This window comes from Rhamphochromis longiceps, linkage group LG14 (genome assembly GCF_057381845.1).
Source record: "Rhamphochromis longiceps isolate RC_006_pf linkage group LG14, R_longiceps_female_GT1.1, whole genome shotgun sequence".
NCBI classification, from domain to species: Eukaryota; Metazoa; Chordata; class Actinopteri; order Cichliformes; family Cichlidae; genus Rhamphochromis; species Rhamphochromis longiceps.
Genome location: NC_140570.1, coordinates 33,562,256 through 33,809,766, shown reverse-complemented (window position 1 = coordinate 33,809,766; position 247,511 = coordinate 33,562,256). Strand labels below are relative to the sequence as shown.

At 39.6% G+C, this 247,511-nt stretch overlaps 6 protein-coding genes across 14 annotated transcripts; 2 read left to right on the top strand and 4 right to left on the bottom strand.

Moving 5' to 3' along the window:
• Positions 1-28,621: 28,621 nt before the first annotated feature.
• foxo1a (forkhead box O1 a) lies at positions 28,622-52,687 on the bottom strand. Its single transcript, XM_085379374.1, has 3 exons — positions 51,719-52,687; positions 31,931-32,122; positions 28,622-31,556 (listed from the first exon to the last, which is right to left on the bottom strand). The coding sequence occupies exons 1-3, from the start codon at positions 52,340-52,342 to the stop codon at positions 30,369-30,371; spliced, it is 2,004 nt and encodes a 667-aa protein (XP_085235500.1). The 5' UTR covers positions 52,343-52,687; the 3' UTR covers positions 28,622-30,368.
• Positions 52,688-54,948: 2,261 nt separating this feature from the next.
• Positions 54,949-60,980, top strand: slc25a15a (solute carrier family 25 member 15a). 2 transcript variants are annotated; one of them, XM_085379992.1, is made up of 7 exons: positions 54,949-55,088; positions 55,271-55,346; positions 57,228-57,486; positions 59,328-59,468; positions 59,561-59,736; positions 59,823-59,981; positions 60,703-60,980. In XM_085379992.1, exons 2-7 carry the CDS (start codon positions 55,292-55,294, stop codon positions 60,822-60,824), a joined length of 912 nt encoding a protein of 303 aa, XP_085236118.1. In that variant the 5' UTR covers positions 54,949-55,088; positions 55,271-55,291; the 3' UTR covers positions 60,825-60,980. The 2 variants fall into 2 exon arrangements, with proteins under 2 accessions (XP_085236118.1, XP_085236119.1); XM_085379993.1 differs by lacking the exons at positions 54,949-55,088; positions 55,271-55,346 and adding an exon at positions 56,249-56,374.
• A 97-nt stretch (positions 60,981-61,077) lies between these two features.
• Positions 61,078-65,464, top strand: stoml3a (stomatin (EPB72)-like 3a). Its single transcript, XM_085379994.1, has 7 exons — positions 61,078-61,906; positions 63,892-63,995; positions 64,148-64,220; positions 64,348-64,430; positions 64,546-64,749; positions 65,032-65,166; positions 65,266-65,464. Exons 1-7 carry the CDS (start codon positions 61,831-61,833, stop codon positions 65,458-65,460), a joined length of 870 nt encoding a protein of 289 aa, XP_085236120.1. The 5' UTR covers positions 61,078-61,830; the 3' UTR covers positions 65,461-65,464.
• Positions 65,465-67,067: 1,603 nt separating this feature from the next.
• mtus2b (microtubule associated tumor suppressor candidate 2b) lies at positions 67,068-92,334 on the bottom strand. Of its 5 annotated transcripts, XR_014907178.1 has the most exons (16): positions 92,205-92,334; positions 84,929-86,931; positions 84,377-84,563; positions 83,524-83,730; positions 79,378-79,524; positions 78,096-78,194; positions 77,343-77,539; positions 72,345-72,411; positions 71,667-71,881; positions 71,274-71,379; positions 71,114-71,187; positions 70,933-71,031; positions 70,699-70,818; positions 70,312-70,412; positions 68,689-69,029; positions 67,068-68,571 (listed from the first exon to the last, which is right to left on the bottom strand). XR_014907178.1 is itself a non-coding variant. In XM_085379987.1 (15 exons), the coding sequence occupies exons 2-15, from the start codon at positions 86,726-86,728 to the stop codon at positions 68,822-68,824; spliced, it is 3,627 nt and encodes a 1,208-aa protein (XP_085236113.1). In that variant the 5' UTR covers positions 86,729-86,931; positions 92,205-92,334; the 3' UTR covers positions 67,068-68,821. The 5 variants fall into 5 exon arrangements, 4 of the variants coding, with proteins under 4 accessions (XP_085236113.1, XP_085236114.1, XP_085236116.1 ...); XM_085379987.1 differs by having other exon boundaries at positions 67,068-69,029; XM_085379988.1 differs by having other exon boundaries at positions 67,068-69,029; positions 70,312-70,409.
• A 1,140-nt stretch (positions 92,335-93,474) lies between these two features.
• Positions 93,475-112,189, bottom strand: LOC146654489 (high affinity cationic amino acid transporter 1-like). Of its 4 annotated transcripts, XM_085379577.1 has the most exons (13): positions 112,090-112,176; positions 111,676-111,749; positions 101,954-102,360; positions 101,714-101,872; positions 101,458-101,629; positions 101,224-101,357; positions 100,922-101,144; positions 99,688-99,827; positions 99,004-99,106; positions 97,397-97,596; positions 97,145-97,296; positions 96,549-96,657; positions 93,475-96,444 (listed from the first exon to the last, which is right to left on the bottom strand). In XM_085379577.1, the coding sequence occupies exons 3-13, from the start codon at positions 102,321-102,323 to the stop codon at positions 96,272-96,274; spliced, it is 1,935 nt and encodes a 644-aa protein (XP_085235703.1). In that variant the 5' UTR covers positions 102,324-102,360; positions 111,676-111,749; positions 112,090-112,176; the 3' UTR covers positions 93,475-96,271. The 4 variants fall into 4 exon arrangements, with proteins under 4 accessions (XP_085235703.1, XP_085235704.1, XP_085235705.1 ...); XM_085379578.1 differs by lacking the exon at positions 111,676-111,749 and having other exon boundaries at positions 112,090-112,189; XM_085379579.1 differs by lacking the exon at positions 99,688-99,827 and adding an exon at positions 99,287-99,423 and having other exon boundaries at positions 111,676-112,165.
• Positions 112,190-118,010: 5,821 nt separating this feature from the next.
• Positions 118,011-224,646, bottom strand: gbe1b (glucan (1,4-alpha-), branching enzyme 1b). The gene is made up of 16 exons (XM_085380978.1): positions 224,391-224,646; positions 211,765-211,934; positions 204,564-204,679; positions 202,215-202,340; positions 201,132-201,267; positions 196,743-196,833; positions 191,488-191,697; positions 181,590-181,705; positions 179,713-179,840; positions 179,320-179,418; positions 169,464-169,574; positions 169,198-169,369; positions 154,075-154,259; positions 148,497-148,627; positions 136,595-136,712; positions 118,011-119,049 (listed from the first exon to the last, which is right to left on the bottom strand). Exons 1-16 carry the CDS (start codon positions 224,570-224,572, stop codon positions 118,987-118,989), a joined length of 2,154 nt encoding a protein of 717 aa, XP_085237104.1. The 5' UTR covers positions 224,573-224,646; the 3' UTR covers positions 118,011-118,986.
• Between the last annotated feature and the right edge of the window lie 22,865 nt (positions 224,647-247,511).

The following is a 247,511-nucleotide window of genomic DNA, read 5'->3' as shown; positions in this document are numbered from 1 at the left end:
TCAGGAGGAACTTTGAGAGGAAAATGAGAAATTCAAGCTGCTGTGGAAATCCTTCTGCAAATCTGTGCTCTAAATTTTGTCACTTCCTTATTAGGAACTGACTTACCTTTCTCAACCAAGGCTTAGTAAATAGTGGAAGTGAGAGTTGTCACGGTGTCGTGATGTTGTTCTAATGCACTGTATTTAGGAAAAAAACTATTAAGTTATTACAGGATAAAGTGGGGATAAATGCTGTTTACAAAATCTTACTTCCTGCCTTTTTCTTCAGAAAACTAAATGCACAGCATGATTTGCTTTATTAACAAAATACAGTACTGGATGTATGAGAACATACCTCACCTATAGCTAAATGTCAAGTAACTCTTAATGGCTTGATTTTTTCACCCATTTCCTTATTAGCAAGAACAAGCAGACTCATAAAATTTCTCATATATCCTGTCAAACATGCAGAAGAGATTTGAACATGAGATTTCAACTTTCATGTTGACTAATATCTTTGCAAGGTGAAACAACGGTGGATGTGGCTGTATTCATGTTTTTAATTTTCACATAAAATAAAACCAAATATTACAGATTAATAAAGTCTTGTGTTAGAAACGCTCCAGATGATTTTTTTGGAAACCGAGGCAATGTTCAGTCAAGCAGACGAATCAGTAAGCCAGAACAATTAAAACCACCTACATAATATATAAGTGGAAGCCAGGTTCCTACATGTTTTGGAGGGGGCTTTTGTTGTCGTGTTTGGAGGAATTGTGTTTCTAATGAGGGGGCAACTACACCAAAGTTTCTTTTTTTATGTGTGTTTTCTTTTTTATTGTCGTAGTGAGCTCCCTATTAGCAAGATAGTCCCTCCAAAAACACAGCAACAACAACAGTTAAATAATAAATCAATACCACTTCCATACATAAGCTTTTCATTCAATTTTCTAACCTTTAGGCAGAAAATGCTAGGTCAGCTGTCACAGCAGTTAACCTCCATTACACACGGATTATGTCCATACTTTTTTACCTCATATAGAGTCTTTAATTTGGAACATATTAAACTTTGGAGGAGAAAAAAGGCATGGCTCAGACAAGACACTTTCTACTGTCTTTTTGAAAAGACAACATAGCACCCAGCTGGAAGCTGTTAGGGGATCAGGGATAAAGTGATGGACTTTGCAACACTACCAAGCTAGCACACAACAGTGTTAATGAATTATCTGTTCAGGCACCTTTTTTCCCAGACTGACCTGTACACAGTTGCATCATGTCCTGTGCACCTGTTAAATAGTAAATGCAAACTGGCTGCAGAAAGGGAGCATTTTTTTCCTTTTTTTAAAATCCAGAAATCTAAATTATCAGTAATATAGTTTAACATAAGTAGTACTTGGAAAATGCTTTGTTTCTGGATTCCCTCCCATCAGCCAAATTCTTGGTTTGAATTGAGCCTCTCACCCCTCACCTCATATTAAGCTCATTTGACTGAAGACATAAATTATGTAACATGCTCTCCGAGCATTGTTCCCTCGCTACTTCAAGCCCAGGGTATGATCACCATCTTATTATGAAGCTTAACTATGCCCTCCCTCATATTAGTGCTACTCGTAATTATTTCTCTACTTTGCTTTTGTAATTTTGAGAGGTTACCTTGTGTCAAACTTCTCTCTCACTCACTGTTTGGAGGCTATTATGTAATTTGTCTATTAGCACAGGAAGGGGAACACTGTGAAGTACTGACCTGAAACGCGAGTGCACAGTAATTAATTTTCTCTTCTGATTGTCTGCTGTTCCCATTACCCTAATCAGCATTTCATTCACTACACTCAACATAACACGGCGTCAGGAACTTCAAAACTACCTCAGAAGTCTGCGTTTGCAACTTGTGATTTTGACACACAAGGCACGGTTATTAATGCGCATCCATCTGGCTATTGCTATTGACAGGCATGCTCCCTAGCTGACCAGATGCATGTCCAGGTGGCCTGATAAACAAAGCATATCAGAGACGCTAACAGCACAGTGTTTGGATAGTTGTGGGATGAGAGGAGAGCGCAGAGCTGACTGGCTTGCTCCATCCAAAGATTAGCCAATGATGGAGCTGCTTTTGCCCTCGCACTGTTAGAAAAGGTTGGACCCCCTGATGGTGCCCCAGAATGCTTGTACAGTATTGCGTGTGGCTGAGATACTTCATTGTGTAAGCTTTCCCTCCCAGCAGAAACATGTTTGCTTTAGCCGGCATGAACACTTTGTACAGACTCCTGATCTGAACATAAGCATGGGCAGTGATTTCCAAATTGTGTCACTAATGACCAGATTTTTCCTGTGTTGTTGTTGGATTTTAGTCACTCATGCTGTTTTTTTCCTCTCCACGAACAAAGAACATTTTGCAAAATTATGCACGATACAATAGCTAAGCTCTTCTTTTTTTAAACTTTGGTGATGCATTTATTTATTTAATGTATTTTTATATACCTGAATTTTATATGAATTAAGTAACTGATGTGCTGAAGAACAGCAGAAGCTTTTTTGCCAAACTTTGTCAAGATCACCAGGTTTGCCACCAACATACGACCAACTCTGTGGACTTGAGAGACAGACAGACCTATTCACACGCACAGAATAGAGAACAAGAACATGTAACAAATTTAGCATGACTAATGTTTCGATGAGTAATCCAACATGCTGTCAATCATTACTCACACCGAGAACAGTGTCTTTGCTCTCATTGGTCCACAGGCAGCCGTGCTGTGCGCTTTGTCAAAGCACAGTCCCGTGACTCCCATCCTAAGGCAAAGAATTGGGCCAAGCTGTGCTCGTGTGTGTGTGTGTGTGTGTGTGTGTGTGTGTGTGTGTGTGTGTGTGTGTGTGTGTGTGTGTGTGTGTGTGTGTGTGTGTGTGTGTGCAGAAGAGGGGAAAAAAAGTAGTGATTATATGAACAGGGGTTGTTCTTGTCACTGGGGTGACGGCTACAGACCAAATCAACCTAAATTCATGTGTTCCCGCTCAGGAACTGTAAACAAACAGGGCTGCAAGGACAGGCTGGAGCTGCGTTACATGCGACTGTTTTGACGCCTGGGCGGTAATGCAGCACCGTGAGGCTTTTATCCAGTGACAAGTGGCAACATCCTCATTGGTGACCCAAGCTTCCACGCTTCTTGCGTGGAAGCTTGAAGCATCTGTATCTTATTACGGATCGGTTACACACACATTTAGTAAACAACACCAACTGCTGGTTGCTTGTATGTCACATTTGCTGAATTTTCATTTGCTTTATTCTTGTGTTTTTTAGAATTAACCCACTTAATTCTCAAAGGTTACTTATGTATAGAACCACTTGCCAAATTATTTAATTTCTTGTGATCTAAATTGTCTGCCTAGAGCGGACTGAGCGCCTCACTGAATGATAAATGCTACAGTACTGCTGAAGGGAAAGGAAATGAAACTCTCGAAGAGATGAGTAAATTTCCCATTAATCCCATCGTTTTCTGTTAAGAGGAAGATGTTTTAGCTTCTCCTGGCTTTGCCCCTGATGTTCCTCATTCAGGTTCTTCTTAATGTATTGCTAAATTTTTTCTTTTCCTGATTGCCTAAAACCAAAATCTGTTATTTACAGTTGGATTTGTGCACTGTAACTTTTAGTCACGCTTGCACACCAGTTTATAGTGTAGCTTTGCATTAGCCTTCATGCTTTCCAGGAAGAAAATGAATTTTAGAAATAAAGTATTGCTTCATTTTTTCAGAAAAGGATCACAAGGAGCAGTGACACAGCTGTAATGTGGTTGCGGCGGGGGGGTGGTTGTGCACAAGCAGCAGTAGAGGTCTAAGAGGGAAAGAACAGAGCTCCAGTTACTGAGTAACCCCGAGCAGCAGTCCCATGCTCACCTTTCCCCTAATAGCCCTTCACCTTTCGAACCACGTGAAATGAGCCTGCATGCTGACTCCCCATAGTGTGCACACACACGCACGCACAGCTCACTCAATAAGAAAGCTAAACCGTTGAGAGCATCACAGCAGAACATGAAAACACTAGAGCATTAGGCAGTAGTTTTCCTTGACAGAAGAACACACAAAATAGCTTGAAGGTGGAGTGCATTATTTTTGCTGCCATATAACATAAAATGACCAGAGTGTACTGTAATGTGTCTTAATTTGGCTGTTGGTCAGCACTAATGACTCATCGCTTGCCACACTGTGCTGACATTTCTGTTTTAAAGCTCATGTTCACACACTTTAGTGTGCTGAAAACACCAAGCTGTTAGGTGCCATTAGGGCCACACTCAACTGACTGTCACATCACCTATAGTCAACTGTTTTTTTTTCTATGTACAGTACTATGCAAAAGTCTTTATGTTTTGCTGGGAAAATGGGAAATAGGTGCAGTTATTGAAACATTCGCTATCACACATGAAAAATAAATCACAGAAAACAAAAACAAGATTGGCAGTCAATATTTGGTATGACCGCATTTGTTCTTTAACGCAGCCTGAACTCTCTCAGGGAAGCTTTCTTGTAATTTCTTTAAGTATTCCTCAGGAATAGTTCTCCAGGGTTCTTGAAGGTCATTCAAAGCTCTTCTTTGGATGTTGACCGCTCTTTTTTCAATTCTGTGTCAAGATGATCCTGCACTGCTTTAATAATGTTGCGGTCTGGACTGTGGGGAGGCCAGTTGATGACTGGCAATGCTCCACTGTGTGTTTTTTGATCCAGGTATGCTTTTACTGCGTTGGCAGTGTGTTTGGTATCATTGTCATGCTGGAAAGGAAGTAGTTGCTAATGACGCCTTCCATATGATATTGCATGGCGGATCAAAATATCACTGTACTTCTGAATTTGTAATTCCATCAAATTGGACAAGATCCCCAACACCACCAGCTGAAATGCAGATCTAAACCATAAAAATCCACCACTCTGGTTTATAGATGGCTGTCGATACTATTGCACCTTTCTTCTTATCTTTTGATGACAGTTTGAAACATAAATTTCAGAAATTTGAACCAAAGCTTTGGATTAATCACTCCCTAACACGGCTTTTTCTAAGGCTTTAGTGAAAAGGAGGTGGATCAACTGAATGCCCAGATGCACCTCTACTGTCATGTGTCAGGTATTTGTAGATTTTTTTCCCCATTACTTTCAGACTGTTTCAGATACCGTTTATCTGAGTTTTGGTCCTGTAGTGTGATATTTGTTCTCTACTTGTACAGTTTAAGGACACGCATACTGCATGTTATCCCAAGATATTCCAAGTTTTCATTTAATATTTCTTGGAAAATTACCTTGTTGGTGGAAAAACTGTAAAAAGTTTTTATACTAAGCAATGTGTAGACACAACACTAGTTCATCCCTTGATTAGGGATGAACTAGTGTTAGGTTAGGTGCTGTTTTTCATGCTCGAATGATTTGTAAGCCTGTGTTTAGTGGTTTCGCAAATAACAAAAAAAACATTCCTCTGAAAATGATCAGATAAAAGGATTGGACTGAAAATGGGTAAATAAAAAAGCAGCCAATGTCTAACGAAAAACTTTATAAAGACCTGAAGCTTAGTCTTTAGCCAATTGCTCAGGACAACTTAGAAATAATTACACAAAAGTCTGCCTCCATGGAAACAAATTATAAATTTGAAACGAGATCAAGGGCATCTTTTGAATGCATGAAGAGATGCATCCGTTGGTGTATGTCAGTGTTACATCTTTCAACATTCCAGCTCCAGGCACTTCTGTTTTCAGCTTTGGATCCAGCTTTATACTGACAGAGTGCTATATGTCACAGAGGTCACAAAACATTACAACTATGAGTGTTCACAACCCAGATGACGTGCCAATGTGTCATAAAACTATGTTGTTTTCTGTTTCTAATTAATTTTCTAATGACCTAACTCTTTTAATTTGAACTGAAGCTTACTTTACTTTTGTTATTAATTAGTCACTGAGGCCCATCCCGACACATCTGAAATTTGAGGAACACACACAACAGTTGAAAATGACTGGATGAAACAATGTGTGGGAATGTGTGTCAGCAGAAAGCCACTCCTTCTCATTGTAGTGGCTGAATGACTAAGATGTTGATGGAAAGTATTAGTCACTAGACCTACAACTCACAACAATAATATTTAGTATGAACTCGAAGTTGTCTGCGAAGGTAGATTGGTGATTAGTGGCTTTATACGCAGACTGGGAGTGGCTGTGACAAAACTGCTAGCCTGACATCATTAATCCATCCCAACCCACACACTCTCTACGCTAGACTGGTAAGGGAGGTGCTGTAATTCAGTCCAGGGTAAGGAACAGAACCAGAAAGATCCAGATTGGCCACACGGAAATCTTTGGTGTTGGGTAACTGGGAGCTTTTGTGATGTTTTACAGGGGGGGGGGGGAGGAGTATACGTTCTCAGAGACTGATTTCTGCAAAGTCATTACATGCATGGTTTGAATTTCTGAATGAGTCAAAAAGAGCTGGTGTTAAAAAACAAAACAAAAAAGACCCCAATAGAAACATGTGAAATGTACTTTTATTGGTATTATGTTAGTAGTAATATCATTTTTAGGTACACCTATTCAACTGTCTGTTAACACAAATATCTAATCAGCCCATAACATGGTATGCTTGTTGGTGCCTTATAGACTAGTCTGACTATTTACTGGGATTTTTCCAAAGAACCATCTCTACAGTTTAAAGAGAATGGTCTGAAAAAGACAAAATATCCAGTAAGTGGCATTTCACAGTTTGAAAATCGATTGTTTATGTCAGAAGTCAGATGAGAATGTCTAGACAGCTTTGACCTGACAGGATGGCAACAGTAACTAAAAGCATGGGTCAGTCCTTCCTCGTATCAGTGGTTAAGGCTGGTGGTCTGATGATGTGGGTGTGTGGGGACATTAGTACCAGCTGAGCCTGGTTTAGATGCCACAGCCTCCCTGACTATTGTTGCTCACAATGTCCATTCCTTTATGACCACAGTGTATTCATCTTCTGATAGCTGCTCATGCCACAAAGTTCAAATCATCTTAGGCTGGTTCCTTGCACATCAAAATTTGGCCTCCATAGTCACTCAAGCCAATAAAGCACTTTTGGGATGTGGTGGAACGGGAGATCATGGATGTGCAGCTGACTAATCTGCTGCAACTGAATGATGCTATCATACCAACATGCACCAGAATCTCTGAGCAATCTTTTCAGCACCTGGTTAATCTATGCCACGAAGAAATAAGGCAGTTCTGAAGGCAAAAGGGAATGCGACCCAGCACTAGCAAGGTGTACCTAATGAAGTGGCCTGTGAATGTATTTCGGCCAATAAAGTTTCCAAAAATCTCCATCTCTGTCAATCAAGCAGATGAGTCATGTGCTGTTTTTTATGGAAAACGGTAACTATGTTTTTGCAGCAATATGATGGAAATCAGACGTCTGAATGGCATGACTTATTATAGCCCAAGCAAATTTAGGGGAAAAAACATGCACAGTCAGACTGTGAAATCAGTGCATTTCTATCCAAAACTTCAATAGCCTTGTGGAAGTTGTAAGGTCCTTAAAACTTTTATTATTAAGTACAAAATCACTATATAGAATTTGAACACATAAAAACATTTCATTGGTAGTGAGACATTCTTTCTAATATTAGTTAAGAAAGGAAACACACAAGCTGGCATAAATGCAAACGCATCATTTGACAGTGACGACTTTAATTAGTAGGGATAAATTCATAGGAATGTGTCCTAAGAATAGCATCGACCAATCAAAAAACCCAACAGAGACCCATAAACTGGACTCTAAATGATAGTAAACTGTGAAGCTGTGAATGTAATGATATTAGGGAGACACAAAGCAGGTAAGAAAAAGAAGCTGGGAAATTTCCTACTGACTAAGACTAAGAAAAGACAAAGACTTTAAAAAAAGAGGAAAATAGCTGAAAGATAAAGACTTACACTTTCTCTGACGTGCTGATCTTCTCTCTGTCATCAATACCAAGAATAAGGCAAAAAACGAGCTTATAGGGATTTTTTCTTTTTTTAATTAACAAGCATTGTGGTCAACATTGATTCAGATTTCTCTTTGCGAGAAAAGAGCAGTAATAAATACCCAGCACTCATGACACATGCGCTCGTGACAGCAAACAGAAAGCAAAATATGTATACCTTTTGTCTGGTTTAAAAAAATGAGGAAGGAAAGTCTTGACTTGTCTTTTCTTTTGAATCTCTTTTTTAAAAATAACGTTTTCACGGCTTTAATGTTAGATGCGCACAAAGTATCTATGGTGTACACATAAAACTGAGTAATCATTCAAATTTACAAATCTGGCGTGAATCACTGCTGTATTGAGGTTGAAGCTCAAGTTCATGGTGTTGACTCAGAAAATGAATCATGGAACCTGCAGCGGGTCCAGATCATCTGAGCAGCTGTCCCAACAAGCTGGCTGCTGGGGCCAGATCGGGCCCTGTTTTCACAACGGCGGCAGTGAGTGGGGGTGGGGGGAAGGGGGGGGGGGGGTCACTTTCATATCATGGAAGCAAATCAAGTCTGTACAGAGAAAACAAGCTTTGGTATTTAACCTGAGAGCCCAGAAGCAAAGAAAGGGTGTTATTATTGAATGACTGACTTGGTGGGTAAACTCTCCAGCCATTTCCTCCCATTCATACACCAAAAGGTCTTGACTTTCTCTTAAATGATATCTTGGCTCCAACCTACGAAATTCTCCGGATTGATCAAGAAGTAGGAAACTGTGTTTGACTTGAAATAGGAAATCGCAGTAGGAAGTCAGATAAAATGAAAGAATGGAGGATCAAACTGTCACGAAGCACTATTTTGTATGTCTTGCAGTGTGATTTATGTGGATTTTTGCTGTTCTGGTCTTTGTCGGGGCCCAACATCTGTTTTGGCATAATGCCAAATTATTACAAACATCTGTTTTCAAAGGTTTTGACATACAAGGCTTTGTTGGTTCAGATTAAGGTTATTCTTGTACCCCTAGGTAGATTTAGTTTGCAGTAGAGTCATTACTACTCACTGACATTTTTTCAAAACAACACAAGCTTTGGCTCACCAATCAGCCTGCTTAAGTTATCTGTTGTTGACGGTCGAGTATCTAAGACATGGCATCAAGAAAAAGGACAAACCATACTCAGTATATGTTAAAATCATAGTTCTGTCAATGTGAAAATGATGATGGTCTATAATTTTTGCACAAGGCTTCAAAGTTCAGTTTGATTTCCAACAGATTCCACATACTGCACATATACTGACCTCATATGAGACTATTTTCTAAAATCATTAAGAAAAAATTAATTGCTTTTCAATATTTTTAACTGAAGATAGAACTTATTACACCGTTCAGCAACATTGTGGTGCTCACCTGTTCTGCTGTGCATAACAGGTGAACAATGCTCATTCTCAAACTAAGCAAAACTGCACCATATATGTCAGCCTGAAAGTTAGTTTCTAATTGCACTTTTTTTGCTCAACATGAAAGAAAAAATTGTTTTGAGGGTATAAATTATGGTTGTCGTGGAAACAGTGTGTGATTTTTAGCTTGGCGTGCTCAGACGTGGGTGGCCCAAACATGTGAGTCAGCGAAATAGACCACTCACAATGCATCTGCTGTCACGATATGAGAGATTGTGAACTCTATGTATTTTTTTATTCCCTGATGGGAGGCCATATGGTCGAGCCTCTTTTTCGGGTGGTGCATCCTTCAAAATTACTTTGCTTGGTTTGGGTTTCTCTAGGTTCATCTCAAAGACGAGCAAACACCCAGTGAAATGAATCATAAAAAGGCATGTGCACTTACATTATACACAGTAAGGCTCGAGTTTTGGTAGTAAGAAAGAACAATAGGTGAGTATTGCAGCTATATAAATCATCTATAGTGTGTCCTTTATGACAGCAGTTCAATACTGGAATCCCAGTACAAAAAGATTTTCCTTTCCTTCATTTCCTCTCAATAGGCTTTTGATAGTTGATTTATTGACGATAACCTTGGACTGACCCAACCAATGGGAGCTGATTACCCTCTTTTCAGCTCAGCTGTTAACTTCTAGATAACAGAAAGTGAAAACAAAACTGAGTATAGAAAACATTTAACCTCAAGTGCATGGGTCATTTTCAAAAATTTACATTTACATGCTTTCAGTCACATGAGTCCTTTAACTTAAATAAGGTAGACCAAGCCTGACACTAATATCAGCTTGCTTGTAATCTTTTGAGATCCTACAATTAACAAATGTGAATACAGCATATTTTTTGTCATTTATAAAAAAACTTTTTTTAAAAAATTTAGACAAAAACAAATACATGAAATTCAGATTTTTTTTCTTTCTGTAGACTCATGTTTATAGTGTTTTAGCAGAAGTGTCTAAGTACTGGGGGCTATTTCAGCTCACTGGGATGAGCAGGGGACCATATTCCATGAGGCTGAGAGCAGCCAGCCCAGGTTCAAATCTGACCCGCAACCCTTTGCCGCATGCCTCTCTCTCTCTCGCCCTCTGCTTTCCTGTCACTCATCACTGTACCCTATTTAATAAAGGCCGAAAAATGTTTTTTAAAAGACAAGTGTCTCAGTGCCTACCACATCAATAACCCAAGATCTTTACTGCAGATGCCCACTGTGTCGGAATCCCAAAGACTAATGACCTTCAGATGAATCAGCTGATTGCCTATGACCAAGCACTAGGCAACAGTGGGAAGGAAAAACTCCTTTTTAACAAGAAGAAACCTCCAACAGAACCAGACTGAGCTAACCGCCACAACTGGTTGTGGGTGAAAGTGAAAGACAAGCGGGCAGAGAGCTACAGGAGAAAAGGAGTGGGAGACAGAGTTTAATAACTGCTAATGACTAAAAATGGTGTATAAACATACAGAGATTCAAAACTGTGAGTGAAGAAGAAACATACTTCACACACTTTCAATCACCTATTGCACAGGTTGCCTGGTAGGAAACAACCTATCTCCAAACAATTCCAATCTAACTCAGGTTAACAGTGAAGACTTGCTACTTGTAATCTAATATAATCTAATTTATGAACACAGATAGATCGCTAACACATTGCAGACAATGAAGGTCAGTCTAACCCAGGGGTGTTCAACTCCAGGCCTCAGTCCTGCAGGTTTTAGATATCACCCTGGGTCAACACACCTGAATCAAATGACTAGTTCATTACCAGGCCTCGGGAGAACTTGTTGAGGAGGTAATTTAGCCATTTAAATCAGCTGTGTTGGATCAAGGACACATCTAAAACCTGCAGGACACCGGCCCTTGAGGCCTGGAGACACCCCTGGTCTAACCTAATGAGGATAGCCCATCTGGGATAATGCTTTGTACTAGGGGACTCAATTCAACTGCTTGCCAACTGGTTATATTCTGGTTATATAATATATATCCTGCAACGGCTACAGCGCCATTGTGTAGGAATTTTTGAATGATGTTGGATTCTGACTCTGTAAGTAGTTAAGTAGTACTAAGTTAATTTGTAATGTAAAGTTAATCTGTAATGCAAAACGCAACAGATTGCAAAATTGCATCTTTGCAATTTTGGCCAATTTCTCACAGATTGCAAGTAATTGCCACCTTTATGACATTCACCTGCAAACTAACAGCACACTGACTCTGCATTATTTTTTTTCTTTATTACTGTCTTTACACAAAGTCACTTTGAAGATGGTAAGACAACACTGCATCAATGAGGTGCAATAGCAAATGATAATATCGTATTTATATTGATGAATATAAATGAAGGATGGACTGAAGAGGTGGACAGCTAGACGTGGGTATCCCACAGGCCAACGGGAACCATGAAAAAGATCAACCACAGCCAAAAACATCCAAACAACAGGTGCTGACAAGCCAGCTGAACTTCAGTTTTTCAATTCAGTTCCATTCAATTGTATTTCTGTAATGCCAAATCAAAACAACAGTTGCCTCAAGGCGCTTACAATAGAAATAGAATCCAAGCCATCAATACATGTGCACTACGAGATATCAAAGTCTCCAGCTGAAATAATAAGCTGGCCACAGAACAAGATATCTGCCCCTGAGAAATGTCAAGACATGAAGACTCCTCACAATGAGGTCACAGTGATGTCCACCCGAAATCCAGCACCCTGAGGCTCTAGGAGCAACGGAAATAGGCAGGGGTGAAGATTAGTAAGCGTCAGAGCCAGGATGAAACACAAAGCATCTGCAAATACATCAGATGACCCACTGAGATGAAGTATGCGTCAAGCAGCTGAAGACAGACACTACAGGAAGAGGAACTATCATAAATGACCAAGCTCCTACATGGGATATACCACTGACACATAAAGCAATGGCTGACATCATTAAATCCTACCAGTGCCTTGAAACGGCCGACTCAAAGAACAGCACAGAGGTACTGACCATGGCAGCACAAAAACAGGCCCTGAGCACCAAACCAAGTGGCTGGAATAGTGTGACTTCCAGTTCCAGCATCATCTGTTCAGCCAGTCAGACATGCAGGTGAGAAATTATTTGAAAAATCATATCAATAAACTACGCAGGGTGTGTAAAAGTTTCGAATGCCTGTTCCAAAGATAAGAAACTTCAATTAGAAACCTCAAGCGACGAAAATATTTATCATGAATAATAAATTTTCTGTTACTTCAAATCTCAATCAAAGAAATGCACTGATTTAAAGAATGTGCAGGAAATACAATCCTGTTGGAAGGCCCATTATCTCCTAGTCGGTAAAAATCTCAGGACACTAATGAGCTCAGGGAGTCAAAAAGGTAGCTGTAGCCTTCCACCTGCTCCCTGGCACAGGCACCCATGGGAGCAGGTTTGGATCAAGCCTTGCATGAAGCTCTCTAGTCTCAGGAGATGTTCCGCTATACAGAAAACCTTGTCCAGACTTGCCAGCTTGCAGTCGAAGTGACTCCCACAGTACAAGTCAGGCCTGTTTTCCTCTGCTTAGCCTGGAGCCTTGTAGGGGATAATTAGCAAACTTTCAAATGTGTATAACATTGGCTTAACTGTAACAACTGAGCCACTGCTTTGATATATGTGATCTTGTGCAGGATAGAATATGTGTAAAACCAGTCCAGCATCTTTTTTCACAACATTATTACACAACTTTTGAGGTCCTCAGTTGGATTTTGTCAGTGAAAATCCAACTGAATTGAATACAGTGAGTTCGAATCCGGATGGGATTTAAAAAAGGAAGGAAAGTTGAGATGGCTCGGTTGGATGTATAAGTGCAGTCACTTTGGTAGAATGTATGTATATTTTTTCATTATCCACTGAGTCTGCAGTTGACTGGGTTGGTGGACTATTTTAGTCTTGTTTGATTGTTTGTTTTTTATAATAAAGTGTCACTTTTATTTTTTTATAAGGCTGTCCTATTGTATAAAGGTAAATATGAAACTGTAATTGATGTAAAATGTGAAAAAAAAAAAAATCCCAACAGCAAAGAATAGCTTTTCTCCACACCTTCAAAATCCACCTGATGATATAAATCATGGTATTGCTTCCTAGGACACGGCCTACAGGGACTGACAATGTCGGGCATGCATTGTATAATATTACCTCAAAAATGAGAACTGTTCCTCGTTTTTGTGTGGCCGCGATACACCGGGGCTGTGAGCATCAGCTGGGAAAACAAGCTGAGGCTGATAACAGATCAGGCCCACATTCCACATTCCTTGCTCTGCCCTGCTGAGGGACACAACAGCCCACCAATTCTCACACACCCTGTAAGCATGAGAGTAAGTGTGAGGCCTGCAGAGGTGCAAGGTCGGCAGCATCTTACAAAACTCCTGCGCTTTGATTACGTATCTTATTTCACGGCTAAGTTGCGCACGGCCGTGTGAATGTCTCTTTGAGAGAAGAAAACAAAAACATGGTATCTTACTCACTTTGTTTGGGGAGAGTTTAGGCAAGTCTGTTGTCAACAATGTGAGGAATGGTTTGGAGCTGTACGGTCCAGGTGCTGACAGACCTCCCTCAATGCTGAGCAGACTTTTTGGATCCATGCTGTGCAGGCCTGGCTGGGCTCGGCTGGACGACTGAGTACAGGTTGCCCAGCAGGCTGTGTTGTCTCAGCCTTCAGCCGTGGATGATAGATGGAGCTGGAAAGGCTCCCAGAGAGGGGGTGAACATGTGTGGCAAGCCGTGGCAGGTGGCGAGCGCTGACTTGACAGCAATTAAATGTACAAATCTTTGATTAAGCTCATGGGAAGGCAGTCATTAGCGACACTGAATTGACTCTCGCACACATGCAATTCTCTCTTTCCCTCAAAATGTACACACAGGAACATTTTTCTGTTTGCGTAACAATAATAAAGATATGTGAGTAGGTCTGATAGCACTCATACACTGTTGGGAGACAAATGAAAGTAAAAACCCAAACCCTTGAGCCCTACACTGAGTGAATCAAGTGGTTCTGCTACAGTATTTTTCGGACGATAAGGTGCGTCGGATTATAAGGCACATTGAGCGAAACAAAACAGTCAGATAAGTCAAACTTTACTCAGCTCATTCTTCTTGCTTCCTCCACTTCTGTACCATTGATTATGTTGAATTCTCTCACAGCTGCTCTATTTCCGTGTTGTTGCAGTATATTATTGACTAATTTCGTATTGTGGATGGATTATCTCAGTTGTTCTCCTGACTGAATTTTGGTCCGTTTACAGCATCCTGCAATGCGATTGTATTTGTCCCTAACCATCGGGAACCCTCATGTTAACTTTAATCGAGTGGAAAAAAGTTAGCATTCATCCTACAGCTTCACTGTGTTTATGTTATGCTACACATCATTATATACCAGCTAGTCCAACTTCAGTAACCCTACAAACATCACTGCTGTTTAGTTTTCTGTCTTCATTTATGTTGGAAGTGATAGCAGAGCTGTACGTTTTAATTTGTTTCAGAAATCTCTCAGTCAAATCATGTTTAGTTGGAAACTAGCGAGCTAATTCCCTGCTAACTTCTAACTCTGTTAAATTTAATAAATTCTGTTTTCATGGATGCATGGATGTAAAACTTAATTGTTACACCTGGTAAAGCAGCAACTCTGATCATTTTATTAAAGATGACAGAATTTAGACAGTTTTTAACTCTTAGTGATGCTGCAGTGTTTGTTTGACTTTGGGACCTGAAGCGGACGGAGTCTTGGACCCAGATTACTTCGCTAGGCTAATGATCCAACAGTCCATTAAGCGGTGCGGCTTCGTAGCTTATCAAAGTCATACTAAAACATTTTTTGACAGTTTTGAGCGCGGTGTACCACATAAAATCGGTTCAAGGTCAGTAAGCACAACCGGGAATTCATACATAAGGCGCGCTGTCAATCTGAGAAAATTAAAGGATTTTAAGTGCTAAGGTGCAGAAAATACGGTGTGCTGTTGTGGGTCTTTTGGGGGGAGAATTTGAGTCCTTTTCTCCCCTTAGAGGGAAGGGTAGCACAAATCAAACTTTATCCCAGAAAACATATCTGTCCTGATATGAGTGGTCTCTCCCAGGATCACAATACCCGCATTTCTGTTTTGTAATTTAAAATTTTAGTTTAAAAATATTTGGAATCACCATTAAAATACAACTAAAATAAAACATATTTCTGGTGCTTCTTTTTAACAGGTACATTTTATATTGCATTTTTGAAACTGATGCAGCAGTCATCACTGTTGCATCATAGCATGAATCCAGGTGGCTGGGCCCTTTGTTTGGAATTATATTATATCCTCCCTGTACAGTTGTGGGTCCTCTCTGATTATTCTCTGACTTCCTCCCACAGCCTAAGGACATGCATAACTTAGGGTAATTGGCAATTCTAAAATGGCTATAGGTGTGAATGTGAGCATGAATGTTTATCTGTTTCTCTGTGTTAGCACTGTGATAGAGTGGCAACCTGCCTGGGGTGTATACCACCTTTTGCACCATGCCAGCTAGGATGGATGGATGCTTAAACTGAACAAAAAAAATGCTTTTCTAATGGCAGCACCAACACTGCTTGTCCTGTCCTTGCTAAACAACGGTGCAAAAACCTGTTTTGTGCATTATTTCTCACATTTATTGGATATAAATGTTATACCACTCAAGCACTCAACTCAAAAGCACAGCACATTAAATGGAAGTGGAACAATGAGTACTCTCCATAGCCTGCCCCCTTGAAATATGCAGTATATATAAGGTCAAGTAAGTGTGTTTGTATGTATTTGTGTTAACATCATTGGTTTTCTAATGTGGCTGCAATCCAGTCTCCATTTTCATTCTCCTTTACCACGTTTAAACTGAAAGGTAAAGAAGAAAATATTAAATGGGATTATTTTGCCTTGTCTATCAACTGATTTGAGGTTATATGTTGAAAAGCCACAATAAATACAACATGGTCAATTCCCCTTTAGTATATAGAGCATATAATACCAAACCAAACCCACATAAGGAACCTTTCACACTGAAGACAAAGCTTCACCTTTACATACAGTGTAGCACACCTAACAACACCCTTTAGAGTTGCCACTGTCTTCCTGAGGGACTCAAGAGTGGTAATTGCTATCCTCTTCCCAGCTCACTAATGAGAGAAAAGCCATTCCTTATACCCAGGCTACCACCAGCACCAGCATGTCTCATGTTGTATGTCTAATAACCCCACTGTCTAGGAAAATGAGGAAAGCTTATAGCTTAAAACCTGACAGCTCTCTTGTGAATGTGCTCTCAACTCAGAGCGAAGTAAAAGTTTTAAAAACTTATTATGTACCTTAGTGTACAAAAACACACTTTTTTATTTGCGGCCAATATACAGGATTTTGCATTTAGACTTTATAAAATACATAATTTTATACTGTCAATGATCCCATCTGTTCAGGAACTGAAAGAAATATTTCCATCTCCCCTAAAAATAAGTGGCTCCACAATTTATTTAATAAGTATTTTGGTTTTTGAAGTGCTGTAAAACAGAACTCTTTTTCTTTAGCGGCTGTTTGGTGTGCTGCTCTGCTCCTTTCATGGGAGCCTGTCACCGTGGAGATGTGGAGGTGCTCCCACCCTGCCAGATCCAGGAGAAACTGCAGCACATCCCACTGGACCAAATCCATCCTGAGAATTACACCAGTTCATCTTCATGATGAGTTAATCAAAGGTGTAGAGCTTAATGTGACACATGGTAGTTATGCTTCTCCTGATGCAAATTTCAGAAAGTCACAAAAACACCACAATAAAAGCATTGAAACAAACAGCTGGGGATAGTTTATGAGTAAACTAACTTACCATCAACAAATCCTGTACATTTTTTGTTATTCATGACATCAAGCAAATAGAGGCAGAATCTAAATTTGAATTTCTAAGAAATTTGTACCAAAACCTGGACTCAAATAATCGTTAAAAATAACAATGAATGTTTACATAAATAATTTACAGATGTCCAACATTCATTATCAAAAAGAACATGCTAAACCCCCATGAATGGATCCATAAATGCTCGCTTTAGGTTTTGTGTTTATTCTGAAAGCTTTTATTAGATATGTTGGTTTGCAGAAAGAAGAAACGTACAAAACTCTAAATCAGCCTCTTGATAAAGCTGTTTCCAATTTCAGTAGTGAAACATGAGTTAGGTTATCACTTTGAAGAAGCTATAAACATAAAAACAATGTGGAGACAAAATGGCAAACTCAAACTTGACCTTCATATTTATAAATGTACACAAAGTAATTGTGCAATCTACAGATACTCTCAGCTGTACCAAACTCTACACTTGTTTTAAACTATGTGGTCTGCTGCATAGCTCTTATTTTTATTGTTTCACACACACTGCTCTTAGTGTCATTTTTGGCAGTGATTTTCAGATAAATAGCACTGCAATATTTCATAGTGAATAAAGTTTTAATTCAAACAATTGAATCAAAATTTGCTTAACATGAATTTTGGTTGTTTAAAAAACAAAAGACTTTGTTTAATAAGACTGTTAAGAATCCACTTAAATGCTACACCAGCTTTTCATCTGTATATAAATTTACCATTAGAAAGAAGGTGTTATAGTTCACAGAACATGAAATAGCATTAGCTCAGGTTCTTTAATTTCCTTTTAAGGGCTTCTGGTTGTAGATTGACATGGCTCAGCGGCTGGTTCTGGTACTCGGGATGTATTTCGCCCTTGTGTCTTTTAAAACTTTCTGCATCCAATCTGTCCAGCTCCAAAACAGCATAAAGCTACAAATATGTAAGCCAACATTTATGAATTAGCAACAACTGAAAAACAAACCAAATAAATAAATACCTCTCTTTAATACTGTATCTATTATTGTGCGATCTGCCTTGAGGCGACTTTTGTTGTGATTTGGCGCTTTATAAATAAAATTGAATTGAATTGGACACAGTAAAAAACAATGATTAATGGAGCTTAAAGTGATATTCAAATTACATTATATTTATCTGTTATTTATAATAATAGCCAATTGCTTCAGGAAAATTGCTACCTGTGTTAAACCGATAATGAGAGTGCTTTATTTGGTTGCTGACAATCAAATAATGAGCTGATGAAACATAAACAAGGATTTCAAAAGACATATTTGTGGTTAAAACTTTTCGGTGGTATTTTTGTTTTGGTTGGATGTTGCTGTCAGACCATATCACGCCATTATATTAAGAAAGACCATGTCAAGCAATCAATAGCCTTTCCTGGGTCTTGTTTCATTTCCCCATGTTTTTGTGCTCCTCCCCTCTTCTAAGAATACGCTGGCTGGCCTAATCACAGGAACCGACCCAGGCTAGAGGTGCATGCCTTTGCACATGGCAGCACAAATTAAAATGTCTCCTGCCACCCGCCTCTCTAATTCCCTGGCACTATGCCCTGGCCTGTCCCACGAATTACAACCAGACCTCGATATGCTGGAGCCAGCATGGGGCAGGCCTGCTTATTGACATGAGCTCCTCCCTGAACTCTCTAAGTCAATAACTGAGTATCTCAGAACACACAGAACGCCTGCCACAGAGGGCTAACCTTGTAACACTGTTAGAGGCAATAGCAAAAGGACTTGGATAGGAGTTGCTTTTTTTGTCTCTTATTTACATGAAACTACAAGTTAATACCACAACATGTGTTACAATAAGCAAGAATGAGACCTTATGAGGTATACTGTGTGGTTGTTCACAGTTCTAAAGAGTGACTCTTGGTCAGATTAATTATTTTTTCTTCTCCCCTGTGTAATAACCAGATAAGTATAAAGATCGCTCAGTTAATGAAATGTGTCTCTAATGCTCAAAGAAATGCTTCAAATGATCTGACTCAGTCATAGATGTTGCTATATTTGGTCAAACCAAAAACCAGACTTTGAAAGGAGAATAGGAGAGAACAATGGTGCGCTATAGGTAGCAATACTTGAATCATAATTGTAAAAGGGTCCATTAAAGCATAAGTAAAAGTCTGGAAATCTTATTAGTAATCTCCAAATGATGGCAATAATAGAATAAGAAAATTGGTTGAAGTATAATAACAGGAAGTCAGAGAGCAGCGAGTGAAAAAATTCAATGTAAAAAAACGATACATATATTCCACATATTTAAGACGCAACAGAGCCTTTGAATATTTGGACTTAATTGAAAACATTCTGTTTCCGTGTTTACACAAATGCACTTTTATAGCCTTTTATGCACATAAAGCTTTCAAAAATAAAGATTTGCATTTTACATTTTCAGATGAAAGACGATGGGGAGGTTACAGTCTGAGCCTACATAACTGATAACTTGAAATGTAAATGCAAAAGCGGTTACCACAACAAAGCTGCGGCATGAAAGAAAAATACTTTTGGTTGCTCGAAAGATTTTTAAAAATAGTTTTGGAAAAAAATGCTGTAAATTTGGAAAAAGACGGGTTTGGCTCCCATTTCTTTTGCTTTGATCTCTGCTGCATGTATCACTACTTTTTCTAGCGCTTATTGTTTTTCCATGTGGTTACGTCCTCACCACTAGAAGGATGAAGAAATTAGTCCAAAAAGCAGAAACTCAAAATATGCTCTTTCTGCAAGGCAGTATTGACAATACAGTAATCTAAATTTCTGAAATTTAATGGAAAGGGATTATACAAAATAAATCGATGAAGCCTGTGGACAAAGGGACAGCTCAGAGGCCCAACTGTCATCCTGAAACCCAAAACCTCACTATGATGTTGTTGATCGTATCATCAGAGAGCAATCACAAAACTTGAGTGTAACAAGCATGAGATAAATCCTGTGGTTGGAACACAGAGAAAGACTGCTTCCACCTGCAACTCAGCGCCAGATTTTTCCAAACACACATGCTGCTTTGTTAGGATCAGCAATCGGTGTTTGTCAGCCACGCTGAGTGCTGTTGATGGTGTTGTTTTCAAATGTCCTGCTGATACTAGGTTCTCGCCCACACGTACCCTGGATGCATATTATTAGGTCAGGGCTCAGGTAAACGATATGTTCCTAGATAAAACGTAAACAAGCCTGAAACACTTTATGACACGCACGAGTAAAGGGGACACTGAATCAAATGCGCTAATGAATAACTGCATCGCTAACTGAATGAGAAACTGCAGGTTCAGGATACATTGTCCTATCCCGTGCCATTGAAACTCATGACTTATGGCAAAGTAACACACTTGTTCCTGCGCTCGTACACTGAAGACAACTCTTTTATTAATAAAATCTGAGATTATGAAACAACAAGTTTAAAAGTGGTATAATCCTCTAGCTAGATTGACCAGTTAACATCTGTTAGGATGAAAATCTCGCTCACTTACAAGAGAAAACCAGAGAATCATAACTGATAGATGAGAGCAGTCTGGAGCAGATGTGCTGCATCCGCAAGAACTAGCAGATGATCTTTGTGGCTTCACTGGAATGAAGTTATGACTTGCAAGTTGGTGCTATTATTCCAAAACAATAAAAATGTACTATGCCGAAAACTGCAACCAAGAAAAATACAGTTACAGCATCCTGTGGTTTTTATATTTTAAGCTGTGTAGAGATACAAAGCCCTGATCTGTCTGTAACACTGAGGATTTGTTTCTTTGATATAAAATACATTTGAACAAATTATTTTCATTGTGTGACAGACCTCATACTGGTGGAATAAGGAAGTACAGGAAAGTATTCAAAGGAAAAGGTTATAAAAGAAAAAGCGGGATGGTTAAGAAGATGAAGAAAGTAGACAGGAGTGCTGGGAGGCCAGCTGTATGACAAAGAGAGACATAGCAAAGGCAAATGAAAAGTGAATTGTATGTGAGACTGGACACTAAGGAAGGAGACGAGGACTTGTGTTGATTGGTGTAGAGATCAAACTAGAAAGGATGTGCAGCAGTTAAGGATGATTAATGATATAGAGGAAATGTGCTAAGGAGTGAGCAGAGTGTGTTGAGAAAGTTGAAGGAGTTCTTGATGAATGAATACAATGAAAAAGAGGAGGAAAAATGGAGGAAAGTGAATTAAGAAGTGCAGTTGATTAGAAAGGATAAAGTGAGGGCACCTATGAACCAGAAGAAGAGTGGAAAGACAGCTAATCCAAAGGGATACCTGTGGAGGTGTGGAGAGAGGACAGATTTCTTTTCTTTTCTTTTTCTAAATCAAATTGTTTAACAGAATCTTGAGTGGATGCCTGAGAAATGAGCCATACCATGAGGCTATGGTTAAGAAGAGAGGTGACAATTAGTGAGAAGCAAAATGACTTCTTGAGAAAGAGCACTAGAATTGCAATGTTTGCTTGGAGAGTGGGAAGAGTATATGGAAGATCAGACAGAACTGCACTGTGTCATTGTGGATTTAGAGAAACCATACGATAGAGGTGCTAAGAGAGGAGATGTGGTACTATATGAGGAAGTCAGGAGTGGCAGAGATGTATGTGAGGCTGATGCAGAATGCATGGGGACAATGAGACAGCGGTGAAGTGTGTGGTAGAAGTGACAGATGGTTTCAAGGTGGGGTTGGGATTAAATCAGTCCCTTCTAGTTTGCAGTGCTGATGGAGAGGAAGAGGAAGGTAGAATGGAAGTCAGTAGGCACAAGATAGAATACATGTGTGTGACTAAGAGGTAGGCACACGTAACAACGAAGCTGCAATGCGTAGAGATAGTGAAGGTAGATGAGTCTAAATACCAATGTTCAGTCATCTCCACTTCTATTGGTGCACAATAGAAGTGGAGACGAAGAGCTCAGGCAGAAGGAAAAGAGGAAGACCTTTAAGGAATCACGAGATGAAGACCAAAATGAAGAAGATGATGTCTGGAGTTTTGCCTGGTTTCTTTGCCTGCAAATGTTAAAAAGGAACTATTCTAAAGTGCTTTGTAATGTCTTTCTGTCTGCTAAATGTCAGAAATGTTTCTTTTTGCATATTTTTTCTATTTTCATGTAACTTATTTTCTCCTTTCTGTAGATGTTTTACTCCGTGTATTTTGTCTCTTTTCTCTTTCTCTTTCTTCTTCTTCTTCATATTATTGCAACTTTGCCATAGAAACTTTCATGTTTACATCCTGTGTGCCTTTCAAGACTTTGTTTATTCTTGAGCGTGCCGGTGTGTGACTCTCTTACTATCATTCTGGAGGAAATACCATGAGTCGCGTGCCAGTCACAGCTAACCACAAACCCAAGCTGGGTGGAGAGGGGCATTTTTCATGTAAATCATGGAATATGTCTGTGGGCGAGCCATTGCAGGCTGAGTGAACAGCCACAAATAGACTCCCATTGCATGTAGTAACAGCTTTGAGCAACACAAAGAGAGACTGTAGTAACCATTGCCTGTGGTATAGCTGGGAAGAAGGGCTCGTGTTGTTTCTGTGCATTGCAGGGTTAGTCATAAGATACAGTACTGTGCAAAAGTCTTGATTCACCCCTCATTTCTTTATACCTTGCTTCCAAAAAGGCCAGCTTTTCTTGTCATTTTTAAACTGGTCTTGGGCAATAGTTTCCAGTAATTTTAAAGTTCTTTCAAAGTTTTTCTTTGGAAGTTGGCCGTGTTTTCGCTCATTATCAGTCCAGTCCCCGTACCTGACCATATTCAGAGGAATATTTTTACATGTTTCTTAAGCCACTTAACCCTTGTGTGGTGTTCGTATTTTTGTTACTCAGCCAGTGTTCATGGGTCTGGTGGACCCGCTAGAGTTTTGGCTTTCCAAATTAACACTATCAAACAATTTTATGTTAAATTACTCAACAGATGTTTACTTCATCCCAATTACAAGACATATGAACAGCAAACATGGTTAATTTTTTCCCTTTACCTTTGTTAGATCACATTTATGAATTAATGTGCTTCTCGTTTTTCTTTTATATAAAATATTATAAATAAATCAGTTATAATCAAGTGGAGTGAGTGGAAAGACACAACACATTTACACGTGAAAAAATAATTAATTGTTTAATTTTTCTTTTGAAAAAAACTGAACACGGGTCTCACAGACCCGAACACCATACAAGGGTTAAATATGAGTCATTGAAGCATAAAAATGCCCTTAACTCAATGGTTGACTGTTTGTCTGCACACAACAGGCAACTTAACAGACATACTTGTAATTTTCCTAGTAAAATGTTAAGAACTGAGGATTGGCTCAAGACTTTTGCACAGTGCTGTATTACCAGACAAACCAGAAGCAAATGTTTAAAATTTTCACTTAAGGCTGTTACTCCCAGCACCTGCAAGACTGAAAACATGACCAAAAACACACCATATTTGAGATGTTAGTGGGCCGGCTCTGACACATGTTGGCCTTCAACAAAACACTTCCAGACTGTTCTGTCTAGCGCCCACGCTCCAGATTTCATACATCATTTGCTATAAGTAGAACTCCCCAGAATATATATCTAGCACTGCCATAATAGACACTAAAATAGAGTATGAGGTGGAAAATAATGTCAGAGGTGTTTAGCGAGGTCTTCATGAGCAAGAATATGTGACAGTACAAAGGGGCAGGGAGCAAAGACTGATGTGGAATGTAACTAACCTGGAAGCTGAAGTCATATGGGCTTAATCGGTTCCAGCGATGCATAAATTACAAAGGAGGACCAGCGATGGTCAGCAGCACGGGCAGAAACTGTAAAGATAAAAAGAGAAGGAGAAAAGAAAGCAGCATGCGTGTGTGTCATTCGTGTTGGGTATCTTATCGGTGCTGATGGAAGGGTCAAGTCAGGACACAAATCACCCCCCAGGCTGCTGTCTCTTCTCAACTTACCCAGCAGTTAAGCTACATCTGTTTCTCCTTTACTCTCTGCGTCTCCCTGTCTTTCTTTCTCAGCCTCTCTTCGCACTCATGGAAGTGTGCTTTTTTTTATAATAGTGATTTTTATGGGCCCCAAAGTACAGCTGCTTTGATACAGTTCGATGTGATGAAGTGCAAAGGAATACAACTAGTGATGTAATTGATGCCATGCACAGGTTTTTTCAGTCAAAGATGGAAAAAGTGGCAGCTGTATCATGTACCTTGGGAGGTAAGTTTTATTTGGCTAAAGGTTAGAATAGAATAGCATTTAAACAAACCACAGAATCGTTTTTGGTCACCAAGACAACACTAACAACAAAGTTTCTTGCCCTTACCAAGGAAACATTTGGAACAAACCAAAGACAGCCAGATGGGGTCAAAGAGAACAGAAAGAAGATCTGGGCTAGCTAGAAGGAATTTAAACTAACAATAAGGACAGATGGGAAATCAAAGAAAAATAAAGGAAAATGTTTAATTTTACAGGCTTTGTGGATTTAAAAACAATAATAACATGATAGATAAACTGTAATAAAGGTTAAAATGAGTCATTATTATGGGTGTGGCTGCTTTAACTGACAGTTAGATGCTGTCATAGGTGGCTGGGCTGCTATATCTATCTCTGAGATCACATGGGCCTACCAGTGGACACTTAGAACAACAAGTGTGCCTTGGTTGTAAATTTCGGTGAAAATAATGTGTAACTTTACAACTGCTCGATAAGTTCTCAACATGTAGGAGACAGGCTCAGCTGATACTGGTGGCCCATGGGTCTGTCATCCACACTGGCACTTCACTAGTTACATGCCCCTTTGCTCAATGTGCTCTGTGCCCAGAGTCTCTCTGAGACTCATTTGTATCACCTACTGAGCCCTAAGGACAAACCTCTAATATACAGTCACACGCACACTTGCGTGTTCAGGCTTGATAGCCGGAAAGGATAAGCATGATAAATGAAAGACGATACAGCCTTGTTGTTAGTAGTGTTTTGTGTTTCTTCTATATCCGGTTTGATCAGTGCATACAGCACACTTAACACACCGTATCGCATTAATAGAATTGTAAAATAGTACAAAATTATAAATGTCAGTGTCTGAAAGCACAAACAAGGACATTGTTAATGTAAAGGTATCACAAGGTGGCTTCGATAAAAGGTTGCATGTCGGCTGTGGTATTTTTGTTGTGAGAGTCTTATGACTGCAAATCTCACAACCCTGCTATATAATAACAGCTCAGTTTTAACAGTACAGTTTCTTTTAAATACATTCATAAGCCCTTCAAGTCTTCAAGTTAAAACTGGGGCTCAATGAAATACTGAGTGGAAACTGCAGGGGAATTCAAAATCATGCACAGTAATAGGAATGAACTCAATGACATTTTACTACGTCCTCACACTACATCTGTGTCCTGACATTGCCCCAACTATTTAACCACATTTTGTCTTCTGGCACCCAGGGGAACATAAGGATCACATATGCCTTTGGCAGACGTCCACACCCACATTCTTCAGCTATGTGCTCACAGGCATTCTCTTTCTCTCATCTCCCTCCCACTTTGCTCTGACACCAAAAACTTGGCCCACATTGGCAAACACTTTTTTTCCTGGACACAGGGGGAGTGACATTTAGAGAGCCACTTCATCTGTTAAGTTTAGTTCCAGTTCTTCCTGACATGTGTCTTTTGTAAACCAACATTTTGCTAGCTGATTATGTAGGTGATGATGGTTATTGCACAGAAATTTTCATTAGTGTTAAATTCAATGTTTTATTTACAATTTAGAGCCAAAGACAGTAAGGGCAGAGAGGCTGTGCAGTTTTCTTTCTGGGGTGACTGGGTTCAGTGGTAGGGGGTGCATGGTGTGGAATGTGGCTGTAAGAAAAAGCCAGGAGGAACCATTATAGGGAAGAAATGAGACGCCAGAACTGGGAGTGCAGCACAAGATGAGTAGAGATTTTTAATCTTAGTTATAAAAGTCTCTGCGTATGGCATCAATCTTCTCTTCTGAGGGTCTTTTATCTTCCTTTGGCAATGTGTAGGCAGTTTTTAAGTCTGATCGTTTGTCATTATTGCACATAGATGCATTGGGAAATGCAACTCTTATTTTCACATTTTCATCTGTAGTTTTTGCCATCTGAGTTTCCTCACCAGGGATCCATTCATCCATCTACCTGGCATATTACTAGAAAATCACCTAAATTATATTAAAAAAAAACAGTCTTGTGGGGTCAAATGTATAATTCTGAGCTTTATTGAGCATGAGGTTTTCGAGCTGTTTAACCTTATTTAACCAAGAAACATTGACAGTTTGTGTGAATGTTTAGCGTGCATGCTCATGACCAAAAGTCCAAGATTCTGATATAAAAATTCTGCTTCGTGCATTATCATTTTCAGCCATGTGAAAAAAAGTTTTTGCAGGGCCCTACACAGTCCTGTAAAAAATGAAGTGTTTCCATAGCAATTGCAATGGCAGCTTGTATCATCTATAACTTCTCTATAAAAGCAGACGTTTGAATTCAAATGTGTTTTAACACAATGCCACAGTCTTCCCAGGAGCGGACATCCTATCAAATTTACAATCGGACAATGTAATGCTCCAAGAATTTCCAAAATACTTAAGAGCTACATCTCAGCATCCGTAAGGCTGAGTCATCATGGTAATGTTCATGACGCCACGTTTTGAAAATGCCTGAATAAGTATGGCTTGTTTGCAAGGGTTACAAGGAGAAAGCTTTGCAACGTTGCATCTGAACAAACCACAACACTTTTGGAACGATGGAACAACCAAAGCAGAGATGTGTGGCCATAATGCACAGCACCATGTTTTCAGAACAAACAAATTTTAGGCACAGTAGTGGATGGGGTAACGATTTGGTCCCCCTAGTGAACCTAGGCATGGTGCAGTCATCGAGTCGACCATGAAATAGTCTAAGTATTCTTGAGTTAAATGTGAGGCCATCCCTCCGACATCTAAAGCTTGGCCGAAATTGGGTCAGACCTCAACCCGACTTTAGCGCTGCACCGAGTTCTCAGGAGAGCTGGGCATAAACAAATGCCTGCAAACCTCAATGAACTGAAGTAATGTTGTGAAGAAGAGTGGTCCAAAATCCCCCCACAGTGATTTGAGAAACCGGTAAAGCGTCTAAAAGCATCTGGATATTGGGGTGTACGTTGTTTTTCGTGGGACTGTAAAGAGTTGCATGAAGACTCTCTTATATGAATATATATTGACGAATGACAAATATGACACATCCTTTACACATAAGTACATTTATTTAGGTTTTAATACATTAATATTGAACATGTTACATATTTGTATTGATTGCATATCACACAGCACAATTCCAATTTATTCCTGTATACCTGCTCAAGGTAAATGTAACAGATTTTCATTTAAAATATGTAATAGGAACTCTTCCTCTTGTTACGAGGAGCCCTTAGTTATTAAATATACAAGTGAAAGTGCAATATCTGAATTGGTCCAGGATCTGCATTTTGAGCAGGACTTCTCTAATGAATAAATATTGTGTGTTTCATTTTAAAAATGCGATAAATCTTTGACATTTTTTTTTTCATTAATTTGCTTTTTGATGCCATTTTCTAAAAACTGTAGCTGAATACAATAAAAACAACATTGTCAGTTTACAAAAGCTTAGCATATCAATCACTGCATTTTCTATTTTCTAAATAAACTTCATTTTTTTCCCCATAGACTATCTGAAACATAGAGTCTTGACAACACCATAACATCTCACAGCACTATGTTACAATAAAATATCTCTGTTAAAAGTTCAAAGAAAAGGAAAATAGAACAATAGCAACATAAAATTAAAGAATACAATGCATAGATTAAATCATTTAAAAATGTAAAGATATAATTTACTTAGTACAACTCTTTAACTTTTAGAGTGAACCTATGTGGATTCATTACAGTTTATCCTGACTTGAGTGACCGGCACAAATATATATATGTTTATATATATATATATATATATATAGTTCTGAACATATAACATGATAAAAATGCTAAATATATCACTTTGACTTCAAAGGCAAATTTGGCTATAGTACATTATGGCATGTTTGGATAAGAAAAGGCAACACCTGGCAATAAAGCCCAAAAGCAGCTTCTATATTGGCTCCTCTGCCTTTTGAAATGTTAAGCATTTAATTTGACTCTACATAAACTTGCTTACTCCCTGGCTTCAAAAAAGAAAAGAAAAAAATCTACGTCACTGGAGTCGGATCATTTGCTGGTTTGGAGTTTGCAGGTTTTCATTTCAACCAGAGAAAACTTTAAACTAATTCAAGAACCTTCACTTGTGGCTGAAGGTAAATTCATTAGCGACACAGGATCGCCTGCTGCTGTGTGCGGTTTCTCCATCATAACATCAAGACTAATGTAAATAGGTGACTTTCAGTTTTTGCCTTTGTCTCTCTGCCACCTAACCAGTCAATTTTATGAGAACCAATTATGTTTACAGATATAATCTTGAGTATTACTTTTGATTCTGCTTAATAAAAGTCAACGACGGGCTGAAAAGTTTGTCGCTAGAACAGCAACGACTGGGAAACGACCGTTTGAAAATGCAAATATACAAGCTGAGATAAAGAATCAGACACGTAACACTTAGTGGCAGTTTGCTTGGAAAACGAACAATAATTTAAAACAGACCTGTTACGGAAATGATAATTTGCGCTATCAAGTCACGTGATACCATAATATCAAATGTTTAGAAGGACACGATGATATGTAGAGGTAGGAGGGGCAGTGAAAGCAGTAAGGCTGTTCCTACTGACAGCATGAGAGGGCTCTTTTGGACGCTGTGCTATCTAAATCAGTCACAGTAACCTTTTAAGACACAGAAGAAAATACAAAAAAGTTGTGAAACTGAGCAGGGCACAGGCTGGTTACTGGCGGCATCTTCTGCAGGTGTTATGCAGCCTTGGTGTGAAAACAACAGTAGCGCTGAGAATATCTTTTATCCAAACCGTCTTGACCTCGTAACATTCACAGCGCCGAAAAGTGTTCAGGAAACCATAACAATAACAATTTACAGTCACTTATTTCTTCCCGACTTCTAAAGAAAAGTCAAAGTAGGAAACTGACAAGAAAGAGTTCACCGTTCTTCAAGACTGCTGGATTTGAGTATCGTATGGACCGTAGACATTTACAATATAAAACCCTTCAAGCCTGCAGTCTAAATTTACTTTGTTAGGCACAATAAATAGGCCCCTGTGGTATTAAGGTTCAGAGTGACGAATGACCCAGAACAATTCTCATGTCTGAGTGCAGGTTATGCACCAGCATAAATCTCTATTAACCACAAATAATTTATGCTGAATCTAGTAAACATCTAACTGCATCATTTTTAATAGACATTCTTAATGTATTTACAAGAAATCAAAACGCGTGTTTTCATTTTACAGCCCGATTGATCTCAAGCGCAGATCTGTCCACTTAGCACGGTTGAAAAGAGTCTGATCCAGTTTTCTCTGTGGGGCTCATTTCTGCTGCCTCGATTTTTGCTTCCATTCTGTAAACACTATTTACAATTGTGAAAAATACATGACAAGAAATGATTTCACAAACTGTATGATTACAATATCTACATTCAAGAAGTAAGTTTTTATGTAACATCACTCAAGGATCCGTTGAGAAAGATCTCTCTTTTTTTTTTTCTTGTTTTAAATCATGTCTGTCAACATAACCCATTCGCCAGATTACCTTCTTTGATTTCTCCGCAGCAGTAATCGATCACCATTACAAAAATCTTGATTGATGTGACACAGTAAACAGCTTGGTGTGAGTTTAACTTCTTAAACAGACTGCTCTGCTGCTGCTTCTGCAGATGACCATGATGAGATGGTACTGTAGTTGGCAGTATTGTCTGCAAAGATTACAACTACTGTATAGTAAACCAGAGACGTGTGTTTCAGTTTGGCTCATATGTTAAGGCAAAACGTTTGGCACTTAGTTTGCACTGACTTATTTCAGAAAATAATCCTGACATCACCTTCAAGAACTCTGGTGGTCATTTGTCCTCAGCAGATCAGGACCGGTCAAGTCTGCTGCAGTGATCTGAGAAGTATTTTTTGAAACAGAAATGATGGTGGAACAGTGACTGCAGGTTATGTCCAGATGAGGAATGTATCTTCAGATACATTTTTAGTCCGATGTCAGTTCTGATTGTGACCATGTCAGCAACGGGAATTTAAGTAGAAAGAACTTTTTTGTGAATCACAGTCTCTAACCTGATACCCAGCTATGCGTGGTGGTCTTCACCCCATGTGGGAAACCTTGTTGGGTCACCACTGGCTCAAAGTTGAAGTCCAATGAGTCCCCGTCCATTAGAGTGTCATGGAGGACTGTCTCCATGTCAAACTCAAACTTCTCAATGGACATATCATCCAGGTCACTGGGCAGTTTTTCTTGATGCGAGGGTGCTGACAATCCCGGTCGACCGTATCTGTTGGTGTTAAGAGGACAGAAGCCGCCGGGCATGCCTCCCCCGCCGAGGTGGGCAGAGAGGTCATAAGGCATCTGCATCTGGCTTTTGGCTGTCGGTAAACGTGCGGCGCCCCCGCTGTAGTTCAAAGTCATGAGCAAACGGCCATTCATAGCCGATGATGTGGCTGAGGCTGGGCTGTGCACATTGTGGGGATGAGTGTGAGGGAGACCATGTGGATGACTGCTTCCTCCTCCCATGAGTTTGGCCGCATGCTGGCTGCTGTTGTATGGTGGCAGCATACAGCCTCCGCTGGACTGAGACACAACAGTGTCCACTGATGGCATTAGCTCCCCGTGCTGGTCCGTATCTGATGTCAACAGTTCCTTCAGAAGCCCTGCGGTGCTGCAGTACTGGCTCATACTGGGCCCGAAGCTGGATTTATTCTCTGACAGTGTCTGCAGTGGCATAGATGACAGGCTGTTCATTCCTGCTTGGCCATACACACACTTGTGGTATTCCTGCTGAGACTGGGAAGCCATGCTGGGCGAGCTGTAAGAGGGGTACCCAGGGCTCGGCTGCATCATTGGAGAAGGGGAGGACTGGGAGGAGCCAGGGGTTGTCGCCCCTCCTCCAACCTGAGAGTTATTTGGAGAGAGCAAGTTCAGGTTGTCCAGGAGGTTCTCCATGACATTCTCAGAACTGTGTCCCAGAGAGCCTGTCATCTCTGTGAGACTGGGCAGCGTGCCTGTCATCTTGGCCCCGGGGGCTCCGGGGTAGCCCATATGCACGTCTGCCTCTCCAAGGTCATCCTCAGGCACAAAGGGCGAGAGGCGACCGCTAAGAGTGCTGGCGTTGGAGCTGGTCCGAGGCCTGAAGCTGTTCCATGCATCATAGTCATCATTGCTGTGGGAGTTGGGGCTGCCAGGCCACTTGGAGTAGGAGCCTGGGCTGTCTGCACCTCCATCAGGGCCGCCCTGCAGGGACAGCTGAGGGGAGACAGGAAGACTGTCAGTGAACCAGTAATATTATGCATGCCAGAGACGTCAGTTTAAGTTTGTAAGTGAGGCAGAAACCATTGAACACAGGGCTGACTATTACTAAGCTGTCAGTGTCCATATATTGTAATATAAGAACAAAGTTAAAGACATGAAGAATGTGACTTTACTTTTCAATCAATAGCATATTTTTCATGTTAATCAGCTTCAATTAACCTTTATTTAAACTACGGCAGATTAACACATTATCTCAAGGTACTGTACACATTGCATACACAGTGAGTAAACAAGTATTGAAAAAAAATCAGTAAAATCAGTATGTAAATCAATAAAGAATTCTTTCTGACCTCGCAAGCATGAGTTACCTTTTTCTTTGCTGCTCTTCCTCTGCTCTTGGTGAACTTGCTGTTGTTGTCCATGGAGGCTGCCCTGCGTCGCGGGGACTTGCCGCTCTTCCCGCCCTCCGGGTTTAGCATCCACCATGAGCTCTTGCCCGTCCCCTCATTCTGCACTCGAATAAAGCGGCTGTGGAGGGACAGGTTGTGTCTAATGGAGTTCTGGAGCAGAGGGAGAAAGAGAAAAGCTGGGTGAGCAGCGGACAAACAGAGGGTTTTAAGCATGCCCTTTTCCGACAACACCTCAGATCTGATTCATCATACAAGTGCAAATCCATCTGTACAGGTGGTCCTTTGTAAAAACACGCTCACCTTTACAGCCGACTTACAAGGAGAAAGCGGAGATTTTAATGTCACTCAACAATCTAATGCCGCTCGCTATTCAAAAAACACATGTGCACAAGCAAACAGACAATAGATGTCAGTAAGTTTACTCCATGAGCAATATCCTAAACAGAGCGGGGATTAAACTGCAGACACTCTTTTCTCCAAATTCACTGTAGGTGCGGGCTTTCCCTCACAAAAACAGAAGGGCCTATTGTAAAACGCTATTATACCACATTCCTCCTAACTATGTGTCTTGTTTAAACCAGTTCAAAATCAAAGGGAGGAAATAGACTAATCTTTCCTCCTTACAGACACACTTATGCTGCGCTCTAACGTTGCTTAGTGACACCACCAGTGGAAAAACTAATTTTTGTGCAGGAAGCTAGTGAAGCGTTGTTAAAACAGAGCAAACAAAAGAGCGAGAATATTGAACAAATGTCTGCTAAGCACAGCGCAGAGAGTAAGACAGCACGTCGCCCCTGCTTTATTGGAAGTTGGAAGTGCACTGGGACGCTTGGCTCTTCAACATCACAGAGTGAATTTGCTGTTCAGCCCGTAATGATTTTAAAACTCTACATCAGCCTAAGCTGTCACTGAAGTGACCATTTAACCTCAGATGATAATTTATAGTCTCTAGGCTCTGCATTATTTTCTGTCCAGGTCTTAACATGAAGTAATGAGCCTTGTCCAGACATTACTGTGCATGCGTAAAGCTTGTTGTTTTGGAAGAAAAGCTAAAACTCCCGGCACACACACACGGCTTAGCATGCATGGTGTCTAACGTCATCAAGGCTGTTCCTGCTGTGAGTCACCGCTTCACATCTGGTTCACAGTCTGCCCTCTGCTCTGCCTTCACCTCCGCTTCTCCTCATTTCTACCATCCCTTTGGAGTCTGGACACTAAAATCTACAACCAGTATAATCTATTACACAGTTTTTATTGCTAGTGATTTTTATTTCTTTAAAATAAGAGATACAGGACTTTCTCAGCATTGAAATTTATCTGTTGGAGAAATACTGAAAAAGTGCACATGTGATTTCATAGCATTTAGTTTACAATGATATGAAACAAACAAACAAACAAACGACTCATATTGTTGCTTTTCTGTAATTAAAGTGCACTACAGATCTGACTGGTAACCCTTGGAGGAACTCGGGGTCTAAATTAAGTTCTGGCTAATATTTTAAAAGTATTCCAGTTATTAAAGATCTCTGGGGTGATGACTGCAGGACTAAATATTAATACAGTCTAGAGGATTTGCAGTATTTCAGTCTTCTCATTGTCAATCTACACAGTTGCTTATTTTAGGTTTATCATTTCATGCATTTTCCTCTGCTTTGCCACTATTACTGGTTTCTTTCAGCAGACTATCACTATCAATGATCCCTGTTGCAAAGCAGCATGTAGTACCTGCTTACTATTGTTTCAGTGGTACCTGTCCTTTGCTTTCTACAGCCTCAGCATCACCTATTGGATTGCAATTGAGCATAGTCACATGTAAAAATGATAAGTGTAAGCATGTGACACTTTTTCAAGTGTCAGCCGGCTAATTTGACCAATTTTCATGTATATTTAGACAGTGCAGGAAACACACAATAGTCTTTATCTGTTGTTAAAAGGTTCAAAGACTAAAGGTTTTTGGTCATTTTGGCGAAAGCTGAGATGCTTGCAAGACTGAAACAAAAAGAATGATCAAACGCTGAGATGGTAATATGGGTCAACCTCTGAAGCCCAGACTGAGTTCATCCTCATGAAACTGCAAAGTCATAATTTGATTATTTTCTCAAACCGTTAGAGCCATAAAATACATTAGTCGCAGGACAAGTATGATTCCCCCATCACAGCTGGACTCGCTTCATTATGAAGTGATTCTTTTTTAAATAACATAAATGTTGCTGGATATGTTAATTGGAAAACAGATAACTTCAGAAAAAACACGCCATATTTTATTTCCCTGTCCTTTATTTTCCTTCAACATCTTCTGTTCCGTGTCGTACTTTTCCCTCTTTCCCCTCCTCACTGGAGGACTTGAGCCTGTAGGGCACATGAGGGCCTGCATGAACACTGGTGCTTCACAATAAATGTAATTACCTCTGAATCAAATGACCCAACTGCTTCAGCCAATAGTTGTGGTTTAGTTTGCACGATCTGAGGTACGTGACAGCCCTTCCGTGATTCTCCAAGTAAATGCTTTTCTCCCCCTCCTCCCCCTCCTGCACATCGGTAGCTATGACAAAACTCAAGGAGTAATGTCTGGTCATGAGCCTCTCTTTCCCATGACTGCGACGAGTGCTGCTGATTTCAGCTCTGCTGGGACAAGGAATGAACGCAATGTGTGCATCGACGCCGGGATGTCCTGTTGCAGCCCTATATCATCCCGGTGACAGAAAGTAGAAAGTCACAGCTAAAGTCTCTTACTTTAGTGACCCAGGTTTCTGCTTTGTCAAATGTCACGGTTAGAACGCGGGGTGTAATAATCCAAAACATTTTAAAACCCAGTTTAAAAATATTGATGCAAGGCAGGGAGTACCAGCAAAGGGTCATAAAAGCTGCTCTAATGGGAAATGCCAGAACTCGGCAGAACTTGGTGTGCCGTGTGGGGAGTGTGGCTGAGTGCGTCTGGTGGGGCCAGTGGAAAAGCCTCGTCTCACACTGTGTTTGTGTGTGTGCGCGAGTGTGTGTGCGAGAGAGTGCCAGCTCATGTTTTTAGTGGAATGGCAGTAGGACAAACAGCAGCACAGTATGGTTTTGATTTTGTAGCTCACTCCGCTGCAACCAGTGATATATTGGTTTTAAACACACGCTATTGGGAACAAACAGACACGCACACAGTGATCCACTAAGACAGAAATGCAGATGTACAAATGGAAATCCCTTTGCTCTCATAATTATGAAGCCTTTCTTCTTTAAGACCAGGCAAGTATTATTTCTTTCTTGTTAATATCTTTTTAATTAAAAGTATGCGGTTTTTTTAGGTGTGTGTGTCCATGTGTGTGTGTAGGGGAGGGGTGGCTGTGGGGTCCTCTGACTGAATGCGACACTGGTTTATCTCTGGCTGCAGTACACAGGAATCTAAACATTCCAGCTAATCACTGTGTGCAAAGTTCAATTGTAATCACAGCCAACTTGTTAGTATCTCTTAGGAAACAGTAAAGGCAGGATTCCCAGCCAGGCAGCCATCACAATCAACATTCCTCAGCAAGGTTACAAAACCCATAATTTCGCAGAAGTGAACTCTTGATTACTGTCGCTGGAGGACGGTCCTATCTTATGTTGCATGAAAATTTGACAATAACACTTTGTCATTTCAAAAGCAGAACATTCCGTTTCTTGCCACACACACACAAAAAACCCCACCATCTGCACTTACAATGCTAACACATTAATATGTGCTTGAAATTAATCTTCTTTGCAGTGAGTAATCATAATAAATGTTGACTGAAATACACATGCGCGCACACACTGTAGCCTTCTCTCCGTTGTTCCCGAGCTCGCCGTGAGGAGCACCACCTCCATTCACGGTCAACACTGCACAGCCGTACTGGCAAAACACAAGGAAGTGACCACATGAAAGAGGACTGTGACAGGAAGCAGAGCTGACTTCCTGTCTCACAGGAAACATGGCGGTCAGTAAGCAGAGAAAAAGGCATGGAATGTGAATTCGTGAGCCAAGTGGACACCGCAAAAATCGCCTCCCCGAAACCCGCTGCCAAAAGAGTTTATGTTTGACAACAGGCGATAATCCCTGATGTCTGATGTCACACCACAGTCATTAAACGAAAGCAAAGTTCACGTTGTCGTGTGACTGCTGAAACTGAATTACATGACTGAATACGTCACGACTCGGCAAGAGGCTGCAGCGTGGCTGTCTGGGCGGTTTGAGTCCAGGAGAATGTGTTTTGAATGTAGGCTGTTGAGAAATGCAGAAAGAGGAGCTGTGTGACAGAGTGGGCTTGGATCAGTAAAGAACAAACTGTGCTGATTTAAAAACTCCTTCTCTGGCAGCACTACTGAAAGGCCACACTGTTCGGTACATCACCCTCCCTTTGCTTCTGTCCTCAATGTCCTCTTCCTCTCGCCTTGTCTGCTCTTTCCTACTCCTTTCATCTCTTCTTTTCCAGTATTCTCTCCCCTCTTTATCTTGTTTCCATTTCTGCTCTTTTGTTGCCTACCTATCCTATTCTCAGCCTGCTTGCTTACCTCTCCTTCTACTTGCAAACTGCAGCCAAATACCTGCAAAAATCTAGACACTGTGCCACACAGGTGTTTCCGATTGACCAATGTGCTGGAAGCTCTCCGAGTCGTTCAAATGTCAACTTGTCTAATGAAAAAATCCCCAGAAGAGCGCAACACCACCTACATGCAGTGCTGCTTTGAATAATGTAAACCCGCAAGTGAAACCTCAACTGCAAAGGCCATATAGCTACACGTATAAAGTGCAACATTGCTCCCACCTCACTGACTGAAAGCGTGCAGCATCTATGATCTCACACGCAGCAGCTATAGCTTCACACACATTTACCAGAGATACGGAACACATGAAAGTGAAAATGTGGTTTCCATGCACTATTTCCACTGAACTCATTAGAGAAACGGTGCTGTCCTTACCGTGCATTTTCACCTTTTGTTACGCAATTTTCAGCCTTAAGAGGAGCTCTTCACTGTAACTACCTATTGTATGTGTAATGTCTGCACCTGTGCGTGAGACGACAACCTATAGAGTATGCGCACAATTTCAAACCACCAAGATAAGTAGCCCTAAAAGCTGCAGCTGGGTCACGTCTGGAGCCTTGTGCTGAGTCTGGCAAAGGGCGAGAAATATGGTCAAGACAGAAAATGTGTAAACCAGCTATTAGCCTAACACCAGCTTAGCATGTCTGCCCGCTTAACAACAGGATGGGGTTGAGAACACAGCTCTAGGTGAGGTGATGGGTCAACAAACCGAATGAACTCTCGCTTGCTGTGATGAAGTCATCTAAATATATACTTGCGATAACTTTCTCCACTATGTGTCAGACACACTTAGCACTCTTTCGTCCAGAGTCTGACTCATTTGTTTTGTTTTTTTGTTTTGTTTCTGGGTTTTCTTGTTTTGGTTTTGTCTTTGAATGGGTGGGGTGGCATCTAATACCTGGGGAGATTTCTACTCTAGTTGTAACTGATCAGTGTTTCCTTATGTGCATATAAAAGCCACATTCCCTACAAAAGGCTTTTCCAAAAGTATCTCAAATATTGTCACAAATTTCCAAACAATGCAAGGATTTTTCATCTTCATAATCACTTTTTTTAACTGTTAAAATATCAGAAAATAAATTACTAAGGTTATATTTTGTCCCATCTAGTATTATGCAATTAAGTGATCTTGATCATTATCATTGAAAAATACTTTTAAGTGTTTAAAAACTGGGTTGCTATAGCTCACCTTGCTGAGCAGGAGGCCTGTGAACGGAGGACTAGACTTTTCACTGCAGGGGCCAATCATCAAACCGATAAATGCTCGTTTTGGGTTGCTTAACCTTATCCTCACAGTCAAAGTAGAGCATGGAGACGGAACAAAGTGAAAATGGAGAGTCAGACATCAGTATCTGTGGTAAAGAGTGGTCTCGCAGCATCTGGAAATAGTTTCGATTTCTAAAACTATAAACACTAGAGCAATATCTGCCGCAAGATAATTTTTCCCACCATTCCAAAGGGGGATGTTACCATCCCATGAGTACAAGAAAGAAAACCTGCAGTCCCCAAAATGACCCACTTAGCAGCATCGAATGCTTGTGTCTTCCTTTTCAGCCACATCTCCCCTAAGAATTGGGCTCATAGCTCATTATCTATGTCTTTGCATATTATCAAGACATTTAGTTGTATGTAATACTTTGTGGTTGTTTTGGTGCTCTGTTAAGGTGCTGAATAGTTTACACCATTGGATTCATTTAGGATTTAGTTCTAAACCAAGTCAGCTATTACTCCTTGAACCTAAAATTTTGGAGGCTCCTTCTTAAGTCTTCTCGTTTAAGGTCTAACAAACACAGTGAATGAGTTTCATTCCAGCTATTACATGCATATTAAGACCATTCTTTACATCAAGATGATAAAAATATGATAATATTTTTGCCCAAATTGTCAAGCTACTTACAATGAATTTGTTTGTCTCTGTCTTACACACATATACAACAATAAACCAATACAAACTCACATTGCCACATTTGCAGAGCAATCTGACCAGACCGTGATGACTTCATGTATTTGCAGTTTGATATGTTATCTTCAGCACCAATATTGAATTGACCAGTGATAATCACTGACCTATTTACTAAAGTCAATAAAGCGATGATTATAAAAGGCAGTGGAAATAAAAAGCAGGGCACAGGAAATGTAAAGCCTTAGAACTGGGTTCATTATTTATAGCATCTTTTTAAAAAAGAAAACATATTCTAAGGAAAAGGAAATGATTGTTGCCATTTATTTTGCATAGCAGCAAGTGGCACGGCACAACACCTTAGGTCAAACTAGCTAAGGAAAGCACAAACGTGTTACTGTTGCTAGCGATATAAAAGGAAATCTATCTTGCCACAATTCAGTTAAAAAAAAAAAAAAAAACGAGTCTCAGATTAAAAATGGAAATTGACCCCAGGATAAGGTTCTAGCTAGAAATAGCTTCTTTTTTGCCCTCTCCCAACATCCTACCCCCTTCCTAGTCTTCTATTCCTCCCTTGTCCTTTTCACTTGCTCCCCAGGGACATCATGCATGCATGCTACTTGCCACAGCTGATCGCAGACTCATGTTGCAGCAAGAACAGTCCCTTGCTCACCCGTTGACGTCAACTTTCAATAAATCAATTTGGCAAAGAGAGCTGAGTGAGAAGGCCAATAGACAGAGCACTCAGTGTGCAGCTCCTCAAATTCACTTTAGAGTTCTATGAGTCCAAGTAGCACTCTATGTCTTCCAGGAAAGTACCTCTTCAAAATGGTCATTGTCAGATGCTGACTTATATGAATGTCGTAAAGTGGAGAAGGAAAGGCAGAAAACGCGAGTCACGCAGGAGAAAATCTGTCTGCAAATGTATTTACTGACGCCTTTTGGCAGGATCGCCTTTTCTCAATCCTTTGCGAGCAATCTTAATGCAACCACCCCCCTTCGTCCAGACACACACACACGCGCACATATACAGAGCTTGGAAGCCCGAGTGGATGGTGATTGGTTAAGTTGAAGGTTGATCGATCTCAGACGCTGCAGACAAATGATAAATAGTCTGTGAGTGGTTTTGTGCATAGAGGCAGAAACCGCAAAGCTACTGACACTCGAGGATCTTTCATCACCGTCCGATAGTGTGAGACAAGTGGCGAGTGAGATGAGTGGCAGAGTGGCTATTAGTGAACTTCCTGCTGCATTGTATCCGCACAGGAAGCGCTGGCCAGTCCTGATACTGATTCTTCTGGTTTATATGCAAAACACCGCAAAATGAGACCCTGGTAGGTACAAAAGCAATGGACCAGCTGGAGAAAACAGTGGGTTCAAGAGCCACAACTTCCTAATCACAACTTTCCCGTCTGACTGCACAAAACAAGAGGAAAAAGGAAAGAGTGGAGCCTTATCCAGGTAGGCTTTTCCAACAGGATCACAATGGTGGATAAAACTCTTACTGCACATTTAAGAAGCAGTTCCCCACTTAGGATTTGCTCTCATTAAGGAGCCAAACACACATAGCTTGGTGAGAGAATAACATATCATCTATCATTTCCTCTACTTTGGACAGGCCTCATATTTGGACAAATTACTCCAAAGAAAACTTTGCGGAATATCTGAGTGAGTGACCAAACTTTAAACTATATACTCTAACAATCGAACGAGCACAGTCGAGCATGCATTCTCAATTCCATTATTTCAAAGGATGCAGAAATCCAACATAAATCTTGGCAGCAACACTTGATGGGGGTCTAGGTGACATTTATGGGCATAAGACACTTTGAAAATAATGACGCAGCAAAAAGAGCAATGGCAGCTTTCTGTTTACATGTTGTGCTCTCTCTTGTGCTCGTTAATTTCTTGACTCGGGCTTGTGCAGCATGCTGCTCATGTGTATAGACAGGGACTAGGTTGTGCTGGCTAAGCTTACCATGCTAAAATATGTGCATGTGTTGCTATGTGCAACACAATGCGAGTCTGTAAATGCACAAAGCAGTGTCTGTGGAGCGAGGATATTTTTTGCCTCTGATCGGCACAACTACTGGGCTGGGCTGCTGCCTGCTCTGCATGGATAAAGATGCAGTGTGTGGACCACTGCTGGGTGCCTGTTTGGTGACCTGCCTCCATGGGCCTGGCCCACCACTGGATTGACAGGGGGTGGGGGAAGTGTTTTGGGGGTTATATTTATATGCTTCTTACCCCAGTTCAAACTAGCAAACACAGGGATATCCCAAAGCTATTTTATGGCTTCCAGTGGAAAATCTCAAGTCAGTGACATAGTTGAGAGGATTTCTCATTACCACAGGTCTCCTTAGTGGTGCATAATCAGACTGTAAAGCACTGATACATTTCTAAGATGTCTTTAAGAAAATGGCTGCATACAAATACATTGGACTGGAGTCTCCGCTCAGAAGATTTAGCAATATGTGGAAGGAGAAAAAAAAAAAAGCTACATCTGCTAAAATTCAAACATCAGCAGAAAATCTGAGAAAAAAAATGACCGCCCACACTGTCTGAACACTGTCTCTTCTCAAAAGTAACCTTCTGAAGCAGCAGGGAGATTCCTGTTACGCACTAAAAATGTCACCAAAATTAAAGGACATCACTTGGAGGTTAACACTTCAAGAGTGCAAAAGAGAGCATAATGTCAGCACTGTTACTGTGGGAAATCACTGCTACCATCTTAGGCTGAAACTAAAGTCACAGTAGCAGTCTTTTAAACTTTTACTTAGATCTCTTTCCATCGTCGAGAAAATGTAGTTGCTGTACCGAACACATAGCTGACTACAGTTCGTTAACATGTTTTTAACTGATCACAGTTTAACGGTGAAAAACGCAGGTCCTGATAGCTTTTCTTGTTTTAGCTTTATACACAAAATCTAAAACAAAACAAAACAATATGCACATCAATCAGACTCTGTACATCTGTAATGCACTTACCTGTTTTCTAGTTCTAAAATTGGCGTGATTCACGAGTGACTGTTTTCAGAGAAAGGAAATTGCTAAAAAAAACCTTAAAAGATGCGCTGGAACAGTTATTCTTTTTGTCACAAAGTGGGTTTTAATGGACTCACTTTAAAAAGGAAATTACAGTGACACATATGAAAAAAACATATAAACACATACAGTATGCAAATGGAGCAGGAATGCAAAAACTGTAACAATGCAACTTTAAGAAGACACCAAAGCAGCCAAATATTTTCATGGTTATCTTAAAAGTTATTTCCATCTTTTCTGAAAATTAAACCAGAGAGACCACTAAAAGACACACACTGTATACTTTCAATATCAGCATCTTCTTATGCTATATAAAAGCATTGTGAAGACAGCAGAGGTAACCACAGATAGAGTTAAAGAACGAGAGTTTGTGAAGGGCTCTGTTTTCTCATGAGGTATAAAGTGAAACTAGACTGATGTGTCCCACACTGTTAGGTACAGCGAGAGATGGCAAGTATGACATTAAGTCAGCTTAGGCTGGACTCAGTCATGGCGATCATTAAAAAGCTGGCATCGGTACAGGTCAGGGCAAGTCAACATTTATACTGTGTCTATTATTATATTAAGTCTAAACCACAACAAACCACGACATTTAAGTATTTGAAAAGAACATGTAAAAAGTTTGTGTTGAAGGATAATCAGCAATAACACTGACTCACTTCCAAGCACTGAGCAGTGCGGAAGAAAGGAGAAAAATGAAGGAAACGCTGGAAGAGGAAGAAGCCACTGAATCTGGCGTCATTCTCAGTGTTGCTTCCTCTCCTGATGACATCACTATCTGTGTTGCATACCTTGTAGTGCTTTCAAACCACCCACTTCCTGTCAGTCTGAGGCTGAAGTTTGCACCTCTTAAAAAGAAAGGTTAGCAGAGATAAGAGTTTCTAGAAAAAAACATTATTTTTCCATAGTTACGGCAGCCAGCTGACATAATATCATTGCTGCCTTTTATTACTTTAAGTTTATGCAACAATACATTAATCACTTTTTCTGAGAGTCTAATGTTTGCACAAAGCAGATTGTGCAATTCAGACTTTTTAGAGTGATGGGGAAATTAATAACTGCCTAAGACATGTATGCCAAACAATTAGTATTAAAGCGTCAATATTAGTACAGCGCAAAATATCACAAAAGCAGCTCGATGGTGAAAGACGACAAAGGAAGGATTCTCTCTTTTGATTCATAGAGCATCGTAACATTTCCCACCATTTTCCCAATGGCTCCCTCTTTAAAACAACAAAAACGCTTCTGAATTGCTAACAAATGCCGGTGTTGTAAACAAACCATTTTCTTTTCAATGAAAACTTGCTTGTCAATCACATCAACCACAGTATGAATGAATCACTGACAGCAGAATGTGTCGACATGTCATTACACATCAAATTGGCCCGACTTACACGGCAAAATTTCCCAGAATCCAACACAGCAACCCTGAAAGCTGAGCCGCACTAGGAGGCAGCGATGTTACCCACAGACTGCACAGCAATATTCACCTCCACCAAAAAAAAAAGCAAAAAACACTGATGTTTATTTTGAGCAGACGTACGACGTGCTATTTATACAGGCAGTTACAGGAGAAAACGCATTTTGCACCTCTCACATAAGCCAACAATGACAAACTGATATCCTTCTTTGATAGGGTTTGGTTGGTACATTTCAGGTTTTAATCCAGTTCCAGTTAAGGTCAAGTAACCACTGCCCTACCCACTGCACCCATAAGCACTTGATCAGACAAAGGCCTTTCTATACAAAACAGACAAAAGTGCAACAATGTTGCAACACCAATGCAAATCTAAAGGGAACACTCCCAAAGGCAGTTCAGTTATAGGTTTGTGCTCTTTGGCCTTGAAATAACCTATGTTCCTATGACAAAGAAGCGGGAAACCTGCCTTCAGATGTACAGTCATAACAGCACTTCTGATTTTAGTGTAGATTTTAATTTCCACCCATGTCAGCCAGCTGTACAGTTCCAACGAGTGTTCATGTATGTGACAGAAAGCCAAAATGGATGTGTGATGGTGTGATAATACCAGTCCAGCCTGACAGGCACCGTGCATAATCGCTTCAGGGCAGGAATTGCACAACAATGTGGGTCTGGGTAATGCCTGTGGTTTGGGGCCCTCAGCAGTGAGCCTTCCCATTAAAGTGTTGCTCTGTTCACTCCTTGTGTGTCTGTAGCTAGTTCACACTCATATATAAGCTATGAGAAACGGACGGGATGCGAAATTTGCAAGTGTGAAGAAGCACCGTGGGTTTTCACTTCTTATTTCTACGGTGAAATTTTTTTTAATCCATACCACAGTTCCTCTTCTCACACCATAAAACAATGCTGAGGTCTTAATGGTAACCCCACAGAGGATTTTTTTCAATTTTCCTGACTGGTGAGAAGTTGTGAAAAGAAGAGGGAAAAAAAGATCACGTGGTTTTGTCTTGCTACTACCAAACCCATAATCTTAAAAACAAAACATTCTGACTCATCCTAAATGACTGTTTACCTGACAACGACACTGGATGTCAACTTCATATTTTCAACTCTAGCGTAAAGCAACCTGCGTGGGCGCCACTCCTCTGTAAGGCTGAATGAAGCTCTAGTATTTACTGGTATCTTTTGTATATCACTTCTACTTACTCACAGTTACTGGACACTACAATCACTGAGTGATCTCTCTCCTGAATGATCTGGTCCTCAGCCAGAAAAAGAACTGACAAAACAAAACTCTGGCAGGAGTGCTGCGGAGCTCTATCATGCCAGTGTCTGAGGCGGTGGAAACAGCCGTGTACACATTTGGCATGATTTGTTTGAAATCACGAAATGAAAGGGGCTCTTTATGGGGTTTTCCAGTTTCCTTTCCAGCGAGATAAAGGCTCTGTAAGTAACTTAGCAATAAGTTACCAGTTGTGGTCCTGGCTACGTCACTAACTGAGGACAAAAACATCATTTCCAACCGGTGTAGGTGTAGATTCACATTCAAAAGTTGCACTTACTGTCATAAAATGCATTGAGGAAGGATTATTTTTTCTCAAGTTTTTCAGTAAAATTTCTCATTATAGGCTCATTCCTGGCTGCATAGTTTTTGCCAGACCATCTGGAACATCTTGCCAACCCAAACACTTAAAAATGTTGCTTTTTTTCTGCTTTACAGAGAGCAGCAAACTGTAAAGGCTGTTGGACTGAGACAGACAGACGTGAATGCAGAGAGAAGCTCCACGTAGGATCAATTGTTGATACTCATGTGAGGTTAAAAGGATGTGATGCGATAGAAACAGAATTACTTAACTCCTAAATAAAAACACACGTGCTCCACGTGCAGATTTAAACATCCAAAAATCATTTGACAGCAACGTTGCACCACATTGCTTGTTATTTCAGTCTGGTGACCCCTTAATATCACAAAGTGTTTCTTACTAGCAATAAAAGACAACAGAGGGTAATGCTAATGTCGGGTCTCAGAAGAAAACAAATATGGAGCAGGACAGAAGGAAAACATGGCATTGTGAAACAATGTGTGGAACTACTAGTTTCACACTGTTGCTCAATCAAGTTTGAGAGGATGAGCACAGTTACATCACATCATGTGTATCACGCTGCTATACTACGCACAGCCAAAACCACCTCAAGTGGATCTACTTACGTCAACCGAAAAGGACAAACATTTACTGCCTCTTTGAAATGTGATAAATGTCATTCTTTTTCAGGATTAGATATTCTAAACAGCCTTCGGTTTCACCAGTGTCACCTTTGAATCTTGGAGGACAATTTGAATTGACAAAATGGGCAATTAAAGGGTCAAATGACTGATATGTTAACTGATAACAGGTATAATTACTGCTGTCCTAGGCAGAGACGGTTAAAGACTAACAGGTAGCAATCATCAATACTCACAGCTACTTTCTAACACCTCTGGTGCGCCAGCTATGGTGATTCACAACTTCAAAGCACTAAGCGATACAAAAAGTGAAGGGGAGAGGCGGTCGTAAGTGGATACTGGATTAAAATCAGCTGGGGAGAAAAGGAAAGGCAGAGTATCACGCCACAATAAAAAAAGATATAAAAGCCTGCGCTGGAATGTTCCCTGTGTCAGCCTGTCTGTCTGCCATCATGTCTGCGCATCTGCCAGCAGCAGGGCTTTAATTATGAGGCCCAGGTTATGTGCGCACACACAGTAGACTAACGTCCCACATATCTCTAACACAGTGCCTCACAGTTCCGCTGACTAACCAGTGGCACCAGACTTTGGCCTGCGGCTCCCTGATTCCAGTAAATGTCTTGTTATGCAACTCCTAACAAGTATCACCCAGACTGAACTTAGAGCATTCTGGGTCCTCTGCTGTGTTTTCTCTCCCTTTTCTTAATTTTCCCCTAAAGACAGTAAGCAGTTAGCTCCTTGGGGGTTTGCCATGGCAGGGCTCGGGTAGTGGGGTGGGAGATGGAAGTTAGTAACCCTTCAAAACACCAAGTGTGGCCCGCTTTGTGCTGAGGCAGAAAACCAGGAATGGAGAGGCAGGCGGCGCAGTCAGGAAATGGGGAGGAGGGTGAGGAGAGCTCCTTCAGCTCTATGCCTGAGAAACACAGCTGCCCCTCATGTCTTGGGGCAATGCCAAGGTTGGACTCCCTGATTGCCTCAGGGGGGTGAGAAGTGTGTGTGTGTGTGTACATGTGTGTTTGTTTCCAACCAGCAAACACAGGAGGACTGCTGTTTTATCCAGCTATCTGTCCTACTAATACACATTCAGACCCAGAGAAACAAACCGCCTGTGAATGGTGATAAAGCATCACCAGCTTTCTGCTCACTCAGCTAGAATACCTAAATTCTCAGCTTCTCCCTTTCTTTGAGCCACACTCCTGGTAAATCCATTTTAGATAGCAAGCAGCAATCTGATTCACCTCTGCATCATCTGCAAAAGTTAAGACCATTAAATAAGGGTGCAATGTGACTCTAAATCCTATTACTGATCAATTAAACTTAAAGGCGTTGTATACTGCAAACCAAAAGACATTTCTCAGACCAGTAATCCGTTTCTTTTAAGAAACCAGCTTTGGGTTAAACCATTTTTAGCAATGAGCTGGAGCTCATATTATACTGGAATAAAACACACTCACACACACTAGCAATTTGAGTGCAGAGCAGTTTTTACTACAGTCATATCATGACTGCTGAAACACAAGATAATATCAGATTTCATTCATATCGTTATATCTCATATATTCTACATCACACTGTAGTTCAAGCTCAAGTAATTTTAACTGAAAGGCTCCATAATATACTTGATCTGTTCAGGTGCTTTCAACAGCATTATGTTTCATTTACGTATTCTACTTATGAGATTAAACTAATAATTTAAAGATTAGCCAATACAAGTTTGCAAAGGTATCAGATAATAACTAGAAGTAGAGCTTTCCAAGAGAATTCTTGAATCCTTTGCCGTTGTTTATGTCAACAATTTAAAAGTAGTATAGAGAACCAGGTGTCACTGTTAATGATTCCACGTGTTCCAGAGAGTTTATGGAGGGTTTCTTTTTTGTCTTGATATTTTTGAGGTTCATTTTGTGACAGAATAAGTTTCTCTGATCATAAAAGCAAAAAGTGACAATGTTTATTTTGTCAAACTGGGCTATTTGAAGTTTCACAATCTACATTATTCTTTACTCTAAACAGGTACATGGGATCCATGACCCTTGATTACTTAACTACTACACAACCTATGTGGTGCTAACCTTGCTTACTGTAAGACTAAGACGGTAAGAGGGATTGGAGTCAACAGGTGCATTTACATGGTAATGACCCTCGTGTCGCTCGCTGTACAATCTGCTCGGACCTACGTGTTTGTCTGCTTCGGCACAGTTTGCTTTGAGACCCGTGGGAGTGTTTACCAGCGTAGGCTGAGGAATTTCAGGTCAAGAGAGCATCGAGCACAGAGAACACCCATGGCCAAACTGATCTGGTAACTGACATCAAAGTGTACCTGAGCCATCCAGCTCCATCAGTGAAAAGCAAATATTTATCCTGTAGTGACGTACTTATAGTAGAGAAATACACAAAAGAACAGACTTTTGGCATATATGCAAGTGTCTGCATACATAATGTTTATAATATTGCCCACCTAATGCATGCATATGTTTGTGTGCATGCAGCAATATGAAATCCTGATTGTTATGCTTATAGTGACTTAAGGAGCATGATTTTTTTAAGTTAGGCAGTCTGTTGGAGAACTGGACATATTAGGAAAAAAAATAAGCAGTTCTGCAGAGAGGTTTGGTGATGCATCATTTGTGCCATCTGTTCGTCTTCCTGTTGGATGGCATCCTGTGCCAGGGCCAATGTCCAGTCCACTCTGAGAGCTTCTCCAAGCTGGTCCCACCTGGCACAACTGTCCTCAAAATTCACACTGTCACAGACGGCCTGAGAAGTGTGGAGGCTGTCATGACTCAGTTCAGACACGACCAACTGTGTAGGATCAGCAGCGCTGAGAATCAAGCTCAGCGTCAAACAATTAAGAGTAGATAGCTCTAATCATAGAGACGTGCTTCAACCAGTTCACTTTAGGGGAGCCACGTTACCTGAAAGATCAGCAACATTGAGGAATAATCTTTAACAGGTTCTGAGACACTGATCCAAAGGTAAATTACAACTAATATTTTAAGGTGTTGAGCAGTCAACGCTTCCTAGAAACAAAGAACTCGGGTTTTGCTTTTGTTGTTGAGATCTATCTACGTCAGAGGCCATGAAAAAGCTTAGTTCACGACTTAGTCAACCAGTGTTTCAACCCACAAGCCGCAGAATATGTTCTTATTCTGAGTGTTTTAATATTATCATGAAACCTCAAAGGATAAAAATCAAAAGTTATTTGGCAGCGCTGTTGTCATCAGACTGACCGGTTGATCGATATGCTCTCATCCAATATAGCCTCTCATTGTTTCGACAATTGCTGGTGTCATTCTCCAAGGATACAAGTGCTACATCAATAGCCATTCAGGATTAATCTATTCTTTTTGGTAGGGGGAGGAACAGGAACAGACTACCTGAGAGAAACAGAATGGTCTGAACACACCTAACTCTAACTTAATCGAGATGGCCACGTCTACTTTACAAATGTTAACAAATGTAACTCAGCACCAAATTATGGCCACGTTTTGTTCAAATGAATGGCCACAAGTTGTGTGGAGACTTTGCAAATAGCTTGCATCTCGCAGCTCAACGACTAATGAGGCATATTACCCAAAGCAGTATCTTAAAAGCTCTGCCTCAAGATTTTATGCAAACTTTCGTGCTTAACACTTAAGTGTTAACATATGAGAACATCAGTGTTTGGTCTCTCGTGTAGTCAGAAAAGAAAAAATGCAATTTAGCACCACTGACACGAGGCCGATTAGAGCTATTCCCTAATAGCTTTTGTGCTGATATAGCTCTATTGTCAAAACTCGTAATTATAGACAGGTGCGCTGGTTGACTCAAGCTTTTTATGGTTATTTATTATTCGTTAAAACCAATGGGCAGATTTGTTTTGCCCTGTGATGAATCAGTTGTTTAAAGACTAGGCACAGTTTCAGCTGCAAAGTTGTTCTCTGATTAACTACAGTCCAATATTTAGCTTGAGCGCTTTTGTTTGTATGTCTACAGTCCTTCTGGAATGACATCTGCCACACAATTTACATATTTTCATACTTCCAACAGGTCATTTCACCCATTGGCAGATAATACATAGCAGGACTGAAGATCACAAAGCCTGGTCTCAGAAAAAAGACATTTTGCACATTTTAAAAGGAAACAGTGACAATAAATACCGATTAAGTGGATTAAAAGATGATTCTATGTAAAAATAAAATTAAAAAAATAAACAAAAACCCCCCCAAAACGCATGACTCTCAAACGCTATATTTAAACATCATCGTCTTTGGCACAGATACTTTCTCTCTATCCCACCTCATGAGTGTGGTTGCTTTGGAGAGACAATGTGTGATGGCCCCCCTGTGTGGAAGTGAGAGGAGAGCTTTATGAATAACTCCCCTCGCAGCCATGAATGGCACTTTGCTTTCCCACAGTATTACTCAGTTTACACCCCCACCATGGCAGGATAAGCCGTGAGCCCAAGCGGTGGCTGAGCCGCCAGTCACACGCAAAAATGTCACACGCTAAATGGAAGCAATAAAAGTGAGAACGTTGATTTTTTTTGGTTTAGTTTTATTAATGAAGTCACAAGGACGTATTAAGACTGTGTCACTGCAACTCTGCTGCAGTCAGTCACTTGTCATATCCAGTCTCTGCTACGCAACTTCTTAAAGACATTACAATACAGTGCTTTGCTCTAAGAAAAAGGGTGTGTTTTATGGTCACTGGAGTACTAGTACTAATGATGACGCACACATAACCAAGTAAATGGTTATGTGTGCGTTTATTGATAATTTGCAACCTGAGACTTAACATGACTAACACCATGTGGGTGTTTCTGCTTCGAGGTTTCAGCTTACCACACACTGCCTACAGATTCTTGACTTGATTATTTCTTTTAATTTCCATAAAAATGCAGCATTTGGATTTTTGTTTTACAAACAAACTACAGAGTATTAAGGATGACTAGCATCCCTTGCTCATTGGGAAAACATGCTTAAAAGCATGGTAAATACGGAGGAAATCAACAAGCAACCTCTTTCACAAACACACCGACACATTGCACTCAAAAGTTTCATTTGTTGTCTCACCGATAAAAAACACACATTTTATGTTAAAAGCACCTTGCCTACAAATCACAACAAAACCAGAGAGCAGCACAAAGCTGGAACCTTTTAGAGTATGAAGGCATACAAAGAAGAAGTGAAGGGGAAAAATGGCTTCTGGGACAATATCACCACCCTAGCAACACATCTGTCCAGTGCCTGCTTTGTTTACTGGGGGATATTTCACTACACTGGAGGGGTTTTTCCACTCTCATTTAATTTGTCTTCACAGGACTACACTTGACAGCCTAACATGAGTTTGTGTCCTTTCTGCAAACACTAAAGTCAGATGAATGGATGAATACGCGGAAGGCAGTTTATTGTGGTAGTTTTTGGCAAAAGTATGCAGGTCGCGTGTGAATGATTAATTGGGGAAAAATATCTGTCTACAAGTCCGATTCAGTGCAAACCAAAGGAAAAAAAAGAAATTCTATTTAGCCTTTGTGACTGATCTGAATGTGTCATCTCTCAGCACATGACTCAAACATGGGATCCTGCTGACACGGGAACACAAAAAAACAAAAGCTTTAAATTTCATCGGCAGCCCAGACAGCCTACAACACTACAACAGAGGCCACTGTGTGGCTACAGGCGCAATATGATTTCCTGCTGTGAGAGTAGACTGTCATTAATTTATTGTCAGACACCAATGAAACTATGTGTCTCCAAAGAGAGGTTTACGCCCTTCACTAGTGTTCAGTGGGAGGGCCTGTCACACCACATCAGAAATTTTAAGTCCCCTCTTGCGTAATGTTTGGGACAGTTCCTAGGACACATGAATGCTGGTATCTCCTTACAACACAGATGTATAAATAAAGCTTCATTCAGTGCTCACACACTCTGTTATGGAAAACTGTGATTTAGCCTTAAAAAAAAAAAGAAAACTGAAAGAGTAGATCTTTCTAAATGATTTTAAGTCACAACTCAAAACATTTTCTGAGGGAAGCATTAATTTGGGGACAAGAAACATTCAGTTTAGTTAGGATATTCATATAAATCATCAAGTCAGATTACTGCCTAAAGTTATGGTGACATAAACGGTCGTTAAGTGGATGGATAACAATGGAAGAGGACATGTGAGCATGAATGGGACTAACACATAGCAGCTACGCAACTCTTTGTGCACGCTTTTTGTCAATCCCGGGGAAAAGTATGCATAGGGAGCAAATCATGTATTAGCACAAGTCTCTGCAGATGATGATAACCCTCGAAATGATTATGGATGATAAAAATAAACAACCCTGACCAAATGCATTATACAGTCACAATAAACCGACTATTGAACACCACAGACAAGCCAGAAATCCCTGGAGGGGTATTACAGTGATACCACAGGAGATAAAAACATAGCATAAAGCACAATGAAGCCCCTGTGAACCCACTGTTAAGTACCCACAGACACACCAAAACTCCCCACTGAATAACATTTTTATTTTTCCTTTTATACAAGAAGTACCACAAGCAAGTGCTTTATCGGACACACCCGCACGCACGCACACGCACACACACACACACAGTTAAGAATAAGAAAACAAGTAGTTACCTTCCATCCTGCAGAGCTGTTGCTGTCTCCTTTGTCCTTGAAATAAGGCACACTCTTCACCATCCAGTCATAAATCTGAGAGAGAGTTAGTCGGTTCTCGGGAGAACTTTCGATAGCTTTGGTTATGAGGTCTGCATATGACATATTCCCCCATGCGTTTCGCCGGGAGGAGCTGCTCTTCCTCTGGGCAGCGGCAGCAGCGGCGGCCGCGGCCGCTGAGGACGACGAGCCGACCGGGGTGGAGAGCAGAGGCACCTGCTGCTGCTGCTGATGCGGGAGTTGCGGGTTCGGGTGCTGCTGCTGCGGATGCTGCTGATGTTGCTGCTGCTGCTGTGGCGCTTGCTGGTGGACGCAGTTCTCCTGACACTGGAAATCAGTGCACAGGATGATGGGTTTCTGCTCTGTGAAGTCCTCGGTCTCCTCCAGCAAGCTCAGGTTGTTGATGAACTCTGTGTTGTTGGCGGGTTCCTGCTTGACAGATGGGACTGGTGAAGAGGTGTTGGAGTCGCCCGGGTTGATAAACTCCGGCCGGGGCAATGGCCAAGTGCACGACCGGGGCCGCGACAGCGGTTCAAAATCCGGGTCGATTTCCACCGGGTGTGGCTGCTGAGGCGCTTCCGCCATGGTCGAAAGGTGAGTGAGAAAAGTGTTACAATGTCATGTAATTGTGACGAACCTGTCGCTCCTCAAAAGCAGCAACTTCGCCTCGGAGACGTGAGCGAACGCAAGATAAAACTGACCGGGAAAAGAGAGCTCCGCTTGGGCGCAGGAAACAACACTGAAAGTTACATCCCAAGTCGATAAAAAATTAAAAATAAATGTAAAAAAAAATCAGCTGATTAAAAGAATGATTCTAAAACGTCTTTCAAGTAAAGTCGAGTACGTGGTCACAGTGTGTTGACCCGCTGGTTTGTTTTTGTCCAGTCCTATAGACGTTCCGTCTGCTCCTCGTACAGCCTGTTGACTCTGTTGTACATACAGCTTGTGAGGACTTACTGGAAGTATCATTTGTCAGCTGACACCGCCCACATTTGACTGACAGCCGAAAAGCACCAATAAACTGCATCGAAAGACTAAATGAAAAAAGTAAACCTGTGGAGAGCAAATGTGGAAGATTTTTTTTAAAAATTTTAACGTAATTTCTACAGAAGAATTATATCCATTGCTTTCCCCTAAATATCCTGTATTTAGGTCAAAACTTAGCAACTCTAAATCATTAATTATTTACGATTAAATAAGCGCAATGGTAACTAAATATTCTGTTAGTATTGAAAGCAGACTACAGACTCTGTAAGAGTAATTGTAGCGTGTGTAGTAACATACAGCCAGAGTCTACACTGGCGCACCATCAGAGCGTCTTTATAACCTGGGGTCATTTTTGGTTCACACTAAAACTGGACGATGCCAATTTTTAAGCACTGAACTGGAAATATCGCGCTCTGCGGGCTGTGTGGCTGCCTGTTGCTCGGGAAACGTGATTAGAGAAATGAATGGATTCCACCGAGCATCCGCAAGTTTTAGATCCAAAAGTCACACAGTGAGTCAGGAAGCAGACCTCAAAAATCCACGAGGACGGTCACATTAGTTGAACATTACTGAGAATCCGTGGGTAGATTTTACATGTGCTGTGTGTGCAAGCTGTGATAACAAGGAGCAGGGGAATTACTTACCTGATGCATATTCGTATTTTCGCACATATCGCAGCTACTTTTACTTTAAATTCAATATGTGCATATGTTTATTGTACTAGCATATAAATAGTAAGGCAGCACGGTGGCACGGTGGTTAGCACTGTTGCCGCACAGCAAGAAGGTCCTGAGTTCAATTCCAACATCAGGCCGGGGTCTTTCTGTGTGGAGTTTGCATGTTCTCCTTTGCGTGGGTTCCCTCCGGGTACTCCGGCTTCCTCCCACCGTCCAAAGACATGCACTTAGTGGGGATAGGTTAATTGGATAACCCAAATTGTCACTAGGTGTGAATGTGCGAATGAAAGTGAGTGCGAATGGTTGTCTGTCCCTGTATGTTGGCCCTGCGACAGACTGGCGACCTGTCCAGGGTGTACCCCGCCTCTCGCCCTATGACAGCTGGGATAGGCTCCAGCGCCCCCCGCGACCCTGAAAAAGGATAAGCGAATGGATGGATGGATATAAATGGCTGCACTGATGGCTAAAACAGGGCTATTTTTAATGCTTGTCGGCTGCAGGCGGTACTTTTGTTTGCTCAAGCTCGTCCTAAACTTTACTATTAACCAAAAAAAGATTCCATAATTAATTTGATACTTATGCCTCCCTGGATGACCTGGTAATAAGCTAGATTTGTCACAGAATCTGCGCTGTGTACACATTTTATAGTTTTAATTATCATTTCATGAGCAAAAATGCTAATAAAAGTAAGGTCTTTATAAAATGTTCTCAAATGGTAAAAAGGAAAATACAAACTTGGGGGTTAAAAAAATGAAGTAAATGGACTCGTTCCTTTCATGATCTGTGGCTCTACCACTTTGAGACTGTTTGCTGGAGCAGAAGCTGTCTGGTGTCTTAAGCCAACTGTGGAGTAGGGGGACACCTTGTGGTCTTCATCGGGTATTACAGTCAGACGGGGCATTACTGGCATAAATTCGGAAGTACAAGATGAGTAAATTCGGGGGAGATAATTCCGTCAACATTGCGCAATTATTCGAGTACGTGAGTGGAATGAATACACGATGGATTTACGTTATCACATAAAGTACTCCACTGTACTAGAATCTTGGGATGTCTTCCTCTTAATATCACGACAAAACTTGTAATAGACACGCCGGTCCGCATATTCATACCTCTGTTAAATCTATCGAGACATCATTCACAGATGATGTTACGATGCAGAAAGCTATTTCATTCTAATCAGCGAAATGTCACAAGACTGAGTTAAAAAAAATAGAGCCTGTTGCCAAATATGACTTTAACTCGGTGTAGTGTATCATATATCTAATCTATATCTCATATAATTAAACTATTATCCAATTACTTAATTTTAAGAATGAAACCGTGTGTTTAACTGAGTGTGTCTTTTTCTCTGTAGCGTGAACTCCTTGAGCGTTTTGCGCTCGGTAGGACGGGACAAATACCCGCCAATGAAATGAACTTATCGACAAAACGGTAATACTTTATGTTGTTGCATCAACTAACACTGAGCTCCCACGGACAACAGCACGGATGAATAATATTACGTCTGAGTTATGTCCTGTGTTTCTTGAATGTGCAGCTACCTCCTTTCTGCGAAGTCAGATCATGTGGGAACTTGTGTCGTAAGGTGGAGTGAAAGTACAGCGACGCGTTAAATGCTCCCACTGTTCTTTGCGAAGGATTAACCTACGCTAAAGAGATTACAGGTAAGCACCACGGGCTCCTTCTAGGTGCTTCATTTTACTGACTTCCTCTGTTAAAACAACTTATTTCTCATCTAAGGCTCGTTTTTAATCTCTTTTGCGAATAATGTCATGTTTTGTGATTGCGTGTGGAAAAAAAGATTAGGGAAAGGTGAAATGAATGAAAACCATGTGGATATTTTCAGGCTCGTGTCCTTAAAGTCACGATGGCTCCACATCCTGTAATTCAGGCGATCATCGACTTCTCAGCTGGAGCTGCAGGTGAGTTTAACGTAAAGACACGGCCGTATTTCACGCCACTCGCATCAGATTGAAGATAATCACTTGGACCAGCTTTGTGTTGCTTTAAAAGTGACCCAAACCCTGGCAGCAAAAGGATCACAGCATAACACCTACCTGATCCCATCAGTGTGGGGGTGAACGGTTTAGTCCAAGCTGTCATTCAATTATTAACGTAAAGAAGTGAGGAAGGTTAATTTTGCAAAATTCAAAAATTGGGATATGCTCAAAGATTGGAAGCAGGCCACATCTATTTCAGTATTGATCGTCTTTAACACCATTTGCTGTATATGTCCAGTTATTTATCTAAAGTTTAGTCAGAGGTCAGAGGGTTTATATGCTGTACTCATCATTGACATGAATGCCATGGATATTTTCAGCTTTTAATGATTTATTTGAGCTGGGTTTTTTTCTGGGGTGAAATAACTGCACAACATATGTATTTAATGATTTTTTAATAAAGCAGTAATTATATGGATAGGCTTGGGTTTATTTTGGAGTTTCTCTTATCTGCACAGGTTCAAAAGTATACATAGAGAGTGATATGCTAAATCACCCACTAAAATCTGACTTGTTGAAGGTTGTACAATGTCTTTTAACCTGACAAGGACATGGCCTATTAACTTTTCATTAGTGATCATGACTGACTACAACTGGTTGTTTCTCTTTGCCAGCATAAAAAAGGATTTCGTTGACAGCACCCATTAGATTCAGTAATCTGTAACTGATTGGTGCAGATGTCATGTGTGCTTCAGCATCTAACTAGTGATCATAAAGGGAGTAACATTTTTTTAAGTGGCAGATAACTTCAAATGCAACGTTTCAATCGGCCTAACAAATATCAGCAAACACACAAACTGTTTGTGAGCAGTCTGTCACACAGTGTGTCTGCAAGCTAAAGGTACAGCTGCTGTATTTCCCAGGGAGAATGAGAGATAACTTCACTCGGAGATGGAGAAAGATGTAAGAAAGAAAAGAAGGGAGAGGAAGAAGACAGGTTATATTTAAAGGTAAGGACTGCTCAGTGGCCTTTGATAAACTGGAAATTTAAAGCTTAGATGTAATGTTCTTAATTTTAAATCAGATAATGGATCTGTATATGATTTGAAGTTATATATTTAAAAAAAAAACACTGCTAAGTGTGTACTTTTTACTTCGTGTTATTCAAAGGTTGCATGAAAGTACAACACAGTTTCATGCAGGATAAACCAGTTTGCTTTGCCATACTGTGAATTTACAGTAAAGCACTGTGTTGGACTGGTGCACAGCGGCTGTGGTGTTTATGGTCAGTGTTAGGTTACATCAAGGTTAGGCGAGGTCAATTCACTGAGTTATACATACTGCATACTGTCAGTATAGGGAATGGAAATAATCCGAGATAGCTAAATCCACAAAGAGCAATAAACCAGGTGAACTCTACAAATTGTGCCAACAAAAGTGCTCAAATATTCAGCCAGAACTGCCAGAAGTTTGCTGATGGCTACCAAAAGGTGTAACTGGTTGAGATGTAACTTGCACTGTTTGCTTACCAAATACTAATGGGGGTATGTGTATAGATTTTGACCTTGTATATGTTTTTTGACACTGTGTGTATTAGAGAAACATGAAAATAAATTCAAACCTGTGCACCCAATTTTTGTTTTTTTAAAGTCTTTAATGATGTATGTTGTACAATTCTTCCACCCTGAAAAAGGAACAGTTAAAAAATAATTAAAACCTCAAAAATACAGTTTCTTAAGATCAAATATTATACACACACACATATGTATCTCAATACATCTACATATATTTTTATAGTCTGATTTCCAATACTTTTTAATCTCTGAGTTCTTCTCAGTTATTCACGTCTTGATGCCCACTCAGGTGGCACAGCCTGCGTGCTGAGCGGTCAGCCATTTGACACAGCAAAGGTGAAGATGCAGACGTTTCCCACAATGTACCGCGGCTTCATCCACTGCTTCATCTCAACATTCCGGCAGGTGGGACTCCGTGGTCTTTACAAAGGCACAACGCCTGCCCTGATAGCCAACATCGCTGAGAACGCGGTGCTCTTCTTGAGTTATGGGCTCTGCCAGGATGCCGTCCGCTTTATGTCAAGGATGGACAAAGGCGCTGATCTCAGGTTGGAAGAAGATATTTCTGACTATTTATTTACATAATAACCTGCATAATATGTAACAGACTTCAGTGAGGAGCAGCTGGGTATAGCACAATTTGATGTTAAATGTTCATGTGAACCAGGACTCTCAGTTTTCAGTGTCTTGAGACATTTTCGGGGGTTCAATCCTCCACATTTTCTTTCCGCTCTGTGATTTGCTGCCTCCTCTTTTCACTCCCTGTGCAGAAAAGCATTTCATCATGTACTGAGATGCAACATCATAATCATAAGTGGGTGTGCTCACACAGTTTAAAACTTTAGATTAAGTGTCTTTCTTGGCAATTGAGAATGAAATAATAAAGTGAATAATAATTAAGTAAATTCCCCACAATAATAATTATCTGTTGCAGCCAGAAATAGAAACTAAATGAAGAGAAATGGTTTTCAGTGACGCTCTTTAGAGACAAATGTTAAAATTGATGGAGCATTTTTAAAGGATTTAAGTTGTTTGGGATATTCATTTTGATTTTAATGAAAAAGCTTTTTTTTGTCATTCAATGAACTATAATGAAAATACTGCCATTAATATTACACATTGAACCCACTGAAATCATGCTCAGCCAAACGGGCTTTAAACTAATTGCAATTTTAAAATAACTTTCCTTAACCAGCTTTGTATTTTGAGCTGTCTGATCACTTTAAGAATTACCTTTTTCTACAGTTGTGCCACATTGCATTTATCACAACCTAAATCTTTATTTTATGTCACAGTAAACAGTGATTAGCATAAGAAAAAACTAGAAATGATGAGAATATTTCTTTGATGTAACTGCAAGGAAAACTTTTTCCTCATTTGAGCCTTTTTTTTTTTTTTTTGCAAAAAAGGCCCAAATGAGTGTAGCTACTAATTTTCAGATGGTCACTCTCTTCCTAAGCTGTTCATCTAATTTTGATAATGGAATTTGGAATTGTATCAAGTATGAAATACAGCTTACATTATCTTTATTTGACCTTTCAGCCTCTTGCCTGAACTTGGATTTGAGCTTCCTAAAGCAGGAAATCTGTAATGCTGTAAAAGTATATGTTTTAGTAAGGCATATTTAAATGCGTATAACCTTTGCATTTGCTTTGGGAATCGCCTTCGCTGCACAAAAACATTGTTTTTGGTTGTCAAACTCTGTTATCTTTGTGATTTTTCATAAATTCAACTAAAGAAGCTGAAACAGATTGTGTTTTTGTAACAGGCTGCTTCTCTGCCTAAAGACACAGTTTAGAATTGGTTCTTTGCTAAGAATATCTGCTATATGTGTAGACACAACACTGGTTCATCTCTTGAGTTAAGTACCTTTTTATCTTTGAATGATTCATAGCTCAGTGTTAAGGAAATAAAAAAAAAAAACATTCCTGTGAAACTGATCAGGTACAAGAATCTTGGAAAACTATTGCTCAACATGACTTTAAAATTTACAAAAAAGCCTGGCACCTTGGAAGCAAAATATATGAAATGAAATGAGTGTGACTCAAACCTTTTGCATAGTAGAGTCAGAAGCAGACTCATCACATTAAAAATCCATAAGGTTTAGCGCATTTATCTCCGTACCAAATGAGTGATATAATCACAACACTGGAAAACCGTCTTGGGAACAGTCATTAAATCGATATCCATTAAGAGCTCTTGATCGTCGGACACATGCCAGTTATTTGTGTATCAGCGGTCAGAGCAAACCTTAGCACTGGCTGCATGAGGCAGAAATAAAACAGTCTCTTTTTTGTAGTTCTAAAAATTGAAGATGGGGATGTATGTACATTAAAACCCTTTCCTCTTCATACTCTTATCTTTTGTTGTACTTGTCATTGCTCGTCAGTGATCTTCAGAAGGCATCTGCAGGGTCTTTAGCTTCCATCTTCTCCTCCATGGCAATATGCCCCACGGAGCTGGTGAAATGTCGCTTGCAAGCCATGCATGAAATGGAAGCATCTGGCAAGGTGGCAAGAGGACAGAAAAGGTAAGTGGAATTAAAAACCTGACATTGTTACGACAAGAAAAGTTTTAGTTGACCAAAGCTGTGCTAGACTTTGTTTTCTGGGATGTCTTCAGCACAGTGTGGACTGTGGTTAAGACCGTGTTGAAGACAGATGGCCCGTTAGGATTCTACCAAGGACTGATGTCCACCTTCATGAGGGAACTTCCTGGTTACTTCTGCTTCTTTGGAGCCTATGAGTGGTGTCGGTCCACATTTGCGCGACACATGGGCACAAGCAAAGATGGTATAGGTATGGTTATATCATCTTCTTGTTGTATTTATGGTATTTTTGGAGTTTGTAGTATGTTTGACTCAAAATAGTTTCTGCCTTTGCAGGTATTCTTCCGCTGATGTTCAGTGGGGGATTTGCAGGAGGATGTCTTTGGTTGGTGGTCTATCCAATAGATTGTATAAAGTCCAGGATCCAGGTGTACTCCTTAGCAGGGAGGCAAGAGGGCTTCATCAAGACCTTCATGGGTGTTATACGCACTGAGGGTAAGGTTTGAACATGTATGCACAGATGAATATGAGTGGGTTTTCTGATTCTCTGTGTGATGATTGTAGTCTTGGGAACACATACTTTTGCAGGATGCACCCCAAATGCCATTTTGAATATATTGGCATGTGTTATATTTCTTTATGTCTGTGAACGTAAGTTAAAAAATATGATAGTGTCAGCAGTGTAAGCAGCAGTAGGTCACAAAACTTTACAAGTGTGTAGCTGTGATCCGATTGAAGGCCACAATTGAAGATGGGGATGGTTCTGACCCACAACATGTAACTAATCTTTAAAGAATGTGGGGTGTGGACTTTAAACTGGGACTTTAACCCTTGCTTTTGGCACCCTTTACTACTGGCTTATAGAATAGGACACACATGTGTTCAAAGTAGGCCCTTATCTTGATGCCAGGCTGTAATATTCAGAATCAGAAAACAATATCTAAGCAGACAAACCTCCCCACTTCATAGGAGGTGGGTAACAGTAAAAACTGAAAACAATTATTGTGAGAGACAATGTTTTATAACCTTATGTAACATATCAGAGATAAATGCACTATAAAACACTGTTCTGTGACATTGCAGCTTTAATAACTGTTATCTGTGTGATAAGGGTATATTGACAGACTGTCATTTTGAAATATTGCTAATTGGTCCATGCTCTTTTTTTTAATCTGTAGAGAACAGTCTGTGCAGCTTTTCCTCTTTGTCCCGACAGGGTTCACTGCTCTGTACTCTGGCTTAACTCCTACAATGGTGCGCACCTTCCCCGCCAACGGAGCCCTCTTCCTGGCTTATGAGTTTAGTCGCAAGTTAATGATGGATGCCGCTGGTGCCTGATGCAATGGATCTTTCCAACCAAAGCAAATATTTTAATAAAAAAAAACCCTTTATTTTTGCCAACTCTTTTTTATTTTTAGTGTGTGTGACCCAGTGGTATGAAACACTGTAATATATAAATATAATAAAAACAGAATCATATGTGAGTTATTTGGACTAAGATCTCAAGGAAAAAAGAGGCAGTACAAACACTGCACTTGAAAATGACCTTGTTCTTTTGTCAAGTCAAAAAAGAAATTACAGTTGTATTTTTGGCCCATTCACTTTAATAAAATTGGAGCATGTGTCATAAGATAGTGCAAATGCATTTAAATTACAATTTTATAAAAATGTAATGTAAAAAAAGTGAAAAACTTCAGGATCTCCACGGCCAAAAAACCCCCCAAACCAAAAAACCCACTCTTCCTAGAAAAAAAACAGAACATAAAGTTATACATGTGAAAACAAAAAACAGGAGAAACATTGAAAAATAAACACATCAGAAACTCCTGTGAATCTTTTCATGAAGGGTCCAAAAAGTCAGTAGACCCAACACTGCCAGACTAATGACTTTCCGTGTAAGGTTCAATATAATCTATATTCCATGAAATAGAATTTTAAACCTCATAAATAATCCTTAATTTTGTAAAAACTTGGGGAATCCATGGGAAAAATGCGAGGAAAACTACGTATCATCTTCTTTGAACATCACCTCTCATGTTTCATGACTTGGATACAACAATTATTTATTCATGTGACGGACTCAGGTGACAGACTGCTGAACTTAAATGTACGAAAGCACAAGAGCAGGACTGAGATAGCTTTTCAATACAAGAGCCACAAAGATCCTGGTTAAACAAAAATGGTTCATGTTACATCTTAGCAACCTAAAGGTGACTTACAGGGCAAGCGTGCCTCACTGTTGTAGAAAGCAACCGGTGTTAAGGGAAAAAGACCGCACCCACAGAGAGAACAGACACGTAAACAAGTGCAGTACTGTTCTAGCTTGCTCGATCACAGACAACCAATGATTTCTACAACATCCAGCACAGCAGAGATGGTCACACAGGATAAACTGCAGAAAAATGATGGCATTATTGAAGGTAAATACTTTTTATAACCCATTCTGAATGTTTATTTTTAGAATAAGGGATATAAAATAAGGGCTGATTTTTCTTCCAAGAAACCTTATGTTAAAGAGTCCAGAATTGTAGGAGTTGCATAGGACAGCTGTGCTGTGTAAAAGTCTTGTGCCTCACTTCATTTCTTTCTAATTTGCTAGGGAAATGTGTACAGTAAAAGATATAAAAATGTGTGAAAGTACAGTGGGAGTATAGTATATACTGTAAGGCAAAAGCACTTTTCTCTACATCTAAGGGATTTATTTCTATTTAACATTGGGAGCAATTCGGGGTTCAGTATTGTGCCGGGGGAGCCATCCCTGGAGCAGCTAGGATTGCTCCACCAACGTTCTGATTAACAGATGTCCCCGCTCTACATCCTGAGCAACATCCACCCCTAAATATATTATTCTTCAGCATTCCTTAAGTAGTCCTCAGGAATCCTGGCTTCGTAAAGGACATTCAAAGCCCTTCTTTGGATGCTGGCTGTCTTTTGTTCCATTCCTACACTGCTTCAGTGATATTGAGGTCCAGGCTTTGGGGAGGCCAATACATCACCAGTAGGGTTGAATTGTGCATTTTTCTATTTAAGCCAAACATACTGTAAACACGTTTAGTGCATTTACACTGTGCTTAGATCAAAATCTGATAGTACTTTTCACATGCATTCATCAGTTTTGACAAGATCTCCAACACCACTAGATGAAATGCAGACCCAAACTATTGCAAAGTCTCCACCATGTTTAACAGATGGCTGTAGACACTGAATTCAAATCACAATTTTCCAATTTGGATTCATTTCTCCATATGATCTGTTGCCACTGATTTTCCACTTCTTCTTTTGTACTTGTTCACTTTTAAGGACACACTACGCAGAAATATGCCAAGTGTTTGGTTTAAGTTGTGTTTCATGTGTAGGTACAACACTGGTCCATCCCTTGAGTTAGGGTCCTTTTTATGCTTGAATAATTCATACATTAGCATTATGTAGCATGACAAAAAAGAAAAAAAAATGAGGACTGGACAGAAAATGAGAGGAAAAACAGCCAATGTCCAAAGAAAACCTTAGACATGCCTTCACATGCCTGGTGAAATGTTTCTCAGGACAAAATATAAAGAAATGATGGGTGGCTCAAGACTTTTGTAAGTAAATTTGATAAGAATACCGGCTCTTCAGTGCACAGCATAGATATTTAAATATTTTATTTTTTGCCTATAATTTGTACTGGGCTATTTTTATAGTAATATTTTAACACATTAATCATAGCTCCAAAAACTGTGAAAAGGAGGAAAGCAGTGAATTAATAATTACCATATATTTACCCAAATATCCTTAACCTACATAATCATTTGGCATATTAATTTAATATACATCTTAATCACATTCTATTTTAACATCACTTATTGCATTTCAATAACATGGCCTTTCATTAGAAAAGCATTAGTCGTCACCATTTATCATAATTGGCTGGCGTATTTTTAATATTAGAAGTAAATAAATTAAATTATCCGTAGTTATGTATTAGCTTTGTGTCTTGTTTAAAAGATTCACCTGAAAGTCTTCCTGAAAAGACTTTTTTTTCTCTCCCACCCTGTATATGACACAGAGAGTGACATCTCAGTGTTTTAATGATGATATTTGAATAGCTCAGTGAGTTTGCACAACACTTTGTGACTTATGTGGATTTTAAGCTACGTGCCTTCCCTTAGAAATTATTTACATCATTAGTGAAATAGGAGCAGTGTAGATCCATTACATCTCTCGGCACTAATGTTCTATGTCACCTTTAATAAAAGGTGGCGTCCCAGTGGAGCATATTACTGGATAATTATGTCATCAAAGTAACACCAAGAACTTATGGTTTGAATTTAAATGTGAAATGAAGCTATGAAAAAAAAAAAAAAGCAAGATATTGTACATACCCTGCACTTTAAAAACTTGTAAAGTGCTTCTGCTCTTTTTGCAGATAAAAACTCAGGGAAACTGGGATGCTGTGGTTGGCTGTTGGTTTTCATATCCATCATCTTTGTAATAGTAACCTTTCCACTCACAATATTTATGTGTGTCAAGGTACAGTATATTCTCATTGCGGAGCACTGCTTATTAGGATTTAATCACTATTTCTTCACATAGATGTGTATACATACCATGAAAAAAATACTCCATTTATATTTCTGTATTTCTTATTTACTGTTGTGCGATTGGTTGTCTCCAACATTCAGATAGTGAAGGAGTATGAGCGAGCTGTCATCTTTAGACTCGGCCGGATCACAGACAGAAAAGCTAAAGGGCCAGGTTTGTGGTTAAATATACAACAAACACTTTGGTTAAGCCATCCCAGAAACCAAAAGGAAAAATAAAACGGTTGGCTTTGGAAGTTGACTCCACATTATCATCTGAACTGCCTTTTATCTTTTTCCAGGACTTTTCCTAATATTACCCTGCACCGATAACTTTGTGAAAGTAGATCTGAGAACTGTGTCCTTTGATATCCCTCCTCAAGAGGTATATTCTTGCTTTGTTTTATTATGAAAGCACTCTGTCTCTGTTATCTCATGCATCACAAGCCATTTGTAGTTTCTGTCAGTAAATAAACTGCAATTTTTGTAAACATTTGCAGATCCTAACGAAAGACTCTGTGACAGTGTCTGTGGATGGTGTGGTTTACTTCCGTGTATACTGCCCCATTTCAGCGGTGGCTAATGTGACCAATGCGCACTCATCTACTCGACTGCTTGCTCAAACCACTCTGAGGAATGTCCTTGGTACCAAAAACCTTGCAGAACTTCTATCTGACAGAGAGGGCATTTCACTCAGTATGCAAGTGAGGATAAAGTGCTGTTACACCTATTACAAAAATTTTCATTTACATTTATATATAAGCATACCCTTTAAAAAAGGTAAGAAAAGCCTTATTACAGATACTTTTAGAGCTCCTTCATTCCCACCCGCCATTCAAAGAACACTTTTTTTTTTGGCCACAAGGAGAATGCTAGAACAAGTAGAAGCCACTGGTTTTCTCACTGTAGAGTATAAAGTATTTGATTTGTTGTTTATTAAACTATAACTGTGACTAGAGTGTTTGATATTGGATGTTACCCTGCAGGAAGCCCTGGATGAAGCCACTCATCCATGGGGTATCAAAGTGGAGCGTGTAGAGATCAAAGATGTGAAGTTGCCTCATCAGCTGCAGCGAGCCATGGCAGCAGAGGCTGAAGCCAGCCGGGAGGCCAGGGCCAAGGTAATGAGAGGAATGGAAGACTGAATTCAATTTCCTTTTCATGTATTCAGGCCCAGAAATGAAACATCAGAAGATACTGATCGTCTGCCTATATTTCAGATCATTGCTGCAGAGGGGGAGATGAATGCTTCCAGGGCTCTGAAAGAAGCCTCTCTGGTAATGGCTGACTCACCCTCAGCTCTCCAGCTAAGATACCTTCAGACTCTCAACACCATCGCAGCAGAGAAGAACTCCACCATCATCTTCCCTCTGCCAATAGATATAATACAACATTTCATGCATTGGAAGGCATGAATCTCATGTCAACCAAGTTGCATATAATTCAAATCAAGTCAGATTGTCGCAGATTTGTTTTGTTTTTTTGCAATATTACCATGTTTACATTTAGAAAGCTCCAGTGAGAGCTTTTTTTAAATGCAGGCCTAATGTGGTTATTGCTGCAATCTGCTCTGCATTATTACTTATTAACCTTAAAAAGAGGCTCTCCCTTCTTGTGTATACTTGCTGTGATTTAATACTTAAATACAAAGTGCAACATATACAGTATAGACAATACTTCTCATCATTCACCACAATATGTTAACCAGCTAAGCTACAGTTACAGTTTTGAGGGATGACAATAAATAAATGTGCAGGAAGTGTAAGGTCAAAACAATGCACGTAAACCTTATAAAGGCATGCTTTCAGACAACCGTATCCAGCGCATGAGTTTCTGAAATACTGAATAGGAACAAAAATCATGTAAACAACAGAAGCAAGGCGATGCAGCAACCTTTTCTGACATTGGACATAAACTGTAAACAAAACCTCTTATTCTAGTGTCGGACAAACATTCGGTAAATGAGTACAAGGTCATGTCCACAGGACACAGGCATTCAGTGCAATCAGAGTACCTGATGGAGAGAGCCATCATTTCCACTTCCTTTCAAAACACCCACCAGCGATGAAGCTAAACATAATCAACTTGTATTAACAATAAATTTAACTCACCTAGAACCAAATCCCTATTTCAGCAGATTTCCATACTTTATGTCTGAGGGAATGGATAAAAGAAAGCCTGCTTTATTACAATGTATTAATGTCATAAAATCCCATTTCACTTAATTATTATGCGTTTCCTGACTGTGTTAGGCTCTTTAAAATAGTTTTTTACAGAACGCTTACATCCAAATAAAATTTCTAGAAATGTTATCTGGCAAAACAGACATTTGAGACAGGTGGTTATATGTAAACATGAAAAAAAATACAATACAAAAAAAGGCAGTTGCTTCCTTTTGATGACTCTTAATTCTCCTCAAGACCTGAGATTATTCTCTACAATGAGAAATGAGGTAACATTGCAATCAGACTCTCGTGCTTATTTTGATGGAAATGTAATCAGTTTGGGGTTTTTTGTCAAATGCGGTTAATTCTTTCTCTATAAAGATTTCTGTGGTGAAAACACACACAAACAATCAAAATAATAATAAACATCAACAGAGAAAACAGCAATAGTTTCAGCTAGCTGCCAGAGCCCTGACAGTATAATCTTAAAATGCAACAAAACAGATAAATGTTTTGCAACGTCTGCACCATTTATGGCTGATTCGGCAGCAATTAAGTCCAACCATATGACAGCTACAGTACTTAATGAACTGCTGTATTCAATGATTTCCTCTTTGGTGGTTTCTATGTAGTCTGCATGTTCACTTTGTAGGACATGTTTATAAACTGCTCAACAACAAAAAAAAAGTGAACACTTGATCATCACAGCATAACACAAACTGAGCTAGACGTCAGGAATTAGACTGTCCAGTAAGGAAGCAAAACCAGCAGCACTGGAGAAGCATCAAGAAGATCCACCAAACACTGAATGATGCTGCATGTGGTGACCATACACTGCTGTCTTCTCTTATCCTTTCTTATTTTTCTGCAGTTTTGCTCTTTGCTTGTGTCACTGTCACTACTGGTAGCATGAGACTGTACCTGCACAAGTAGCCCAGCTCCTCCAGGATGGCACCAGAAGATGGGAAAAGAGGGGTCATATTAAGAGAGAACAGGGGCTAAAGCACGGGCATCAACCTAGCTGCAAAACCAGTATCTGCTCCTCAGTGCAAGGAAGAACAGGTGGAGCCAGAACCCCTCAAAATGACCTCCGGCAGTTTACTCATGTACATGTTTTTGAACATACTGTCACAAGACAGTCTCGATATGTCTTTTTGCAGGACCTGTGCAATTCTGCCTCCCCAGACCATCACTGACCTACTGTCAACCCAGTCATGCTGGATGATGTTACAGGCAGCAACGTTACCAATGGCATACTGGAGGTCATTTTCTAGGGCTTTGCTAGTAATCTGCACAAAGGCACAAAGGAGCAGATCTACGGCCTGTCCAGGTCTGCTCATACAACAGCCCATCACCCCTGGGGTCTTCTCCACACTCTTGGAGTAAAAAAATCATTCTGAAAGGATCAGGAATAAGCAAAGATGTATGTGAACACGTGTTAAACCTTTACCTTCTTGGAGATTTTCTTGTTGTTTCATTTGCACAAAGGCAGATTAAATTGATTAGTAATAATTTTTTTGCTTCCTAACCAGACAGACTACTATTCCTGAAGTTTAACTGACTTTGCTTCATACTGCGATGATCAAGTGTTAACCTTTTGAGCAGTCAATTATATTAATTCATCTGAAGGGTGTGAAGGGCATCAACTCACCTAGTGTGAAATGTATAACGCAATGTTTTACCTTTAATGAATCCTGTTCAAGTTAATAAGAAATTCCTTTTAAATCGCGATGCTCCACTGCCCTTCCGTGCCACTTCATCACACTGTAGGCAATCCTAAAATATAGTTAATTATAACTGGAAGACAGATCATGCTTTAAAGAGAGCAATACATGTACAGATTTTACAAAGTATGGTCAGGAAAACTGTTGACTGTGTTGGCAGTTCAGAAGATACAAGTTGGGTTGTTGTTGTAGCCACACATTTCAGGTCAATGCTAATATGCAAGTTAAAGTAGCATGGATGATTGAGGTTAAACGGCTTGATATTCACTCATAAACTCCTACAATATTTCAGGATGAAAAGGATAATAAGCCCCAGAGAAGAATCTGAACATTGAGAGTAATACTGTAGGTAGTTTTGTGATTTTACTCACAAAAAGAATTTTCCTTGTCCTGGTGGATGCTGCTGGTGGGAGAGAATAGATGGCAAAAGGCGCTTTTTGTGTTTGTTGTTGCACTTTTGATTATCATTATGTCTTGTACATCCATCATCCTGAGCGCTGGATGAGAAGATGGAGATGTAGGCGAAAACATGGAAATGAGGCACCGTGATTTTCATTCTGCTCTCCAATCAATCTACAATCTGTGGGAGTTTTTCAGTGCATCTGCTGTGTGTTGCGTTCGTGTGGAGTAGGAAAATCTGAGGGCAGAGAATTCCTTCTTTTAGTAACAGGTGTGATTAACAGTACAATTGGTTAGGTCAATGGGGTTCAAACTTTAAATCACATAGGCAAGTGGATTTTCCCAACAAACAGACCTATTTGTGTTTATATAGTGTAACATCCATCCCTCTTCTGATTGAGAGAAACATTCACCCAAGAGGTTTAAAACAAATGAGGCCTTCTGATTCCAGCTAAAAGCTTTTGGTGACGAGAACTTCCAGAAGAGCATCACTGGTGATACGAGTGTGGACGGGCAGGAGAGCCTGGTCCAGAGGGTGGCCGATGGATAGGGGAGGAGCTGGGGGACATGCGAGGACTCAGCTCTCCGGTCTGTAGGCGCCACAGCAGCTCCTCATTGGTGCGACTAAGGCGCTTCTTCTCATTGCTCTCCTTCTCCACGTTCACTTGCAGATTAGCATTCTCTTCAGAGAGTTGCCTAAAGTGACAAGGAAAAGGTCACGTTGTGTGGTCACTTTTTTTTTTCTTACTGATTTTTGCACGTTAACTGTTAAAGTTCATCACAACACAAGGAGAAAAAGACTGAACAAGTATGGCTTGTTTGGAACAACTGTCAGGAGAAAACCTTTTCTCTAAAAAAAATGTATGGCAGCACAGTTCAACTTTGCAAAAATCCATCTGAACAAACTTTTCAAAAGTACTTCTGGAACAATGTCCTCTGGTCATAATGCACAGCACCATGTTTGATGAAAACCAAACACAGGATAACAGCATAGCATCAATGCCTCCTATCAAGTGTCAAAGACGGTGGTGGAGCGACGATATCTGCTTATTTTTCTAACCACATGACCCAGGCACCTTGCTATCATTGAGTTGACCATGAGCTCCTCTTATACCATCTGTCTGACAGCCAAACAAGCTTTATCAAAATTGAGTCAGGCAACAGGACAATGATCCCAAGCACAGCAGCAAATCTGCAACAGAATGGCTGAAAAAGAAAAGAGTCAAGGTGTTCCAGTGTTGGGCCACTGCTTGATTCAGTGTTAACACAGAATCCAGTCAAGGAATGGCCCATCTAAATCACATCATTTAGGTGAATTATCCCTTTTCTGTTGCATCAGTTTACTGAGCTTCACCAGCATTCGTTTATGCTCTCTTAAGATAGGATCACCCAGTGTTAACACTGTGTGCTGTGATTATCTAAATGATGCAAGAGACTGATAATATTATGCACAAAACAATTATTCCAAGTTACCAGTGGTGGTTCTATAAAGTATTGAATTTCTGCATTCAGAATTATGGGTTTCATTATTGTAAATGTTTCTAAACATTAATTATGTGTAGAGTTTGCATGTTTTCTCCGTGTTCGCGTGGGTTCTCTCTGGGTGCTTCCTCCTACAGTCAGAAGACATGCAGTTAGTGGGGATAGGTTAATTGGAAACTAAATTGCCCATAGGTGTGAATGCTTGTCTGTGTCTATGTGTTAGCCCTGCGACAGACTGACGACCTGTCCAAGGTGTACCCTGCCTCTCGCCCTAACACCGCTGGGATAGGCTACAGTCCCCCTGCGACCTTGAAAAGGATAAGCGGATGAGAATGGATGGATGGATGGATTAACTGACCTCTATAAACAAAAATATTCTGTATAACATAGATGACGTATCCAGAAAACTGCAACACTTCTAAGACAAGAAAGCACCAAGCACAGTTACATCTCGTGGTTGGAACTTTAATCAGCACATGTATGGATTTTCTCTGACCTGGACACAGCGAGATTCTTGTCTATTTGTTCCTTCAGGTCCTCATTCTGCTGTTGTAACACTTGTAGTTTCTCCTCCAGGAACACATTCTTTGCAGCCTGCTCAAAAAACACAGGTAACACAGTACACCACACTAAAATACTTGTGGAACGAGTGAAACAGTGGTGCAGGCTAAATGATTTGGGTTTACAAAGGAAACATTAGCGCTAATGAAAGTAGATGGGAGGTAAATGGGAAGGCTGCAGTAACGATACACTTGACAACTAATGAAATCATTCATAAATCTCAGCAAGCTGCCATGAATCATACCAACTTAAAATAAGTTTTAATGCACTGGATATTTTGCAACATACTCCAGATGTTCTCTGGTAAAAACTTGAAACCTACTATTTTCTCCAGTTCTGAAATCTTCAGCTCCTGCTGATGGATTTGTTGATTTTTCATCTCCAGAACTTCTTTGAGGCTCTTCAGGTCCTCCTCAATGTGTTTATAGGGAGCCAAAGCATCCTTTTAAAAAGCATTAAAAAACACCACTAAGCTGTAAAACCAATCAACAAGTTTTATGCTGTTAATGTTGCTACTGTCACATCAGCAGTAAGCAGTGTATCGTGAAGCTCTTACCACGATCTGCTCATCTGTGCTTTTGCGGAGAGCTTCTTCAAATCGTTTTGCTCGATCTCTGAGACTACGGTTCTGAAATGTCAGTGTGTCCACCTGATCCTGATGACCATGGATATTAAACTGTTAGTGACTTAAACTATTAACTAGGTCATATTATGAATTTTTAAGGAGAACTGTTAACCTGCAGTGACAGTCTGATCTTTTCAAACTCTTCTTCCAAAGACTTCCTCTGTTGTTCATGGGCCATCTTCAAATCTGACACGAGAAACACACACCGTCATGTTTCTTGACCTGCAGTGATTCAGCGCAGGGTGGCAACAGGTTTTAAATGGGGTGCTTACTCTTCACAGTCCTGGCATGCTCCTCTTGCAGAGTGGCCAGTGTATCATTGTGAGCCGTCTCCATCTCCATCAAGGACGCCTCATGGTTCTGACTCATCTCCTCAAGCTGCAGGCAACAATTACAAAAATAACTCATCAGTGCTACCCGCTGTTCACATACATGCGTATATATGAACACCATGCAACACACTATTTTCTCCCATTTTTGTTTCTCTTTAATAAATGTTTCTGTTAATATTTTATAAATTTTAAAAAATTCATAGATAAAAATAACCGCTGCGATTTACTTTTGTCTTTTAGATAAACTCGTGTTTTTAGTTAAATTGCACTCTCACTTCTCATATGAGATTTAGATAAACATGGCAGTTCATATCCAGGCTGCCTAGCACAGACCTGCTCCTGCTGTTTGAAGTGTAGCTCTTCCAGCTCAGCTCGCTGCAGCGCCTGCAGACTATTCGTCTCATCCACGTGCTGTGCTTTCAGCCGCTCCTCCAGCGCTCCCAGCTCCTTCTGCTGTTGAGCCCACAATCCCTGCAGCTCAGACTCAAAACGACGCTCCAGTTCCTCCTTCTCCTGCTGCAACTGCTCCCAGTGTGCAACACTGACAGCTGGAATAGAGACAGAATAGAAGAGACACAGAAAAAAGAAAAAAACATCCTAAAAAGACAGGCAAGTCATTTCGACTCCACACAGTCTTGGTTTTTCTTTATTTTTTTCACTCTTCTGGTGTTATATGTAACAAGGGTAGTTTTAAAAGTAAGAAGGGTAAATCTATAAAATTCTTAATATATTTTTAATTGTATTACAAGTCTGTTCTAAAGTGTGACTTGAACTGTGTCAACATAGGAGTTTTTTTGTTGTTGTTGTTGTTGTTGTTTTTTTACTTTATTGACCAGACACACACCTTAACGTTCAGTCTAAGACTAAATCTAGACTGCTGTCTGCAAAGTGAATTCCCATGGGCCATGTGGTCAAACACTCGGTAATACATCATGGGTTGCAAGCGATGAGTGACTCACTGCCTTCTCTCCTCCCTGTGGTGCCATAACTGTAACGCCGTATTCCACTTACCCACTTCATCACGGATTCTGGCAAGCTCCAGGGACAGTTCCCTCTCCTTCACAATGGCACTCTCACTCTGAAAAGACACACAGCGACATACATCTCTAGACAGTGCAAATGGATTTAGGTGTTTCTTGTCAGTGCAGCAGCAAAAATCAAGCATGTAATTCTAATAATGCAAGATCTTTGTCATAGATGCTAATGGTGGCTGTAAGAGAGCATGACAAACAATGCTAACAGGTCGGGTTTTTAAACCGGCTCCCACCAATTTCACTACAGTTTGTTATGCTGTGAAGCTCGGGTGAATCAAATGTGGATGTGTTAAAAATTTGCCCTTTTGGAAGATTTGTTTTTCTTTCAGCAAATGATGCAAGATAATTTACTCAACCGTTTCATGTAGATATTGCACTCAAGAACACAGAGTAACAGGACGCGTCAGTGCAGTGCTACTGGATATTAGGACTTCACCGATGTGATGTGTTGTGTGGAAAACAGCATTTAGGGATCTTAGATAATGACGTGCATATTTTTGCTACGTCTCAGAGTTGTAAAATAAATAAATAAATACAAATAAATAAAAAACAGTATGCATTTTACATTGTAACAAATCCATAACCAACTACTTCTATTTACTATCATTGGCTTAAAATATGCCACGACACATCAGACTAAAGACGAGAAATTTCACTGTCTAAAGTGGGGTGTCTGAAGACGATGCTAGGGATAGGATTAGAGGCAGATGATCCCTTAAAGGGAGCAGCCAAAAAAGAAAAAGAAAAATCTTATACTGTTCACCAATAGCTTGGAGAAATTAAAAATGCATCCCAAAAAAGAGCTTTGGTCTTAGGGGGATAAAGAACAAAAAAATGAAGTTAATGTATGAATTGATATGCAATGGTACAACAGCTCGTATGAAGGAAAAGTTAACATTAGGCTGATTTATTTATTTATTTTTACCAGGCCTTTCTTTCTCACATTTCTGCTTCTAATTAAGCTTTAACCTACTAGGACCTGGCGTCCACATATGTGGACATCACATTTTGGGTTATTTAGACCAAAATACTCAATTTTGCTCTACAAGGGCCTAAAATCCACTTACGAGGACATTATACAGCTACTATTCTATAAAAAATTTAAAAGAATATCCTCATTTGTGGCTCTCATTTTTCTTACAAACAAAAATCAGGTAAAAAAAATAAATCTGGTAATTCTTTGTTTTTACATTCATCGGGCCCCAATATGCCCAAATATCAAAGAGAAATTAAAAACGCATGCTGTGGAAGAGTTCGGGTCTTAGGAGGTTAACGCTAAATAATTAAGCAAGTTATACCATACAGCACTTGCACAGGCTATGTGTGATACATGTGTTTTCTCTCCAGAATGTGAAATGACTGCAGAAGACTTTAAAAAAAGGAGGTGGGGGGGGGGGACACAGGAGATACAACGAAAAGGAGAGAGGCAGGTGAAAAATGTATGAAACAGTAAACAGTATGCCACAGCAGTCATGATGTCACCCTCTAAGAGGTTTTACTGGGAACATGAAGTCATCAAGAAGTCTCTGCAGTGACCTCAGGAGGGTCAGCAGCTTTTTCACTTCATACGCTTTAGCTCCACCTCTGCTCCTACCCATCGATCCACGGTCCTGCCCACAAGACATCCAATTCAAATCTCTGGGGAGTTATGTGACATGCATTCTAATTTCCCCATATGATCTTCATATAATCCATCTTTAGGATGCCCATCACGATGGTTTTCTTTATCAGTTACACTGTTTTGCTATTTTTACAAACTCCTTTATTAATCATCAAATATAGAAAGTGACCATCATAATGAATCAAAACCCCTCAAAAAGTTCAGATATGAACAATATCCTGTTTCCACTCATATAGAAGAGGAAAAAAAGAACCAAGTTCTCAAATTAGAGAAGCCTAAACAAATTGTCTATAGTTTTGTTTATTATTAATGTCTGTATTAATTAATTTTTTCAGTCTGTATTACTTTAATCTAATAAATCAACTTATTATTACAATAATTTCACTAGAGTACAAAATATTACTAAGTTAGTTGATCTAATTAGTGGTACCACAAACAGCTTTCAGTGTGCAGCTGTTTTTTTATTTAGACTTTGTCCCAAGCAGAAGAGTGCATAGTTAACACACAGGAAACTATAATATATATGTATGTATATATAATATATAATAACATATAATAAACCCAGTTAACCAGTAGGGATATAAAAAGGATGCAATGAAAACACCAAAAAAAGAAAAATCAGCATACAAATAAAAATGAAAGAAGCATGCTCAGTGTGAAAGACAAGCCTGCTTTGACTCAGCATAATCATACACAGCTTTACATTGTCTATCAGGCTCTGTCTCTAGCAAACAAGTGAACATAATCATCATATAAATAGACCCCCCCAAACACTAAACACTTGCGAACAGCCACATATACATAGAGGAATCCTCGGTGCTCAAACAAGCTCGCTGCCTGCAGAAGACTGACTGACTTTACCGTTTGGTCGAGACAGAACAGACGGAAGAAATGGAGCCTACAGCAGCAGTGGCCCATACTAGGCTAGCAGATAGCAGCAGCATCCCTTAGCCGGCTCGGGAGGCAGCAGTGACAGATGCGAGTTCCAGAAAGAAACAGTAAGGGAGACAGAGGGGGAGGGAAAGAGAGGGGAGGAGAGATGGAAAGACCAAAGCCTCACCTCGTTTCCTGGTACGTGACCATCATTTATCCCTGCTGGAACAAAGACTGCCGGCCCCAGCCCAGCTCTGCCTGCCTTCCTCTTAAACCCCCACCAACACGCCCCGTATCACATTCACACGGATGGAAGGGAACAACACACACACACACACACACACACACACACACACACACACACACACACACACACACACACACACACACACACACACACAGTCTTTTGCATGTATGAGAAAAAAATTTAGCAAAAGAAGATGGGGAGGGAGATGATCAGTGAGTAGAGAATGATAAGCTCTGATGCTCAGCTGGAAGATCATATCTACAGACACTGATGTGCATAACAGAACAAACACACTTCATTAGAAACCAAAACACTGCTTTGAATAAAAACTGTCCTGCAAAAATATCTATATGAACAAATACCTCATTAAAACAAAAACACTTCAAATCAGCTAGCTTAACCCAATATTAACCATCTAGTGACCTCTTCAATGCACTCATTACAACATAATTAAACCACATCAGCACATGTTGTCACGCATCCTAAAACAGAGTATGCACCCATGTGTGTAGATAGCTTGGAAATGCTTGGAAAGATCCACTGTTAAAATTTAGAGGGGATTCTGTCTTGCAATCAGTCTGACCAAAAGCAGAGGCAGGCCATACAGGCAGCTCTAATCTCATTAATCTTTGGTTGTAGAGCACCACCAGCGGGTGGGGCTGACAAATATATTAAATGCAAACAGAGGACTAGGAAAGGTTAAACCAAGTGCTGAATAGAGACTGAAAGAACAGAAAACACTCTGTCAGTCTCATCTGAGCAGCATACAGGAAAAGCAAGAGTGATTAAAAAGAATATTAAATATCAAATGTGTTTCGATTCCACCGAGTCACCCATCCAGCAGCAGCACCAGAAGAACAGACACAACAAGATACACCACACCCCCCTATCAAATGCATGTCAATATACTTGCATGTATACAAACTCACAACACATCCCAAAAGCATTCTCTTTCTTTATACTAGAAAAAAGCACCTTTGGAAATCCTCAGCATTTCACTACCAACTATCAAAAGAGGCTGCCTTTAGAGTCATTCAAAAGATGTCACAAGAGGGTTAAAGCAAGCGGCTCCCTTTGTGAACAAAGCAATCCTGACAACAAAAGACAGAAGCTACAGGTTTGTGCAAATGACTCCAACACAGTGTGTAATCGCATTCTGGAGCTCACTGCAACATTTGCATTGCAGTTTTTGACTGTAACCCTACAAAACACTGCCATTCAGTAACACAATGAATCTACAAACATATTGCAAAGGATGCAACTTTAATGAGGAACTTGTTCTGTGTCGCATTAAAGCAAACTTGCAGGGTGATTTTAAAAGAATAGTTTGAATGCTGCTACATATCAAGATATGTTACCGTTACAGACTCATGCAGCAACAAGCAAGCTCTCTTTTCATAACTCTCAACTAAAACTCCAACATTTTTATGCAAGAAAACATCAAATCCCTCAAATACATCAAATACTGGTTTAGCTTCAATTATTAATGCAGTAATTTTAATTTGCAAAGACAAAAAATATCTGCCTGTGTATTTTAGGTTGAGACCAAATGTTATTAGGATGGCGTAATATTTAATATTAAGGATATTGTTATACAGTGTAAAACTGCTAAATTGTATACAGACATTTGGACACATGTAGTTGGACATGGGTGATTTGTTGACAAATATTTTTATTTATGCTGCCTTTTGATAATGATGACGTTGTATATTTTCTCTTTTACTCCAGGAGGAGGTTTAACGAGAATGAAATAAAGTCACAGCATTACAATGGTAAATGGTAATGGTAAATGGCCTGTATTTATATAGCGCTTTACTAGTCCCTAAGGACCCCAAAGCGCTTTACATATCCAGTCATCCACCCATTCACTCACACATTCACACACTGGCAGCTACATTGTAGCCACAGCCACCCTGGGGCGCACTGACAGAGGCGAGGCTGCCGGACACTGGCGCCACCGGGCCCTCTGACCACCACCAGTAGGCAACGGGTGAAGTGTCTTGCCCAAGGACACAACGACCGAGACTGTCCAAGCCGGGGCTCGAACCGGCAACCTTCCGATTACAAGGCGAACTCCCAACTCTTGAACCACTATCGCCCACAATCACATGTGTCATACACACGTAGTCCTATTTTAGGATTAAGAGTGAAAGAATTGGAACACTGCACTCTTACTCGGCTTTCAAAGTCTGCGGTCGACCTTGCCGGGATTGCAGAACTCTGCTAAATCTTACCTTGTGACAGAAGTGCTGGGTAGTGATGCTGAAAACATCCAGGCACAGCGAGGCTTTCTTTAACTGAGCCTGCAGAGTCTGTAGCTGCAGGGCCTGCCGCTCACATCGCTCCCGCAGCTGCTGGATCTGAGCGCGATCCACCTCCTGTGCCTTTTCGGTCTGAATGGCTCCATGAACTGCTGTTGTCCGACCACGAACTGCAGATACGCAAAACAGGCAGAAGAATATAGTATGTTGATGTACTTTTCCTCAGACTTATTATAGAAATAGAAATATATAGACAAACAAAACAAACAAGTCAATTTATGTGGATGCTGCTGATGTAAAAGTGGATTATATGTGCAGTATGAAAACCCTTATCACCTGCACTGTTTGGCCTGTTTGGTCTCTGAGAAAAGCAGAAGTTGCTGATTTGTGCTGCTGTAATCTGAGCCAGCAGTACTGCTCCTGAAGGAGCCATCCTAGCATTAGAGCTACCGTGCTTTGTTGCTATGGCAACATCATGGTGCTATGGGTAAAGTCTGGGATGAAGTGCGGCGAGAGAGCAAGAGCGACACGGAATGAAAAAGTCACTGCAAATTTTAAAGATACAGTAGCAGCTGATGGTCCTGAACAAAAACCCCTTCTTTTTACCAGTTAGGAAAAAAACCAAAGAGACATCATGGTATGTTAAGCACATCATGGTACGTTAAGCACACCTTATGTGCCTATAGTTTGTGTTTAAATGTATGCGGTGTGACAGGGCTGACTCACCAGGGGATTGTGGCTTGGGAGAAACCACTGCAAGTCTTTTAGGGGAGGACTTTGGTGACAGCTCAGCCTCTGCATCCTTCTGTAAATCTCTCCTAGTCACTGTGTAACAAAAAAGGTGTTATTTTCTTTGTAATACACAGAATTAAAACATAAGACAGACATTTTTGTTGTTTGTTTTATCTCATAGGAAGTATTTGCCTAAATATTGGTTAACCTGTACTTCTGCTACACTACTTCTGTTTTTTTACTACAGACAAAACTTTGGCACAAAACAATAACATTATAAAATAACACCACTTTTTTATATTGAATAAAATATGATACACATGCGCAGACTGATCAAATGAAACCCTCAATATAAAGGGATTTTTTTTTGTAGAATATTGTTCATCCCTCCAACAGAGTTCCTGGGAAAAACAGATTTAATGCCTAGGCATGGAAACTGGTAGTAAAAACAAACAACAACTTTGTTCTGTTTTTTCCTTATAATTAATCAAATCAGTGAATAACTGAAAGCATAAAAAATGGATGGAATAAAGACTCAGCGATAGTGTAGGACAGTGACCACTAGCGGGAGTTACTGCTTCACTTGTTGACACAGTTTCTGTTGTGGAAAGATGGGGCGACTGGTGGTTCACCCAGAAATACAAACTGTCGCCACAGGATGGCGCTGATGCTCCACATTCACTGCAAAGACGCCAACATGAGCACCACTGTGCATTAGCTAACAATAAAGACGCCCACAAGAGCAGAGGGGGAGTATAAGCTACTGTATGATACTGTATCCCTGCTGTGATGCAATGCTAGGCAACAGTTTGGAAACACAGCACATGAATAAGTAATCCTAAATACTATTTATCATTTTCTACTCATTTTAGTCCTAAATCAGAAGCTTGATAAGCAAACTGAGCTGAACAATGGACAATAAAAGCAAATGAATGAGTAAACACTCAATCGTAGTCATTATGCTCTCAACTACAATCATAATTAGCAACATTGCAAAAGAAAAATCATTGCTTGAGTACAAAAAGCACAGCTGTGTTTATTGTTTCTAACTCAACTTCTTGCCCATGTACAGGACTGTAGCTCAAATCGTCACATACAAACTGTTCTGTCTTCCTGCTTTTACTTAAAACTCCACAATAACTTTTAAAACTCAGACATTTCTCTAAGCAGCTGTGTGGGAATAGGTGGGGCTTATACTGAGGAATGAAATCAAACACACATACACAAATTGAGCACAATCGTTTGGTTCCTCTGGCTTTGTGCAAGAGTGCTGTACCTAGTGGGGAGCAGTGCCGTGGTGGCAGATTGCGCCGCTGGAGGCTGGGGGCATTAGGAGGGTGAGGGCAGCTCTGAGCAGGGGAGGCTTCTCTGGTTGGTGCTGTGGCTTTATGTTGAGGTGTGTCATCGCTGCCACTGCTGGGATCTACATCAGAAAAGAAAAACATGCTCAGGGACTGTGGCAAAAATCACACAATGTTGCTATTTATATATGTACGAAATATGTTTTTATTTAAAAGCTGCAATTTTCTCACCTCCCGAATGTGATTAAGCCTATGTAAGGCAGTCAGTGTGCTCGCTCTAGCGCTGACTCTTAATATATGGGCCATTTCCTAAGAATATCAGTGAGTGAGTCTCACCTGACCGCCACAGGATTAGTGAATTTTATTTTGTAGATTTTGTAGACAATTTCCTCATATTTAAGTAATGCATGCAAAAATTTCCCTTCATTCTATGAAAATTTCAAGCTGTTTGAAATTTGGTGCTCTTCAGGTCGCCATATTTTTCCAGCATTTTCTGAACCCTCTTACTAAAATAAACTTTAAACACTGCTACCACACAAATTCTTTTCTACTTTTTTACCTATTTTTCTCCCTATAACTTTGAGCATTACTCAGTGGGTTATATCACAGTTTTAAAAAGAAAACTCAACCCAATATAATGTCTACTATATTGTAATAAAACCAAGCAAGTCAGCATGGACAAAACAAGTTATAGCATTTAAAAGGTTGTCTTTACCTGTATTTTAATAACTTCTAGTTGTGCTAAGAATTATGTTGCATATCTAATGACGAAAAAGAAAGAAAAACATTCGATTCTGAGGAAATGGCCAAGATAGCTATCAAATATTTCACCTTGGCCAACGTAGATATTTTGACGTTGACTACAAAAACTGAATTATTCACGTTTTGCAGGTATGACATATCTTTGTGGCTAATTTATGACTGCCAGCTTTTTGTTTCACTCCATGTCTCAGTGGATTACGGTACAGACACATGTACAATTTTGGGAAATACCTGACTATGCAAACTAATAGGCATAGAGCCAGCCATGGCCTATAGTAAACGATGTTCTTGTTTCTTAACACAAAAGATTTGATTTGGTTTAGTAATACTGAGGGAATTCTCAGCGCCATTTGAAAATGAAAAACTGTGGAATGATGGCATTAAAGCTTTTAACTGTCAATTTCATGCACGTTTCAGATCATTACACTCTTTCCTAATGGAGTTTTGGTTCTTTTTTGCTTTGCTTTGTTTTTTCTGGTAAATTGCACACTCTCATCAAGATTCGCAAAAAACAGGGTGCTGTAAACATAGTAATTATTCATAAGAGCTGCTGTTATGCCTCTAGCTTTTATGGAAATGAAAGGCTGAGGAACAGTGCAGCTGAAACATCCTCCAAATAATCACAATGAAATTATGATAGTTTTTACATATTTTTGCATGCTGTATACTGTATGCATTTCTCAGATATAAACCTTTAACTTTATAATAGTCAAAAAAATTCCATCAGTGCATAAATGATGGAATTTACTTCGTCGTTATAAGTGAAGAGTCAAACCAGAGAGCTCTAATTACTAATCATAAAATATTCAGCAGCTCAGTCAATGGTAGTGCTGACACAAACTCTAACTATTGGTAATATAACACTTTTGAAGAGGAAAGGATAGCGTTGTGCCCTTGAATTAAAATACCATCACTCTGATCTAATAATGTCAAATTGTGACCCAAGGAGGCTGCAGACATTCAAAAAACGTTAAGCTGTTGTGATACATACGTGTGTGTGTGTGTGTGTGTGTGTGTGTGTGTGTGTGTGTGTGTGTATATATATATATATATATATATATATATATATATATATATATAAGCACATTTTATTGATACAAAGGACAGTATAGCATAAAAACAGATTAAAGGAGAACATTAAATCACTTTTGATGTAAAAATGCCAAGGCTCTGTGCAACACATCTAGTGATGCTTTCCAAAGCAGCAGCATGAATACACCAGGGAGAGTCAGCAGATTTTTTTCCTTTCTTTTTTTTTTTTCCTTTTCCCAAAGGTGACCTACTGAAATGGAGATGAAGCCAAGAAAGGGATTGGCTAAAGGAGACGGCCGAAGGCTGACTCACACTGCTAAATGCTTGTTTCTAGCGTGCATGTACAATACAAATCCACCCCCTGTAGTAAGAATCCTCTGATCAGCACCAATGAGGACTCTGCTTGTGACTAACTCGCAAGCAGCGAGAATAGACAAGCTAATAACATTCAGAACAAATGTGCCTCTGGGCCATGTGGCAGTGATGAAGAACTGGTGACAGAAAAATGAGAAGAAAGGACTGCGTTACTTTACAGTCAGCATACTGTGTAATACGTTCCTTCTGATTGAACTACACCAGTGAATTAATTATTTCACCAGACCTGAGCATCATGATGACAAGGAGCTGCTTGTTCCTGCTTGTAGCTGCATTTGGGGCTTATGGTTATAGCGTGGTGCAGTCTGAGCCAACAGCCTAAAGGGAAACACTGCGGTGCAAGCAGACAGTTGTGTATGCCATCTGAGCTGCTTCCAAGTATTTTACAATCTGGCAGATACTGAATTTGTTAAAATGTACACAAATCTGCTTCAGTTTACATATCTAAAAAGATTACAGAGCCACTGGCAGTCAAGTTGGGCATCCTCATATTAATGTTGAGTAGAACTGTTGTTGTTTTCTTGAGAATCAGTGGTACTGTATACACCAACTAATTAAGAGTACTATTGCTATTTCTAAGGACAGCCAGGATTCAGCTGTCAAAGACTGGAATAAATGTAGTGATGTTTAAGCAAAGGACAACATTAACCTGTAATTATGACAATGAGCATCATTGTCATAATTACATACATAGATAAAAATGAATAAAAATTAATGACCTTACCAGAGTGCGAAATCTTATTTACTTCTGATGTCTATCAGTTTAAATTAAATTTACCAGAGAAGTTTGCAAGCTTGTCTTAAAGAGCCGCTTTCTCTGATATTCTTTATATTTTCTGTTACTGTTACTATTATTTTTACCATGACTGGTCTGTAGCTGTTGCTTTGTTTATGTGTTTCTTTTCAGTGTTTCAGGTTTCTGGGGTAGCCTTTATGAAACTGGGTGCTATTGGTTCCAGCTTCTCCAGAGGCGGTTTATATTGTAAGGTAAAGACCCTACATCAGGGGTGCCCAACTTCAGGCTTCAAGGGCCGGTGTACTGCATGCTTTAGATCTCACCCTGGGTCAGCACACCTGAATCAAATGATTAGTTCATTACTAGGCCTCTGGAGAACTTCAAGACACGTTGAGGAGGCAATTTAACAATTTAAATCAGCTGTGTTGGATTGAGGACACATCTAAAACCTGCAGGACACCGGCCCTTGAGGCCTGGAGTTGGACACCCCTGCCCTACATTATTACAAAGAAAATAAAATCATTGTATTTAAAATATAAGAATCATTACTTATCACTACTTTTAGTGAATCACTTTCAGTGGCTGCTATTGCATTATTTACTTTGGTTTTACACCCAGACCATAACCATATATCTAAACATTTTCCAAACAATGGTCAGTTTGTGTCACGTCTCTGAATCAGCAGACAACACACATGGCCTGCTCATATTTAGCAAAACCGTTTTTGGTAATAAAACAATGTCTTGTTAACCGACACTTTCTTTCCTGACACTTTGCTGACATCTCGTTCACACACAGAGATAATTGCATTGCCAGGTGAATTTTGCTGTCATTCCTTTATGCAGATGAAGACTGGGGAATATTTCAGTGATGGTACTGAAATATGCATTGGGAATTCTGCAGTATGCAGGCTGAGCACAGGCAGCAGAGGGAGAGAGAGTAACTTTCTTCCTAAAGAAATCCTTTCTTCTCTGAGGCTCTGTGCTGCAGCGGCTTAGAAATGCAGAATTCTGACAAATGATTGAAAATGAAACAAAATGAGCAGCTGTTACTATAGTAACTGAGGATAGACCAGCCACACCTGCTGGTGAACTAATAAGGAGATGCAGATGTAGTAAAACATTGGTGTGGGGTAACCTTTTATTTAGGCAGAGTAGCAGTAAAAACAGTATTAGTCTAATTCATAAAAAAAATGAGTTGAGTGGACATAACTCACACTGAGAACCTCGGCCTGGGTCACTGTGGGTGCTTTCATTAGACTGGTTGCTGGATACAGATGAGACACTGGAGCTCCGGACAAATCCTAGAGAAGCCAGACGGGCAGCTGGAAGGGCAGAGAAGCCTGGAGGACGAAGGCCAGACTGGCCTGATTTGAGCAGGAGGCTTTTTGGGGTGGTTTCTGGACCTGCCCTCCTGGGCTCTCCTAAAGGTAGAAAAACAAGTAAAAAAACAAGAAAAAAAAACTTTAAAAACCTGATTTAGTTTATACTGAAATAAAATGAATAAATAAAAGAGGAAGATTACATATATATAGATATATAAACATTATTCAATGACGAAATTCCACATAAATAAGAAAGCAGCATATGTGCAACCAGCCAAGAGTATCATTTATAATGTAAGAAGGCAAAATTATGCAGTGCGAGCTGGTAGCATGTGCAAGTTACACTAACTTCAAATGCTTTGCACTTCAAAGAGTTGAGGTGCCAAAAGCCAAGGCTCATCCATAAGCATGACAGGAAAAAAATTAGGTGAATCATTCAGCAAGCCCAAGAAGCTTGTTGAATAAATAACTCTACAGCTCAACATCTACGGGATGGGAGAGTGTGGAGAATACTGAAGTAGGTAGAGAGAGATGAGAGAAATCTGTTGAAATGATTTCTCAAGATTTGACCTAATCATCTAACCACACAGGGTTTTTTAACGTAAGCATACACAAATACATCTTGTGTTAAACTTTTAAACATTCCCAAAACAACCTTTGAAAATGCAGCTGTCTCTGATACTAAAAATGCAACTAACATTTCAGTTCACTTTTGAGTCAATTTGCCAAAACGTTACAATCTCACCTGCCAGATCTTGTTGGCCTGGAGTGGACACTTTGGCAGCCAGATATTGTGAGGGACCTGACCTTTGACCTGCCTGCTGAACTCTTGGCTTGGCTGCGGGCTGCCTGGTGACTGCACCTAGCCCAAGCTGAGGCCTCAGGGTTCTTGGCGAGCGGTAGACACTACCTCCTTCAGGGGAAACATGCTGCTGAAGGACATCACCAACAAAACCAGTTACTATAACATCATTCACATTCTAGACTGATGGACAGCAAGGTATCATGTGATAGGTTTGATTCATGTATTATTAAGTTAGGCACTTTGGTTTTGTGTGATAATACATCTAATCTATTACCACTCTGTTACTGTTTGTGGTGCAATGTGAGCCAGTACGTGACCAAAATAATCTAAAACACAGCATGTGCAGTGCAGCTGAAACGGACCAATCTGCATGAACAATTAAAGGGTTAAAAATGCTTTCAGGTTGAGCCACCATCATGCTAAATTGGAATACTTGTACCACACCATAAGCTGAGTTGTGTGAACATATCAAAACAAAAGTCCGCTTCTCACCTCTTGAAGATATTTCTCTGATGCCTCCTGGAAGTTGTCTGACTTTCCACTCCTTTGAGGGATACTGCTGCTTGGAGGTTTTACTCCAGTCACAGCGACACCTGGAGGATAGTATGCTGTCTTCTGCATCTCCTGTCGATATTTGTCAAATAGCAGGTTTGAGGAACAGAGCACTGGTGTGGATTTAGTTTGAGAAGCAACCTTTGGATCTTTGAGAGCTGGTGGGTTGGAGTAAGAGGGTAATCTTGATGTGTGTGTGGAGGCTTCATTTAGTGCATCGGTGAGTGGTGGTTTTGCTTGAGTATTCTTTCGAACATACGTGATGATTTTTGGCCGCACGTTTTTGGGCTTCTGAGGGGGCGAAGATCTCCTGGGTTCGGACTCCTTCTGTTGAGGCATGATAGGTTTGGGGATTCCACTGCTCAAACTCGTCTTAGCATGTGGCTTGATAGTTTGACTTATTCCTCTTTGAGAGGAGTCACTGTGCTCCAGGCTCGGTGCCCTGATGCCCTGGACCTTAGCTGGAGAACCACTAGGTCGTCTCTTAGGTGACGAAGAGGAGGTGGTTTTAGGGGATGTAGGAGTTGCTGGTCGACTGGGGCTTCCCCATGGCTTCCTCCTTTCCAGACTTGAAGAGCTGGGAGTGGTGGTGTTCTCAAAGGAGCCCTGCTTTTTTAAGGTGTTATCAAAAGAGAGCTGCTTCTTTAAAGCATTCTCAAATGAAGGCTGCTTTTTCAGACTCTTATCAAAAGAGCTTTGTTTCTTCAGTGTGTTATCAAATGAGTCTTGTTTCTTTATGGCTTTAGGTTCAACACATGACTGAGTCCCCTTTGTACCTGTTCTGAGAGCCCTGTAGTTCACATCAGGGGTTTCATCCGCTTGTGTGCTTTTATCTATTTTAGCGTTGCTTTCTTTTTGACATTTTGTCGGAGAGGTTAAAGCCTTGTGCTCAGTACAATTTACCTCCAAAACACTACCCTTTGCTTTATTTCTATGGTTATTATTTGTCCCGGGTTTGCCACTGACATCATGTGCCTGTGATACAGCATCATCTGACTGAACTGCTGAATTCAAATTCATATCTACATCTTTCTGGGTTATTGTGCTTTTTCTAGCAAAAAGAGAAGAATCATCAACTATTTGAGAGGCCTTGCCTCTCTCAGAGATAGTGGTGCAAATCTGGGAAGTTAGGTCCTCTGAGATGGTTGAATGAGGACCAGAGGCAATATGCCAGGAGTCTGTCATCTGGTTCTTGCCAACAGTGTCCATGGCAGTGGCCATGCTTGAAATGGTGGACAGACAGGATACAAAGACATCAGTTTCAGAGCTTAAGTCAGTCTTGGAAGCTTCTCTGCTCTCAGAGACATGAGAGCCATTGGATTCTTGCTCACTGGCACCGTTCAGAACTGACTTCCTTTCTTCCCTGCCCTTATAATCTATCGCCTCTTCTGCTGTGGATTTTCTGCATGATGACGGCTGTTCTTGAAGCTCCTTCCGCTCTGCAAGCCCAACAAAGTCCTCTTCCTCCTCAACAAGATAAGCCTCCAACTCCTGACACTCTAACATCTCAAATTCAGCCAGCTCAGGGTCATCACACTGAGAGTCTGTGCCCCAGATGATGACTTTGTCTTGCTCTGCTGTTTCAGTTATCAATCCTGACAGACAGCCAGTATCCCCAGTTCTCCCACCATCTTCTGTCCGAATGTCATTGGCATTGGCGTCGCCATCAGCCAGCATGCCACCCTGCTGGTTGTTATTCCTTAACTCCCCCACACCAAAGGGCTCTTCTCGCTCACACATTATGAAATCAGCTCTGAGTTTGTGGCAGCCTCAAGAGCACTTAAAATAAATCATCATCATCGTCAAGCATCAAAAAGTCTGTCTGCCCATCAAGCTGTCCTACTGGCAGAGCAGGAGCCTATTTTCAGTATGTCAGAAATATGAATGTTGAATGTCATGTCTAATTTGGAGCATGGGTCTTCATAACATCTGAGGTCCTTATCCTGCATAAAAACAGCAGATCACAAGTAAAGAAAATATATTGAAGAGGACTTAAAAACAATATTCAACAGGTATATTTAAAAAACTGTGCCATCTTATAATAATTTAAATCTTTCAGTCTGTTTCATCATAAAACCATGAAATAAAGTGAGTTTTTTTGTGGGGGCAGTGAAAGATGTGTAGATGCACCGAAGGCAATGTAGGCTAGACCAGCAGGAGAAATCACAGTTAACCTCTTACAAACACAGCAACGAGTGATTTAGCCAGCATAAACAATATTAATGTATAATTTTTTTCTGGCCTCTTTTTTCTTTTTTTACACTTCTTTGTAGCTCAAAAAACCTTAATGGGTGTTTCTGTATATGAAACAGCTGAGGTCATATGATAACTTATTGGTTACTGTAGTGGCGAATTTCTGTCCCAAGCTTCGAAAAAATAATTCTTCCACTTCTTAATGTGAGCTGTTCAGATTTATTTCTGACTCGTACATACAAATGTTTCTCTATAGATTGGCTCTAACAGTTACAGCTTTTGTAAGAAAATCCTCAGGCCCCGTGTGGGATAAACTCAGGCCTGTTGGGCTCCCAGGATTGCAAAAACCTACAGTGGTGAAAACCATGAATCTTTTCTGCATTTATTCCTAAATGTTAAACATGCCAAACATCTTGTTTATTTTGTTTCTGACTGAAATGTTGTCAAGGGCCCAGAATTTTTTGCAGCACTCCTGTGAAGAGCAGTATTCACAAATCTGACTCTTAAAAAAATGACATTAGTGAATTAGCTGGCAACCGGTCTCTCTCTAGCTTTAGGAATGTGAGTGAATTCAGCAGACAAGATATTATGCTGCTTGGAATATATGTTACAGGTGGGAACAACTTTGTGGTTAAACAAGATCTACAGAGAAGAAGGTACAAACAGAAAATATTAGCCTAAAAAAATTACTTGTATTGAATTATATAATTCCCTGATCTAACTAGAGACTGCTAAGTTTAAAATACAATTAGGGACAAGGGAAAAAAGGAATGACTATCTTCCAGCCACAGTGAACTATCCGGGGGGAAAAATAACAACCAGACAAGCTTAAGTACACTGACAAAAAAAAGCTAATTCTGCCTTTGGAGGGAAAATACAATGACACTGTCTCTTGTTTATGGACACTATCATTATTGTTCTGTCTTTATGACAGTCAGATGCAAACCAGCATGACAGTGATGGTGTTACATTTGACCTTCATAATGGAATTGTTTTCTTATATTTTATATTTCTGATTATCCATGTGCCTTGAGTTACTGAGATTGTCTTTTGTGAATACTTTTGAGATACTTGCATTAAAAAATACACATTATTTCTGTTATCCCTTTTCTGCACCATCTATTGCTTGCAACAACAAAAAAACAAAAACAAAAAACATCCAAGAACCTCTTTTTTGTCCAATCAGCTGAGTGACTGTGGACTTTTAACCTCCACAACTTTTACAGTGTTTATGATGGGCCACCTCTAAACTGCCAAGTACTACTGAGGCTTTTACAAGTTCTCATGACCCAACTGTCTGCTTCTGCACTTCTAAAATCATTTAATAGGCTGCTTGATGTATGATTTTATTTAAGGCTGACAAAAATAGACAAATAAATAAATACAATATTTCAGCCTTCATGATATTTAACCCTTTCCTTCATTAAGGGAGATCTATATGTAAACTTTGTATTTCGAAGAGCTTTAAACTGTCAACATGAATTTTAAGTTTGTTGATATGTTACCAAAATCTGGAAGTTCTGCAAAATCTGCTTCCCTCATCTCCCATCATTCAGCTGGCTGCCCTGCCACCTGCATGCTCAGATTAAGAGCTATGCCACTTCCTTTAATTGCCCTGCAATTTTAGTCAGCCAGCAGGTACCATAATTGCTCAGAGAGTTTCTACTAATCCAATATGAGAAATGTGAATGAAATGTCCTGTGTGGACCCTTTGGAAAGGACAGAGAGCACTGACAGGCCCTTTGATCTTAAGCAGCAACTCTTTTTTTGCAGAGAAATTGCACATGCTGTTATCACCTCATCATGCCTTTCCCATTATCAAGTTGTGGTTGACAACTTCCTCTAGCACAAAAAATTAAATTCTAAGAAAATTTCCAATTAAACTAAAGAAAAAAAAAACCTACTAGGAAGAAAACTGACTGCCTGCTGCTCCATCTCAGGCATTTGCTCTGCATTTGTGTCCTAATAAATTCACTTACGCAGCAGGAAATAGCATGTCATTTCCCTTCTAAGAAAACAAAACTGTGCTGTTGCCTGTTATTAGAGTTTGATGTATGCTTAGAACAAGTCAACTTTTGTAAACTTGACAAGAAAAGCAGAGAGGGTCTACAGACAGAAGTGCCCGTTTGCAACATAAGCTAAAACATCGCACTAAATGATGCCTCTGCACAACAGAGACAGCACACCTGCATCTACTGCAGTGCTTACTGTTAAACCACACTGAGACACAAAATCTCTCAGTGCAGGCAGACAAAACACTGGTGCTACTAACAAATGTTTTTCCTTTTCGAATATTTCCAGACAAGTGCTATAAAATATTGTTTTTAAGAGAAAGGCTCAACCTGCTAACACAACTGTTTCTGCTGCAGCCATCATCCTTAAATTGATTTCCAGCTCTAAATCGGTTAAGTGCAGACCTCAGCATGGACACTATGGTACAGTTATCTGCACAGCAGTGACATGATGGATATGGTGCATTTGTTGAGTTTTATATAACTGCATTTGTTAATATTTGATCTAGAAAGTAGTGAAATATCATAGATCAAAGTTATGTTGGGAGTGATAACTTGTGTAAATGGAAATTTTAGGTGTAAAGAATCATAAATGGCATTTATAAAAAGAAGGGAGAAATGGGCCTTCATCCTCTAGCCAGACCTGGGAGTGGAGTTTAACAGCCCACAAAAAACACATTTAAGTGTTACCCAGTGGACCACTACCAGGTATGGGTTTGGGGTCAACTGCACATTACCTTTACCTGCTACCGAGCTTAGAGACCCGTTTCTGGATTCTGCTTGGGGAACAGGACAGTCACCTGGCTAGGGACATTAAATCTGGGTAGGCCGTGTTCAAGGCCTTGCAGTTAAAGGTTCAACAACCTAAGAACTTGCTGTTAAGATATAAGTACAAAAGGAGGGCATCATGTGGAAGAAGGAGGCCTTTCAGGATTACCTGATCCAGGGGTGCATTAAAAACAGACAGATATTGGGAGAGGAGACCGGCTGTTGCTTTGGCATTTGCTAAAGCAAAAAATTTAGGAGAAGTTCAGGAAGGCTACAGAGTTAGACTTTCAATTCTTCGTTTTACGTCAAGTTTACACATGTTTGTATAGAATTATAGAGTTAGAGAAGGTATTCAAATGTGTTTGGAGAACCCTGTTGTCTTTTGCAGCAGTGCAGACTATAAGGTTTGTATCTATGAGCCATCCAATTCTTTTATAAGTAAAGCAATAGCTGTGACTGTATTCAAAACACAAGGCCCAACATCGTTTTAGCAAGGGTTAGACGCTGTCAAGTTTGCTTCTTGTCTTCATTCCTGTTTTTGATATTTATGGACCAGCACTGAAAATGCAGCCAGTGTGAGGAGGGAGTTGGGAATGGGAACAACAGTAATGTGTCAGTAAGTATTTCAGGATGTTGTTAACAAGTGATGGCAAACTGGAGCTGGAAATGGACAAACTGATTGGTGAGGCTTATGCACGATCCCCCAGAAAGAAAAGGAAATGGAGAGACAAGTGTGTGCTGCAACTGTGACCTGACTTTGGTAAGTGAAAGTAAAAGGAATGGTTGGATTTACAAGAAACACCAGAATCCTTTAGAGCTCAAGTTTGCTTTGTTCAGGTCATTTGAAAATGATTAGATCCAGTTACAAGAGATGTACTGTAAAATCTTCTGATTTCATACATGAACTAACTTTCTTCTTTATGTCTCTCATTCAGCTTCATTCTATTCACAAGTTTTCTGGGTTTGAAGGACATTTGCCACTTCCTTCCTGTTCCGTTTCCTGGTATCACTTATAGTACTATTCAACACTCGGGCAGTCAGTCAGACATCATAACAGTACAAGAGAGAACAGGGAAATTTATAGTTGTAGCACTAAAATGCTTCCCCCATCTCCCATCATTCAGCTGGCTGCCCTGCCACCTGCCTGCTCATATTCAGGCAACACCTTTGCCAAGGCCACTGAGAAAATCTGTGCATCCAAGCCTCGCAGGAGTACTTATGTGAAGATGTGCCCGCACAGCTTGTTTTGCTCTGTGAAATAGAAGCTGTGTCAGCTTCTGTTTTGTGTCAGCTGTCTAATGCAGCTGCTTGCCGGTCCTCACAGATGTGGGCCTTCATTTGTTTACCAAGCCTCACTTGATGCTTAATCTAGATCCCTCATGAAAAATTGAAGATGAGTGAAAATGGAGGCAGCAGTCTCCCTCTCAATTTAATGCTTCAGTGCCCCTGACTTCTTTGTGCAACCACCTAAAGCTCACATAAGATTTGCTTTTTCACACACATGGCAAAGGTTTGCCTTGAAAAACTACAAATGAATGCTTCACAGGCAGCAAAAACCCACAAAATTCTATCATTTGGAAGCAAATTCAAATGCTTCTTACATAAATGAACAAATATGTAGTAACAGCACCTTTTGTGTTCAGTTTATAGAATCTCCAGGCTTCCGGTAAGACGATCGAGGCCTTACTGGCTGTGCATGCTGCCCACTGGCCCTCAGCATTTTATGGTCACATCTTACATAATCCAGTACAACTCAGGCCTTTTCAATAAATGTCACCACTCAAGCCACACCAACAGAAATCTGTCACTTCACTACTAATGCACATTCATGCTGCTCTGAGTACCTTGTTCCTCACACTAGGAAACTATTTTTGTTCAAAGGGAAAAATACAGAAAGAGGAAGGACCGGCTTTGCTGATTTTAGAAAAGACAAAAAACATAGGATGTGGTTGACACAATAAATAAAACATGGTGTGACTCCACATACACATTTTGAGGTGAGAGCAATTGTACTGAGGTTACCTTTTCAAAGCTTGGTATGCAAACGCTATATTAGAATCTGCACTCCTGGAAACGATTAGGAAATGACTTGAAAACAACCTTATTAGAAACACAACAGGATCATCCGCAGTTTCGAGTAGATGCAGCAGGGTCAATAAATGCAGTTATCACTGCCGCTGTTCGGAGATTGAGAGGGAGACAGCAAACGCCTTCTGTTCCCCTTGTGAAATGAAATTTCTTACCGGTTTAATTCAGGTGAATCTGGAGAAGAGCCCGTCAGCGAAGAGCTGATGAAGAATGATTGAGACATCCAGTTTAAGCCGAGATGAAGAGGGTACAGTCTGCATCATCGCTGGAAAACAGGGAGGAGAGGAGACGAGAGGAGATTGAACAAAATGGACTCGGGTCGCCCCCTGCAGGTGAAGACAGGACATTTCTTCCCCACTACAGAGCGACACGCAGTACATGCGTGAATGAGAGCGGGGCAGATGGGAAGGTGAAGATGTAAGGAGTAAAGGAAGTGGAGATGGAGGAGTTTAAAAAGCTGGGGTCAATGATCCAAAGCAACAGTGAGTGCACATGAGAAGAGGAACAAGTGAGTGCAGGATACGATCACAGGATATCTGCACGAGTGAAAGGGAAGGTTTACAAGGTGCTGAGTCCTGCCGTGATCTTTGGTTTGGAGAAAGTGGCACTGACACAAAGACGGGGTGGAGACGGAGGTGGCAGATTTTCACTGAGAGTGACCACGAGGTGCAATTTCAGAAATTAATATGTCAGAGGGACCGCTCAGGTCGAGCAGTTTGGAGACAAAGTTAGAAGGCAAAATGGTTCGGCATGTGCAGGAGAGAGAGAGTGGATCAACTGAAAGGATGTTGACATGGAGCTGCCACATGAAAAGGAGGAGGACATTGCAAAGGGTTCATGACAGAGGAAGGTGGAGACAGGGCGGCAGATGTGTGGAGGCCTCTAAAGAGAGCAGCTCAAAGAATAGAGAAAGAGCAACACAGACTAATATAGTGCTTAACAGATTTATTAGACCGTCTGGCTAAATGGTTATTAGGCGAACCATACAAACAAATTAAAATGAGTGTAATCGGTCCTCAATCAAAAAAAAAAATCATGTGCTTTATTTATTGTTTTTGTAAAACAGTCGATTAAAAAAAAGATAACAGTAATTATATTCAAACATTAAAAAGATCATTTTGATTACACAGCTTACTCATATTACTGGATTAAACATTACAGAAACGTACAGTTAATTTAGGGTAACTATAGCATTTTACATTTGGCAGTAGTCTTATGAATTAATTACAGTGTTAAACACTAAAAACAGTTTGTCTGCAGAATAAACTGAAGGAATTTAGATTTTTCTTTGGCTCCAATCTTTCTGATTACTGTACTTGAAGTAGTAAAGGTAACAGTAGAAGAAACTACACTAATGAATTAATGTCGATTCTCTAAACCATCTATACAGCGGGAGGTGGTTATGTGAAATAAATCAAAGTCAGCTTTAGCTTTCAGGATTATTTATTTACATCGAGAACTATACAAACCATAACCAATATGACAACAACATATAGTGAACAGTGTGCCTTCCCCCCCACAGTACACTGAACATTATCACATATCAACACTATAAAATGCATTTATGCAGCATGCAAAGCACGGATGAAGCATGATGTGACCTTTTGACATGTAACCACAGTAAGTACAGCACTCCCATAAACATTGCATACAGTCAGTAACTCAAGTATCATCAAAAAATTATTTACAAAGGCAGCGTTAAAATGTTTTCTACATTTTAAAATTAATGCATCGTTTCAAAATAACATGTGCTGATATCTTACTGATTTAGAAACAGCCAGGTAAACAATGCCTGGTTACATTCTGGAGCGCAAAACTTTTATTTACAAGGTAAGTGTTTAAAAATTGTTATACCACTCCAGCAAAAATAATCTATAGGAACTATTAAAAAAAACTATTAAAACTATTAAAAAACTACAGAAATTATTCTGACGCATGATCAAGTTAAATCCAATGGATTTTGGCTTCAGGTTTCATTAATAGATTCCCTCAAAAGGACCATAAGCTGAAATAAATTGTCTCACAGTGTCATTGCCATCACCCATTTACTGCTGAATATATATTATCGTTTAAAAACGGACTGAGTGAAGAGATTTTTCACGTAGTTGCATTTCCAGACCTTTGCTGACATACAAACTTTGCTGTACTTCAGTTTTAGCTGCATCAAAGATCTGCACACACACACGCATACATACACTCTACTGCTTGACCTACACCATTTTTGTGTTTCTAAACATACAGTGTAGGTTTTGGCATTTCAAAATAAAAGTGAACTAAAGAAGTGTTATATCACCACGTAAACTACAGGTGTGCAATAATCACAAACTGATTGTATTTCAGGCATGTGTGAATTAAAAAGTTAAAAGGATCCACTTGGGTTTCATGTAGTTATAAATATATGATTTTTTTTCCCAATCTTCGTTTAAACATTTTGTTTTATATATAAAGTATCACACAAAGGCAAATCGTGATAGAGGAATATCCTATCTTTAAAAATTGGGGAATAGGCACTTTAACCTACTAGGACCTGGCGTCCACATATTTGGACATCACATTTTGGGTTATTTAGACCAAAATACTCAATTTTGCTTTACAAGGGCCTGATAACCACTTACGAGGACATTATACTGCTACTGTTCTATTGAAATTTTAAACAAATATCCTCATTTGTGGCTCTCATTTTTCTTAGAAATGAAAATTTGGTAAAAAAAATAATAAAAATCTGGCAATTCTTTGTTTTTACATTCATCGGGCCCCAATATGCCCAAATATCAAAGATAAATTAAAAATGCATGCTGTGGAAGAATTCGGGTCTTAAAAGGTTAAAATATAAACTAGATTAAAATAAGCAGCTTTTTTTCTTTGAGTAAAAAGTACAAATTCCCACAGATAGCATTGGTACTCTGGTAAGATTAGCAGTTGGTACCATCAATCAGAAAGACCTGCAAACACATGGATGCACTGAAAATGCTACTTTTAGCACCATGTTGACTTTATATGAGCTATACATTCAATGTACAAGACATCCAAAGACCTGTGACTTGTATTTTTTCAGTAATAGAAACACTGGTTAAACCCCCAAAACTGCATCTTAAGGGTAAATTTACAACTAAGGGATTTCTCAGCTAACAACTTTCTCACAAAAGGCACTGATGGTACATTAAAATTCTCACCCTCGTCCAAGTCTCTTAGACGGTGTTTGTATTTTTTGTACACGGTCAACATATACAAATGTCGAGCACTTTGAAGCTAGGTGAGCAGTAACACATTCTGAACTTTATATGTGACATCATTCATGGAAAATCTGATGTGCGGTCATTCTAATGTACTGTTAAAAACCCAAAATGAAGTTTATGAAGATCCATTTATGGTTGGATAATATTTTTGTAAAAACAAAAGCATTTTGAATCGATGGATTCCGTTATGTTTAGTAAAACTGACCATTTCAAAGCACAATAAAAAAAAAAAAAAAAATATGACTATAATCTTCTTTTCACATAATTTCATACTGCTTCAATTAAAAATACTTGGCTAATTAGCCATTAAATCTTATTAGGCTTTTTATAATCATCATGTAGTCAACATTTTTGGCTAGTAGTACAATTGGCTGTCTCCATGTGTCTCCTGAACTTGCAGATAGTCTTTCAGAAAACTTAATAGCTATTTCACAGCACAGATGTTACATTCTTTTTGGGGAAAAAAGGGGTAAAGGATATACTGTACCAGCTCCTGGTCTATGGACTCTTTCTTCTTACTGGCTCCTCGTGTTTTCATCTTTCTTGTCGTTGGCTGACGACTGAGCACTTGCATGGTCTGCAGGGACTCAAGGTCTTTGGCCATTTTGGATTTTTAAGCTCATTGTCATGACTGCATGATAATACGTTATGTTTAGGTTAGATTTTATGTTAGCTCAATTTAATTGATAATCTTGTGTTGATAGGTCCTTTGTGACATTGTTCTGTGCCCACCTCGACATAGAAAACATGTAGAGGACAGCTGCAAATGCAATTTTAACATTTTTTCCCCGTTTTTCTTTGAGTTGTTAGCGAATTGTAGGTTTGTAACTTTTCATTTGTCTAAGTTAGTTAGTTGATTGGCGTTTTCACAATAGGTAAGGGCTGTTTTGTTTGTTATGTTGTCCTTACCGCTCCGTGAAACATACTTGCACCTTCTTTCCTGTACCCCTATTTAAATAAACGTTTTAAAAAACCCTCCTATCTCCTCAGAAACCATCTTCATCTTCTCGGGTAGAGTTTTGTGTATTGTGTAAGAAGGCTTCCTTCTCTGTTTGTATGGCCTCTTCCTTTATTATGCAGCTATCTTCGTAATTGTCACACTTGGCTAACGCCTCCTCTGCACTGTTGCGTATACCATAGCCAAAGTAGATGGCAAAACCTACAATTCACATAGAAACATGAATTAATGGACAATAATAATAACAAGTTTAAAAAAATAAAATTACAGCAGAGACGTTAATTGTTACTGCTGGTCTAAAGTACCTATGGTCATCCAGATGGCAAAACGCAACCACGTTCCTTTGTCGAGCTGCATCATCAGGTACACGTTCACAAACATGCTAATGATCGGCACCAGTGGCACCAATGGGACCTGTGGATAGAGTATTTATTGGGTATAAGACTGGCTAAAACTTTGCATTTAAAACAAATTTTACAATCTGCAAAGCAATCTTAGACGTACGGGCAATGTAGGAAAATCCCTGACAAAATTAAGTGTTATTTTTTTAACGCTCGATTGAAAAATTGTGCAGCACTTTTAATTCAAAACTCTCATAATTTTTTTCCTGAGTGAGAAATTAAGACTTATTGTGGAATTACCCAATAAGCCCTAAATGCTTTTTTCTCAATATCTGCTTACAATAAAATCTAAACTGGCATTTTCTGTCTCTAGAATCACATCACATAGTACATTAGTATATTATATCTCATATTTAACTCTTTATTTTACATGGAGGAAGTTACTTTGAAAGAGGATCTGGGTGTTATTGATTATTAATTTCTAAAGGTGACAAGCTTACACTGCTATGTGGGTATGAGATAGCATGAGAAAAGCCTTTAGCAAAAGGACACACACTCACTTTGAAGGCAAGGTTGGTTTTGCTCTGTGGCTGTCTCCATATAATAATGATTAGAACCAGGCAGATAGCCACTATAACACAGAGGGCAGTCAGAGACCAGCGTGCATACCCTCCCTGAGAAGCTACAACACTGAAGACACACACCAAAACACCTGGTGGGGAAAAAAACAAAATTAACAAGCGATGACACCAGATGATGTGCTGGATCAGTAATCACATGAATAGTTCTGGGACTTTCATCCAGTTTCTCACCAAGTATACTGGTGCAGATGTTGACGATGAGTCCAGAGAGAGATGACGGCACAGTGTTCGGAGGGTTAATAAGTTTTTTGAAAGTAAAGTGATCATCAGGTTGCGATAAAATATCAACACTCCCATCCCTATATGTAATTTCAGACTCATCCTGAGTATTGGCCATCTCATAGGCTGCACTGGGCTGTAAAGGCTGGTACCTTCACAAGACAAAAAAAGAAAATTACAAAAATGAAAGTGTAAGACTCCCTATCCCACTGTTCCCACAACTCAAACGTCTGCATACAACAGAGCTATAATTAGTAGCACATTTAAAAATCCATTATGCTAAGATAAGACACCATTCTGATGCGCCAACAGCTGGTTTTCCTGCTTTTCTCTACTCTCTACATCAAAGCAGAGCAGAAAAGCAGTATTAAAGACACACAAATCTGCTCAGACTGCACTGTGCCATCTAGCTGATGGTTTCACCTTTCACCTCTGAAACTAACACGCAAGCACAACTGGCCGGGTCACAAAAACACTGAACAGAGAGGCTCATGTTGCAACACACAATAAAATCTCATCATTAAATATTATTAAATCATTATTATAACCTAACAGCTATCAAATCAATGACATACAAATAATGTGCATTCTTTTTCTTATTATTCCCACTGACACGATTTAGAAAAGGTGGAGGTCAGTCGTTTTAGTACAGTACTGTAGGAATTCCCGAGTAATTATCTGAGTAATTAAAATTACACGACTCTAATAAAAAAATAAAAAAATACAATAAAATTAATAAAAATAAGGGACCACTTGATCATCACGGTAAAATTCATAATGTAACAGCTCTAAAACTGTAGTTTTTTCTTTTTGTTTGTGCTCCTGAGCTCCTCCTATTCCTGTGTCTCTCAGCATAGTTAAGTATGTGGAAGAGTTACCAGGAGACGGTCTGCTACACAAGAAGAGCACGACCAGGCTGTCGCTCTTTGTGTTAGGAAGAACAGCAGGAGCCCTGCCAGAGCTCAGGCCCCCAGAGGCTACTTCCATACGTGCTTCCTACCGAGCTTTTAGAGACTCTGAGACAGTGGGAGGAGGTCGTGTCATCCTGTATTCATACGAGCACGATACTAGTGTGTGAGCACAGGCCCCACTAGAAGATGCCCTAACCTCATTCCACCTTCATGAACTCTTTCTGACATAAAAACCAGTAAAACTAGACTACAATCAATCAATCATGAGTGATAACGACACAGCAATACTTTATAATAAACATGTGCAAAACCGTTCCCTTTTTGGGGGGTGTCTTCGTTTTTCCCTTTCCATTGCTCGTCCCTTCACTTATATTTGCACCGAAGCAGGAGAAATGGATTCACAGTGGTTCACGCTTCATAACCAGAGTGTTTAAATATGCCTGAGTTAAACTGCCTTTGTGATGATTAAGTGGTCTCTTAATGTTTTTATTTTCATTATGTCCATTTCTACATTTATCCTCGCCAGACATCATAGACTAGTCTGTTGATATCATTGTGGGAAATCGGGTCAGACCAGAGTGTCCAGTATGCAGTATTAAAATTGAAAATAAAACACTTAAGGCCTACTAAATAAGTGATGAGGGCTACCTGAGGACCAGCACACAAGCTGCCACCAGAGTGTAGGCCAGCAAAGTCCCAATGGACATGAGGTCAACCAGGTCCTTCAAGTCAAACAGGAATGCCATCACCGCTGCAGGAGACACAGGTGAACCATATGAAGGTTACAAAAGCCATAAAGAACATTAATTGCATGAAAGCAATGCAGACATTGTATTTTTCCAGCTTAATTATTTAGAAGCTTGAACGACTTGCCACCATCCTCCTTCCATAAGGGGGCACTGTTGCCTTTGGCTTCATCTCAGCTACCTACCAGATAAAAGCCCTGCCACAAAGGTGGAGATGATAGGAGTCTTCCTCGCGCTGACACGCGCCAGAAACGAGAAGAGCAGACCATCACGGGCCATAGCAAAGATAATGCGTGGGAGTGGAAACATGGAGCCAAGGAGACTAAGCCAAGGATAAAAGGAAGGAGGAGGAGGAGGCACAGATTTATAACTTGAAAGAATGTGTGTGCAGTGTGGTGTCACACAAGTCCACCATCATTTTTCAGCCCAACACCCTGACAGCAAGTTGCTGTGGTCATGCATTGTACTGGTAAATTTACAAACTTGATTAAAGTTGAGTTAGTGTGTTTAAGGCCATGTGTACCAAGAGTCGCCTAGGATCAGAACAAAGTAACCCCAGCCAGTTTAGTTTAGTTTGTGACCTCACCTGCCGCAAGACCTGATGTTATTGTTGCTATTAGAGGGGTTTTGGTTCGTGTGCTGACTTTAGCCAAGCATTTGAAGAGCAGGCCATCTTCTGCCATGGCCCAGATCACTCTGGGCATTGGGAACATGGAGCCTAGTAAACTAGTACACAGGAGAAAAAGAAAAGCATGCCATGCGAGTCAATCCACACAAAATGTATAACAAGTTTCAAAAGATTAAAACAAAAAAAGTGAGTGGATCTAATGTAAATGCATTCAAACTGTAGGTCTACGTGATTGCTGAGCCAGCTGAGAGATTTACTCGCATTCTCATTCAGTTTCAGTGATGTGGAGTGTGACGTTCGGTCATTGTTGTTAATGCAGTTCATCCCACAGGTGTCATTGGCACTGAACTTCAGGCTCCCTACACTTTTATATCAGGCCTTTCATTTCAGTGTCAAGTTTAGCAAATTAGCAAACATGCTGCTCTTTAATAATAGCCAAACTACTACCTAAGAACGAGCGTGCCAATTAGGATAAAGACAGTTAGTAAATGTTTTTTTTAATCCATGAAACAATATATAATTAAGACATAAGCAAAAATCCACAATACATCATAATATTTCTAGGAAATTATTCTTGAGATTAAAATTTTCTCCCAAAGTATTTGAAGCTGAATTACAGTCACCCTGTGGAGTTACCTGCTATTAGCTTGATGTAATAATATTTTATTGTGTGGGACTTTGCTTCAACACAGATGCACTACTCAGTTAATCGGCAGGTGGCACAGCTTATCAAAAATACAGCCCAACCACGTCCCACTGCAGGCTTGTTTTAACACGTATATGCTTTGTGCTTTTAATATTTTACAAGCAAATATAATTGTAAGACATCAAGAATAAACACAATGAATTTTAGTGAGTAAAACTACGTATACAATATATTTCTGTTACAGGAAAACACCACAGGGCATCTTTCAATAAATCAAATATTACTTGTGCAAATGCATTTCATTAACATCAATATTCATTCTGCAACTCGGTCCATAAGATAATACCTTTGATGGTTTCTGCCACTTATTCTCATATTCAATCTCAGATCTAGTTAATCTTAGACTAAGCAAAAAAGACAATAATAAAATTATAGAAAGTGTAAAAGACATGAATTATTCATTCCTAAAAAACAAAAAAAGCGTGCTAAATAATTACAAGTCCTCCATGAATGCTCATGCTGAGAGGCAGCAGGAAACACACTTACCTAGTCGACAGTGCACATAAAGAGCCAATGGCCACTGCGTAAGTGGCTCCCTCCCAGCCCACATACTTAAAAGCCACAGGAAGAGGGCTGCTCTTGTCCAGCAAGTAGTAAGGCATCATCACAGTGAGGGCTGCAGATACACCAAAGTATGCCACAAAGCAAATGAGGAGAGAGGCCACAATGCCAACAGGAATGGCCCTCTGTGGATTCTTTACTTCTTCTCCTGGGGAGGGAACATGATCCAGCATGTTAAGAGAACATAGCTCCTTTATGAGTCACCAATTTAATATATTCTCCCTCACCTGTAGTGGCAATGCAGTCAAACCCTATGAAGGCATAAAAACAGGTTGCTGCACCAGAAAGGACTCCAGTCCAACCGAAGGGCATGAAACCACCAGCACCAAGAACATCCTCATTTGGAATGAAATCGGACACACTAGAAATAACAGACAGAAAATATTTACTCATTTAATAAAAACCTCTGATGTATCATTAGGGATATAGACATTTGAGAATAAGATATTTATTAAACGCACTTAGAAGTAGAGTTTCTGGTGGCATTAAGGATCTTTTCAGGGTTCAGGTTCCAGTTTTCTTTGTTTCCTTTAACTAAGCCAGAGATGACTACAAACACCAGCACCAGTACATTGATGCAGGTAAACACTTTGTTTACCATGGCTGACTCTTTTACACCAAATACAAGCAGCCCTGCAAGCAGTAAAAACATGAACGATTAAAGAACATAATCTGAAGCAATAGACAAAACAAGCGAGAGATGCATCCATTTCTGACCTGTCAGAACGATTATGATTACGACAGCAAATATGTCTGGATATTCTGCCAAGACTCCCGGGGCGTTCATGGTCATGTATTGTCTGCAAATCAGCTCAATCTTCCTTCCAATAAGCTCATCAAAGGTTGCGCTCCATGCCCGGGCCACGCTCGAAGTTCCTGTGCAAACAGTATCCGGTATGTAAACTTAACAAGAATCAAGAGTAGCAGGGAACTCCCTCTTTATTTAAAGCGTCTCACCAATGACATAAGCGAGAATGAGGTTCCAGCCGGTGATAAATGCCCATACTTCTCCAACCGTAACATAGCTGTAGAGGTAAGCCGAGCCAGTTTTGGGAACACGCGCTCCAAACTCAGCGTAGCACAGACCAGCCAAGACTGAAGCCATGGCAGCGATGAGGAAGGAGATGACAATGGCGGGTCCTGAATTTTCTCGGGCTACGGCACCAGCGAGCACGTAGACGCCAGCACCGAGTGTGCTGCCGACGCCCAGGGCCACAAGGTCAAACGTGTTAAGACATCGAGCCAAGCGGGACTCCTCTATGCTACTGTCCACAACCTTCACTCTCAGAAGTTTCTTCCCAATGCCTTTCAGTGAAGACAGCATCATCTTGGTTTACAGTGTGGAGAATTTCGTCAATAGACTCCTGTTGATAAAGCAGAACAGAAATAATGACAAAATAAGAAAAGAGACTACGCAACTGTCAATAAGCAAATGAAGACGATCTAAATTCAAAAAACATTTGGTTTAAATGTAACACGTATAACATGTATGTTTACAACACAAGAAACTATAAAGTTATTAGTCTGAAAAGAAAAAAAACCTATCCCATAATTCTTGCCATTAATGTAGGACTACAGTTATCAGTATTGTCATCCATTAGTTAATTGGATAACAAATACTTTTGCTTATTAATGAACAAAAATAGATACAAAAAGACAAAAAAATAAAATAAAAACAGGTCTTTTAAATTGTAGGAATTTTAGTAATTGTAATGCCTAAATAACTAAATCGTTTAATTGTATTTATATTAAAATCTAAATTTTTACAGAAAACATTTTTTAAATGCAAAAATAAATTAATAAACAACCACAAGTACAGTTACATCAAGGCATGCTTGCAACCTGAACTACGGCACACAATAAAACAGCCTTTACTCTGTGTTCTTCGAAGGCTTTCTTACATTAGCAAGAGGCACAAAAAATGTTCAGGCATTATTGCATCTTCTAGATGAGAAAAATTTGCTGCGTGTTGAAGTGCTTTTGCACGTGTGGTAACACGTGTGGAATGTGGTAGTGAATGAGTGAGTACGTGTGTCTGTACGCCTTTAAAGCAGTTGTGGTGGCTGCAATGAGGAAAAGCAAGCATAACAACATTGCACTGCTGCAATGTTTCCTGCAGCAGAAAACTGACATTCTAATGGTGTACATAACAATAATTGATGTTAATGCAACCTAGCAACTAGGGCTGTGCGATACGACCAAAATCTCATATCCCGATATAAGACATCTATCGTCCGATAACGATATAAATCACAAAAATGTAACATTTTCTGTAAATTCTGTGAATCTCGGGCAGCTCGTCTTGCGGGAAGTGTTTCCAGCTGCACGTCATGTAGCTGGAGTCGAGTGTTTTAACCGATGCACGAAACTATACATTTTTAGTTGTAACGGCCGCCGTTTTCTTTGTGTGTATTTATTACACGGCGTGCTGCGGGAAAAAGCCTGTTCTAACGTTTGAGTCTAAGGTTTATTTTTTAGCACCTGACGACTCTTTTTTTAATTCTCATCCGTAAATAATAATAAACGTGCTCTTTTACTTGATTCGGTTTATTTTGAAAAGTCTCAACAGGATCTTGAGGCTTATTGTGAAAGCTTTATGTGGAACATAAACAAGCGGACACGCGATGCTGTTACCGTCTTTGTTGCTAACCACAACGCATAAAAACAGGCGCTTGTCCGTCCGTAGTGTGATTATATAAAATATAAGAGAAAGAGAGAACTTTAAGAAATTAATATAGCCACTACAGTGACCATCAAAACCATGAAAAAATATTGCCGTAAACAGTTTATTTTGCGACACCACGGAACAAACGATTGCGTAAAATGAAACGATAGACGTTTTTATATCGTCATCCGATATATATCGTTATATCGAACAGCCCTAATAACAACTTTTACCTAGTAAAGGTTTTAATGAGCTTCTGTTTGAAAGTAAGAAAAACGTTTTCTTTCACTCCACCTGAACTCATCATCTGTACAAAGGCTCAGCCTCTTTGCTCTTTCCTGTTAATGACACTCTTCCATAGCTTAATACAGGAGAAATGAAATTCACTAAAGTTTGTTGGCAGATCAAAGTGAAATTAATGTTACTGACTGTATATTCTTACTGATAAATAACATATAAAAAGACCAAACAAATGGCTGAATGCATGAAAATTCCAGTGACAGCGTGATTGTACAGGCTGCACTTCCGAAACTTTAGATCTGGGATTTATTCAGTTGTACTAAAGTATAGAATCTATGAAGCTCTTAAAGCATACTAAAAGAAATAGCAGAAGCAGAAACAGCTGTTTGGCTGCTCCCTTTTTCATATGGGGTTGCCTCTACAGGTAACTGTTTAATTTTGCAGAGTTTTTACAACAGATGCCCTTCCAGACACGATCCTAAGGGGATTCAATTTCTCCTCCCAGAATCGAACTGGGAACTTTCCCTGTTCACTTGTTAGCCAAAGATGTCTACCACTACACAGCGGTGTCGGCCCAGGGTCCAGAATCAGTCCAGCAAACACTCCAATCAGGCCCACTGAACAGCTTTGGAAAATGTTAAGGAGCAAATAGATTTTTACATGGATTTTAATATGTTTTAAAGCTTTTCCTATTGTTAAAGACCCCACCCCACCTTTTCCATTCATACAACATCAAACTAAGTACCACCAAATTAAGTAATAGATAAACAATCAAATGACAAAAAAAAGCTCCTGATTTTTCCATTATTTACTATAGAAATGTTTTTGTTTTTTGGTTTGTTTGTTTTTTACATTGATTTCACAGTGTAATAAATAAATAAATAAATAAATAAAATGTAAAACTTTACATTCTATAATTAAATGGACAGTCAGGGCAATTAACTACCAGGATTTTTGGGGTAATTTTACACATTTATCATGTGGTCTGGCTGGATGTGGCCCACAATATAAAATGATTTTGACATCCCTGCTATACACAAAATATACTGCATATCAAAGGACAGAAAGACCCCCTCCCCCTGCCTAAAAAAACCCCCCCACACACACACAAAAAAAAAAAACCACACACCCACGTGCGCAAACACACAGTGTCAATGAAGCTCTTCCAGCAGGAACTTCTACCTTTACTGATGAACTCAGCTGCTCTGCTTTTAGTTCCAAGTTGCAACTTCTCTCTTTAGATCCAGAATCAGTTTCAGAAGAACAGAGTTAGGGGAGACGTTTACAAGCACCGCTGAGACATATGACACAGATGCCTCTTAGTGTACAAAACATTCAGGTGTCTCGCTCACAAATAGAACAGTGACACATCACATGGCCTCAGGAGCAGCTGTGATGCCAGATATAATCCCTCAGGGGCTAAACAAACAGACTCCGGCAGGTTTTCGCCAATTCAAGAACACAGCAAGGCTATGGAAATTATGATCTGATTATATTACTTCACCCTCTTACAGCAATTTATTCAAGGAAACTTGTGTTGGCTTGTGTTAGGAATTAATGTAGAAGAAAAAGAACTCTATGACTGGTAAGCAGACACATTAACAGTAGAGAACTGAATATCTGGAGAAGAAACTGGATTTGGAGATTATGATCACAAGACAATCCACAATCCAGGCTTTACTTTATGAGTTTATAGCCAAACAAGCAGGTTTAGACCAAACGTATGCACAAGGAGCTAGTACTCAATAAATCTGCAGCTAAATGAAGGCCAGGTATTTCTTTTTTATTCTTATTTTGAAAGTGGCAACCTGTGAGTGATTAAAATGTGCACATTTTCCATGCGAAGATGTTATGAATTGTTTAACTGTAAAGCTATGACTCCTTACTTGGGTTTCAAACTTCCCCAGAATGCGTTTAGCTCTTCATCTCTGGCAGGACGCTCCACCCCCCCACCCCTAGTCTCTTGATCAGACCAGCTGAAGTTAGTTTGCAGTTGATGGTGATAAGCAGATGGTTTATCTAATCATGTGCCAAGTGTTTTTGAGAGTGCTAGTGCTTTTCCAAACACTTTACAAGGACAATATTCCAGATGGATCTGTGTAATAAACCATCTGCCATGTCAGGTTAGGGTACCACCACCGCTAGTCAGAAAGTCCTCTGTCTGACCTTGACACTTCTGAGTTGCCTTTCTAGGTTGTTGTGACCTGGTCACCTAGGTATTTCAATTCTGTGCGATTACACCAAAATGCGGTTGCCAAAATAAACAGGGCTGAAACTAAAAAGGAAATAAGTCCATCTGGTATCAGTGGAAAATGTTAAAATAAGTAAGGCATGGAAGAATTTGCCCTTATAAGCTGCTAGAGGAAAACAAACGTCATTTTCCTGGGATAAAAAAAAAAGTGACAAACTGCAGAGAGCTTCCGAAGCGTTCACATGATGTGGCGTGTAACGGCTGAGCTAAAAACAGAGGGTGGGCGGGAAAGGACACTGCCCTCTTCTCAACCAATCAATGAGCACAACACCTGCCCATGGCACATAGGGGTACACAAGTATATTTGGAACAGAAGTCAATCACATGCTTCTCACTTTTTGGCTGTAGGCAAAACATTGCTCCTTCAAATGCCTTTGATAAATGCTGTGACACTGGTATACGTTTGAGGACGACAGGAGGAAAACAGTGAGAACTCAAAGAAAACTTTGAGCTAACAAAGTAACTACAACTCTGGTCAAAACCAAAACAAGAAAGAAAGAAAGAAAAAATCTCAGGTAAACTGGATTAGGTATTTGAGGTGCTGGGAAAGACTTGGTATTCCAATTTTAATAGAAACAACATCTCAAAAGACTCTTCGTGTACATTGATTTAAAAGATAGTATTGACTATGTGCACGTTAGCATATGCTACTTCCGGTGCGGAAACTCCTGTGGGGAGCTTTGTTTCCGGTGTCCTGTTCGCGCCTGGTTTACGGTCCAAAACAAGTTAAGCAGATGAATGAATCAAGCGGTGATTTACATTTCTATAGATGTCTTGGGCATTTACCCAATATATCTGTAAATGATGTTCATCGACTTGTCGATATTTTTCCCCCGCGCCTCAGAGCAAAAGAGAAAAGGGATTCAAATGTTATATTTCTCAGCTGTCCCTCGTTTATCGCGGGTGTTATGTTCTAAAAATAACCAGCGATAGGTGAAATCAAGTAGCCAATTTAATTTTTTGACGGTGCAAAACGTTTGGTGGACATCGTGGACATACAGTACTGCACCTCAGAGTCACACTGCTAGCGATCAATGCAGCGATTCTGTACTGTACAGGAGAGACGAATGCTGAACATTTGCCTGATTAAATCATAAGACCAGTCACTATACAGAGATGTGCTTCTGAATGTGGACGATGTGTCTTCTGCTGCAGTAATGGAGTTCTGCTTGTGTTGAGTGATGTAAACAACTGATCGATCTAAACGCTTCAAACGTCAAAATTGATCATTAGATTTTTTATGACACAACAGTGGTGAGTGTTCCCACCTTCTGCTCTTTGTAACTTAACGCAATCTTTCCGTTTTCGAGTTTTGGACATGATTTTGGAGTATATCTTCGCAGTAGCGATTGACCGCAAAGTAAAGCTACCGGAAATGCACAACCCCACATCCGGTCTCAAACCAGGAAGTTAGCATTGTCTCGTGCACATAGTCAATTATAGCCTTGAAATATGTTTGTCTGGTACCCAGTCCAACATTAGGATGGCTCATTGTTGACTTAAAATGATAGATCTATTGCAAACCCAACTGTGCTTAGGGTTATGCGATAAGACCGAAATCTCATATCCCGATATAAGACATTTATCATCCCGACAGCGATATATATCACAAAAATTTTACATTTTCTCTAAATTCTGTGAATCTCTTATTTTGAAAAATCTCAACAGGATCTTCAGTTTTATTGTGAAAGGTTTATGTGGAAAATAAAGAAGTGGACGGCAGAGCCACATGCTGGGTTTACCATCGTTGTTGCTAACGACAACACGTAAAAACTGTTGCTTGTCCGTCCGTAGTGTGGTTATTTTAAATATAAGAAAAAGAGCGAACTTTAAGAAATTATTATAGCCACCACAGTGACCGCCAAAACTGCCGTAAACAATTTATTCTGCGACACCACGAAACAAACGATATGAAACGACAGACGTTTTCATATCGTCTTCCGATATATATTGTTATATCGAACAGCCCTAACTTCCTAAGCTCTAAGTTCCTCTCAAAAAAGCAAACAATCAAACAAACTATCCATCCAAACACGCAACCTGACACTGTTTAACCCGAATTTGAGAAACGTTGTTAACCATCTTCAATTTCAAAATTTTCTGCATGAATCTGAAAGTAGCCAAAAGCCATAAGAGCCAATTCAGGTGACCTCTAAACACCTGGCACTAAACTGCTATTCTGCAGCGCTACAACAAGCCCATCTGCCTTTGTGGGGATGTGGCACATGAGCGAGTTCATAACACAGACGTCTTTCTTGCACAAGCCAAACAAACTTTCCTTTCCAGGAGAATCTGACCTTGTGACACTGAAGGTACGACAAACAAGCAACAGCATCCAGTCATTAAAACATAGTTTGCACATTTTTGAGTTGTTTTGAGCTGTTCATACCTTTAAGTAATGAAGCTCTTAAGTATGTCTTAAACACTGCTGTACGGTTTTCTTGACCTTGTGGAAGAAAACAGAGAAACTCTGATATGAAGGACTCCCACGCCACTCACGCTTGACCTAAATAAATCATACTTCCCTGTGATGCTAAAAGATGAAAATAATAGTGGAATGACTTACCACTTTCTCGGATTAATGGATGCCTGTGAAATTCTGCAAAGACATGTTTGACCTTGCGTACATTTCTATAGGAACCTATTTTAGAAAAATTCCTGCGTTTCACATTTTTGTTTTACTATGCTGCTTTGACTTTGTTGCATGTGGGAATGTCAGTCTCAAGGGAATCGTGGCACCTGTATCATCCAGAATTATTTTTGTTTTCAAACAGTAAACCCTCAAAATTACCATGAAATTCATTCCCATGAGTGTAAATAAAGAGTATAAGATAACTAAATTTCTGTAGACGTTCACATGGGCTCAATGAGACATTACACAGACTTGTGCTAGCAAGAGGGCAGGGTGAAGATCATTTAACCTCCTAAGACGTGAACTCTTTCATGGCATGCATTTTTAATTTCTTTTTGCTATTTGCTCTTATTGGGACCTGATGAATGTAAAAACAAAGAATTAACAGATTTTTACCTAATTTTTGTTTCTGAGAAAAATGAGATCCACATATGAGGACATTAGCTTTAAATTTCGATAGAACAGTGGCAGTATAATGTCCTCGTAAGGGTTCTTGTAGAGCAAGATTTTGTATTTTGGTCTAGACAATCCAAAATGTGATGTCCACATATGTGGACGCCAGGTCCTAGGAGGTTAATGTCTGATACGACTGATTTGGATTCTTGTGTTCGTGCAAACAGCTTCAGCAAGTAATGTTTATAAAAGCTGAAGGTGCAATCCACTTATTGTTCTTTTGGGGAACTGTTATTTGGTATGCGCAATTCACACAAACAGTGTAATCAACAACAGCACATTCTATGAAATGATGTGATGTGATGTTGACACCATAAATGTTATCTTTGTTAAAACGCAGCTTACAGACTCTTAACTGATTCACTGTTGACATCCTGTACCTTCCCTATGCTTTTTTACTTCATTAATTCATATATCGTGTGCTATTCAAACACCAAAACAGCATTTAAACCATAACTTTCACACTAAAAAAAAGAAAATAAATGCTAAAGTGTATTAAAAATTTTGAGTCCTGGCTTATAAAAAAATGATTAATTCAGATATCATTGGATATCACACACACACACAAACAAACACACACTCCTGTTTGCTGGTTAGTTCGCTTTTCAGTTGGATTGTAGTGTCTATATAAAGTACAGTAAATACTTTTTAAATAAGCAAGATAAAAATTCTATAAAGGGGAACTTGGCGTAACATTTAAAACAAAAATGAACAAAAAGAAGGAGCTGCTGCCTGCGAGTGCGCTGTTGGAGAAACGCAGCCAGGCAGACAGAGGAGAACTGAAGTTCGACCAGGTACCAAAGCAAATCATTCGTACTGTACAAATAATGTAAATATGACGGTGTATCACGAAAGATTGATATCAAACTGATCACTTGACCCATATTAGGTTACTCGTTCTTCAAGTGAATCAACAAATGGCGAAATGAAAAGCCGAACAACAACAATGCTGTTTCTTTAGAGAGTCTTAGCTTACATGTGTGTTTATTTCATATTTTCAGTTGTTTCCCTCCACGGCTAAATAAATCGGTTTCAGTAATGCACTGATATACAAGAATGGACATAAGGGGCTTCAAAGAAAAAACTCAGGTAGATGTTATTTTATATATTATGCTTTGTATGTTGTTCAGTATATTTCTATGCAAAACAAGAGGAATTTCAATACACAGCAGTATATTCACAGTTTAAACCAGATATTTACATACACTTTATGGAAAACACAAGAACATTTTTTACTGTACAACATCAATTTAGAGTAAACTTGTTTTGTTTTGGATAAATAAATATTGAAATATCTTTTGAATTAGTTAAATGTCAGAATAAAGAGAGACAGAGCTGTCTATTTTTTTTATCACATTCATCAAATTTAGGAGTACATATACACTAAAAAAAATAAACATTTAGTCTGATTTGATGTTACAATTAAAGAAGTGTTTTTATCTGAAGAGTTTGTAAATATCTGGTTTCAACTGTATATTTGATGATGTTGGTGTTTGGTTTGATTGTCAGCACAAAGAGGGAGAGAGAGGAACAGAGATGGAGAGAGAGGTTAGAACAGAGATGGAACAAGAGCAGGTGAGACAGACATGTTAGTCAAATGGTTGTTTACCAAAAGTATCACCGTATCATAGGTACTCATGTATCTCATACCTAGTGTTTCTTTTTAGGTTTGTTATTTTTCAAATTCTACATTTATTAAGTTATGCAGGCTTGTTTGCACAACAAGGCTAAATAATTATATAAACTTTTCTCAATCTAAATAGTGGACTTTGGTAGAATTAAAAAATAAGTGTAGTGCAGGTCTATGATTATTTTTAGTGCTACTATCATCTAGTTCTGATTCTGTCTTGGTTAAGTCCTAAGTAGTCCTGATTTTGAACTGTTGTAGTCCTGTTTTAATTCTGGATCAGTTCTGGGTCTGGTTGAATTGGGGTTTAGTCCACATGTCTTGATACAGCCCCAACTTTGTTCTGCCTTGCTGCTTAATTAAAAAACTAGTTTAAGGTGTCCTGCATATGTGATATATATTTTTCCCTATATGAAGTCATTCTTTTTTGAACAAAACTCAAAACAGAGCCTATTAATCTTTCAGTCATTTCAACACCCCCCCCCACACACACACACACACACACACACACACAAACACACACGCGCATACTATCCTTAGGGCTAAGCCCCGGGTGTATCAAATGTCTGCCTCCGCCTCTGATTAAGAGAAAAGTAAATCTGAACAGATTCTTAGTGTTTTGTATGGTTTACTTCTAAATCTAAATTGTTAATCCTATCACAGTTTAACTAGTCGGTAAAAAAAAAATGCAGTTTTCTATGGTTACAAAATGCAGCATATGCTTACTTAAACCTTGTGAAATCGCAACATTTCCCCAAAACCTTAAACAAGCTATTAAAACAAATGTTAATACAAAGAGATTACATTGTACCTGTGTCTGTGTCTGAGCTACTTTCAGCGTGGGTTCACACCAGATAGGTCACTGCTGGAAATGACTTCTGACTCCTGTAAAAGGCAATGCGGTGCTATAAAAGGCAATGTTTCTCCGCTTGCAAAGACCAGTCTTTTATAAAGTCGCACAAACACTCGGAACTCTAAAACGGCGGATCAATACATAACTTCGCCCACTGGACTACTTTAAGGTCTGCTGGTATGAACGGAAAGGTAAAGCCCACTCCCCGATAAAACCCCCATCTGGAAGTTGCATCAGCCTTCCTTGACTTTAACACTACGTGCACCGCTTCCTTGTGAACTATTACAGTCAAGGCTGAGAAACAAAATGTTGCTGTTCTCTCACAGCCTAATAAATTAATTTATAAGCAAAAGCATGCTCGTGAAGTCTTGCCTAGTTCAGGAAGAGTTCAGACCCTCCATTTCTGTCAACCGTGGAATGAAAAATGTTCCGCCTACAACGGACAATCCAGCGGGGAACAACTCGAGCGCGCCCACGGAGGTGTGTCACTTTGGCTCCACCCAGAGAACTTATTGTTAAGGAGCCTTGCAGGCACCAGATGGCACTCTTTACAAGTAAAAGCTTAAGCAGCTTCTCCCTAAGAATCCCTGATGGTGATCAGACACAACAACACACCCTGCAGTCATGTGTTAATTTTAAAATTATCCCTATATCACTGCGCATACATTGACATTTTCCCCCTGCTGTTCCTCCTTCCTTTCATCAATGCATACAAACACTCGCATCAACACTAGATGATTATGGCTTGCATGTGAAGTTGCAAAAGTCTCCAATGGGAAAACAAAGCTGTTAAACTCCACGCTCTGAGTTTCCTGCTGAGGCTGCTCCATGGTATCATGTGGCGAGCCTCTTATTTTAGTCTGGATGTTAATACATAATACAAATGTACACTGCGATTTAGGATTATCAATGTAAAGGCATCTTAAGCCGAAGCAAAAAAAAAAAAAAAAGAAGTTACAGATCTGCACTACCCTGGGACACAGAGCTTTCAAGAAGAGCAGTCATCTTTTGGGGAGTCCTGCTGGTAATAGCAGCAGAAGTTTTTGAGATCGGTTGATAAATCAAGCTGCTTTAAGACTCCCTCCTTTGCTTTGACTATAACTACTGCATGTAGCAAACCTCTAAAACATAATTGGTAAGAGAAGTGCTCTATACACTGGCTTATCTGACATTTCTAGATTTATGGTTGACTGCCGCTCACCCTGTGGGCCAATTGTAGCTGCCCTTGATAAATGGGAGTAGGTGGTCTTAGGCGACTTTAAAGCAATGCAGTTCTTTTTGGAAACTGAGGGGGAAGTGCCTCAAAAGAAATACTTAGTCAACCTGCTATCACGGCCTTTTACTCCTTTTAGATACAAGCTTTGTCCCTTTCTTCAGGATTAATCAAACCTCTTATCTTAACCACGTTAATAAACAGGGTCTTCTGGAATCTGTATTAAAATCAGTTTGTTGCTATAGGCCAGTGTTTCCCAGCTGTGGTTATCAGGAGCTTGAGCACTGATGGTTTTCATTTAAGCTGTTTAATGAGGATTGAATAGACATGAGATACCAGGAGAATGTAGTTAATTACTTTCTTCAATAGAAAACGAGTGGCACTTTGGGTCCCAAAGATCTGTGTTGGAGCCAGTCACTGTCAGCGTTCTGCATAAAGATGAAAAACTGAGCGGATTTTCTGTTATTCTCTGCTGGGCCTGACAACAGTCCCATCACACGCATTGATATTCCACTCTCCCTTGCTCATGCCAGAGGGCTCCACCAAGATTTTACAATCATATCAGTCACATTAAAAGCAAAGATGCAAATCAGTTTGACCATCGGATCCTTCCTTTTCAAGCATTTGATAGTGACATTTGAGGGCCGCTTCAAATTCACTGGTTTGCTCTCTTGCCAAGAGTTAGATAATACAAATGGATATCAATCATGTCTTTAAGCTTTCGGTACAGAAATATCTTGATCTTGCTTAAAAAAAGATAACGCTAACTCCAATAGCACCCGTTTGGATCCTTTGTGCATTACTATTATATCTGAGCCACGATATAAAAAAAAAAAGGGGGGGGAGGCAAAAAATCAATACCCATTAATACATTAGTCTAAAATAATCTTTTTAGAAGAAATTTGTTTGGCACAATGCAGAAGAAATTTGACCTATATCCTGATTTCCTGTTTCCCAATCCAAACAAGTACTGCAGTGGGAAAGTATGACCAGGTTCAGGTTGTACAACATAAAGCAAGGGCTTTCAAGAAAGCAGGAAATGCTGCTAAGATCATCAGAAGGAGGCACAATCTTCTTCATCCTATAGTGGCCATTACCAGACAGTATAAAAAATTTATATTGTCCATGGCTGCAACTTGTCTTTAAATAAGGGGTTAGAAGAGTCTCTGGATTCTGTAGCCTCCTGGCTCTGAAACATGTAATCAGCCTAACACATGGACAGACACGGAGCAACTGCAAACGTTGATTTAGCTCTTTTCTTAGACTCTTGAACTAAAATTCAGAAAGTCATTAAATCTTGATGATCTGTCATTGTTAAATGACTCAAATGGAAAAAATAAGCCTTTCACCCCCATATACTAGCACGTTTGATTGTGGAAGGCTCTTAGCTGGTCTAAATGGGATCAGGTCTCATACTGTGTGCCACAGGTGTTCAAACCCACAGGAGGCGATTGTTCCTAAAAGCCACAGGCTCGCTCTCTTCAAAAACAAGGGTGAGAACAAAAGCAGCAAAGATCTCGACTGTTTCACATTTTCAGGATGGAAACGCTGAACTTCACTAGTCATAACGAATATGTTAAATATTCAGATTTATTATTCATTTTTAGAAATAAAAAAAAAATATAGGCTATATCCGCCGATATTTCTACATTAATTGTGTAATTTGTTCACAGAAGAACAACAAAATCAGCGTAGGTTCAAGTTTTGTTTGTTTTTCAGTTGATCAAACCTGACGAGGCTTGACAAGATGGCCTTCAAGAATTCTCCAGAGGGCGTGGATGCGCTCTGGAAAGACTGGCACATCAAACAAGGCAAAGTTTGCTGCAGAAAACAAATCTCCTTTACTGCATTCACGACACTTGTAATATTTGCTTCTTTCCCCCCTCCAACAGGAACTTTTCACAAATTTAATTTTGCCTTGAGGTAAATAAATAACTGAAGAGGAATTTTTATAGATAAAAAACACAAAAATATCTCAATTTCCACTCTCTTTAAAAATATTATTATAAGGAATACAACATGGATGCAACAGGATAGGGAGACGCATCACATGGTGTTTCTATTTCTATTTAGTAGGGGACTACTGCAACACTCAAATTCGGTCACAGTAAACAGGAATTAAATAACCCAAATTGATTTGCTGGGCACATTTTTATGCACTAATGAGATATAAAATATTAAGCAATTTTAAGTTGCCTCAGTACAGCAGAAACATATTTTAATTTTTGTCCAGATATTATTGGATAACTTCAAACACACATACTACGCAAAACAAAAAATAAAACAAAGCTGACAGCAGCCATTTTGCATGTGGCATCCAGTTCCTGCCTGTAGTGCACAGATCATTCACTAGAGGGCAGAAGGCGTGTCATGCAACAGCTTCCCTAGGACATACAATACTGATCGTGCTGATTTAAGAAACTATCAAATCAAATATGATACAACTCACTGGCATAATTCTCAGGTAGCGGTTTGCCTAGTGTTGAACACTTTTGTCATTCAAAGGTGAAGAAAGCAATGGCAAAGCTCTTTGATTAAGCCATTTAATAACATCTTCCGTTCATATATCATCGCTTTAAACTAGATATTCCTTGCTAACACGAAATACTGGCTAATACGATAGTTGGTTCAATAGCTTTGAGCCAGTCCCTCCTTGTGCAAGCCAATGTCACACATCCATTTCTTGTGAACCACTAATAAATGCAAGAAGACAAATTGGTGCAAGGTTTATTTGTGAAACGTTCTCATGACGGGAAAAAACGTATATTTTGTAGCAGTCATATATATGAATGAACTTGATGTCACTTGTAAAATTCAGTGCTCGTGTGGAATGACAGGATGGGTTCAGTACAAACCTGAGGCCATAATTTGTTGTGCCACAGCGTTAGTCTATAAAGCATTTTTCTGTTATTTGAAATCAGCATGATTATTATATTCTATTGTATAGCATTATGAAAGCCATCCACTATAAAATGAAAAGAAAGGAAAAGCTTATTATGTTTGGCAATTTACTGGAGACAGAAAAGCTGCATGGGACATGTCGGGCAGGTTCAAAACATGAATCCAAAACCAGCGAGCTGCTCAGACAGACAGGCTCAACATGTGCGGGGTAGAAAGCCAATTGCAGAAATACCAGAGAGAACACCCAGAAAACGCATGCCTCAAAAATAACCAAATAATTGAATCAGTACCTTTGTGAAAAAGCCTCAATAAACGCCACATTGTGATCTTCCCAAACTGCTTTTCATGGTGCAGCTGCTAATAAGAAGCTACTGCTTGTATCAATACCGACGCACAAAGACACATAATCTGGTGTAAGTAGCACAAACTGCAGATGCCTAGGAAATGGAAATTGAAGTATTATTGTCTGATGAGATGTCTTTCATCCCCCTTACATCATGTTGTGGGAATCACTGAGGTGATTGCTCTGTATAGTCATGTAACAAGATTTCACAGCTCCCCTAGTCACCAAATGGAAATGGAAACTTTATGTTCTGCAGCGCAGAGTGAAAAGTAGATTCCTTCCTTTGTTGTTTTAAAGATGTCAGGGCCTTTCCTGGTCCAGTATCAAGTACACACGCAATCCAGGTTTGTAGCTGCTCTCAAAAAAGACAGTTATTTATTTAGTTTGGGACTATTATTATAAATCCCATAGTTTGTTGACCAACGTGAAGAGAAGTGAGGTATCAACTTGCAAATATAAAAATGTACAAATTTGTGGGAGGTACTAGTCATTTTGGGACTTGACTTACCTTCAAATTATGTCCAAATTCAAAGCAGTATTACAATTTAAAAATGAAAAGAAATGTGTCTGGAAGCTACAATAATTCCATTTTAAATTGATTTAGGTGGAAGACTAAGAAAAATTATTAAGTATGGGCAGTTTTGTACATAATTAGTAGATCAACTTTTAACATTTTAAAATTACATTTAATATCACGATGACCTCCCACACTACCAAGACCAAACTGCACATTTGTTGCATCAGGTTACAAAGTACCATTACAACATACTGCTGTGGAATCCTCCACATTTCCCCAACTGCGCAATAGGACAGTATCAGTAGTCAGAGAGCAAATTCAGTTCATTCACATTCTCGTGGTTTGACAGGGACTGATTTATTATCATTAGCAATAATGAAAGAAATATGCTGAAATTGTTACAGTATATCAGACATCAATTTTACTTTTGAGAACAACTGCAGACAATTCATTTTGGCAGTGCTAAAATGACAATGACATTGGGTCAGATGAGGGATGATTATACCCTCCAATTTAGTCTCACAACCTCGTTGTCTAGAATATATGCAGAGTGATCGTCTCTGTACTCCTTGAAAGAGAGAAAAGGCCTTTTTGAACGCATTTGCTTTTAGACAAAAAAGAAATGACATGTTCATGACACTTTTGGCTGCACACAGACGGGTGGTCCTGAAAATTAATGTGTTTTTTTTTTCTCCTCCAGCTGCACGGGACACAGATCAAAACCTGCCATAAGCTACAATAGGTGGTTAAATGACTCCGAATCTGAAATAATGCTCTAGAGGATGGCACAACCTCGGAGCTTTATCTGAGATGCACATAGCAACCTCGTTTCCCTTTTTACTCGTGCTGATTCGATAAAACATTTAGAAAGTGCTTCAAATGGTGATGATATGCCAACTTTCAGGAGGATGAAAAACAAGACAACGTAAAGACTCGAAGCAGACCAAATATCACTCATTTGTAAAACGCATTATGACATTTTACAAATGTCACCTATTATGACGGTAGGATGTTTTAGCTAATTAATAACCTCCTCACATAGGTACTGTGATGGATTCTATAACACAGAATGAGGACTGTGGCTGCTCTTTGAAATGTTCAATCATCAACTGTGTTGAGACTAAAGTCACAAAAGTCACTGCTAATTGGAGGAGGCACGTGTGGCGCTCTGCATGAATTTAGGCCGTTTCGGTGTTTTTTTGGAATATTCCCAGGGGAATCCCTAATGAACACGGTGCACATAAATCATATCCTAGTAGTCAAGTGTGTTAGTCATCCTTGTCTTTTCTAACACAAAAGGACACACTGGTCTTCAGTAGTTTAGTTCTTCTTGTCGATTGTAGCACAGTGTAACATACAATTCATAAACTACTCTAATGCGATCTAGTGTGGGAGAAAACTATGCAATACTTTACACAAAGTGGGTAAAAACGGCCTAATTCAGCCAAATGTTGCTTGTGTATTATGCAACACACTGTGAACACTCCAAATTAAGTGATTTTATCAGTGCTTTAGCTGCAAATTACCGGCTTAATAACTGAACCATAAATAACCACTTAAATGCTCCCAGTAGCTGCATAAATTCAAACATTACAACACAACTGTTTTAGATACTCATTAAAAAGTACAGTAATTCAAATCAGTTTAATGCTTTGTGCAAATTACAATACATTTTACACCTATAATGTCCCGCAATGCAAATTAACAAAGACACATCACCAGTGATTAAACAGCCTACCTGAATATTTTGATTTTAAATGCTAGTAATACTGTAGTGCTTGCCATCTCTGTGAAACTACAATGTTATTTATATTTAAATACAAAATAATAAACCTTGTATGCTGTATTTAAACATGCCTAACATTCCTGAGCTTGTATTATCTTTGAATAAATGAATGCTGGTTTTATGGTACCACTTTCCTCTGCCACAGTTGCCGGTCATGTATTTCAGATGTCATGCCAAATGCAGGAGTACCTATAAATGGCTGCTGGCTAGTGGTGGATGGACTCGGCAGGGTTTGGAGTTTTAGCATCTAGCTGCTGGTTAGGTTGGACACTTCCCAAATGGACCAATCTGTGGTAAATGGGGTTACACAGCGTCTTAGGTTGCAGATGGTATTTGAAAGCACATAGCTCGGCAATGCTTTTTCCCCCCATTTAGAAAAAAGGCTCGAACACAAAAAAAGTAGGTTTGGGTGGTGTACAAGGTTGACATTAAGATGAAGGTGATTGTTAACACTCAGTCAGAGTTTGGAATCCATTCTCAATCCCGATCTCTGTGGAGACAATCATCCTCTAATAACAGTAATCTATCTCCTCGTTGGCCAAGACAATAGCTGTTCTGCAGGGGATGTAGACCTGAGAGAGAAAGAGAGACACAGTGGCAGGGGAGAAAGTGGGGAGAAAAGTGAGATGACAATTGAATATTAATGATGTTAACAAGGTGTCTCAGTCATCCAGGTCACAGTATTCATGCGTGTTTGAAAGAAGGCAGCTGGACTTCTTTAGGTTCATGAAGACATTTTGCCTCTATCCAAGAGGCTTCTCTAGTTCTAAAACAAATGCCCTGAGGGTTGTTGACCCGCTATTAATTATGTGAGTCAACACATGAGCACAAGAATGGACTATTCCCATGTGGGGACTCACACAATCACCTCCAAAGGGACAACTGCTACTAGGGGTTAAATATCTGGCACTCTGTCAGTTGTTTAAATGGTTAACGGACTGATTCTTATATGGCGTTTCTACTCTACTTGAGCACTCAAAACAATTTATACAACATGTTATTCGCTCATTTACACAAGCCTTTTTTGCTTTCTAACACCATTGCATGCATCAGGAATAACTCTGGGTTCAGTATCTTGGGATCGATCCACCACGGGATGGGCTCAGTGTTTAAGAACTAAAGAAGCTTTTTGCATGAGAGGCGAAACAACTTCACAAATTTAAGTCCTTTCGCCTTTTTTTCAAGCACTACAAAGACTACATTGATATAACTGATATAAGATCATTAATTTTGAAGATTAATGAGTGTTAAGTTTTATCCTTTTCAGGAGGGAGAAATCATGACTAGACATGGTCACCTCTCAAAATCAAGGATGACATAATGGCTAAAAAAAGACGAGTAGGATAGAGAAAAAAAAAAAAAGAAATGCAAGGAGGATAACATGCAATTTTAAAATGATATATAAGGGAAAAGGTGGTCTAAGACTACTCGGAGGATAATATCTTTTAAGAATATTTAAAGTGTGACAGAATTGCAACTGCACAAAGACCTCTGGGTGGCAGTGGTGTCAGCATATCTGCAATGAGGAGAGGTGTCTTCAACTTCTTAAACATATCTCCATGAAGTGGTGGACTTCATCTGTCTAAAAACATATAATTAAATTTGCAATCTATTCAAAGCATGTTCAGTGAACTGAACAATCTGCAAATGAGTAAACTTGCCAGAAGTGGAGGCACGCTGCTAGTTTTAATTTCTGAACTCTCTCATCAATGCAGTAGCTGTGAGTTTCATCATCATCTCTAAACACTGGACTGTGAATCAATTGGAAATGTGTGATTCTGTAAAGATATAATGTAATTTCAAAAGAATCTTTGAGTTCATTGGGGTAAAGAAGAAACAAGTCAGGGAAAAACAACAAACAGAAAAAAACGTGGCATGTCACATTCCTTATGTATATACATACACATATATAGTTCAAAAAGTAGCTAATAAAGTGTTTGATCAATCCTTTTGATACTCACAGCATCATTTGGCAGCAGGAAGCTGCTGTGTACCATTAGTCATTTCAGATTTATGCCAAAGGAAAAGCCAAGCGGGCATAAATGATGCTATATTTCCCAACAGAAAACGAAAAAAGCCAGCAGAGCTGTAAACAATTCAATCACTCCCTGAACTCTTCAAGTCGCCCCTCAGCATCAGTGGATCTAAGCTTACTGTGGATGTGCTTCTCTGGCAACAGTTTGTCACCGAGGGAGTCATACAGCCCGGCGCTGAAACACTGACACAGACATTGGTGACTAATTAAACAGTCACAGTGGGAGAGTCTCCATATAGAAGCACCGCGGAGAGAAGGAAAGGCAGAATGAATCGCTGCACCTGTTTAGACAAAAGCTACCACTGCGTCTAACCTGGAATATGTCAACAGCTTTTATTTCCACCAAACAGACAGAAATAGTGACAAATTATAAATTAATCTGTGAAAAAAGGACCAGCAGATACGCTCAAGTGTTGGCACAGCAATTAGTGGAAGACATTCTAATTAACATATTACTCCTTGCAACGTTAGGCACATACATACTTGACATACTGTTTTGAACCCATCCACTAACACTGAGAGACTAGATTGTGAAAAATAATTCCCTTTACAGTATATATACACAGCTCCTGACTTATTCATTTATATCTATATTTCTATCTCATCAAACACAGGGCCAGCTGAACTAAACTACTAGGTACAAAATGAGGTGAAACCCTGTCCATGGAAGCAGAACCTTTTTTTTTTAAGGACAAACTCAAGTTTGCGTTATTAGACGTTATAGCATTTGCCAATCAAGGTAATTTGGTTATTAATAAAACTAGTTGTGAAAAAACACAATTTAATAACAGTGAGATAAAACAAACAAATTAGAATTTGTGAAAAAGGAAAACTTATCAAGTACTCACGTAATTAGCTAAAACATTGTGGAAATTACTGGAAACATATTTAGTCTTTGTCAGTGTGATCAAATTTGTTACCACAACCAGTGTGATTAAGCTTTGGTTTGTGTCTGAGTGACCTTCAACATGTGTTGTCTTTGTATTGGTACACATTTAAACCTCTGAATAATACACCATAATAAATTTCCTCCATATTAAAATAATTAGGAAAACTACAACTAAGACCAAAACTGATAAAAACTAAACATGAAATATTTTCAAACAATAACCAGAATGTCTGTGAATGTCACTGTTTGTTTGTATTACACAAACTAATGAGAATTAAAATCCACTATGAATTTAAATAGGATCGCCAACGGTCATATCCAATACAAATTAATCTCATTCACCATCAATTGAAAGCTTTTTCAGGAGTATTATCATTGCATGGTCAGTATTATCCATGGACATAAAAAGCATGAAAATATGTGAACCCATGACAAGTGGCCATAAAAATGACAAATCTGACCTTGACCATGAGCACAATTTAGGTGAAGATCCATTAGATGTGTAAGTTTCAATAAAACTTCCGCACAATGAGGAGGAGTATCGATTCTTGTGAATTGTGGATGGATGCCTCACCGTGGCATGAGCTCATCGTTCTTTGCTGGATGAGCTAAAAATGGTCCTAAATGAGCAAATCCACTCAGGAAATTAGCTGAAACTCAACTGAACTCAACTGCAATGAAAAGAAAAACTTAAAATCACGTAAAAATAAAAACTAATAACGACACATGCAATATTTCCGCAAGTTGCAGATCATTGCAGCAATGTATAGGAAATGCCAATATGACCACGTGTGCAACACACATCTTAGAATCACAACCACAAAGTCGCTGCTGTAGCCAGCAGTTGTTGCCAGATCAGGTAATGGTTACTGTAATGCAATAACTAATTTGATAATTTATTGTAGGTATTAACAATAGGGGTTAAAAACAAAATGTGATGAAAAGGACAAAGTGGTACACAATAGGACACAATACAAAATATTGTATTAGTAGGAAGAACAGCTTAGCCGTTTGTCCTTTCTTGACTTCTTCTGTATCGCCTCACACCAAGCTCACATATGAGAATTTGGATTTTATACTCCCTTGCAGAACTGAATGCAGCCTTTTGGGCTAATACTAAATCTGATCAATGTTCAAACACACCGATAAAGGATTCATGAGCTGCTTCGCAGGAACATATCATCCACCCTGTCTCCAGACCCCAGCACCTAGGCTAGAGCACTGCCTGACTATAGGCTCTCTGTGCACTTTAACTCTCCAGACATGTCTCTGTTTGGCTCACTTTACTCACTTAACAAGTATCAGCTCCCTGTAAACACTTGTGTACATGTTGGTTGTACTTCAGGCAAAGTCTAAGGATCTGACAGGATAACAAAACAAACCTGACTTGGATGGTTAATTGAAACTACAACCTAAAGAACTATACCTGATTCGTTTTCAGCTGAGACACGATTTTGCAGGCCATTATTTTCAAAAGAATATTTTCAGCCGAGCCTCACAGTAAGCAGCATCATTTCTGAAAGACTGTTGTATTGATTTTTAGTACTTCAAAGATAATCACTTTAAAAAAAAAGAATATTGCTGCTCATAATTAAATATAATCCTTTTGATCATAGAGCTTACATTCCTAAAATTTCCAGTAACAAAAAGCCTCTGTTAAAAAAAGAAAAAACAAAACAAAGGCTCTCTCTGGTTTTTTGTGCTTTTGTATTATTTTATAATATTAGAATTTCCAAAACAATTGCAACCTGAAAGGCTCTAATTATTAGATTAAAAAAATGCCAGGTGTCTCCTGGATGTGAGATTTAAATCTCAATGAGATTTTTACCTGGGCAAACAAAGGATTAATAATAATAACAATAAAAATAAATGACACACGTCGGATAATCTCTAGAACCTTTACCTGAAATATCAAAAAGCAGGCCAAACTATTTGCTTGAAACAATCTTTGAATGAATTGTCCACCACACACTCACTGGACTCACTGGCCACTTAGTTAATTTTGAGAAGCATCACACAGTTGCTGCACCTCTATTACAGTATGTGAAGCTCTTGTTTCGCCAAATACCAAAGATGCTCTATTGGATTGAGATCTGGTGACTTTGCCATTTGAGTACAATGAACTGATTTTCACATTCAAGAAACCAGTTTAAACCAGTCGTAAAGTAATGGACATGATCAGCAACAACACTTAGGTAGGCTGGAGTGTTTAAACGGTGCTTAGTTGGTACTAGTGGATGCAAACGGTGCTAAAATGTGAAAAGTGGGCCCGATTATGCGAACTACTGTTTCCTTCTTATCAGCCTGACAGACCATTCTTTTCTGACCCCTGACATCCACAAGGCATTTGCACCCAGAGAACTGCTGCTTACTGGATATTTTCTGTTTTCAAGCCATTCTCTGTAAACCCTGGAGATGATTGTGGGAAGTAGCTAGCCGGTCGTCACGGCAAAGCTACGAGAGCGTCTCTCAGCATGGGCCCGAAAAAAGTTCTGTCAGCCGAGGAAGGAGACGATATTAAGAAGTCGCTGGAGTTTATGACAGAGGAGATTTCTACTGTCAAACTGCAGCAGAAAGCCATCCTGGACCTGGTCGAGGAAGTTAAGGCTCTCCGCATCCAGAACGCCGAGAAGGATCGGCGGCTGGCGTACCTGGAGAACAGAGTGGCGGATTTGGAGCAGTACACCCGGATGAACGATGTTATCATCACGGGGCTTCGCATCAAACCCCGGTCATACGCCCGGGCGGTCGCCACTGACAATGTAGGAGGGCCAGGAGAGGAAGATGTCAACTCCACGGAGCATCAAGTGGTTACCTTTCTACGGTCCAAAGGTGTGGAAGTGGATTATAACAACATTGAGGCTTGCCACCCTCTACCCCGAAAAAATGACAGTAACAAACCAGCCATCATTGTGAGATTTGCAAACAGAAAACAGAAAACAGCACTGTTAAAACAAGGAAGGAAACTGAAAGGATCCGATGTCTTCATGAACGAACATCTGATAAAAAGAAATGCGGACATTGCCAGGAAAGCACGTTACTTGAAGAAACAGGGAAAAATTCAAAATACATGGACCACCAACTGCAAAGTATTCATTAAACTCAATGGAACACCGGAACAAGCCAAAGTGTTGGTCATCAGAAATATGGAAGAGCTGGACAAATACTGAGGTCAACTTACTCTGGAGGTATGAATACACATGTGACGTGACACACAACACAACACATGGCACAGTCCAAAAGAACTTCATCTGCATCCGGCAACAATATCAACATAACTCATTGGAATTCTCTTTATGATAATCTGGAACTGAGAACATTTCGATACACAGACCATAATGTTCTAGACTTAGAAAAGGATATAGACCCGGAAAATAATTTCTTCTACAACATCAGCTGTAACTGCTGCTACTTCACTGATGAACAGTTTAAGCACACCATCAACACGGAAAATAAATTATCAATAATCCATTTTAATAGCAGAAGTCTGTATGCCAACTTCAACAATATAAAGGAATATCTAAATGAGTTGACAAATCCATTTGGAATTATTGCCATTTCTGAAACATGGATCAATGCGGAGAAAGGAATGGACTTTGGACTGGAGGGATATGAAGTGAATTTTGTAAATAGAAGGAACAAGAGTGGAGGGGGAGTAGCTGTGTATGTGGATAAAAACCTAAACTACAAGGTGGTAGAAAGTATGACAACTGTAATTGATAATTTACTAGAATGTATAACAATTGAAATTTATAAGGAAAAAGAAAAAAATGTAATAATTAGCTGTATATATAGAACACCTGGCTCTAGTATTCAAGTATTTAATGACTTCATAGAGGAAATATTCTCTAAAACAAATCAAAAAGTTATGTTTATCTGTGGTGATTTTAATATTGACCTGTTGAATCCAAAAAAGCATAAAATGACCGACGAATTCCTAAACACTATGTACAGTTTGAGTTTACATCCTAAAATAACCAGGCCTAGCAGAATTACACCACATTGTGCCACCTTACTTGACAATATTTTCACTAACAATATGGAAAACAACATTGTGAGCGGAATATTAATTAATGACATCAGTGATCACCTACCAGTTTTTGCAGTTTATGACACTAATTATAAGAAAAATCAGCATGAAGAACAACTGAGATACAGACGTGTAAGGACAGAAGAAACTATGACTGCATTTAAGAACGATCTATTAAATCAGGACTGGGACAAGGTGTACAAAGAAGCTGATATTGATATTGCATATGGCATATTTTTAAGAATATTCATGGAGTTGTACGATAAAAACTGTCCAACAATAAAATACAACAGAAAGCACAAATATTCAGATAGACCATGGCTCACTAAGGGTTTACAAAATGCATGTAAAAAGAAAAATACACTCTATAGGGAATACCTAAAACAAAGAACAAAAGAAGCTGAAAATAAATATAAAAAATACAAAAATAAGTTGACCAATATTATACGTGTATGTAGAAAGGAGTATTATAGTAAAATATTGAACAACAATAAACATAATATGAAAGGAATATGGGATGTTTTAAACGGTATCATTAAAAATAATTCTGGACAACAAAGTTATCCACAATACTTTATCGATAATGGCAATATTATGGAAAACACTGCTGATAAGGTCAACAGCTTTAATCATTATTTTGTAAATATTGGACCAAAACTGGCAGAACAAATTCCTGAGTCACTGCCATCAGTAGACTGTAGTGAAAACCTGATTGATAGGAACCCTAACTCAATGTTCCTCACATCAGTGGAGGAAAAAGAAATAATTGACATTGTACACATGTGTAAATATAAAACATCCACTGATTGTAATGATATTGACATGAAAATCGTCAAGAAGGTCATTGAAGGAATTGTAGGACCTCTAACATATATTTGCAACTTATCATTTCAGACGGGAAAAGTGCCAAACAAAATGAAAATAGCTAAAGTTGTGCCGCTGTATAAAACCGGGGATAGACGCCACTTCACAAATTACAGGCCTGTTTCTTTACTACCACAATTCTCCAAAATCCTAGAAAACCTGTTTAATAAACGATTAGACAAATTCTTAGATAAATATAAATTACTCTCTGACAGTCAATATGGATTCAGATCAAAAAGATCAACATCTCTGGCATTAATCGAATCAATTGAGGAGATTACGAATGCTATAGATCAGAAACAGTATGCAGCTGGAGTATTTCTGGATCTCAAGAAAGCATTCGACACAATCAATCATGACATATTAATTAATAAACTGGAACGGTATGGGATTAGGGGGGTTGTACTGCAATGGGTGAAAAATTATTTAAGTGACCGGAAACAATTTGTGAAGCTGGGTGTCCATTCCTCATCATGCTTGGACATTGCTTGTGGTGTTCCACAAGGCTCTGTACTGGGTCCAAAATTATTTATTATTTATATAAATGATATTTGTAAGGCATCTGATATATTAAAATTAGTATTATTTGCAGATGACACAAATATTTTTTGTTCTGGGGGGAATCTAAAGGAGCTGCTGGATACAATTACTTCAGAAATGTGCAAAATTAAAAAATGGTTTAACAGGAACAAACTATCGCTAAATCTAAGTAAAACTAAAATTATCTTATTTGGGAATTCCCTTAGAAATGCACAAGTGCAGATTCATGTAGATGGTGTGGAAATTGAAAGAGTACTTGAACATAAGTTTCTTGGTGTGATTATAGATGATAAATTAAACTGGAAGTCTCATATAAATCATATACATAACAAAATTTCAAGAAGTGTCTCAATCTTGAGTAAAGTAAAACACATTCTGGACCACAAATCACTCCACATTCTCTATTGTTCCCTGATTGCACCGTATTTGAATTACTGTGCAGAGGTTTGGGGCAATACTTACAAATGTTCGCTATCATCAATCTTTATATTACAAAAAAGGGCCATAAGGATAATCCATAAAACTGGTTACAGAGATCATACAAATCCACTATTCTTAAAATCAAAAATTCTAAAATTCACAGATCTGGTTCATTTTCTCACAGCACAAATTATATATAAAACAATAAATAACCTGCTTCCTGACAATATTCTAAAAATGTTTTCTAAAAGGGAACGGGGATACAATTTGAGGGGGGAATTAAATTTAAAACATCCTCGTATCCGTACAACATTAAAAAGTTTTTGCATCTCTGTGTGTGGAGTGAAGCTGTGGAACAGACTAAGTAAAGATATGAAGCAATGTCCAAGCATGGCGCAGTTTAAAAAGCGGTTTAAGGATATGGTTTTTACAGGGTACAGGGAAAAGGTAGAGATTTGATAGGGTGTTCTTGTCTAATATTTTCATGTGTGTGCGCATGCACGGGTTTGTTGGTATGGGTATATATGTATGTGTATATGTATGTATGTATATGTGTGTGTGTATATATATATATATATATATATATATATATATATATATATATATATATATATATATATATATGTATGTATGTATGTATATATAAAAAAACACCCAGCACGCCCCTGCGGCCGGTTTATCCTTCAAGCTCGGGTCCTCTACCAGAGGCCTGGGAGCTTGAGGGTCCTGCGCAGTATCTTAGCTGTTCCCAGGACTGCGCTCTTCTGGACAGAGATCTCCGATGTTGTTCCTGGGATCTGCTGGAGCCACTCGCCTAGCTTGGGAGTCACCGCACCTAGTGCTCCGATTACCACGGGGACCACCGTTACCTTCACCCTCCACATCCTCTCGAGCTCTTCTCTGAGCCCTTGGTATTTCTCCAGCTTCTCGTGTTCCTTCTTCCTGATATTGCTGTCATTCGGAACCGCTACATCGATCACTACGGCCGTCTTCTTCTGTTTGTCTACCACCACTATGTCCGGTTGGTTAGCCACCACCATTTTGTCCGTCTGTATCTGGAAGTCCCACAGGATCTTAGCTCGGTCATTCTCCACCACCCTTGGGGGCATCTCCCATTTTGACCTCGGGACTTCCAGGTTATACTCGGCACAGATGTTCCTGTACACTATGCCGGCCACTTGGTTATGGCGTTCCATGTATGCCTTGCCTGCTAGCATCTTGCACCCTGCTGTTATGTGCTGGATTGTCTCTGGGGCATCTTTACACAGCCTGCACCTGGGGTCTTGCCTGGTGTGATAGACCCCAGCCTCTATGGATCTTGTGCTCAGAGCTTGTTCTTGTGTTGCCATGATTAGTGCCTCTGTGCTGTCTTTCAGTCCAGCTTTGTCCAGCCACTGGTAGGATTTCTGGATATCAGCCACCTCCTCTATCTGCCGGTGGTACATACCGTGCAGGGGCCTGTCCTTCCATGATGGTTCCTCGTCTCCCTCCTCTTTCTTGGGTTTCTGCTGCCTGAGGTATTCACTGAGCACTCGGTCAGTTGGGGCCATCTTCCTAATGTATTCTTGGATGTTCGTTGTCTCATCCTGGACTGTGGTGCTGACACTCACCAGTCCCCGGCCCCCTTCCTTCCGCTTAGCGTACAGCCTCAGGGTGCTGGATTTGGGGTGAAACCCTCCATGCATGGTAAGGAGCTTTCTTGTCTTTATGTCAGTGGCTTCTATCTCCTCCTTTGGCCAGCCTATTACCCCAGCAGGGTACCTGATCACGGGCAGGGCGTACGTGTTGATGGCCCGGATCTTGTTCTTACCATTCAGCTGACTCCTCAGGACTTGCCTGACCCTCTGCAGGTACTTGGTGGTTGCAGCTTTTCTAGCGGCCTCTTCATGGTTCCCATTCGCCTGCGGGATCCCCAGGTACTTGTAACTGTCCTCTATGTCTGCAATGTTGCCTTCTGGTAGTTCAATCCCCTCAGTTCTGACTACCTTCCCTCTCTTTGTTACCATCCGACTACACTTCTCCAGTCCGAACGACATTCCAATGTCATTGCTGTATAGCCTGGTAGTGTGGATCAGTGAATCGATGTCTCGTTCACTCTTGGCATACAGCTTGATGTCATCCATGTACAGGAGGTGGCTGACAACTGCTCCGTTCTGTAGTCGGTATCCGTAGCCAGTCTTGTTAATGATCTCACTGAGGGGGTTCAGGCCTATGCAGAACAGCAGTGGGGACAGAGCATCTCCTTGGTAGATCCCGCACTTGATGGTGACTTGTGCTATGGGCTTGGAGTTGGCCTCTAGTGTTGTACGCCACATCCCCATTGAGTTCCTGATGAAGGCTCTTAGGGTCCCATTGATCTTGTACAATTCTAGGCATTCCAGTATCCAGCTGTGGGGCATTGAGTCATAGGCCTTCTTGTAATCAATCCAGGCAGTGCACAGGTTGGTCAGTCTGGTCTTGCAGTCTCGGCTGATTGTTCTGTCTACCAGTAGCTGGTGTTTTGCGCCTCTGGTATTCTTGCCAATTCCTTTCTGTGTCCCGCTCATGTATTGACCCATGTGCCTGTTCATCTTAGCCGATATGATGCCTGACAGGAGCTTCCATGTAGTACTGAGGCAGGTTATTGGTCGGTAGTTGGAGGGGACCGGTCCCTTCTTGGGGTCCTTGGGGATCAGGACCGTCCGGCCTTCAGTTAGCCATTCCGGGTGTCTCTCGTTAACTAGCAGCTGGTTCATTTGTGCTGCCAGACGCTCGTGGAGTGCAGTCAGCTTCTTCAGCCAGTAGGCGTGAACCATGTCGGGCCCTGGTGCTGTCCAACTCTTCATACTGGAGACCCTTTCTTGGATATCTGCCACTGTGATGGTTACTGGACCCTGTTCAGGGAGGTCGCTGTGGTCAGCCCTCAGATCCTCTAGCCACTGAGCATTGCCATTATGGGTTGCATCCTTCTCCCATATGCTCTTCCAGTATTGCTCCGTCTCCAGCCTTGGTGGTGCTGTTCTCTTATTGTTCCCTTGCCACTGAGAGTACACCTTTGCTGGTTCTGTGGAGAACAGCTGGTTTATTCTCCTGCCTTCTATCTCTCTGGTGTACCTCCTCAAGCGGCTGGCCAAGGCTGTGAGTCTTTGCTTGGCAGTTTCCAAGGCCTCAGGTATGGACAGCTTGCTGTATTTCTTAGGCACCTTATTTGTCGCACCTTTCTGCAACTCCGTTAGTTGGCTAACCTCCCTCCGTGCTACTTTGATCTTGCCCTCTAGCCTCCTTCTCCATGGAGGGTACTGCCCCTTGTCGCTGTTCAACTTGTAGCCAAGCATCTCACTGATCACTGTTGCCGTATTGTAGATCAGCTTGTTAGTGTCGGTAATCGTGGTTGTAGGTATTGCCCGTAGTGCTGCATTAACATCATCTAGCAGACCTTCTGAGGGAACTTCACGTAATCTTGGTAACCGGCTACGCGGGATCCAGGTTTCAAGCTTGGCCATGATCCTATTTTTCAGGTCAGTTCCTCTCGCACTCAACGATCCTTCTCCTATCGCACTTGGGGCTATGTACCCAATCTCGGGTGGGGGTGATGATATCTCCCCCCTGACCTGGCGTCCTGACTCCTCCTTGCCGTAGCATTAATATATATATATATATATATATATATATATATATATAAAATTGTAGGTTGTGTATCCTTCAGGTGTTAATGGGGTTATTGAAAATGTGTATATGTGCGTATGTGTGTATATACGTAGGTATGGATAGATAGAAACATATATGTGTATATATTTAAAAAAAAAAAAAAAAAATTACACATAACATATAATGTAATTACAAGGAGGTATTTCTGTAGTCTATTGATACTAGATAGTGGAAAAGGGGTGGGATTAAATAAGCTTATGCTTCTTCCTGCTCCTTTTTGAACATGGACGTTATTTGGAGTTGTGGTTGCTCGTTTTCCTTTTGTTTGCTTTGTTCATTTGTCTCTTTTAATTCTATTTTTTTTTTTTTATACTTTTTCAACATGTTCAAAATAAAGATTCAATCAATCAATCAATCAATTGTGTGGTAGATCAGCAGTTTCTGAAATACTCAAACCAGCACGTCAGGCACCAACAACCATGTCACACTCAAAGTTACTTACAATACCTTTCTGAACCTCAGCAGGCCACAATAAACGTGTCTACATGCCTAAATCCACCGAGTTACTGCCATGTGATTGGCTGATTAGATAAGCTGCCAGTGATACTTAGGGTTAAGGTTTTTATACACATGGCTGTGAGTAAAGATGGCTGAAATTCCTCCAGAGTTCATGTAATATGTTCGAGTCTGGTCTCAAAGTACATATTCAATGGTACAGTTCAGAAAAATATACTGACCAAAGTGTACTAGTGTGAGCTTGTCTTTTAAAGTTTATATACATGTAAAAGTGTTAAGTGGGTCCCCTTATGTCATGTCACAGTTTTTGTCTGTTAGTTCACACTTCATGCTCATCAGCATCAGGTGTTAGATCTCACTGATGGAAATGTACATCTTTTGATCATTTGCCACAAGCTCGCTATTTTCTCTTACTTTCTTTTTCATTTCAGCTTAATTTCTTTTTTTGAAGCTGTCAAAGAAGACATCCCCTTTGAAGCATATGAAGTTTATCAAAAGGTTCTGATGCAGCTAATTATTCACCAGCCTTTCTTAGCATTACATATTTGACATTATAACACTCAAACAAAACTATATGTGTGACACGTACCCAAAGGGGGCCACCTAAAATAAGCTTCCTCTCTCTGAGACATTTTATTCTGTGACTATTTAAAATTTGTCTCGCTAAATGAATAAACTCTAAATGTTGAACAGCAGTAGTTCTTGATGTATGCAATTCCCATAAAAAGCCTGCCGAGGATACCGGGGTGTCAATTTTTTTTTTTTAATCCACATAAGGAGAACAAAGCATTTTTTAAAATCATTTTTTATTCAGCTTCATGGCAAGCTGTTCTAACATTCACTCTTTTCACATAGTGGATAAAATTAAATACAGCTGAATACAAACACACACACACACACGCGGGTGCACACACAACATTAAAGATGTCCCACATGTGAAACAAAGAAGTACTTTAATATTCAGTGATAAATATGTGCCATTTAAATATGCACAGTTTAAACATACAGTACTGTGGAAAGGTTTTAAGAGCTTGTGAAAGAAAATCTTGTTACATGATGGTGCTTTTAAAATGTAAAAACGCTATGGATAGTATTTGTTTATCATCTAAACTCATCTATACTCATGCAAGATGTATGGTATTGTATGGTATAGGACAAGTAAGTCCTAAATAGAGATGGATGTAGGTGCCATGTCTTTTCATGAGTTGAGATCAGAGCTGTGCTGTGGGTCATGCCGTTGCAGGGTACCGTCTTTTCTCTAAAAGTAGCTTTTTATGATTCTGTCTGACATTATTGTGATGCTGCCAAATTCTGTCTGCAGAATGAATTTAGAGTCAGTAAGAGACTTCTTTCACAGTATTGCTTGTTGCACAAAATTTTTGGTTTGCAAAAAGCCAAAAGGCTTCACTGTTTCCTTGAGGGACTGCTCCTTTAGCGCACTTTCTAGCCTTTTGGTGGACAAAGCAAATTTATTTGTTTCCACATCAGAGGAATATCCTCTTGGAAACAATTCTCCTATAAAGACTGGGTCTGATCCTGACTGTACATGGGTGGAGTAGACTCGGTCTTCTGCCAGTTGTGAGGTGATGGCAATCTTACACAGTTTTGAAAGAAATGCACTTAACATGGCTAATGGTTCTGGTCGCCGTCCTTGCCTGTTTCTTTGTGCCTAAGCAGAAGAGATTGGAAAGCACATCTAGAAATGGCTTATCTCCTATTACCTTTCAGTAAAGCTCTCCCTAAAAATGTTTGTTTGCATGCATGGTCTTTTTTTTTTTTTTTCCACTTAATGAGTTTGGTTCAACATGTGTATATAACTATATCACTTGCAAATATAGTATATGATGAAAATGCAAAAGGGGTCACTTTTGTAAGTAATTCAATAATTCAGACAAGACTGAAAGCGCTAAAAAGATGCTGGATGACAAGTGTCCAGGAGCAGATTTGTAAACACAGGGTATTACAGCCACATGGTACTTGCCACAGCCTAACATGTTACCAGGATGCAAAAGACTCTGCTAGCTTAATCCAATTATGTGCATTCTCAGTCTGAGGTGTGATGCGTTCTTGGAGGATATGAGAGTTTATTATCACACTGTAACGAGGAAGCTGGAGAACTGACAGACCCATTAAAAAGACAGGAGAAAAGAAGTTTGTGCAGACTTTGAAAGCAAAAGTTGTTAAATAAAACATGGATGGTGTGGGCACCTCTCGCAGCCCCCGCAGAGGCTCTTGTCTGATTATTCTTGTCATAACCAGGTAGGTGTGAGGAGGAGGAGGAGAAAAGCATCTTTATGCAAGACTACAGTCTCGCTGTGCAATCTCCACGAAGAAGCCTATAAAGCATATACAGTATGTACAGAAGGGTCCCCGCTTGCCTTCTTCCTCCCTCTCTGTCGGCTCCATTCCTCTCACTTCCTGTCGTTCCCCATTAATCTATGATGGTGCCAAAATTAGCAGATGACTTGTTAACTAAACTTCACATTTTGGCCAAGAGGGATGTGGGTGAAGCAGCAGTGTTTGAATTAATAAGAGTTAGGAAAGATTTAAGAGATTGTGGAATTTGCGTCCTTAACTGATGAAACCTAAGTTAATACGACGGAGGATCAGTGTCTGCATGAAAGAAGAAGAGGCTTTTAAACTGGGGTCGACAGAATCTTAAATAAAGCTGAATTGATGCTCTTAATAGCAGTGTGAGCTTTGCCAAACACATTTTTGATGCATTAAAGTGCGCCGTCCAACTCTTAATATCGAGTAATATCCTCTATCCATTAACTGCAACACTTTCAGTATTGATCTGAAGAAGTTCAAGTTGAGTTCAGATACACAAACACCTCATCAGGTGCTACGTCAACTCTGGTACCAAGTGAAACGACTTAAGTACCGCCTCAAAACGTTTAATCCAATAAACACACTGAAAAACAAAAACAGGAGATGATGACTCCGCAGACCACCTCAGAGACATCACTGTCCTTGTGCATTAATTGAAATCATTAACATAAGATGTAGCATGCAATCCATCTGCGCTGATCCTCACTAATTCATTCCTGACTTTATTAATAAACATCTTATTGGCTTTCAGCATTTTAATAAAAAAATAAATAAACTGGGAAAAAAGGGGGGACGTAAACAAGAGGAAGATCCTCAAGCACTCTGCTTAAAATGCATATCAGTGTTTCTTTCTATATTTCAAGGACAGACTTATTTCATGGTATTAGCCTTAAGCAGTCCTCCTGATGGAAGCCCAGTGCTTCATTCTCCCAGATATTTTTCTCCCCTCCATGATGCCATGCAAGCTTAAGCGGTGTGCACATGAAAAGGTAAGTTCTAGCGCCATGAATAATGCACATTGTTTGCTGTGAAATGTGAAAGGAGCTGTAGATATCAGATTCACATAACGTTCAATGACTCCAGGATAACTGCCAGCATGAGCGGAGTGAACGCATAGAAGCCAAATATGATATACACAAAACAAAATGTAGCACTGTGGAGGCCACAAACAATGGGAGCTCACCCCTGGTAGAGGCACAGTTTTTTTTAAATGTTGTAATATATTTTCTTGATATTGTATTAAATATTGTATTAAAAAAATAATAATCCTAATGAACCAGATACTAAATTATACTGCTGTTGTTAAGCTGAGAGTCCCAGACCAGGGAGACCATGGCTTTTTGCCAGAACAAGCAGCCCTCTTTCATCCCAGCACACTTAAACCTCATTAGAAAGGCTTCGAAAGATCCTCTCACTACAAAACCCATTTCAGGCTAATTAAAATGATTTGTGAAATTAAACATAAAACATAAAAGGACCAAACATGAACACACAGACAGCTTTTTCAAGCTGGTATGAAACCCCAATCTCCCCCCGAAAAAAGCAAAAGGAAAAAAAAACCCAAAACACATTCATTCAACTTAGTTTTGATTTATGCATTTCACCTCTGCCCCACCTGCAGTGGCTACAGTGGGGCCAGTGTGTGAACGTGGTGATAAAACTGTGTTCTATGGATATCAGAAATCTTCCTGAGCCCATGCACTGACTTCCATAACACAACTGAGTCCACTTTCGAGAGGGCCGAAACATCTCAAACATTCAGTGCAGGTTTTCAGCATTGTCCCTTAAATACAGAGATGTCTCTGGATCTTTTAATAACTAGAACACACCCATGCTCCAGTATTGTGTGGCATGTTCATGATGACAAAAACTGATATACTTAATCACATTACAAAAAAAAAAAAAAAAAAAAAAAAAAAAAAAAAAATGTAATTATGTAAGGGCTAGTAAATAGTTTATATGGTCAAAATTTTAACACCATTTTAACCTGTTGCTAGGTTGGTGTGAGGCAACACCCAACGCCCACTGCTGATGTCAGAACACCTGATAAAGATAAAAACCTTTATGGGCCTAACACGTACCTGTGTGCCAAGTTTAGTTGCTCAACTCATGACTGTGTCAGAGTTGAGAAACACAAAGACAGAGATTTTGTGTATTATAGTAAGATATAAAAGAGAGGAGATAAAGAAATTCAGGAGGTGAAGTCTTTCTGCCCAAATATCACCCCACCCCCTTCTTTATTTAACGTGCTTACACTATTGACTTTCACATATAGAGCTTAAATGATCAGCACATTCTTCTCTTTCCCACATTTCACATAGAGTCCCAATTTTAACAAAATTGCACTTTTGTAATATTTGTTATACTTTTCTAATAAAAGGAACTATGACAAGTGACTTTGTATTGCTACAGGCTAAATTAATTTGGTAACAACAAGAAGAAAGAAAAATGTTTGTCAAAAGTTTTAATCCTTCATTTCTATTTGTAGAGCTCTCTTATCACCACCCACTACTCCTTTTGATGTTTTGCAGCTGTGGGCAACTTTTCCATTAGCCTACATATGTGCACTGCATTGTGGGACAATGGTGTCCATCAACAGCACACTCAACAGTGATTTAGTATGCACGCTGACATTTTTGAGCAATGCTTGATTTTGTCGCTTTTTCAGCACGGACAACCTCAAAAGCATATGCTGAATGGGATGGTGATACAGCATAGGTTATTTGAAAAGTGGTGTAGAGAGTGGACTCTAAAATACAACAGCCCTGGATTTTCAATTGTAGAATACTTTACATTTAAATACAATGACATTCAACAAAAGATAACCTTTTATAAGTCACAGAATGTGATGCCGTAGGTATTTACCTGGATGGAGTTAGAGCGGCCATTAAAGGGCTCGGGCTGTGTGAAGAACTCCGTGTTGTGGTCCAGCCGTCCGTGACCTCCATACTGAGCCGCATCTGAATCCAGCTTGATTTTGTATCTGGCAAAGATTGAGGTTAAGGCGCAATAGCAGTGGGAAACTAGCTTATGAGATTGAAGACCTAAGAAGTGCAGAAGGAGTTTTAGCACTAGTGCTTTTGGTGTGCAGATTTGGTTTAGCAGTGCTCAGCTGGTTTATACTCATTGAAATCCTCACATCCATCAGCATTCATCTCCTCCTCGCGGCACAGCACAGCGACAGTGCGGAGCCCAAATACACGAGGAGAACGCTGCCTGAAATTAACATAAATAGAGAAGCGATTCAGCCATGACTCAACCATCCAGCCTGACAGTCGAATTTATCTAATGCACTGCATAAATAATGAATTTAATCAGAAAAAGTGATCCAAATGAGTGACAACAGATACACATGACAAATCATAAAAAATACTCTCTCCTCCTCTAGGAGTTGTTCACATTTTGTTGTTTTACAACTTGACAAGAGACTAGACTGATTTAAGTCAAGTACTCAGCAAATCACTGCAGACTCATTGAAATATATCTAAATAACACTGAGTTAGCCAAGTTGTTGAGCTCCCTCAAGTTGGTATTTAGCAGATGTACAAGAGGCTACTTGTCTAAATTTGCTACTAACAAATACTGTACTGAACATTGCAACCAGTTCTGTTTTTTAGTATACAAACACTGTATGTGGAAGATAAACTTTATCTTTTATTCTTTTGTATACTGACATTAAGTCTTTATCAGGTGAGGAATCAGAGAGGGTGAGGAGATGTTGTGTTTTACTGCACTAAGACAGCAAAGTAAACCTCAGATTTCCTTAAAGAAATATGTCTGTGAAGGTTCTCAGTCATCCAGGTCATCGTAGTCAAAGGAGCTTGCAAAGAAAAGCGTCTGGACTTCTTTAAGTTGCTTGAAGACGTTTCACCTCTCATCCGAGAAGCTTCTTCAGTTCTAAGGTCAAATGGTGGGGAGTCCCAGATTTAAACCTAGTGGGAGTATCCCTCCACAGAGGGACAAAAGGATCCCCTGATGATCCTTTAATCGCCTGAGCCAAGGTGTGAAAATGGGTGTGGGTCCCAATCAGCCAGGGTTTCGGGTGAGCTCATTGTGAAACCTGGCCCCACCTTATCATGCAAAATCCTGAGGTCAGATGGCCCAGGATGTGAGTGGGCGTTAAGGCGTCTGGATGCCCTTAAAGAAATAGTCAAGAGGAAAGCTGCAGGTAGTGTATGTATGGATTGTTGAAAAGTGAGGATAATCCTTTACCTTCCTTCTGTGCTGTCCTTGTACAAAATGACTCAAAACTTTTCTGGGCTGAATTATTGCAGCTGCTTAAACTTGGTCATCAATAAATCTGCATGCTCTTTAAAACAAAGAAATATGGAAGGATAGTGGATGAAATACAATATGCAAGTCTTTCTATGTGCTCTAGTGAGCATTTCAGTATTTACTTCAGCAGATAGTCACCTTTGTAGAGAATACATGCTACAACATTAAACTGATTACATGCATAATTATGCCCTTCAGCTGAAACAAATGTCGAACTAACGTCTGATGTGATATTAAAATTGTTAAGAGCCAGAATCAATCCTCCATGACTTTTAGAAAACTCCTCTTTTCTTTCTTAAACTACTTGACATGAGCATGTTGTTACTTGACAAAAAAAAAAAAAAAAAAAAAAAAAAAAAAAAGGACTAAGGATGGGTGTCAGGATCAGTTGCAGGGCTGTTATTAATGTCAGAGAAAATATTTTAATACTTTAAAAGCTAGATTTAAAAAATGAAAGAAAGTGCACTTTGGCAAACATGCATGAACAAAATAAAATATACAATACTTTAGAATTTAGTCCCCCTTAATTCCTATATATTTTGCTTCCAACAAGACAAACTTTCTTGTAAGTTTTTAAAGTGTTCTTGAACACCTTGCACCTGATCATTTTCAGTGGAAAGATGTTTTTGTTTGTTGAATTACTTGAACTGATGAATTATTCAAATGGGTACCTAACTAAAGGGATGGGCCACTGTTGTATCTACACATAACAGAAAACTTAAAAAGGGCCAATACTAAATTGTATCTTTAGACACCTTTTCACTTGCAGCTCATTCCTTTTCTCTGAATCTGAATGCCAAAGACAACATAGTTTGACAGGCATAAAATAGCTCTTTTTGCACCAACAAGGTAATTCCTAAAGTGTCACTCGCTGAAAACAGCATACTTGTCCACGTCCTTGAAAAAATAAAGGACATTGGACAAGTAGAGAACAAAAAGAACAAGCAGGCCTACAAAACTGTCTACAGCAGATGAACAGTTTCTAAAAGCCATATCCTTCAGAAATAGGGAAAGAAATCCAGCTAAGGTTTGACACAGGACCTGAGAGATACATCTGGCCTTTTAGTTGATCCATCTACTTTTCACTGAAGTGTCATCAGAAATGGTTTCAATGGAAGGGTGGCTGTCAAGAAAACATTCTTAAGGGAATAGGGAGGAAGAGGCTAAAGTATGCCAGAAGTGGCAACAGGTCTTAAGTGACAAGTCAAAATTTGTAATTTTTGGTTCAAATCATCATCAGTAGCACAGAAGAGACTGTAAGAGAGGTACAACAGTGAGTATTTACAGCAATCTGTAATCTTGTCAAAGTCTATGTAATTATAAATGCAGGAATGAGTTGGAACCAACATGGAATATCATTTGCAAAGTGTCTGATTGGCAACAGCTACATTTTTTTTAGCATGATAATGATCCTAAATACACTGCCAATACAATCATATCAGGATACAAAAACACACAATGGAATACTACAGTCACTGATTGGCCTCCCCGGATCTCTACATTAACCTCCTAAGACCCGAACTCTTCCACGGCATGCATTTTTAATTTCTCTTCGATATTTGGGCATATTGGGGCCCAAGAACGTCAAAACAAAGAATTACCAGATTTTTTTTTTTTTTTTTTAGCTTATTTTTGTTTTTAAGAAAAATAAGAGCCACATATGAGGATATTCGTTTAAAATTTTGATAGAACAGTAGCAGTATAATGTCCTCGTAAGTGGATATCAGGCCCTTGTAAATCAAAATTGAGTATTTTGGTCTAAATAACCCAAAATGTGATGTCCACATATGTGGATGCCAGGTTGTGATAGAGAGCTGAACAAAAGACAGGCATCATTAAAAGAATAGCTTTGAAAGTCCTAGAAACCTGTTAAACTATTCCTGAGGACTACTTAAAGAAATTGCGACAAAGCTTGCCTAAGAATATTCAGGCTGCCTTGAGGTGATGGTCCTACCAAATATTGACTTTCATGCTCCACTCAACCCATTTTCAAATCAATTCAGTTGTATTTATACAGTGCCAAATCACAACAATATAATATAATTTATATTGTAAGGTAGACACTACAATCACGCATACAGAGAAAAACCCAACAATCATATGACCCCCTATGAGCAAGCACTTTGGCGACAGTGGGAAGGGAAAACTCCCTTTTAATAGGAAGAACACTCCGGCAGAACCAGGCTCAGGGAGGGGCGGCCATCTGCCGTGACCGGTTGGGGTGAGAGAAGGAAGACAGGATAAAAAGACACGCTGTGGAAGAGAGCCAGAGATGAATAACAAGTATGATTCAGTGCAGAGAGGTCTATTAACACATAGTGAGTGATTCCTAGCAAAATATGAAATGAGGGGTGACCCAAGATTTTTGCAAAGTACTGTGCTTCTAATTTAAAAACTTCCCAACATGCAAAGGTTAGCCTTACTCTTACCAGCCAGAAATCCTTAGTAGATACCATGTCTACCCTGATTCCCCATGCATAATGTAAACACCTGTAAACATCTGTGCATATTATTGTATATCGCAGGGTTGGTAGCTATAAAGATTGGTACTATAGGGAAGGGAAAAAAACAGGACAACGGGATAAACATGTAAACAGCCCCCTAATTGGCTGGCTGAATAATCACCTTATCTACCCGTAGGCGACATTCTTGAGTTTAAGCATGATCCTCAAACGCTGCCTCATTCTGCCCAAGAGCCTGGAAAATTCTGCTTTTGCTGTCTGCTTGTCTGCTTTGATAGTGATGATTAAAAAGAAGCTCTCCTCTGTGCATTGTTTTTGCTCAAGAGAAAGATCCCTTCCTCCACACCTTCTCTGCTCAACTTGCCACTATGGTGATTTATTGACAGAGCAAATTCATTTTGCAATAAAAGCGTTGCAATACCTATCGAAAAAACATAGACATATTCTCTCAGGCATTATAATGCGCCCAGGAAACTAAGATACGTGATGTGAAAGTTTAATCTTTCTAATACAAATAACACCAAAAAACTTCCCAAGTGAGTGAATGTAATAAGGATGTGAACTGTAAATATTCCACTAGCATGTTTCAAAACTGAGTTGGAGTGCAAGCAGCACTGCAGTACTCCTTCCTTTATATACACATACAAAATTACATACACACATACACACACACACAGCACAGTGTGTATGCTGAAAATGCACAGTTAAAGTAATTCACAGTTCCCTGGCAAAGTTCTCTGAAAGGAAGTGAAAACTGGCACAAATTGGTAGTTGGATGCTTTGAGCGATTACATCTTTGTTAGTGGCTACAGATGGCTGCAACAACAGCTTACAGTATTTTAATCAATACAGCCTCTGTGAATAAAGGAGAAGATTAAAGAACACAATCAATTTTGCCCAATGAGCAGAAAGGCAGTCTGAAGCTAGATGATTCGAGTCATTGATGACCTGAAAACAATCTCGCCATGGCTGCGATTGCAGACCAAGCTACCACTTAGTTTCTCCATCAACTCGTCTTTTTTTTTTCCCAGGCCATATGAAAGTAATAGCACCCTGGCGAGGGTAAACAAGAGCTGAGCAAGCTGCATGTGCACATCTGAAGAATGCGGCATGGCCTTGTAAGCCTTCTAAATAGTGTATCTAGCCTTTTCAGAGTCGATTTTTACCCTGCTTACTGCTCAGCTGGTGTAAGTTTCATCAGAGTGGAAGAAATTATTCCTTTGTGACCGAAAGTGTTGAGGCAGCTCGAGCCAACTAGCAGCTGAAACCCAATCTGATGCAAAGTAGAAGCTTTAAAGAATATTGCTAAAAAATAAAATAAATAGATAAAAATCATAAATTATGTTTAAATTTGATGACTACGTACTGAAAAAAAAACCCCAAAAAACATGGCGCTTAAAAGTATGTTTAAAGAGTCTCCAGCAAAATTTGGTTTTGTACTTTTTTTAATCATTTACTTTCATTCTTAAACTTGGGGATTATCCAACACATTTGTCACACTTTTAATAAAGTGACAAAGATTTATTTTTCATTCTTAAGTTATCATTATATATAAAAGAAATGTCTATTACACATTTGGAAAGAAAATACGCTGTTCCCAAGGGCTTTGAAGCATAGGATTGTTTACAATTTAAAGAAAACATCATTTTTGTACTCAAATATTATTAATCTCCCTTCATATTCTATGGTTCATTTAGAACCATAGAACACAATTATTACCTGAACTAACACTCAGGTCGTGTACTGAACTCTGGGATCACCTTTTACATTTTTAGAGTTTAGTCTTTACAATAAAATACTTTATATACTGAACAGGAAAGTCATTGATTCTGGATGACTGAACTGTCTAACTGGACTTTATGAACATCTTAAATAAGTGTGGTTAACAGACAAGTGCAGTAGGTAGGTGACTTATGTATTCCTGTCAGTGTATCCCATACAGTAAACTGTACCCAAAAAGGTTGCAGCATAAAACCATAGCACGTGTTAAAGAGGTTTAGTGGGATGCAGATGGAATGTAGTTTATTTTCCTTATAGTTGTAAACAATTTATTCAAACTGCTTGGCTTGTTTATAGCCTCTCTTATCACCTGGCTGCTCACATTTCTTGCCTCAGTATACCGTTGATAGTAATCAGTATGTTTCCAGAACTCAAGGATTACCTTATTGAGTACAATGTTATCATAAATATGAGAAATGATGGCCAACACCACGAAAATAAAACCAGAGGATTTTCTTTTCTTTTAATGTCTGAAATAAAGAAGCTCCTCTATCTGTCTACACCATTTGAACATCTTCTGGAATCAGAGATTAAGCCACCAGACTGATGAGGATGTCTGTGGATGATATCCGTTAGAGTTACAACCTAATGGAATACCACACAGCCACATCGCCATTTATCTTAAAGCAGTCTGCAGAGAGCTGCATTAAAAAGAAATAGATGTATAGTTCCTTTTTCAGAAACCTTACCTGGAATATTATAGATAACATCAGAGCATGTTATTTTCGCTCATGCATAGTTAGTCATTTAGTGTCACTACACCTGTAGTTGAATTATCCCAAATGGCATTCCAGGAGCAGCTCAGACAGGAAAGTAAAAATGATGACCTGACACAATTGCAACTGCCTATTGGCACAGTGTAAATCAAAGACCAATCAGCACTGACAGGTACAGCTTTCGTGACGGGATCCAACTGGGATTTCAAATACTCTAACCAGCCAGATAAAGACCACTGCCTGAAGAACGTGTCCACCACGATTCGGAGAGAAAAGAAAAAAAACCTCACTCAAACGGTTTGAGTGGCTGTCGAAAAACCTGACATTGACTGCATTTTAATGGCCAACAATTTTATAGGCGAGGTGCTTCGCTTTACTTTCACTGCAGTTCTTCTGAGAGAGAAACAAAAACACACATCCTAAAGAGAACAATTAGAAAGTTAGTCTAAGAAAAATCTGACGACGTCTTGCGGTTACAGAGGCTCGGATTTTGATGGATTACTATACTGAAACATGTAATTATTTCACCCAGAGTTACCCAGAACCGGTGATATATTTCAAGAGTACTGCAACTAAGGTAACATAGTGCTTATTTTTGTAACTGACTAATAACATAATTATGGAAGATGCCGGAAAGAATAAGCACCTGAAGATCAATTTAAATGCCACGCAGCCATGCAACATGAGACCGAGGGCCACAGAAGGTCTTTTTTTGCTAGAGAGGAACACCCTCTGATATAATATGGTACTTGCTGTATTGCTAAAGGAAATGACATCCTGTATTGGATCAATTTTCACTAGTGCACAGCATGGTCACCTGCATCTAGCTATTATTTCCAGATACCGCAGTGGAGTAGAGCTCCACTGTGACATCCCTGACCCTCACACAGGTAGAAGAAAGTTTAAGTATATGACGGCTGAGTGTAATGAAAAAGCACTTTTGGACTCTTTGAGCTTGTCTTGTTTACCTCCTCTGCCTCTGAGTGGCACTTTCATCTGTCTTCTAGCCTAATTGGATCCTCTGCACACATTCCCATCGGAGGATCTGCATCTCCTCATACACACGGCACATTTACCTTCCTCACACACACAGCACATTTGCCTTTATGTGTTTACCGCCTCTCTGTATAATGACAGGCAAAGCTTTGCCCTCACATTTATTTGCATTTCCTCTCAACCCACCCAGTGTCTGAGGCCGCTCCTTAAACATCAAAAGAATCACCAGGAGGAAAAGATGTGGTTGCATCTAAATGAAAATAAACCCTCAAAAACGATGTTGCCGACACTGTGAAGCAAGGCTATTAGTGCTTTGCCCAAGATTCACCCCATCAAGGCAAAGTAAAAACACAAAGCAGAACGTACAATTACTGCACATCAAACACGCTTACAATTAAAGGATGATGTTAAAATATTCGATGTCACTTCTGTTGGTTTTTAATAATTGAATAAACTTGATTAATGTCTTTTCTTACTATTCACATTTAATAATGTGTTCATTAACTCTTACAATCAATTCGATGGCAAAAACGTTATTGCCACTGTGTTATTTATGCTACTAAGACAATGTCACCTAATCATTCCCTGTATGTGACCTTATATAATAAGTACAAATAACATAGCTTGGCAAAATACTGTACAATTCGCATAGAAAACATATTTGATTGCGATAATAGTGTTTTCTATTTATGATGTTCTATTACAGTTTGACAGAGCCTCATTATTTAATTTAGCCAGAGGCAACCACTTATCCATCTAAATAAAATAAAAATGATGTAGAAATAATAAGAATAACTCCTGTATAATACCAGTCAATCGAATCATTACCATCTGATTGAATTTCTCATGTGTAATCTGCTGCTGGCATACAGAAAAAACCTACCAAACTCTGTCTTGCATTTTGACTCACTATCACATCATTTAAGTCGTAGCTGGAAATGGATCAGGGCCCTGTGCTTTGTATGTCGCTTACTACATCCAAGATCAAATGAAACATCCAAGACCAAATCATCGCGCTAACTCTGAGCTCGCTATTCCGGTTCCCCGAACACACCTGTTGTTGACGATTAGTATAGCTGGATGAAGTAATGTGAGATCACTGGGTGGCCCAACAGGGGCTACGCATCGATAGTAGAAACATTGATCGGCAACCCTTTGATTGGTCGGCGAAAATGTCGAAGGAGCGCGCTCGGTATTTTTCGGCAGCAGAGCAAGAACTCTTGAGTGAGGGATTTCAGGAGTTTCAGAGTTTAATTAAAACGCAAGGGAACACTGCAAAGGCTGCAAAAGCAAGGAGAGAGGGCTGGCAGAAAGTTGCTGACAAATCAAACTCGTAAGTAATTCAATAATAACAATAATAATGGAGTGGATTTATATAGCGCTTTTCAAGGCACCCAAAGCGCTTTACAATGCCACTATTCATTCACTCTCACATTCACACACTGGTGGAGGCAGCTACGGTTGTAGCCACAGCTGCCCTGGGGCAGACTGACAGAAGCCAGGCTGCCATATTGCGCCATCGGCCCCTCTGGCCAACACCAGTAGGCGGTAGGGTAGATTTATCATATCACACTATATTATCCAATATTATATTACATTATATTATATTATAATATGTTATATTATATCCCCTTTCACATTAGAGCCACAACAGGACCCACTAGAACATGGGAACAAGTAAAAGTGAAATATAAGAATATTCTACAGAATGGTAATATTTATCACTTATATTGCTTGTCGTCTCTTGGAAAGAGACCCTGGAATAATCTGTTTGTTTGTTCATAACAGCAACCAAGAAAAGGGCAGAGCAAAAAAAAGACAGGTGGTGGTCCTGCACCCCCTCGTCAACAAGTTGGTTAAGTGAATAATACCCTCACGGGAAAATCGATATCTCTCTATGAGCACACTGTCGCGCTGAGCTAAAGGATCCTGTCTATCCCGCAATATACGCTGAATTCTGAGGACTCTCATTATCAATCTTGCACCTTCCGCAATGGGTTGCTCGCGTAAACGGACAGGATATGACTGCGACAGACTTCCCAAATCCACCTTCGCTTTTATAGCCGTGGTCTCTCATCTTGATTACACGAAGTAATTTACAATTACTACTCTGAAATATGAATTACATCTGTAATAATCACATACATGTAATAGAATGTTAATAGTACATTTCCCTTTTTTAGGGAATGACCTGTATGTATCTGTGTGAAATCAATAAAAGGATCAAGTGCTGCATTATCTTTAGTTACATTGATGTTATTTATTTATGGTGAAACAGTGGTGGAATATCGCTGTTGCTTTCGTATGAATGACGCGGACATACCTGCGTGGCCGCGATCTAATCCTGTTTACATAAAGTAAACCTGCTCCCCAGCAGGTTTACGCTTACGGCTCTGTTGCTATGACAGCAAGTCCCGGATGGGCTTCGGGGAACCGAACGATCCAGGATCACGCGAAATCGTCAACAATCTCATCCAGCTAACTCACTTAGCGCGGTACGAAGAACAGGCCCCAGAGCTTCATATCCATCCGGGAAGCTGTTGGTGTGAGCTGCAGTGGGCCTCATAAGGGAGTGATGTCCGTTATAATAAATACAAATCTGTCAGCTTCCTGTCCCCGCTCACATTCCTGATCATTAAGCCTGCTGTAATCACAACTGTGGGACTCATTAAATTTCTGACAGCCAATACTGCTAAAGAGAATGCTTTCTGAATCACTGGGCTCTGCTATTACTTCTCTCTAATAGCATAACAACACTACTATAAACAACCAACTCATATTCCCCTCAACAGCAACTGCTAAAATTATATTACAAAAGTCCTAGCTCTAGAGGAAACACTGCCATTAAAACTGTGAGTCTTTACAGGATGCATTTACTTTTAACAAGTCTGATCCACTTCTCAGTCTAAAATCTTCTCTTATTAAATGCACTTATGGGAGTTTTATGTAGAGCTGTGTTATTCTTTCAAAATTGTCAGTAGTTGATATTGCAGGTGATGTAGCTTTAGAAACTCATGCACAGCTTATAATCCATTCATCCATGCATATAACTACTTGTCCCAGTAGGGTCATTGGGCTGTGAGTGTACTAGCTAGAGCCTATCCCCCAAGTGACACTGGGTGAGACACAAGGTACATCCTAGACAGGCTGCTATGCTATCATAGGGCTAACAAAGACAGACAGACAAAAATTCACCAATTAAGCTAACAAGCATGTCTTTCGACTGTGGGAGAAAACTGGGGTCCCCACATAAAGCTCACACAGTCACAGTGAGATGACATGCAAACTCTCCACTACCCTACGACATAGCCAACATGCGGAAATCAGCAACTATAAAAATAGTCTGCTACATAGTAGGTTAGCATATGTGCAATCTGGGATCCAACTGGCTATTCTGTTGCCTTAATCTACAGGAACATCACAGTGGTTCCACTGTGTGCAGGGGATTTCTAAATCAATGGCTTAGTTTTGAAATTATATTTCAGCAAATGGACACAAACTGGTTACTACCATGGAAGCAATATGTGTTTAAGTGTGTTTGGATTGCAAACAGAAACCCAAAAACAACAGAAAGTTTCTCTCTCTCTACACACACAAAATAAATTTTTAAAAAAATGTGTATATATATATACACACACACACACACACACACACACACACACATATATATATATATATATACACACACACACACACACACATATATATATACATATACACATATATATATATACACACACACATATATATATATATATATATATATATATATATATATATATCAAGTGAAATCTGTAACCCACAGCAACCTCAAAGGAAGAAACTGAGATGAATCAGCTCTGAACTGGTGTGATAAAAATACTACTTTTTTGGGATAGGTCACACACAGTGAAGCTGGCAAAAGGACAGAGGCTTATTATAAAGTCCCCACTCACATGAAAAATACACACATTATACTCCTCCTGTTACATGGCATTTGTTTAATATTGCAGTGCCCAGCAGTCTAAAACTTAATTTATTGACTGTATTTAAGACCAAAGATTATTTGGTTTGGATTTGGAGTTTTTGACATTAAAAAAAATACAGATATTGCCAGCTGTTTGTTTTAGTACATCCATTTTTAGTACAAATGGAGAATGGAATTACTGGCAGTGCTTGAGTTTTACAGAATAGCCAGAGTTGAGAGGATGTATCCAGCAGGGTAAAATAATGTCAACAAAAGAAGCACAATCCCAAAACAGATCATATATTCTCTGTGAGCTTTCAAAGTCAAGCTGTGCAGGGTGGATCGTGTATTTCCCAGCTTTGCGTTTGAGTCTCCCTTTTAACAGTCAATTACTGTCTTGGTTGAAATATTGTCAGTTAGTAATTTGTCAAGCTCAAAAGATTAGTCGTGTTATTATATAAAGGAACTAACTAACTAACTAACAAGGACAACATTACTCTGAGAGGCACTGTAAGTGTGCACTGTGGTGTAACAAAGGAAAGCCACAGTCTGAAGATTTAAAATTAAATTAAAAAAAGACATGTGAAGGATACTTTCCTGGAGCTTCTACAGCCACCCTGTAGTCCTGGAAGCTCTTACTAGGGTGGAAGTTGAAGATAAAGAGCACATTTGACCTGTCAAACACAATGACCTTGTCCTCTTCATGCCTGGCACTGACAAAGGCCTGGAGGGGGAGAGGAGAGAGAAAGAAAAGCTAATAAAGTATTTCTTCATGAATAGTCATTACCTTTCTCATCTTGGATTTAGAGAATTATAATGGAGCACATTATATCAGTGGACTACACATTTCCAAACACACTAAGAGACATTCCCACATCAAATTTTGGGTGGCAATCATCAGCAGAAAGCAGCGGCCCTGGGTAGCGCAAGGCAGACACTGTCAGCCCTAGACAGCTGCACATGATAAAGCCGCCACTCTCCTGTGGAGCGAGCTACTGTTAACGTGTCATTAGCAGAGATTATCAATGTCACCCCACCCCCTATTTTTAGTGCCTTGTTCCCCAAGCCAATTTCAGGGCAGCAAATTCACGGCTGAACGAGAAGATAAGCACCCCGACAACTGGACCAGCAGAGAGGATGGAGGTTAAGAAATGAGCTGACAGTCTGGAGTCTTTTCCCAAGTCCATTTCTACATGAGAACTCTGCAAATTCCAAGTAAAGCCAAGTTTCACTGACCGGCAGTTTAATCTGAAGCCATGAAGTCTTGACCAAATTAGAACACAGAGCTAGTCATAAATAAAAATAAGCATTAAATGTCAATGTAATCATCTGTCTTCGTAGTTTAGGAATATATTCTGATTATAGCCTAATCTGTAAATGTTCATGGAAAAATAAAAATTATAATGTAATAATTTTCAAGTGTGGAACAAGAAAAATACCTATTTAGGAGGCCAATAAATGGTCCCCCGATATGAAAGCAAAACCCTCTAGTATGACATTAGGTCACAGTCTGTCAAATTTCTGTCACTGCCAGCAGGATCCCCCTGATTGGGAGCTGTTTTGACTGAAACTTAGCCAGGCAATAAGAGCTTATTTTTGAAGTCAGCAATCTGAATGAGTAAATTTTTGCTAGTCCACTGCTAAAATCCAATATTTGCACAAAATGCTATCCTCTTCCCTGCTCCCTTTTCTTCGTTAGAACTTATATTAAGTCAGCTGCAGTCCAGCGCACCCAGCGCAGTTGGCAGAAAAATTGGATTTAACTTTGGATATGCCACAGGCAAACATTTTCCGTTTCCGGAGAGATAGGAGACATCGAAAATACATTTGAAGATGTAACCTGCTGCTGGAAAAGGCAAAAATAATGATTTGACTTTTGCCCCCAAGGTTTTCTATTGAAAACTATGTGAATGAATCACTGCCTCACGTCCAAACTGCTGATTCCAATGACCTTATTATTAGGAAAAAACTATGCAAAGTGCATTTTTTCTGATTTGCTGGATTTATAGACCATTTTTACGATTTCCATCAAAGACTGACTAAAGTTTCATTGCAAGCGATTAAAAGCATCTTGGGTATTTCTAATGGTTGGTGTCAGAGCTATAAATTATTTTTGCTTTATTTGCTAGTGAGTGCTGCTTTATCATAAAATACATTCAGAGCTGCACACCTCAAGGAAGAGGAGTTTTAGTTCAAGCCCAAAAACTTTGGCCTTTTAAAACTCACAGATGCACATCTTCAAAGACATATGCACAAATCTCACTTTTCAGCAAAGTCCCTGCATGTTTCCATTTCTGCTTAGTTCATTTACACCAGGGACAAAAAGGAGAACTGCTGACATATCAGCTTATGCTTCTTGTTTTAACTACAAAATGCCCTTGGATCCTTCCACTACAGTGAAATATTGAACTAACCGAGCTATAGAATTTTCCCCACTAAGAACAATTACCTTGGCAATGTCACTGATGAGCCATACAAAGGATTTCGCCTCATCTGGTTATTATAGCAGAATCTCTGAACACTTATTGGCCTTATCTGCGAGTGATGTTCTGATGTTCTTTTTGTGATATTGTTTCATTCTGTGAATAAGAATTTCTTGTCTCAGCTGTTTCTGTGTGCACAGACACTGGAACACAGGGTCAGCCACACAAACCACTAGAGCTGATTTATTATCTCTTGTCTGGTCTTCAGGGCACTTACTCAATATCTTATGAGTAGCTTAAGTTTTACATAATGCCTATATTGATTAACGCCTCTACTTAGAAACTTCTTTTTTTTAGAGATAATATCTGTGTGTACCATTTTATCCAAGTACTGACTAACTGATGTAATGCTACATGCTATTACAAGTAAAAGACAGGCATACATACATATGTATATAAGGCAGCATCCATGAAGGCATAGGGATGCATTCGTGCATAGAGTATTGGTTACTTTGAAGATTTTAATGCTATATTAATTAAATGTATTAATGTTAAACCACATGTTTATATTTTGGAGCAACATACGCTGCTTTTTCTACACAAGTACTTGCTTATTTCAGCAGGATAGAGCTAAACTGCATTTTGCATGCACTACAAAAGCACAGCTCCATATTAAGATCTGAAATTCATACCTGTCACTCAGTGACAAATATTTTGATATTATCCAGAGCCAACAAAGGATGCCTCAAATCTAATAATAAAAACTTTGAAAACAAGTGGTCTCCTCATATTTCGAACGGCTTCCTGTACAAGTAGTAAGAAAAGAAGACGTGATACAACACAGTGATAAACATGCCCCATTTCCCCATACTATTTTTAATGTATTTCTGGCATCAAATTCATGAGTATATATTGCTAAAAACAAGAACATTGTATTATTGAGAAATATAGGGCTTATATGGACTCAATGGTGGCCAATCTGAAAACGATGTCTCGTATATCTTCAAACGCATGATGTCTGCTGGTTTATTTGTTAGTACATATTCTGATTAGTTGATTTATAGACTTAGATTATAGCAGCAGAGACAGGCTATCATTTCTCACCAAATCTGTCAGTTTGCTGCCAGTGGACGTGTTTCGCAGTATCAGGATCACCCGTTTGATAAACCAGACTAAAACAGACAGTGAGGATTAAAAATTTGCTAACATCCTGCCCTCCGTTCAAGAGTTAAACAAATCCAAAATCAGATATCTGTAGAGTTTCTTTCTGCAACCTACAACTCAAGACATCATGTAAATACTGTATATACAGTAACCAGTTATCCATCCCTTATTTATTCCATAATGATTCTAGCAGTTTTGCACCATTGCATGTATAAATCTGGTAATATTCTGTATTGGTGTTGTTATATTCAATGTTTGTCCTTATTATGTTATGTGCATTGAGAGCAATGAAAAAGTCCAAGACATTTTTCCCCAAGATAATATTGCTATAGTATGTCTGTGAAGGTTCTCAGTCATCCAGGTCATCGTAGTCAAAGGAGCTTGCAAAGAAAAGCGTCTGGACTTCTTTAAGTTGCTTGAAGACGTTTCACCTCTCATCCGAGAAGCTTCTTCAGTTCTAAGGTCAAATGGTGGAGAGTCCCAGATATAAACCTAGTGGGAGTATCCCCCCACAGAGGGACAAAAGGACCCCCTGATGATCCTCTAATCGCCTGAGCCAAGGTGTGAAACTGGGTGTGGGTCCCAATCAGCCAGAGTTTCGGGTGTGTTCATTGTGAAACCTGGCCCCACCTTATCATGCGAATTCCTGAGATCAGATGGCCCAGGATGTGAGTGGGCGTTAAGGCGTCTGGGAAGGGATCTCAAAACTGGATTATAGATGGTAGAGAGTTGGTGTCGTAAACCACCGCCTCTGTTCAAAGAAGGTCGCTCACAGTGGACATAGATGGCTTCTTTCACTCCTCTTTCAAACCATCTGTCCTCTCTGTCCAAAATGTGAACATTGGCATCCTCGAAAGAGTGTCCTTTATCCTTAAGATGCAGATGGACTGCTGAGTCTTGTCCTGTGGAGGTGGCTCTTCTGTGTTGTGCCATGCGCTTGTGAAGTGGCTGTTTGGTCTCTCCAATGTAGAGGTCTGGGCATTCCTCGCTGCACTGTACAGCATACACCACATTGTTAAGTCTGTGTTTTGGAGTTTTGTCTTTCGGGTGAACCAGTTTTTGGCTACATAGGGGATGACAATGTTGTTGCGTCTGTCTTTCTTATCCTCCCACGCTGGTGTCTGATCTTCTTTTCTGTGCCTCTTTGCTGACTTTAAGAACGCCCGTTTAGGATAGCCGCACGTTTTGAGTGCTTCCTTTACATGTGTGTGTTCCTTCTTTTTTCCTTCAGGCTTAGAGGGAACATGTTCTGCCCGGTGGTGTAGGGTCCTAATTACTTCAAGTTTGTGTTCCAGAGGGTGATGGGAGTCGAACAGGACCTTAGAACTGAAGAAGCTTCTCGGATGAGAGGTGAAACGTCTTCAAGTAACTTAAAGAAGTCCAGACGCTTTTCTTTGCAAGCTCCTTTGATTGCTATAGTATGTTGAGACACTCAAATGACTATTTAAAGATCAGATGAAAGCCAGATTGTTCCTTAGTGTTCTTGACATAAATACATCTCAACAACCTTTCAGATATTTGTTTGGCAACAAAACGCACAAAGTGAAAGTCTAATCACATATACATGCTCTTTGACCCTCCATAAGACACATACTGCTAAATCTGGCTGTAGAGCACAGCACAACTGCTATTACAGAACATCATTTATGTTCGAGATGTCTTAAGTGTACATTATATAGCTGTGACCTACTGTATGATTTTACATTAAATGCACAGAACCAAGAAAAACAGCACTCACAGTATGCCGCAGGTCAGCTCTCGTGCCAAATGTATTCACTTTCCCTGCCAGTAGCATCATTTACGATCAGCATTCCTTCTCATTTACCCAGCAGGCAGCACACAAATCAGTAAGGCTGTGCTTTTCCTTTGCCTTACCTCCAAAGCTCTGTCTCTCATCTACTTCTAAAGGATGTAGGAGCCTCCAGTAACTCAGAACACACTTTTGACTGATAGGCCAATATGCAGAAATTATCCGTGTGAACCAGGCATGTCTCTAATTATGCCCTCTGATATTTTTTTCTACTCTGCTGCATTTGTATGTCTGTCGAGCAGCACTCCGCAGGACAGAGTGTAACATAGCAAGGTGAAGTAGCTTTAATCTGGGGACTGATTCCCAGGGATGTGAGGGAAGGTATTTTTGAATCAATTACACACACTCACTTCTAATCCCTGTCAATTTAGCCAAAGTCTCCATTTGCATTATCCCATTACTTTGCTACCAGCACCTCAAGAGAAAAAAAACATTTTTTTTCCTTCTCCCAGAGGCTTCAAACGCAGGCAAAGACACAAGCTTCAGGAAATCTATTACTGTTCAACCTGACAGCAGCCAGAAAAACAAGACATTTACAAAATGAACTCTAATGTGTGCAGGGAAACTTTACAGGTATGTGAAGATAGTGAGCTGAGACTACATTTAATCTTGAAGAAAATAAACCTTTATCAGACTTATAAACAGCTGGTTGAGAAACGACGGGCTATTATTGTATATGTGTTTGAAAAGTTGCTGCAGCGATTTCTTTTTTTTGCCGTTTCATCACATTGCGTGCATAAAGCCTACTGTACAGTCAACGTGTGACGTTCTTACAGGTGGAGCTGCCAGCCAGCCGTACTTGTCTTCAGTACGGTTCATGTCCCGGTCAAAGGCATAGAGCTGACAGTAGCGCAGGTGATCCATATCTACCAGGTTAAACTGCCGCCGGGCATAGTGGTAACTCTGATTGTTGCCCTCTCTGGGGAAATCCAACCACTCAGGATGGCCAAACTCATTTCCTGCAACACAGAAAGTTTTATTAAAAAAGGTACATAATGAACAGAAAGGCACAGTCTTTGAATCAAAAGACCCTATTATACTGTCCTATATAAGGTGCATTTAGGGTTTTGTGCAATTTTTAACAAGATAGAAAAATAAAAAGATAGAAATCACACTTTTTTCATAACCTGACCAGAAGATACTTACTTTCCTGTTTTAAAGAGAGCTAAATTTCACCAAGTGACAATCATCTTATAACCCAAGAATCTGCCCCAAATCCAGTAGCTTTCATTTGAGCTTCGCCCTTTCAATTTGTGCAAAATGAATTCACCAGGATACATTTTCATCATTAGAATTTAAATCTCAGTTCTTCATAACAACATGAATGTTTCAACTTGGTGTTAGAACCAATACCAAGAGCTATTCAACTCGCACACAAATGAGACTATAATAAACAGATTCATCACTCGCTCATCGCTGTTTAATTCGTGTTTGTGAAAACAATATCTAAATTACTGTCTTATTCTGCCACCTTTCAAATGCCTGTTTGTTCATTTCATCTTTTCCTCATCTTTCACTTAATTAGGAGAAACAAGCTGGAATCTTCGGACTGCGCGCATTTAGCAAAACAGAACACACTCGGTGGAACTTTTCTGATAACAGACCTGATGCTACTATCAAGACACGCCAGAAAGGAGATGAGATAATGAATCCGTCACTGGGTGTCATGACAACATCATAAAACAACAGCCAGGATAATTGAATTCCTGGCAGTAAAAGAAAGACAAACCAGAGACGGAAGATGATGGCAACAAAAATAAATAAATAAAAACGAATAAATAAGGGGGGGGGGGGGGGGGGGGGACCCTGAGTGATGGGATGAAGTGGAACAGACAGGGACTGACAGCAGATTTTAATGAAATACATTATGTAGGTGTTAAAGTAGTAGCAAACAATAAGACATGAACTGCCAACAGAACAAGCACACTGCAGCACTTGCCTAGGAATTAGGGCAGCAGAGAGAGAGAGAGAGAGAGCGAGAGAAAGTGAGAGAGAAAGTGAGAGAGTGCTTTTTCTTCTGACATCTGCATGAATAACAAGCCTCCCACACAAGTGAACTTGAAATGTTAAGGAGAGAATTACACCTCAGCACCACCAGTCAAAAACAGACTTTCTTCCCTGCACTCAACCAAGAGGATTGTGTACACTACTTTATTGAATTGTACTAATATTTCATATATTAAAAGCACAAAACCTATACTTCATAAAGTTGGAGATTAGTGAGAAAGTCAAACATTGCGCACTGCATGGATTTGACTTTAAGTGTTTATTGTGCAAAAAGTGCACAAACCAAAGTTGAAACCTTTTATTTCCCACATGTTAATGCTGAATACTGTAATGAAAATGGTGACTACAGTTTTAGTATTCAATGAGATTTAGTTACTGCTAATTGTTTTAATTCATTTATTTTTCTCAGTATTATTGTACAGGGTGTGTATCAAAACTTTTAATTTTACACCAGTTGACCAGTCCATTTTTCAGATCTCATGGTCACAAATTACAATAGTAAGTAGGTGGAACATATAACACTATAAGGGTGCAGAAGTGCTAGTTAATTTTGTGGCAAACAAGTATAGTGTGCCACCTTGGACACCAAGGTCCTGTAAACTTCTTCAGAGATTTTGGTCCATATTGACATGCTGATATTCTCATAGTCACTGCAGGCTGACCATTTGTACATTCTTGATTATGCAAATTTCCAATTCTACAAAGATCCTCTATTGGATTTAGTTCTGATAACTGTGGAGGCCATTTGAGTAGAGGCTGTGCTGTTTAAATAATGTTCAGTTAGTACTAAGGGACCCAAAGGAAAATATAGAAAATATCCACCACAGGCAGCTTAAACTCTTTTTGGACACCAAACTCTGACCCTGCTATCCAAATGTTACAGCAGAAACTGACTCATCAGACCAGGAAACATTGTTTCAGTCTTTTGTTGTCCAATTTTTGCTCAGCCAGTGTGAGTTGTAGCCTAAGTTCCATGTTCTTAGCTCACAGGAATGACACCTGCTGTGGTCTTCTGCTGTTGTAGCCCATCAGCTCTGACTTCACGTGTTGTGCATTCAGAGATAGCTTGATTGTATGGCCCAGAGAACTGAAACTCACTGGATACTTTCTCTTTTTTGGACCACTCTCTGCAAACACTAGAGATAGTTGTGTGTGAAAATCCCAAGAGAGCAGTCGTTTCTGAAATAATCAGATCACCTCATTCAATACCACATTTTCTTTCAAATTGTGATGCTTGGTTTGAACTTCACAAGGTCATTGTAATACTCACACCCCTAAATACATTGAGTTTCTACCATGTGATTGGTTGATTACAGTAGATATCTGTGTTAATGAGCAGCTTTGTGAGGATCTATTCTGTACCTCATTAGGTGGCCAGAAATTGTATACAGGTGATGGCTTAGTTTCTTTTGGTGTTGATCTTGATTCTGTTTACTGATTAATGAACAGATCCTGCATTGTAGATCTACTGAGATAGGTTTCTCCACTGTTTGAAACGCCACCCCTGTTTTCACAAACTGAAATTTGCCTACACTGTGTGAGCTATAGACTATAAAACCCTTCTAGAAGGCCATGATGTTGATATCATCTGACTTTGTTTACTCATGTTCATTGCTGATATTGATAATGTCAGTCTTGTTCCAGTCTTGTCCTTACATCACTGGGAATTTTGTATGTGGGTGCGAAAAGTTCCCGAGTGCTCTGAAGTTTAAGAGAATAAACAGCAAAATTTATCCTTGCCACCTTCTTGAGTTTATTTATAACACACCTGAAGCCAGTTTTCATCAGCCTGTGAGCTAAAGAAATCTAGGACTGTGTGAAGGCACTAATACAGGAAGTAAAGGCTCTCCTCTGGACATCATCTTTGGGTTTTTTTTCCTCCTGTCTGTTTTATCAAGACAGCTGGGCAATTCCTCCACTGATGTTACAGCTGCTGTAGGCTATGTCTTGGCCCTGGCCACAGGTGGCAATGGATATGTCAGTTGGCATTAACTGCCCCTAAGCAAAAGGACAAGTTCTTCTGAGTGTTCTTCCTCCACTAGGGAGGCTACCTAAAATGCCAATCTCCCCAGTGATCAGGTGTCGTATGAGTCTTAGGGAAGAAATTGACAGTTTTAAGACCATTCTTAATGCATCAACACAATCGTTTTTCTTTGCTCAATAGTTACACGCCATACGTTTCAAAAACAAACAAAAACAAACCAAAGACACTAACGAGCATTTAACTGAAAGGCTCGGACTAAGTGATGCAAAATGATATAATGCTTTTTGGAAGTGCTCCCACGCAGTAATTTCCACTACAGGATTATTGCTGTGCTGCTAGAAGGCTCGAAGATCACGGTCATTTACTATTGAGTCCTTCCCTTGTCCCTTATTCTTACTCTTTTGATGATATTATGTACTACTGATCATAAGACATCCCAACATATTTGCAGTTTTATGCAAGAGATGTTATTCTTTTCCCATTTGTGGCATTCAGTATGTTGTATTTTCACTATTTGAGTAATTGAAAGATTACAATACACATGAAGATATAGTGCTATCCCCATGCTTTGTAAGTGGAGTTGTTTTAAATAAGCATATTAATGCATTTTCAGTGTAAAGAATGTATGACTTGTATACCGAGAACTGGAATAACATTAAAAAAAAAAATTACATTGTAACTGAGCTGACAATGTAAACTATGGAAGAGAAGACTGTGCGGAATGAAATATATCATTCCCTCATGAAAAGATACATATTTTATTGTACAAATATCATCACAGTAAGCATATAGTAATCTCTGAGCCAATACATGTAAAAAGGCACAAAGCAATACTCTCAAATGTTTTAAACCCCTCAAGGAACTCCTTCGTCAGAAAGAAAGAAAGAAAAAAAAAATCTAAATTTAGATGTTATTTCACTGTCAAACGTCAATATTTTATGTCTGATGCATAATGTACTATTTTGCTGTATCCACCCTCAGCCTGGCTCGTCAACATCTACAGCACTTTTGAGTTCCTACATGTCCCACAATGATTTTCAACACGCCCAAGGGAAATGGCTCTGTGTTGCAGTATGTTGCATACAGTATGGGTAGGTGTTGGGAGTGAAAGCACCAAAAGAATCATTGTACATTTTTCTGGTGTAGAAAGGGAGAGGAATGGATCAATGCAGTGGCATGCAATGCACAGTTCAGACTGCAAAAAGCCAAAGAACCTGTTGTAATTCATATACCACTGAGAACACATCCACAAAGATACAAGCTACAAATGCTTTACACAGGTATTCCACCATGGGCAATGTGTATCACAGTCACAGTTCAAAGCCAGTTTTGAGTATGTAGTGTACTCACGGTTGCGAAATTATTATCAAAGACCATGCATTATTGAGGGTCCTCCATAAAACATTAGGGCCCTGCAGGCCAAGGCAGAGACACTGGTAGCTCTACTGCACCTTTACAGACTATTTCTAAATGTGACGTTTTTAGCTTCGTGTCAAGACACTAAACCATAAAAAAATAAATAAAATATTGACACTTTTGCAATACATTGCGATTAAAATGAAAGAAAGGAGGAAAAAAGGATTCTAAAGGCATTAACGGCCTCTAAAGCATGATCTCTACTGTCATTTTTGTATTGTAAAGAAACCTCAGTGGCTTTTATTCATTATATAGCACCAATGCAGGTTTACGCAGGATGAAAGTAACAAATATTGATTTTTTGGTAACACCATTATAATTAAAAACAACAACAAAAACTAGCTCATGGCGGAATATCTGTACACAAGATATCCACGTCTCTTAAAGGAAACATCAAAGAATGCAGTGTGCCATAGATAGCCATCTGAAAAAAGGTTTCTGTATATGTACATGTAAATAGAACAGCTAATGTCATCATATACGATATACTGTATGCACAGGCCAAAATGCATAAATGAAACAATTTTAGTATTGTACTATTTGCTGTTTAGGGAAATGACGACTCAATCAAACTGAAATATGAATAATTTCCCCAATTTCAGTCTGAAATGTTGCACATAACTTGACGGTTTTCCAATAGTTTTTCGATGTTTACAGACTCACAAACAATGTGAGTCAGTAAATACGATGTTGAAGTTAACCAAATATATATTTTTTTGCATTTTCGCATTATCAGCAAAGATGTACCATACAGTACATGATGCACAACAGATCACCAAAACTGTGAAATGAATGATAACTTTGTGTGTACACCTCTTGGTCTGCTTATAAGAAATAACAGTGAACTCTAAATGGAATAGAACCCAAAGGAAACAATGGATTAAATTTCTGTTTCAGACAGAAAGAACTTAACCATAGCTCTCAGGACTCATTCTCATCCCTGGGGTATAATACCAAGGTGACTTAATCTCTATACCCTTATAAGGTAGCTGTCTAATGCCTAAACCTGATAAGCGAGTCAATGTGAAAGTAAAAAGCAAGTAAAAATAAAGCATATAAAGCCCCAAACACGAAGGTCCCAATAGGAAGGGGACCACAGTCAATTGCAACTTAGACCACAGACACCACTTTTCCACCCTTCTAACTTAGGTATCTTAAATAGCACCGTTATCGCTAAGCAGCCAATACTGCTGATGCATCAAGGCACCAACGCCAAAGGACACCTTGCGCGTAATGGGGAGACGCAGGAGGCATCTGGCAAGATGGCATTATATTACATGCTGGGATGAGAAAGCATTAGTGAAAGCACAAGTAGAAAAAAATAATTTAAAGAAGCGCTTACACCAGGCTGCACTTGCAATATTTCAGCATCATGTGACTTAATTTATTGCCACAAACTGCACAAATACAACATACAACAGAAATCTTCCCAGAAATGCATAATATTTTACTAACTTTGAGAAAATGTTTCGGTATGAATTGCTTTTTATTTATAAGCCAGCAGCATTAAGCTTTTCTTTGTCATACTTTTTTCCTCTGGCAGCGTGGGTGCCATATGGAAGCAGCGAGGGCACGTTCAAACACCTGCATGCACAAAACACCAGGGTTAGAGAAAGAGGGAAAAAAAACGTGATCTGCCTGCTAAGCTCTGTCCTAGACAGCAAAAGCCGGGATACTGGCTGGTGCTTTGATAAAAACTCTTGAAAGAGCTACATTCATTAACGGGATAAGTGCACATGCCTCTTTTGCCTATTTACTTTCAGTTTTCCAGTGTTATTATTTTATAAAGTCTAGTGGAGATGATTGGTTTCCTGGAGAAATTGATTCAGTAACCTGTGGAAGCTTTTGACTCTTCTTTGATTTCAGCTTTAAAGAAACACATTAGACACACCTCCATTAGGTAATCATTTTCCTCTCTTCTACGATAACACGGCAAAGTTCCTCCCATATGCCCGCATTAATCACCATGATAATCACCTTCCTCTACCTCCTCACAGCTGAAATAAACCAGATAGCACATTCTGTTCAAGGATGAAATATGATGGATTCTCACCCTAATAAGCCACAATGTAGCTTGCCATCACTAGTGTGTGAATGTGTGTGTGAATGGGTGGATGACTGGATGTGTAAAGCGCTTTGGGGTACTTAGGGACTAGTAAAGCGCTATACAAATACATGCCATTTACCATTTAATACACAGATAAACAAAATCCTAATAACGTATGAAAGGCACGCTGTCTCATATAAAATATGGAGACGTGTTTTAGTATTATATAGATGGATTACCTACAAGGATAATACCACAAAGCAAATCTAGATTTGTTGGGTAAACTTCGCAATACCCTTTAATACTCTGAAAAATATAGAAAGCTGGTTCAGTGTTCCACAACTGGGACAATAACTGTATTGGTCCTGCTGCATGCAAGGTTCAACTAATGGATAGACTCTACTTTCCGGTACCCTGCCGTAGACCATCCCAGGGAGGCTAAAGAGTGGGATACAACTAAATTTGGAACATACCGTCCAGCCCTCTTTCTTGAAAAGGAAAATTGCCACCCCAGTCGGCCAATCCAGAGATACTAATCCTAACTTCCATGCAATGTCACAGAGGCATGTCAAACAAGACAGCCCTATAACACCTAGAGGTTTGAGTAGTTGCCAAGTAATCCCTTTTGTCCGCAGACTATGCTTGACCTGAAGATGGCACAGCACAGAAGTAGTCTTTCCACCACCCCACTACACCCTCAGTTGAAGTCAACAACACCATCTCATCCGCTTTCTTCATGGTTTCCCAGAACTGAATTCCCACACCCAACTCCAGAACCACAAGCCATCCAAGCTTCACAGGACTCCTCCTGCAGCCTGCTGGCTCCCTTTACCTCTGGTTTCCACCTGGCTCTGGCTCAGTTGCCACCACGTCAGGTGCCAATCATCTTACGCCCATAACTATTTGGGTGTGCCATCAATGCTGACATCCTCCCCCGCCATCTGATGCAACTCACCATAAGGTAATGAGCAGAGATAGGGAGTAACGCCTTACAAGTAATGGGTTACCGTAATCTGATTACTTTTTTCAAGTAACGAGTAAAGTAAGGGATAACTATTGCAAAAAAGTAATAGATTAGAAAAAGTAATAGAAAAATACATTTAAGAGCGACAGGACTTAGTGGCGCAGAGTCTTTGATTTTATTTATTTTCTGCTGTGTTTTACTTGCATTTATTTGAAAGAGTGAGTGTAAAAACAAAAAATGTTATTTTATATGCTGGAATATGCAGAAAATAGGTTTAAATGTTAAACAAATTTCTTCAAGTCAAAGTCTGTTGCATATAATTACATTTTTGCTTGATGCAGTGTCCATAAAGTTAAAAGATTAAAACTAATAAAACAAGTTTTAAAAAGAGACTTTTTCATTTGATTGCAATTTATATGATGGATTATGCAGAGAAAGTAGAATTGGTCTCAAAGGTCTATTGCTTTATTACCTATTCAGGTTGTGTATCGTGTTTTTAAAAAGTAACTAAGAAACTACTTACTTTTGAAATAAGTAGTTACTTAGTTATCAGTAAAGTAGCGGAATTACTTTTTGAAGAAGTAATAAGTAATTTGTTACTAATGACTTTTTTCAAGTAACTTAACCAACACTGGTAACGAGCACATAAGTGCTCTGTTCCTGTCTTCCCCAGTGTCATTTATATGTATTTTTCTGTTACAACACTTGCATGGTTGAAGGGTGTTTCTCCTGTTTCTTCTTGACCATTACATTTTTCATTTATTAGATATTATAAATGCTAATGGCAATAGATAGACTTTACTAGATGCAGCTGGAATAAGCTTCAGTCTCATGCAACCCTGAATGGGATAAGTGGGTTGATGGAAATTTATAAATATCTAATACTTAAATATTTTTATATTATAACCTTTAAATGTTTTAAGAAAAGGTATATGTAAGCAGTTGTACTAAGGCAAGACTTTATACACATACTTAATGCTGGAACAGTGTCAGAAAGCTCATGGAGGCCCTAACAATGATATGATTAATTGAGGGCAACTATGTTTACACAAGGTTATGTCTCAGGCAGCTTTTCAGGTGGCACGTTCCATTACTCCTCTACACAGCTCTGCATCAGATAAGGGCTTGACAGTGACACAGTCCCCTCAGTAATTAGCAGCCCAAGAAGCAGCCAAGGATCAATCTGTTTTCCATTGGAGGGATTCTGGCAAAGTAAGATCAATGAGTGAATCAGAAGAGATCAGAAGGCGAGTCACAGAAGGTTTTAGATGCAGTACAATAAAATAAATAAATAAAACAAAGCTAGACATGATGCAATGATTATTTGCACCTGCTAGATTGATTTCTTGTTACTGTGTTAATATGCACTCCTGCTCCAAGTTTGCACATTAAATAAGCTTTACTGGTCCAACAGCAGGGATGGGACTGGCACATTCATCCCGAACCACAGGCCTCAAAGCACATTTAGCTCTCAGTGGGATTATGTATTTGAAATGTATGAGGAGAAAGAGCTGGTTTTCAATTCATTGTCCAAGGCTGCAGTATAATACTTGCCTGTTGCATTGTAGCTCTCTATGAATGCAAAGTGCTCGGAGAAGTTTTAGCTCAATAATTTAGACTGTAAATCTGCAAGGTTATCTTAAGTCTCTGTGAGCACTGAAAGTCAGGAAGTTAGAGCACTTCCATTTTGTCCCTGCTGATGTAATGATAAAACCACTGAAGCGTTTCATTACTGCCACGCCACTTGGTGCTTTAATGTCACTCACGCTCCAACATCCTTTACAGTATCCGTCTCTGAGCCCCTCAAATGTGGATGCTCCCTTTGTCCTCTTGCTGTGTAGTGTTTGCTTTTGGTCATGAGTAAATAAATGGGTTTTTCTAGTCTAGGCACTTCAAATTGATTTGCTTGCTCAAACAATTTGCTCTTGCTCAGCACTGGCTAAATGACTCTGCCATCATTGATCCATTGACACGGTGTGTCATCTCAGATTTACTTGATATTTTTTGTCCCGAGCATTTTCTACCACTCGTCTACTGGTCTGAACTTGGAAAAGTTCGTAATAATCAACTTCAGTGTCTTGTGTTTTTGTAGACTTTCATGTTTCATCAGCTCCCTCATTTTATGTTCTTTTGAAAACACTTTCACCCACTATTACTTATCATAATGTGATAGCAGAATTATTTTAGTCAGCCTAACAGCAGTTTTCAAAAGAGAACAATATTTCTTTCTCTGCTTCCTTTATACTGGCCTTCTTTCATATATCTGCTCTTCAAACCACTGAGTTTTACTTGACTGGATTGTCTCGACTTGACAGAATGGTTTACATTTAAGTTTGAATTCTGGGTTTGTCTCACTTGTCTAATTCTGCAAACTCTAAATTTAGAAAATCAAATAACTAACAATTTTCAATAGGGAGATTTCATTTTTATCTTTAAGCATGTGCATTTACGTAAATGACTCTTTTGAAGCCTTTTGCCGGGTTGAGAATACTCAATGGTACATGGTATGAGCTCCACTTATATACAGGTCATTTAAATGTGGATGACTTCAACCTTCTTTGAAAATACTCTTGAACCTCCTGCCTTTATGAAAACCGTCAGATCTCAGTAATAAGTCTCCTAAGACGATTTTCTTTTTCAGTCCAGTCACATCCGCCTCTCATGAACAGAAGACTGGTTTAGCTATATTTATATCCAATTCTAACTTTCACCTTCAATGTTGATTTACTGACTGAACTCCAGATTTGCGAACTTGTGACTTCAATTATTAAGATTGTCATTTTTAGTCTAGAGCTAGAGTAATTTTATTCCAACATACACTGTAAATGTTTGCATAATGTAATCAATATAGAGGACAACAAAATAATGACTTGTGTATCATTAATTCAGCCCGACTGTTTTCAGTTGAAGATGTGGCTAACGTTCATGACGGATTTATACAGAGCTTCAAATGCCAATATCTATGTTAAAATGCCACAGAGAAAAAAAAAAAAGTAAATAAATAAAAATAGTTTACTGTCTGGTGACTGTTTTGATGTCTACAGCCATTTCTTTCCTCATTGTATAAGCATATTTTATTGTTTTTAAATCACCCATATAAAATGTATTAAGGCCCAATGTTATAGGTGTAGCTTCTGGGACACAGTCAAAACAGATATAGCCAGCTAGCTTTGTGTTTCCCATCATTTCTGAAAATTCCTGTCAAAAGGATTTCTGGACTCGTTACCTTTTGAGCAATTGTAATGCAATTATGTGACAACCAAATTGACTCCCTGTGTGGGGTTAATTGGACATATAGACCATCCAACTAGTGTGAGCCAGTGCTGGTGAAAGTAATTATGTTATGGACATATACAGTTAGGTTAATAGGTTTTTGTAATTTTGCCTATGTAAACAATTACTTACCATACTTTTTTTTTTTTTTTAAATGAATAATGTGTGAAGTGTAGACTTCCAGGTTCAAATCAAGGGGTTAAATAATTAGGAATTACAGTTCCCCATTTTCAGATAATGAAAACTATTTCGTCAGGTGGGTTGTAAACAGTTTTATGGCCAGGTGAGATCTGTTCTATGGACTGACATTTGTGTCAAAAGAAAACATAGTCACAAGAAAATAATTTCCTTTCACAGGTGAGAGTGTTCTTTGAAACTTGTACAATTAAATTCCAGGTAGATTTAACAATATGCATGTGTGGAACTCAGCAGCCAAGCTCACAAAGAAGCAGTCACACAGGGCAGATTGCCTGGTTGGCAAGTGCTACAGCAGATTAACACTGCCGCATACAGCTCAACCCTTCAAGAGGAATTCCACTTGCTTGGTTGGTTAAAAAAAATAAAACAAAATAAAACAAAAAACCTCCACTATTGTGCTTGGTCACTTTCAAAGCAGTGATGCTACAACCTCTGTGGCTGACAGATTAGCATGACAAATGGAATCAAAGTTGCACCAATTTTATAGCAACAATTATAACAATTTGGAAAATGAAGTTTGTCAAATTATCTATCAACAGTGATTAATTTAATTGTGTGCAACACAACAAATATCTGTGATATGAAATTATTTGCTTGAGGTTATGATTTTCTGGCGTGCCGCTTTTAACACAAATGAAATTCCAGTTCCCTTAATATTGGCATGTCATCTCAAAGACCTTAAGTCGATTCAAGGTGTTAAACTTGTATCTGGTAGCTTTCCACTGGAACTTTCAATATGAGCTAAAAACGAATTTTGATGTAATAAGGTACATTATTATTATTATTATTATTATTATTAATAATAATAATAATAATAATAATAATAATAATAAGCAACACAAAAAGGTTTATTTCAATGGTTGAGAAATCACCCTTCACAACATCTAGCCCACTCAAGAACACTCTCAGGTGGTAAGTCAATCTTTGAAAACAAGAGATGTTTTCATGAATGAAAATACAGTGAGTTTATAACAAGGTGCAAACCCACTGGTTACACTTAAGCTTAAGAAGTCCAATTTAAAGTTCACCAAAAAAATCTCTAAAAGAGCCTGCACAGTTCTGAAAAAATGCCTTGTAAAGATGAAACCCAGATTAACTAGAATGATGGGAAGAGAAAAATATGGAGAAGGAAAGGAAAAAGTCATGATGTGACTCATACTGGATCATCTGTCAAACATGGAGGAAGCAGTGTGCCGGCATGGGCTGTATGGCTGCCAGCAGAACTGGGTCACTATTGCTTATTAATGATGGGACTGCTGAAGTAGCAGAAATCTTACATTCATCAGTACAAGTGCAACACTGATACCCAGGAAAATACTCTATACCATACATACCAAAAATTAAGAGGCATTATTCATTTTATTTTTATTAGAACAATACAAACAATAACTTAAATGATGATGCTATTTTTTAAGTTAACTGACATAGTGCAAAGATATGAAAGCTCTTTAGTACTACAATGAACTGGGAGCACTGACTTCTCAAAATTCCTTCTAAAGCATTGTTAAGTGTCAGTGAATGTGAACTACTTCTGCTGCTACTGAGTGGAAGAGCCACGTACCTGCCTGAATGCAGGTGCTGTGTGAAGCTGTGTATCAGCTGGAGGAGGCGAAGACTGCGCTGTTCAAATCGATACTGTTGCAAATGATTCCATCTAATCCGATATCAATTTTTAGTAATGATTTGTATCTGAGAGTCAATTTCTTGACCGCTGTAGTCCTGGCTCAGATTCAGCCAAATGCAACAAACATGGGTTCTAGACTTAGGGCAGACTTTCATTCAAGGATTAAATCCAGTCCTTATACTTAAAACACTGTAAGTTTGTTGAATTACTTTTGAGCCTCTGAAAACAGAGGTCTGTGTATAAAAAACAGATCTAACTCCTAAACTGTTGTAAAATCCTTTGAATATAAATTATTCTTTGAATAATTTATTGTTATTGTACATGTACAACAAAATAATGGGTGCTCCACACCATCTCTCTCTATATATCTATATCTCTTACTATTTATCTAATTTCAACCCACAACCTTGTTGCTGTGAGGCAACAGTGTTTCAATGTAAAGCTGTTGAAATTGTGTTCACACAACAGCTAGGTGTGATTTAGATGTCTGCTAAACTTTCCCTTTTGAACTAAAATTTAACCCACTTTGAGTCCACACATCGATGCACCATTCCGACCTCTAATCAATGGAAAATTGCTCCGTGGGTGGGTTTAGGCCGGGATAGCAAGTGAGCAAATTTTGTAGTATTTGCCACAAAAGAGTGATTGAGTTAATGAAATCACTGTCAAATCGACTTTTCAAGTATTGTTTTGTCTCATCAACTCACCGTGATTCTGAAACTGCCAGAGTGGTTGAAAGTAAACGTGGCAGCAAAATCCATGCGAGACAAGCGCCAAGAGTGCAGCAACGAGTGCCTCTGAGCTATACTTTAGCCAGAGAATCAGATATAATTACTATCAACTGTCCTGCAGTTGTCTTTTCTGACATCCTAATCATTATGGACTGCCCTGTTATGATTGTCCATTGAGAACAGCTGTTTTGACTGTGCTTCTTTTCAACAAGCACATCAATCCACTTATCAGAAGTCGACAGTCTTTTCCCGAGGTAAAAATTGGACATCTTGGTGAACAGGGATTGATAACAAATTCAAATGGTCAGCACAGGAATTGTTTTATTGTTTGACCTGAGCACCTGGTCACCAGGTGGAGCTAAAATGCTTTGGATCACACGTACAAGCAGTATTTACATTAAGCTAGTGAGTGGCACGTTCAAGGAAATCCTTTCCTTTGAACCAAGGTCAACTTCCATCATCATTAATTATCATTTTATTATCTTTACCAGCAGGCCTTGACAAAGTCATGCCCCTGGCTCAGACGATGAGTTGAAAATGAAGAGCATTTCAGCAATGACTGAGAACCGACTCCATTTGAGCAAAGGGGAGGGGACCTGTTTGACGGCTTTTGCCCTGTATTTTATGATCAAGTCAGCAAAGCGATGTCAGCCCCACTTCAAAATGGCCCTTTGATGCTTATCATCGGCCTTGACTTATTGGCAGCAAGCTACTTCAGCTCCATGAAAGAAATACAACAAACCATATAAATGAGCACTTTCCCCGAATGAAAAATTCATCGAGTTATTTTTAGCCTTGATGAATTTGCATTTTCATTATTGAAATGGTAAAAAGAATTCATTTATTTATTTATTTTCTATTTCACGCTCAAACAAAAAAGCACAGTATGCTACAAGGGTATACAGAAAATAACTGTAGCTAGAGTAATAACAGCACTAGGTAGGGATAACCTTATCAATTAAATATTTATCCTAAAGCCTCTTACTGCTTGTTGCCTGCGTAACACTTGGATGGACAGGAGAATAAATGCGTATTTATATCTGTTCGGTGAACACTAAGGGATTGTTGTGTCTGCCTGAGGGAAGAAGTTCAAATTCAGGAAGAATGCGGTGCATGAGGGGGATCTGAAATGATTCTCCTCGCCGTTTTAATAAAAAATGAGCCAAACAGAGGGGTGCTGCCTCACAATCATGACCTTCATCACCTCTTGACTGTTCAGCATTTCAATGTTAGCTGAACCATGTTGTTATGTGGTATGATTATCTAACAATATTGCCTAATCAAATAGCAAGATGTCATGTAGTCTGTTTTATTTTATCTTATGTAAAAATGAGAATTTATATGACATACATATTGTATTTAGTTATGCAAAATCACTCTCATATTACCTGCAAAGCATATTAGAAATCTTTAAGCTGTCATGTTTGAATAAACGGCAAGGAATATTTGAAGATTTTAAAGGTTTGAATTTGCTATGATTGTTATAAAAAAAAAGTACAATAAAAATAACAGAACTATACTACATGACACGAAAAAGAATCTTGTTAAAGATAACAAGTTCAATGCAATATTTCTTAAAGCCTGCTTAAAATATAAATCTGGCATATAAAATCCATGAAATGTTAGATTTTATGGATTAGCATGGTGACTCACCCATGAAGTTGAGGTAGCCTTCTCCACCCAGGCCATGAGTGATGAGGCGGATCATCTTATGCAGCTGCATGCCACGGTCTATGATGGCTGTCATGGGGATCAGGGAGCTCATGTTGGTGTACATCTCCTTGTCCATCAGCCAGAAGGCCAGGCTCTTATCGCCAACCAGAGCCTGCAAAGGCAGTCCGTGTTTCATTATTCATACGTTCACGCTGAACTAATGCAGACTTCACTGGCACAAAACAAGACGTTGTAGAAAAGTTTACCTGATCGTGACTTTCGGCATAAGCTATGCACTTCTCTCCGTATCGCCTGTTGGTCAGTGTGTGGACGATATTGCCTATGTTCCAGTCCTCATCCTTTAACTCCTTCAGGATCTAAACAGTGACAGAGACGGGTTATTGAAAAAGGGTGTGATAGATGTGTAGCTGAGAGAGCCGTTCTGGCCCTGACTGATGCCTAAAGCTCAGTGTTTCAGTTTAGTCTTTCTTCCTTTCCTGAGTTTTCTCTGGGTTACACTTCTCTCTCAGATCAATCTCTGTTTTGACATCTCTATATCCGTACTGTGAGTTATGTCTATCTTTGAATGGTGGTAATGGAGTTTTTAATAACTTCACTACAGCCCATGGGTAGTAAGGCATCAGCTCTCTCCACCTGAGATGGGCAAGGTCAGAGCCTCTCATCCAAACGGAGGGATTCAACAATAAATCCAAACATGGAATCAATGCCCCTCCGCTAGCCTGCCTACATGCACACTTTCTGCCAAAGGAGTCATTTACAGAGGTCAGAAGCAAACACGGAGGTCACCAAAACATGCACCCAAAGCCTATCCTCCCACAGAATGTTGCTATACAGTCGTACTAACTGGCTGTAATTGCCATTCCATTAACAAATAATAGTAGAGCTGAAATAATTATATGTACCGCAGTTGGCAGAGAGTGGGTTTAATAAATAAGAAATGCTAGAAAGCTACAGTAACATTATCATTTCTAAAAGTGCCCTCCAAGAACCCTTGGCAATAGACATACAGCCTGTCTGACTGGTGGGGGAGTTGGAAAACCCATTTCAGTGACAGGCTGAGGTCTGCTCTGTGGAATTGGCAGTGACAGCTGATTGACATGTCAGGAAACCTTTATATTACTCTACAGAGCCATAATCCTCTGAGTAAAGAGAGTAAATTGTGCCGATCAATATGTCTGAGATGAACTGGCTGGTCCACCTAAATAGAGGCTATCCCGCTCTATATATCACCATCTGTTCACATTCACTTCTCCTCACCTTAGCCTTGTGTGGCCATATTAGTCATTGCCAGTGCTACCAGAAAACCTCAGTAAGGTGCTTATTATCTACATGTACTACAAATTCTCAGATGTTTTAACTGCTCGTGGCTTGCCTTGATCCTCGAGCTAAGCCTTGTCCACTACTCTCTGGATTGAGGTCAGCCGCAAAACTGAGCAAATAGCACATCTAAAAGTCACTTACAGTTACAAACAATATCTAATATTTTTATCACCTAAGCTTCCCACTGATCAATGTATATTAAAGATGACAAAACAAATTAGTTATTAGTAGTTCATTTAGAGTTTCTGTTTAGTACTTTTGACTCTTAAACTACTGTATTTTTCGGACTATAAGGCGCACTTAAAAATCCTTTGATTTTCTCAAAAATTGGACCTTATAATCCGGTGCGCCTTATGCATTAAAAATGTTTTAGTACGACTTTGGTAAGCTATGATGCTTACGAAGCGGGCAAGTTAAGCCACTATCTGCCAATGGATCGTGGATGCCTGGGCTAAGGTATCAGTCTCAAGTGTCGTCCGAGCTTTCACGAAGGCCGGAATCATCGTTGAACAGCTGAGTAACGGTAACGAGACTTACTCGGATAATGACAAGACGGATCCGGGCATGCGTGATGCCGAAATCGCCCAACTGTTAAACTCAGACACTGAAGATGAAGAATTTGATGGATTTGTGGAAGAGGAATGAACTGAAAAAGTGAGTGTAATGTTCTCTATTTTATGTGTTACAACAATGTTGAGAGTTGTTGTGAATGAGTTGAATAAAGTTCGACTTATCTGACTGTTATGTTTCACTTAATGCGCCTTATAGTCTGAAAACTACGGTACTCTTTGGTCTTGAATATTTAGGCAGAAAAGAGAACAACTTCCGTCATAATATTTAAAAGGTAACATCTAGAATCAAAGTAAGTAAGTTTTTCTTGTTTTTTTTAATCCCAGTTCTATTTGTAAAATAATGTCACAAAATAAACGGCTTTATAATGGAAAACATAATGGTAATAATAATTGTAAGGCAAACAGTCATTTCAGGGAGAAGTGGAAGTCAACCTAAGAAAAACATATCACATGTTGAGGTGAGTATAAAAAAAAAAAGATTAAATACAAACCGTTAATTTAATTCAAAGTGTCTTGTTAGGGAGGACGGTTTGGTCTAATAACACAACATGCAGATAAATTCAACTATAAATTACACATTAAACATCAGCTAAATGAAAATCTAAAAGATTGGCATCTTTTTGTTCACCTCCAGCTCGAGTATCACAGCTAGAGAATCGAATCTACAGGATATGCCCCAGAGATCATCCTAGTTGCCTCCACATCCACGTACAATCAGACATTTTACACTTCCTTATGAATCATTACAATTCAATTCAACCACAAAAGTGGTCTGGGAGCAATTAATCTGGGAGTGGGACTGTTGGAGCAAAGACAGAAGTGAATGGGTTGACGACTTCTCTACCACCAGCTCACCCACATCAGCCCCGACCAGCCGAGCTTCCTGGCACCACTGACACTCCACTTCATCAATGATAATGAGCAGTGCACAAATCTTACTTTACAAGCCTGCTGTCAGGAGCCAACCAGAGTGCCCAGATTAATTAGGCAGAGCCAAAAATAAAATTTAAAAAAAAAAAAAAATCTTGCAGCGCAGGATGAGGTCATCTCACTGTCACAGACATGCTGTGACTGATTCAAGAGGCTCTCTTCCACCATCACATAGTGCTGGCAAGGACTTGGTGGGGAATGTGAGTCTAAAGCTCTTGTTTTACATTTTGTGGCTGGCCTGAGCATCCTGCCTCTGCTCTCTCTGCAATCACATTTGCTGAAAGTGTGTTTGAGTTTGCGTTGCTATGGGCACATCCTCTCTTTGCACATACAGTGCCGCCCCCAGAGGTGAAAAGGGAACAAAGGTGTGCAGTTCTCAATCCAGTGGATCAAGCTAATTTCATCCCATCTTTATATGTTCCCTGTTTCGAAAATTAATGAACTTTTCTGCCCACATCGGCAGGCTTCTCTCAGCTGAAAAACACTTGTTAGCTCACCTCACAGTTTTCCTGCAAAAGCCCTCGCTAAAGAAATCCTGCACCGCCAGTTAACACCACACAAGGGTGGCCTCAGAGTGCAATTAGCTAATAAAATAAAGCAGGACGAACCTGAAATGGTGCTGTCATTAAAGCAGGCAAGCAGAGTGTGACACTGGCAGAGGGGGTCAGACAGAGTGGGTGCCCTTTTAAGGCTGGCAAAGAAATCGCTGACATGTTTACATAAACAGGCTGAACAACATCTTTGCTTTCTGGCAGTCTGAATTTTATTAAGCCATTGTAATTGAAAGTGTTTCTGCTATGATGGGCAGAGCAAAGTATGTGGTCTAGAAATAGATTTTCCCCCTGAAACTAATAAGGACAGAGGTGTGCGGACTGATATTTTCATTCAATTAAAATAAATGGAGGAACAGAAACAAGAATTGGAACAATTGACTCAGAGGTCATTCGAGTTGAACAGCTGAGAGAAGCAGAGGGCTGCTGGAGAATTCTCCGTGTCACCTTCTTTTATCCGAGCTGCAACCATGGAGCCCTCTACCTCTGTCGCCTCTAATTGTTTCAATTACATCTCAATCCACTGTAGCTGGAGGGAAGGGTGCTTGTTAAATTAAAGGGCTTTTGTAACATTATCCATTAGGAGTGACAGCATTTTATGGTGATAATCAGATCGAATCATCCAAACTTGTGCTGCGCGCCTTATCTGGTCCTCTCATTAGGATATCTTAATTTTTCACAGTCTGTTGGTCCTAACAGCCTTGTGCAGCCAAGTAAATGAGTCATATCAATCAGTCATGCTGAGGACGAAACACAGCGTGAGGTCCCAGCCAAAGAACTGAGAGAAATTCATCCGTGCACACATGTGAATCTATAAATAAGCTCACGGTTCTGTTGCTCTGCGTCTTTGTCTCCCTTTCCCTCTCTTTCTTCCTGCCTGTCTGTCTCTCGCCGTCTGTCTGAATGCCTGCCCTCCGCGCTTCACGTCTTCCTTCTCTGCAACACACACCTCACTGGAGGCTCCACTTCAGTCCATTCAAATCCCTCCCTAATTGACACTCTGTGAGAAGAGGCAAGGCTAGCCCTGAGTGCACTCCACTGACTATACAAAGGCATGTTCATATGAATGCTTCCCTGCACAGAAATACAAAAAATAAAAAAATTTGTTGCTCACTTGCTCTCCTCCAGCTTCAAGTCTCCTGAGGGAGGGAACAAATTTAATTGAAAATTGCAACCAGGAGAAGAATCTAAACAAATATTGCATTGCCAGCAATATTGTTTGGAAAGTAAAAGCAGCAAGAACCTCTCCAGAGGCATCCTGAGGATAATCCTGTGAAACCTCGGTGGTACAGCACTGCCTGCTGCACGCCTATTGCAAGTATCACAGAGGAAGGTCAAGTCTGGGACGATCTCTCTCTCTCTCTCTCTCCCTCTTCCCCTCTCCTCTACCTCCACATCCCTACTACTGAGTAAAACCCACTGCTGTGAGAGACAGACTTGATTAACGATGCGTTGACTTCCCCCACTGAGAAACACAAGAAACCATAGAGCAAGAGGATGCATGCGGTGCCGAGGTCAGACTCTTTATATTTTGCTTTTTCTCACCAAAATATGAGTAAATAAAACTTCTAGTGTGGGCTAGTGGATACATTTAAAAAGGCACAGTTTTACATGAATTTTAAATCAGACAGCCTCTTTAGGCATTCTGCATACAGACATTTTCCTCAAATGGAAAAAAAAAAGCCTCTACTTTCTCTGAAAATGCTCAAGTGCACCAGTAAAAAAAATAAAACATTACTTTTAAAAACAGTCTACGTTCATCTACTGGCTGAACCCGACAGACAGACACATCCCCAGAGAAAACTCACTGCAACTGTACTTTCTAAAGTAATAATTGCTGATTTCATCAAAACACATTCTGTCATCAAGCACAAATGGGGTCAGGAAAATATATTAGAAGTTGCGTGCTGGTTCCAAGTACTGTAAAGTTATCCAAGTCCTCCAGATGACACACACACACACACACACACACACACACACAGAGCTCCAAAGCAGAAATAGCTGCTTGAACCTGTCCATGTTCATTGGGATGCTGGTGCTGTCACTGTGGCTAAAAAACTAAAAAAAGAAAATTATTTAATAAAATCCATAATAACCTTATTTTGTCTCTGGGTGGATGGTGGGGCGGGTATGTGCTTTCTGCTACTTGGCTTCAATATTATATAGTTATGGACTTCCATACCTGATGGCTGAACAAATATAAACAATGTTTTTCCAGTGTGGGCCATCAAGCACTTTCACAGTGGCAGTTTGGGCTGGAGTGCCAAACTAAAGGGTGCTTCAGCAGTTGTTGTGGAAGAAATGAGAATATTTGGTGCCCAGAATTTTCCATCCAGTCTGAAGCAGTGTTGTATGATAACACGTCGTTAACACCCAACACTGTGATACTGTTATCAGTTATGCCCATAATGAAGAGTTATTGGAAGCACTCATGAAGCTGCTTTTGTTAAGTAAAAAATTCGAGTTACTGGTTGTGTACTCATCAGGAGTATTAGCATACTAAATATATACAGTACATAAGTCTTGTTGACCGATACCTATAGACATACAGTACAACGCAGCTCCTTTTGTAGCGTCATCTGCCAGACAGGAAGCTAATGAATGCCTTTCCTCCAGCAGGTTTTTCTCTGCATGCTTTTTGTTTGAGCTTCCTTCCCTGAGCAAAGAGCTGTGCATCATGCTGTATTGGATAACTGATGGTGGGCTTCACCAAAAACGAAAAAAGTAAAACCTCTTCAGTCAACATGAAGACTGTTTTACAAAAAAAAGGAAAAAAAAGGTAAAGGGTATAGGCTTTTCTCAATGCAGCATAAACAAAAATAGACCAAAGCCTGCAAGCTAGTTCTCCCAGACAGCTCAGGCTCTGCTGTATCATACACATGTAACATGCCTGGTTTTGTTCATGTCATATACCAAACAAACTTACCCAATTTGGTTGCCTATGCTGCAAATTCCTTCTCTCTCCCCCTGACATCTCAGTGATGCTGCAGCCCTGTATCACTTCCTGCTGATTCAACCCTGCCATCACCCCAGCATCCCCCTGCATGTTCTTCTCAATTTTGTGTGTGTATCATATATGTGGTGAGTGAAGATATGTGTAGCAGAGATACCAATCTCTAACAATGATCATCTGGTGCAATATTTGTCATAATGAAAAATAAGACAGAAAACGTGGATAAATAAAAAGGTAAACAGAAATTAACATCTTTGATGAATTCTATTCTAGTAGTGGGATTGCATTGAAATAAAAGACACGACCACAAAGCAATTAATAATCAAGAAAAAATAACTGCTTCTCATTTCGACCTCCAACTCATCAATTTCACATTTTATCTTTAAACACAGAGCTTTCATGGTAGACCAATATATTAAAACTCTACAATGAGTATATAGCTAAAGATATCTACGGTATATCAGCCGTCCCCAACCTTTTTTGTGCCACGGACCAGTTTATGTCCGACAATATTTTCACGGACCGGCCTCTAAGGTCTTGCGGTTAACAAAATAAACAAAAATAAAACCAGTACCGGTACCAAAAAAATAGACGATTTATTCACAACACACGGGAAAAGACCCAGGGAAACAGAGTTAACGATAAGAAATGATTTAAAAAAAATAAACACTAAAAACAGATAAAAACCCTGAAAACCACGCGGCCCGGGGGTTGGGGGTGCACTGCTATATATAACTAAAGAAAATGTACTATGAAAAGAAAGATTTCTGTTAGACCCATTTTATTTTTAATTTCTTTAATAATAAATAGATAATCTTAAATTACACTGCAAAATATAAAAATCAATTGAAACCTGAATGGCAGAGATCCACCTGAGGAAAATATAAATGTCCAGATTTAGACACTACAAACAATCACTTCCTGCATAGTGTCATTTGAATGCCACTGTTGGAATTAAAAATGCATTTTTTGCACATCTTCACAGCACAGCTGTCTTTGGTTATAGATGACAATAAGCGTCCTCTTATTCAGCCTACCTACCCTGACAGTCAGCGATGGGTGATAAACCTTCTAGCTGAACCCTTTCTTGTGGCACTCTTTAACTATTAAGCTTGTATAATCGTTTTGGAAAAATCAAAACAGCACTGAATACAGACAGAAAAATAACCCTTGCTTTGATATCATAAGCTACGTCAAGGACAGACATTCAGAGTGAATAATGAATAATGTGAAATGTAAAGGTGACTGCCAGCCTATTTAAAGCCTCACTTAAGAAAAAGGAAAAAAAAAAAAAAAAAAAAACATCACAGAAGAAATTTCCGCCAAGATCAGTGACTAGATGACCTTCACATTATTAAATCTCATTTTTCTTCTCATTCACGGAAAAAAAAGAAAAAGAAAAAAAAGAAAAATGTGCACACATCCATGCAAAGGACTCTTAAAAAAAATTACTGATCTAAGAAAAAGGTCATTATGAATGAATAAGTCAAAAGCTTTTCTTTTTCAATAACAATTGTGTCGCTTCCATCATTTATTCATAGCTCAGTGTTTGCATGGATAAATACTGACCTTCCCACTTGCACAGTGGGTAGCATTAAGAAGGGGGAAAAAAATAAAAAGGGTTGCACTGCTTTAGAAAAAGCAACAACAAAAAACTTTTTCAGTTTGAATACCCTTAAAACCTATGTATAAAAAAAGATTTCAGAATTAGGTTCAATGTTATCTGTTTTTTTTTATATAACAGAAAGAATACCAGAAATATGAAAACATACATTTCATTCTCACGTTAATCCTCCTTAAGCCTTACAGTCCTGGGTTGATTTAGTGACTGTTGCCCATCTTGAGAAAGAGTTACCAAAACAAACCCTTACTAACATCAAAGCCACCTTTATCATGAAGGTATTTATAATGCACAGGCTTTAGGCTTTACTGTAAACACTGAAAGGATTTAGCCAGTGACAGTGGTTCTTATATTTTAGAAATCAGCTACTACAATCATTTCTCCAGAAAAGTTAGGATGCTATGTAAAATGTAAATAAGCTGTAAGGAAATTATATGCAAACCATTTAAAATAGTATTCAATGGGAAGTGAAAAAAGACAACATATACATTTTTTATATAATATAATTTCTATTGTAATAATAATAATAATAATAATTGTAATACTTTGAAATAAATAAGGCTTTTTCCTTAAAAAGAGCACAAAAAACGACCTATTTTAATAGTTCAAACACTAAATATATATTTTAAACTATCATACTAATGAAAATAATTAGGGAATAGTTCAGATGTGCTGTGTGAAAGAAAAATCGAAAAAAAATCAGCAAATACTTGACTGCGAGTAGGCGAGGTTCGACTGTATATCGGTCAACACTGATGGTGCCTTATGAGAGATGTGCAAAGTAACCGTGCCTTGTTCACTTAATTGCTATACCATCACCAATGCTTGTTTTGCAACTATCTGCTCTCAACAAGCCATGGTCCTTTTCTTTCCCCTTCCCCTGAGGCTCTGGTGTCCATGATATCCAAAAATAATTTAAAATTTTAAGTCATCAGAGCTAGTGTGGCGTTCCACTGTGTCTCAGTCAATCATACATTAGGACTGTAACCAGAGAAGGCATTCTTTGTGAGTCTTGTTTATCTGGTTTTTTTTCTTTTGGTATAATTTTAATCATTATATACGTGGATGCAGGGACAAACTGCATTTGCTGACAACTGTTTTCAAAAGTGTTCTTAAGCCCACGCAGTAATTTCCACAACAGGATCATGTTTTAATGCAGTGCTCCCTGAGGCCTTGAAGATCACAGTCATTCATTATTGGTTGTCAGCCTTATCCCTCGAGTACAGAGATTCATGTTTACTCTCTTAATCTTTTAATGATATTGTGTACCATAAATGACGAAATCCAGAAATTCTTTCTTTTTTGTTCTTAAATTAAACTACTTTGCCTACACAGTTTTTCACTGAATAGTAAACCCTTCTTCACGCTTTTTTTTTTTTTAAACTGAGAAACCCTGGCTCTGTGGGATGTTCTTCTTACACCCAATCATGTTAATGACCTGTTCCTAATTAACCTAATTAGTCGTGAGAAGCTCCAACAGGTGTGTATATGTATGTGTGTACTTTTGAGCACACAACCTTTACAGTCTTGCAGGCAACTTTCTGAATTATACAGCTATTTCTGCTATTAAATTTAAAATGAATACACAGTAGAAGGCTTTTAAAAAAATAAATGTTTGTAATTTCAACATTTGAAATGCTGCCTTGAATGCCGAGTTTAAACATTTGCACTGGATGCTGTTCACATTTTTTCTATATCACAAGTTTTTTGGGGGGAATTTTTTTGTCATTTTAGGTGCATCAACTCTCCTTGTCTATAATACATAAAAGCGCAGCAGTGCACAAAATCAACCATTTTTTAAGGCTTTATTGGATAGGGACAGCGAAGATAGACAAGAAAGCGGGGAGAGAGAGAGCAAGACATGCAGGAAAGGGCCAACTGCTCTCCGGCCATACGGCATGTAGTCGCCTGCTCATCCACTGAGCTAAACTGGCACCATATCAACTGTTTCTCAAAGTTGCAAATGTTTCCCAATATGTCCAAGATAGATTTAAAGGAACCACATGTGCTTGCTCTAAGGGGGTCATCTGATTGTCAGGACTTTTCTCTATTGTAGGGTCTTTCCTTACACTTTAAACCACCCCAAGGTGACTGTTGTTGTAATTTGGTGCTATATAAATAAAAATACATTAAATCAATTTAGAATCACCTTACCTGAATCCACTTGTCAGGGACAGCCATTGCCAGTCGGTAATCAAAACCAAGTCCTCCCTCCTCCACTTTTCTGCAGAGAGCTGGCATCCCTGACACATCCTATAGGAAAGTCTTATTATTTAATATCACATTTCTACTTTGCGGGCACAGATTTCAACAAAGATTTTATCAATACCCACAACTCACATGTTAAGGGGTGAAATTCCTACACCACAGGCAAAAAAAAGGAAAGAGCGACACCCCATTTCCTTTTGCATTACCTTTTAATTACAGCAATGAATACGCAAGTAAGCTATGTCTAACTAATAAGTTCTTTTAATTAATAACAGCTCTGGGCAGTGTCATTGCAAAGTTAGTGAATGCAAAGATGTGTGTGTGGCAGTGGGTTTTTACCTCTGCAACAGTGATGCAGTCAGGATAAAGGGTATGAAGAATGTGATTGGCAAGCATCAGGTAAACCAAAGAATCTTCATCTACCTGTAGGCCAAAGTATTCACTGTAGTCCCCTGTGAAACCTGCGCCTGTAAACACCCACACAGTGAACACTCATCATGTTTTCACCCAAACTACAGATTTTTTTTTTTTTAACTGATGCTACCGCTTTGCTTTCTCTTCTTGACATATTTCTAAAATGTCCTAAAATTGTGAAATAAATGTAATCTTAATGAAGGCCGAAGGCTCCTTTGGATAAGAAACTAATAAAAATGCCTCTAGAGACTAAAGAGCAGCTCTTACCAGAACTTGTAGGGTACGCGGAGAGATTTAAACTCTGGAGCAATTATTATTAAGATTAAATACAGATGAATATTCTTGATCTCACTTTATCTCACTTTTTGGCATGTTTAAAAATGTGTTTTGTTGGCATAATGAGAACTAAAGTTTTATTTTTAAAAGGTGGACAGTATTAATCACTGAATATTATTCAAGTGCATCCAAGACAGTGTACAGTCAAAATTCTTCCAAATTAAAAGTAGTCAAACTGTACTAATTTTGAGTTGCAGAAACTGAAAATGATACTTAAAATTATTTGTTGGTTCTGGTTTTCATGAGCATGCTAGCAGAGCAGTTCTAACACCAAAAATACATTCTGACCCCTGAATTTTGGCAAAAATGAAGGTAAGCGCTAATTTTCAGACTCAGCTCAAAATATTAATCTAATTTTGCTATAATTAGGCTTGTTTGAACTGGATTTGTATCAAGTATGACACAGTTGTCAAAGTTCAGATATTATCATCTCTCCATTTGACCTTTTGCCCTCTACTCTGATCTTGGATTTGACATTTCTAGCAGAAGGAAAACTATATTGTTGCCAAGTAAGGCGTTTTTCCATGAAACAACATCTCATCTAGACCTGCTCTGTCAGGCAATTTTCTAAAGACATTCAGTTGTTAAACATATATTTTTGCATATTTCTTTATTTATTTTTTTACCTTTAGTTACTGTCACTGCTACTTTGTTGCTAATACTACCATTATAACTGTTGCTGTTGCATCAAATGTTATAACATAGGAAATTCCCAAATATAGAATAAAGATTTTCTTATCTTATAACCCTGCTATATATTGTTACATAAAGAAATGTTACATGTTATCACATGAAGCAATGACATACAGATGAGAAGACATAAAACTACACATTTTATAAATTGTAGCTAATCAGATGTTTTAATTGGCCTATTTGCACTCAGCACATTAAAATCCACTATGCAGACAACTTCTGAAAATCGTTCACCAATGTTGTCTAACATTTGCTAAACAAAATGTATTGTTTACCTCCATGACAACATTTCTAATGGTCCTATCCCAACTTTTGACGGCATACAGGTTACGTTTTACACCAAGTATATTTTAATTTCGTTTATTTAAAATCTCAATTCAGACAACAGTCTTTTTGTTTTACCAGACCAAATTTCTCTAAATATAATTTGGTAAAAAAACAAAACAAACCCCCCCCCCCCCAAAAAAAACCCCAAACAAACAAACAAACAAAAAAAAAGAAAAAAATTGTTTTGATGACGTTTTTGACCTTTCTATTAACCTTTCACCTTTATATTAAGCCTTTACATTAACACTTTCATAAAATAAAATTAAAAAAAAGTTCCCTCATGATGGATAGGATAAGTTAGACCTCTCAACAAAGCTCAAATTAATCTTTAACACTCGGGAGTGTGTGGTGTACACTCCACTGCGAGTTATAAACAAGAGCAGGATGACAGGCTTTACTCACACCACACAGCTCTGAAATATAAGGTGCACACAAACCAGTCTTACCGATGCCATGGTGATGGTACAGCATGGAAGTAACACCATCAAATCTGAAGCCGTCAAAGTGGTACTCCTCCATCCACCAGCGCAGGTTTGACAGCAGGAACCGCAACACTTCCCAGCTAGAAAAACACACACACGCGCACACAAGCACACACATTCAAGGTCAGGCAAAGCAAAAGCTGTGAATTATTCACACATCTCACTGTGCACTTTAGGCACCAGAGATTAATTTTCACCCCTACAGGACATTCACATATTGATAACCAAACTTATATTATGTCGGAGATGGAGCGCAAATGAGAGTGAACGGTGTTTTCATTAAGTACAGTGACTAAATTGAGGAGAAAACCAATTCAAATAACCAGTTGTCAAACTACAAATCAGTGGCTTACAGTGTACGGTTAAGTTTTCTGATTTCCATCACATGCTTTCACTCGATCACTGGGCAAGCGTTTTATATTACCAAGCCCATCTCTGTGTATTTGAAGTGATAGGATTTCACGCCACACTTGGGTAAACAAACACTGCGCAAGGAATGGAGTTTCCTCTCTTGAGGATGAGATAAATCCTACACTTCTACTTGCTTTGGCCTCATCTTCATTGTTTTACAATGTCCTACAAACAAGAGGTCAAAGACTGTACAAAAAAAAAAAAAAAAAAAAAAAGAAGCCAATAAACTATTTGAATTTGAAAGCGTTAACTGTGGTTGTAGTGCAGCCCACGGTGTGCTACACAGCATGCAAATGCTCACTGTGTCTGTTGACTGGACTGTGTCGGTGGAGGACAGAGGAGGTGGATTCCATAAATGGCCCCAGTCTCCCCGTTCCTGACTGGGCGAGTCATCCGATTTCTAACAGCCTCTCAAGGCAAAGTACACTACACACCTCAACTCTTTCCATTGAGAGGTGTGTTGCCATGGAAACATCAGTAAAAACTCAATATTTGGTTGTCTATATGCAGTGTGTGTAATGAGGACCAAATGAAACACTGCATACATGGATGCCAAACTGGGAGGCAGCAGCAAAGCACCAGGGATGAGACACGAATGACATTCATTACACTGATTAGATGCTGCCTCTGCTTAGGCCAGGCCCAGATCTTCTCCATACTCCAACAACGGTTTGTAATAGTTTGTGACTACTATGTGTTTATAAATATAAATCTAATGAAGGTTTCTGTTTTTGCGATAAATTTGTATCCACGGAGTGTCTTTGTAGTACGTAAAATATGATTCTACTTCCTGAGCTACACTTCAGAATATACAGCATGTAAAGGGTTTGTTAACAGAAATAATTCAACTGTATGTATTCATGGTGCCAGTCGGCTGGCAGCTGTATAGGCCCACCATGAAAGACGCTCCTGTCTGACAAATGTTTTACCTCATCAAAAGTATTTTTGCTGTGTTATAGGGGGCATTTCACTGTCTAGTTAAATAGAGTGAACCACATAAGCTCCTAGTAAGGCTGATTTCCTTCATCAATTAAAATGTTAATGTATTATTGAATGACAGTATCCTGAATTACAAAGGTCAGACACAGAGTTTTCCCCCTGTCTCAATACCACACCAAGGGCCCTTCAATTCTTTTTATTTTTTGCAATTTCATCATGTCAAAAAATTGGTGAAGCAGCAAGAAGACCCAGATTCATGCTTCAACAACACTTCAATAACATCTAAAACTGAAAAATTTCACACAAACACTAGACAGCTCATGTCCTTAATAATGCTTTATCTTTAAAATGTATTATAGGTTTATCTAACACTAAAACCTGAGGATTACACCTCTGTGGCAAAACCCCCCCACAAAATCCCAGTTTCTTTTGGCCAAGAAAGCCATGACACAAAAATACATTTAAATGCATTCCCTTCTGTGCTCCATTCCTCAGGGATGACCAACACCAGCACTGTTTGACAGGTGTGAAGCTGCATGTTACATCGGTACTTCCTCCATCCCTAGAGAAAGATCACAAGAGAGCCTGGTATGATCCGATATAGCAGGCTGGCTGGGTGGTCACGCAGACCCTGTGATAAATAGATTAGGTCCTCCACTCCACTGCGCAGAGCCAACAAAGGCTCAGACACAATGTATCCTCACGGGATGGAGATAATAGCCATTGAGAGCCAGAGGCCCAAGATGAAACCATACTGCCACATTAGGACCCACAATGCCATTTATGATCAAGTCCAATTACGGTGAGAAAGTTAGATCTCTGTACCAATGCAATGCACCACTTATCTATGCAGTTCAATGAAGTTATCACTTGGTCTGTGGTGTTAATACAAAAGCAAATTGCATATTACACTGTCCTCATAGTAAAGCTCTGCCATGACAGTGAAACCTGGTTAGGGAGCACTAATAGAGTAAAAGCCTAATATTGCTGCTTGTAGGGTAAGACAAAGTAATCTGTCATGGGTGTTTCTGTTCTACCTGCAAGTGCACACTGCCAGAATAAAATAAAATAAAATAACAAAAAAAATCATGTTTAGTTGCTCCTCATCAGAGCTTATTTGCCCCTCATGCTGGCTGTAGCTGTGCCCGGTATTACAGTGTGTATTTACACTCAGTTTCCAGCCAAAAGAAGCCATAAGTTGCCGTGTTTCTAGATTTTGCATTAGGTGACATGTCAACTTGTTAGGGTTGGCGTGGAGAGAGATTTAAGTCCCTGTTTTACCAACATCACAGGTAAGCTGCAGATAAGACCAAATAAATTTTAGAAGCTGACAGTTCATTCCACGAGAAGTGTGATGCCCAAACTGTGTCACCAGACAACCCGATGTATGGGGTGCATTTGTTAGACCAAAAAGGACAAATGAGGTGGCTCGTTTAACGCATTTCAAAACCTTCTATAATCTAACAGGGGACAGAGACACTGACAGGAGTGTCAACATCAATGAAACCACATTCTGGGCTTAAACTTGATTTATTTATCAATCACATTTCTTTCAAATTCAGATTTGCATGCATTAACTAAAGGCAATTTTGGGAGACTATGACTTACTTGGACACCTTTTTTTTTTTTTTTTACTTTTGAGGCTACTACAGTGTGTGCTTGAAATGTTCTCTAACAGTTTGATTTTTTATTTTCAGTTTAACCGCTCTCCAGTAAAACAGTGATTTCAGTAAGCCAAATCACACATGCCTTGATGCACACAGGTGCTGTGTTGGACTTGTGCAGAAATTACATCTTTATACTGTGTAGCAGAACATTGTAAGCAGCCATTCCACGAGTCTGATAGTACTGGCTGCCTTGCTGGGTAAATTCTCATCTAGAGGTCTGACAGACTGTCCCTGTATTGCTTTGCTTTGTGTTAGATATCTGCCATTTGTCTGGCATTCTTTATGCAGCCTGGCAGCTATCTGCTCTTGCTTGGCATCTTAGGAAGAATATTCTGCTGCCTGCGAGACTGTTTGTATGTTTAGCAACCTGTAATTAGTATCACTTTGTACTTGCCATCTTTCAGGAATCAGTGGCTGTCTGTAAGGCCCGTTCTAATTCTTCAGAGTTTTCTCCAGTGGACCATATTTCAGCAGTTGCAGGACATTTAGAAGTGATTTTCATAAGGAAGCCGTTAAAGTAATTTAAATAACCACAGTAACAAAAAAAAAAAAGAAAAAAAAAAGATAATAATTACTAGTCTTCAAACTTTGTTATCTAGTTAGCTAGAGATCCTGCATTACAGTTGGTAACATAAGACAGTGCTCCTGCTAGTTTTTAATTACTCCCTGTTCTGGCCATGTTGACGTCAATTTGTGCAGCAAACATCCGTTTCTATGACAAAATTGCCCATCCTTCATGTGTATTGTCATCATTGGTTAAAAATAAGAGCTTTGAATCTTGAATCTTTCAGAGTTAGGTCTCGGACTTCGACCCAGAAATCATACAGCAGTTTTCAGTGGAATAGTACGTACTGTTCAAGCATAAAGGTGGTACGTCACTTTAGGAGCATGACCAAAGGCAATCAGTGCCTTTCTGGAGATCCAGTTTTTAAAGTCACAGAGTACACAAACTCCTTCCTCCGTTCCATCCATCCATCGTTTAACCTGGACACACTAAGGGCTCCAACATGTTTACATGCTCAACATTGTAGAGGTTTACTGTCACCAAGGGGAAGAGTCACAAAAACCGGTCTGTGGGCTACTCTTGCTTGTGCTGTTGTTGGTCCTTGCCAGCTAGGAGAAGACTAAAGTTCTAACATGCAAAGAGCTGAAGTGAAACCAAGAATTAAAAACAATGAAAAAGGGCCACTGCGGCCCACCATCAGGGCTTCTCATGCTGTATTTTTCTACAAACCAGTTAGGATCTGACCCATACATAGGCTACGTTCACACTGCAGGCGAAAGCGCATCAAATCAGATTTTTTTGACCTTATGCGACCCATATCCGATCATGGTATGACAGTGTGAACGGCACAAATCCGATCTGGGTCACTTTCGTATGTGGTATTGAATCCGATACATATCCGATGTTTTAGAAAGCGACTGCTGTTTGAACGGTCATGTCGCATTAAATCCGTCTTTTATGTCACCGACACAAGACAGATGCCAATTATCAGCTCCGGAGAAGCGCCCGATAAGACATCGCGAACGCTTCCTGGCCATCCAGTGTAGATGTCAGTGAAACTGTTGGGAAGACAACGTGAACATTTTATTTGTATTTTATAATCTGCAGATTCTGACAGAAATCTGCAACTATCCTTTGAAGCACCGCGCCTCTCTAAAACAGCAATAAGGATAATTATTAGGTTATTTACATTATTATGTAAATAACAAAATAACTTAAAGCAAAAATTGGGAAACGTAAAGTCCGAAGTCTTTATATTAAGGGCCATCAGTCAAACAATATTGTTTGCTCTGGGTCTAAACAGAGCCGTTGTGTGTGACTTCTTTTGCGCATGCGGGCCGCTTTGAGCGTTCACACTAGAGAGCGTTTGCTGTTGCATTTTATTTGTAGTGTGAACAAGCAGACAAAAAAAAGAATCGGATTTGATCAAAAAATCGGAATTGAGCATTAAGACCTGCAGTGTGAACGTAGCCAAAGTGTCATCCATAACAAGCTTTTGGATTTTTTGAATAACTGCACATTAGCGTAAGATAAGAGACACTATACTATATCATAAATTAAGCACAACAGGAGGAAACATTTTCACATTCACACCTCTGGTCAGTTTACTTAACAATCATGTCCTTGGACTGTGGGAGGAAGCTGAGGTACAAACAGTGAACTCACATAAGTACAGGGAGACCATGAAAATACATCAAAACCAGGACCTTCTCACTGTGAGGCACCAGTACAAACCACTGCACTACTGTGCTACCCCAGGTACAACACTCAATTTAAAAATTCACAAACTATAGATATTTTCCTCCTATTTGTCTAGTTTTCAATGGTTAAGGGGCATGAAGGTAAAGTGTTTGTATCTTATCCTATCCAGTGACTCCATGAAGCACCTACTGGTAGCAATACAGGGAGTTCCAAGAAGCCAACTTGCACACCTACTGCTAAGCTGAACTCATTAGCCGAAGCTCACTAGAGGGGAAAAACTACTTTTCCCATTGCTGTGTGACCTGATGGGATAGGGGAAATAACTCATGGGTGTTAAATACTGAAATGAATGCATTTGGATTGAGTGACTGAGTTTTCAAGTGTGGGTTTAGTGATTGATCAGACAGTACCAAAACCCCAGCTACAGCACAAAGTTGGTCCAAGTAGGAGCATTCATGTTTTTACATAAGGGAAATGGAGTTTTTGTTGTTTCTTCTGTGATGGTTTCTGCTCCATTTCTTTCAAATAAAAGCATGCCAGTTACCAGCAGGGTGATTCCTTGCTCCCCTAGATGTCTTTCCTTGGGTGTAGTTTTCTTATTCTAGAACTTCAAAATTTAAAGGGCATTTAGCTGGTAACAGCTGGAAACAGATTTTGTAGTGTCATCTCATGCTTGAGAGAAAATTGCATCATTTGTTGTGTATCTAGTTTTATTGGGCACACAGTGGAGGGTTACATGGATTCAGGTCTAATTATATAACTTGATCAGTGTCTTAGCATTATATTATACATCAAACAAACAAAAGAATGATATATGCATACATACACACACATGCACGCGTAGAATAATACTGTCAAAGTGAAAATAGTTAGTCCTCCCTTTCAACATGAACATCAACAGAGAGAAAAGCTAAAAAGCATTTTCAAAAGCCTAGCCCCAAGCCCATTTTTCATATCTTAAGAATTCACACAAAAATTGATGAAAAATTGATGCAAATGATCCTGAGAGAGGTTGGGGATATAGAATGGACCCACAGCAAGCTCTTCAGAACTCTCACTACTGATCTGCAAAAAGGCTTGGCTTCTTTGGCTGCCAACCCCCCTACAAGCACTCTACTTACCCGGTCACTGTGTCAAGGTGACTTTGACGTATTTAAAAAGGTTCATGAAGGAAACAGACACCGATGAATGATGTGGATGTCCCCAAATTAGTTTCTGTTCGACACATACCCATGCGTTTGGTGCAGCACACCTAGTACATTCACATACACCACATCTTGACAACTTATTGACCTATTATGCTACATTCCAGCTCCAAATTTGTATTCTATTAGAGCCGCTAATATAAAAACCCATATTTATCTTATTCTCTTTAAATTGGGGAGCCTCTTATTTTGTTAACTGAAACAAACCATTTTAGCTCTTGTCACGTTCAGGCCACCACCTTACCTTCTTTAACCTCCTAATACCCGAACTCTTTCATGGCATGCTTGAAATCTTTGCTATATGGGCTGATTGGGACCTGATGAATGTAAAAACATTTTTTTTACTGATTTTTGTTTTGGAGAAAAATGAGATCCACATTCAAGGACATTCGTTTTAAATTTTGATAGAACAGTGGCAGTATAATGTCCTCGTAAGTGGATATCAGGCACTTGTAGAGCAAAAATCTTGTATTTTGGTCTAGACAACCCAAAATGTGATGTCCATATATGTGGATGCCAGGTCCTAGGAGGTTAAGCTAACTGTCTTTTGATTGGCTAGCCCCCCCAAACAGCTAATGTGGGAAGCCAGTGGATGAGACCGCTGTGTTCTCATGCATGGCTGCGCATGTTTAATATGAGTGTCCACCAAGTAATTACATGAAAGAAAAGCCATAAAAAACTTTATTATGGGGCCATGAAGTGTAATCATTCCCTGTAGGTTTTAAGAAAATCTGAGACATCAAAGGAAATTTTCAAGCAAAAGTTGGCTGTTTTTGCCTAAAGTCGAAAAAAAATGAAAGACAATTCTAAGAAGTAGACTACTGAAAGTTAAGAATGTTTTCCTTTAAAACAAATTAATAAACACAGCCAATATCAGAATGCTGATTATACAGCATAGACCTGAAAATATGGCAGGTGGATGGATGACATTACAGCATGAATGCTTAAATATTTTTTTGTACATTTATTATTTACTTGGTTCAATTTAGCAATTGTTTAAAAATGGCTTAACAACCACCAGCATATGCATGTGTCCTTATAGTTTCAATGCAGCTCGTTTCTTGGATAGCCAAGTTTGTATTCAGCAACAGCAAACCCACTTCTAGCATTCCTAGAGCCTGGAACCAATGTTTGCAAAACCAGACATTCTTAATACCGAATGCAGACACATTTGACTCAGAGGCAACTCAAGTTAACAAATTGGATAGCAGGCATCTATCTAAACAGCATTCTCTCTGGACTGTGTTGAATGTTTTATGAGGAAAAGCTGAAGTGGAACACATACAACAAAAAAGGTGTTCTTTGATAAAGATGCACAAGTGGAAGCAAAGCAAAAAAGGCAGCAACAAGGAAAATGTGCATTTGCTCTGATAGCTTGTATCAGTCAGCTTCTGTCAACCTAATAAGAACATCATGGTCAGAATGTGATGGCTGATAGCAAGGCTGCTTGATTAAAAACAGACTGTGTATCCCACAAGGTTCACGGGTAGCCTCTGAGGTTCATTTCCTTTCAAAGAAAGTAACAGAAAGCTTGACACAAACGACGTGTCCAAACATCTTGCGAGAGGCAAAGAAGACAAATGAACTGGCTATGACATTGCAGAGCTCCTTTGGGCTTTTACAAATGACTCCTCATATGCCTCCCAGTTGTGGCATATGTCTGCACCATGTCTAATGAGTGCTTCTGATACGAGGAGGGTTCAATAACTAATGAAAGAAGAACCTTGTTCTCTTATTATAGCCCCCCTGCCTGACACTAAGCATTGTATAATGTATTGGAAAGTGGTGCACACTGACACACACTTATTAAAAGCGAGTTCAAAAAGGCATTTGATAGACTCAACAGTGCCTGTTCCTCTTTAATGTGTGCTGGGATCATTTTCAGGGTACAGAGGCAAGAGAGACACCCAATTAACAGGGCGAACAACAACACCAGTCGATAGTTTTGGTGTACATTGAGCACCAGCAGAGACAGAAAAAATAACCTGCCTATTTATGGCCTTTCATCTGTTTTCTAACACTTTTGTAATTAGTTGAAACTACGAACATCACCAAATCTCTGTTACACTGTGACGATCCTAGCTGAACAAATGTACAAAAAGGTAAAAAAAAAAAAGAAAAGAAAAGAAAAGAAAATCAAGGCAAAAGGAGGAAACTTGAGTTTTCAGTCAACCACTCATTCACTACACTTCACCTATATATCAGTGCCTTACTTCACGGCCGTTTGGTTGAGCGATGTAATCTGCCATTTTTGAGAGCATGTCTTGGTTTTGACCTTCAACAAATCTTTCTGTACAAGGCAGTCTGAGAAACTGTAACAAGTGATATGGCAGGTTCCCATTTATCCTCATTCATCAATCTTTACACGTGTTTACATTTATATGTAGCTGATGCAGACAAAGTGTCTTTTCATCATAAGTTCAATGTCTAACAGTATGTAACATTCAAATCTCCACGGCAGGTACAGCATAATGGAGGAGTAGAAATAGCAGGGATGTGTTTGCTTTCAAATCACGCTAAAAAGATCTTGAAAAATATATAATGTCTAATCAGGACGATGTTAATCACAGTAAATTTAAATGGTATAAAGAACAAAAGTAAATTGGTTCTGTGGTTTTGGTTTATGGTTTTTAATATTACACAGCATGTCCATTTTTACTACTACTTTATATGAGTAAGTAATCACATTGTCATTTAGTTATATTGTGGAAACTCTTCAACACTTTTTTCCCCCCACCAATTGAAAATGACACTGTATCAAAGTGACTGAATAATTGTGAATTAACTATTACCTCTCAGTTTCAGACATTCACCAGCAAGTCTGTTAGGTACGCTTATTCAACTGTGTTTTAACACAAATGTCTAATTAGCCAATTACATGGCAGCAAGTCAGTGCATTTAGGGAGGGTCAGACAACCTGCTGAAGTTCAAACTGAGTATCAGGGGAGATTTGAGGGACTTTGACCGCAGCATGGCTGTCTGTGCCAGACAGCTTAGTATTTCAGAAACTGCTGATCTGCTGGGATTTTCCCACATAACCATCACTAGGGTTTACAGATAGTAATCTGAAATGATAAAAATTTTCCAGTGAGTTGTAGTTCTCTGGGGAAAAATGTGGTGTTAATGCAATAGGTTATAGGATAAGGGCTAGGAGAAAAGTCTGCAGGAGAACATTTCTGAATGCACAACACATCAAACCTTGGAGCAAATGCATTACAGCAGCAGAAGAGCACACCGGATACTACTCCTGTCAGCTAAGAACAGTAAACTGAGGCTACAATTCACACTGGCTCAACCAAGACTGGTCAATAGAAGACCAGAAAAAAAGTTGTCTAATGAAACTTTATTTAATTGCTGAAACATTCAGATGACATGGTCAGAATTTGTCAAAAACCTGGATACTTATTAAAAAGTTATAAAAACTATACAAGTACCTGGAGTAGTTAAAGAGACGGCTGTCCCACAAGCTGTGCACCCCTCTGGGTGGAGAATGGAAGAAACATGAGTCGGATCCATCAAACCGATTTAAGCCATCTTCCGTGTTCTTGGACGCGTGGCTGTGAACGACATCCAGGAGCACCATAATCCCCATTGAATGAGCCACATCAATCAGCTGCTTCAGCTCATCTGGGGTCCCATAGCGGCTACAAATGAACACACACATTCAGATTCACATTAGGTTACTACACAAGCTTAACCCTGAAGTTTAGGTTGATTCAAAATTGCCACTCAATGAAAATCATCCAAGTTACAACTGGAATATGTCAGACTAACCTTTTTCCCCCCTATAATTGGACCATTTTGAGCACATAACTAACAGCATGCACATATGCAAACAAGCTTAAAAAAAATTCAAGGACCTAAATTACATATATTTTCTGAGTTGTTTCAATTTCCCTAACAATAAACCTGTCAAGCAGATCTTAACTCCCACTCAATGGTTTTATTCTTTCTAAAATTGCTGTCACATTGACAAAAGGCCCATTTAAGACTAAGTGCAAACCAACACTGAATTTATATTTTCATTAAAATGTTTGCAATTCAAATAATCACAACAGCATTGAGCAGTATATTATTGTACAAGCATAGCCGCTTTGTCTAAAGTGAGCTTTTGTCATTTGATAGATGTTTTTATATTAACCTTTTCTACAGGACATCTACAGTAAAGTCAGTGGAATTCTCAGGACACTGAAAAACACAACTGTATGTGTACGCATCCATAACCCACACCTTATATTATCCAATCTCTAACATCCCATCCTCCCAACAATCATCATATCAGCTTCCTTTAAAAATAAAAATAAAAATAGGACACATAGTGACAGGATTATCCTGCTTTCCGGTATTCAACCACTGAGGTTTTAAATAACACTAAGCGATCAATCAAGGGTGAAATTACAATATATATAACTATGCCCTACTCTGAGCAAGGAAGGAGGATCTCTGAAAGAAGATAAAGACTCAGACTAGTCCACCTTTATCTACGACTCTCCCCACTCTGTGGATTAACAGAAAATGTATTTACAGAGAGATTATTGCTGGTGTCAGACTTCCTAACCTTGATTTGAGGTGACTGAGTTGAGGAGAAAGTTGCTCACTCAGTTTGTTTTTGTGACACTCATTCAACCCTCAAAATAAAACATCAACAACTTTAAAACATTTTGCAGCCGCTTTAAAGATAAAATACATTCAGGTGGTAAAGTGTGATACTGGATACCTTAAAGCTGAAATCTTTTAGAGTCTGTCTTTCAGATATTTTACTGGTTCACAATTTTACTCCCAGTATGATTACACTTCCTCTTTCTTTTTAATTGACAAATATATTAGAAGAAGGACTTCTTATATATATACATATATATATATATATACACACATATACATATATATATATATATATATATATGTATATGTGTGTGTGTGTATATATATATATATATATATATATATATATATATATATACACACACACACACACACATACATATATATATATATATATATATATATATATATATAAGCTGTCCATACCTGAGGCCTTGGAAACTGCCAAGCAAAGACTCACAGCCTTGGCCAGCCGCTTGAGGAGGTACACCAGAGAGATAGAAGGCAGGAGAATAAACCAGCTGTTCTCCACAGAACCAGCAAAGGTGTACTCTTAGTGGCAAGGGAACAATAAGAGAACAGCACCACCAAGGCTGGAGACGGAGCAATACTGGAAGAGCATATGGGAGAAGGATGCAACCCATAACGGCAATGCTCAGTGGCTAGAGGATCTGAGGGCTGACCACAGCGACCTCCCTGAACAGGGTCCAGTAACCATCACAGTGGCAGATATCCAAGAAAGGGTCTCCAGTATGAAGAGTTGGACAGCACCAGGGCCCGACATGGTTCACGCCTACTGGCTGAAGAAGCTGACTGCACTCCACGAGCGTCTGGCAGCACAAATGAACCAGCTGCTAGTTAACGAGAGACACCCGGAATGGCTAACTGAAGGCCGGACGGTCCTGATCCCCAAGGACCCCAAGAAGGGACCGGTCCCCTCCAACTACCGACCAATAACCTGCCTCAGTACTACATGGAAGCTCCTGTCAGGCATCATATCGGCTAAGATGAACAGGCACATGGGTCAATACATGAGCGGGACACAGAAAGGAATTGGCAAGAATACCAGAGGCGCAAAACACCAGCTACTGGTAGACAGAACAATCAGCCGAGACTGCAAGACCAGACTGACCAACCTGTGCACTGCCTGGATTGATTACAAGAAGGCCTATGACTCAATGCCCCACAGCTGGATACTGGAATGCCTAGAATTGTACAAGATCAATGGGACCCTAAGAGCCTTCATCAGGAACTCAATGGGGATGTGGCGTACAACACTAGAGGCCAACTCCAAGCCCATAGCACAAGTCACCATCAAGTGCGGGATCTACCAAGGAGATGCTCTGTCCCCACTGCTGTTCTGCATAGGCCTGAACCCCCTCAGTGAGATCATTAACAAGACTGGCTACGGATACCGACTACAGAACGGAGCAGTTGTCAGCCACCTCCTGTACATGGATGACATCAAGCTGTATGCCAAGAGTGAACGAGACATCGATTCACTGATCCACACTACCAGGCTATACAGCAATGACATTGGAATGTCGTTCGGACTGGAGAAGTGTAGTCGGATGGTAACAAAGAGAGGGAAGGTAGTCAGAACTGAGGGGATTGAACTACCAGAAGGCAACATTGCAGACATAGAGGACAGTTACAAGTACTTGGGGATCCCACAGGCGAATGGGAACCATGAAGAGGCCGCTAGAAAGGCTGCAACCACCAAGTACCTGCAGAGGGTCAGGCAAGTCCTGAGGAGTCAGCTGAATGGTAAGAACAAGATCCGGGCCATCAACACGTACGCCCTGCCCGTGATCAGGTACCCTGCTGGGGTAATAGGCTGGCCAAAGGAGGAGATAGAAGCCACTGACATAAAGACAAGAAAGCTCCTTACCATGCATGGAGGGTTTCACCCCAAATCCAGCACCCTGAGGCTGTACGCTAAGCGGAAGGAAGGGGGCCGGGGACTGGTGAGTGTCAGCACCACAGTCCAGGATGAGACAACGAACATCCAAGAATACATTAGGAAGATGGCCCCAACTGACCGAGTGCTCAGTGAATACCTCAGGCAGCAGAAACCCAAGAAAGAGGAGGGAGACGAGGAACCATCATGGAAGGACAGGCCCCTGCACGGTATGTACCACCGGCAGATAGAGGAGGTGGCTGATATCCAGAAATCCTACCAGTGGCTGGACAAAGCTGGACTGAAAGACAGCACAGAGGCACTAATCATGGCAGCACAAGAACAAGCTCTGAGCACAAGATCCATAGAGGCTGGGGTCTATCACACCAGGCAAGACCCCAGGTGCAGGCTGTGTAAAGATGCCCCAGAGACAATCCAGCACATAACAGCAGGGTGCAAGATGCTAGCAGGCAAGGCATACATGGAACGCCATAACCAAGTGGCCGGCATAGTGTACAGGAACATCTGTGCCGAGTATAACCTGGAAGTCCCGAGGTCAAAATGGGAGATGCCCCCAAGGGTGGTGGAGAATGACCGAGCTAAGATCCTGTGGGACTTCCAGATACAGACGGACAAAATGGTGGTGGCTAACCAACCGGACATAGTGGTGGTAGACAAACAGAAGAAGATGGCCGTAGTGATCGATGTAGCGGTTCCGAATGACAGCAATATCAGGAAGAAGGAACACGAGAAGCTGGAGAAATACCAAGGGCTCAGAGAAGAGCTCGAGAGGATGTGGAGGGTGAAGGTAACGGTGGTCCCCGTGGTAATCGGAGCACTAGGTGCGGTGACTCCCAAGCTAGGCGAGTGGCTCCAGCAGATCCCAGGAACAACATCGGAGATCTCTGTCCAGAAGAGCGCAGTCCTGGGAACAGCTAAGATACTGCGCAGGACCCTCAAGCTCCCAGGCCTCTGGTAGAGGACCCGAGCTTGAAGGATAAACCGCCCGCAGGGGCGTGCTGGGTGTTTTTTTATATATATATATATATATATATATATATATATGTATATATATATATATATATATATATATTTGTCTATTCTTTTAATGCAGTAGTATTGCATTTGATATATACTCACTTTGGTTGTTTTTCTCCTTAAATCTGCTTTATGAAGGTAGCATGACAGAGATTTACTCCGATTACACAAACATTATGTAGGAGAAAGTAACGGAACATGGGTATTGATTTGTAAATAACTGGACATGATAATATTATACTACACTGTATTTCTAACCAACTAGGCAGCGGATTTATTTATCTTGGCAATACTTTCTTTGAAGATATAATTAATTTTGGGGTCAACTTGAAAGAGAGACAGTGTAATGTAAAATGTGCAAAAATTAGACCAGATTTTAAATAATATTTGGATGCAGACTACTGTATGATGTGATGTTTAGAATCCCCAAGACATTTTGTGAAAGTTTGACTCTATTTGACCCTGAAGAAGTGGTCAGAGGTCTAAAGTATTGTGAAATTTCAAACCCCAACATATCATTCCCTATAACACGACACTGCATCTACAGCTTTTATCAGAATTCCAGGCCAGCCGAGAGATATAATCTCTGCAGCGTGTCCTGGGGCTTCCTCCCGTTGGGACATCCCCAGAACACCTCAACCAGAAGGCACCAAGGAACATCCTTGTCAGATTCCAGAACCAACTCAACTGGCTCCTTTTGATGTGGAGGAGCAGCGACGGCTCTACTCGGAGCCCCTCCTGGATGTCCGAACCCCTTCCCCCATCTCTAAGGGAGAGGCCAGCCACCCTTCGGAGGAAACACATTTCCGCCGCTTGTATATGCGATCTCGTTCTTTCGGTCACTACCAAAAGCCCGTGACCCGAGGGTAGGGATGTAGATCGACCAGTAAATTGAGAGCACTTTTACACTCAGCTCCTTCTTCACAACGACCGACTGGTACAGCGTCCGCATCACTGCAGCCGTAGCAGCAGTCCGACTGTCGATCTCCGGCTCCCTTCTCTATTAGAATTCCTTCAAACCTCAAGCTATCATGTTTATAGACAGAATGATGACACGCTACCAAAAACATAACCTCCTTGGCAGAGACAAGTACCTTGTACAAAATACAATATATATATATATAAAACTAGTGAAATGATGGCATTTACCTGGAAGCAGCAAAGAAACTTGTAATCTGATATCCAAAGCTTGCATAGTAGGCATGCTCCATGATGGCCATCAGTTGAATACAGTTGTAACCTGGACCAAGAGAGGAGACACTGCAATTATCATATTACAAATTTCATCCCCATTTCATGCCTTAAAAAGCATATTATACCAGATTAAACAGCTAACCTTATCTAGCTGTTGTGAAACTATTAAAATATTCATCAAAAAAAACATGTGTTTGGTGTGTATGGCAGTGGGATACACTGTGCTTATTTGTTCCTAAGTGTATTTGGATAGCTTAATTTCCCTACAGTAACTAGAGGGGTTATTAATTTTGCAAATCTTCATCTTCTTTTCTAATGATTAATTTTAATAAACCCCTGCTGTTCAGCTTGTATTTCAAACATCATTTAAAAATGCAAATAATTCTTATGATGTGTGGGTTGGTTGGCCACACAGAATAAGACACGCTTAGAAAAATTCTCTGAAACGTCTCTCTTTTTGTGTTTTGGCCACTATTTGGTACAGAAACAATCTGGAAATCTTTAAGAGTTGATACTATTTGACCTGTGTCAGTCACACTGTATGTATGAGCTCCAGGCATTTCCTTTTTGACACAAGCTCCAGTATCCTAAAGACAAGCTGTGGCAACAGGGAAACACTAGCTATCAGTCAGGAGGTCATATACCACAAAACGACCTACAAAAACTGCCTCTATGAATAAGAGAACAACAGGCTTTTAAACTGCCACTGAGGACTCTAGAGGGAGGCCCTGCGGTTTTCACTGTTGTATTGAACAGATTTATTTATATATATCTCTTTTCAGGCTAGAGAGAAAGGAAACAAAACTTTGCCTTCTGAAGGATTGTGACAAAGCGCTGGGGTGAGAGGAAGTTTCTTTTTTTTTTAATATATATATATATATATATATATATATATATATATATATATATATATATATATATATATATATATATATATATATATATATATATATATATATACTCTCTTTCAGTCAAGAAAATGAAATGGCAGGTAAAGTCACCGTCACTAGAGACTGTGGAGTTTAGCCTCCTGGAGAATCCTTATTGTATAGAACCCCTCAGTTGCTGCAGCAGTTACTCTGCCAGTTTCCTTATCCGCCAAACAAGATGACACAACCGAGAAAACGGACTGATCACATTTCTCTTGGTCTGCTGTGTCAGTTGTGTCTGTACTTTTAACGATGTCAGTGCAGCGTGGCGTTCCTGAATGCAAAATAACACCAACGCTCATAGGGGTAGAGAAGCAAAATGGGTACTTCTTTCATAAGGTTGCAGCAACGTTTGAACGCTACTCTTAGTTGAGATAACTTGAAAATTAACTACTTAAAAATTAGTGAAAAATATACATTTACATGATGTTTTAGGTCATATACATAAGATCATAAGCAAAATATAGGGTTGCTCGGTGACTGCGTTTAATTTTTTTCTTTGTTGTCTTAGACCGAGTTCAAGTAGTTGCAGTGACCAACTTTCAATCGTAAGGCGATAGCACAAGTCAATTGGTGAAAGGCAACCTCTCTCCAGACACTTGCAACCTGACTGCAATCACTCTTAGACAGACTGACAACAGTTTGTAAATAATTGTTGTTTAATTTATAAAAGCAGAAATTGACAGCACATTGCAATCAATCTGAGTCAGTCTGCACCAGTGAGTGCAGATGCATATCACTGCAATAACGACATGACAGGTTGTCAACATTGTCAATATTTCTTTGTAAAATCAAGGTTGCCAAGTGCCTGTGTCATTTTGCAGTTACATCCCCGTCCTGCAAAAACCACGTTACCATCTGAATAGAAATGTTTCAATTTTGGGCTCAAATCTTTGAGATTTTAGATGGACTAACTATGAGTAGCTAATATAAAATTCTTTTCCATATAAATTTTTGTATATGTAGACAGAAACCAATTTACAACAGACCAAAGAAGATCAATTTTTGCTGATTTATCACAGTTAATCATGGTATTTTCACAGATAGGTGGCACTACTGACAGAGACTGACTCAGTCTTATTGCCATTTTACTCCCATCTCGATGCACCAAAGTTGCTTTGCAGACAGAGACTGACTGAATGGTTAAATATCTGGTCCCTGACTTCGAAGAAACCTTCTCAAAGGCAATGAAAATGCAAGCTAATTATACACGGTGGGAATAATTTTGGACATACTGCGGTCTCCAACCACTATAGTCTCATGTGTGAATGTACCCCATTGGAATTATTTTTCCAGTTCAAGTAAATGCACATTACTTATTAGGTAAACCTGTGAGTTTTACATTGAATTAATCAGAAGCCCGAGGAATGAAACACACACACTTACACATACACTGTTAAAGAAAATCTGTCAGGGAAAAAATGCTTAGGGGCAGAGGCAGGCAGATAGCGTTTCTCTAGTATTGACTTTGTGAGTCATGAGTATGAAGAAAAAAAAAAACCAAGTTGTCATACTTAGAGCCACAACTGCTGTGCAGTTTGGCTTGTGCTGTGGAGCCCCTTTTACAGAACACGATCCACTGGTCAGTGATCCCTTTAGGTCATACCAGTAAAGCTCATACAGCTCAGCATTCAATACCATCGTTCCCTCGAAGCTGGACAGGAAACTGCAGGATCTAGGACTGAGCAGCTCCCTCTGCAGCTGGATCCTTAGCTTCCTGTCTGACAGACGCCAGGTGGTCAGACTGGGCAGCATCACCTCATCCCCCATCACACTGAACACTGGTGCTCCACAGGGGTGTGTACTGAGCCCTCTCCTGTACTCACTCTACACCTACGACTGCACAGCCACTAACAGCTCCAACATCATTGTGAAGTTTGCGGACGACACTACAGTGGTGGATCTTATCACCAACGGTGATGAGACGGCTTACAGGGAGGAGGTCAGCGCCCTGACCCACTGGTGTCAAGACAACCATCTCACCCTCAACGTCGCAAAGACAAAGGAGTTGATAGTGGACTTCCGGAGGTGCAGAGAAGTACACACCCCCATCACCATCAACGGCGCTGCTGTGGAGAGAGTGAGCAGCTTCCGGTTCCTTGGCGTACACCTGGCTGAGGATCTTACGTGGTCAGTACACACAAACAAAACAGTGAAGAAGGCCCAGCAGCGCCTCTTCTTTCTCAGGAGACTGAAAAGATTCGGCATGAGCCCCCGCATCCTCAGGACCTTCTATCGCTGTGCCATTGAGAGCATCCTCACTGGATGCATCACCACCTGGTATGGCAACAGCACCGCCTACAACTGCAAAGCTCTCCAGCGAGTAGTGCGGTGCTCTGAACGGATAATTGGAGGTGAGCTTCCCTCCCTCCAAGACATCTACAGGAAGCGGTGCCTGAGGAAAGCGGGGAGGATCATCAAGGACTCCAGTCACCCCAGCCATAAACTGTTCAGACTGCTTCCATCAGGAAGGAGGTTCTGCAGCATCCGGTCCCGTACCAGCAGACTGAGAGACAGCTTTTTCCATCAGGCCATCAGACAGCTGAACACGTCATAGACACCTCAGCTTCACTACTGGAACTTCAACATTATGCACTCCACACTGTATATAAATGCCACTTGTTTTGCACATATTCAACTCTGTATATTTTATATATTTTATTATTATTATTATTATTATTTTATTTTATTTTTTTACTATTTAATTTGTAAAAATGTGTATACACACACACACACACACACACACACACACACACACACACACACACACGTAGGAAAATATTTAGTATACACATCCAGAAATGCATACACTATTATATATTGTACATATATTTATTAGTTTCAGGTTGGCCATTCTTGTATTTTGCTCGTTTGTGTTGTTGTGTTTGCACATCTCTGTTGCTTGTGGGGCTCGCACACAAGAATTTCACTCGCATGTGCTGTGCCAGTGTGCCTGCACATGTGATGTGACAATAAAAAGTGATTTGATTTGATTTAAACAGGATGTTGACTTGCTGATGTGGTATCATCTAGACAGTGTGACAGGTCTGCCACAGAAAATACTGTTTCTGGTGGAACAGTGGTACTCACAGTTGTACGACATGTCTGCTATGTTATGGACTAGTGGTGACAGTTACTAAATAAATAGATATTAAAAACCCCTCAAATGTTTTGTTTCGCCCACGCTGTCGGCTCAGAATTGACATGTATGCAGGTATGTGACCTCTATACATTACTTTCTGTTCTTGGCTGGAGAACATACGAAATATTTTCGAGTTGAAAAGCTCTTACTGACTGTTAGAAGAATGGGATCACAGCATGATGGCTGCTGTAGACGTCTTACAGACTTAAAGAGCTGAAGGATCCGGCAAAGAATAATCTTGTAGAGCTAGGGTTTTTCCATCTCACATCTTACCCAAGTCTTTTATGCGAGGCAGCACATTGGTTGTGAAGTTGTTGTATGAGGCGATCTTCTCCTCTGGAGAGCCAATTCCCACATGAGACTCGTATATTCTCAGGCTCGTGGGCTTCCTGGGTCGAGGGTGGATATGCTGAAGAGGTAACCAAAACGTCATGCACAAAATCATAACAGAGTCTGGGGCTTTTTCCCCCCTTCTAGAAACTACATCTGTTGAGCGCTTATGATCCATAAAGACAAAGTGTGGGTTTTTGCACAAATATCTCATCGCCGAGATGAATAGCTGCACACACGTAAAACAATAAAAATATTTATGATTCATGCTAGCAGTGTTACACAACAGGAGAAGCATTTCTTTTTATACATAGTGCCCATTTCCTGATGGCTACCCACCAAGCCTTGTGAACACAGCATTTCAAGTACATGATTGAACTACTTGTAAATAAAACAAATATACTGCCAGTAAGAGGGCCCCTCTAATTAAAATGGTGCCAAATAACAAGTGATAAAGAAGGCAAGGTGGCCTTTAATAGCCTCTTAGTGTTTTGCTTGTTCACTCTTGGGCTAAGGACATCAAGTAGCATTGAGACACATTCAGCCTCACTCAAATCAGCAGCATCGAGCACCCACATTAAGAATGGCCACAACAGCTTTGCATATGAGAGGCAAAGCTGATTTACAATGACTGTTCCTCATTTCGAGAAGAAATGGTGAACGTAGAGGGTAGCACCACATAAACTGTGGTTTTAGTAACACAATATTCAATGATTAACATCATCTCAAAGCTTTTTTAAAAAAATAATCATAATAATTAAGGGGATGAGCTGTTTTAAAAAATGATAGACATTTAATTTTCATTTCCTGGCACTCACTATTTGTTACACTTAGTACTGCAACAAGACACTGGTCATCTCTATACATGAAAAAAAAAAAAAAAAAAAGCAGCTCGAGCTCCAAAGCTGGTAGTAACTAATACAACATGGAAATGAAAAACACTGAATGTGCAGGTGGTTTTCATGCATCTATTTTTTTATTTTTTTTTAGGCAAAAGTCATTTTTAAAGGATATTTTGTAACTTACAATGTAAGGCTGAGGGGGATCCCAGTGAACCCAGTCGTAGATGACGGCTTTCTCCTCCCTGGTCACATATTTTGCCCAAGGCGAGATCCGGTAAAGACGCTGTCCCTCCTTTGTGTGAACCACCACCTGGGAAAATAAGACAAATGAGTTTTACGTTACAGCAAGGGCACCTAAACAATGACAGGGCATTGAAGAAAAGAAAAAAATTGGGTGGGCATGACAGTCACTTTGCATAAGCGACATGGACATCTAATAAGCAGACAGATAACAGACACCACGATGCATGCTGAGGTGTCTACATTCTGGATTAAAAACCTACAGAAGGGGATGAAGGATATCTGTATGTAATCTAAAATGAAATGGAAAAGACAAAGCTACAGAGAAGTCAGGGGAAAAAAGTAGAAAGGATCAGCAAAGCACAGTCAGAGGCCTCAAAAGGTCTTCTTTGTTTGCTGCATGATGCAGCCCCTGGATGTATTTGATATTAAAGTCAGTATTTATTTACATCTGTTAGCCATGAAATGCTTACATCATAAAACTGTGCTGTTGCTCCCTATCCATTATAAAGAAAGATGGTGCAAACTGTTGATGAAAACTGCCTCTTTTCCAGAAAGCCAGTTCCTACTCTCCAATGCCAAATTCACAGCTTTAAAAGTGTTATGCATGGCTCTCTGGGAGCACTGCAGACATGGCACGATGTAGGGGACAGAAAGCCACAGTACAGTATTGACTAGAAAACTTGTTGCAGTAAATTTGGATTCAGTGGTGATTTATGCCGTTGTATTTTGAGGGGTGCAGCTCTTTAATTGGTTTTAACAAAGCCACAGACCCATGTTGAGAGGGGATTTGAGCCAGGGAGCAATTTAGAAAAATAGGAAATCTAAATCATTATCCTTTGCCTCTCATCTATTATGTCTGCAATTCGGGATTGGAAGGGGGTAAAATAAATATAGTTTGGAAATCTGACAAGTTACTTTGCCTCCATCAGTCAAATAAGAAAGGAGAAAGCCAGCGTGAGAGTTGGAAAAACCCACCAAGAAATCGATCCTGTAGTGTTTCCCACAGTATGTGTTCACCCTGTTTTGTCCCCTGCAGAAACAGGCATTATAACCCAACTAATTCTGGCTACTGTTGTGAAGTAATGACTGTTCCAATGCCACCTGCCTGTGAGCTGTTGGCCAGACTCCCCTCTGGGGTTTTTTCATTATGGCCAGGCCACCTGGGGTTAGCTGCCTGGCTCCCCTTATGACATGCTTCACAGTTTATAGGATTAGGAAAAGATAGTTGGATAAATGGACTGGCATAAAGTTTGACAGAGCAGTGGTCCTTCACACAAATTGGCCAGAATTAGGCACATTAAAGAAAAATCAGATGGCTGGTAAGGCTGAGGGGTGCATAAACAGGAAAAACAACTAAGAACTGGGCAATATACAAGTTAGGTGTGGACAGAAAAGCATTTTTGATCGGTTAGATAACGCTTCTGTTCGTTCTCTACGGTCTTGCATAGTTGCATCATAAATGGCCCATGGTAAATACTGTACCCGCATAAGGACACTGCTTGTTTATGGAGACAAATTGGGCACTGAACAAAGGGGATGGAAGGGCAAGCTGCTCTACATGAGAGTGATTGGAGCTAGGCTTGTGCTTCCACGAGGGAGTGCTGTGGAACTAATTCTAAAGTGGGGCTCACAGCAAGACAGCTATTCATAGGCAGCGGGGGTGCACAACGAAAGGCCAGGTGCCAGCGTTTCCATCTGCTTCTTATCGTCCTTAGACTGACCTCCGCTGACAATGGGAGCCGGGCAGCCTGTCCAGGGCGCAGGAGTTTGCCAACGATGACCCGGTCCCAAGGAGAGTGCCGCGGCGATGCCATCCACTCCATGCCTGGCATCTCATTTCTGGGTTATTTCTCATCCACGCTGTTTGTTTGGGAGACAATGCATAATGGGAGGGTGCATTTTTGCATTTAACCCTGATGAATTATTTACTAGAGCTTAAAACCAATCATGTACACCCACTGTGGACTGTGTTTTGCGCCGAACAAACGGGGCACAATGTCCTGAGGGATACCCGCAACAGATGGGAGCAGAAATAAAAGCCATCAGTTGGGCTCCTCAGGTGTGTCTACTCTCCACTGTGCAGATTGTGTACATACAGTAATCTCCCTTCTGCACTGTGAGTATGACATGTTGTTGATGGCGACACGCCAGGTTTTCACTTGGTTCATAAGACACCACACATGACAGGGAATCTCCCACGAACATTATAGTGACAAGTCCCTGTGCCACTGAGGCAAGATGACACCTACTGAGAGTGTGAAAATAAGCATGAAGATGTTTTGTTCTCTACCTTGAGTTTAGAGTTATGATCCACAGCTGGAGAGTTGTCATGCTTGGGTGGAAGAATCAGTTCCCACTTGCCAAATTCTTTCTTCGTGTAGCGGTGGGAGAATTTGTCCCAGCCATCTATAGGAGAAACAGACAGCATTTACACACATCACTCTAATTGGTTTGCAATGTGGACACAAACATGAATTCTAATAAGCTGCAGCTGGAATAAAGAAAGTTGCATACAGTGGAAAGAAAATGTATATCTGTCTTTTTTTTGGATCTCTTTGGCTTCTTTTGCCATGAACTGGTCACAGACCTGTAGGAGTAGCTGGATTTTCTTCACATTAAATTATCTGATTCCTGGATTTTTAAATGAACAAGTTTGAAAAACATGTCACAATTTTGTATGTGTCATTTGTTCCAGTGTAAAGAATTCGTTTTCAGTCTCAAATTGTTTATTTGTATAACATTAGAAGTCTTAGGAAGCTAAAAATGCATCATATTAGAGGTTAGCTTTTTTGGGAAAAAATACATTTTTTCAAATGATTGGGGAAAGTAAAAACAAGGCAAAAAGATAGTACTGTGCAAAAGTCTTGAACAACTTTTCTCACACACACACACACACACACACACACACACACACACACACACACACACACACACACACACACACACACACACACACACACACACACTGAGCCAGCCTTTCTTGGAATCTTTTTCTTGTAATTTTTATTCTTCAGTCCCAAAACGTTGATGGGTATTTAGTTTTTTTTTAACTTAACATTTAACTATGAATCATTCAGGCCTTTTCTTTTTAAAGCACCAAACTCAACTAAAGGGATGAACAAGCATTGTGTCTGCAGACAACTTAGCAAAGAGCCAAATTTAAATATATCTTTAGACACTTTGATACTAGCTGCCTATCTTGAAAAGACATCAGTTGTTGTGATTTCTTTAGGTGAATCTTTGAAAAACTCCAAAGATACCACAGTTTGACGTGCATAAAACAGAATTTTCGCACCAACATGGTGATTTCCAAAGAGCTGTTAGCTGTAAACATGGCATCTCTCTGGGTGGTTGCCTTGTGTCACGTTAAAAAAATATGAGCAAACAAGATGCACTTCATTTCTTGCACTCCATTTGTCTTGACAATACTTTTTAAAGATATAAAGCATTTCAGGATTAACTTAAAAGAAAGGCAGACGTGAAATATAAGAGGAGATCAGAGGTTAAATGGAACATGTTTGGATGCAAACTATAATGCGAATCCCCATACAACAGTATAATTTCCTAAGTGTCACCAATACCAACAAAGGCAGCAGAATGTAGAGCATAGTTTTAAAGATAAAAGGCCTTTTATGAAAGTTTGACCTTATTTGAGCCTGAAGAAGAGGTTAGAGGTCCAAAGTAATGTGACATTAAGAATTCCAACATGTCATAGTTTCACATATAGCATTATTATCACTTTTACCTCAAGATCATTCTATTGACCTTGAGGACAGGTCAAACGTCAAATGTGACACATTTAATCTGTATACGGTACTTTGCATTGGTTGATAACGCATACCATTATTTGTAAGACTCATAGTTTCTAATTATAAGGTTATAAGCTTTATTCAACCAATAAATCGTTCAAAAATTTTCAGGCCCTCCTGTTTACAGACAGAAAAAAAATGACACCCACACATGCACATACAACCAAAAACAAGAAAAGCAGAGGGCAACACAAGAAGTGGCAGGCCTAAAATCCTATCTATGACTGGTGAGCAATATCTGAAAGTCATGTCCTTACAAAATAGGATAAAACACAGCAAAGACCTGACACAAAAAACCAGAGAGATGCAAGTGGCCTTTCAACTGATCCATCATCACAAATAGTCTCAGTGGAAGAGTGGCTGTCAAGAAGCCATTCTTAGGGAAACCCAGAGAAGAGGCTGAAGTGGGACAAATTACACAAGAACTGGACTTGACTGGAAATGTGAACTTTTTGCTTCAAATTGTGGTCAATGAACAATGACACCACACACACAGGCAACACGAAAGTGGAGCCGAACAGAGACACCAACAGACATGAGATGGCCTCAACTACTGAAGCAGTGTGGGATCCTCTTGATGGAGAACAGAACAAAAGGAAGCCAACATCCAAAGAAGGAGCTGGTGTAGTGAGTTCCTGAAGACTCCTTAAAGAAATGACAAGAAAGCTTGCCTAAGAAAGCTCAGCCTGTGCTGAAGAATAAAAGTGGTCAAACCAAATATTGATTTTCAAGCTTGTTAGAATTGTACGACCTCTGGTTTTGCATTACATACTAAATTTCCATGTATATTTGCATAATATTTCAATAATCTGCTGTACCCATTTCCCCTTTTCCTTAAAAATGTGAAGAAATGAGGGGTGGCTCTTTGGGATGGTATTGCAATTTGAGTACTGGACACTTCAGTAGCCAAATAGTAAACATACTGTACACACATATCAAATTATTTTCGCTGCATGTTATACCGCTATCTCGCTTCCATTTTGCTTGTGGTCTTTTTAAAATTATTATTGTTATTATCGCTTTTGTGAAAACAGCATCTTATAGCAGACTTTTCATTCTACAGAAGAAAGACACTGAAAATCCATGTGTCCTATATGTCTGTGCTTTATTTAACCACTAGGAGGCACAATGAGAAATTTTAGTCAGACCACAGGGTGTTTCATTAATTTTAATAGTAAATATAACAATTAGCAGTTTCAGTCTTCCTTATTACTGCAGTGTGTTGCCACTTTGCCTTGTGCTAACAACAGCTTGTAGTTGTAGTCATCACTGTGGCTTTTGTTCCATTTCAATATCCCCCCCTGTGGTCCAAACACCACTTTATTTCTCTGACTTGTACAATCTGTCTTTGCACAATTTATCCCCCCCACTCCCACCTCGCCCTCCAAACTCTCTTACATAATTCCTCGTTGTGCTTTTTTTTCCCTCCTCCCTCCCTTTTTTGTTTTGTTTTTTTTCCCCAGCACTGTTCTCCAGTATCTTGTGACTTTTGCGACACCGAGTAAAAGCAGCAGGCTCAGTCCACTTCACTGCTCACTGAATTTTATCTCTGAGACAACAACAAAAAGGCATATTCATAATGTGCCGATTCCACACTCACAACTGCCACTGACTGAGGAACACATTAGGACACAAAACATTTATTGAAAAGTGACCACCTCGGCATGTCATTTTAGGATGTTTTATTCTGTAAACCCACATCTTCTTGTTATTCATGAGCAATAACAGTTGCAGGATAGAGAACAAATCAAAAGAGATGCTCGAGAAGTGACCGGATACTGCAGCAACACTTTCCACAGGGAGGCCAAGTCATATTTTTTTAACAATTTATTTATCTCGCTTTTCTTAAACTCCTCTGAAAAAAAAACAAAACAAAAAAAAAAACAGTGCATTATGCACCCAACCTGCACCATATTCATGACTAGGGCTACTGGGGTGTTTCCACATTTACTATGAAACTGAAATCAAATAATATAACTGAGCCGTGTCAAAATGTAATCTCTCACAGAATTGAATGTTGGAATTGGGCTGCTGCCCAAGGTCCTGGGAAGATAATTAAAGAAGGAAACGGAACAGAGGAACTATGGAAAGAGGGGGTGGCAGAGACAGAACTAAGTAGTAGAGCAGGGCGATATGACCAAAAATATTTATCGCGATATACATTTGAAAATTTGTGATAATGATATAACTGACGATATAATTGACACTAGACAAAATACTTTACAACTCCACAATTATATTCGTTAAAAAAAAAAACAAACATCAATGTATTTTCACTTAAACAAGCAGCTGTTTTTTTTCTGCATTAAAGTTGTATAAAAACGTAACAGTGCGAATGTAAATTCCTTGCTGACAGTTTAACCAAAAGGCATTTCCAGTGGAAATTGGCCGACACATCCTCAGCATAACCATGTACAGGGAGTGCAGAATTATTAGGCAAATGAGTATTTTGTCCACATCATCCTCTTCATGCATGTTGTCTTACTCCAAGCTGTATAGGCTCGAAAGCCTACTACCAATTAAGCATATTAGGTGATGTGCGTCTCTGTAATGAGAAGGGGTGTGGTCTAATGACTGGACTGATGAAATGAGAATGAGTCTTGATGGGCCAGATGGATGGGCCCGTGGCTGGATTGGTAAAGGGCAGAGAGCTCCAGTCCGACTCAGACGCCAGCAAGGTGGAGGTGGAGTACTGGTTTGGGCTGGTATCATCAAAGATGAGCTTGTGGGGCCTTTCCGGGTTGAGGATTGAGTCAAGCTCAACTCCCAGTCCTACTGCCAGTTTCTGGAAGACACCTTCTTCAAGCAGTGGTACAGGAAGAAGTCTGCATCCTTCAAGAAAAACATGATTTTTATGCAGGACAATGCTCCATCACACGCGTCCAAGTACTCCACAGCGTGGCTGGCAAGAAAGGGTATAAAAGAAGAAAAACTAATGACATGGCCTCCTTGTTCACCTGATCTGAACCCCATTGAGAACCTGTGGTCCATCATCAAATGTGAGATTTACAAGGAGGGAAAACAGTACACCTCTCTGAACAGTGTCTGGGAGGCTGTGGTTGCTGCTGCACGCAATGTTGATGGTGAACAGATCAAAACACTGACAGAATCCATGGATGGCAGGCTTTTGAGTGTCCTTGCAAAGAAAGGTGGCTATATTGGTCGCTGATTTGTTTTTGTTTTGTTTTTGAATGTCAGAAGTGTATATTTGTGAATGTGGAGATGTTATATTGGTGTCACTGGTAAAAATAAATAATTGAAATGGGTATATATTTGTTTTTTGTTAAGTTGCCTAATAATTATGCACAGTAATAGTCACCTGCACACACAGATATCCCCCTAAAATAGCTAAAACTTAAAACAAACTAAAAACTACTTCCAAAAACATTCAGCTTTGATATTAATGAGTTATTTGGGTTCATTGAGAACATGGTTGTTGTTCAATAATAAAATTATTCCTCAAAAATACAACTTGCCTAATAATTCTGCACTCCCTGTATAATATCCACAAAACTTAAAAAGAGGTTATACACACTAGGGCTGCCACAAACGATTATTTTGATAGTCGACTAGTCACCGATTATTTATGCGATTAGTCGACTAATCAGATCATCATCCACTGGACGTAAAACTACAGCTTATTGCACCAGCAGCATCTGCTCTTATATAACTATCATTAGCTTACAGCTTTAAGCTTTTAAGGTGCTAACTAAAAATAAAGACAAGATGATAGTTTATTAAATTTTAATGAAATTTGCAGATTGTTTCGGTGAAGTTTAATAAACTCCTTGCTATCTAAAATATAACAGGACAACGGAGTATATTCTCCAGCATCTCACACTTCTGATAATCAGCTGTCTGCTTGACGTTTATTCAGCTGTGTAAAAACTACAACTTTAATCTCAGACAAACCGATTTACTCAGGAACAAATAAAATACAAAAAAAAAAAAAAAAGCCAAACAACAACATTTTTAATTTATCTAAGTGACTCATATATTTAACCTGAGTAGCGAAAGACGGCGGTGGGTTTGAAAACAATTTGCCGGGAGTCCGGTGTTCTCACCGCGCTAGTGACCTAGCCCCCGGCTAGCTATCGAGCTAGTGGGTAACAGACGTCTCCGAAAACGTCGGAGCGCTTTTGAAAATATGTGGTGTCCTGATAAACTGAGCCGATATTTGAGGTTTACACAGCTACATTCTCGCCTGAAAATATGTTAAACGTTTATTTTGTGACCCAGAAAGAATAATAAGAGTAATATTAAAACTAACTAGCTGCCGCCATTGTTGGAAACTAAGCTGGGCCGCGCTATGAATTCTGGGACACAGCTGCTTCTTCTTCTTCTTCTTCGGGGTTTAACGGCAGCTGGCATCCTTGTACATGCAGTGCTGCCATCTTCTGTTTCAGTCCGTTATTACACTCTTAAATCCTGCTACTTATTCCTGTGTCTTTTGGGATCTTACAAAGCTTCAAACGACGCGTCGACTATTAAATCAGCCCTAATACACACACACAATAAGGTAATATTATGTTGAAGCACAGTACGTATCACTCTGCGAGGCTCCTGCCTACGATAGCCGTAATGCTCCGACAATCCATCAAGCGGTGCGGCTTCGTAGCTTAGCAAAGTCGTACTAAAACATTTGACAGATTTTCGAGCGCCGTGTACCACATAAAATCGTTTCAAGGTCAGTAAACACAACCAGAATTCATACATAAGGCACACGGGATTATAAGGGGCACTGTCGATTTTCAGAAAAATCAAAGGATTGATTGGGGGAGAGACAGGGACCAATAATAATAATATTACTAATAATAAAAATAATGGTTGTGAAAAACACTTGAGAGACGAGAGCTTGTCTCAGTCAATCATCTTAAGGATGATACAACGAAACAATGTTGCTCTATTTTCCCACTACATCCATTAACTAAAAATAAAATCCGAAAGTCCATTAAATTACTTCCAAAGTTGGGACCAGAGGGAATAGAGATTTCAGTGCAAACACAGAGGTTGCACTCTCAACAACTTTGCAAGCGATGATGAAATAACTAGCTGCTAAAATATTAACAAACACTCCCAACATTCAAAAGCTACCCTTCAGTATGCAAGTTTATCCTGTGTAATCAATATCTTCCACATTTCCAACTCCCATGTCGGCTGTTCAAAAGTGATGATACTGTTGAAACACGGCACACTGTGTTTTCTTAATTTCTTGCCCTTTTGTGTTCAGGAGCGCAAAAATGTCAAATTTTTTATTTAATGCACTATGGAGACATGCAACCTTTCGCTCTGCACTGAAATCTCTTCTCTTTTGGGGGGAGGGGGTGTCAAACTGTTTATGCAGCTTCAAATTAATTTGCATTTTCTGTATTTTAATGTTATTTAGAAAATGATTGCTACTGTAGAAATTTACCAGCTTCACCTATGTTTTTTATTTTAAGGATAATGAGGATTTCTGCTGGGAGTAAAGCAGATTCCCCAGCACACATGAAGCACTGAAAAAGAAATAGCATTAAAGTGACAGTGACAACTTTCCACCTTAAGGGTGTCCACATCCACATTGTGTCAAGAATTATACACAGCAAGAAAGTTCACTAAGCTTAAAGGAAACAAACTCGGATATCACATGCACAGCACCCTGGTGTCACAGACAGAACAGACGGTTCTTCTCAAGCTACTTACTGAAGTCGCCTGTAAGGAAGAGGGCTTCTGCAGCTGGAGCCCATTCTTTAAAATACAGGCTGTTGTCAGGCCTTCGCTGCACACCGAAGGTATTATAACTGCGTGTGAACTGGTCAAAGCCTCCCTCAGCCTCTTCCAGCAGGAAAAGTTGCTTCTGTAGCAACTCATACCTTCAAAGCACAGAGAACACATAAAAACATGCATGAATGAAAGTCCTCCAGTTAATGTACCATTTGATGATTATATCTGATATTATACAGTATATTATGCTGAATAGATTTCAGGAATTCTGCACAGAATAACTTGCAACTGATTTTTCCTCCCATTGCATCAAGCTGTCTCCTCTGCTTCTACTTCAGCGGGCATGTTCCCTTTTTTTCTCCACACTAACTTTCTCTGGATCGAATCAGCTGTGGATTTATAATAAATCTGAGGTTAATTCTTTAAAAACTTACCCATTTATCTCATTTGGGTTTTCTTTTAAAAGATTTTTCATTTTTATTAATGTTTAATCTCTGTAAGTGGAAGAATTACCGTTGTGTAACTTTTAAAATATGCAATAAAATCATTCTTGCGAAATTCATCACTGTGCAGTTATTATTTTTTATTTAACTGTGTATTCGTGTATATATTTATCTAATTATTTTTTTAGCTAGCTGTGTAACTGTGCACTAACCATGAGTAGCTCTCCTAATTTCTGCTAATTGTATTTTGAAAGGTACCATACAAAGGCTTTCTATTTCATTCTAGTGTCATAATTTACATATAAATAAAAACAAAACAAACAGAATATCATATATTATTTTATAAACATTTTCCAAGTTATATAAAGTAAAAGATCATTTGAAATTACATTGATTCAATTATTTACTTGTAAGTAGAGCAACACAAGAGCAAGGGCATGTAAACACACACAAAAAAAATCATCGCTAAGCACCAAATTATAAAATCAAAATCATACATAATTTCCTTAGGGATTGATAAAGTGTTCTGATTCTGATTCAGGTATGAGAAAATGAAGTCCCTCTGCTGTACTCTGTCGATGTTCAAAAATTCTTCTAAAAACAATCACAGTCAGAAGGTTTCACCATTCATTTGTGTTGCTCTACGCTAGATCATACATCATAACTGTTAAAACATTCTCTTATGCACTTCATGCATGTATCGATATGCATATGAAAGTCGTCCATAGAAGATATATTTGGGGGAGGGACCCAAAAAACAAGCACATTCAGCGGCTCATAATATTTCTGTGCTCACAAGGTTCCAAGGTCTACCCTCAGGATGCAAACCTGCCTCATAGCATCAAGAATGTGTGACTACAGACATATCCTGAGAGATAAACCTGTCCGTTACCTTCAACTGCAAAGGACAGACTAACTACTTTGCAATTTATCTCACTTAAGTTCCAGCAGCCAAGCCGGTGTCCATATCAGATCCCCTCCCGGTAAAGAAAGCCTCTTGCAACCAGCAGAGTTAAGTGCACTCCCTCCCCTATAGCCCTGAAGCCAAGCTCAGACTGGCCTATGAATGCCCTGGGGCTAGTGATGATGGGCTGAAGTAACAGCGCCATTTCTCAGCAGCTGCTCCCTGTGTTGAGCATAGTGGGTACAGACAGTGGTTGCCAAATGTAAACCTTTTAAGTCCAACGAACGCTGCCACATGCTTCCTTTGCCATTTTGTCACAGTTTCAAGAATATACTGAGAAAATGGACAAAGGATGGATTCACACTGTGGCAGTGCTTCAGTGCCACAGTATTAGAAGGCATGAAAGTCATGTCTGTTATCATTACTAATGGGTTCAAGGAGGTTGGAGCAGAGGGACTCAAGAGCCAAAATCCAGTAGTGTATGAATGCAGTCATCTTTTACATTGGTTCTACTTCAGATAAAAGATAGTGAGTTTGGTTGGATGGGTTAAAGGTACAGCAAAAACAAATGTTACTCTTATCAAATATAAATCAAACACATGCAGTATATCTCTCCTTTCCGCCCTGTGCATTTATCTAAAAATTGAGTTTGGATTAAGTTGTTAACTCTCCTCACCTCAATCCTCACACTGGCTTTATATTTCCATAAATATCCAAATGTTTTACATTAGTTGCAAATTCTACAGATTACTACAGTACTGGACTGCACATGGTATCCATAGTCAAAATTTGTCTGCGAAACATTCTACCATCTCCACCCACTTTTCTTCACTGTTAGCCATGAAGTCCTGAAGCTAGCAGATCAGAATCATGACTGCAAAACTAGCGGTCTCCCCACAACTTCTCTCTTCCTTCTTACATTCCCTGAAAACTAGATTATTTGTCAGACAATGAAAATATGTGTGTATTTTATATTTTCAATTGTAGTCAGATGTTTAACCTCCTAGGACCTGGCGTCCACATATGTGGACATCACATTTTGGGTTATTTAGACCAAAATACTCAATCTTGCTCTACAAGGGCCTGATATCCACTTACGAGGACATTATACTGCAACTGTTCTATCGAAATTTTAAATGAATATCTCATATGTGGCTCTCATTTTTCTTAGAAACAAAAATTAGGTTAAAAAAAAAAAAAAAAAAAAAATCGGGTAGTTCTTCGTTTTTACATTCATCAGGTCCCAATATGCCCAAATATCACAGAGAAATTAAAAATGCATGCCAAGGAAGAGTTCGGGTCTTAGGAGGTTAAAAAATATAATCATTATGCAATGTGATATATCTTATTAGTACTTGATCTCTTTGCATATTAAGAGCCATGAACCCAAATAATGCCGTTCTTAGCCCTTTGACCACAGTGGAAAGAAGCTGTACACTGTTAATATGCCCAAACTAACAAATTCTATATAATATTTAGTGAAGCTTAAAGTATGATATGAAAGAACACTGTTTACTAATCCACTCCTTTTACATAATGCTGGGGTCCATTATCAATACCAAAATATTGATTATGGACTAAGAGAGATGAGACAGACCTCTGGTACATGGCTGAATTTTATAACAGGCTTCTCTATAGTGCAAAGCAATATTTCAGTTTCCGAGAGATACACCGCTGCTCATTTTGAGGTAGCAAACCACTAGAGACACTACTAATCCCTGTTGCTTGAAATTACAAAAGTGTTTTGTCCCGTCTCCCATTCAGTGGTAATAGAGCAGTGGGAGATTATAGATGTGAAGAACAGATTTCTGTCCTGGATCTCTTATCTTTTGGTTTAGATAACTTCTCTATCTACAAAGATATTGGAAAAGAAAAATATCCTGTGGCACAATTGAGAGATCACACTTACTGCAACACCACTTCATACAACAAAATTCTCATCCCCGTGTCAGATAACTGACAGTTTTAGACAGAAAACACATTTTCACTTAAAATATCAAGTTGGCCAAATATTCCTTAAAGGCTATAAGTTTGGTTTAAACTGCAAAGACAGAATATTCATTCATCAATGTTTGTTTAGAAAGTAACTATGTTGTTGCTATGTACAACTGCATAAGGACACCATAAGAATGATGTTATTTTTGTACAAGATGAGCAAATATGGATTAATTTAGAATATATGATATATGCATATCTGTGGGATATACATGGTTTAATTAACAGCAGGCATCTGTACCTAGTAGTCTTGTAGTAGTCTTCATTGGCTTTATTAAATTGCCTGCAACTTTAGAGTACTAACTGGTCACAACCAAAGTGAGTTCTAGGTATTAATCCATAACTTCATCAATCATCCATACCTAATAATGACTCCGGACACAAAGAAAAGATCAGTCAGAACCTTATGTTTAATACATTTCTGTAAATCAAATGTAATGTTTTAGAGTTATGTTCTCACTCTCACTGTCTTGGGAGGTGGTACTGACATAATGTTGCTGACAATCAGTTGACTTGGATGGTGATCACAGCCCTCCAGGGTCTTCTAGGCTACAAAAGCTTGTCAAAATAAACAGCCAAGCTTTTACTTAAATCCCATGTGGTGTCAAGTCCTCTTGGTTTATGTTTTGGTAGTTTCTATTCAATACTAAAAATCTGCATTTTCCTTTTCAGGCTTTTTTTTAACATTATTGTGCACATGGGTGTTTTACACTTTATTGGTAATTACCCCAAGTACCAAAGTACAGCAACCGACGCCAATAAACACTTAATAGTATCATTAATTAAATAAGGTCTCGCTACACATGGACAGAACTTTGTGCTTATGAAGTCATAAATTAGTAAAACTACTGTATGGCATTAATTTTATGTGTCCCTCAAATACACTGAGGTACCACTTCCTTTATGCAAGGCTGTGATTTCAAACAGTAAAAATAAAGTAAAAATATTTGCTCTTTTTCTCAAAGTTACATGCTGAGACCATGAGGACAAGAGGGAAAACGTAGACCTTTGGATAAAGCTCTGCTGAAAGCAAGACCAAAGTCCAGAAGGCACAAAAGGAAGCTAATGAGCTGGCAACAGCTCTATTGAAAATCAGAGTTAGGGTTTAGCAGGTGCTTGAGAAGGTAAGCCAGAAAAGAGCTCACCATTGAGAAATCTGAGGCTCAAATATCGTCCAAGAAAGCAGACCAGCTGGAGACACTCTCCTGAATACGAGAAATGGGGCTCAGAAACAGCTGGAAAAACTTGACTTCAACTCTGAAGCACACAGAGAAGCAGTGGAGAATCGATCATCTCCAGTGGGAGATCTTCCCTCCTCTGGGCCACAAAAGAAACAAACTCTGCAGGAGACTGAAGTGGAGTGGGCAAAAAAGCAGAGCAGCATGACGTCGAGATTGGATAATCCGAAGACAAAAAGACCATAAAGAAAAGTTGAATAGTCAAGCTCTTCCCATGCCCAGCAGCAGGAATGGATGCCAACTAGAATTTCTCTCTTGGGAGCTGGGCAGGAGGGTCTCTTTGGAGATTTTGTCACATTTATATTAAGTTACAAAACTTGGGCTTGGTTGAAAACCTTTTTCAAGGAGCTGTTGTTCATCTTAACACACTTATACTTTACCATGGCACCTTTCTTTTGATTCTAGTGTCAAACGCCATTTTTTCAGTGCAACTGTACAATGACAGTTAATTTTGAAATTAAGAAAATGAACCAAGTTCAAAGAAATATCTTAGCAGTTAAAGTAAGTAAGAAATTAATAAAGCATTTAAACAAGACAGCTTAAAACAACATGCTTTGGTAGTAGGGTTTTTCTTGCCTTGGAAAACGCACTACGGTGAGCACAATCAGTACGTTTTACTTTATCTGACAGAAATCAACACAGTTTCACAGTGCTCACAGTGACAATGCTAATTTGTTAATGTTACAAGGTCTAATGTCGACCACACAACCATCTATTTTTGTGTTTTGTTGTGCTAATGAGCAGTTAACTCAAAGTACATGTGAGGGTCACCTTCACTTGATTAGACATTGCACAAACCTTTATCTTGCCTCAAAGCTCTAATTATAAAAGCATAACAATGCAGAATTTTCTTTCTGGTGTTGACCAGAAACATAATAATGATAACCAGCAGACTTTACCTAGTCTTCATTATATATATCAAATTGACCTTATGGAATGTCCTTAATGAATCTACTAACTACAATAATTGGATTATAATTGGAATCATGTGTTCATGTAGTTTCATGGCTGAGCCTGAATGTGCGTGTAGAAAAATTCTGAAACTAAGGATAAATTATTTGTTCTCCTCTCTTCTCTCTGTCTCCCCAATCATGATGGAGTAGATGGAAATAGTTCTCTGAATCATCTGTTAAAGAGCCTGATGGCCAAAGTGAAGGCCTCGGCGATGTGCATTTGTCACTACATCTCATGACAGAGCAGAATCGTGATTCTTCCATTGCCTCCTCGTATGACCTTGCTGTGCCCGAGGACGAGGTTGCAAAAAAAGCATCTGATTATTTTTGTAAATATGGCATCACTGCTGGACACTGCTGTCTGTGTCCATGCAAGAATGAATGAATGGAACATTATACTGTAGCTCAGGTCATGTTCAGATTACTGAAGACAGTCATCTTCTCATTTCTGGCACGAAGGAAGTGGTTCAGGAGTTGCTTGGCTTGAATCCAGTATGCGTGTGCGGCCTCTCAAACTGCTACAAAGAACCACAAAGTATTCTTAATCACGTCGTTGCTGTTCTGAACTTCACCAGGTGCGCAAGTTGGGAAAGAAAAATGTGTCTACAGCACAGATGATGATGAAAGGTTGGACTGACAAAAAAAAAAAAAAGCGCCAAAGCCAGACAATTTGAAACAGCAGATAAAGTGTCAGTTTTCTTGCCCAATTCTTTTCCAGTCTGCATGGGTGTTACAGCAGGCCCTATGCTGTGAACGGATTTAGATTATCACCACATCGGATTAGCTGTGTTGAAGCAGACAATGTCACGTGAATAAGTTAAAAGCATATCATTACCGAGAGAAGACTGTGTCTGATTCAAACTCTTGTCAAAAATAGTAAAGCTGCCTTGATGTTGTCCTCTGCTGCACTTTTGCTGTGTCGTAATCGGGTGTTGACATTTCCTTTGCTGCAACCATGTAGTTTTCCTGCATTTCTGGACTTTAGTAGTGAGGAGGTGGACTGCTTGAAACTTGTAGTACACATCCGATCAAATCCCAGTGAATACAGGTGTCTTTAGATCAGACAGTGAATCATTAACCATGTTTAATTTATTATTATCATTATTATTATTTTTAGATTTTTGTTGTGTGTTTGTTTCCCTGAGGTAAGTTTTACCCTCTCAAAAGAGATAATAGCTACTGTAACTAAAATACGGGTCAATCCTTTAAAGAGGGTTGGTGAAGATGCATGCATGAGGCCGCCTACAGGGAGGAGGTGGATCGTCTGGCTGAGTGGTGCGACAGAAACAACCTGCTGCTTAACACCGAGAAGACCAAGGAGCTCATCGTGGACTACAGGAGGAATGCTGACCCACATCCACCCATCCACATTAAGGGGACGGCTGTGGAGCGTGTGAGCAGCTTCAAGTTCCTGGGAGTCCACATCTCCGAGGATCTCACCTGGATGACCAACTGCGCCAAGCTGGTCAAGAAGGCTCACCAGCGCCTCTTCTTCTTGAGGACTCTGAGGAAGAACCACCTGTCCTCAGACATCCTGGTGAACTTCTATCGTTGCACCATCGAGAGCATCCTGACCAACTGTATAACAGTCTGGTATGGGAACTGCTCTGCCTCGGACCGGAAGGCGTTGCAGAGGGTCGTGAAAACTGCCCAGCGCATCGCCGGAGCACCACTTCCTGCCATAAAAGACATCTACAGGAAGCGGTGTCTGAAAAGGGCTGGGAAAATCATCAAAGACCCCAGTCACCCATCACATGGACTCTTCACCCTCCTGCCCTCTTGGAGGCGCTACAGGAGCCTCCGGACTAAGACCACCAGGTACCGGAACAGCTTCTTCCCCACAGCTGTCAGACTCCTGAACTCTGCCTCCTGACATCTGACCCACGTTAACACACGGACTGAACATACACACACCCACAATGGACAACTGTACCCTCAAACACACAATAATAACATGGACTGAACCACCACTCACAACCACTAGCACTTTATATAGCCTCTGTAGAAACTATCTACACCCTCACTTATCTTAACTGCACTACTGTATAGCTCTGTGTAAATAATCATTCTGTACATTCAATAATTTTTAATCCTACAACCGTTTACAACTTGCATAGTTCCCATTTCTGTATAGCTGTATATTTCAGATTCTGTAGTTATTTATTTCATATTCTGTAGTTTTTCATATTTATATCCTGTTCATAGCCTGTACATAGCTTGTACTCACTACAGCCTGTACATACTTATAGTTATAGAATATTCACAACATACTTCATACCGTGTACATTATAACATACCATAATAGACCCATTTCTGTAATATACTTACATATCTATACTATTGCTAATATATATTGTAATATATCTATATCACTAAAGCACTTCTGGATGGATGCAAACTGCATTTTGTTGCCCTGTACCTGTGCATGTGCAATGACAATAAAGTTGAATTCTAATTCTAATTCTAAGAAGGACTAATCATGTATCAGTTCAGTTCTTTATTTTCTGATGTGACAACCCAAACTCATATCTGCAACATGACATTCATGCCGGACACACTCCTCCTGCATGAATGTCACAGCATTCATCTCGTCTCCTGGCTGATAACTCTGAGTGGGTGTGGCTGTTTCTGTATAGGTGGCCAGTTGTGTCACAAAAGTTAAACTGTTACCCTCGTCCTTAAAATGGAAGAACATGCAGACAGTGTTGAATTGGCTTTGCAGCTTTTGTGACCAGGCCAGACATCCTGAAAGTCTATTCCATGCGCAAGTGACTCCCAAAGTGAGGTATATCTACATTTGTGAAACAAAATGCTTTCATGCAGTATACAGTCATGCCCTTTCATGTGTTCCAAACACCTGCCACATTTCAAAGAATGAGCAACACATTTTTGGCATGAATGCAAAGCGTACCTAAAATGATACTGTTATGTACCTAATGTTGTAGAATAAGCACGCTGGGTGGCTGAGGGCTGACGGCTGGTTGAGTCAAGCAACAGTGGTACATCTTAGAAAAATAAACACAAAAGGCAATCAAGATGTTTCTAGTGGCCTCCTCCAAGAGTAAGATTTAGTCCTTTTTGGAGGATGGTAGCTCTAACTGAAGTTTCTTTAAGAACTTCTGTTGCTGCTCCACTCACTCATTCCTCTGTTTGAGAGCATTAAAGCCCTCCTGAGTTGCACACCCATGTGTGCTGTGCCATTATTTTCACTGGCATTCTGGTGCAGTCCTGTTGCAAGATCGCACTGATGAGGTGATACACCACTGAAAAGTAGGTTGGTAATAATGCGTTGGATGTTGTTTTTACAGTCCTCTAATGCTGAAGACAGAAGAAAAGACAAGAGTCTTAGTGGTGTTGAATAATGGTTAATGCAACCCTGTAATTCAACACTTAAGGCTGAAGAAGTTCCACACGCCTCAATTAACTGGCACATTTAAGAAGTGGGAAGACACCTCTCCTGCGCTAGCAATGGATTTTGCTTAAGCTGCCTTTTATTAATTTTGTTTATTAATTATTAGTTCAGATGGGAATTATGGACAGTCTTGCTTTCAGTCTAGATTTCATTAGTTTTGCTTTTTGTTATTAATTTAGGGGTAAAGTCTAACCCTAACAGTCCAATGCATTGCTGGTTCAAGGTCTTCCCTTTTATCCCCCCCCGAGCTGGTGCTTCCATCTTCTTTATTTGCATTTGATTTTTGCAAGTAAATATTTTTTGTCTGATTAAAAATTCTCTGCAGCAACTTTGTGGCATCTCATGTGTCGTGTTCCTTTAAGCCATGGATTCGGGGACTATAAAAGTGGTGTTATTTTGATATCTTAACCAAATCAAAGTCCCAGTTTAATATTTTCCGTCTGATTACAAAGCACGTCTTGAAATTCTCTCCACAGATGAGCTGAACTCTGCACCCTTTTCACACACTCACTGTTATACAATTGGACATCTAAATTTAGAGTGAGTGTTAAGGTCTGTTGTGTTGTGTATGACTGATGGTGACAGCTGAAGCACAGAAGTGTCAAGAAAGTCTGCAATAGCCTGGAGAAAGACAAGAATAAGCTTTTCTGCTTTTTATCTTCGCTCACATAAAAAAGGGGCTTCCATACAGGCCAGGAGCAAGGTGACTTTCAACTAATGTCATTAACGTTCTTCTAGTGAAGCATTAATGGGGCTAAAGAGAGACCTGAACATTTGCTCAGAAGTTGATTGATGAAAGCAAAATTCCTCTGTTTAACTCACATCTTTGTCGACCCTCAGGCAAAGACAATAAATGCTTCCGAAGCCACTTTCAAAGAAGGTACATAAAACATCAATTTAATTTAAAACAACAGGCAGTGTTCCAAATCTTCTCTAGCCTTTCTTCTAATAATTCTTATTAACCAACCAAGTGTGCATGTTATCCCCTTTTCCAGCTTTAACTCCTCCTTTACATTTCCCCCAGTCAGAGCATCTGCATTCATAGTCATCCCTTCAAAGTCAATAATTAGCTTTTCTGTAAATATATTACATCACCATCACAAGCAGAAAACTGAGAATTATTCCTTTTACTTTGAGAAGAGTTCTGATGACATACGCAAATCTGTGCAGTACTAAGGAGCATTCCCAATACTCCCTACTTTCATTTGATCCAATTTAAGAGATGCATAGGGCCCAGAGCTGCAAAATCCTAGCAGCACTTCCTACAGACTTGCGCAACAGGAAGAGTAAATAATGAACGATATCAACACGGCACTGCTCACTGGGGTTGTAACCTGCGTGCAATATCAACGGCTGTTTTCACAATCAATCTGAAACTAGCATCCTGATAAAATGAGAGCTGCCTGCAACCACAGAATAACTAATTAGAATGGCAGACCTGCAAAATCTACTGGAGTCATTTCAACTGTGCACAGTATCTGTCTTGAACCACAGTTCAACAAACCACAGCCTGAGCAGCCTTGAGCAATGACATCACAGTGAAATCTAAAGCATCAGCCTCTGTGGTCATAGGTCTCTTTCTGATAAGCCAGCTAAATTCTTAGTACTGGGACACAGCGTGACACCACAGCCTGAGAAAGCTCCTGATTTCTGTGCCTGCGTTCATGATACGGTGTTTGGACTCTGGGCCTTAGAACACCAGGGGCTTATCAAGAATTAACCTTCACACAGCAGCGATCCTATATGTAAAATAATTTCTGTGCAACTTTCATCAGCGGGACAGGTGTTTGAGACACGTCTAGGGCTCGGTGAAGCCTAAAAATCCCAAGCTGTGTCTGAGATGGAGCTGACACGCTCATCTCTCTGCAAGGCTAGAGCCCTGCTTACATGCTTGAAATACAAAGCAGGCGGTCCCTTACCTGCCACATTAGAAACCAGATTTGACATGGTAATGAAAATTGATAAAACTATATAGCCCCTAAGCAGAGTTTTAAAGCTTAGTTTCAGGCTCTGACCCTGCGGTGAGCAGAAATGATAGCAATCTGAGCTGTAGATCATCATCACCATTTGGCAGCAAGTTAAAAAAAGAACATAAGCATGACTCCCCCCCCCACCCACCGTTTTTAAATGACTGAAATGAGCCTGATGCCGTCACACCTATAAAACAGTTCATGCTATGATCATCATTGTTTAATATTCTCTCATTCTGCAGGGCTTTATTGTTTTAACAAAATCCATCCCTTCTTTGAAATCTAGTCGGATTATCAGGTTAAAAACACTTGAAAAATAAGAAGGACATTTAAGTAGCAAGCAGAAAGATTGCACAATTTATTGACTTACAGTGTCTATTTACTGTTGGAGGTTCATGTACATGAGGTCAGTGCATGTACCAATGAAGGACAAGGTTTTGTTTCCCCCTTTTACCATCTCGTGTAAAGTGCTCCAGAAATGCAAGCTTCTATTCTTTTTAACTGAGGTTTGTTTTAATTGTCACAATAAGCAAACAGTCGTTCTATAAATCCCTGTAATTTTCACTGTGTTCCCTTTCCCTTGGGTGATAAAAGTGACAGAATAAACAAAACTAGCAGTCTCTAATTAGAAAAGAAAAATGACATTAATTAGCTGAACTTTAACTTGAGCTAATTAAAGTTGAACAAATTAATCTGTTTTAGGATTTGTCAAAACTTTCCACTGATTTTTTTTTTTTTTTTTTTTTGTTAAATCATAAGCATATGACTCAGTGTGGCCTGGTCATAAAACTCTAGGAGTCTTCTTCTTTGTGCATTTCAAGTAACATGATCTAAACTGCTACTGAATTCATTAACCCACTCACACTTTATACATTTACAAATACCACGCACACACACACAAAGGCGAGTTCTGAAGTCGTGCATTCATACTTATATATGTCCGGAGTTCAAGTCTAAGCTGGAGAAGAACATCATGCAACATAGCATAACCTAGTCCACTTTGCATGAAGGGTAACTCGTATTGTAGAACCTTTAACCTTGATAAACAAACCACTAGCTGCAGCAGCATCTTTTCTAGCCACAAGCCTCCTACGTTGCAGAGCTACTAAAGGCGGGATACTAAGACGGAGAAAGAAAGAAAAAAACCACTGTTATGAAGAGCAAGGCCAACAGAAAGAAAAAGATGCCCTGAAGATGCTGGACCCACTAAACAACAAGCACGCATCTGACAGCATCACCTCAGGAAGCAACGTGGATGTCAGCTGACTGAGAAATACGTGCCTGCTCTCGAAGTATCACGCACAGGAAGTTAGGAGACGACTTGCCCTTTATCAGCAACTTGTCATGTAAAACGAAGAGTTTCTGGTAGCGGTTCATTATTTTTGCATAAGCCGAACACCTCTTATCTCCTATGAACGCGTTTTATTCGGCTGACTGGGAGGAGAAAAGGGGGGCGGGGGTGTAAAGCTACTGCGCACGGGTGGGAAACGTAGCTCTATACGACCTCTATTCGCTTGAAGTGTCAAACCTGAAGACGAGGTTGTGTTGTAAACAACGGTTTTTTTCTAGTGTGTGTATGTTTTTAATTCAAGACACGAATGCCACTGCGAGCGTGGGTCTTGCTCGCTTGCCTGGGGACTGGTTTTGGCGACAAGCTGTTTACAAAACCGCCGTTTGAGCCGTGCTTTACCTCCTCCTGAAGTCCTTTTCGTACGGTTTGAGGTAGGGATCCATTTGGAGAAGGCAGCTGAACTCAGGAATTGTAACATTATCTCCCAGGTCTGCCATGGTTTCTCCAGACCAAGCCAATCGAGCACCGACTGCTGCTAGCCGACCGGACAGACTGACAGCTAAAGAACAGAGAGCAGGCATGCACTGTGCGCGAGGCTTTAGTATCCGGAGACAACAGCGAATCAGGGTGCCGCATGCCAAGCCCGTCCCATCACAACGTGCTGTGTTCCAGCAGGTCAGAGAGGAGACAGCTAAACTGTGCAGTGCTGTAGTGTAACTTTAAGGTAACAGCACAGGAAGCATCTGGCGCGTCAGAAGAAAATGAGGATGTTGTATACACATGAGCAGCTTTGTAGGCTGTGGGTTTGCCTGAGTTTGTGGCTCAAAAGAAATTTCATCTGCACAGAAATCGGATTTAACACAGATGTTGAAACATGTGGTAGTCAATTGTTGGATTCACTGTTAGCCTAGAATTACTGTTACTTGGCTGATAGTATCCTGACATGTAGCCCACTGGCTGTACTTTTATCCTCACTAAATGTGGACATTTATTGTCATAAATGATCTTTCCAGAGGCTGCCACTGGCATCTATAACTAACAGGAATTGGCCAACAACTGTGTATTTGAAACAGGTTTAGCAGTCAGCTCCCAGTAACTCCTGTCTACAAGCTGTTGCAGGCAAATGTCACATTTTCCTTCACTCTCATTATCGTCCAAGTCTGTCTCGAGAATTACTGGCTAATATGATAAATATGTTTTTGTAGAGCAGCCACCAGGCTGCAATTTTTCATGAAAAATAAATTGTTTTTGTCTGTGTGTTTGTTTAATTTGCTAGCCACATTAATTTCCCACAGTGTACAGTCCTGTCTCATTTTGGACACTTAGTGAGTCTTTCACTTAAAACAGGAAAACATAAATTTCACAGATGTATCCCAATTATGCTCACTGCCTTTTTATGTCTCGAAAGAAACAAACTCTTTTGATTTGAACACTCCCTTGACTTAATCTTGCAGTTCACAAAGGATATTTTAAGTCCGTCTACTGGTAATGTCTGACAATAAAATCCACTTGTTCTTTGTTATGTCCAAGTCTTTAATGTGGGGTGCAATGAACAGCTCTCTCGGGGCCACTACTGGAGTTTTAGGCCATTTTTAGTTTTTTGTGATATGTTTTTTTCTTTCATTATGAAAATAATTTCTTAGTGACATGTATCAGTGAAATGCAGTATTATTTCACAATTAAACAGGATTTCCCTCAATTTTTGGATGCTTTGTAAATTAAAATGCTGTGCAGTGAGCCGTGCTTATAAAAACGCAGATGAAAATGCATTGCTGTGTGAAAACTTTTTTCTGTACATAACTTCATAGTAAAAGTGCAGCTTTGCATATATATATAAGTGACCTGCCAATCTTCAGTATGCGCTTCTGCATTTCATTTAAAGAGATCCCATGGTAAAAGCACATAAGCATTAGTGTATGTGAGGTGGTGGTTGAGGAGAATGTTAGGTGTTGCTGAACTCCATTGTAATGCAGTGAATGTATGCTTTTCTACAGATTCAGTATCTACTTCACCTGCACTTACTCCTGTTTTGAAGCTATCTTTCTAAAATGCAGAGCTCACACTGTTTTGATCTAATTGTGGCCTCAATAAGTTTTAGCCCAAGCTACTTCACTGAAGTGGCAGAACTAAGTTGAACTCAAGAAGGATAACCTTGCAATAATTTAGATTAAATCCCTGTTGGAAAAGGCTGATAAATATGCACGCCGACTGAAGAAATGGCACAGGTCTTGAAAGCGTTGTCCTTGTCACAAAATAAAACTGTCCCAGCTAAAGGTCATAAAGCGAGTGTCATTCTAAAGAGCCATCTGTTGGTAATAGATGGAACAAGTGTGTTGCCGTCCACCCCAGAAGGTTATGCCAATAAATGTTGTCTCTTTGATTCATAGCTAAATAACACATGTTTATAGGTATCTATGGAAAGACACTTGACTCAGTGATAAAAAAACAGACAAAAAAAATATCATTTAGCTGACAGATCTTAACTTGGCAACCTGGAGCAAGTAGTTGCAACCAGTATATGTGCACAACATCATAATACTTCATATTACAAAAATAGTTTGTTGTCTTAAGTCAAACATTGTTTTTAGCTGTAATGGGTTATTATTTTTTCATTTCCCACAATACCAAAAATGACATTTGTTTTGCCTGCAGATTTCACAAACATAATCATTTATTCTGCAAAGTTCACAACATTGTTTGTCTATGTTTTTTTGACCGTGACAAGAAACTAATGTAAGCCATCTGAGATTGGAATATTTTGTTCGATAACATCAAGATTAATGGAGATCTAACAAAAACAACAGAAAATAGCACTAAGATAGAAATACTAACTGATCTAAATGGGCATAAGCACAAATTTGGATCTAACTTGCAACAGCAGATTGTATTCCATGGTACTGTGAAAAGTTCCTGATTTTTTTTATTTTTTGCATATTTGTCACACTTAAATGTTTAAGATTATTAAATAACTTTTAATATTAGACACAGATAACCATAGTAATACAAAATACTGTTTTTGAACGAGGATTTCATTTATAAAGGGGGAAAAGGTATCCAAACCTACCTCACTCTTCGTGACAAAGCAATTGGCTAATAACTGGTTGTGCTACGCTTGGCAACAAGAACTGCAATCAAGCTTTTGATTGGCAATGAATCTTTCACATTGCTGTGAAAGAATTTTGCTCCACTCTGCTTTGCAAAACTGTTTTACTTCAGCCATATTGGAGGGTATCTGAACAAGGCCATGCCATGCCAATAGGACTGGTAAATGGTAAATGGTCTAATATGGTGCTTTTCTACAGTACTTGAGCACTCACTGCTTTACTACATGCCTCATTCACTCATTCATACAAGCACTGTTTTTCTAAGTGTTTTCTAACATTCATCAGAGAGCAGATTGGGGTTCAGTATCTTGCCCAAGGATACTTTGGCACGCAGACTGGAGTACCATGGGACCTAACCGTCACCCTTCTGATTAGTAAATGACTTGCTCTGCCTACTCAGGTACAGCGACCCCTTTAAGTCCAGACTACTACACTGCTCCAAAATCTTCATTTTGTTTTTGGTTTTTTAGCCATTCAGGTGTGATTCAGATAATTGTCCCTGCTGCATAACCAAAATGTGCTTGAGCTCCAGGGCACAAACTAATGGCCAAATATTCTCCTTCAGCTTTCCTAGTAGAAAGCAGAATTCATGGTTCAAATAATTATGGCAAGTTTTCTGGGTCCTAAAGCAAGAAAGCAGCCTCAGCCCTCTTCATCTTGGGACTCATCAGGATGATTTTTGCAAATGTGAGACAAACCTTTATGTTTTTTTGGTCATCAGTGGTTTTTACTTTGACACTTTTCTGAGGATGCCATTTTTGTCCAGCCTCTTTCTTATTGTTGAATCAAGTACCTTAAACGAGGCAAGTGAGGCCTTCTTTAAATGCTGTTCTGGGCCTTTTGTGACCTCCTGGACTATCTTCAGTGCTCTCTTGGAGTAATTTTGGTAGCCTGGCCACGCCATGGCAGGTTCACCACTGTTCCATGTTTTCTCCTTTTGTGGATAAGGACTCAGCATGTCCCAAAGACTTAGAAATGGCTTTATAACTCTTTCCAAACAAATAGATGCCATTTACTTTTTTTCTTAGGTATTCTTGAGTTTTTTAGATAGTGAAGTGTTACTTTTTGAGATCTTTTAGCCCGCTTTACTTTGTCAGGCAGGTTCTAGTTACATGATTTCTTTGTTTGTGAAATTGAACTTAACTTTCCAAAAATGTGGTTAATCACAATAATTCCTGATTCAACAATTACTTACTACTACAAGTAGGTTTGGTGAGCTTTTTTTTTTTTTAACTTAATACAAAAAATCTTTATCTGGTCTAATATTAAAATGTGTTTGATGATCTTAAACATGTAGCTGTGACCAATATACAAACAAATGTAAGAAATCAGAAACACAAAACATCCCATTCTTGCTATTAAAGTTAAGGCCTTATAAGCATGTTTTTACTCTGTCTACAACCTGAGGATGCTTGGTTAAAGGGAGCTTTATGGATCCTCTATTCCCCTTTGATCAGTCAAAATTAATCTGATGAGTTGATGAGCTCATCTGATGAGTTTATGCATCACAAATAGCACTGCAGATTTCTGAGAAAACCCTACCTTCCATCCTGCCTCTCTTCTGGCCCAAATTTCACCCCAAGAAAATATTATTTAACTTTCCCAAGACACTTGTAACAACTCTGGGTAGTTTTAATTTATTCATTATGAAGAATTCAATTGACATCTGAAGACAAAACCCTAAATATTCTTGGGTTTTGAGCATTTCTTTCTGAGCTATATGTTCCTCTGCAGAATCATATTGAACCAGAAAGACATCACATCAGAGATTCAGAACACAACTGAAATGCCAGCTCTGTGTGACTTAATAGAAGCTGACACAAACAACCTTCTCATTCAACTAAATTGACGTGACTACGCAAGCATGCTACACTGATATCATTTGCAATGAAAAAACACAATTAGTCTTTCAAAACCTATAATTATTCATCAAAGCATTATAGTGCCTCCAAGCTGAGAGAATTACTTTGCAGGGTGTTCAACCAATATAAGACACATCCAGGGCAAAAATTATAGCTGTTAGAAGATAGAGAATTGAGCAGGGATGACACAGAATGCTAAGACTTTATTTCTAAAAGCATGGCTTTGAGAAACAATAGAAAAAAGTAGAGAAGCTGAAACGTTTTATAAACAAACAAAATGTATAAGGAGAACATCCAGGCGAAGAAACCACTGACTCGAGGAAAAAATATGTAAATTATTTTAAGTGCATCTCACAGAAACAGAAAAACCTATTCAGAGGTCTTCAGTCCTTTTTTGTATATGACAATTCACCCTTGTAAAGATTTTTTTTTATAAAATATTGCAAAATATTAAATTTTGATCAAAAGTTCCTTTGTTCAAAACATATACATATAGATTTACAGGTGAAATGTCTTATTTCATTTGCAGCTCATGTAACAGACATGACCACCTCATATGGAAATACTAAATCACATCCAATGATTGTAATGGTCATGAAAATAAACAGTACCGACAAAGCTCATGAGCACAGAAAAACAAGACAAAGAAAATCGAGATTTCTAAAGGGTTAGGGTTAGCTACTCACATGGAAATCCCAGTTTTCAATTGTCATAGCCAAGTGGCAAAGCGAAACGGACAGAGCATTTCAACATGAATATAAATGAATTTTGGATGCCTCTCATTTTCTTTGGAAGTCTCTCATTAAAATCCATATTTCGAAATTAAACACATTCTCCAAGGATTGTAGCTCTGAAACTGTCTGTGCAAGACCCGGTTAAGATTAAGATCATGTATTTTGAATAGTGAATAAGATATCTGTGTTTGTGTGTGCACTGCATCCCAACAATCGATGTGAGAAAAAACCTTTTCAGGGAGCATATTTTCAAATAAAAAATCATCTTCAAATTTTAGCTGTGAGACAAGAGCACAGTCGGCACTTGTGTTTGTGAAGAAGATTCAAAGATCTATTTTATTCGCATCGATGCAAACTACATTACTTAAAAGTAATAAAAAGATAAGTTAGTGATTCTGGAAATGCATCCATCCCACATTATAATTAGTATACATTTAGCATAGAGTCTCAAATTGGTACCAACTTCAGAGTCTGTGGAATTGACTATTACCTAATTCCTCATCAGACAATTGTGTTCAAAGTGTTTTGTGATTTATTGTCCATAAACATGCAATTAACAGTACAGTTTCTTTGGCAACAATCCTGGGAAATCAGAGCAATACAAATTAAAGTGCTCATGCACTTATTGCAACTGATTTCAGAAACACAAAGAGGAAAAGAACAATGAAAGAAGTAAAACAGGATACAGAAATATGATTTAGACATGAGACAGACAACCCCCTTCTATTGAAAATCAAATTAGATGTCAGGGATCAGTGTGCTGAAATACTGCAACCTATATAATTCCTTTGAAAGACGGATGACGCTGCGCCATGAATGCCACCAAGTGAGAAGGTTAGCACTGAGCAATAAAGGGAACCAGAGAAATGGGGATGAAGCTAATGAGAGGTGATAAGATTCACTCCAGCCTTCAATTTCAAGGATGAAGGGATCTCAGAAAGGACCAGAGACTGACACGAGGATAGAGATCTTTAATGAGAGTCAATAGAGCAGATGGAAGCACCGATATTGGTATGTGAGGCTGAACACAAAGCATGTGCTAATGACAGTTTCGGAAACTCTGAGCTACATAAAACATTTCGCAGGGTTGAAAGCTATCCAGATGATAGAAGATTTCAAATATGTGGTGCGATGTGGTCACGGTTGCTGATGTAGGTTGAGGACACGAGGAGGCAAGCAGAACCTATATCGGCACACTCAGGGTTTTTGGCAAAACTCATTTATGAATTTCAGACTAGTCAGCCCCTGCAGCAGAAGTGAATTGTTAACACCTGACCCCACAATATAACAGGCCAAATGGCTTAAATCAAGCAGAAAGGGCTCAGGGGACACTGTCAAAGGAAGAGGGCGAAAAGGCCGAATTTCAGCTGGGCGTCAGCAAGGGGAAGTCAAGACTTCTTTAACAGAAACAATGAGACAATTGTCAAGTAAGGTTAGAGAAAAATAATTACACTGGCCTTTCGGTATTAAAGAAAACACATATCCCGATGACTAATTCAGTATGTGCTGTGTGATTATTGGCTTACATGCACAGTTTGAGAATACCATTTCCCGTCTTCCTTCCAAGCCTTGACAATTATAATCCCACCATGTCTAAAACCTGCTGTGTTTCAGATATTTTCGAATGGCAATATGCTGTGTGATTATGTTGCAAATCAAAAAGGGTTGAATTCAAGGAGTCAGTCCATCTACTGAAATGCTGAAAAGCATAAAGAAATATTCTAGATTAGATTCGAAAATCAACATAACCCATATTTTGACTCTGAGACTAAACCTTGAAACAGCACTGTATTAAATCATAAGTGTCCAATTTCCATTTCATTGCCAAGATGAATGAGGCTTCAAACAATGAATGACTGTGTTGTATTTATATCTAGTTTGCAGTGTGTATTTATGTTTCCACGGCCCTTCAAGATGAAGCAGTGAAACAAAAACAACAATTCTCAGTAAGGACAAGAAACAAAAGTAGATTCACACCTAATCTGAGCAGACATAATAGAAGATCATTTATATTCCTGCGTGATGCTGCTATTCAGGAAGACGTACCAAAAACACTGCAACAAAACGAATAGATATTCAAAGTTATGTTGTTGCGTTTCTTCTTTTGTTTCAAAGAAGACATGAACTAAAGAAAGAAACTTTGGTGTGGTCCTCTGATTTTCTTATTTGAATATTGTCTAGAAATGTTGTTTGAACTGCAACGTGATAATGAAGTAAACATTTTCACGTGAGGCTTTCAGGTTCCTTTCACACATCTTTAAGCCTTAAACAGCGCTCAAACAACACTGGCATTAAAATAAGTAACTGAAAATGCACAAAGCATATCTTACATTAACTGATGTATGTACTCCCTATGCTTTAAACACATAAATCTCTAAAGTTGAAGAGCCCACGATTTAACTGAACATGCCGATGACAGCATAGGATGCAGTTCATTTCAAAGAGATCCCCAGTTCATCACAGACTTAATACAGAGACACTATCTTTAGACTGTGGGAGGAATCTGTTCTGTTAATGTAGGTCAGCTATAAACACAGAATATCTGTTCATTTTACTTTTTATTATATTTATTCATTTTAGCATTTTTCCACATAATTTACATTGGCATCAACGGGACTCACCGTTGCATCATATTTTGTATTTGCGTCAGAGTATCAGTAATACAGTATATCTAGTGTATACAGTCTGACAAAGAGAGACACCTATGGGCCATTTGGAATCCCACTCACTGCATGTCTCGAGACTGCTGGAGGAAGCCGAAGCATCTAGAGAGACACGAGAAGAACATGTAAACTCCACACAGAAAGGTCCCGGACTAGATTTGAACCCGGGACATTCTGCAGCGAGGGTGTTAAAAATGTGATGACTTTGCATCACATTATGTAAACTGCCGAGTTCCTGTTCAAAGTTACTTTATGTCGAAGTTGAGCTGAGCCATACTGACTGCCATCTGTTTCCAGTCAAACCTACATGCTGTAAAAAGGAGGAAATACTGTCTGTATACTATTTATTAATTCGATGCAAATATTAGGAGACCTGGCATAGCTGCATGGTGGTCTTGATATAGTAGTTACATGTCTCTCTCCCAGTCTATGCTGTGCAAAATTCATTGTTGGGGTGCAGCCAGAGCATACAAATCATCAGACCTGTTAGAGTTTTAAAATATGGGTTAACAAAACATCACACAATATGCTCTGAATATCAACTTATAACAACAGGAGAAATCATTGCGGGAGCAAAAATCCACACACTATTTATATTGTCGATTAAAACACAGACCTCCAGATAGAACAAGCAATATTTAGTTGTGATGGTTGTGAAGGATTATTAATTATTAACATAACACTGCTTGTCATGTTTTGAAATTATTTTTCAAAAATATCTTGTTTGGGCTGAATTGGTATTTGGTAGAAAAGATTCTGTAATCATTTGACATTACTGAGTACCCCACTGAAAAGCATGGATAACAAAGATTATTCTGCAGAGTTTAAAACTGCTTATCTTTGCAGACCATAATTACCCCACCCCTCACACACACACACACACACATCCATCAGCCTTTTAATTTACCTGTTTACCCAAAGTTTTTATAAAACTTTGTTCATCCATTTCTGTCATTTCATTTCACACGTCTAACCTCACTGTGCTGTAAATCAGGCTTTAGATTTAGTTGACTTGTCCATAATTTTACAGTCACTAGAGGTATATATAAAGGGAGCTACAATTAAGAATCCCTCAGTCACACCAGCTAAATACAACATTATGTTTACAAATGACTGAGAACAAACATATATAAGGAAGGAGACAGGACTTGAAATTGAACCCTGTGGGACCCCACAATTTATGATTGGTGAGAGGACGATAAATTGCTTGCAGCGACAGAAAAGGTTCTATAGGAAATGTAGTAACTCAGCAAGCACAGTGCTATATCTCTGATACCCACCCAGTGCTTGAGGCAGTCAATTAAAATTGCATGATCTACAGTATAAAAAGCCTCACTGAGGTTTAAAGGATTAAAATCGAACATTCCCCAGCATACACTTTTAAAAGAAGGTCATTTGTTACTTTAAGAAGGCAATTCTTGGTGCTGCATGGACATTTAAAATTTTACTAGCGCTTTAAGAACATGTTGATCTATTTCTCTAAAAGAGCAACTTATTTAAAATGTGTCTTTAAAAAAATGAAGGGGCAAAGAAATTTACTGATGTAGTACCTTAAAATATTTTAAACTCTGATCTGTGAGAGAGCTGCTGGAAAGTTTTGGTTTTAGGCCTCAAAAATAAATCCAAAGAGTCAGCCTTATACTCACTTTGAATGCAAGGATAGATTTAAAAGTTGATTGGAATACCTGAAAAAAATAATCTACCTCTAAATAGTTAGAATCTCATATTTTCAGGATTTGATTGAAAAATTAGTGAGCCCTTAGTGCCATTACTGGCACAGTGGTTAACTATGAGGTTTGTTTCTCTCAACGGGACTCAGAAAATATGACAAGGCTTTCGTTATGTGATAAAAGGCAGTTTAATAACCATCCATTCAGTATCCAACTCTTGCTCTCCCACTTTAAAGACCACCTTCTGTGGCCTCATGCTACCATTCAAATTTGCTTGGCTGCTTTGAAAGAGACCCATTACAAAGAGTGATATATGATTATCTCCACAAGTCTCAAGTTCAGGTTTGCAGATGGTGAATTAGTTGTCATTTCCTCTTTGGCCTCTGAACTAGTGAAAGCTTGCAAGGCAGACCATTTGAAAAACTTCAATTGGTTGATGATGTCACAGGAGTTTAATTTAACAGCGCCTTCAAAATAAGAGAAGCGTGGAGCATGTGGTATAGAATGTAACAGAATCAAGGATGCAGCTTCACTGTGGGTTTATTGTCCCTCAATATTAATGCTGTGGTAAGGATATATTCACAGAGGTGCAGCAAAAATGAAAATAAAGTATTCAGATTTACAAGTATGTTCTATTTAGTATTTAGAACAAAGGTCACAACATGTCATAATGATAGTTATCATATATCTCCAAACATATTAGCCTTTTTACAGGAAATTAAGAGTTTCTAATTAATATTAACTATGAACAAAGCAAAGGGATGAGCATTAAAAAAAATAATCAGCCTGATTTTAAACTGATATTCCAACATTCGAGTACAACAACGTAAAATAAAACAATCAAAAGCTCATTTGTAGGAATTCTTTAAGGTTGTTTTTTTGTGAATAAACTCTGACAATGACATGCAATTTTAGGAGAGCAGTTACAATGCAGCTGTGAAGAGATATTAAACTTCGGATTGCACAATAAATCTTTTCCATTCAAACATACAGATCCTGTGAAGGTTTCTAAGGAGATCATATCCCAGCATGCACTGTGCAATAAACACCCTTGACAGGTTGCCAGTCAAATGGACTCCCAGCATGTCTTTGGACTTGGAAGACAACAGGGAAAGAAATCCACAAGAAAACTGTGTGAAATGCACACAGGAAAACCCAAGTTACAGCTTGATGTTGTATTAGCCATGTGAGAGATCTGAGAGATCAGATCATGGCGAAGCTGGAAACCTGGACCCTCCGTGGCCGATTACCAGGACTATGTGAAGTACCCTCTGAAGGTTTACTAGAAGATTTGAATGCAGCATTACAGATACAGATACCCTACTGCAAACATCAAAACTAATCATCTGATTCTGATCTACAACATGGCAGCAATGATTACAGAGATGCTTGGCTATAAGACGAACAGCCACAAGGAGAAGTACCCTCATTGAAGAAGGAGAGTAGACACCAAAATCAATGCAGTTTGGACGGAATTTAGCCAACTATCAGAGTTTTGTCATGAAGAAAGTGGTGCCTAGGAAGTACAAAGAGTGTTGAATACATGAGGCATTGAAAACTGCCAAGCAAAGACTCACAGTCTTGACCAGTTGTTTGAAGAGATATACAAGAGAGGTAGAACGCAGGAGACTAAACCAGCTGTACTCCACTGAACATCCAAGGTATACTCTCAGTGGCAGGGGAACAACATGAGAACAGCCCCACCAAGGCTGGAGATGGAGCAATACTGGTAGAGCATAAGGGATGCATCACATAGAAACAGTGCTCAGTGGCTAGTGGATCTAAGAGCAGACAACAGCAACCTCCCCGAACAGGGGCCATCACAGTGGCAGGGTCAGAATGCCTAGAATTATACATAGATCAACAGTGCCATAGGTGCCTTCATCGGGAATTCAATAGGGATGTGGCGAACAGCACTAAAGGCCAACTTTAAGCTAATTGCACAAGCCACCGTCAAGTGCAGGATCTACCAAGGAGATCCCCTGCCCCCACTGCTGTTCTGCATTGGCCTGAAACCCCTCAGTGAGATCACTGACAAGACTGGCTACCGATACTGATTAGGGAATGGAGCAATCGTCAGCCACCTCCACAACATTGATGATATCGAGCCGTATGCCAGGAGTGAATGAGATGTTAATTTGCTGATCCACAAGATTAGGATCTACAGCAACAACATCTGAATGTTATTTGGACAGGAGAAATGTAGTTGGATTGCAACAAAGCGAGGGAAAGTAGTTAGAACTGAGGGGACTGCGCTATCAGAAGGCAACGTTGCAGACATCGAGGACAGCTACAAGTACCTGGGAATCCCTACAGGGAACCACAAAAACCTGGAAAGGCTAGGAAACCCACAGCCACCAAATACCTGAAGAGAGCAAGGCAAGTCCTGAAGAGTCAGCTGAATGGAAAGAACAAGATCTGGGGAATCAACACCAGTGATCATATACTCTATTGGGACAATAAGTTGGCCAAAGGAGGAGATAGAAGCCATTGACATCAAGACAAGGAAACTCCTCATCATGTATGGAGGGTTTCACCCCAAATCCAGCACCCTGAGACTGTACGGCAAACGAAAGGAAGGGGTCCAAGGACTAGTGAGTATCAAAACCACTGTCCAGCATGAGACAACAAACATCCATGAGTACATTAGGCAGATTTCCTCAACTGACCCCAATATCTCAGACAACAGCAACACAAGAAAGAAGGGGAGCAAGAAGAACTATCATGGAAGGACAGCACCCTGCACGGTATGTACCTCTGGCAGATAAACGAAGTGGCTGACATTCAGAAATCCTAGCAGTGACTGGAGAAAACTGGACTGATAGACAGCACAGTGGCACTAATCATGGTGGGTCACTGTGGTTCAGGGGGTTTGGAAGCTCATCTTGTAACCAGAAGGTTGCTGGGTCGATCCCCAGCTCTGTCTGTCTTGGTCATTATGTCCTTGGGCAAGACACTTCACCTTCACGGGACTCATGACGGGGGACATGGACCCGTACAAAGCTGCGTCATATAACGTGCGGAGGGCGGTGAAAGAGGCGAAGCAGCGCTACGGGAGGAAACTAGAGTCACAACTCCAACAGAGTGACTCTAGGAGCCTGTGGCGGGGACTAAGGACAATAACGGACTATAAAGCACCAACAACCGGTATGACGAACGCGGCCGTGACTCTGGCAGACGAGCTGAACACTTTCTATGCTCGCTTCGAGGCTGCAGCTAAGGTCTCCAACAATGCTAGTGTTAGCGGCGCTAACGGCTGCAGACAGGAAGATACTGCCAGCACCGGAAACGTGCTCGTCATCTCCGAGCATGAAGTAAGGAGAGCCTTCAAGAGAGTGAACACCAGGAAAGCAGCAGGACCAGACGGCATCCCAGGTCGTATCCTAAGAGACTGCGCATACCAGCTAGCTCCTGTGTTCACTGAGATATTCAACATCTCTTTATCTCAGTCGGTGATCCCCACATGCTTCAAAGAGTCCATCATTGGTCCTGTCCCGAAGAAACCCCACCCTGCTTCTCTCAATGACTATCGCCCTGTAGCCCTCACCTCAGTAGTGATGAAGTGCTTTGAACGCCTGGTCAGAGACTTCATCATTTCTTCACTACCAGACACACTGGACCCACTACAGTTCGCTTACCGTCCAAATCGTTCCACAGACGATGCCATCTCTCATCTCCTCCACACATCACTCACTCACTTGGACACTAGAAGGGGGAATTATGTTAAAATGCTCTTCATAGACTACAGCTCTGCATTTAACACCATAATTCCCTCCACACTCACCACCAAGCTGGAGCATCTGGGACTCAGCTCATCTATGTGTCAGTGGATCTCCAACTTCCTAACTGGCAGACCACAGGCAGTAAGGATGGGTGGACATGTCTCAGCCTCCACCACTCTCAGCACTGGAGCCCCCCAGGGGTGTGTTCTGAGCCCCCTGCTGTACTCTTTGTACACATATGACTGTGTGGCCACTACCAGCTCCACCACCATCATCAAGTTTGCTGACGACACCGTCGTGGTGGGCCTGATCTCTGATAACAACGAGACGGCCTACCTGAAGGAGATTAGGAATCTGGAGAACTGGTGCCAGAGGAACAACCTCCTTCTAAACGTCAGTAAGACAAAGGAGCTGATAGTGGACTTCAGCACTAAGCAGGAGAGGAACTACCAGACCCCCGTCATCAACGAGTGCCCAGTGGAGAGAGTGGACAGCTTCAAATACCTCGGAGTTCACATCACGCAGGACCTGTCATGGTCCTGTCACATCAACACCGTGGTGAAAAAGGCCCGACAGCGTCTCTACCACCTCAGACGCTTGAGAGACTTCCAACTGCCCTCCAAGGTGCTCAGGAACTTTTACTCGTGCACCATAGAGAGCATCCTGGCGGGAAACATCTTAACCTGGTTCGGGAACAGCACCATGCAGGACAGACGAGCTCTACAGAGGGTTGTGCGGTCAGCTGAGCGCACCATCCGCTCCGAGCTCCCTGACCTGCACTCAATCTACAGCAGGCGGTGCTGGACCAAGGCCAGGAAGATCGTGAAGGACCTCAGCCATCCCAACAACAGACTGTTCTCTCTGTTGAGGTCAGGAAAGCGATTCCGCTCCCTGAAGACCAACACAGAGAGACTGAGGAGGAGCTTCTTCCCGCAGGCGATACGGTCTCTCAATCACACCACCACACAGTACTGACCCACACATATGGTTCTTACACACACACTGGACTTTCTGGACATTGTTTTTGCACAACACTGGTCACTATATTCTTCATTTCCAGTTAATACTTGTACAGCTGCTGTTATTGTGTATATATTTATTTATATTTAGATTTCTTCATACATTCTTATATAGTTCTGTATTGTGTATTTTGTTGTACAGTTATTTTATTTTCAACTTTAATTTATATATTTTATCTTATTCTTCCCAGTTAAATTTACCCTTCATTCTAATTTGTGTTGTACAGTTATTTCATTTTTAACCTTAATTTATATTTTATTCCTTCCTAGTTAAATTTACCCTTTTTAATTTTGCATATTTATTTCCTATCTTATTCATAGCCTTTCCTTTTTTTGTTTTCTTTAGGTCACGAGTAGTTGTCCAAGCATTTCACTACATATCGTACTGTGTATGACTGTGTACGTGACAAATAAAATTTGAATTTGATTTGACCTACCGCCTGCTGGTGATGGCCGATGGCGCGATATGGCAGCCTCGCTTCTGTCAGTCTGCCCCAGGGCAGCTGTGGCTACAACTGTAGCTTGCCTCCACCAGTGTGTGAATGTGAGAGTGAATGAATAGTGGAACTGCAAAGCGCTTTGAGGGTCTTGAAAAGCGCTATATAAATGCAATCCATTATTATTATTATTATGGCAGCACAGGAACAAGCTTTGAATGCAAGATCCACAGAGGTTGGGGTCTACCACAACAGGCAAGACTGCAGGTGCAGACTTTGTAAAGATGTCGCTGAGACAATCCAGCTGTTTAAATAATAAATTCTGTACACATGCATGTACTGCAACTGTATGCCACTTCATTACTAATCTCATTGTGAAAACGATCTAGAAGCAGTAGTAGATGGTCAAGATTTCTACCTGAACGGAGCACCTTTACTGCAAAATGTTCTATTATTGTCAGTTTAAAAAAACCCAAATTTGTCACTACCAGATGTCACTGTCAGATGTGCTGACAGCGTTTGTCAATCATAATGAGTATTTTTTGTGACAGCTGTCAGTCAAAAGTCAATCATGTTATTTTGCAGGTTTCAGAAAAAAAGGCTTCCCTTTTAAATCGCGACAAGAAGATCTTTATCTGATAAGAACTGCTGGAATTCTGTAAGTATATTGAATTTTTGTTGTCCTGTTTTTCATGTGAAACCCTTTTGGGTTGCAGTTGTTCGAATTGCATTTTGATTACAGAAATGACAGGGTTTTGAAACATTTACCGTTACTTTTGTTTCTCTTTCTTAACAACTGAATCTATGAACGCACAATATTAAAACCATTTTTTTCTTTATAAAGGCACATGAGGGCAATGTTGCTAGTGTGTGTGTGTGCGTGTGTATGTGTGTGTGTGTGTGTGTGTATGTGTGTGTGTGTGAGAGAGAGAGAGTCTTTGCTAACAGCCCATAATGGCGATGACATTGTTCTGCAGATGAGGTGAGAGCAGCCCATTATATGTCAGTCTGCCTTTGCCTCCTCCTCTCAATGCCCTGATAGGACTCTTCTCAGTGCAGACCTGTTTTGGAGTAATGCCACAGATGGTGATGAGCCTGTGTAATCCCTGTAGATTTCCACGGTTTATAAACAGCAAGACAAGCAGCAGGTCCCGCCGATCTGAACAAACACTTCTAAATCAGGGGGTGTTTATCATGCCTGTTTGGGGTGGAGGTTGTAATTATTGCAAACAAGAGCAAACATGCAAAGAGAAATGGATTTCACAGATCTAATTGATTGGGGAACAGCAGTAGATTTAGCTGCTGTAACCAGCCTCCCCCCCCTCTTTCTCACTGCAATATTGCATGAGACTATTAGATTTATTATAGTTTCTATCACCTGAAGTAATCCTCATTCTAAATGAGATGTATTCAAAGCGATACGGGGTGCATTTCCTAGGGCTAAATCTGAAAAAAACTTAAACACAGTTGGAAATGGCTCATTGCTATGTACCTCACAGAAAACAACAGATTTCTGGCTCATAATAGTCAAGACCATGAATCTCACCCTGCATGCACAGACAGAGAGAGTGTATCGAGATAATTGACAAATTCCTTGGCGAAATGAAATGCTGCGCATGCTGAAAGTAACATCAGTGTTTGCTTTCTGTCTGGCAAAAGAATCACAGCATTTTGATGTATTGCCTCACCCATGCACAAAAATACATTCATTTTGTCAGGTAAATTCCTTCCCAATTTCCCAGGGAACACGGGGAACATAAAGAAATTGGTTTGATCCATGACATGTTGACATTTCATTTGGAGAAATCAATCAAAATCTACCAGCAAAAAGGGCATATTAAATGTGTCAAATGGAACTGCTGAAATCAAAAGTTTTATGTGAATGGCTTTGGAATATTCATCAGGTAAATGAGATATATCAGAGCACAGCACAAATAACAGGAAAACTTATTGAGGTTTTTTCCCCCCCCCCCTTCAGTGTTACAGGCGCTAATACCCAAGGGAAATTGTTATTATCTGCACGAATAAGTTTGCTTTCTGGTGCTTTATTGTAAAAATAATACAATAATAATTGTATTAAAATTACCTATTTGAAGATCTGTTTCGAAAGACAGCCTTTGACAGCCTAAACTAAAATACAATCTTTGTGTTTAGTATGCTTTTGTGTTTGTGGTTCACCTTGTTTTACATGTACAGCATCCAGAGAGTCATCTAAAATTAGCAGCACAGTTTGAGAAACAGCAGGTAGTGCTCCCTACTAATAGGCTCTAGAGGTGAATTAGCCATTAGCTAAAAAGGCTAATTCACCTCTAAACCAGATGTCTTTGTGAAAGTGAAAAAGTAAGATTGAAAATAAAACACAGGGAAGCATTCAGAGACAAATAACTTGACGGTGGCTTGTAGACATAGTCAGGAAAACCTGCTAAGGTTCAAACTGAACATCAGAATGGGAAAGAAAGGTCATTTAAGTGACTTTGAACTTAGTATTGTTCTTGGCGAGAGAACTGATTGTTTCAGAAACTGCTGATCTACTGGGATTTTCCACACATTTATCTCTGGGGTTCACAGAAAATGGCCAAAAAAGAGAGAAAATATCCAGTGAACTGCAGTTCTCTGAGCCTTCTTAATGCCAGAGGTCAGAGGAGCATGGTCAGACTGCTTTGAGCTGATAGGAAGGCAATGTTATGTCAAAAAACCTATCTCTGAACGCACAGCACGTCCAACCTAGAACCAGAAGGGCTGCAGCTGCAGAAGACCATACCGAGTGCCACAAAGAACAGAAAGCTAAGGATACAATTTGAACCAAAAATGAATGAGGGAAGACTGGAAAAACACTGCCTCATCTGATGGATCTCTATTTCTGCTGCCAAGAATTTGGTGTAAACACCAAAAGAGCATGGTTACATCGTATTAACAGTTCAGGCTGGTGTTGGTGTAATGTATAGGAATATTTTCCTTGGCACACTGTTCCCTTAGTACCAACTAAGCATCTTTTAAACACCACAGCCTACCTGAGCATGGTTGCTAATCAAATTCATCTCTTTATGACCACAGTGCCCATCTTCTGATGGAAACAGTGATCAGAGGATGAGTCAACTGTGCTGCCATGTGACAAAGGTTAAACTTTTTTATTTTTTATTTTACAATAAGCTCACTATGCTCTAATGATCTCCATGGTCAAAAGATCCCAATTCTATAGAGCACCTGTCTACCATGCTGTCATGTCAATATGTACCGAAATCTCTACAGAAATGTTCATTTTTAATTTAGACCATAAAGAACTAAGACAGTTCTGAAAGCCTAAAAGGGGTCTAAGCCAAATTGGAAGGTGTACCTAATAAAGAGTCCAGTAAGTGGCCAGTAGAAACTGAATTTTAGCTTTTTCTATTTGAAATAATAGAAATAGCTAATAATTCTCTACCTGTCATTGCTGTCTCCTGTGTGGATGTGGCAAGATATCTCTCACATCTGCAAATGGAGCGAAACAGCACAAAAACAAACTCTAATCACCCTGCTGTGGTCTGACAACCTGTTTGAGGAACACATCTTAAAGGTTGAACCAGCTAAAACACGAGTGCACTTTCAAACTCTGGCTGGGGGTAAAAATAAATAAATAAATAAACACCAGCAGGCTGTTTTATACTGTATTAAATTGTCAGTGGGATAGTGCGCTTGACCAAAAACATCATTACACAACTTTGGCTTCTCATGGAGCATCTGAACGTATTTCCTTATGTACCATCACTTATTCATATCAGATTTTTTTTTTACTTTGATGTGAGCCAAGCTTGTAATTGCGTGTACCTCGGTCATCATGTTTCCTTGATGAAAATTTCATTTACATGTGAATTATGTATTAGCTATGCATAATGCACTGATGGAATTTCACTTTTTCTCCTCAACAAAACTCATGAAAGTTTTTTTTTCTTAAGTATTATTTTTCCTGGTTATAACTAAAGCCACGTCTGATGCTCGCAATAAATAAATTCACGCAAAACCTTTTCCAAACACCATAACAAGATTTACAAACACTCCTGATCGGCACGATACAAAATAAGCCGACCTCTGTGAAATGTGTTGACCATAATATATTGCCTCACCCACATGCATCGCTCTGTTTAGGTTGAGATGCTTTACAGCAGTCTTTCAGTGGTTTGCAAAGAGTGTATTAGTCATTCCTTTAAAAGCCTGAGGCAGGCACTGAGATTTGACCACACTTGAGTACGCGCCAGCCGCAATCTCCAGAAGGAAGTTTGCAGTGCAGGGGGTGTAGGAACAGGTACAGTATTGTTTTCTGTGAAAGAAAGCAAGGCTGCTTATTGAATTAGACAGCGTGCAATCTTTTTTGCCAAACACACACATTTAAGTGTAGATTAATAATTGACATGAAGAAAAAGAAATCTCTTCTTAACTGATGTTAGGCTGTAGCCCAGTTCCAAGAACCCGATAAAGAGTACTGGGGAAATTTAGTTAAAAAAAGAAGGAGAAGAAGAAGAAAAAAAAAAAACCTTGACAGCAAGCAGCACTTATTACCACTGTGGGGACCATAATTTCTTTCCCCTGCATTAGGCTTCTCAGTAGTACAGTAAAAAATAACAGGAAGCTGAACCTTTTCACACTTTGTTGAAGTTTTTTCGTTCTATTAAATTACAGCTAAAAATATCAGGCTTGAAAAGTCACTCATTGAAGTAAAGTGAATAGTTTAGAGTTTTTCTTTTTTCTTTTATTTATTTTATTTTTTAATTACAGTTATGAAAGAAACCTGTGTTTCTAACATTATCGTACTAAAATGTCAAAAAGTCTGAACAATTCTTAATCCTTTCTCTGCCCATGTTTAAGATAAAAATTGCAGTTTAAGAAGGTCAGAAAGTGTGAGACATTTCATAAATGCAGTATTTTCAAACTTAGCGTGACGTCTATTTTGCAGCTCTCCCGTACGATACGTGTGAAAGAGAGAAAAAGCGAACAACGACAGAAACAGAGAGGAAAGTGGAGAGGGAGAATATGATATCAATACTAAGATTTAGCCAGCAGGGAGAGGATGTAGAGGCAGTAGCTGGCACGTTCAGAAGATTGGCAGCAGGGAACAGATGGTCAGAAGGAGAAAGGAAACATGACCAGGATGTGTAGTTATGCAAAGATAAGCAAAGGAGGTGCCGAGAGTGCTGATGAGCTATGAGACACAGGCATCTTAATTCTGTGCATAACACAGCTATCCAAGTATCAAAACTTTTCATGAGGTGCGAGACTGCTAAATAAGTTGTGCAGTGCTTGGAAAACTTGGTGCTCATTATTTCTCATTTAGTGTGTAATGAATAAAAGCTGATAGACAACAGATGTGCCACTGTCTGTTTTGCTTTATGATTGATGGAGCTGTTTGAGCTTAGATGTAATACATCAATATATCTGACAGATATAGTCATAATATTAGCGTCATTTTAGGTTTATGTTATATAACGTTCACCTAGTCTGATGAGTGTTATTTTCCTTCAGGTGTCATAACTATGATAACAACAGATGTACCTGAGCTTGAATCTTCAAATGCAAAAATCAAACAGCTGTATACTAATGGCGTTGCTTCCGTCAGTGAAGGATAATAAAGGTAAACAATAGCAACACTGAGCACTAATCTTTCGCAAGTCCATAACAAAGTAATTCTGGACCCAATAAGAAGCAAGTGAGGAAATCACCACGGGCAGCTAAATCCTGAAATCAGCCCATTTTCCATGCAGTGGTCTGTGAGAACACCAGCTGCCGTGGGCTATCGTGGACGTGAGCCCTGAAATAAAGCACTTTACTCTGCATAGGGCACCAGGTTTTGTTTGTATCGGCATGGACGAAGAGACGGAGAGGGGAGCGTCTGCTTAAATGCGGCTCAGCATTGGTCCCACAGGGCAATGTGTGCCCTTGAAAAGATCCTTGGTTTGTAAAGTTAAAACGAAAGGAAAGTATTGATTCGGTTATTATAGCTCTGCGCTCCGGACCTGTGCAGTAATCATACTGTAATTACCAAGCTACTCTCCTTGCCTAAAGATGACTCTTCCATCAGTAGAAGTTTCATCAGAAAACAAGGCGGTGGTCTTTTGTTTTACAATGTTTATTTATCTTTTCATTTGGAATTAATGAGGCAGTCTAACTTTCTACTCTGTGATGTGAGGAATATGGCTTTGCGTTGTGGTGCTGTTCTCTGTATCCTCCTTCAGATTAAATGGTGATGAAATATTTCACTGAATCACAAACACTTTCACAGCCAAAACTGTAATATATCAGACTACTTGAAATCTGAGGGCATGTTAAATAACGGGGCTTTCAGGGAATAACATGTAAATCTTATTACTCTTGTTTAACCTATGAAAAAACTTCAACTCTCATTATACATGAAATACTGCTCAAGGTTTTGCCTCGTGCTTTGTCGGGTTTTATTTCAACAGTGTACTTGTACAGGTTTAATAGTTTGAATGGGGAACATGGTTATCCCAGGGCCTGTTACAGCTCTCTAACTTGCTTAGATAGAACACAGAGAAAGGGATTTAAAAAAACAAAAAAAACAACATCAATCATTGTTCAAGATGCCTTATCGTGTGCATGGGTTTTGGGTTCTGATCTCGACCACCTGTGGACTATACCTGAGTATACTTGGATGACTCTAATTCCAAGTGAAAATTTTATTACACAACTCAGTGGTGTTGCGCTCAAACTACAAATTAAAATTAGTGCTAATTTGTAGTTTGGAACCACAGCTGTGCAACATCTTAAAATCAATTCCTTGTAATGCAATCAAATCCAAAACCTATCCTTGCCACATTCAGACTTTCTATGCTATTTTTGATTTCTATCCATGAGCACCAAAGGGAAAAAAATTAACCAGTTATTTCTATATGTTATCCGGATGTGTATTGCTTGCCATGGCCGTGAAATTCTGTAACATTCTCAATTAACACGTACATCTGTCCAGGATTGTAAAGAAATCATTAATCAAATGCAATATTTTTTTACAGAGTGCAGCAATCACTGCAATGTTGAGTTGCACAGCAGTCTTAACCTATGTTCAGTGATGAAAAAACCGAGTGGGATATTCTCTAAAAAAGCCCTGATGATGAAACCCTCTGCTGGATAACTTGTTTACAAAATGACTTAACCTTCTTTAAGGTTTTCTTTGCAATGCTTAGAGAGAGTGAATCATATGGAAAGCAGACAAAGACCAGCAGCCCACAAGAAAGCTTTACCTTAGTAAAGCATGAATTCTGAGATTTATGAACTGTTTAACTGCACCACAGTACAGTATTTAGTTCCTATGACTTCAGTCTCAGTTACATAGGAATTTTAATCATGTTTTTTTTTTCACTTGCAGCCACCAATGAGTAATCACCATTCAAGGTCTAAAGTTACTCTAAAGTCATCTCTATATGAAACACAAGTCCAACTGCCATGTAAGATAACAAAAAAGTATATCAATTTGATGACATACTGTAATTGATTTGGATACGAGTAAAAGCAAAAGAAGCACACAAGGATGATTCATGAGTGTCGTGAAGGAAGACATGCAGAGGGTTGGTTTGACAAGGGGAGCATGCAAGGGATAGGATGAGATGTAGGCATCCATGGGGATCCCTAATGAGAACACCTGAAAGAGGAGAGAGTATAAGAAGAAAATCAAATAATTGATTACACAAATATTTTCTTCTTCCATTTACTGGAAGAAGGTAATTGGAATAAAATTTGTAATATAATATACGTTCCCAGACAGGATGTTTGAATGTGTAGCTCTAATTTTGCTGCACATACTAAAGATTTCATACAGTGCTGACTTGCATGTAGTTTGCCTGGTGCAGAAAGCACATTGTTAGATGTAACTATTCCCAGTGTCCTATCAATAAGCTAATAAACAGATGGAATTGCCTTCTCACCAGCCATTAATAGCAAATGTTCTTACAGGAATAAGAAAAAGGCACAAAAGAACATAAAGCTTTCATTGTGGGCCATTTTTTAAGTTCGAGCCAGAGAGAACAGCTGTTATTTCCCTGAGGTGCATTGATAGGGTAAAAATATGTATGTGTCTGCTGCACTGGATTATGAAATTTGATATCCAAAACTTCAGCATGAATTTTAAATATTTATCAGGATTCTGTTCTGCAGTTATATTTTTTTTCTAGTGACAAAAGCACTTACATGGTCTCTGCCCAAATCCTGGATTCAGTACTTCATCATTTAGATAAAGCATTCAAGCTTTATGACTTCTGTCATTCATATCCTCACTGAAATTGATTGTGTATACTGCATCTGGATTGGTTGCTTTTCAGTCAGTGAGA

What these genes read in the sequence shown, in the direction of transcription:
- stoml3a (XM_085379994.1), top strand. Translation starts at nt 61,831, where the DNA reads ATGATTTCTACAACATCCAGCACAGCAGAGATGGTCACACAGGATAAA. An exon ending in AAATGATGGCATTATTGAAG is followed by an intron (nt 61,907 to 63,891) that starts GTAAATACTTTT and finishes CTCTTTTTGCAG; the next exon opens with ATAAAAACTCAGGGAAACTG. An exon ending in GCCGGGAGGCCAGGGCCAAG is followed by an intron (nt 65,167 to 65,265) that starts GTAATGAGAGGA and finishes CCTATATTTCAG; the next exon opens with ATCATTGCTGCAGAGGGGGA.
- mtus2b (XM_085379987.1), bottom strand. Translation starts at nt 86,728, where the DNA reads ATGTGTGAGCGAGAAGAGCCCTTTGGTGTGGGGGAGTTAAGGAATAAC. An exon ending in CAGAGAAATATCTTCAAGAG is followed by an intron (nt 84,564 to 84,928) that starts GTGAGAAGCGGA and finishes GATGTCCTTCAG; the next exon opens with CAGCATGTTTCCCCTGAAGG. An exon ending in GCATGCCAGGACTGTGAAGA is followed by an intron (nt 71,188 to 71,273) that starts GTAAGCACCCCA and finishes TTCTCGTGTCAG; the next exon opens with ATTTGAAGATGGCCCATGAA.
- foxo1a (XM_085379374.1), bottom strand. Translation starts at nt 52,342, where the DNA reads ATGGCGGAAGCGCCTCAGCAGCCACACCCGGTGGAAATCGACCCGGAT. An exon ending in ACAGCTCTGCAGGATGGAAG is followed by an intron (nt 32,123 to 51,718) that starts GTAACTACTTGT and finishes CCTCTGCTCCAG; the next exon opens with AACTCCATTAGACACAACCT. An exon ending in GAAGAGCAGCAAAGAAAAAG is followed by an intron (nt 31,557 to 31,930) that starts GTAACTCATGCT and finishes GTCTCCCCTCAG; the next exon opens with CTGTCCCTGCAGGGCGGCCC.
- LOC146654489 (XM_085379578.1), bottom strand. Translation starts at nt 102,323, where the DNA reads ATGATGCTGTCTTCACTGAAAGGCATTGGGAAGAAACTTCTGAGAGTG. An exon ending in CATTCTCGCTTATGTCATTG is followed by an intron (nt 101,873 to 101,953) that starts GTGAGACGCTTT and finishes CTGTTTGCACAG; the next exon opens with GAACTTCGAGCGTGGCCCGG. An exon ending in GCTTGTGTGCTGGTCCTCAG is followed by an intron (nt 97,597 to 99,003) that starts GTAGCCCTCATC and finishes TGTCTTGTGAAG; the next exon opens with GTACCAGCCTTTACAGCCCA.
- slc25a15a (XM_085379992.1), top strand. Translation starts at nt 55,292, where the DNA reads ATGGCTCCACATCCTGTAATTCAGGCGATCATCGACTTCTCAGCTGGA. An exon ending in CTTCTCAGCTGGAGCTGCAG is followed by an intron (nt 55,347 to 57,227) that starts GTGAGTTTAACG and finishes ATGCCCACTCAG; the next exon opens with GTGGCACAGCCTGCGTGCTG. An exon ending in GGGTGTTATACGCACTGAGG is followed by an intron (nt 59,982 to 60,702) that starts GTAAGGTTTGAA and finishes TTGTCCCGACAG; the next exon opens with GGTTCACTGCTCTGTACTCT.
- gbe1b (XM_085380978.1), bottom strand. Translation starts at nt 224,572, where the DNA reads ATGCCTGCTCTCTGTTCTTTAGCTGTCAGTCTGTCCGGTCGGCTAGCA. An exon ending in TCCCTGACAAGTGGATTCAG is followed by an intron (nt 169,575 to 179,319) that starts GTAAGGTGATTC and finishes GTCACTGTTTAG; the next exon opens with ATCCTGAAGGAGTTAAAGGA. An exon ending in GCTGTAGAAGCTCCAGGAAA is followed by an intron (nt 136,713 to 148,496) that starts GTATCCTTCACA and finishes AATCTTTGCCAG; the next exon opens with ATACAAAATCAAGCTGGATT.